The sequence below is a fragment of the Rhamphochromis longiceps genome, linkage group LG17, assembly GCF_057381845.1.
Source record: "Rhamphochromis longiceps isolate RC_006_pf linkage group LG17, R_longiceps_female_GT1.1, whole genome shotgun sequence".
Classification (NCBI taxonomy): domain Eukaryota; kingdom Metazoa; phylum Chordata; class Actinopteri; order Cichliformes; family Cichlidae; genus Rhamphochromis; species Rhamphochromis longiceps.
The window spans coordinates 6,769,012-6,977,893 of NC_140573.1; the positions used below are offsets into that span (position 1 = coordinate 6,769,012).

General features: G+C 40.8%; 5 protein-coding genes across 11 annotated transcripts in view; 1 reads left to right on the plus strand and 4 right to left on the minus strand.

Annotated features, from left to right (window-relative positions):
• Positions 1–12,604: 12,604 nt before the first annotated feature.
• Positions 12,605–61,968, minus strand: lepr (leptin receptor). 2 transcript variants are annotated; one of them, XM_085386730.1, is made up of 21 exons: positions 61,860–61,968; positions 33,134–33,191; positions 31,885–31,937; positions 29,551–29,778; positions 28,198–28,315; positions 27,572–27,747; positions 25,797–25,945; positions 24,801–24,942; positions 23,007–23,167; positions 22,780–22,879; positions 22,417–22,516; positions 21,503–21,711; positions 21,234–21,388; positions 20,591–20,744; positions 20,319–20,401; positions 18,922–19,135; positions 16,690–16,884; positions 16,510–16,593; positions 16,318–16,411; positions 15,674–15,749; positions 12,605–14,570 (listed from the first exon to the last, which is right to left on the minus strand). In XM_085386730.1, the coding sequence occupies exons 1-21, from the start codon at positions 61,930–61,932 to the stop codon at positions 13,650–13,652; spliced, it is 3,543 nt and encodes a 1,180-aa protein (XP_085242856.1). In that variant the 5' UTR covers positions 61,933–61,968; the 3' UTR covers positions 12,605–13,649. The 2 variants fall into 2 exon arrangements, with proteins under 2 accessions (XP_085242856.1, XP_085242857.1); XM_085386731.1 differs by lacking the exon at positions 61,860–61,968 and adding an exon at positions 35,784–36,029.
• Positions 61,969–72,252: 10,284 nt separating this feature from the next.
• Positions 72,253–110,093, minus strand: dnajc6 (DnaJ (Hsp40) homolog, subfamily C, member 6). Of its 4 annotated transcripts, XM_085387224.1 has the most exons (19): positions 109,776–110,093; positions 105,491–105,629; positions 97,557–97,692; positions 90,290–90,339; positions 88,341–88,489; positions 86,195–86,317; positions 84,248–84,381; positions 83,580–83,774; positions 83,232–83,349; positions 82,377–82,456; positions 82,050–82,243; positions 80,102–80,473; positions 79,840–79,983; positions 79,063–79,164; positions 78,813–78,947; positions 78,400–78,732; positions 77,875–78,023; positions 77,295–77,471; positions 72,253–75,064 (listed from the first exon to the last, which is right to left on the minus strand). In XM_085387224.1, the coding sequence occupies exons 2-19, from the start codon at positions 105,501–105,503 to the stop codon at positions 74,963–74,965; spliced, it is 2,706 nt and encodes a 901-aa protein (XP_085243350.1). In that variant the 5' UTR covers positions 105,504–105,629; positions 109,776–110,093; the 3' UTR covers positions 72,253–74,962. The 4 variants fall into 4 exon arrangements, with proteins under 4 accessions (XP_085243350.1, XP_085243348.1, XP_085243349.1 ...); XM_085387222.1 differs by lacking the exon at positions 109,776–110,093 and having other exon boundaries at positions 78,813–78,944; positions 105,491–106,025; XM_085387223.1 differs by lacking the exon at positions 109,776–110,093 and having other exon boundaries at positions 79,915–79,983; positions 105,491–106,024.
• Positions 110,094–112,850: 2,757 nt separating this feature from the next.
• ak4 (adenylate kinase 4) lies at positions 112,851–120,227 on the minus strand. Its single transcript, XM_085387189.1, has 6 exons — positions 119,929–120,227; positions 119,699–119,853; positions 118,829–118,948; positions 116,455–116,627; positions 115,563–115,681; positions 112,851–114,975 (listed from the first exon to the last, which is right to left on the minus strand). The coding sequence occupies exons 2-6, from the start codon at positions 119,838–119,840 to the stop codon at positions 114,849–114,851; spliced, it is 681 nt and encodes a 226-aa protein (XP_085243315.1). The 5' UTR covers positions 119,841–119,853; positions 119,929–120,227; the 3' UTR covers positions 112,851–114,848.
• Positions 120,228–129,255: 9,028 nt separating this feature from the next.
• On the plus strand, positions 129,256–161,841 carry jak1 (Janus kinase 1). Of its 2 annotated transcripts, none has more exons than XM_085386786.1 (25): positions 129,256–129,529; positions 139,012–139,220; positions 140,692–140,815; positions 144,129–144,279; positions 144,650–144,813; positions 144,949–145,217; positions 145,980–146,095; positions 146,543–146,725; positions 147,234–147,391; positions 147,655–147,769; positions 148,256–148,454; positions 151,107–151,216; positions 151,481–151,633; positions 151,734–151,821; positions 151,914–152,041; positions 152,186–152,324; positions 154,546–154,697; positions 154,858–155,008; positions 155,829–155,917; positions 156,287–156,479; positions 156,734–156,858; positions 156,945–157,117; positions 157,722–157,839; positions 158,290–158,400; positions 160,113–161,841. In XM_085386786.1, the coding sequence occupies exons 2-25, from the start codon at positions 139,019–139,021 to the stop codon at positions 160,251–160,253; spliced, it is 3,552 nt and encodes a 1,183-aa protein (XP_085242912.1). In that variant the 5' UTR covers positions 129,256–129,529; positions 139,012–139,018; the 3' UTR covers positions 160,254–161,841. The 2 variants fall into 2 exon arrangements, with proteins under 2 accessions (XP_085242912.1, XP_085242913.1); XM_085386787.1 differs by having other exon boundaries at positions 129,256–129,525.
• A 6,841-nt stretch (positions 161,842–168,682) lies between these two features.
• raver2 (ribonucleoprotein, PTB-binding 2) overlaps positions 168,683–208,882 on the minus strand; it is a 97,425-nt gene continuing 57,225 nt past the window's right edge. The window contains exons 4-16 of one of the 2 annotated variants that reach the window (XM_085386788.1): positions 207,751–207,915; positions 190,878–191,069; positions 185,203–185,323; positions 182,039–182,121; positions 181,805–181,903; positions 180,145–180,256; positions 178,242–178,600; positions 176,803–176,911; positions 176,159–176,340; positions 175,358–175,468; positions 174,363–174,464; positions 172,913–173,131; positions 168,683–171,424 (exon numbers count right to left, since the gene is read on the minus strand). In XM_085386788.1, the coding sequence (XP_085242914.1) occupies positions 171,284–171,424; positions 172,913–173,131; positions 174,363–174,464; positions 175,358–175,468; positions 176,159–176,340; positions 176,803–176,911; positions 178,242–178,600; positions 180,145–180,256; positions 181,805–181,903; positions 182,039–182,121; positions 185,203–185,323; positions 190,878–191,069; positions 207,751–207,915 (1,995 nt within the window). In that variant the 3' untranslated portion in view covers positions 168,683–171,283. The remainder of the gene's footprint in view (positions 171,425–172,912; positions 173,132–174,362; positions 174,465–175,357; positions 175,469–176,158; positions 176,341–176,802; positions 176,912–178,241; positions 178,601–180,144; positions 180,257–181,804; positions 181,904–182,038; positions 182,122–185,202; positions 185,324–190,877; positions 191,070–207,750; positions 207,916–208,882) is intronic. The other variant, XM_085386789.1, reaches the window with a different exon arrangement.

Here is a 208,882-nt window from a genome sequence, read left to right on the forward strand (position 1 = left end):
TTTAAAGCTTATTAAAATATTTTAAGCTTCTTTTATCTACGATTTTTAAGTGTGTAATTTCCCGATCAAGTTTGTCCACTTTTTTTGCACAATATCGGTTATACAAATATCTTATTAGTTTCAGCTATCACTTAAGTGCTCAATGGGTGCAATCCACGTACTATAATGTACTAATAATGTACTAATAATGTACTAATAATGTAATATTTACATGGTGATGACATTCTAATATCTTTGCCGATGGTGTTTACTTTTTTCAAAACTGTATACTTAAAAATAAAATAATTAAATTCAGATATACTCATATCAGCCTTCCACTCACACAGTAATTCTCACACCAACTCTCGCACGTCTGTGGTGCTTAAAGTTAATATCTACAAGGATAGCGCGTTTAATCTGTTGGGCTGTGTGGTAAAATTCCATCATGAAAAAGAAAAATGCACAAACGGGACAAAAACATCCACAGAACCACCTATTAAAACCTCTAATTCTGACAAACATGTACATAATTAGAAGTGAATGTACGGCATGCCTGAGAGTTTGCACATTAAAATTTCCCTGGTAAGTAATAAAATCATTGCTCTCTCGTCCAGAGAAACCAAAGCTGTGTTGATGACGTGGAGCTCTTACGGGCTGCTGCCAGTGTCAGTGTCAGCCATTGATTTTCCCTGTACAGGAGACAGTGGTTTCGTTTGGAAATGCACATGTCTGCTAATTGAAGCAGGCAGTGTTTGCGGCTGGTGTTTATGTCTGTGTCAGCAAGGACTTTAATTTTACAACCTACAACCACAAGAAGCCCCACAGATGCTTAGAAGGCTGTAGAGAGGCAACTTTTAGCTTGCAGTCAATCGACTGATCGTGTTAACCTGTATTCAGAGCACTGACACGGTCTCTGTTTTTTTCCACTTGAGCATGTTTTCTTCCACAGTGGGTGACTAGTGTATAGACTGCACATAGATGATGTGAGATGCCGGAAATAAGGAGGACTTCCTGCTTACATTGTCGTGCTTAAAAAAGAATCTTCTTAGTATATTGTCTTTGTTATCCTGCTGGACATGAGAAAGTTGTTACCACAGTCATTTTAGAGTAAAGCTAGAGCCACAAGGCTGTTAGCTTAAACACTGAAACAGAGGGACATAACAGAATCTTCCCTCAGCAAGGAAATAACTCAACAGTGCATAACTCCTCCTGAAATTAAGACTACTGCTACTTCAAGTTTTACTTTTTCAAGTTCCATATTTTTATTCCTGGACTCTGCTAGAGCATTTGGATTTGCTTACATGGACTACTTGTACATACAATGATGTCATCACCTGGACATTAGACATGTTTAAAGTGTGTATCTACCTTTTGTAACATAAAATAAGGAAAAGCATAAAACATGCTCTACAAACTTTGTAAAATTGTTTTATTTTTCAGCTCATGTCGTCTCTAAACTAACTTTCTTTCTCATCAGAAATAGATGACGGTAGTAACGGGTAACGAGAATCCATGATCCACATTTCCCCAAATCTTTTAATGCTATATGGAAAAATGTTTGCAATCAGAACACATGAATAACAGATTGACAACTGCACACTGTTAGTATATGTCTCTCATTCCAGTAATAATACTATTTTTTTTAAATAATATCAGTAAATAAATTAATGAAGTTATGATGCTTTCTGACGGATAGTGCATGATTTTTTTATTATTTCTGTCAGCAGACAGTGATTTCCCATTTCTATCCAGTGAAAACTGTTCAGTCCTGTTATGTGAGGAGTATAATCTGAATTAAAGATAATAGTTATAATGACCCACAGATCCCAGCCACACAGCATCACCAGTGTCCTCAAGCACCACTCGATTTCATGACAGCAACCATTCAAAATACTTTCAATCTTCCAAAACCAGGAAGAAAAAGCCCACAAGGTTTCCCTTTTTTCCCACTCAGCCACAGTGTGGTGCGCGAGGAAACCACAGATCAGGACTGCTTCATCTTTTCAAACCCAAAAAGTAAAATATATTTATAAGTTAGAGTAAATAAAATACTGATTTCTAAGTAATTTATCTACTCTTACATGAAGACAGAAATAAATTTGCCCATTTTATTGTTATTATTCTTTTTTGACTCCTACACTCACTTCAGGTTAACACATTATACCTTTCATTTAAAAAAAAAAAAAAGTAATTCGCTTGTTATTCCCATTCTGTATGTGTGATCTTTTAGTTTTATATCCACTCATGTCTTCCTGTTAACTACTACTTGGACCCTGTGACAGTTTGTTAGGATGTTTCCAGATGCTGGAATGTGTAAGGACGTCCCACGAGCTGTTTGCTACTGTTGAGTGTTTTTCCTGCAGAAATCTGTGGGCTCTATGAGACACCAAGGGAAGAAAACAAAGAGGCAGAATTAGGCTGTGGTGTTCCCACAAAGTGACGTAAACCAGAATGGGTCAAGGTCACCAGAGGCCAACTATTCAGGAACTATGGTTCATGCTTCTGATGGCTACACAAAGATTTTGCAGTGGAGTAACTCGTTACATGGGATGAGGCCATCTGTTTTGTGTTAACGTCCCTGTGTGGGTGTGTGTGTGTGTGTGTGTGTGTGGGTGCATACTCTGTAGGTTGCTGCTGTTGTTGTTTTGTCATTCCATCAAAAGATACAAGAACAGTGACAAAGGATGTAAATATGATATTACTTTGTGGTCATCTGATTGTAGGAAACACGGACAGGCAGAGAGCTGTAATATTGGACATTTCTTTCATTAGACAGGCTTAAAATGTGTTTTACATAAAAAATATTCCCTTCATGGATGTGCATACAGGCTAACATGATTTGAAGTTATGGATAGATAAATAAATAAGCAGTGGACTGTTCTGGAGGGGGGGGGGGGGGTCAGTTTATACTCTGTAATGAAAAAATGTCAAACAAAAATAAATAAAAGAAAATGAATGGTTCATATTTCACATTTTGCTTTAATTTTCAGAGATGTTAACTGATAATTACCATCCATTTCTTATCCGATATGATCATCTCAAATATGTCTTATTGTGTTCAGGTCCTTTGACGCAGAGTTTTGAGTAGACCTTAAGTATATCTGTTAAACTTTAAGCCTTTATTTTCAAAGTAGGTGAAGTAAGGTCGAGTAAAGGTTCCCAGGACAATATGAGCTAAGGACATTTGCCGAAAAGGAAAAATTGCATATTTTTTTAGGAATACAAACAGTATATTTTTAAACAGCATGTTTTTTGGTTTACATAGTTTAGTCCCCCCCTGTCCACGTAGCTCCATCAAACCCTAACCCTAAGCCTTTTTAATGGAAATACTAAATTAACACTATCAACATATTGGAAATAAAACTGCCTATCCCTAGCCTGGTAGAGGAGTTTAAATGTGCAAAAGTGAGGCTTGAGATGTCATTCACGGACTTCCGGGACCCCATAGTGAGAGTCACTGCTCCCACCCTAGCAATGGGGAGGAAGTGGACCTCAGCCACATCTGTGCTACAGGCCAAATCTGCTCTTCGGCATTGTGACATGATGGGTCATGTCCAACAGGGCAGAGGAGGATTTGGTCTTGGAGCAGTAACGCCTCTGTGGCAACAGGCATCTGTAACCGAACGTGGAGGAGGTGGGAAGACAGGAGGAAGCAGCCAGACATGCTAGAGCCGTAGCACTGGCCAAGCAGGGTCGCTGGATGAATTGAGAGAGTGTTGAAAAGAGGAAACTCTCATCGAGTGAAATCTGGGGAATGGAGTCTAATAGACTAAGTTTCATCATCCGAGCGATATGTGATGTGCTACCTTCCCCAATAAATCTGCAGATGTGGTTCGAAAGGACCCAGCCTGCCCCATGTGTATAGTCCCAGCCACACTCAAGCATGTCTTGGTTGGTAGTAGGACTAGCCTTAGTCAGGGCAGATACACACAGAGACACAACCAGGTCCTCAGGTGTCTAGCCGAGAAAGTTCAGCGCAAAAGAAAATCCATTAACGCTCAACCTTTGACGAACCAAGAGGAACGTCAGTTTTCATCAACATTTGTCCGGGAAGAAGACAAACCTGGGCCCACTGAAGGTTGCCAGGGATTGGCAGATGCAAGTGGACTTGGATCAGAGGCTAATTTTTCCCACAGAGATCATAACAACTACTCTGCGACCTTTGGTCTAACTCCCAAAAACTTGTGTATGTCATTGAGCTGACGGTACCGTGGGAGGAAGCAATTGAGGAAGCATTTGAGCGTAAGAAGCTGCGGTATGCCAACTTGGCATGTAAAGAAAGTGTTTACTTTCTTTACTAGTAAAAAAGAAAATGGAAACACGATTATTAATCATTGTCTTTCCACAGTTTAACGTGTCAGATCTGCATTTTGTTAGCAGAAAACTTTGTAGATACTTTGAGTTTCAAGAAATCCTGAAGTATAACACGTCAGTATTAGTTTTATAATACTCTGTCTCAGGATGATGCTAAAAAACTAGTTTGGACATATGCTACTTTAACACTGAGCTAGTCTAGTACTAATTTTTCCTAAAGAGACAGATGTTATTTATCCCAACATTAGCTTCTCTTTGATGTCTCCCTGTTGAACTGAGTCTTAAATCTTTTGTCTCACATCCAAAGTCCTGAAAGATCAGGACCCATTATGTCTTAAAAATCTCATAGTACTATAATACTATAATATCTAAACAAAGCACTTTGCTCTGAAACCACAGGTTTAACACCACAGGCTTACATGCAGTTCTTAGAGTTTCTGAAAGTAGACTGGGACGGAAGTGCAGTTGGGCCCCTTTCCATAGAACCAGCTCATAGTTTGGATTCAGGAGAAAGTTTTTTTTAAGATTAGTCTTGAAATTTTCCTTGTTGATCAAGTTCATGGTTAGGGATGGATTAGGTGACTCTGAATCATCTATTAGTTAAGCTGCAATGGGTTCAGGCTGCTGGGTGTCTACATGTGAGACAATGAGAAACTATCCCTATTCTAATGTGTTTTGTCCACAAACTTTCTTCCCCTTAACCAGTCATGGCAGGTGCCTCAAATATTTTATAGTCTTTACCTTACATACTTTAAGCACCTTGAACTGTTAAATGGTGAAATATAATTAGAAGTGAAATTAACTACTTCACTTTTCCTGTGAGACTTAAAAACCAAAGTATAATGTAGGAGTTGCATGACTACACTAGTAAAAACAAGTCATAACCACACTGATATTTCTTCTATATCATGAATGCGTGGGCCTATGAGGAGCAGTGATCTTAGGAGACCTTCCAATAATCCATGATAGTAAAACACACACACACACACACACACACGCACACACACACACACACACACACACACACACACACACACACACACACACACACACACACACATAAAATATAAAGACAAATTAACTGTGCTTATACTGTGGATCCATATTAGCACTTGACTACATATCGTCACGTGTATACCAGTGATCCTAGGGTATTACTCTCAGTGCCCATTTAATTTGGGATTCAAATGAAATGTAAAAACACTCAAATTTGTCTCAGACTGCTGCCTATCTTCATGGAGAAATAAGCTGTCAGCTCCTTGGCCTACAACCTACTCTGTTTGCTCACAGATCAAAGGGATATTTCTGGAGGGGGGAGTCAGAAAATAGGGAACAAGTGCACGGAAGCCTGGGGTGTTGCCTTGCTACATGCCTGCATGGACCCCAAACCAATTAGGCTTTAATTGAGTGTCAGAGTGAAAAAAGGGGGCCATTCAGCCGAGCCTCTTTCACCCTGTTAGCTAGAGACAAGCATGCTTTGTGACACACATTCTGACTGATGTGGAGGCATTTCGTTTATTCGACCCACTTATAACAGACAAAGCTGGGTGAAAAGGCTGCCCCAGGTCACTTTCAAAATCTCATGTGCATCTCACGTTTTCACCTACAAACAAGTGGACAAAAAGGTTTTGCAAAAGATTGGGGAAAATTTGGTTGAATGTCTGTGCGTGCCCTGTGAATATGTAGGGTAACGGTTGTTTTCCACTTTTTCAAAGAAGCAGAATAATGGATCACAATGACAATGAGGATGAGCTGCTGGATGATATCCATCACTTTGACATTTTGGAAGGTTATGATCACGAAAGTCCTGGAATCTAGATGTGCGGTCTGAAACCAGCAGAGCTTTAATTACTAGGAATATGGGCTATTTAACCGAATTTAAATTACTCTCGGGAGGGGTTGTTTTGGAAGGGGGGCATGGGGAGCATGTTTGTGAGAAGGGGAAAGGCTAGACAGCCATGTGGCCTCAGTGGACTTGCAATGTGGCTGAACTTTGGCCATTTATAGTTTGGTCAGTGTATAGCAGTCTCAAGTGGGATTACATGCATATTTGACCATGTTATTTTCTGGGACTTTTAAAATGTTCATCCCCACCCACAGAAGATATTACAACAGTTTTTTAGTAAACGTAGTACTGCTTTTCAGTAATGTGGTGTAAAATGAGGGAAAATACAAGAAGTTTCTCTTTGAACTAGAATGTGCAAAATAAATATTTATGTACGCAATGCATTGGCGATCCGGCACCTCTGGAAACTCTAAAGCGAAGATAAAATTCTTGAGGAATAAATAATATTGGTCTCTAGTTCATCTGTAACACCTGCCCTATTGTATCAAGGCTCTTGAAGTTGTATACAGTACCTAGGATAGATCACTGGTAAAATTCTTGCTCTGAAATATCGCAGGTGTTTGACGAGATAGCAAAGGGCAGCAAACAGCTTGGAGGGCAGCACGGCTTCTGTCCACATGCTTTCTTCCTTACTCTGCTTTCCCTTGTTTGCTCTGCTCTGCTCACCTGTTGTTACACATATTGTTACCACATTTGTTTGATATTTCCTTGTCGATCCTCACGAATGTTGATAACGCTGACTTTATACCATTGAGCTCTCTCTGGAGATTACAGCAAGGGAAAGAAAGACATTCCTAAAACTCCAAATCTTTTCAGCATGCAGTGCAGCGGTCTCTCGCAACCAAACCAACTTTTCTTTATTTATAGAGATAATATCCAATGCAAAGCACACACACAGCTCTAAACCAGCAGATTTGCCTCATTTCAGTTGTTATCTTCTTATTTTTTTGGTGAACTTGTCACATTTTGACCTTTAACCCAGATGTTAAGACCTTCAAAGCCAACTTGGGCAAACATCAGTGGATAAAGCCTGTCACAATCAGTGCACAAATGAATGCCAGGCAATCAATGAGGGATTTACAATGAGGAGCTGCTAAATCGTTCTCCCGATTCACATTAACGGGGTTGATGACAACAGCTGGAGCATGAAGAGTGATGTCAGAACATGCAGACGTATTTGCAGTTTAGAGCAATCTGTCAGTTCACTGACGGTCAGGGCGACAAGGCCATGGTGTGCAAAACCTTTTCACAAATCTAATAAAGTCATTCTGTTATATCAACCTAACACATCACAAGTAATAGTATCAGTACTTGGTCTAAACAACAGTAAACATTTCATGGATTGCCAGCTTAGTTTTTATTTTCTTAATTTTCTTTTTTCTCTCTCTTTTTGGGCACACTCACCGGCCATCTGGTATTACACAAAATGACTAATTGTAACCGCTCTGTCTGGGAAAATCCAGAGGATTTTTGTAAACGCTTGTAATTAAACAAAAGTGGGTGTTTCCTAACCACAGTTAATCACCGTGCATTGCATCTGCATTTTAGAACCTAGCTCCTCCTGGGCTAAACATACTGCTGACACCATTTGAATTTCTCTTAAACCTCTAATGTAAAAGTTTCAGCTCATTATTATGCATTGTTGCTGGTTTTCACTGTTATGTAACTGTACTGTTTATAAGGTTTGGGAAACCTGCTGCCAGTTGAGACTAAAAAAGGCTGATGAAAATTTTCATCCAGATGAACTGAATCAACTTTATTGGGTGCTAAATGGTATCTTCTCCAACTTGAAGAATTATTTTGGTGGCTTGGTGACTTTTAGTTTGCAACCAAAAACCTTAAACTGGACAAATTCTGGTCAGAAGTTTTATTTATGTTGCGAAAAATCACAACACAACAAAACAATCGACTTAAGGAGCTTGATATTGTAAGGTAAAAACCCTACAATAAGAGAGAGAAGACTCCAAACTCAGACAACCCCCTGTGAGCAAGTGCTTTGGCGAGAGTGGGGAAAAAAAACTCCAGAGGAGGAAGACAGGACAAAAGACATGCAGTGGAAGAGAGGCAGAGATTAATAATAACTAATAATTAAATGTAGACTTGTGTTTAAGCGCAAATTGAGTAAAAAGGAAGGACTCACTGTCCATCAAGGGGAAGTTCCTGATCAGGTTTAACCATAAGGAAAGTTTCAAACCAAAGCCTAAAAGTAGAGAGGGTGTCAGTCCCCATGATCCAAACAGGGAGCTGGTTTCACAGGGGATACTCTGCAAATGCAAAGAAGTCTGGTCTGCCAATGCTAAGATAAGATAAGATAAGATAGGACTTTATTAATCCCTCGGGTGGGTTCCTCTGGGAAATTCGACTTCCAAAAAAAGCACAGCAACGACCGAAGTTACAGTTACAGAATTGTTATATATATATATATACACACACACACACACACACACACACACACACACACACACACACACACACACACACACACACACACACACACACATATATAAATACAGAGACAAATATAAATAAAATATACAAAGGGGATAAATAGAATAAATAGGAATAAAAAATAAAAATACAAGTGAATTGCACATTTCAAGTATTGAGTCTATTGCACTGTTGACTATTTACAAAAAGTATTGCACAAGGTATTGTACAGTGAGGTGAAGAGGCACTACAGCTTAGTTGTTCCCCCCTCCTTTGTCCTCCTGTTTCCCCTCCCTCTCCCCTCCAGAGAGGAGTTAAACAGTCTGATGGCGTGTGGGACAAAGGAGTTTTTAAGTCTGTTAGTTCTTGTCTTGGGGAGAAGCAACCTGTCACTGAACAGACTCTTCTGATTGTTAATGGCCGTGTGCAGAGGATGCCCAGCATTGTCCATAATGTCCATCAGTTTCTTTAATGTCCTTTTCTCTGCCACTGTCACCAGAGTGTCCAGCTTCATGCCGACCACAGAGCTAGCCTTCCTGATCAGTTTCTCCAGCCTGGATGAGTCCCTCTTTGCTGTGCTGCTCCCCCAGCACACCACAGCATAGAAAAGTACTCCAGCAACCACTGACTGGTAAAACATCCTCAGGAGCTTCCTGCAGATGTTAAAAGACCTCAGCCTCCTGAGGAAGTACAGTCGGCTTTGGGCTTTTTTATACAGGTGCTCTGTGTTGCATGACCAGTCCAGTTTATTGTCCACCCACAGCCCGAGGTACTTGTACTTGTTGACCACCTCCACCTCCTCCCCCTCTATCTGAACCGGCAGTGGACCTTCTCTGGACCTCCCGAAGTCCACAACCAGTTCCTTAGTCTTTGAGGTGTTGAGTTGCAGGTGGTTTGTGTGACTCCATGCGACAAAGTTCCTCACCAGAATTCTGTACTCCTCTTCCTGATCATCCCAGATACACCCCATGATGGCCATGTCATCTGCAAACTTCTGAATATGGCATAATTCAGAGTTGTAGCAGAAGTCAGAGGTGTACAGGGTGAAGAGAAGAGGGGACAGCACAGTTCCCTGTGGTGCTCCTGTGCTGCTGACCACAGTGTCAGACGTGATGTCCTTCAGCCTGACGTACTGTGGTCTGTCGGTGAGGTAGTCGGAGATCCAAGCCACCAGGCAGGGGTCCACCTCCATCCTGTTCAGTTTTTCCTGAAGCATACAGGGCCGGATGGTATTAAAGGCACTGGAAAAGTCAAGAAACAGGATCCTGACAGTGCCTTTTCCCCCATCCAGGTGTGAGTGGGCTCTGTGTAGGAGGTACAGGATGGCATCCTCCACTCCGACACCCGCCTTGTATGCAAACTGTAGTGGGTCCTGGGCATGTTGTACCTGTGGTCGGAGGAGGTTGAGGAAGAGCCGCTCTAGAGTCTTCATAAGATGTGACGTCAGTGCCACCGGTCGGAAGTCTGACATCTCGATGGCAGGATGTAATGTACAAGAAAACCTTTTCTCTACAACCGATTCTCCATTAGACTCCTACATGCTTATGTTTACATAAACTGAAGACATCTGAGATGTTTTAGAAGAAAGTTTAATTTCCAGGGAGGTAAAGAAGCATCTGCGCAGAATAAGAACAAAATAAATGTTCTACATGTTATTTAAGAATACATATATTATCATCACAGCCCCTGTAAGCATGACTGTTTTAGAGGAAAAACATATTTTGAAAAAACATTTGCGGCCATGACTCTGAACAGACTAATTTCTGCCAGGAAAGTCCAGCATCTCATGCGACCTTCAAAATGTGAGTTATTAAGCATAATCTTATTTTTCTACCAGAGTCCACTTTACTCCATTTTCCACTAATGAGCAAAATCTTGATGTCAAGAACGAGATTACATACTCCTACTTTATTTAGTGTGGTGTGAGTTCAAAGACTTAATCAGCTTGTGAAATCTTCTTTCTATACAGTCTAAATCAAGCTTTAGTTGTGATCAAAAAGCATTTCTGTTCTAAAATCCGTTTTTCATACAATTTATTACAGTAAGGGTTTCTTGGTGGGCGGTCAGTCACCTTTTTGAACGCTTATATGTGTGGTTAATGTGTCACAGCTGAGAGATCAGCAGGGCACCACAGAACGTTCACATATGCAGCACTTTCCCTTCAGGCCGTTTTGTCTCACAACCCCTTTGTAAAGCAGCTGGTTTTCACATCATGAAGCAGATACTGAGGTCCAATGCTGGGGGGCTTCTGGGGAATCTGGGTCATCTGGCTAGACATAGCATCACTCTGGTAGTTTGTATTTGACTTCAGATCGGTTTGATCACAAGTGGGATGTAGTTTTTTGAAGCCCTGCAGTAGCTTCAGATCAGCGAATAGAACAATGAGCAAACTTCTAAATAACCATATATGATACTAGGGCTGCTCAATTAATCGAATTTTAATCACGATTACGATCTGGGCTTTCAACGATCATTAAAAATGACTGAGCCGATTATTAGCCCCTCCCTCATTTATCCGCGACACCTTAAAGGCCGTCTGTGAAAATATTGTCGGGCATAAACCGGTCCGTGGCGCAAAAAAGGTTGGAGACCGCTGATTAAAAGGACCCGAGGGAAGCTCGGAAAGCTAAGCAGAAGTTATTTGGAGAGTGACTGCTGTTGGTTGAAAAGAGAGTTAAAAAAAAAAAACTTCAGTGGTGTTGCACACTATTTTATATTATTTTTTAAAGTCATTGTTAACCCTTTAAAGCCGGTCAGAGCAGCACGCTCCGTTTTGCGTAACTATTTTTAAATCCCTGTAGAACCTGAACCGCATAAGCTAGCGCAATAATTTGTTTTGCATATGAAACCGGAGGAGTTGTACAGCGGTCGTCAAATAATCGTGATCTCAATTTCAGTGAAAATAATCGTGATTATCATTTTTGCCATAATCGAGCAGCCCTATATGATACATAATCATATCCACAGTTTCTCCGCTATCTGGTGGTTCTGTTACTCTATCATATTCTGACATGGCCTCTGTGCTTTCAAAAGCATCTCCTTGCCAAAGCTAGCAGCCATTCTCACCACCATGTCCTTCTTTGGGAAATACAAAAGCTTAAAGGGCCTTTAAGGATACAACCTCCCTGACATCACTAAAGTAGGAGCCCGCTGGGCTCCTTCCACAGTGCTTCTCTGTCACCTTGTGGATGAAAGATGCAACTGCATTTACGCGATACTCCTTCTTGACAACAGATTCTTCATGAATTTGACGACTCCTGCCTCAATCTTCAGGCTGTTTTCAGGCTTTTGGTCATCAGATTAATTATGGTGCACATTAGTGCAGTTTTTTGCACTTTTTGCATTGTTTTTTTTACAGGTTATTACATTTTATTTATTAGACGATCAGTCTGTGTTAACAGCTCCTGTGGTTTAAAGAAAGGAGAGATCGACTTGTCTGTGTTGTGCAGAGGGGAAAACAAATACATTTCAAGTGAGACTTTTTTGGTTTGTAACGTGATGACTAAATACAATTTCTTTTTAAATGAATCAGGTAATCATGTTGGACAATAAAAACCCTCTGTATGGCTTATATATTTTGAATATGAGGAAGGTATTGAATGAATTGATCAGCAAATACTGTCCTTCATTAAAAAATTTGAATAATGTGTATCAGACACCTAGTAATAACTTCAAATTGTGTATATGAGGGCATACAGCAATCGGGCTGGAGAAGTAACATGACTATGCAGACAGACCCTTTTTCAACAGCTAAAATATTGACAAAAGTTATCACATTTAATTTATGAAATTTACTGTGTGTGGTAGTTACCTATATATTTGACTGAAGTGACACACAAACCTTAGCCTGATGAAATTTTAATGTATTTACTGGTTCCAGCCACAAGGTGGCAGACTATTACTGCAGTTCAGTGTTAGCGTGTTGTGTATTGATAAGAAAAGTTTATTTTTGTATCTGTATTTCCATGCAGTGTGAACCTTATAACAGTCCCTGTGATACAAAAAAAAACACACTTACAATAAATACTTTATTTCACCATGAAAAATAGACAACATTCTCCATTTAGAACAACAATTTCTGTCAATCATATTTTTATATTTTCATTACTTTTCAATTTAAACATCCTCAGGATTCTCCTTCTTTAATCTTTTTCATTTTCTTACAGAATAAAGAAGCTGTCCAGTTAAGTTGTCAAGCAAAACTATAGCACAAAAATAGACGCCACGTTTCTCACATACTGGAACAAACTCTTAAACACGTTAAAGCACAAAGTGCAAAAAGGCTTGATGGTTTGATGGCTGAGATAGTCCATGCAGATGTTGATACAAAAGCTACACTGCAGTACATGAAGTGTCCAAAAGCGTTGCCTGCAGTAATTCACCACCTTCAGCTGTTCTCATTTAGTCACACCAATAGCTTTGAAGCAACATCCAAGCGTTGCTTTTACTTTACACTCAAATGTGTGCCAAGAAAGCTGAAAATATGCAGATGATGAGCCTTTTTTCTCTCTCGCTTCCTTGTTTTTTTTTTCCATTCTCTGTGAAACTCTTTAATCTTTCTGTGAATGTAGCAAAAAGGAATCAGTAGTGAGAATGAAAAGAATGGTTTTCTGTAATATGGGAGTGCAAACGTAGGCACAAAGAGCACCCTTTGATTCTGAGCATGTATGGTATGACCACCTGTGCGTAATCGGTTGTACGCCTATTGTAAGACCTCTTTTTTCCTTTCTTCTCAAAGACCGGTATGCTGCTTGCGCAGCCTTGCCTGTAGCTCTACTTTTTTTAACATCAGCCACAGATACGGCACAGTTGCAGTATGACACAGTAAAATCTGGGTTTTAATGCCCAACAAAGAAAGAAAGAAATGCCTTCTCCTGAGGCTTGTGCCCTCCTGATGTCTTTTCCAACAGCACACAATAGCAGCATTGATGAACATCAACTTGCAATCATACAAAGCTTGAGGTAATTCTTTTTTTTTTTTTTACTTTTTCTGGCCTCACACCTCATTATGCCCAAAGGAACAGATGCAAATCAGCTTTGGCAAATCCTGATGCGTCACATTATGGATTTAATGGTGCACACGTTAATCACAGCTGGCTTCAAGTTGTGTGTGTTGCACTGTGCACGTAGCAGTTCTGAACTGAGGCAGGTATGGCATGGCGAAGCCACACGTCGACGGTGACGGCAGGATCCCGGGCTCGCTCGGGTTATCTTGACTGAGCAAAGGATGCAACTCCACGGAACAGTGCCCTCTGTTCAAAGGAGTACTTTTAAGCAGCTCCACTTTGGCTTCTTCGTCTTCACTCTGCTCGTCGTCTTTCTCACTCTCCTCATCCTCTGCTGGGTAGTCCATTCCTAGATAATACAAGTCCTTCTCCCGTCTCACGCCATGCTCGTCTTCTTGATCTGATGTTTGAGAAAGCTCCTCCACAGAGTTGTTCGAGCAGGAGCGCCTCGGGTCATCCATCTCCAAACCACGACAGCTTTCCAGCTCCCAGAGGCCACCGGGAAAAGATCCCGAAATGTCAGAGTTGTTGGCAGAGAAATTTCCCTCATCGCTTGAGCTGTTATCACTACCATCCTTGTAAGGCAGATGAATGGGGGGCTGCTGGTCCTGACCGGGATTGGAGACCAGAACAGCGGTGTAAGTGACTGAAGACTGCCCAGAGTTGTCGGTGCTACCTGGATGTTGGTCCACTGAGGGATCAGCTGGCTGCAGATCATCTGCTCTTGGGCTTGAAGTAGTTAACATATCCAGAACAGCTGAAGAAGGACCCTCAACAGGGAGAGTCTCATTCTCCATGAACTGATCGACATTCAGGTCAAACCCAGGCGAATGGGAGCCAGCTAAGGCATCTGCAGGGTCTGGAAGTGGGTTTTGGATCAGGGCCGTAGTCAGAACTTTGTCCACTATAATGACCTGGGAGATGTTCTCAGAGGGCATGAGCAGCGGCCAGACCGGCAGACCTTCCTGAGGTCGGAACAGATAGTCAAAGGTGTCCACCTGGAGAAAGTTTCAGAGCTGATGAATAATGAAGCATATGGCCACGAGAAAACACTGCAGAGAATCCACTTATGATGGAAAAGACCGTTAAGAAGAGACTAAATGCATATTTTCTTGCTGTACTGATCCCTGAGGGTAGCAAACCGCTCACAAGCATTAATAACCTACAGATGGCGACAAACATGCATGACAAACATGTTGTCCACAGGTAGCTACAAAGTCATCGTGCTTCTGCCTCTTTATTTATCAAGATAGACAGGAACTACTGAAGAACTTGCATGGTAAGTGTTTTTAAATCGATTCATTTCAGTGCTCTTGCTCCTTTTCCTGGTATTTTATTGTTTTTAGTTTCTGCTTTCTCGTCTTTTTTTATTTCCTTCATTTCTTTTCTCTCTATCTTTCTGTTATTATGATTGTTTTCAAGTGTTTCCTGTCCCCGTTATCAGTGTTTTGTGTCTTTTGACTACTGCCTGTTTACTTTGATGGTTTCCTGTCTCATGTGTCTCTTTTTGTATTTACTTCCTGTCTTTGTTTTTGTCTCCTTTGCGATTTTCTGCCACATCTTCATTAGTTCTGCTTGTATCTCGTCCCTGCCTGTGTCTAATCACAAATCACCTTTGCATGTGTGTGCCTCTGCAGAGTGATTTTCTCGATTAACCTCCAACCTTTGTGCGGCACTTTTTTGAATAATTCTTTTTTGGCTGAGATATCTCTGGTCTCTTTTTAATTGACACAAAATCTAAAGTTAAAAACAATCACTTGTAATTGTAACACTTGTAAAACACTTGTAATTTAACAAAAGGTATATGTGAGGTTCCACTCGCTCTTTAAGAAAATAAGATCATGTTAATAAGCGATCGTGTTGGCAGGTAACAGCATCTGTCAGAGTCAGACTTTCTCCGACTTACACTAAGCTACCTTAGTCATTTTCCAGCATGCAGATTGAAACACTGATCAAAATTCTCTATTTTTATTTGAAAACAGTGCAAATTAGCTTCTTTCACATGATGTTGTTCTTTAGGGCTAGTATGACCTAGATGTTAAGATTTTAGGGTTAGTAAACGGATGAGTCAACAATGACATTCACAGTGTACATTTCATACCTTTTTGAAGTCTATTCCTTTAGCCCATGAACACTTCCTTGGATTGGGAACATCCTTCCATACAAACTTTCTCATCCTGGAAATGTAGCAGATATTCATGTTAGACATTTGATGCCTAAACGCTCCTTTCCCCTTCCTCTCTCGGCTCTAATTTTTCCACCTTTTATCAGCCAACATCAAGCGTAATTACACCCTGGTGACCTGTTAAATGTCACACCACTAATTTTTCATGGTCAGTGTCTCTGTGCCCTTAATTAGACTGCACCATAGAAATTACTATCATATATCATTTCTTACAGGTGTCTGTTCGGATAAAAAAAACTAATCGTGTATATTCAGGGTTAGTTTTACAAGATCAAACGGTGAACCCTAGAATTATCATGTTCTGGCTGTGTACCTCCACAAACCAGGCAAGCTACAGTTTACAGTACATCCAGGCCTGTCCAGACAAATGTAATTTACTAATTGACGACTTTTGATTGGTGAGCGCTAAAGATTAGTGTCACAGTCTCTCCTGTTCCTGAGTCACATCACTGAAAAATGGCCAGAGAGGTTTTTTTGCAAAAAGTCTGAATGTTTTATCGCTTTACTCTCTTACACATTTGTGTCAGTTTGTAAATACATTTTTCTGGAATAGCTCTTACTGGTTTTGGGAGAGAACCAGGGTGACAAACAGGATGATGAAAAGAAAGGAGATGATCATCAGCATCATGTAGGCCTCAGGATCTCCTCTGGTGGCTGTAACACACATGAGAGCTTTAACTGCGAGAACAACAAGAGGCATTTTGTCATCCTTTAGTGCTGCAGATGACACAACCCGTGCGCAGTGAGCATACCTAAAGTGTAAATCGGCTCCCCTTCTCCCTCAGCAAACACAGGGTACAAGAAAAAGCCGTACTCCTCTGAGGCAAAAAAATCACCTGATGGGATAAATGTAAATTGTTACAGCTTAGTTTACCTTAACATAACCAGACTCTGAAATAACAGTGCAACTAACAAAGAAGAGAATGTACTACCTCTCAGATAGACGGGGTGATCAGTGTAGTGCAGTCTGGCCCACGTCTCTGCTCTTGGCCCAGAGTCCTGCTGCTTGTGTGGCAACCACTCGACCACCATGAACAGAGGCACCAAGCTGTTCTCCAACAGGCTCCATGACAGTGACACACATGTGCTGTTGATAAGCAACACGTGGAATGAACGCACGCAGCGACCTGCAGTGCAGAAAGAAACAACTGAATTCATCCAGGGTCAGATGACCTCGACATTCACAGTGGCTTTTCTTTGCTTTTCTTTTCTTTTCTCTCATCTGTCAACATCGAAGGCTGAATAACGCTCACTGAGCTTCAGCTACCAACTTAAGGAGCATTCAGGACAGTGATGCTAGCACGTGCACGTGTGTAATCATGACTATTTATTTAAAGTTGCTGCTGACAGGAGCACGAATGTGCACTAATCTCACTACACATTAAACGTTAAAAGAAAAAAAGACTCTTGCAAACAGCTGTGAAAAACTGAGCCAAAGCAATTTTAGTTACCCCCAGAATCTGAATCTGAATATTTGAATTTGAATATTTTACAGAGATTTTTTTAATGATAGAGGAAAGTGAAACAGCATAACTGACAGAAAAGAGTCTCTTAATTTCAAAGTGGTCGATGTGTCATTTAATTGTTCCTGCAGGGAAATGTATTTACAATGCTTTCAAAAATCAGCCACCAAAAAAAGAAGAAAAACAACAAATAAAATTCATTTCACTTCCAATTACACCAAACATACAAGCAAACTAAAATTAGATGTATGTTTTTTCAGCAAAGACCAATTCAATTAAGCGCCTTTCCACCTTTTGGAAAAGTGTTTTGTGGAATAATCTCGGAGCTGAAATGTGGGAACCACTGATCTTCCTTTTTTGCTGTGTGCAAATTTAAGTCGTCCTAACCTACACGACTTGACTTTTTAATTGCTAGAGAGTTTTCAACAGTTCTTATTCAGTGTGAGATTTGTTATGCCAGCTTGATTATGCTGCTGTAACTCACTGCAACCAGAATAAAGTGAAAGCGCTTATAAATTTAAAGAATTTTCCGAGTAAAACCTGTTTAATTCAAGTTTGTGGGCAGAAGAAAACTGGCGTGGAAATACAAATGCATATCCACTTGATGCTTGTTAGTCCTTTTGCTCTGTGTGGAACTCCACCAAAGGAGATTTCTAAGTCAGGTGCTCAATGATTTACCACAAATTTGCTGTGCTCTCGTCTTCAGGTTGCTGCTAATAAAACTCTTCTCTAATAATCAAATCATGAAAACAGTCCAGCTTTATGGACAATTAATTTATTCTGACAGTTATTCTCTGAATCATGATTAAAGGAAGAGAAAAATGTTACACAAACACGCGCGCACGCGCGCACGCACGCACGCACACACACACACACACACACACACACTAGACATCAGCCTTGTTTCCTATGTTCCGATTACTCTTAGCACTCACTGCACTAGAACTAATGGATGTCGGTATCATGGCTCTTATGAGCTCCCAGAGATAATTATTTTAGATGTAGTCTTAAACTAAATGGATGTTTTTGGCCTCTGCTTTAAGGCCAAATATTTCGAGCATGTGTTATGAGGCTGGGGCAGAAGCACACTGGCAAATAAACACATACAGAAACATGAGTTCATCTTGGGCTTGTCAAAATCTCAACATACAAGCCTTGGTGATTATTAAAGCGCTGGCAAAAATGATGTTTCCAGTAAGTATTTTGCCATGAATGGACACCACTGACCACCTTGTTCTTTTCTTTCCTGTAAATCTGCACCTGTGTCTGTGCACGTTTGAGTGTCCATAAATCTGTAAGAACTGATGAAAGGTTCATGGACTGTTTGCTAAGAATCTTGCCCTTGCTTTTGTGAGCCTGTACATTTTTCAGTGTTCAAGAACACTTTTGATCTCAGCTAAGGTTTATATTTTCAGAGGAACGTGAAGCCTGAGATTGTTAAAACTGCCTGTCTCTTGATGAAATCCTGGATTGATTTAAAGATATTATATCAATATATGGCTTATGTGATTTATTTTATTCTTTATCTAAAACTTGACAGCCTCCAGCATGATCACACTGAGCTTCTTTTGGAATACTAATATAATGAGGATGATGAGGGATATTATTGATTGATTGATTAAGAACAGCCTCAGGCTAGAGTGACAAGAACATCGCCTAATAGAATAAATTCACTGAGTGTGTGAATTCTCACTCACTCACCTTTGGGCTGTCTCTCCAGTGTCATGTTTATGTTGTCTGTGGAGGTCCCCAAACTATTGTAGGCTTCCACAGTCACAGTCTGGAGCTCCTGGTTCCACTCGAAGCTGTAGGAGGACGTCAGCTCGATCTTCTCCCTCAGCACAGATCCGCTTGAGGACCGACGCTGGACTATAAATCCATCCACACAATAGGAATTCCCAGAAGGTGGGAAATTCTACAAAACAAATTGAGAACATTTAAGCATTGAAAACAAGGGTCAATATGGCCAAAGCTTAGTAGTTCCTACTGAACTTTATTCATAAGAATATTCTAAATAGTGGCCTTGAATAGCTTTGCATCATACAAAAGATGGTTAACACGTGTAGTTATTTTACCAACACTATGCATATCTGGGAACTTCTGGGAGACCAGCTGCTTGACTTTGGGAGAGGAATGTCCCAGTTCCTGTCTGATAGAGCTGCTGACAGTCTATAGCAGGGGTCTCAAACTTAAATGAGCTGTGGGCCTCTGCTGGCACTGTCATCTCATGTGAGGACCACTTAAGCAGTACAAAAAACCCCAACAAGAAAACGCCCACAAATATTTCTGAAAATGTAGTGGTTTGTTTGTTGTTGCTTTTTCATTTCAAATATTGCATAACACGACAAAACTGCAAAGGCGAAGGCAGATTTGAACTGAAGCCTTTTATTAAATAACCAAATAAACACATTGGTCCTCTCTTTGTATCCGGACACGTTCGTATTTAACAAAATAAAAATGCAGACGTAAGTGTTCACATTCGTTTTTGACTATCTCACTGAACTAACAGAGCCAAACTCAGCACGTTTGTACTCTCTGCTCGTATTGCCTTCATATGAAATCATTTTTGGCTTTTTAAAGAACTTATTTTAACATTGACCTCAACAGCAAACAAATCCTCCCTAACAGAAAAAGTAACTTCAAGGGCCAGATTGTATTATATTTCTTCACGTCAATATATATTAAATTTGACTTTTGTCTGACCGCAGAACAGTTTCCACTTTGCCTCAATGCAGACAGCAACATTTCTGGGTCATGTTCATATGGCTTCTTCCTCATTATTGGATACTGATACCCAAAGACCACAGCTATCCAATAAGTGATTATCACCCTAGTCAATCAGGCACAGAGATTTCTCCCGATACTAATAAATAACCTAATAGGGAATAGTGTGGTTTATTGAAGTGTTTTCTTATAGCATTTGATCAAATAGTAAGCTTCACCCCACAGAGGAATAAAAATAAATAAAAATCAGGTTTAGCCACAGAGAAAATACTCGTTTAGCATCTTTTTGTGTTTTTAGAGGGACCTGCAGACAAGAAGAATATCACTGCACCTAACTCTTAATAAAAAAAAGCTGAATACTGTAATGTATGTACCTCAAACAGCAGCGTGATGTTAGCCTGGTTTCCGTGTGGATCATCTTGATGTATTCTCCAGAAATCAGGGCCACGTTCAGGAGCTGAGGAGATCAATTAGCAAACATTACATCCACTCGCAGCCTTTACTTTTGTATTTCTCTGCTAGGAGATGGCATTTGTGTGCGCCATGTCCATTAGAGTAGAAATCACATGGTCAGATGCGACTGGAAACGAACATTCATATCAGAAGTCAAGGCTGCCACCGCTGCTGTTTCGATAACATGTTTTACCTCTGCTGTTTTGCGGAGTGGAGTAGACAGACTCGCTCCAGTCGCTCCAGTAGCCGGTGCCGTTGGTGTGCTTGCAGCGCACTTGAACCACGTATACGCGGCACATATCTGGCACGGCGACCTCTGCCCACAGAACCCGCACAGGATCCTGAAGCTGCGGACATTTTTGGAGCTCATTAAAGAAACAACACGCATTCCTAATGGAAAATGTTCGCTCTGCGCAGTACAGAGCGAACATTTGTCTAGCCTCCTTATTTTATGAAAAGACAGAAAATGATTTCTTTATATTTTTGGTATTTCGAGCAAATTTTGAGATGAGAACACAAATGAGAGCGTTTGTCCAAATCCAGGAGAATTTTTCAGTCAGAGGACTGCAGTTTGATCTCATAAGAGACACACAAGCTGAGGTTATATCAGAGCATCCTGTATCATTTAAAGAAATATTTCATTTGGCATATTTTATTCTGGGTGTTTCACAGGAAGCTAACAGCAGTAGAGTTCTGACAATCATCCAGTATCATATCATTGTAGAAATATCATTCATTCCAAACTTTAGAGGCTTTTTTGAATCATTGATTTGTGAACCCACCACACCAAGCATTCAGTCACAGCGTGTGGTTGCTAAACTGTGCGATAAGCTCACCTTCCACTTTGGCTGGGGGCTCACGGTGGATGGCGAGTAGTACTGAAACTGACACTGGAGACCATCGACTGGCAAAGGCGGAGCCTGCCAGGTCACCTCCAGGACCCCACTGCTGTGGCTCACTGCCTTCACATTAGCGGGTGCGTGAGGCTTCACTGCAGGAAAGACAGAAGTTCGGTTTCTTTGTGGTAAACCTGGAGTAACGGTGCTGCTGAAGAACATCTAATAAGCCTGGAGCTCTTTAATTAAAATGAATCCTTCTTTCTCACCGTGATCTACAGGTGACAGGTAGACCGGTTTGGACCTGATGGGACCCAGTTGCGATGGCAACTCCAGCCAGAGTTTATAGCAGTTCATCCTCAGAGGGTGGATGGTGCAGGTTTTCTGCCTGCCCTCCATGCAGGCAGGACTCATCTCCCCCAGATTCTCACCCGCTCTCTCCCTCTCCTCCATCTCGTCACATGGCAGGTCGGCCCACCTGACATTAAAAACAAAAAGACACAGATGAAGTCGTGTTCTTTTTTTGTCTCCACATGAGCTGTTCTTGCACATCATAACGACTGTCTCTCCAGGACCAGTAATGCACCAATGTGATGTCATAGATTTGTTACTTCAAGGAAAAAAAAAGATTAAAATATTAAACACAACTTTACCAAGACTAAAGAACTGGTGACAACTAGAATAGTTGAAGTCTGAGCAAAACAATCTGATCTGAAATATGAAATAAGATGTTCTCGTCATCTTTAAACTTACATCTGCAGTACATCAGTCAGTTAGAACGAGCTTGCATAATCGTGTCAGGCCACACTGGTTTTAAAGAGAGGAGACTTACTATTGTAGTCTATTGTATTGTATAATACTAACGACTCACACTTACATTCCACTGTTGAAATAAACTTCCTGATATTGCTTCTCTAGTGCTAAACACACAGGTCGAGGGTGTGTTCAGTGAACCTGGTGTCCTGGTACACTGTGTGCGTGTGTGTGTGCGTGTGCGTGTGTGTGTGTGTGTGTGCGTGTGTGTGTGTGTGTGTGTGTGTGCGTGTGTGTGTGTGTGTGTGTGTGTGTGTGTGTATAGTAACTTCCAGCTTTTCATCACACAAAAGTTTTATGAGCAATGCAGCATCTTTTAAGAAACATAAACACTCCGGAAATATCAACTGGATTGGAAAAGGTGCTTTACTTGGATTGAAATCTGAGCTTATCCGGCTGTTTGTGAGTCCAACTGCAGTCCATGGCGTCAATGTCCCCGTTGGTTACACACTTTATATCAATGTCAGCTCCTGAAACACACAAAGAAAAACAAATTTAATTTGGGTGACAGTCACAAACACATCACCTGAGCTAGCCCCTGCACACTGAGGTTATTCTGGTTCACGCTGTTGTGCTTTCACAAGTCGCCGCTCTGCTTTGTCAAATGAACACTGAAGGGACATGGATTTCAAGCAACTTTAAAACATAAGAAACTGACTTTCGCTATAAAATAGGGAAGAGAAATACATTGGATAACACTTAGACTTGTTTTTACTGGTCCAACAAAGCTCACCTTCCACATAGATCTGGCTGTAAGGGATGCTCCACTCTTCGGTACACCTCAGGAGGTCATACATTTGATTCTCTGAAGGATGCAATGTGATCTTGCTCACCTGGTTTGGGTCAACAAAAATATTTACTGTACTGGAGGCTGTATTTCTTTTAAAAATAGGCCCACAGAAATGTTCCGAGCATCACAAAAACCTCTGCAGGGAGAGGGGTTTTTTTTGTACTTCTTACCCACTGGTTGACTGGGTGGTACAGGGTGGGTGGAGGCAGCGGTTGGAAGTTGAGCTTCCACACGGCCATGCTGGCATTCATTCTGTGGTCGTTGAATACACAGTATACTGTTACGTTCTCCCTGGGTCTAGCCACCACTTTCTTGGGGATGTAGCTCACCGCTGCACGCAGGAAAGAAAAAAAAACACGTCATTTTATGTTATGTTTACTGCCTCAAAGAAGAAATCTCATTTTTAACCTTTTATACTTTGAAAAGCCTTTTACAAAAGACACAAAGCCAAATGGATGTCACTCAGATGACAAAAACAAAGACCCTCAAACAAATCAAACACATGACTCATTCTCATTCACCCACAGTTGTCACGTAGACCTTTACAAAAGAAAAAAACAAACCTTTCTATGGAATTATGAAAACTTTGTCAAAGTTTGCCATTAAAAGAACGAGAGGGGAGCTATCCGACTCCTGTCACACAGCCACCTGAAACTTCTGTGAGGAGCACTGACTCACTCAAAATGTAACTTTTGTGAATGCTTCAGCAGGACGTCTGCGGCGTGTTCTTCTGTTCTGGCATCGTTTTAGCCAGAAGTTTCTGAGTCACCCTTCAAGCCAAGACACCTCACATCATCGAAATTACTGCTGTTTTACAAGGACGACTGTGTGGCTCGTTTTAGCGGGATTACTCAGAGCTGCTGAGTCTCACAAACTTTTAACCCCATGACACACACTACTGTACCACTGACACACAGTACATGGGCAGTCTTTGGGTAACAGTATCTATTATCTAGGAAAAACATCACAAATATGTCTGCTGTGACAATACAACAAGACGCCGTCACTTGTGCTGTGTAAAGCTTTTGGAATCAATTAGCCCAAGTTTAGTATGAGTCACTGATCAGCTGACATGAAGGCTTCTGATTTTAGTTCATGCAAACAATTGTTATGTCTCAGTTCTTGCTCTTGTTTTTCAACTTTCAGTTTCATAATTCATATTACTGTAGAGTCTTTACCTACAACATACAGCACCTTGATGCAACTGTTGTTGTGATTTGAGTTGAATAACTTAAAAAATGTTTTGCATGCACTAATGATACAGACAGTGCTTGACAGATTTATTAGACCAACACTCAGTGTTTTTACCAAAGCAATCCCATGTTAACACTTGTATTTACCTAAATCAATATTTTTTATGTTGAAATATAATTATTGTTGCTGTCCAAAAACTGTAAAGTGCACTATTAACTTTATTTGATTAGGATATCTGATAGGTTCAGTTTGTTATTTTGCCTAATAAATTAAAACTTAATTTTTAGTTTTTCTTGTTTTTGTTACAGGTGATCAAATAAAAAGACTATACAGTAAATAATCCCTTTTATGAGCTCTTAATGCTGATCATTAACCTGGAGAATGACCTCTGATGAAATACTCATATGAGTTTTTCAGTGACTCAGTCTAATGAGCTTGGATTGGACATAACTGCGCTCAGTGCTTGACCCTATCTGAATGATCCTCTCAGAGAAATGTGAGTTGACCCACAGCCACCAGGACAGGTTTAAAATGTTAGGCTCACTGCAAAAAAAAGATAATTTTATACTTATATTATCCTTTACTCCCTGATGAATCTTACACTTACTAACTTCTTACACTTCCTTCTTATATGTTCTTATATGAAATGGAGTACCGGATCAACTGATGAATACAGTGACTATATGTGATTTTCAAACAATTCTAGAGAGATAAGAAGCTGGTCCCATGAATCATCTCCTAAGGTTCTGCTGTGAGGAAGCAGCTCTTACTATCCAGGCGGATGTGGTGAGGTTCACTCCATTCACTCCACAGTGGAGGCTCTTCCGGGCCGGAGCAGCGGACCTGAACGGTGTAGTTTAGTTTGGGCTTCAGATCCAAAGACACTCTGGGCTCTCCAGGCGCAGACACCACCTGGAGACAGATAAGGAATACTGAAGAACATGCACACATGTACCCACAGACTGCTGGGTGTTGTCCACTTGGAGTGATGACTAAGTCAAATCCATCGTCACAGCATGGCTGCTGCTTTTGTTTAGAGTCCTCTTAACTGGAACTGCAACTGGAACTGGACTGTTTCTACATGCAGCAGCTGATTATTATCGTTATGAAGCATGATGCATTTGATGAAGAATCTATTTTAATTGTGAAATGAAGCAGGAAAAAAAACATGCCTAAGAGTACACTGATGTTACTCAAGCAGATTGTGAAATCTTAGCTTGGCAGAGTGCCCAAAGCAGAGAGGGAAAGTCATTGGACAGTCTCGGTCGTTGTGTCCTTGGGCAAGGCACTTCACCCGTTGCCTACTGGTGGTGGTCAGAGGGCCCGGTGGCGCCAGTGTCCGGCAGCCTCGCCTCTGTCAGTGCGCCCCAGGGCAGCTGTGGCTACAATGTAGCTGCCATCACCAGTGTGTGAATGTGTGTGTGAATGGGTGGATGACAGGTTGTGTAAAGCGCTTTGGGGTCCTTAGGGACTAGAAAAGTGCTATACAAATACAGGCCATTTTATTTTTACCATTTATATGTGATTTATAACAATCACTATGAATCAAGAATTTTTTTTTAAAGCCGATATGATCCAAGCAAAAACACTCAGTAGATTAACCTGGGGGACTTGTGGTGAACAACCAGGCTTCAAATATTAGCTGACATTTTACATGCAAAGGTATGAAGAAAAAAAAACAGGAAATCCTGTTAATTGACGGCAAATTCTTAGTAGAACTCTCCACCTCTTATATAATCTTCTAAGTATAAATAGTTAGTATTTACCTGCCAGGCCGGGTGAGTGGTGCCAGAGGAGTATCGGACTTCATATCTCAGTGGACCAGCGTCAAAGTCGGCCGGGTCATCCCAGAGCACGATCAGCTCTGCCTCGATGGTCTGAGTGTGTGACAGGTTGCCTGGAGGACTAGGTTTCTCTGGAGAAAAAGATTACAGCAACGTAAGCTTCACAACACCATCAATATACAGCACATCTGACAAATTCATAAAACTACTCTGCAGTGCTGTCAGAGTGCATCATCACAGGTTACAACCAGACAACCCGATTTAGCTCATGGCCCATAAAAAGAAAACAAGGCCAAAAGCCTCCTTCTGGTACTGTTTGTTATTTACTGTCACTCTGACAGTATGCCACTAGAGCCATGCAAATCTAATGATAGCTCCAATTCTGAATTATTAAAATGAAATAAATGAAGCTGAATGCAATTTACTTTCTCAACCAGGCATAAAAGGCAAGTTCACTTTACACTTTAGTCTAACAGTAAAATGTCATCAAAGCATGCTACTAATAATCTATAAATCACATAACGTACACTACTGTACAAAAAGCTGCTTGTTTCAGGCGGGTTTCTCAGCAGCGTGGACCCAGACAAACATCAGACAGGTGGAGCAGGCCTGATAACAAAGCCCCATTTCACATGTTCAACTATGACACAAACAACCTGAGATAATTAAGTCTCATAAAACCACAAAAATGCCCACGGGGCGAGAAGAGATCAATAAACATTATGAGTAACAGCCAAATCGTTCTGCTCCCACACTACTCCGCCATTAGGAACATGAAGTGCTTCTACTCCTCATCACAAAGCCTAATTTGCACATGTACATAAATCGAGATCAGGAAACAGTTACGCCCTCCCTAATATGACAACAACTGCAGCACCATTGCTTAATGACAGTTCACACAGTGCAGGTAACAGGAAATAGCCTCGAGTGCCAGTTCCTGGTGCTTCTTATAACTCAGTTGAGTCTGAATAAACTGAATCCACAAAGTGTTTTCTTTTTCCAAGAATACAGAGAAAACACAAAAAGGCAACAGCCACTTTAGCCATTTACATGATGCAAACAATATATAACACATTGTAAATACATATACGCCAAATGGAGAGCCTCAAACCTAGAGTTTTGGCTGAGAAAATGTAAAATCGACACCTCATTAAGGGGGCTCTATTTTTACAAGACATGAATAATACAAGTTTGGTTTCAAGATCACTGAAGTTCAATTAAATGAACCAAAAGGATAAAACTGCAGCGGTGCAGTGAAAAGACAGCAAAAGCCTGACTGTTACTACTCAGTTTCTTTTCTGCTCCGTGCCGTTTCATCTAAGCGGTCTGGTTGAACAAACTCAGCATGCAAAGTGCTTGTCTGTTACTGCGGAGATCTCACAGCTCGGCTGCACACACACGCTTTTAGCTGTATTCCGGTCACGGTGCAGCTATAGAAAGGTCTTTCTCCTTATCTGTCCATCATGTTAAGGTTGGACGTCAGAATGGAGAATTAACCAATGAGAGGTTCGGCATTACCGTCATACATAGACTAAATGTATTCTTAGGACCTTTCATGTGTGGAAAAAAAGAAGACTGTTTGGGAACTTGCTTCTTTGATTGGTAACCGTAATACACTTAAAACAGTGTGGTCACACATATAAAACACCAGAAAAATGACCAAATACCTGGATGTCACTGTCTTACAAGGTAAACTTATTAGCTGAAATTATTACTTTAATTAGTGTGACTCCCGCTATGAATCATGGCTTTCTCACCAGGTCGGGCAGGAACTCTGAGCAGAACTGGTGGAGCCACGGCATCAGAAATGCTGACAGTTACCATGGCGACAAAGCTTGTTGTTGGGTCAAGAGTGAGTGAGCACATGAAGGAATCCTGCGCCTCACAAACAACGGGATTTTCAGATGCGGGATAGTCACCATCTTGCTGAAATCTGTAAACAGATGGTAAAACAGTTCAGTCAGAAAGTTCTGGCATTTCTTGGTATGTTAGATTATCATGTTTCAGCGTGGTGCATTTGAGTGACATTTCACTATTCAATTCACTGTTGTGTTATATCTTTTGTTACATTTTCTTATATCTTTGTTGACTTGGAGAAAAAGTACTTTAAGTGCTCAAAAAAATGTCAAAACAGCTAATAAATCAGACTTGAGGGGGAAACCATTGAGTAAAATTCTCAAGTGCCTGTTAGGTCAGTGCTAACCTAATCGCATTAGCCTACCACAGTACAAGCCTGGAGCCAGTAAGATAAACACTTAACCCCCCAGTGAGCAGTTGAGACATCGCCAATCAGATTAAAACACACAAAGGCACACACAATCACTCATTCACACACACTCAACAGGCAAAACGCAGCCATTAACGAGAGCCACTTCACACTCACAACTGCCGCCGTAAGCTGACTGCCATAAGACTGTCGGACGGCTGACCACGAGACCGAAGATCGCAGATTAAATTTTGCCAGTTTCCATCAATTCTGCAGAGGATGTCCAAACAGGTGCCTGAAACGAAATGACATTTGCATGTTAGGAGACTGTTGGCAGACCTCCAAATGAAGGCTTCTAAGAAAACAGCCTGGTTTAATATTCTTAGAAGAAGCCTGAGACTGAGTGGCAGTCTGGGGAGAGGCCTCCTCCAGCCTGGTAAAAAGGAACAAACCCTCTCTAGCACTGAAATCCTTAGCTGCATGAACAACCTTGGGCTCTTTGCTCAAGTAAAAGTTCTGAAATACAGTTAGCTTTCATGCCACAATCAGAAATAGAACAGACCATCAAATCTATTTACTGCACGTACAGGCTTTACATATATAGGCAAATGATCGGTTTTATCAGTTTCCCATCACTGTGGGAAACGTCTGGCTGCTGAAAGCAGTGGAAAAACATGAATGAAAGAGGCATAAGTGCGTGCTGTTTGTGTCTGTAAATAAAATGCACCCAATTCTTAATTTTCGACACCTACTTTGCACTTTATGCTACATTAATCCGTTAAAACAGCACGCTATTCTTATCATACACAGTTGTTTTTCTGTTTTTTTACCAGTGTAAATAAGGGTTCGTTTTGGGAGTGTATATCCTGCCCAAGGACACTTTGACAGGTGCCAGGGATCAAACCACCTACCTGATCTCGTCTAGCTCCAGTGTTTTACAGAAGGTGAATCACTCCTGATTGTTAGGCATCATAAAGAATCTCGAGATTTAAAATTCACATAAAGCTGGAAGCCCTTACACAACACAGCACCTAATAGATCAGTGCAAATAAACAAATTCTCTGCACCATTCCCCGTGTACTTTCAGATCCATACAACACAGAGAGGGGATTTTATAATTATGAATCCTATGTGCTGAGTATTTTTTCTCCTTGCAAAAAAAAAGAATAAAAACACACGAAATCCTAGTGAGATAAACCTTATGAACACTGACTCATCAGCCACACTGACAGGAAAGTGGGAGCAACATAAGTACACAATAGTTTTTCATCAGATGTTAATTTCTGCATCAACGCAAAATAAAAAAATACACTTTTTAGAGGTTTTGCAAAAACCTGACGACCATAATTTAGATTTCAGTATGTCAACGTACAGAAATGAAATGATCTCATTCACGTTTTGAGTAGACCCGTTTGGACCTGGACGTGATTCAGTGATCACACAGATGAGTATCTACACACAACAATGACAGACACTTTGTATTAAGGCCTAATGTATGTGTTATGAAACATGTTGGCGCTAAACTCTTACCGCCAGAGGATCGGGGATGATGTGAATCAATTCTCGAGCTCTTAAAAGTGCAGCCGGGACTGTGTGGGAGATTTGATTGGGAGAGGTTTGCTTCTGGTGAATTTGCGCTGCCTCCCTCCACACCAAGGTGGGCTGAAGGTGACTCACAGCACAGCTCATCTTGCCACGGGAGGTCCCCGGCACCTGAACGCAGAGAGGCTCCATCCTCGGGTTTCAAACTCTGAGCACCTGCTCACAGGGAGGCAATAAAATTAAGTGGGGATGACACACGAGCAGATTTTTAACAAGACCTTTACTGTGTATTACAATTTTTACTTTTTTTTTAATTTAAAGGCAAAATATGTTTTATTTTATATCTCATTAAAGTGACAGCCTACTTAAGGTCAAAGCTATCTGGAACATTTGCTTCTTTTGACTGTTTCTGTTCCCTAAAATGTTGTGCAATAGCAACGGCTCTTTCATGGAAGTTGGATGCTGAACATCTGCCGAATGTGATGACAGTCTGTGTTTGTGTCTCAGTGACAAAGGCGAAAGGAGAGAGAAGCAAGAAGCCTTTCTTAGAAAGAAAGAGTAAGCGTAATGCAATAAATAGGGATTTACTCAAAACTGACATAAGCAGAAATTACGAGCAATAATTGAAAAGATAAAAATAATAGCGCCTCAGATAAGACTCAAGTAAGTCTGCTAAAGACAATTCTGTTTACTGATAAATATGACCGACAGATTTTATTCTTTTGATTTGTGTGCTACTTGTACTCGTGTTTATGAAAAGCACTGTATACATAAATAATTCTTCCACACTTCTTGCTTGGCCATTCTTCACACGTATTAATTTGATCAGATTACATAAAGATAAAACTGGACCTCTGTGTAAGAGGCTACATAACCAACTCTGCCATTCATGTGAGCATCCCAGACATTATGTCTATAGAAAATTAATTACATCTTGATTTAAAGAGGACATGAAACGCTACATATATAAAGGCTAATTTACACCATTGAGCCCTGCTCTCAAAAACTGACAAACATTAGCTAACAGGTGGACTTTCCCGTCTGAGTGTAGCTAGCCAAACAACAGATCAGTGTTGCCAACTCCTAAGTAAGGAAAATCGCTATTGGGTGTCCTAAAAGTTGCTAGAAGTCGCTAAATGATGTCATCGCCTAATTTGCATAATTGGTCATGCTAATATAATTGTAACCTAAGTTGTTGAAGAGAGAAATAACAACGTGGAACGAGACATAAAGTGAGTAAAGCATGTGTTAAATGCATTTAGAATTTATTTAGAACTACAAATTAAATTTATTTTAGCAATTATTGTTTTTTAATGTCACAATTCCAACCGTGCTCCTTTATCCGGGCTTGGACCTGTGCAAAAGTGACCCGGAATAGGCACTCTGGTGGAGTTACTTTGTGTGTGTGTGTGTGTGTGTGTGTGTGTGTGTGTGTGTGTGTGTGTGTGTTTATAAGTAATTTTAAACCTTGTGATCCACAAAACAGCATAACAGTAAAAGAAGAATTGACTGCGTTACAGTTAGTGCGGGAGCGGCGGCTTTGCTCGTGCGCGTTTCATTTGCTGTTTGGACGCATAGGTGTCTTAAGAGCAACCTGCACTTTCACGTCAAAAAGTCGTCATAAATAAGTCTCCAATAACACCAGAAAAAGTCGCCAGATTTGTCGCTAGTCGGTTTTTAGAAGAAAAGTCGCTAAGGGGGTCTGAAAACTCGCTAAATATAGCGACAAAGTCAGTAGTTACCTAACATAAGCTAATGTAAGTCTATTAGCTGCAACCAACCAACCAACCACATTGCCTCACGTTCGTAATGAGAGAAGATGGCATTAAACAAGCTAAAACTTTAACTTTAAGCACTTATTTTTCTAAATCCAGCTTCACAGACAGTGTTGCATCTATATCAGTTTTTGAGAGCAGGGCTCAATGGTGTAAATACGCCGTTATATGTGTAGCGTCTTTAAAAGACCAAAATCTTTCTGCCAAAATCTCAAAAAATCAATTTTTACAGCCTCTTACTGATGTGGATGTGCATCTTAAGTAGAAACACATCCACGGATGGTGTACAAATTTAGTGTGCGAGATTGATAAAAGACACGTGGTGACGTGTGTGTCTTTGAAGTGTTTGGAGCATATACTTTCTCTAAAATAAACACTTTCTTAAATTAATCTTTCAGTAAACTAAAAAAAGTAAACTTTTTTTGTTCTACGCACACCACACGTGAGAAGCACTGTTTATTTAAAGGAGAAAAACTATTTAAAGGCTAGAAGAGGTTAAGCTTACAAGCTGGGAGGTCAAAGATGATGTGCTGGAGGTGGAACTCACCGTAGGAGACCAGGAACACAGACACAAGGCCTGTCAGCATTACAGACTGAACCCTGTAGGGAAACAAAGCAGGAATAAGAAATAGGAAGATGGAGCGATGGAGAGAAAAAAGAAAATGCTGAAGGATAGATTTTCATTTAGCATGAAAACAAAGTAAGGTTGTGCAAAACTCAGTGTTTTATGAGTCACTGATTGATTACTATCACTCAATCTAAAAAGGTTTTTCAAGAACAGATATGGGAAAGCAGTGGGAGTAGAAGGAATGCATTCCAGTTTTCTGCAGGAAGGGCACTGGAAGAACTGGACCGACTTCTCTGCAGACGTAATCATCTGACATAAAAACCTGGGCTGTTACAACACAAGACAATGACAGTTCACAACCGCTTAATACCATTTAAGTGCCAAGAGGTTGGTGCCTGAGGACAGGTTGAAGGTAGCTCACATTTACTTTAACTTGCTCCAAGTTGCAACATATGTAACCATGAGCTGCTCCAACAAGACACTTTCTCATGGAGTCTCTGAAAAACTCATACAGTTTCTAAAGTGTTCATCTCACAAAGCTTTCAGAAGGCAAATAAACACATAATTTAAAAAAATAAGCCAGTGTTTATGTCTGTCTGTGAGGTACGAAATTTTTACTGTGCAAAAAGGGATCTCTGACTCATTTGGACCAGTGAAACGCAGGACCAGTGAAACTCAAATTTCTGTCAGAGAAAAGAAGTTTAACAGCACATTTAATCCTCCAAAGATCTTAGAAGGTTTTTTTAATGCAATTATAAGAGAATTTCTCTGTTTTTCTACATACTGTAGTTAATCTATAAGTATTGTTCTTTGGACTTAAATTGTAAGAAATAAATGTGTAAAATTACAGAAATGTTCTGGTAGCTTTTTTCTCCACTTTGGACCCACTGAATAAAGCTGAAATCTTCCACAGTAGAAGTTTTATGTCATTTAATTGTTTTCTATTACTTAATTACTTTGGTGTAGTATGAATGTTCATGGGAGTCATTTTTTTATTAGTAGGAAAAGCAATAAAAATTATAAGACTGTCCAAAATTCTTTCTCTTCTTCACATTTTTCAAAGCTGTCCAGTGGCCAAATTCTTGCCCCCGGGTCTTATGTTTGAGATCGTCAGACTACAAGTTTGTGGATACAAAATCAAAAACTAGTGTTGCTACTTCTGCATATGCAGCGAGCTCTTTTCAACACCCCACGAACAGAAGATTAGAGAACAGACAGTAATACTTACATTGTAGCGGTCATCACGAGAGCATGGACCACATAGGCTTTGGCTGTGGTGAATCTCACTGAGGACAGAAAAAAGAGACACAGCTGTTTAAGGTGCTTGGATCTCCAAAGGGACTGTGAGTCAGGACTTTGTCGTGACCTGAATAAATAGTGACAATTAAAAGTCTTTGCAAAAGGCAGAGCCAAGGAGATTCTAAATGCAATTTTTCTATTAAAAAAAAAAAAAAGGTCTCTCGCTGATATGAGCACCTCCCTCTCTCCCGCCTCACACTCAACTGCTTTTCATTCATGAAACACACCAGGCAGGAGGAATGAATATTACAGGGAGATCTTTTCTGTATTTTGCCCATGTAACTGTTCACTAGACGTCGTGAATATAGATGTTAGATAAAAATAGGCAATTTGCTTTCTTTTCTCTCTAACAGAAATATAATCAAATTCAGATGTTTTCTGTTTATTTTTTTTCCATCGACCATCATCGTGAAGCTTTCCACTTCTGCTTGTTTCTGTGCCAAACAAGAGCAGCGAGGCAGTAAATGAATACAATCTTTTAATTCAGTGATACACCAACCCCAGACACACAGCGTCCTGGTGAAAAACAACACCACAGATGCACAGCAGGCACTGTGCGTTTGGTCTGAGTGTAATACTTACAGCACTTCTGTACAATACATCCAGCACTTCTGGATGGATGCAAACTGCATTTCGTTGCCTTGTACTTGTGACATGTGCAATGACAATAAAGTTGAATTCTATTCTATTCTAATACACCAATCATTAGCAAGCCAATCTGTGGCCAAATTTGTAAGGATCCACTGAAAATAAGAGCAAACTGGCCGACAGGTTTGTTATCTGGTGGAAACAGACCATAAAGGATTCAATGAATTCATGTAAAGCAGAAACATCAGTAGAGGAAGCATCTCATCTATTTAAAGGCACGTATACACCTGCCATCACCTTCATGTGATTCTTGGAACAGCTTTGGGGAAAGTCTGTTATGCAAAGCATTGTTATCACTTCAGTATAATTACTGAAAGAATCATCACAAAGGTTTCAGTTTCACGTTAACCTAACAGGAATCCTTTATGACGATATTACTGTATTTAACTAAAATTTCCCCCAAAAAACTCCAAAATTTTTAATGTTAATCCAATCCAACAACTTATGCTGTGCATTTCCTTTTTTTTTTTTTTTAGCAATTTTTTATTTTCTTAACTTACAGGGAAAAAGGTAACTCAGTTCACAAAAGCTATGGTGGGAGTAAGACTGCATATAGTGTATCTCAGTTATTATAAAAACAGTGCTCATGGCAGGGTCATGAAACACTTGAAGGCTTAAATGTTGTAGAGACAGATTTCTCACCCACAGTCATTTGCATGTGAGATGGAAAACAAGGATTCCCTGCTTGCATCCATGTTACAGCATGTGGAATTTGGAGCCAGGATGTTAACATATGTTGAGAAACTTCTATGGACAAAATAGTGAAATAGGAATCTGCCATGCATTTAATACCTGCATCACACTCCGTCGCACAGAAGAATTCAACACTGACACGATTCTCGCTGATTTGCAACACCTCCTACAAAGACTTCAGATTAATCACAGATGTTAATAGGATCGCAGTCACGGTGTAAACAAACTCCTCTACCATATCACAGTGTACTGATTCGTTAAAGTACGCAGGCCTACCAAGAACCAATCAAAATCTCAAAATCACAAAAAGATTCTTCCAAAAACAATAAAGTAATGAATTCCATGTGATCAGCTGTTGCACCATCTTAAAACAGGATAAATAAATCGTGCATAAATACACACCCACGGCGTCGGAAAAAGACGTGAATGTGTTCAAATAATCCTACCTTTGCCCAGCGTGCAACCAAACATGTGCAGCAGAGAAAAAGCTCAGCTGTCAATAAAGTGATGCTCACTCATCATCATCATCATCATCATCATCTGCAGGTGGAACTGAGCAACTCAGGGCTGTTATTCATGCCCTTCTTCCTACTCTGAGCACTGTTGCCCCCCCCCCCCCTTCTTTGGAAACAATTTAGATCAAGACGAGCATCTGAAACTATTTTCCACTTGCAGGACTCCTATCCGTGTCCTCCAGGGACTCCACCTCGCCAGCTATTCATCCATGTCTGACTCACACCCTGACTGAAGCTGCTTTGCACAGAGGCGCGCAGGGGCTTGTTTCCTCCCCTCCTTCCCATCAGCAGCCACAAAAGCAGGAACATAGTTTCTGCCAAGCTGCATCACAACAAGTTTAAAAAGTTTGGCTATTCCATTCTTAGACACTTTACAGAAAAATGTGCTCTGGAACAAGCATATCATAAAAAGTTCAAGTGAAAAAAAGTGAGAAATTAAGAGAAACTAAGAGAAAAGTTAGAGATGATGCCCAGAAATCACAATCTAAGAGAAAAGTAATAAAAGGCATTTATTATCAGGCGGCAGGTACAGAAATGACGGAGGGGGAAACACATGCCACTAAAAAACGTTAAAGCTGTCAGTTTGTCAGAAGTGGGCGAGTTAACTCAGCAGTTATTCCTCACTTCTGTGTGGAAAAATAGAGGACCGCACAGGAGCGTGAAAGGTCACAGGCAGAAACACGATCGGACACGGCTTTAGTAAAAACGAGAAAGGGTTCTTACGTCGCTGCCGAAGAACTTCGTGTGCGCTTCATTCAGTTGAATTTAATCCTTTCTGAAGACCTGCGCGCCTCTATCACAGCTCACTCCCCGCTAACTGAGACCGAGGGTAGCGATCAGGATTTCCCAGTGACAGACGGGCAGTTTCCCCTCCCTCTCGCAAAACGAGCCGCTGCCCAGAACGAGATTGAAGGCGGCTGAAACAGCTAAAGAGCCGAGGGAGGAGGGAGAGCCTCCAGTGCCCGGCCCATCGTGATGCGTTCAAGACATCTGCGGGAATCCCACAAGAATCTACTACGCTGTTGCTCAAGGTCTAAACTCGAGTGCAGTTTTGAAATAATTTAACCCTCCTCCATTATTATATTGAATATAAAACATGCTTTGTAATAAGTATGACAAGATAAATGGAATCATTTGTTTAAAGTTAAAACTGACTAAATCCATCTATCTATGGATGAGTCTAGTTTATGCGTCTCTTTAGCCTGCCATATGTTTATAGATAGGGTAACTACTGTATCTGGGAAGTCTTTCACACCAATAACTGGAATACTGAAAGCCACTTGCACTCGTGGGCCATGAAAATGTGCAAAACGTTAATGACTTGGTTTGCCCTCTCCTTCCAGGTTTTCATTCCATTAAAAGCCCATAAAGTGTGTGAGCCAAGTAATTTTTTGCATATCCAAAATATCTGAGTGAAGCAGTAACTTGCTTTCTCTAGTCACGGTTCCGAAGCACCACTGTTATTAATTATTCTGCTGTGAACCTGAATCTCAAACCTGAGTTTGAGATATATGTTAACTTTACAGTAAGCACTTGTTATACCCAGTGTTGGGACTAACGCGTTATTAAGTAACGCGTTAGTCCCAACACTGGGTATACCCGAGGGCTAAGCATCACACAGAATAAGGGCTTGTCTGATCCCTGCGCTCAGAGGGTCTCGCTAATAATTAAATAATTAATTATTTAATTATGAATAATTATTATGAATAATTAAAGACAGAGAATAAGAAATGTTACACCTGGGAGAAATTAACGGCTTTACAAGAGCACCATCACGAGGTTTTTTTTTGTTTGTTTGTTTGTTTTGACAGTAAGTTTGTCATTGGCCTTATGCGGTGATAAGCAAATTTTACTCCCTTCTTCTTGAGTAAAAAAAGAAAAAGACTGTCACTAAAGCACAAGTGAAACTGAGTCTGCTGATTGTATATGTGCAAACAGTCCAGTAGCCTACTTAGGGTTATTGTGACATGCAGCTTTTTCCTTTAATTTTGAATTACCTTAACAATTTCTTCTAGTCCTGGAAAAAAGAAAAAAGTTTCCCTGTCCACACCACGAAGTCAGCCTACTTTTCCAAATGCAAACAGGCAGTCTGTTATTTGAATGGAAGGTATGTCTGTATTATGATTAACTATACAGGGCTTTCACAGCAGTGAATGAATTTGTTGTTCTGAGTGATGTAGCACACAAGTGAAAATACAGAACTTACTTTATATGTAATACCCGCTGTTCATTCATTGCCCCAAATGTGCCCCAAACAGAACACGTGGTAAATACACAGGCATGCTTTAATTTTCTGATTTGGCACTGTTTAAAACGTTTTGCAATACACCAGGTTTCCAGGACATCGGGACACTTTATCAGTAATCTTAATTCTGGCTGTATCCTGTCTGTCACGTGCATTGCAAATGATATTAAATGTAATGTAATAGCATTCATTAATCAGCGGCTGCCAAACTGACCAAAGCATTGTAGCTACATTTGTGGCAGCGCATGAAGTGAAACATAATGCTACTAATTAGTATTGCAGTTGGAATATGTGGTTATTGAGTTGACTAGTCTGTCTATAGGTGTGAATTCTAATTAGTTTAATTTAGAATCTGAGACATATGATTATATTCACTGTGACATTTCTTAAGGGGCACAGTGCGTGGGTGTATGTGAATAGTGTGACGATCCACAGTCCACTTGTGACTGTTAAGTCATTTTTCGGGTTCCAGTTTGCTTTTTAGATTTGATTTTTCTGAACTCTGACTAGGCTTAGGTAAGCCCAAGAGCAGCTCGGTTTCAAGCTGAAACTGCTCTCACATTACAGTTGATTGTGCAAGCAAATTATTGAGAAACATAATTGTGTTTCCTTGTGACAGTGACCTTTAGTTATCATAATCACTGTCACAGTGATTATGTGACAGTTGTTTTTTTTTTTCCGCCTGTCCTGTTTGGCTCTTTTGCCATCAGAATTATTGTCTAAAGGTGAAGAAAGATGCCCAACGGATTTACTTTACCAAATGGACCATCCCAGCCATGCCATAATGGTCTATTTGATTCACGTTTTATTATTTATTTTATTTTATTTTCACTTGTTAAATACGAGACAGACTTCACTGGGGAAAAGAAAGGGGAGAAAGAAAGGGAAAGAAAAACAGCAGGGAAGAGGGACGGGGATAAAGGGCAAAAAACAAAAACCAACAAAATAAGCAGACAAAAAATACAAATATCTGGATCACCTATTGAAAAAGAAAAAAAAAGAGAACAAGCAGAAGAAAAAAACAAGAGCAACATAATAAACAACATCACGATTATCTATGTGAATGTAACAGTAAATACTAAATATTAAACATTATTGTGCAGCACGTAAGATCGACAGCGCACAGTGTGCTTTGAGGTAGGAGCCAAAAAGGGTGTAGTTTGTGTGTGTGAGTCCCCGTGTGTACAGCTGTGAGCATGGACGCGCTTGTATTTAAAAGGTTCCTTCATGTAATGATCTGCTAGATGGTGTGGGGAGCCACAGCCCCGTCCACCAGGGCATGAAGCAGGTATGGAGGAGATCAAGACTCCAGACATCCAGAGGCTCTCAGAACACAAGAGACCAAGGAAGACCAACAGAGGGGCAGCCGCGCCACTGTCCCAGAAAGAGCTGAGGAGAGTCCCAGATGAGGGCTCACTCAGCAGCCGCAGCGGCCAGCTCCCCCGCTGACCCCAGTAGGCACCCCCATAATCTACAACCCGCCAGGGAGAGGGGGCCCAGGCCCCTCCGGACCGGGGCCTAGTTCGGCAGCGCCGCCTGGCCCCACAGAGCCCAGGACAGCCGACCCGACCCCACCACAGAGAAAACTGCACCCACCCCGTCATCCACTCATCTTCCAGACTACACAAGACAATAGACGCCCAGGCTGAGATCTTCCTCCACCTCTCCTGCATCTCCTCCTCCTGCAGAGAGAGTTCCTGAAGAGAGGAGACCTCCTGCAAGATGTAACAGCCTCCCCCACCAGTTGAAGAGCCCCACAGGTGGCTCAATGAGCCGGCGGAACCCTGCACCAGGGCTGGGCCCCCATACACCCACCCACCCACAACCCTGGCAACACACCAACCGGGACCCAATCCCCCAAGGCCAAGCCAGGGCCCCAGCCCAGAGATGGAGCGCCCCCAGAACCTCACGCCTGTCCCGGACCCACCCAGGGGCAGCCATGCTACCAGGTCAGTAACCCACGTCTGTCAGCACAGACCCTCCCCTAGCCCCGCTGCACGCAGCCACGAGGAAACCGTCACCGGAGAGCCAACAGAGCCCTTAACAGGCCATGACCGCAACCCCGGGTTGAACCCTCCAAGGAAGATGCTCCTGGCTTTTCATTTCCAAATGATACTTTCAGCTGCAACGTTAACTGATTAAAGGCTTTTGCTTCAGTTTCACATCCTTCAAAGCTGCATGGAGAACTATGACGTTAATTAGATGTTTATTATTGTTACAGCGACGACAAGAAAGGTTTTTTGGTTTTACTCAAACCCTGACATTTAGGTGAACACAAAATATATGCAGTAATACACTCCTTTGAATCTTGTTCAGGAGGTAGGGACAACAATCATATGTGAAAGACTCACTGAGCAAGGCTGGAAATGCTTTTCAAAGATATCAATCCATCAATTTTAGCGTAAACACTGCAGAGAAACTTTAGAGCAGAGAGGACACTGAAAAGCTAAAATAGGCTAACAAAGACATTCACACTTACATTCTTATATGCCACATCATCTGACTCGCATGCCTTTGGATTTTCACAGGGAAATGGAGCATGTGGATGATATCCAGAGCGACATGAGGAACAGATTAAATGTTGTCAGAGACTGCAGCTGGCCCAGCAGCTCTTTACTGAGTGGCAGGAAGGACGGATGTGTCAACATGTGCGTAGTAACGTTTGCATCTGGGGACTAAATGACAGATAATACCCTCACAAATATAGTAGTGCTAGTGTGCATGTGTATGTGTGTGCCATAGTGAGATAGTGCCTGCAGTCACTATAAGCCATTATGACGTAGAAAGGATGCGTCACTGCATAAACCGCCTTTGCAAAAAAATGAGGAGATTAATTTGCAAGGGGAGTTCCTTGATCTGCGTCATGATAGAGGTGCATCACCTCGCTTTCACAGCCCACCGGTCTTTATGGAGATTGATTTGGCTCATTGTTTTCAGCAGCCTGCGCTGCACTGTCGCTATACTATACTGCAGGGATGCTTGGAAGAATCTGGTTTCACACATTCAAAATCCACCCACATGAGCGTCAAACAGGAGTAAAAGGACGAGAGATGACAAGTATGTTTGGTTTTCCTGCTGCTGCATTTGTCTTTAGTTACTTTTTGTCAATTTATGTGAGAAAACATATGATTCAGCTGCTTGATGGAAAACAAGTGTAAAATGCTTTTTTCCTACTTTTGGACCATTTTTAAATGGTAAATGGTAAATGGTCTGTATTTGTATAGCGCTTTACTTGGTCCTAAGTACCCCAAAGCGCAAATGTTTGAATAGTGTTATTCACACTTACAGACGACATTACTCATAAAGACAACATGCTTTGGATTGTGGAAAAACAGCAAACTGCTGCCAAAGTTAATAGCTTTTTTTAAACCCAGATCTCTTCAGCGCTTCAGCTGACATTCTTGCTGTTGGGGATATTTGACATTTTTCATGGCACTTTCAAAGAAAGTTAGTGAAAAATTAGATGTGTAGTGTCTGACATTGTACATAAAACTGGGTTAAAATCTAAGGTTCAGTGATTAACAGACCAGTGGAAAGACAGCCTCATCAAAAGCATGACATCATCCTCTGGAATGACATCATGCTAACGTGTGTGCAGCGGTGACAACACCAACTGGTATGCTGGTATTAATAGAAATAATCTAATTATAAATCTAATTTTTAAAATTACAAGCTCAGCATCTGATGAGTGACAGGAGCAGTTTCTTTGTTCTTTTTTTTTTTACCACAAGGATCCGGTCTGCATGTGCTTTCTGTGCTGATGTTCAGTCTTTGAGGTGGTTGCTCTTTGTTGAGGGGATTAGACAAACCCTGATGTTCAGTAAGAAAAGGAAGAAGATAACTGCTCCTACATGCATCGCATTACCATGTGAGTAATTGTTCCTTATACAAACTGAAACGACCACTATTACTATTAAACTAATGCACATCACATCATGGAACACATTTTTTTAAAAATATAATAGAAACCTCAACTAAAATCCACCAAAAAAAAAAAATCTCAGTTGATCTAATTGATCAATATCTTTTAATAGTAAAAAGTTATTAAAAAAACAAAACAGAAATGTCACAAATAGTTTGACGTGACGCCATGCACCATCTCACCAACAAGCCAAATGCTGTCAGAGAAGGGGGGGATCAATCCATGTCCGTGCTGCTTATGTCCACATGAATTGTTTGTTGTACAATATTTTGTATGAGCCACTAAAAAGTAGGTGGATGACCTGACAAGAGATCTACAGTATCATTGCTGCAGCAGATGAGTCACACACGGTCTCAACATTATGAGTGGATGCTGTCTAACAAACACCCCCCAGTGGCTTGAAGCATAAAGATGCCTCTGTGTCTCACAGGTTGGGAAGCCATTCATGAATAGTTAAACACATGGCATGCTGAAAAAACCTTTGGGGAGGAGATTGCATAGCGAGAGGATGAGGTCATCCTTAAGTCTGGTAAGGATGATGTCACTTGAGGGGAATGATATCATCTCTTCATTTTAAATGCATGATGTACATGTTTTCATCCCCTTCTACGTGAATTCAAATCACATTCAAAGAGTGACTTCAAATTCATGCTTGCTTTGTACCCTAGCTTTCCATATTAAGCTGTGACCCTTGCATCTATAATTTCAGCATGAAAGAGAGGAAATAAGGCAGGAAATAGAAACAGATAAATCGCTATTGTTAGAGTGTGTGTTCCACAGAAATTACTCATCTGCCATGTTTTTGTTTTCAGCTATTCTCTGGAAGGAACCCGTTTGCAGTTGGCAGGAAGGCTTATCTTTCTATAGAAATTTTATACTTCTTCAGTATTCTTAACTGTGAATTTTAAAGGAGTAAAGAGAAGACAAAACAAAACACAACTCACAAACACGCGTTGTCGTCCTGGAGCTGCTTTTTCTTGGAAAGAGAGAGCGATAGGGCAAGAGGCCAAATTATGCAGAGCAAGAGGAGCAACAGTAAACTGTGTAGATATGTGCATTAATTCATTATTTATTTTCTACACTTCTTGTGTGCCATAAGTGATCCCATAACATAATATAATATATAAAATATTGTGTATATTGCATTGTTGTGTCTATTAGACCCCATTCCCGCAAGACTGCTCAAAGAAGTCCTACCATTAGTTAATACTTCAATTTTAAATATGATCATCTATCTCTAGATATCGCTAAGTACTGCACTCCTTTAAAATGGCAATAATTACACATTTACTTAAAAAGGCATCACTTGACCCAGATATCTTAGCTAATTACAGGTAGTTGTAAAATAGCTGGCTGATCATCTGCAGAGGAATGGTTTATTTGAAGAGTTTCAGTCAGGCTTCAGGGCTCATCAAAGTACAGAAACTGATTTAGTGAGGGTTACATGTGGTCTTCTTATGGCCTGTGACAGTGGCAATAAGAAGGATCAAATCTGTGCTTCTCCAGCTAGACCTCAGTGCAGTGTTAGATACTGTTACTGTTGACCACAGTATTTTATTATAGAGCATGCTGTATGAATTACAGTTTTTTCTGAATGCTTAAACCCTAACTGTGATTCCTGTAGCACAATCTCTAAAACTATTCAGACTTATAGCAAAACCACTCACTGAGTTTGCAAAACTAAAAGCACAAAAACTGCTTTGCACTCAGTTTGCAATTTTGTAACACACACTTTGCAAAACTGTAGGCACAATTCACTGCACAACACTCAATTACCAAATTTCCAACACACTCCTAGCAAAAGTATACACATGTATGGCTATCATTAACACTAATTTGCCAACTGTCTGGCACACTTTCACATGTGAAAACTTTTTTAGATAATTAGTTCACTTTGCAATCAGCCTAAGCACTACAATACAGGTAAGCTGTGTGTGCGGAGTACAATGGAGGGAGCAGAAAGAGTGAGAAGTAGAGGAGGCCGAGGAAGAGGACGTGGAGGTGAAGAAGTAGGACGAAGAGGACGACAAGGACAAGGAGGAGCAAGAGGAAGACGAGGAGGGGGGAGAGGAAGATGAGGAGGGGGGAGAGGAAGGGTGGGAAGAGTAAGAAATAGAATTGCTGATGACATCAGAGCTACAATAGTGGACCATGTAATCAACCGTGGAATGACCCTGAGGGTAGCTGGCCAACGGGTCCAGCCTAACTCGAGCCGCTACACTGTAGCAAGCACCATAAGGACATCTTGAAATGAGAATCGGTTAGTACAGTCACTTCGCACAAAGATTTGTAGCACTGCCATATGCCAATGAGAAACACACCAATACCATTGATGTGAAAATACTGAAATTGTTACTTTACAGAATTGCTAGATGACCAGATGCTGGGGGCAGAGGAAGCATGTTCACTGCAGACCAAGTAACCCATATAGTCATTATGGCGACTGCAAATAATCCTATACTTGGAAATAAACACTTGTGTTTGTTTTGATGTGTTTGAATAAACACCAGTACTTGAAGTTTGGATCCCTCTATGCTTATGGATCTATGACAGAAGTATGAGCTCAAACTGACATAGCCTACCTTGTGCACAGAGAAAGCAAAAGCCAGATGTGTTTTGTATTCATACCATCAGTGTGCAGTTGGCGCATTGTGTGCTTAGTAGATGATGGCTTGTGTGTACTGTTTGATACGGAAACACCATTTTTATGAAGGTGTGAAGAGTTAATCTAGCTGTGTTTGCTTTTGCAAGAGAACTACAATGTTTTGATTATTGGGTGACAGGTTTTCTTATTTGTGTGAAGAGTTTTGCAAAATTAGCCAATAGTTACAAAAAATGTGCTTAAGCAATCAGAAAAAACTGTAAAGGTACTGTGCTGGTTTAAATCATATCATAGACTCTAATTTGTTAATGAGGAGTCCTCTTCACACACTTTGTTTAATTATGGAGTTCCACAGGGTTCTGTGCTAGGAACAATTGTGTTTGCATTACATATGAGGTTTCTTCCTGTTAAAAGGGGGTTTTTCCTCCCCACTATTGTCAAGCACTTGCTCAAAGGGGTCATTCGATTGTTTGGGTTTTCTCTGTATTATTGTATGATCTTTTCCTTCCAATATAAAGCACTTTGAGACGAGTGCTGCTGTGATTTGGTGCTATATAAATAAAATTGAACTGCATTGAATTGTTGCCTTTTAACAAGAAGATCCTGGACTCTAATTCACTATCTGGTCTGTATGCAGTTTGCATGTTGTCCCCGCATTTCGGTGAGTTCTCCGGCTTCTTCCAACAGTCAAAAGACATACAGTTAGAGGGGTTGGGTTAACTTATGGTTTAAATTGGTCATAGGTGTGAGTGTGATTGGTTATCTAGGCCTGTCGTGACTTGTCCAGGGTGTACCCTGCCTCTCACTCCATTGCAGCTGGGATAGGCTCCAGCCCCTCTTGGAACCCTAAATTGGACAAGTTTGGAAAAATGGATGGACGTAATATAACTAATTTATTTATTATATGGTATTTTCCACTGGGGAAATTTTCGGCCCATGCTTACGGGAATACATTTTCCCTTCCAACTCCCATCTTGAATTTTCTAATTCTAAAGATGTGAATGAGTATCTGTGCAGTTCAATACAGAACATCAGATGTTTTTAGTGTGTTTGTGCTCAGTGTGCAGAATATACTGTTGAGCTCTCTGTTTTCATGTTTGTGGAAGGTCCTTGGACTGGACATCCTTGTTTCCACTGGCATTTTGCCCAGGCCACACTATGAATGTCCCTGTTAGAAACGCAGTCACGCCTAGCAGGCAGCTGCCTTGCTGCTGAGCAGAAGAAATCCTGAAAGTTTGCCAAACACACACCTTTGCCCTCATGGGGTTTTTTTTCTGAAAAGACATGACCACTCAGTAGTTGAGGGCACATGCTTGTTATATCATGAATTTGATTCTTCATCATATGTGCAGCAGTGTGTACTGACAAAAGCGTGCTTTCCCAGTTCACAGCTGTAACACGTGTTTCCTTACGGGATGTGCTGGCAGAAATACAAGCTGACACTGCTTCTGTCATTAGCTCTTGTTTGTACAGCCAAAATCTAAAATAAAAACAGGCCAATCTTTGGAAGCCACACCAGCAGAATATTACTAAGACACATGCTACCCACCTGAACATTGTTGAGACAAGCACACAACACAGTCTGGAATGTGGGGCCTCCCTGCTGCTGCGGAATCAGGGCGGTCTGCTTCTCCCCACCCCAGGGAAAAGGGTAACACCACCTGGGTCTGGGTGCAGTTTCCCCCTCCAGGGGCAAGGGTACCTAGACCCAGGGCTTAGAGTACGCTTGGGGAGTGTGATTGTGTGTACAGTGTCTCTCTATGTCTGTCTCCACGTTGGGTGAGTGTTGAGTAATTGCATATGAGAGCATGAGGGTGGGAATGGATGTTTGTATCTGTGTGTGCCTGTTTGTCTGTGTCCATATGTCAGGTTGGGTATCAGACGCCACCTCTCTGGGGACATCCCAGGTCCTCCGAGGTATGAAGGTCTATCTCCCCCCACCACTTCCCCTGCCAGTGGCAGACGCCCTCAGACATCGGTGCGTTGGTGGTTCTTTGTGTCTGGGGATGGGCACCCAGGTACACACTGGCTCACTCCTTGGTGGCTGCTTGTCGGGGCCTGGAGCCTGGGGCCCGCTTGGGCCACTTCGGGGGTGGGGTGCCCTCAGCCTCTCGGCCTCGGGCTCGGTCACTCTGGCACAGCTGGCTGCCAGCGGAGCTCACGGGCACGTCACTGCAACCCCTCCTGGCTTCTGCTCCGCGGCTGCTGAGTGAGCCCTCATCTGGGACTCTCCTCAGCTCTTTCTGGGACAGTGGCGCGGCTGCCCCTCTGTTGGTCTTCCTTGGTCTCTTGTGTTCTGAGGGCCTCTGGATGTCTGGAGTCTTGATCTCCTCCATACCTGCTTCATGCCCTGGAGGACGGGGCTGTGGCTCCCCCACACCCTCTAGCAGATCATTACATGAAGGAACCTTTTAAAAACAAGCTCACAGGTGTACACACGGGGACTCACACACACAAACTACACCCTTTTTGGCTCCTACCTCAAAGCACACTGCGCGCTGTCGATCTTACATGCTGCACAATAATGTTTGATATTTAGTATTTACCGTTATATTCCCATAGATCATCGTGATGTTGTTTATTCTATTTATTCTCATTTTCTTCTGCTTGTTTTCTTTTTTCGTTCTCAACAGGTGAAATTTAAAAAGTATCTACTGTTATCTACTGTTAGCTAGTTAATTGTAATGGTGTTGTTTTTATTATGTTGCTCTTTGTTGTTTGTTTTCTCTTCTGGTTTTTTATCTCCATACAGGTGATCCAGGTGTTTTGTTTGTTTTTCGTTTTTTTTCTTCTCCCCTTTCTCACCCTCTCTTCTCCCTTCTATTTTTTTTCTCTCCCTCTCTTTCCCTCATTCTTTCTCCCTGTCCTATCCCCCAGTCATGTCTGTCCCGCCTTTAAAAAACGAAAATAAAATAAATACATAATTATAATAAAGGTCAATCAAATGGACCAATATGGCAAGGCCATGATGATCCTAAAGATCCAAACGGGACAGGCAAAAAAAAAAAGCACACAACACACTGCAACACAGGCACTCCCTGATGGCACTAGCCTATCCCAGTGTAGGTAATCTGAAATATTTTGACATTGTTATTTTTTCACTTGCGCTTTATTTTCTCTTCAGAAATGTGCAAGTGTGTGGCACAGCTGCACATTAGATGCAGTGTCTGCCACTTCTTTTTTTTTTTTTTTTTGCCTGTCCCGTTTGGCTCTTTTGCCATCAGAATTATTGTCTAAAGGCAAAGAAAGATGCCCAACGGATTTACTTTACCAAATTGACCATCCCAGCCTTGCCATAATGGTCCATTTGATTCACCTTTTATTGTTTATTTTATTTTCACTTGCTGAATACGGGACAGACTTGAATGGAGGAAAGAAGGGGAGAAAGAAAGAGGGAAAGAGAAACAGCTGAGAAGAGGGACGGGGGAGAAGGGCAAAAAACAAAAACCAACAGAATGGGCAGGAAAAAAAAAGAAAAGAAAAAAATGCATATATCGATCACCTGGATCAGCTGTTGAGAAAGAAAAAAGAAAACAAGCAGAAGAGAACAAGAGTAATAGAAAAAATAACATCACAATGATATATGGGAATATGACAGTAAATACTAAATATTAAACATTATTGTGCAGCAATAATTTAGAAGTGTCTGCCACTTCTAAAAGAGACTGGCAAAGAAAATAGCCAAGAGGCAGAAAGAAAGTGTGAGTCAGGCAGTCCAGCTCAGCCAGTCACTTATGTGCACAAAGCCCCAGAAACAGCTCTGGGTGCCAATATACTTTCACTGAATTTGCAACAGGTGACGAAGCTTTCAACATTAAGGCCTCCTGGCCCACTCATAACACTGTTGAACCATTAAAAAAATAGATTTAGCAAAAAAACCCCAAAACAAAATAAAGATGTACCTTGGGCTCAATGGTGTTATTGCAATGTGTTTCTGCTCTTTGTGCTCTTTGATTGGTCGATAAATTGACTAACATTGGAAACAGTCATTTGTTTCTAGCTTTCTGTTCTTATTTTCTTACTTTGGTGACCCTCCTGTGTTTTTGTTGAACAGATTTGCCTTTGTGCTGCTACACAGATGGAGGTCGATGATATCATGTGCACAGTTATGACGTAATAACCCCACCCGCTCCGAACAGGTTGTGTTGTGCGTGTGTGACAGAGAGAGAGAGAAAGAGAGCAAGAGAGAGTATTAGTGTGCAGCCCTCAGGTCTCACAGGAGTCATTGAGAGAGCTGCAGCGAATACATTTCATTCGATTTGTAAAGATCTGTGCTCCTCAGCTGGCACAAACACCGCCTGGAAAACAAAAAGCACTGAGTTCTTTTGTGTGTGTGTGTGTGTGTGTGTGTGTGTGTGTGTGTGTGTGTGTGTGTGTGTGTGTGTGTTGGGGATGGGGGGGGGGGGGGGGAGCGGGCATGATGAAAAACCAGTGACTGCCAGATGTAAGTGGATCCATCTGGCTGTGACACCAGGAAGGCTTGAAGATGAACTCGCGTGGGGTGGAGCTGTTTAGCATCAGAGGCCATAGCAAAGGCCTTGGGGGCCCAGTTGAGATGAGTATTGCCTACTCATCTTGTAGTCGTGTCTTTCTTTTTTTCTATCACCCTCTCTGTCCTTTTCCCTCTGGCTCCTACAAATCAGCGCACAGTCCGCAGCAGCAGGCATGACAATGTGCTGACACGAGAACACTGTACTGACTCTCACTTTGTTGTCCATTCTGCCAGAACCACATCATCAGCGCCTGATAGAATGACTTATAAAACCACAGCCTTTCTCTGGTGCACAGTTTCACTCTTATTTCTGTGCACACATGCGTGCGCACACACACACACACACACACACACACACACACACACACACACACACACACACACACACACACACACACACACTGTGTTTTCATGTCTTGTGGGGACATCTAATTGACATAATGCTTTGCCTGGCCACTTACCCATCAAAAATGAATGCCTAACCTTAACCCAAATGTAACCCTGACACTGAAACCATATTTTGAGTCTCAAAAATGCCTTCAAACTCGTGAGGACCAGGATTTTGTCTCCATAAGGGCTGTTGGTCCCCACAAGTATAGTAAACTTTGAATTTTTGGTCCCCACAAAGACATGAATACACACTCACACACACACACTGACACACTGAGCCAGTGTGTCGCTGATTCTGTCCAAAGTAAATTATGTTTTCAGACACTCACACAGCTTCTCTCTTACTTTTTCCTTTGAGAGACGAGAAACTCTTTAAAGGATCATTTCTCTTCTTTCCACCTTCCAGGGCAGAACACAAATATGGAAAGAATTAGCGAGAATAGGAGAAAAGAGGATTCCCAGAGCAAAACTTGTGCGTCATCAGATTTGATTATCTCGAACCCGGTGCGCTGGCCCTCGCGGCAATAGTGATAAAACAGTAAAGAAGTGAAGTGGAGTCAGGCAACAAGACCAGTAGTTGACTATCATCTGACGTCTAATATCATGACAATGAGTCTTTTGTTTCCTGCAGTGATTTAGTATTTTAAATCTTTAAGTAGACTTTCAGGCTGAATAAACTGAAACAAATTGCCTGTCATTCCCAAGTCATGTTTGATCAAATAATTTATACTACTGTATTGTTTAAGCACATACAGAACTCATTGAGATCAAATCAGATTGTCTCTGGTGTCGGCTTTGGCAACTTAAACTCACACACACTCGGGGAAAAAATACTCCAGTTCCAAGGGAACATTTATGAAACAGGTGTGTGGCACTGGTAAAAATTCAGTCTGTGCAGCATGAACATATTGTAAAGCAAGTTCACATAAACCTAGACTTAGAGCTTTTTATTGTCATTGTGCAGTTTATTGCATAGCGAAATTGGTTAGCTGGATCACAAAGGTGCAAAAGTAAGAAGAGAAAACGATATACAACGAAGGGAAAAAATAAATAAATAATAATAAAAAAATAAAAACCAATATATATGTATACATATATGTGAGTGAAACTGTATACATGATGTATGCGTAAGAAACATTGAAACAGAAACATTGTGTGGCTGTATACAAGGGCAGTTATAAAATGTAATAAATACATAAATAAGGGTGCAGGGGCTATGGTCATTTAGGAAATATATAACTCCTCTACTTCCTTCTAACTCAAGAAAGCCTACAGATAGCTGCAAAAGCAATAAGAAAGGGGAAACCGAGCCCATGCAGCATTGTTTCCCTTGGCCTGTGCCCAGCCAATTTTTACATATTGAGAACACATTATTGTGGACAGAAGGGCTATAACAGAAACATTAGTAGTAGTTGTAGTTGTTTACTGATTAACTAAGACTATCGATCAAACATATCTAGGAGGAAAAAGTAGCAACATGCCAGTGAGGAGTCTTCACAAACAGCCCAAGCAGGCAACAAAACTGGGTTAGAGTGTTTCTAAAAAGAAGCTAAATGTAATTCAGTCACTTCTCTTTTTGTAACACCAGCTCTGTTGTCTGTCTAGTCACTCCCACACTCATTAGCAGCTTCATTTTCTATGTTTAACTCTAGAACTCTGCTGTCCTGCTGCTGGCCTGTTAAAACTACCTGCTTTAAAATATTCGCCTGTTTTTGCTCAGCAGCAAAGCTTCCATTTCTCCTTAATGCATTTGAGCATGTGCAGTTTTACTAAGATGGCTCAGATTAACAACAATAGATTTTTGGCGGGCTGATGTCAACGCAGAAAAACTATGTGAGGACAGGTTCTGAATTACCAGGCCTCTTTTTTTGACTTTGTTTCAGAAAACACAGATGTTGACGTCTCTATGACGGATTGTAAATATTCGACCTGAATAATGTGAAACACGTCAAGATGACCTTACACAGTGCGTAGCTGAAAGGTTACATTTGTTAACAAATGGCTCTTTGAGGAAGTTCTGTGAGAAGCAAAGCGGCAACAAACACACAGACATTAATCCAACAAAATCTAATACCAAAGTCTCTGCACATAAATAAATAATATAATCAGGTCAACAGAGGAGCCTTCATCGCTGTCATCTACGCTGCTCTGCATCCTGCACCCCTGACTGGATACTAATAGGTAGCTAAGCAACTGCTGAATGCTAATGGCAAACCTAATGTCAATAAACATATCCAGGGCCATTTTTACTGAATACATGACACTAAAGTCTTTATCAACTCAAATTAAACTGGAAAACCAGGCTATCAGTAAGTGTAAATGATACTCACTCACTCTGTGCTGCTGATTTTGTGTGTGGCAAGCCTCCCATAAAATAGCAGCTTTAGGATATAAAACTGGAATAGACTATTGAAAAGGTAAAAGCCAATAAAAAAATTAAAGAAAACCACTCTCTTCCTTTTGCACTCCACATAAGCACAGGAATCTGCACCACAGTCATCATGAAATTATAAGTACTTACAGGAAATTAAAGTTTGAAACAGTTAAACCAGGGGGGGGCGAGGAGCTCCGATAAATGCTGGAGTTTGTTTTATATCAATAAATCAGAATCTTGTGTTTACCAACAGTTTGGCTTAATGTCCACAATTCCCCCAGTTTTTCAGTTGCCTGTATGTGAGTTTCTTTTTCATTCTTAAGGTACTCGTGTTAAATTAGTCAGCTGCAAGCTGTCAAGTGCACGCAATAACATCCTTGTGGGTTTCTGTTTGAGTAATGCCTTAATATCTCACTGCTTCCGTTGAGCACCACTGAGAGCATCACTTTGGTTGTTATAACGCCTCGCAGGGACGTATCATTTGAGATGCAAACTTTCTTCCAGTGCCATCCTGAATGAATGCTCTATATCTATTCTTTCAAATCAAATTCTCCTGGCGCAGGTCATAGAATCCCCTTTTTTATTTCAGTGTTTTCCAAGCAAAATGGCTTATTGAACCTCGAGTTATATTTGCAGTCTGAAGCTGTAAACCATTGAGGCTATCGGTTCAGTTTCAAACTCATTGTCATTATAATCAAGCTTTCCTCCAGGCTTAGAGTGACATTTAAAACATAAAAACTGTGTAAATAATCATTTTTAATAAGAGTAAAACACTTACTGCAACTCACTGGAACTGCAACACTTACAGTAATGGAAGGAACAAAACTTCTAACCAACGTATTTTTTCACCTTTTTGAGTATAGCTTGACCTTTCCTATGGCGTTCAGCAGTGACTAAGCAGAGCTTGGTAGAAATCAGTATGTGCACGTGTAACTGCACATGGGTTTGTGTGTGTTATCAGAAAACAGATTATCAGAAAAATAAACGAACCACGTCACATAACAGCCTTAATAGAAATTGTGGGTGCATTAGTGTCCGAGAAAGAGGAACAGTGTATGGGTGCCTGTAAATGGCATATAAATGAACGAGCAAACAAAACGAGGACTGCGATAATGGCAGAAAATGGAAAAAGTGAAGCCGAAGCAACACAGAGAATGAAGCAAAGCACAGAAACTCATTTCATTATATTTATCTACTTGGAAAAATATATATATTTTCCAATAAGTGAATACTGGGTCATGCCTTCTTTCCTAGAATATTTGCACCTCTACATAGCTAAAAGCATTAGCATCATATCACACTGACATAAACCGATATAAACTCATAAACAGGTGGGATGAAGTATTTTGTTGTGGGACGCGCAGCACCGGAACATTTGGTGATCATATACTTCAAGCTGCTGATTCACAGGAGAGACGGAAGACAAGCAGACACACTGAGGCATGGGAACATCAGAATGGTACGCTTCAAATTAGCGTCCTGATGAATGCCAGGACCAAAGGGTTCTCAGCAGAGCAATGCACTGTAACAAGATGATCAAAGGTATTCACATCATCCATCGGGGGTTTATCTGATCGGGGTTCTCCAAAAGAAGTAAAAGTTTCTTTGTTTTGTTTTTTCAACTTAAATTTGCTGCATATATGTCAAATTTTATCTTCCCGTATCCTTTTTAGACAGGAAGGATTTGTATTTCAAATAATGCTTCCTAGGTTACTTTCTTTTTTTCCATCTAATCTCTTGCTCATCCTTTGCATCTGTCAGCTTTCAGACTAAACAGAGCTGTGTGTATCCACACAGAACTCCCTCACACACACACACAGAGTTTATCTTAATGTTTACACCGCGGGCGGGCGGGCGGACGGACGGACGGACAGACAGACAGACAGACAGACAGACAGACAGAGACAGACAGACAGACAGACAGATAGACAGATAGATAGATAGATAGATAGATAGATAGATAGATAGATAGATAGATAGATAGATAGATAGATAGATAGATAGATAGATAGATAGATAGATAGATAGATAGATAGATAGATATTATTTAGACAACTGCGTTTCAAGTGAGCAAACAGCATCACCATGGAGATGTCCGTAACCATTACCTCACCTTTTGCTCTCAAAATTTAAATAACAGAGTTTGTGCAGCTGGCTTCATTCTGCATCCAGCAGAATAGCCACAGCTCTTATTGCTAACACAGAGTGAAAAACTATAGTGGCTCCTTCTCCAAACGCCAGCTACTAAAGTGTCGATCGAAGCCAGACAGTTTCTTGCCTCAGGCTTGTCTGAAATAGTTGTGTGACATGGGCACCTGATCTCAGCCTAAAAAGCACGAGTATAAAAATGTTAGTGTTTTCACTGCTGAAGACACAATGCTCCTGATGTGAATCTCCACGCACATTGTTTTACATAAATGAAATGTGTTTGCCATCCAACCAGCAACAGAGCCATGCTGCCAAATTTACAGTTTTTTCTGATTGCTTAAGCACATTTTTTGTAACTATTGGCTAATTTTGCAAAACTCTACACACAAATAAGAAAACCTGTCACCCAATCATCAAAACATTGTAGTTCTCTTGCAAAAGCAAACACAGCTAGATTAACTCTTCACACCTTCATAAAAATGGTGTTTCCGTATCAAACAGTACACACAAGCCATCATCTACTAAGCACACAATGCGCCAACTGCACACTGATGGTATGAATACAAAACACATCTGGCTTTTGCTTTCTCTGTGCACAAGGTAGGCTATGTCAGTTTGAGCTCATACTTCTGTCATGGATCCATAAGCATAGAGGGATCCAAACTTCAAGTACTGGTGTTTATTCAAACCCATCAAAACAAACACAAGTGTTTATTTCCAAGTATAGGATTATTTGCAATCGCCATAATGACTATATGGGTTACTTGGTCTGCAGTGAACATGCTTCCTCTGCCCCCAGCATCTGGTCATCTAGCAATTCTGTAAAGTAACAATTTCAGTATTTTCACATCAATGGTATTGGTGTGTTTCTCATTGGCATATGGCAGTGCTACAAATCTTTGTGCGAAGTGACTGTACTAACCGATTCTCATTTCAAGATGTCCTTATGGTACTTGCTACAGTGTAGCGGCTCGAGTTAGGCTGGACCCGTTGGCCAGCTACCCTCAGGGTCATTCCACGGTTGATTACATGGTCCACTATTGTAGCTCTGATGTCATCAGCAATTCTATTTCTTACTCTTCCTACCCTTCCTCTCCCCCCCTCCTCATCTTCCTCTCCCCCCTCCTCATCTTCCTCTTGCTCCTCCTTGTCCTTGTCGTCCTCTTCATCCTACTTCTTCACCTCCACGTCCTCTTCCTCGGCCTCCTCTACTTCTCACTCTTTCTGCTCCCTCCATTGTACTCCGCACACACAGCTTACCTGTATTATAGTGCTTAGGCTGATTGCAAAGTGAACTAATTATCTTTTTTTCTCAAAGATATTTTTATTGAGTTGAAGCAACAAAGAAAAGCAAATACACGCAGAATTGACAAACACCAAACAAGCAAGTTTCACAGCGACTGTTAAAACTGAAATATCAGAATACAGATTAATGACACACTCACATGTCTTATAATTGCTTCCAGCAGTTTATCCCCTACCCACAACACTTAGAACCCCTATCCCTCAGACCAGGAAGGAAAAAACCAAACAAACAAAGCAAGAAAAAAGAAGCAAACAAATAAAAACAACATCACAGATAAATCAAAAACAAAATAAGAAAAACACACAAACGACTAACAATAAATAAATAAATAAATAAGTAAATAAATAAAAAGAAGAAGAAGGGGGGAGGATTTACTGAGCAATGCTGGAAGTCGGGTTTGTAGCCTGGAGGCTGGAAAAGTATTTCAGGAATTGCCCCCACACCTTGTAAAACTTACCGCTGTTGTTGCTAATCGCATACCGGATCTTTTCAAGGCTCAGATAGTACATAAGGTCCCTCAGCCACTGAGCCTGGGTGGGCAAAGGGGCACCCCTCCATCTTAGGAGGATTGTACGTCTAGCTACAAGGGAGGCGAAGGAGAGCATGCAACGCTGTGACGAGGTCAACCGTGCATCAGCCTCTCCAGTGGTGCCAAAAAGCGCAACTAAAGGGTCAGGATCCATATGGTGTCCAACAAGTAGGGATAAGGTCTGAAATATATCTCTCCAGAATCCTTCGAGGCTAGGGCACTTCCAGAACATATGAATAAGGGAAGCCTCCGCACTCCCACACTTATCACAGGTAGGGTCAACGTTCGGATACATACGGGATAGTTTGACTTTGGAGAGATGGAACCTATGCACAACCTTAAATTGTAAAAGACAGTGGCGGGCACATAGGGACGTGGAATTAACTAATTTGAGTATTAAGTCCCATGTATCCATAGACAGGGACTGATTTAAATCTTGTTCCCAGGCCGTTTTAATCCGATCTATCGAAGAACCGTTCATGCTCACCAGCCTGTCATAAATAAGAGAGATAAACCCTTTACGTGTTGGGATTAGGGTGAGGAGCATATCCCCTGGGCTTGCAGCTGGTGCTACCGGAAAGTTTGGAATCTGAGATTGGAGGAAATGTCTGGTCTGCAAATATCTGAAAAAATGTGTACGTGGGAGATTAAATTTTTCAGAAAGCTGGGCAAAAGATGCAAAAGTATTGTCAAAAAATAGATCATTGAAACATGTAATGCCCTTATCATGCCAATCTCGAAATATAGGATCAGATAGTGATGGCTGAAAAAGGGGGTTAGAAAGAATTGGACTTAGAAGGGAGAAACCTGTTAATCCAAAATGCTTCCTCATCTGAGCCCACACCCTCACCGTGTGCCAGACAACTGGGTTATCGATTGTCTTGTTTGGGGGAAGGGGGAGTGAAGATCCAATCAGGGCCAGGACAGAAGAGCCTGTGGGCGAGTTCAACTCCATGAGCACCCAGGATGGGCAATTACCCTTGTTGTGGAAGTAAAGCCAAGATATAATGTAGCGCATGTTTGCTGACCAATAGTAATATCGAAGGTTAGGCAGTGCCAGGCCTCCACGACTCTTGGGTTTTTGGAGTTGAGCCTTGTTCAATCGAGGGCGTTTACCCCTCCATATATAAGATGAGATAATTGAGTCCAAGGAATCAAAGAAGGATTTGGGGATAAATACTGGTAACAATTGGAAGAGATACAAAAATTTAGGAAGTATATTCATTTTGATTGAGTTGATTCTTCCCACCAAAGAGGTGGAGAGAGGGGACCACTGTGCCAGATGTTTTTTTGCATTATTTAACAGAGGAAGGAAGTTCGCTTTGAAGAGACATTTATGTGTCCTTGTAATAATTACACCTAGATATGTAAATTGATTCCCTGCTATTCTAAAGGGGAGGGTAGTATAGTCAAACACTGGTGCCCCTCCATCCACAGGAAACAACTCACTTTTACATAGGTTGAGCTTGTATCCTGAAAACTGGCCAAATTGGCGAAGTATGGATAACATTGCAGGTACAGATATTTTGGGGTTTGAAATAAAAATTAAAAGATCATCGGCATACAAGGATACTTTATGTTCAGCACCTTTCCTCCGGATCCCATTGATCTCCCCACAGCTGCGGAGTGCAATGGCGAGTGGTTCTATAGCCAGATTGAAAAGAGGAGGACTTAAGGGGCATCCCTGACGGGTTCCTCGTTGGAGGTTGAAAGGCCGCGACTGTATGGAATTAGTAAAAACTGAAGCGTTAGGGCACATATATAATAACCTTATCCATGAAATAAATTTCGATCCAAAATTGAATTTATCTAGGATCGTGAATAAATATTTCCACTCTACCCGATCAAATGCCTTCTCCGCATCTAGGGAGAGAATGCACTCAGGACCCTGATTGGAAGGGGTGTATAATACATCCAATAGTCGGCGGATATTGGAATAAGAGTAACGATTCTTAATGAAGCCTGTTTGATCTTCGGATATAACTGAGGGCAAGATATTTTCCAGCCTACGCGCCAAAACCTTGGCCAAAATTTTAGCATCAACATTTAATAGAGAGATTGGCCTAAAGGATGAGCATTCCACAGGATCCTTACCTTTCTTTGGGACAAGAGCAATACTTGCCTCGTAAAAGGATGGCGGAAGTCTACCACACTTCCATGAGTCGGAAAGGGTTAAATGTAGTTGAGGTAAAAGCAAGGGTGAGAATGCTTTGAAAAATTCTACAGGAAAGCCGTCAGGGCCAGGGGATTTCCCAGGCTGCAATGAGGAGATGGCTGCGCTCAGCTCCTCTGGCGTGATGGGTTCATCCAATCTGTTTTTACTATCAGAGGAAAGCATAGGTACATTCAAAGTCTTTAGAAAGTTATCCATTAAAGTGTTTTCCTGCGGGAATTCGGAGGTGTAAAGTTGGGAGTAAAAAGCCCTAAACGTATCATTAATTTTGGAAGGGTCCGAAGTGATATTACCATTAGCCATTCTAATCTTCGTGATATGTTGTTTTGCCTGGAAGCCCCTTAACTGGCTGGCAAGCATCTTACCCGATTTATCGCTATGAATATAAAACAAACTCTTACTCTTCAGGAGCTGACGTTCAATTGAGTGCGTTGAGAGGAGCTCAAATTTAGTCTGAAGCTCCACGCGCTTATTGTATAGGTCTGGGCTTTTTACCTTAGCATAGAGCAGATCTATTTCTTTGATTCGGTTGACTAAATCGAGTCGTTCTATACAGGCCTTCTTCTTCATATTAGCAGTATAGGAAATAACCTGTCCCCTAAGAAAGGCTTTTAGCGTATCCCAAATTATTAAGCTAGAAGTTTCTCCTACGGTATTCGTTTTAAGAAACAAGTTTATTTGTTCTTTCATGAATTCCAGGAAGTTTACATCTGCCAGGAGAGTCGAATTAAAACGCCAGTGTCGTCTGGATTGAGGGATGTCTGGGAAACTCATTGATAGCACAACAGGGGAATGGTCTGATATCACTATGGTCTGGTATTCACAGGATCGGACCCATGGAGTCAGCTGCTTATGAATAAGAAAATAATCGATCCTAGAATAAGTGTGGTGTACCTGTGAGAAAAAAGAATACTCTCTTCCGTGGGGGTGTAAGCAGCGCCAAACATCAGAGACACCACAGTTAGATAAAAAGGATTGGATGAAAAGAGCAGATTTACTGACAGTGCAGGGATTCGGGGAGGATCGGTCTAACACAGGGTCCAGCCAACAGTTGAGGTCACCACCAAGTATAAGAGAATATGAGCTCAGATCAGGCAACAACGAGAAAGCACGCTGGAAGAAAGCTACATTATCAATATTAGGGGCATATATGTTGGCCAACACAACTTTCGTATTACAGAGTTTACCCGAAACAAAAACGTACCGGCCACTCGTATCAGAAATTACATTATGTTCCTCAAAAGGAATATTTTGGTCAATTAGAATAGAAACGCCTCTGGCCTTAGCCTGAAAGGTGGAATGAAAGTGCTGCCCTGCCCATCGGGACATAAGACGAGAGTTATCCGAATCACGGAGATGTGTTTCTTGAAGAAAGACAACAGCTGCTTTAAACTGCTTTATGTGTGAGAGCACCTTCCTTCTTTTAACAGGGTGGTTTAAACCTTTGACATTCCAGCTTACAAAGTTCAAGCGACTACCCATAGTCCCGCACTGAAAATGTAAGAAAACAGGTGCAGCTGAAAACAGAGTACAAAAAAAATGACAAGCAAGCGACTAAAACAGAGAGTAGAATGGTTCCCGGATCCCCCAACTTGACAAAACAACATAAAACCACCCCGGCTCTGAAGGATGTCTCCCCCCTCCCCCCATTCCCCATCCACCCCCCCCACCCACAAGACAGCTGCCAAGGAAAAAAGCAGCAAGCTCTCCAAAACACACATTGTGTACCCTCCAGAACAATAAACTCTTCCTGTCTAACACTAAGAACAGACTTTAGCTCCCATAACGATGATTACAGTAAGCACAACACTCCTCTATGAGCAGTAGAAATTTGTTAAAGCAGTCACCATAGAACCACAACAGAACCAATGATCAACTTTGGGGACAATAGAAGCAATGAGATATGAATAGCCCCCCAGCTAGCAAATAGCAGAGAAGAAGGGGGGGAAAGAAAAAAAAAAGGAAGAGACGTCGGTAATGCCTGGATATGAACGAAAGTCCTTCCACATCCCAGGAGACGAAGATAGCCAGGACAATCTACTCACAGGGCTGACCCGCGGACAAACGTCAACACCAGATAAGCAGGCTCTCAGGGTGATTCGGCTGTAGCGGGTAGGCCGTCCAAGTACCTCCTCGCTTCATCGGCCGAATGAAGCCAGCGTCTTGCGCCGTCAGGAGACGTGATGCGAAGTCGTGCAGGATACAGCAGAGCGGGCTTGAGACCCCGTTTGTACAGCTCGGACATCACTTCCCGGTACTCCACTCGCTTGCTCAAAACTTCCGGGCAGTAATCCTCCACCACGCGGATCTGCCGACCATGGTATTCTAGTGTCCCTCCTCGCCGGGCCTCCCGGATAAGAAAGTCCTTTACCTGGTACCGATGAAGGCGTATAATTACGGGTCGCGGTCTCTGACCTGGGGCTGGCTTAGCGGCAGGTATACGGTGGGCCCTGTCGATCTCCGGGCGGGTCGGGAGCCTCTCCTTCCCGAAAACCTCACAGAGCAAATCTGCAAAGAATTCTGTGGGATGCCCACCTTCAACACCCTCCTCGAGTCCCAGGATACGCAGGTTCTGGCGCCTACTTCGGCTTTCTAAGTCCGTAACTTTAGCCAGGAGTTTAGTGTTGGATTCGCTGAGATTGGAACAAACGTCCTCGAGATCTCTAACCCGCTGGCTTAAGTCGTCCGCTGCTAGCTCTAGAGATCCGAGCCGCTGGCCATGGTCTTCCACCGCAGAGCGGACTTCGTCAAACTTCGACTCCAGTAGACTAAAAGATGTTTTGAAGTCGCTGGCCAATGCCTCCCTATGCTGCTCCAGAAGGGAGGAGATGGCCGCCATGTTCAGCTTAGGTGCGTCGTCCTCCTTTTCTGCCGCTTTAGTGCGTTTCGAGGCCATGTTAGAACGAGGAAAAACCAATTTCGGAGACCGTAAAATAAAACGTACGCAGTTCAATAGTTTTGTTGTGAATTGGCTGGTTCAGGAGTGGAAAAGGTAAAAAAGTTAGCGGAGCAGTCTTCTCCTCTACCTGCTACATCCCCCTAGCGACCGGAAGTCCCGTGAACTAATTATCTAAAAAAGTTTTCACATGTGAAAGTGTGCCAGACAGTTGGCAAATTAGTGTTAATGATAGCCATACATGTGTATACTTTTGCTAGGAGTGTGTTGGAAATTTGGTAATTGAGTGTTGTGCAGTGAATTGTGCCTACAGTTTTGCAAAGTGTGTGTTACAAAATTGCAAACTGAGTGCAAAGCAGTTTTTGTGCTTTTAGTTTTGCAAACTCAGTGAGTGGTTTTGCTATAAGTCTGAATAGTTTTAGAGATTGTGCTACAGGAATCACAGTTAGGGTTTAAGCATTCAGAAAAAACTGTATTTCCAAGTCAAAACGAAATAGTAATTTCACTGAGGAAAAAAAAGAAATCAGTCTACATCGTGTCGTCTCTCTGGATCTGGCCACAAAATTTTTTCTACATCACATGAAATGTCCTCTAGTCGAAGGCACTGGGGAAAATATCTTCTGGACTTTTACATCTATGGTATTGTTGTGTTTCTCATTAGAATATGGCAGTGCTACAGATCTTAGTGCAAAGTGACTGTACTAACCGATTCTCATTTCAAAACGTCCTTATGATGCTTGCTACAGTGTAGCGGCTCAGTTTAGGGTGAACCCGTTGGCCAGCTTCCCTCAGGGTCATTCCACGGTTGATTACATGGTCCACTATTGTAGCTCTGATGTCATCAGCAATTCTATTTCTTACTCTTCTTACCCTTCCTCTCCCTCCCCTCCTCGTCCTCCTCTTGCTCGTCCTTGTCCTTGTCATCCTCTTCGTCCTACTTCTTCACCTCCACGTCCTCTTCCTCGGCCTCCTCTACTTCTCACTCTTCCTGAATATATATCTGAATATCCCATCCTTTCCTGTTTTATTTTGTAATCCTTGGTTCTCATGCATCCTAGCTAGTTTAACTTTGGTACTTTGCTCTTTTACCAACAAGTTTATCCCCATCTTTCCCCTGTTCCTAATTATTCCTCCTAGTGCAGCTCCCAGATGGTCATTACCCTCTGCAGTCTACTTTTCCCAGTCTCTTTTTGTTTAGTTTTCTTGGGTTTTTGCAATTGATCTATTCAAATATTTTTCTTTTCATTCAAATACCAACTCACTAGCCTCCTAAAGCGAACACTACTACACTTTTGCTTGTGTCAACGCACAGATTGAAAACAATTCAATCCCACTTGATTTCTGGCCACAGGTGTAAGTGTGCCACTAAAATTTGGAGAGAAAATAAGTAAGAACACAGCGGAGCTCTGACATTTTATCAAGACAGAAAGTTTGTGGTGATTAATTAAATTAAAGTGAGGCAGAATGAAAGAAAGTGAGAAACTGTACATATAAAGACCGAGGGGGGGGAATGTACCGTTTCAGTATAACAAATGGAGCGCAGAGTGATGAGAAACACAAGGGAGATCAACCATGTATGACAGTTACTTCTCCAAACAACCAACCAACGAACCGTCAACACAAAATCAACTTCAGTGACACGGGCGGCCTTTGCAGTCTGTCAGGCTTCATACAAGATTATGTTCAGTCTTATGAAATGTTGCGGTGTTTACAGTTACTCACCAGCAGCCCCACACCACCAGATATCCAGAAGTGAAAGATAAAAAAGTTTGTTTCCAGCTGATACGGCCAACATTTGAAGTTGGACATTTTAAAGTCCCACACGGAGAGAGAGCGCTTTATGCGGAGCAACATGTCGCTAGGCATCAGGTGCTATTTCTGATACAGGCTATCAGAATACACACCAATCCCTCACAACACCACACACAGGACAGGGTGTAAATACACGAGACAATCATCCATGTAACTGTTGGAGTGGGTGCCACTCAAGTGTAGATGGCACTGAGGATAAAAGCCATCTCTATTTTTGTGTACATGTAAGTGGACTGGATGTGTAAGCCTCTAGCTGTGGGCACACAGAGATCTCAGTGACAAGCCTACCTTCTGTGAAGGGCCTCCTCAAATTTTCCCCTCTGCCTAAGCTACTGTGGGCTTTGTGTCTGTGTGTGTGTGCATGCAGTCCAATGAGTGATATTTGATCCCATAAATCTTCTGACGCACAGCCAAGAGCTGGCTTTGGGTTGTGAGCCATTTGCAGCAGCTCTCCCCTCACTGACCCATACTGATTCTGACCAGGCCAAACAAACCTTAGGATATGACCCTGCTTTATTTACTTGTAAGATGGGGGGGAAAACCTCTTACATGATATTCTTGTAAGTCTAAAAATACATCCTGTTTGTGTGAAAGGGAATGTTCACTAAGCTGCTGTACTACATTCTTGCATTATACTATATTCTTACATATCATTCATACATGATGAACAATGCTGTCTAATGCAGAAGTTCCTTAAATCTATATGTTTTGTACTGGCCAGATTGAGTCATCTCCACTGGTTACAGGAAGAAGTCTGAGTGTGCTGAATCCAAAGCTAAACTGGCTCTACTTTTTTTTGTGAGCTCAGTAAGCATTTTTTAAATGGGTTTATTATTTTGAGTCTGTTTCAGTTCAACAGCGAGAGAGAAACTGAAAATCATTTGCCCTTTTGCAGTAAAACAGAAAGAAATGAGGGCATGTGGACCCTGTGGTTGACTGGTCGCTCACACAGAATAACACATCCAGTATCCTTGAGTTTCTTACAGTCCCAGTTTGGTAAGATCCCAGAGTTTGGTAAGATCCCAGAGTTTGGTAAGATCCCAGAGTTTGGTAAGATTCAAAGATACTTTTAGGAGTTGGCCATTTATATACTTCTCCATTGTGTTTTGTTTTCAGTCTGCTTTTCATTTCATCACATGAAAATCAAATAGATGATCCTTCCTGACCAAGCTGGCTAGTGGGGCAAAAAAGTATTTAGTCAGCCACCGATTGTGCAAGTTCCCCCACCTAAAATGATGACAGAGGTCGGTAATTTGCACCAGAGGTACACTGCAACTGTGAGAGACAGAATGTGAAAAAAAAATCCATGAATCCACATGGTAGGATTTGTAAAGAATTTATTCGTAAATCAGGGTGGAAAATAAGTATTTGGTCAATAACAAAAATACAACTCAATACTTTGTAACATAACCTTTGTTGGCAATAACAGAGGTCAAACGTTTACTATAGGTCTTTACCAGGTTTGCACACACAGTAGCTGGTATTTTGGCCCATTCCTCCATGCAGATCTTCTCGAGAGCAGTGATGTTTTGGGGCTGTCGCCGAGCAACACGGACTTTCAACTCCCGCCACAGATTTTCTATGGGGTTGAGGTCTGGAGACTGGCTAGGCCACTCCAGGACTTTCAAATGCTTCTTACGGAGCCACTCCTTTGTTGCCCGGGCGGTGTGTTTTGGATCATTGTCATGTTGGAAGACCCAGCCTCGTTTCATCTTCAAAGTTCTCACTGATGGAAGGAGGTTTTGGCTCAAAATCTCACGATACATGGCCCCATTCATTCTGTCCTTAACACGGATCAGTCGTCCTGTCCCCTTGGCAGAAGAACAGCCCCATAGCATGATGTTTCCACCCCCATGCTTCACAGTAGGTATGGTGTTCTTGGGATGCAACTCAGTATTCTTCTTCCTCCAAACACGACGAGTTGAGTTTATACCAAAAAGTTCTACTTTGGTTTCATCTGACCACATGACATTCTCCCAATCCTCTGCTGTATCATCCATGTGCTCTCTGGCAAACTTCAGACGGGCCTGGACATGCACTGGCTTCAGCAGCGGAACACGTCTGGCACTGCGGGATTTGATTCCCTGCCGTTGTAGTGTGTTACTGATGGTGACCTTTGTTACTTTGGTCCCAGCTCTCTGCAGGTCATTCACCAGGTCCCCCCGTGTGGTTCTGGGATCTTTGCTCACCGTTCTCATGATCATTTTGACCCCACGGGATGAGATCTTGCGTGGAGCCCCAGATCGAGGGAGATTATCAGTGGTCTTGTATGTCTTCCATTTTCTGATGATTGCTCCCACAGTTGATTTTTTCACACCAAGCTGCTTGCCTATTGTAGATTCACTCTTCCCAGTCTGGTGCAGGTCTACAATACTTTTCCTGGTGTCCTTCGAAAGCTCTTTGGTCTTGGCCATGGCGGAGTTTGGAGTCTGACTGTTTGAGGCTGTGGACAGGTGTCTTTTATACAGATGATGAGTTCAAACAGGTGCCATTCATACAGGTAACGAGTGGGGGACAGAAAAGCTTCTTACAGAAGACGTTACAGGTCTGTGAGAGCCAGAGATTTTCCTTGTTTGAGGTGACCAAATACTTATTTTCCACCCTAATTTACGAATGAATTCTTTACAAATCCTACCATGTGGATTCATGGATTTTTTTTCACATTCTGTCTCTCACAGTTGACGTGTACCTCTGGTGCAAATTACTGACCTCTGTCATCATTTTAAGTGGGGGAACTTGCACAATCGGTGGCTGACTAAATACGTTTTTGCCCCACTGTAGTTCTAGCATCGCCAACTATCTCTACCGTCATATTCAAACATGGTCACAACTCCAACACGCCAAACGTATAAATGGAAGTCCAAAAACAAATGGACGACATCATCATAGCTAGGTTTACTGTTTATCTACATTGTAGGTCAAAGGCGGGCTATTCATTGTCCCAAGGAACCACATAAGAAACCGGGAGTGTTGTGAAGGACCACATCTGTAAATTGATAAAGAGATAAAATCAACCCTGTAAAGCCTGAACTATGAAATATTTGCCAGAATTGTTTATTATTATTAAATATTGGAAATATTTAATATTTATTGAACCTTTTATATGTAGAACTGGGTTCAGCTCATTTACACGAACCACCACACCAGTCGCATTTTCTCATGTGGCTCCATGGGAAAATTAATTGTTTATCCCTGCTGTATATCAACATATATGTAGTTATCACCCTAATTTGCTTTCCAGATTGGATTTGTTTGTTCTGCTCCAGTGAGTGCCAAACACAGAAGAAATACTGATGAAAAAAGGTATACTGGACTACAGGTTGGCACCATCCACAACAAATGTATAAAGCACAAGCCTTTTGTTACCCCACTTCCAAGTGCCAGGATCTAATAATCTAACAATAAAACAAAGAAAACTACCCATTTAAACTCAAAGTTAAACATACATAAGACTGTCCAGAAACACTTTGTACACCTGCTACAAAATCTTAAGAAGTGGGAAAGCAAAACATCAGGGTCAAGTGGCAACAAACCCCAACAACAGCTGTGCTATTTTAAAGGAGATTTGCCTGTAAAAGTTATTATTATAGTTCAATTGATTTCCATCACAGCTGCAGCTGGCAGCAGAGCCAAAGAGGGGAGAGAAGTGTTATTTTTAAACTGCCAGTAAGACAACAAACCTCTGCTGAGCCCAGCAGCATTATGGGGTCGACCTCTATGACACCTGGAGTGTTTAAAACAGCCTAAAATCTTGGCAACTGTTGCGCTACGATGGCTTGGCTTCCTGTAACCAGGTGTGATCAGTAAAAAAATGCACACAAGATTTATCTTTGAGTTTTCTGCTGATATGTTTTCAGAGATAAAGCTGACGCTTGGCAGAGTATGTGTAAAGTTGATCAGTCTCCAGTTGTCGTACATAAAGATGGTGTTCGTAATCAGTCAGTAATAATAGAGGAGAAAAGACATTAAAAAAACACAAGACTGAAAAAAAGAAGATATTCTGTTTCTTGTTGATGTATGAAATTAACACCCAGGCAGCAATATCTCAGTGTTTTGCTATGCAAACCAGACATTCCTATTCATCTGTCGCGCACGTGCACATTGATTGTGTGAGTGAGAGACTAATAGGCACACACACACACACACACACACACACACACACATGTGCGCACACACGTACACACACACACACAGACACACACACACGCATGCGCGCACACACGTACACACACGTACACACAGACACACATGCACACACACATGCGCACGCACACACACACACACACCCTCCCTCTCTTTCTACAGTCTTATTGCATCAGACAGGAGGTGTTGCAGAATGTTCCTTTCATTCAAGTCGATGCTTGTAGCACGGGGATTTCAGATAACCATTTATGAACGGAAAATATGAGGGAAGAGTGATAACGAACTTCAGGGTATGAGAGAAACATAAAAAGAACAGCCTTTAATCTGTCAGAACCGTCAACTAATGTCACAAGTGAAGAATAACTCACCAAATCATTCCACACATGCCTCTTGGCTACACACTTGCTCCACTAACAAAGAAACTTGAGGACAGTTCATTGAGGACATGGAACAAAGGGTCAAAGTTCACAGAAGTCAAAGAACTCTAAAAACATGGATAAGCTGGACTTTCTCACCTCCTTGATGAAAATTATTTTTGGCTACAAGAAACAGAAACACTGGGGTTTACATTAGACTGACGTACATGGATCGGACACTCATGGCATGTTGAGGTTGTTATTTTTGCTTTTGATTGACTTGACCACTTGGAATTTAGTCTCACTATAATGACTCTAGTGATTCATTAATTATCAACAGAATAAATCTGGCAGCGGCGAACAAGCTAAAAATCTATATTCTGGTGCTATCTGTACTCATACAGCTGTGGTCACATTTACAGACATTTAATTTGGGGCTTTTAATTTTTTTCTTTGAATTGTTATTTTTCGTAAGTGAAATATTTGTAAAGCATACACCTTTAATAACTTAAGGAACAACAACTGGTTGAACAAGTTTGACTTTATTTTGTATTTTTATCAAATCCACACGGGATCAAAAGTATACATAGAGCCTCAAGTATATACACATACACACTTGAATGTGTCTCTTTGCCAGTATAAAAAGGATGCTGTTGATCTGATGTGAAGTTAAAGATTTTGGAGGTAGTGTAAGAAGTAAGGAGCAGTAATTCAAAAGCCGCAGCCTACCATTAACTTGAAACAACTACAACAGCAACATCACTGTCCACAGTGATGCGAATTTTATACCGGCTTGAAATGAGAAGGTGCTGACCAAGTAAGAAGTCCCTGTTCCAAGTTCAGCATCTTTAAGCTTGACTGAAATTTGACGCTGTCCAGATGAACAAGGCAAATACCATATGGAGAAAAGTGTCTTGATGCATGCTCAGTCATCCAGGTAAGTACATCTCCAAAAGTTTATTTGTTCGTCTGGACGTAGCGTTTTGTGGGAGAAACGTTTCGTCACTCATCCAAGTGACTTCTTCATTCTCAGCTGACTGCAGGTTTCCCCAATCATATAAACAGGACATTTGCACAATGACTGAAACCAGCACCACTGAATACACAATGGCTGTGAGGTGAGTTAATTGATCATTAATATGCAAATTGTTGTGACCATTGATCAACAACCACTGATCAAAGACAATTGGTCATTGATCAAAGACTGTTCTGGAGAAAGGTTTTAAAGTCAGATGAGATAAAAGTTCATCTATTTGACCACTTTGACATGTTTGGAGGAGTAAAGCTGAAGCTTAGAGACCTGAGAGCTCTGTACGAGCTGTTAAGCACGGCGGTGGCAGCATCGTGCTGTGGGGCTGTTTTGATGCCAGTGTTATTGATACAATGTACAAAGTGGATAAAATAATGAAGAAATTCTTCTGCATCACTTCAGATCAGATGGTTAAAACTTGAACACAACTTGGTTTTCCAACAAGACAGTGATCTCAAACACGCATCAAAACGTTTTTCTTTCTTTAACTTAACCAGGCTAATATAAGCTGCTGGAAACCAGTACATATAAATGAACTCTGCCAATTCTGCCAAGAAGCACATCAAAGAAGTGGGCAAATATTCAGCCAGAATGATGTCAAAAGCTTGTCGATGGCTTGCTGAGGGACATTTAGACAAATATTAGTGGGGATGTATTCATATATTTGATCACGTATGTACACTTTTGACTCCGTTTAAATTCGAGAAAATCCTAAATAAATCCAAACTCCCCATTCCTTTGTTTTTTTAAAGTCATTAAAGATGTAGGCTGTACAATTGCGCCTATTGATGCCCGTCATGTGTACGTAAACTACTGTTCACAACCGTATTTAAAAATATGTCTACATTAACATGAAATCATATTTACAGCAATTTATCTCAAGACTTAAACAGAAACCATTCACATTTTATTCATATTTTTTCCGTAATGAATGATTTTATGATCCTTTTCCACTATATTTTTCAATAGAATCAACTTTAGTAAATGACAATACTTATTGTATGTTGCCTTGAATATAATATTGTTAAATATAATAAATAAATATAGTACTACTTTTTAAATATAATATTGTCTTAAATATGATATAATATTGTTAACAGTAAATCCACTAATCAGCTCAATAAAAAAAGGACTCTACCAGTTCTAAGCCCCTAGTATTTTTGTTTGTTGACCACTGACTGGAAAGGCCATGTGAAAAGATATTTTTATGTACTTCTAATGTTCCCACACTGAGGGAATAGCATCTCTAGAGACATTTTCCCAGGAAGCGGCAGTTGGATCACAGTTCGTACTGTGCTCGTGCAATTCTGAAGTTGTCTTAAATACATTTAAGACAATATTTAGTTACACAAAGCAGCACACGACCTGTTTTTCCAGCCATTCCTGACATCACAGGAGTTTCCAGCATAAATAAGTTTTATCCTTTAAACTGACGACAGACCAATCTACTTTTTTTTCATCGTTGATGCAGAAAAACAATGTTCCCTTGTTACCATCAGTCTCTTTGTGAGAGCAATTTGTGGCCAGTCCAGGTTTATGTTGGTTATATTAGAAAGATGATTAAGACCCCCTTTTTGGGAACTGCACGTCAGTGTTTACCTTGGCTTTATATTTCATTTCATTTCATTTCTAAAATCTAGATAATCTGATTGTGTGAATCAGGCTCGCAGCAAACAGCGGATCTTTTGGCCTCTTTATATATAGAGTGAATTACAGGGTGCATTAAACACTGAATGTGGAAATGTTCACATTGTTCACAAAAAGATGAGTGAATAACGAACTCCAATAAAACAAATAACAAAAAACAAAGAGATGAGACTCGCTTCAGCAGCAGGTGAGCTGTGATGAAACCAAGCTGGCTTTTCTGTGGGCAGAAAAATTGGATTTACGTTAATTTAACTGTAATAAAAGACAACACTTTTATTAAAACCCAGAGCGAGACTGTCTTCTTACTCTGGGGGCTACTTTACTTTCCATACATAATGGGAAACCTCTCTCAGAGCTCCATTCATTAAATTTACAGTGGGGCAAAAAAGTATTTAGTCAGCCACCGATTGTGCAAGTTCCCCCACCTAAAATGATGACAGAGGTCAGTAATTTGCACCAGAGGTACACTTCAACTGTGAGAGACAGAATGTGAAAAAAAATCCATGAATTCACATGGTAGGATTTGTAAAGAATTTATTCGTAAATCAGGGTGGAAAATAAGTATTTGGTCAATAACAAAAATACAACTCAATACTTTGTAACATAACCTTTGTTGGCAATAACAGAGGTCAAACGTTTACTATAGGTCTTTACCAGGTTTGCACACACAGTAGCTGGTATTTTGGCCCATTCCTCCATGCAGATCTTCTCGAGAGCAGTGATGTTTTGGGGCTGTCGCCGAGCAACACGGACTTTCAACTCCCGCCACAGATTTTCTATGGGGTTGAGGTCTGGAGACTGGCTAGGCCACTCCAGGACTTTCAAATGCTTCTTACGGAGCCACTCCTTTGTTGCCCGGGCGGTGTTTTGGATCATTGTCATGTTGGAAGACCCAGCCTCGTTTCATCTTCAAAGTTCTCACTGATGGAAGGAGGTTTTGGCTCAAAATCTCACGATACATGGCCCCATTCATTCTGTCCTTAACACGGATCAGTCGTCCTGTCCCCTTGGCAGAAAAACAGCCCCATAGCATGATGTTTCCACCCCCATGCTTCACAGTAGGTATGGTGTTCTTGGGATGCAACTCAGTATTCTTCTTCCTCCAAACACGACGAGTTGAGTTTATACCAAAAAGTTCTACTTTGGTTTCATCTGACCACATGACATTCTCCCAATCCTCTGCTGTATCATCCATGTGCTCTCTGGCAAACTTCAGACGGGCCTGGACATGCACTGGCTTCAGCAGCAGAACACGTCTGGCACTGCGGGATTTGATTCCCTGCCGTTGTAGTGTGTTACTGATGGTGACCTTTGTTACTTTGGTCCCAGCTCTCTGCAGGTCACTCACCAGGTCGCCCGTGTGGTTCTGGGATCTTTGCTCACCGTTCTCATGATCATTTTGACCCCACGGGATGAAATCTTGCGTGGAGCCCCAGATCGAGGGAGACTATCAGTGGTCTTGTATGTCTTCCATTTTCTGATGATTGCTCCCACAGTTGATTTTTTCACATGAGTTCAAACAGGTGCCATTCATACAGGTAACGAGTGGGGGACAGAAAAGCTTCTTACAGAAGACGTTACAGGTCTGTGAGAGCCAGAGATTTTCCTTGTTTGAGGTGACCAAATACTTATTTTCCACCCTGATTTACGAATAAATTCTTTACATATCCTACCATGTGAATTCATGGATTTTTTTTTTCACATTCTGTGTCTCACAGTTGAAGTGTACCTCTGGTGCAAATTACTGACCTCTGTCATCATTTTAAGTGGGGGAACTTGCACAATCGGTGGCTGACTAAATACTTTTTTGCCCCACTGTATATATAATAAATTTTAAGCAGAGGGCTAACAAACAAAACAAAACTATTTTGGTGGTGCTCAGGCTCAGTGACAGGATTGGCACCTCTTTCCACAGACTGGTGCAAACAGTCCAACCATATTATAGAAAAAGGGCAAATGGATTACATTTCAAAACAGCTTCAACTAGTAAGATTATGAAGCAACTCATACAGTCAATTTGCTTGCAATAATGACTTCCTATAATAATTTCCTAGGGATCAATAAAGTATTCTGATTCTGATTCCTATAAATTAAATACATTTCTTCTCAGCGATCATTTTGTGGTGCAAACATGCTTACTCATTTCTAATTTCATCCAAATCCCCTCTGCTCATAGTTTTTTTTCTTTCTTTTTTTCAAACTCTGTGTGTGTCTAACAGCTTGACACCCAAATGCGGCTGGTGTTTAATGGTGTAGGATATCATGAAAATAAAACATCGGCCTGTGCTGATGGTAAACATCCATCAGCACTGGAGTCTCTCGAGAAGTGCGTCAGCACTGTCAGCAGAGCGAGTTGGAAGAAGGAAAAACTGTGTCCAGCAGTAACTTTGTTTTACAATGAATCACTGATTGGGGGGGATTATATTCAATTACCCTAAATTTCCTTCTGGATAATCTAACGCTGGCACCGCAGCCATGTTTTCCCGAAACTGGGCCCCAAGGGGAGAACTATCAGCCCCAGATGGTAACAAAGCCGGAGAGGCTGGAGCACGAGTAGCAAATAGCAGTGTTGTGCCACAGCTTATACTGTAATGGCTCATTAGCATCAGAGCAGTCGTGCACTGCCACAAGTTGACATTGATGATTGCTGCCATTGTGAGTCTGTATGTTAAGGGCCTTTCAAGAAACCCAAGAAGGTCGCTTTCTGGTCAAAAGTCAAAGCCCAAATGCCTGACATCTCAGGAGGGTGGGGGATGGGGGCATGAAAGGCAGGTAGTTCAGCTGTCAAAAGAAGGTTTGCCGTGTCTCGAGGCACAGTATCAAGAGTGTGGAGGGAAAACTAGAAGATGCGCAGTTATAAGAGACTCGACTATAGCAAGACTGGTATCTGCTCCTTTGGGCGAGGAATATGAGGAGCACATCACCACCAGCAGGGTCCTCATGTGCATGTTTCTGGCCAAACTCTCAGAAACAGACCCCATGAGGGTGGCACCACATCCTTTTACTGGGACTCTCAGCTCAACATGACATATAGTTCATGTGCTGTACAATGCAGCCCTCTAGTGGTTACAAAGACAAAGGCCAAGCGAGACATAAAAACAGGAATGCTGCTCACCCTGCTCCGGTTTCTGTTTACTGTTTATTTCTGTGCACTGCACTTGATCATTATGTACATCCTGTAACCGTAAACAGAACTGAAAAGAACAACATGAACAGAATTTTTACACAGCTTAAGTAATATTTGAACAGGAGACAGGCAAACACATAACTTACAGTACTCTGTATCCAACTCTGAGCTCCTCCATACATACCACAAGTTCAAACAACACACATCCACTGACGACAATATAGAGGTTAGCTTTTTAACATAGCTGTAAGATCGCAGATTCAGTCAGCGAGGGAGCCAATGAGGGTTATTTCACATGTAGGTCCTCAGTGTAAATAAAGCATAGACACATACTACACACTTCTCATATCTTGTAAAACGACAAAGAAAGCAGTCACCTCCAGATTAAAGTTCAGTATTTTCAGCCTGAGACCCGGAGTCTTGTTCGACGGCCCAGTCAACACTTGTTTTGGGATCCTTTCGGGGTCCTCAGCCAGCTAATGAAACCACACCTCACATAATTCTCTTACGCTGGTCAGAAGTCAGTCAGCATCCTTAATGCAGATGAACAAACTGGACGAATGAAATCCAGTGAAGGGAAAAGACAGTATGATGCCAACAGAAAATCACCTTTGACCTTACTATGCAAATCAGAGAGCATGAAGACAGTTAACAGTGTCAGGATCTTCAACTGCTCATGAGCATGAGAAGGTAAACACTTGGCTCAATTTGTGTGTGAAGAATAAACCTAAACAGCCTAAACTGTTTCACCCTGAAACAGCTTAAACTGTCTCTGGGGATCGTGTAGGAACATATTAGTGTTTTGTGAAAACCTCATGTGCTTGAAAGAAATTGATCATTGCCTCTCTAGTTATTGCATATTTTATTGTTTTCTCCACTTTGCTCTAAAATGATGAAATGCTTTTAGCACTAAGAACTGATTTTGTGAATAATTGCACGTAAAAAGGGGCCAAATGCATCCAAAATCAGCAAATGTTTGTGTTAGGTTAGTACACATCAGCTGCAGCATCTACTGCTGTTCACTACTTCTAATGCATACCCCATTCTTTTATGCTGATTATGAATAAACGTGTAGCAAATGAAGTAAAAAGTAAACAAAACAAATCAATAAAAAGTAAATTGTTGTAAATCAGTGTTTTGATGAAACACAGTATGATCTGCCTGACGTGAAACAGTGATATACAGTAAACAGAACTCTTATTGCGTTCTTGATGGTTTGCGTTTAAGCACATTAGTGTCACTTCTGTGGTTCAGAGATTACCCCACCCAGTCTCAACCTTACAACTACCTCCCTAATTTAATGCAGGCTCCCCTCTATAACGTCTCTGACTCATCAGAGCATCAAGATGGGATGTTTTGGGGTGTCTTACAAACTCTGGCACTGGGACAGAGGCAACTTTTTTGAGTCCTCTGGTTGTGTGGAGGCGTCTGTTAGAGTGCGTCCCATGGATCCTTGATCAGACGTGGGGGATCTGGGGAGTCTGAAGGATAGGTGTGATGTTAAGGGCGTCACATTCTCATGAACTGCCTGATGTTTCCCAGCAGAGAGCTGCACTGTGATCAGATTTCCTTTACCTGCCAGTGGTTTTTACTGTTTTGGCTGACGACTGTGTTTGACAGACGTTAAAAGTCTTTAAGACAACAGCCTCAAAGTCCTGAACTCTTTCTCACGAGCAGATTGAATTTGAACCAATATTTTAAAGACAAACAAAGCGATTTAATAAATTAATTCATGGATTGCCTTCCTTGAGAGCTGCACCGATTTGATTCATCAGTTTGTGCTTTCACAGAGATGTAAAGCAAAAATATATTATTATATGAGTGAGTGTGTGAGGCCTCAAGGTGCTTCATGTAAGGAACTGTACATGTGCTAATGCTAAAACATACAATCCCCAGTTCCCCACAAGGCTTCAGGATATCAGACACACCTATTCTTATTAAACCTCTTCATAACAAAACCATTCCACATGATATCATATATGTCACATAACAAGTCAAGTTATTGTGTTACTGTTTTTTTTAACTAATTTTGTTTCCTCAGCTACACTCAGCAGACGACATCTTCAAGGTGAAACTCGACCTCTGATCAAGATTTTCTAATCCAATCACCTCCAAACAGCCTATTTTAACTTGACACTGCTGTTTGTGTTTGTTATTTATAGGGACATTAAATAGTGTGAAAACTGGATTTGATATGACGGAACTGATCTTGAATTCAGTGTTCGCTCACAGTACAAAAAAAATGGCTTGAATGCTGTTAAATGCTTGTTGTGCCTCACAGACTTCTTCATGCTCCAAAGCTCTCGCAAAGAGCAGTCTGACAAATGTTTGCTCAGTTTATTCTCGCGCATTTCTTTTTCCAGATCAACAGCTCTCACCTTGTTTTGATCCGTCTCTTTGACGTCCCAGTGATTTTTAATTTTTTGAATGGGATGGTTCATACATACAGTATGGATATTAGAGCTACAGAGAATCAGCTGTTCGTCTGAGCTTCTAGTCCGGGCACGGGAGGCTGTTCTATAGCCTGTCATCACTCAAGTTCTGCGTTTTTGTTGCAAGAAGAGAGACACGAGTTAAAGCATGGGTATAAAGGCAGATGTTGCAGGGTGTGGCTGCAGTATGCGGACAAGAGGTGGTAACACTGTAAGGGTTAGATGATGGAATCAGCAGGGACATCATCTCCTCCTCCTTAAGTCCCCTTACGTTTTATTCAGTAGAGAGGCTTTTGTCCTTGGGTCTCAAATTCTGACCAGGCATCATTTAGTTCCATGAAAATCATCTTGGCATATTGTTCGTATGGTTGTCCCGTCGCCTACGAAGTAGGAGAGAAAAAACACAATAGTTATGAACCCATAAGTAAAGCATATTTGAGACATGTTGGCCTTTTGGGATTCCCACTTCATTTGTCTCTCATTCATAGCTTGCTTTACTCAAGCATTATGTCAACATGCTACAATGTAGCTTGCCATCACCAGTGTGTGAATGTGTGTGTGAATGGGTGGATGACTGGTTGTGTAAAGCGCTTTGGGGTCCTTAGGGACTAGAAAAACGCTATACAAATACAGGCCATTTACATAATATTATTCACTGTTACAGAAAATTCAGGTAAGACACTAACTTGTCTTTCAGTGCTGAGAGTCAGGAAGTATACCCCACTCTTTCTATAATACACACACATCCCTGCATGGATGGATGTTTACAGGTATAACTTGAATCACATGTTTAATTCTGGTAAGAGTCCATGTTAAGCCAAGCTGCGTTGTTTTAGTGGGTGCAGTGGGAAAGGCCCTGCCTAATGCTTCAGCTGACCACATGGTAGCTGCTGTACTGCATAGCTGTATCTTTAAGTGGATTACAAGGAAAGCTGTGGCCTGGCTTGGCTTGAGAGTCTGAGAGTGACGCACTCTCCACTAACAGACTCTTCACTTCACAGAGTAAAGTGCAGAGCTTCAGATATCTTTGTATTTCATTATATTGTTCACACGCTCACACATACTTTTAGTTTGGTTTGGTTGTTTTCTTGTTGCAACATCATATATGCAAAAACTTCATCCTCCAGCACTTTGAACACACAGACACTACTGTGTGTGTGTGTGTGTGTGTGTGTGTGTGTGTGTGTGTGTGTGTGTGTGTGTGTGTGTGTGTGTGTGTGTGTGTGTGTGTGTGTGTGTGTGTGTGTGTCTAAATTTATGTGATCGGTCTGTTCATTTTAAATTTGCATGTCTGTGTTTGTCTTGTAATGCTTGGGATCATTATTGTGCATGACTCAGTACTTGGCCAAACTTTAGCTGTTAGATAGATGTCCTCAAATTTGACCCTAGAATATTTTTCGTATAAAGGTTCGTAGGTCATCTTGCGGCAAAACAACCCAAAGCATCACCCCTCCACCACCGTGCTTATCAGTTGCTATGAGTATGAGCTGTTTGTGGTGATACCCTGTGTTTGATTTTGCCAGATATTGCGTTGTACTTTATATATCTTTTTTCTGATACAGAATTTCTCTGACCACTGCATGGTCTGAGTTTGGGATGAATTTGGTTGGGTGTCCCCTTCTGTGGCATTGTGTTAACACACATGGATGACTCAGACCAGCAAACGGGCAGAACGTCTTGTTACACACAGGTGCTCAAACTTGTTGATGACCACTTACTCAAGCAAATGATTATCAGCATCTGGCTGCTACTTACCCCTTTAATTCTTATAGAAGCAATAGGAGTTGTACTTAGTTTTTTACAGAACGGCACAAAGTGCTGTCAAATCTTTCCTTTTCCATCCCTGTATATGCATGCTTGTGAGGAATTATGTTTTTCTTTTAAAACCAGTTTTTATTTTCATTATCATTTTCATGTCACAATATGGCCACATCACATCCAGAATTGCTTATAATCAGGGGTGCACATAAGTGGTCCGCAGGTGCGCATGCGCTGTCAAAATAAAAGACGCGCACCAGATAAGAAGTTGCAACGCGCGTTTGCGTACATAAGATTTTCTGGAGGAGGACAGACATTTGTTTAGAACTCTTAAAGATGTTGAAGAAGCAAGCTCCTTTAAGCAATTACTTTGGTGTTCCTCCACCTCCAAAGAAATGTCAGAAGGAGTCCAAACTGCAAAAGAAGCACATATTCTCGGAAAAGTGGTTGTAGGAGGTGAGCTGGCTTCAAACAATGCACAGAGATACCACATCTCTGTGCATTGTTTGAAGCCAGCCAGCAGAATGTGCCGTGAAAATCCCACTCTAGCAGACAAAAACAATGCCTTTTATATGTACGCAAACACGCGTTGCAACTTCTTGTCTGGTGCGCGTCTTTTATTTTGACAGCGAATGCGCACCTGCAGACCACTTATGTGCACCCCTGCTTATAAGCCTGATATAAGGAGAAGAAAGTGAAAATAAAGACAGTCTCTATTTTTTCATCTGACTTTACCTTCAGTTGCTTTTAAGTAAAGAATGTCTCGTTATTGCATTTGATTTATTCTGTACATATGGATATGCCTCCATACAGGAAGCATAAAGATCCCATTCATCACAAATTCTGTCTCACCTTATCTGGGTGAACAACCAGGACTGCTTTGCGATAGACCTTCTTGACCTGCTCTGGAGTAACCAGGTCAGCCATGCCCACAGGCTTCCAGCGTGTCTCTCCTTCCCAAAGCACAGTGTGCATGGTGGAGAGCAGAGCACGGATGTTACGCTCTTTCCCCTCTATCCAGTCCAGAATCTAGGGCACAGAAGAGGGAGGCAGAGGAGGGGAGCCAATAACCAGTGAGGACCTGATTTGAAACAATTATTAGCATAACTGCTTTCAGTAGTTCTGGCTCTGGTTTTATCTAAAAAAAAAAAAAAGCTTTTAAAGGAGCAATTAGATGAACCAAAATTTGGTCATGGGAGACCTACATTGGACGCTTCATTAACTCTGAAATAAACAGAAAAAGTTTAACAGCCAAAGGTTTTCGAGTACATTATCCTACTTTTGGGAATCACTGAACTGCTTCTGTTCAGCTACACTGGATAAACAGGCGACCACCACCAAGCGAAATGTCATCAAAAACTAATTGTAATCAGACACAATGAACCAAAACTTATTAGTTCAACTTCATTAGTTTCAAACAAACAGCTCATGCCTTTAGTTTCTCAGGGTCCATTTCTTTGGCCATCTCCTCCTTCCTCATCTCTGCTATAGTCCTGGGCCCTTTCTTCTCTTTGGTCCCCGCAAAGCCCTGAGCAGACAGCAGGTCGTCAAAGTTGGCATCTGAGGGTTTGGGCTTCGGACCTGACAAAGAGGCAGACAAACACAAAGACAGAATACATACTTGTTAAGCAACAAATGTACTAATTACTATACGGTGAGCTGAAGAACAATGTATGTGTGCACAGCATGAAAATTTTAATGGATAAAAAATGCGGCGCTGTCTCTAAATGTTTGCAGATATTTTGTTAAACATTTAACTTTAAAAATCAAACAAAAAAACCTTAAAACCTTCAAAATGCTCACAATTCTTAATAACATTTTTAAACCTTATATTTTGAAATATAAGTTAAGTGTAATCTCTATTTTGTTTTAAAAGAAAAATGTCCTTTTATGTGAAATATACCCCAACTGACCAGCCACAACATTTGGAGCGTAACAATGAGCCTGTCGAGCTTACCCATCCCAGCCTGTGCTTTTCCCCCTGCGCTGGGTGAGCCTCCTCCCATTGCGGAGAAGCTAACATTGTAGTTGGGTCGATTCTGGGGCGATGTGTGCGGCATGGAAGTGTGGCTGGGGCTGGGCTTTGGCTGCGGAGCAGGACCCTGTCCTTGCGGTTGCCACCCTCCACCACTTCCACCAGCCTGCCACGAGGGGAAAGTGCCTCCTGCGTGGGGCTGCCAGGCTCCTGTGTGCTGGGGAGATGGCGGAGGCCTCGATGGGGAGCCCATTGGAGGAAAGGGAGGGGCCGTTCCAGTAGGGGTGGTGGGCTTGCTCGAGAAGCCAGAGCCTCCTGATCAAAAGGACAGAGATTATGGCATGCGAGGTAGTAGCAAAAATACTAAGAACTTAGGAGCATTACCAGCGTCTCACCTCCAAGGCTTCCCCCCAGGTTGCCAATATCAGCGAATGGGTCCAGAGTGTTTGGCTTGGTTTGGTGGGTGGGGGTGCTGTGGACTGAGCCAGTGGGACTGGTAGTGGCTGACCGACTGCCCATACCAAAACCTCCTGAATGAATCGGCCATCAGCAAAGCAGGAAAAATAAACGACACTGATGCCAACGTGTTTTACAAACAGTGTGGTATCTGCTTGTATGTATGTGTGGCTGTGTGCTTGGGAGAACCTGTGCTCGTGGTAGCAGGTCTGTTCCAGTCCCATGCTCCCATGGCGTTTTGCTGCTGAATGTTGACAGTAGGGGTGGTGGGTGGGACGGGGGAACTCCGACCTGTTGAAGCATATAACCATCGGTCACGGGCGGAGCACACGGAAAATGGGAATTGAAGGACACGAAAACATTAAGCCAAATAAAATAACAACAGAACTGAGCTTCAGAGAGCTGTTGTTTCATGGGTGTGGAAACAAAATTTATAGTTGCTAACTAAAAATTGTCCACAGAAGACTGAAGCCAGAAGGCTCTTCTTCATGCACACATCATGCCCTAAATCCTCAAAGTATAAAAAGTGTAAACCTGAAGTTAAGAAAAACTGTTTTGTCATGTTTAAAGTTGAAAATACTGACTGTGAGCTGAGGAAAAGATTACTAGTAGGAGCTTGTGCTGGAGTTGAAAAATCAAGCTGCGCAATCCCTATGGAGTGGCAATGAGATGACCTGCAAACACTTCACATACAGCATGCAAACTCGTGAATTACAAATCATACGTTACATGAGCAATACAAGAAAAATGTGTGAGTAAGCTAAAAATGGATATATACTCAGCAGTCGGGTTTGGGTGTCAGTTTAAATAGACGCACAGATGAAGGGAAATTATCGTAGTGGCATCTTGCAAATATCTGAAAACATGCCTTACCCTAATTTGGTTCAGGCTCTTGAAATGCTTTAAGTGCACCCAAAACGATGGTTTGGGAAAATGTTCAGCAGAGCAGCAAGGAGCATGCCTTACCGAGGCTTGTAGGCTGCAGGGTGGGTGATGGTGAGCGAGCAGCATGCAGGAAAGGGTCTGGCTGCCCCACTTTACCTGGTCCGAGGAATGAACCCATCACGTCCTGAGGTTTAGGCATCGGACCCGTCCCAAAAGGATCAAATGCTGAGGAGAACCATCCACCAGTGTTATTGTCTTATGCTAAATTGCAAGAGTAATTGTGCCTATTTGAAGTCTAGTTTTAGGTTGGACCTAAAAGGAAATGCTTTTTCAAACTTCTCACCTGGTGGGGCAGGTGAGGGGCATGGTGAGGCAGTGTTGGGGGCGACTTTGTGTGGAGTGGACTGGGCAGATGGAGGCCCGCTGGTTGACTGAGGTGGGCCCCCGAACAAGTCCCCTAGGAGGTCAGTGGTTGCAGCTGCTGTAGATGGGGGCTTAGATGACGGGCGGTTGACCTCGTCACCATCGAGGCCGAGAAGATCGACTTCCTCGGTGGGGGCAGGGGTGGCAGAAGTGGGAGCTGGGAGGTCAGGTTTCTGATGGGCTGCACTGGCATTGCTTTGCTGGCTGGAGAGAGAAAGCATTTCATCATCCGACGGCTCGCTCTCCTCGCCACGTACCCGACCGTCTGGACCTCCGTGGGACCGACTTGGCTCTGAAAATGATGAGATGGGAAAAACAGAAAAGAGTATCATGAGAAAGACACATCAATCACGAACAAAGCAATGACTGAAGAGATAACAAAGCAGACAAAGGGAATTAATTTGAGGTTCAGATATAAAGGGACAAGAGTGAAGCAGAGGATGATGGTAAACTACGCAGGTCATTGCTTCTACAGCCAGAACAGCTATTTGTGCTACGAGGTTGCAAACATACACACAGTCTGCAAATAAATTCTAGCTAGTAGTTGCTAGTTGGAGAAAACGTCTTAAATGTGATACATTTCAACGTAAAAGAATATGATAAAAAAAAAAAAAGAAGCTTGTACATGGGATTAAACAGCTGTATAAATCAAAAGCAATATTTCACTTTGGTAGAACATTTTAACGTTGGATTTGTTTACTCCCCAGGCACGTTTTCCCTTTATTTCCTTTTGGGACTATGAGTTTTCCCCTCTAGTTCTCCATATCCATAAAAAAAACCCTTAAAAACCTGTCTCTGTATGCCCAGGAAAAAAAATGCTGGCATACATGTTATGGAAATTGTGTTAAAAGACTGGTGTTTATACAAGACACAGGACAAAATATTTCTACCAAAATGATACATCATGGGCTACAAGAATGGGCTAAATTTCAATTCAATCAATGCAAATCACAGTTGGAAACCACCAAATGGATTTTCCAATAACAAAAAATCTTCCTGGGTAGAGCATGAGTGAATTGAAGCAAACCCTGGGTAACTACGCTCACAGTATAGTTCCTCTAGCAGGTCTGTGATCTCCTCTACCGTCTTACCCTCAAGATCCAAGCCCTCCATCTCATCTTGCAGGGACAAAAATGAGTCACATTAGTTTTTATGACTATGTGTTAATGTAAATTGATTAGCCACAACAATAAAACCACTAACATTGCTATTGGAAATATTTCCAAACATCCGTATGATGAGGTGAGGGAGATCTTCACAATATTAGGCAAATGGCTTTAATGTCGTGCTGGCTGGTTCATAAATATTAAAATAAGTCATAAAAAAAATTAGTAGCAAGTTCTCTTTGCCTAATCTTTATTTTGGTACCAGGTAAACTTACGTAAAGTCAATCCAGGTGTGGGGTTAGAGTTTGTTATTAAGGTTAATGTAGCATTATAATTGGTTTTAGGAAAAGGTATGATTACAAATTGTAAAGGCTAACAAAACAAGCAAGCAAAAATGCCAACTAAAAACATTTTCAATACAAAATTCCACATTGCTTGTTAGTCAAGCTAACTGCTAATTTGCTAGCAGCTAACCCATTTTGCTTCAGCATTTTCAGTTCTTAGCTAAATATTTTTAGTTTAGATAAGATAAGATAAGACAAGATAAGATAAGATAAGACTTTATTGATCCCACAACAGGGAAATTTTTGCGTTAATTTAATTATGTTGGTAGTAAAATCTGACAACAGATTAAACAAAGCAGTAAATGTTTGATTCTAAACTTAACATCTGATTTGAGTTTTTAAAAAATCAAAACTTAATGTGTCGTATTTTATAGACTGAACACCAGTTGTTGCCCCAGTGAAACCCTCCCATTTTTACCAGCAATCGCCAGTGCATCCTGATGTTCCTGGTGGCCAGAGAAGAGCACATTTGGGCTCAAGTCTTTACAAGGAAACTGTTCCCATGGTGGTGTCAGGTCTTTCTGTTTGTCCACCCCTTCCACTTCCACTTCCAATATCACATGGAAGAGCTGGGGATATTTCTCTGGAGAGTCACAGGCATCGAGCTCTGGTCTGAGAGGAAAATCAATATGTGTGAGAAAGAAAATTGAGATGGTAAAACAGTCAACAGAGTGGAAGTCTAGCAATATTATTTTTTATAGTGAGAAACCAGAATTCCCCGATTTTTGTAAGAGATTTTCCTTACTTGTTAAACTTTAACATAGTGGTTCCAGGAGCGATGAAGCCAGTGTGGAACTGAATCTGGAAGATCTGTGTGTTGGATACCTAACACAAGCAGGAACAAAGATAAATGTTGGTTACATTATATTTTATCAGCACTCTCCTGCAGTCAGTTACCCCTTACCTGTTGTTCTGAAATGTTTTTAGGTGTTATGTTCAAGTTTTGCATGTGATAAATCTTTGTCATGTAATAAAATAGAAGCAGGTGAAATAAGAAAATCCAGTAAAAGAAACAAAATAAAAGGAAAAATGTTCAAGAAAAAAAAGACAAGCCCACTTTAACCATTTTAGCTGAATGGATTTTTAATTATTTTGTACTATTGATCTAGGTTTTAGTACTAATGTGCTATATAGCAAAATAATGAAGTCATTAAGCTACATATGCACATATTATTATAATGCAACGCATGGTGATGTACACCTATGTGTCAATAATCTGTCATAAGATTACTGAAAGACAATAATACCCAGATGAAACACCTGGACCAAACTAAACCAAAAATAGCATAAATAGTGCATAAATGCTTCTTGCAGCAGTGATGAGTGAGTAAATCTGCATATTTCTATAAATGAAGTAAATCATTAAGTCAAAAACCTTCATCCAGCTTCTTCTTGCCTTAAACAATGTAACAATGAGACACAACAAGCTGTTGAAGCTACCTGAAACTCTACAATGGCTTATACTTTAGCATGATCTTATCACCGCAATCGTTCCAATACTGTCACTGTGACTTAGTTGGAGTTTGCTGCTTGCTAGTTAGATTGAGATGTTGATTTTATCGACATTTTATCTTATAAAGCAGACTAAGCAGAAGCGTACCTTGGCCTGCAGTCGTCCTCCAATGGTTGACCTCATGTGGTAGACTGAAACCACAACATCTCCTTGTACGCTTACACCCAGAGGGAAAACTACCTTGCCGTCCTGGACCCTGTGCTCTCTAGGCGTGCAGAGAAGGTGCAGCAAAGTGTAATTGAGGGAAAGTGTTACAGAGTGAGAAAAAGGAAGGGGATATAATGACACTTTGATTACTTTCATTCATATCATACTCAGCATAAAATCTCTGAGACATTTGTAGTTATTCTATTCCAATACAGAACTGCAACGCTACCGTGCTCTCTGCGGTTCAATGCTGTCAAATTTTTTATTAATCTCGCTAATGTTACTTACCTCATCCTTTCATACTCCTGTGCAGTGGTGAAGATCTTCGTCTCTCCAATGAGAACGTCACAGAAAGGTCGACAGCCACTACGCTGCTTGTTGAAACAGGGGATGGGACTCATAGTGAGGGCCTTGATCACCAAGGGCTTGGAGTGGGGTAGGCTAGGCTTCTCTGATACCATGCTACATACATAGCCTATGTACCTGCAGGCAGAGAAAACAAAAACAGCAGTTTTCAATTTTCAGCACTCTGAATGATGCATTAATTGTCACTTGTGAGGAGACGCTTGCACAACCATCGACTGTTAGCTTCTACAAGTATGGCAGGCGGACTCGTGGTTCTTCTTGCCCAGCAATCAAGAGTTTATGTTTATGCTGAGACAACTAATAACTGTTGGCTTCAGTGATGGCTGTATGTAAATTTCAACATGTTATGCCTGTAACAGCATATGATCTGAAACTGTGCTCTTCTTCTTAAGTGTGAATGTGTTTTGACCTCATTTAATATGTGATTCTTTATTAGAAGTGGTAAATGTTCATTATCTATGAAAAATAGACTGCAGATTTATTAGACATTGAAGAATGTAACATCAGCAGAACCAAAGGACGACAACCGAGCACAAGGCTCCCACTTCTCTTTCTGTCACATTCACATCCCCATGTTCACTGATGCAAACCTGCGGTGTGAAGGCCAGAGGCCAGAACCTGGTCTTTTGGCGCTGAGCAGCTGCATGGCAGGAACTGGATTATTGAAGAGGTGGCAGAAGCAGAACATGGCACAGACCAAAACACCTGAAGGAGCGCGACCATCCTGAAAACCCAAAACAAAGATAAAATTACATGTACATCTTATCATAACTGCAATTTGAGCCACTGGGGATTTTTTCTTTTGAATAAACACACGTATTATTTTTCTATGAGTCTATTCATACATATGAACTGAGTCTGAGTTCATTTCAGGTTACATGGATACTGTAACACTGTTGTTAACTGAGGTGAAAACACAGCTTTTTTAAAAAAGGAAGGGTTTCGTGAAGATTATGCAAGAAGGAGCAGTTTGCCAAGGCAAAGCCAAACCCACAATGACTTGGTAATAACATGCCCCAGCACATGCCAGTCTATAGTAGTCATGTCACTGAATTCCAATAAACAGAAACTCAGTTTCTATTGAAAAAGTCAGATATGGTTGAATTCCCAAATGTGTCTAATGCAAGTGGCTGATATTGCTAAAGTGTGATGATCCACGCACTAAAAGTGCCTTTCATCCAATAAGCCTAAATAGGACACCAAAGAATACACCATTCTGCAATAAGCATAATAAGATGACTTCTATCATTTTTACTGAACATCACAGACCAAAATGCAAAAATGAAATATTCTTCTTCTTTGCTTTTCATTTTCTTTTCAGTACCACCTGCTAAGTAACAACAGTGAGGAAGCTCACACGGCTGATTAATAGAGACCACCAGAGCAGTCTGAAGAGCTCCGAGCGGGAATGTATTTGGAGAAAAAAAACTGTTACTCCAGCGTCAAGGATTGGCAACAGCCGTTGAAGAGGAAGAGAAGATTTCTGATCTGGGTGGTAACATAGCCTTTATCTGGAAGAATGATCCCTTTTGCAAAACTGTTTTGATTTATGTTAAAGTGAATTGTTAAATGTTGTCATTTTTATGCTTACCATCTCTACATTGTTTTAACTCTGTGATGAAAGGAATTCTTTTATCCCCCTCCCCAGCCTCTCGAGGTTCTGGGGTGATGTAGTGTTTTATTGCAGATACATCCTATCTGGAAGAGCTGTTTCTTGTGGTGTTGCTTCCTGCTTTTATGACCCTTTTGGTCAGCAGGAGGTCACACACACACATTCTCACATGCATACAGATGTTTACACACACACACACACATATATATACATACAGTGCCTTGCCTTAGAACCATTTGGGGGGGTTTACGTGGGCGGTGCTTTTGCTGTGATGTGTATTGTGTGAACTGTTGTCCCAATAAAAGGCAGCAAGCGGAGGCCGTCGTTGGGGTCATTTTGTGGTAGATACCAACGACGCCTCCCTTGCAAGTAAATCGATCGATCGCTGACTGTCTTGTTTTCTTCATGATGAATAAGTCTCTAAACCAGCGGGGCTTGTGGAAACACAGACCCAACAATTTATGTAGATGTGGAAAAAGAAGGTGAGTCATGTTTGGAAATCTGTTGAGCAGTTGTTGTAGCATTTAACAATTTCAGACTTTAGAGATCCGTGTCTTGGAAGCACTTCATTTGATGTGAAAGCAAAGTTGACATGTAATCAATGATGCCAATATCATTGTTGAGCAAAATGTTTTGGAAGGGCAACAAAAAGATTCTGACACTAAATATGCTTCGGTCTATTTCAGACTCTCTGCTTTGATTCAAAAGTGGGTCACAGGACATCAAACAGCTCAAAAATTAACGGATGTGTTGTGGGACCAACAAAAACAAGTCCCTTTACATAACAATCAAAAGTACCTCACTATGTACTTGTTTTTCATGGGAGAATGATTAGTAATAATTTCATATGAATCCTTAATAAATTCAACTATACAAAGGAGGATGAAGAATTTAATATAGGGCTAATGTATGTGCATCTCCTTACCGAGCATGTGATTACACAGACGTTCTTGGGATTCTGTTTCAGCCAGTTGTACATGTTTTTGCACACAGCGAACAGGTTGTGGAGGCTGGGTGCTTGGCGTGAAGGCCAATTACACTCTGAAACCTGTATTGAAGTAGATGCCAGGAATAAAAGGAGGGAGAAGGAAAGGGATTCCAGCAAAAAGAAAAAAGGAGGCAGATCAGAGAGATAAAAGGGCAGGAAAGGGTTGGGGAAAAAAGGAACAGAGGAGAGGAAAGGGGAGTGGTGGAAGTTAGTAACAGCACTGCAGCAGCAGAGCAACACAACAGACCAGTTGCCATGATGAGTCATCTGCTAAAGATACAGTGACTTCACAATGCAGACAGGGGGCCAGCTTCACCATGTTAACAACAAAGCATGACTCCTAACAAGCCTGACTCCTTAGCTCCCACATGTGCCTTCTATGCAGTAATAGGAAACCTAGCTGCGGAAATGTCCCGATGCTGAAAGATAAGCATAACCATAAAAGCAAAATAAGATACAATAAACTGTGTGTTCCAAATGTGGTAATTTAGCCGTAACACAAATTAAATTCTGAATAATGAAATGAGTGCTGAAATACCAAAAACTGCAGTTTCAGGAACAGCCAGATGAGGTTGATCGCTGCTAGCTGCTTATTAGGCCTTGCATCAGTTAATTTGCATCATTACACTGGATTTCTCAAAGGTGTTTGAAGTTTTGTTGTATTTTGTGAGATTTTTTTTTTTTGAGTAATTATTCAACTTGCTGCAGGGTTAATTGTATATTTAAAAAAACTATCCTGTTTTGTTTTTTTGGTAAGAGTAAAATTCTACCATTTATTTATGTGTTAGCACAAATTAGCAAGTACTGATGTCATGTGTGATGCAGCCATGCTCTGGTTTTGTTAGCGATCTAGCTTGTAAAAAAACTTTCCACCTTCTTGTCGAAATGTAGTCAGTTCTGGCTTCTAAAAAACCAAATGGTGACTGCCAAATTGACGGGTTATACACAAACCAGCTGATGACACTGGATACTTCATATACTGTTTGAACAACAATTTTATGAAACTCAAAAAATTATTCTCAAGTTTAAAAAAAGAAAGAAAAAATGTACTTTTTTAGCATTAAGCTAATGACTAGGAATAGGACTCAAGTACCGGCTGTTGCAGAGAGTTGGTTCACAGTAGTTCAATGAAATTGTTTATCTACTTATGCTTATTGATTGTGCTTATCGGTTCCTCTTGCACTTGTGCTGATATCAGTTTTTGCGCTGGAGGAGAAAAACTGCGGTGCAGTCTAAAGCGTTGATATGGACATTCATTTTATTTTTATCACATAGGACGAGAGCTCGATGGTAATGGCAAACTGCATTCAGGACAGAAACATCTGAATTATGGTGCTAAAACAACTTCAGCTCTTTTTAAGTACCTGCACAGAAAGCATGTTAACACTAAGGCAGCTAAGAATCCAGGCTGATGTTAAAAGTGAGCAACTGCTGACCCCAGCCTAGTAGCCAGACCCTGAACTTCCACAGGTAACAAACTGATGGCCTGTCATGCTGCAGTCTTCATTTCTACCTGTTCATGATTCTAAAGTAGACTCATGAGACAATGCATTTTAGGTCATTTTACTGAAAACCTTGAAATATTTAAGTAACGTACTGCATTACCTTTATGCAAAATATTCTACGTAATATTGTGTTACCACAAAATTAACACTGATTACAACAAAGAGAGAAAATACCTGCAATGTGCACAAACATTTCACCACACAGCATGCAATTAATTTGCCTGAATGTAATGCGGTTGATATTCTGCTTAGTGATGGTGGTAACTCTCAAAGCAGAGCCATTGAGAACCCAATGAGAACCTATAAGAGATTCAATAAGGAATCAAATGAATAATCCATACAATTAGTGATCCGGTAATGAAATCGGAATCCTTAGCTATTACAGACCTGATAAAAAAAGCAAAATGAAACTTTTCTCTGGGTGGTTTGAGACTATCAAGGAACAATCACGCCTAAAACTGTAATTAAGCCCTCCTATTTCCCTTCTATATTTATAAAATGAAGAGTGCGAAAAAGGTGGAGCAACCACTACATGAGTAACAGCTTCATCGAGATCCATGGGCTACAGTCACACTCACCCTGTTGGAGAATTTGGCCCCACGGTAGTTACGCTGTGATAGGTTGAAAACAGTGTAGTGGTCCGCATGCCGGCTGTCAAGAAAAGAGCGGATGTCTTCGACATGGTTCTGGTAGCCAATCTGCACCGACTCAGCTGGATAGGTCATCACTGAAAAAAAGTTTGACATGTTCACATCCATTCGCTTATCCTTTTCAGGGTCGCGGGGGGTGCTGGAGCCTATCCCAGCTGTCATAGGGCAAGAGGTGGGGTACACCCTGGACAGGTCGCCAGTCTGTCACAGGGCCAACACACAGGGACAGACAACCATTCGCACTCACATTCATTCACACCTAGTGACAATTTGGATTATCCAATTATCCCCACAAGCTGCATGTCTTTGGACGGTGGGAGGAAGCCGGAGTACCCGGAGGGGAACCCACGCAAACACGGGGAGAACATGCAAACTCCGCACAGAAAGACCCCGGCCTGATGTTGGAATTGAACTCAGGACCTTCTTGCTGTGCGGCAACAGTGCTAACCACCGTGCCACCGTGCTGCCATGTTCACATGTACAGTGCAATTAAGACAAACTCAGTCATGACAGAGAACATTTTAACAGAACTCTAAACAGTCTCGTTCAAAACTAAGCACAGCCTATAATTCAGCAGCTTGTAGAACCTCCTTTAGCAGCAATAACATTTCAGCCATAATTTTGTGGATTTGCTTGTGTACGTAGGAACATTGCTGTTTCTGTTGTATGACCCAATTTCAACCAAGCATTAAATGTCAGAGATGGCCTCACACGTGACTCTAGAATACTTTTACCTAATTCACCACTATTCTTTAAGGTTTCTATGGTTGATGTAATTAAATCCTGTACAACCTGCATGAAATTCTTCTTGAGATGACATGATGCGATCAAGTAAGAGTGGTTAGTTGCCTGGATTTGCGATATCATGAGATCATGCAAGATTTCAGTCCACCAGAAAATCACTGGGGTTAGAAGAAAAGCGCACACCTTGTGTATGCCATTGCTATTTATTGTGGTTTTACCTGTCAAGCACAAAAACGTAAAGAAAATTCTGTATCAAACCTTGTAATCATACCTTTCCTACTTTTTCTTGACTCCTCGAATTTAAAATAATCATGAAAAGGATTTCCACGTAAATAAATATCTTTCTATTAGCATTAAGTACTTTTGTTGGGCTAACATAATTTGCATGGATTGGATCAATTCAATGAAATTATGATGGACTTAACTCCAGTAAATAAGTTGATTTATCATTAATTAATTAAGTTGGTCCAACTCTAGTATGTTACACATTGGAATAACAGAATTGAATAACACTAAAATAAAGCAATTTAATCGATTTTTTTTTTTTATGTTCATTCAAAGAGTTTTTTTCAGTGAGTGTCAGTCTTTAACATGCTAACCGAGACCTGTAGAATCCAAAACATAACTCTGAGAATTGTACAGTCTGACCTGGAGTGAATTTTCCATGACCCCCGCTCCTGGGAAGACTGTGGTATTGTCTTAAAGCACACCAGACCATCAAACTGATCACAAATTCCACTTTTACGGAGGTGCTCACACTTGCTGATGTTCAGTTAATTAAGTACATGGCTGCTACTTACTGTCTTAATTCCTATGGAAGCAGTAAGAGTGTGCTTAGTTTTTCACAGGACTACAGAAGGGTTCTGTGAAAACTTTTCATTTCTACATAACTGTCTTTTTACCCACTGTGGAGTACAGGATTGCAAAAAGGTGAGCTGAGTAGCTCTGCACTCCAGCATGACTACCATGGGATATAAAGCCCTCGAGTGACAAATGTCTGACTGACTTTGCCTTTTAAAGGGCACATTGCTGCCCAATCAAAAAACTGGAAAACAGTCCAAGTAACATTGTTAAAGTTCATCTATCTACACACATGCGTATATACAATGCCCATTCGCTAGAAATACATTTACCTATGATCCGTGATGTTATGTAGGCAATGTCCAGCTCTCCTTTGGTATAACTGTAAGGAAAAAAGAAATCTTTGAAAACACGTTTTATTACATCATATATGTAAAACCAATATCCACTGTCCACAAGCATCTCAATAAATGTTTAAAATATAAGTTGTAGTAGGCTTTACAAAATCACCTTGCTTTTGTATTTCTGTGATTTAGATATGAAATGTTAGAGATTCATAATGACTGTTTCTGTGCATTTAGCTACCAAGACAAAATGATGCATATATAAAAAGTTAGTATAAGAATATCCAGCATCCAAAAAGGTTGATCCACCTTTCTGTCATTCACAGGTTGAACTGCATTACAGGCATATCTAAGTGATTAACTTCAACAGGCTTTAGAGCTGTTATCTTGTTCGGGCTCACCACTCTAGGCTGAACTGCCTGGGATCAAAGAAATACCATATGTGAATTCTTAAATTGAGCAGCACTGCCTTTCATTGCCAAATGTAGCTCTGCCATATGGACCTTTTTTTTTTTTTTCGACTGTGGGGGCAGCTGTGGTGCACTCACATACAAGCAGTCCACTAGTGCTCCAGCACAGCAGTGGTGGAAACACGTACTAATGAAACACTGCCAAAAAGGCTCAGGGTGGGGTTAGAGTGAGAGACGAAAATTTGTTTTTGGACAAATGACTCACAAAAAGAAAATCTCACAACTGACAGCAGCAGAGGAAGGCTCAGCTCACTGTAGTTGCATTTATCTTTCAAGACAGGTTTGTAGGCTAATGCGAATCAAATTGAGTTGGCTTGTTGCCTACTGTGTAAATCCTGCAAGCTAGGCCTAGCTGGGACCGTCATTCCGTGTGATCATGGAGGAGTGCCATATGGGCCTGCTGCAGTCCTAGACCTGGTTATGTAATGCAGTCCTTCTCAGCTAGACTGCTAAATGAGTCATGGGTTTTTCTGTAAACAAACCAAGCGTACCATATCATGTGAATGTGTCCTTTGATTTAGGCCGTTTGTGTAGTTTAGCCTTAAAAAAAAAAATGTAACTGCTAATATACTACAATATAACAGACAAACAACCTTAATTAAATCCAACAGTGAGGGCATTGCATGTAAGTCCTCTATAATGAGGTAATTGGACCACAATTGAAGCTTCTATTTTGATCTCAGAGTGTTTGTTGTTCCCAGAGTAGAAAAGCAGAGTCAACGTTTGACCAATTTAATGTGGAAAAAAAGGTCAGTTTTATCTTTACATAATAATAATAATGGATACTTTATTGATCCCCATGGGGAAATTACTTGTTTTTCTCTGCATTTGACCCATTCACTCAGTGAAGCAGTGGGCAGCCCACTAAGCAGGCGCCCGGGGAGCAGTGTGTAGGGACGGTACCTTGCTCAGGGGTACCTCAGGGTAGCCGTTAAGTGGATTCGAACCGCCGACCTTCCGATCATGGGGCGACCACTTTACCTACTGAGCTATCCCTGCCCCATTATACTTTTATTAGTAAATCGGGTCTGGGAGATCAGAAAGGTGACATTTCTGCTGGATATTAACACTTCTGTGTGTACATATGTGTGGTTTTTCCTATTTCTATGCTGAATAATACATCTATTACCATGGAAACAGGTACACAATTATGAGCCAACTAAACTGTGTGTAATAGAGAAACGCATCTCCAGTATGAAAAATAAAAAATATTGTATTAATGTGCAATCTGAACACCCCCCAACTAGCTAATAACAATAACACCACTATCAACACCTGACAAGACCAATTTAAAAACGGTAACGACCAGCTGATCCCAGCTGTGGTGGAGCGTTGATCTAATTACTGTGGAGATGCTAAATGCCAGCAGATGTTTTTTCAGACTGCTATAAAAAATGTCTTGTCAGTCCTTTGTGTTACACAAAGACATTTGATAAAAGCTGTTGATATGCAGTCGATATCAGAGCGCACAATCAAAAACAAGCCCATGTCTAACAGACAGGAAGTTAAAAGATAATGACGAGACTGGTGCAATTTCCTCTTGCTGGAAAATGATTAGATACATTTTGATGTAAATTGCACATAAATAGTCAGAAGGTTTGATTTTGGACTCAGACTTTGTTTAATCTGCCACTGAATCCCTTTTTTTTCCCACCAAGTGGGCAATTTATCTAAAGGTAGTCAGTCTAGCAACTGTGTGACTAATAATTTGAAGGACTCACTTCTAAAATTGTGGTTTACCAAGATACTAATCATGCTAGCTCATTAAGATAACATAATGCTTATTCATTAACTTATCATCCCTGTACGGATGTTAGTATTTCATACCATTAATATATCATTCCACATCTTAGTTTTCTCTCATATGTATACTGTTACAATGGGGGATGTTCCAATTAAACATAGTCAGAGTTTCAAATAAAGAGGTCATTTATTTAGTGTCCAAATAAGCCCTGTGAGCCACATTTGAGACTGCTTGGTTTCAGACATAGACAGTGTTAAACATGGAGGTAGCCTTGGTGACGTCACCCACTGGTTTTGGACTTTACATTCTGAGCTTCAGGTTTGGCTAAAGCTCAGACATTTTGCTTCAGCTATGGACATTGCCCCTTAAGGCAACGATCCCCAACCTTTTTTGCGCCATGGACCGGTTTATGTCCGACAATATTTTCACAACCTTTAAGGTATCATGGACAAATACAACAAATAAAATCAGTTCCGGAACCAAAAAAAAAGAAGATTTATTGTGAGAGTTGTAGCACCCAAGCCTCAACTCTCACGGACCGTGAGAGTTGAGGACCGCTGCCTTAAGGCACATGGTACTGGCTGTAAGCACAGAAGCCCCACCCACCTTCTGTTCAAACCTCCTGTTTGTGAGTATCAGCCAATTAGAAGAAAGATGTCTACAAAAGTGAGGCGAAAGAGAACTAAAACACTTTTTACTATTGTACTGATGGCAGCAACAGATCTCTAAAACATTGGGACAGGGGGACAGAAGGCTGGAATGGTAAGGGGTACTAATAAGAAACAGTTGGAGAAACATTTTGCAACTAATTAGGTTATTTGGTAACAGGCTGGTAATAAGGATCATATTACCAAGGCAGAGTTTCTGAGAAGTAAAGATAGACAGATGTTTACCAATCTGCAAAAAATGTCTCTAATTGTAAAACATTTTCAGAAACATATCAGAATATTGTTCCTTGATGTAAAAGTACTTTATCTGATCTTTTTCAGAACACAGTAGCTGAACATCCGAATCAAAAAGATTCAGAGAATCCCCGACAAATCTCTTTAAATGACAAGGCTGAAAATCAGTTCTTCAGGCCGATGATTTTTCTCTGGGTCAGAGGTTGTTTGAAATGGAAGTGGAAAACTGTTTAGTGAATATGAAACACATTGTTGATACATCTTTCAGACTAAAAAGGAGAGAGACTATCTGGCTTGCTATCAGCTCTCAGTTCAAAAGTCCACATCTCTGTTGGGATGTTGGTGCACTAGTGCCTATGGAAACGACTGCTTGAACAGTCACCTTCAATGCTGAAAGGTATATACAGGCTTTAGAGCAACATACTCTCCCATTCAGACAACGTCTTTTTCAGCAATACGATGCTAAACCACATACTGCCTCTACCGGATTACAACGCACAGTTTCATAGTAGAAGACTCCAGGTGCTAAAGTGGCCTGCCTGATGTCCAGACCTTTCACCAAGAACACAAAAGAGAAGACACAACGGTAAACGCAGTTCTGTCTCAACTTTCTTTAGACGAGTTACTGCCGTCAAATTCAAAATGAGCTAATAGTTTCTTTAAAGTGGTACATTTTCTCATTCCAAAACATTTTATCTATGTTTTCTACATTCTATTGGTCTATGACATTTCCAAATGATTGCATTCTGTTTATATTTACAGTTTACACAGCATCCAAACTTTGTTACTGTAGTGGGCTTGTAACAGGTCCCCCATCATTGGCATCTTTCTATGGATTACATGATCACTAATGGTCACCACTGATCTTTTCTTTCTTCTATCTGACCTGAGAGACAAAACAACAATTTTTAGCAGTTATTAATTTTTATGTGACTTTCTTATTGCTGCACTACTTTATTCAACTTGATATTGGTATTAACTCTGATGCAATAACTCACATTTTGTGATAAAAAATGGTGTATAGATGTACCGGTATGTTATTAAACCCATTCTGAGCAGTACAGCACTTCATGTTCATGCTTTCCTCCGAGAAAGTAAACACCCTGAGCTTATAAGACATTTTAGGCTGAATACATGAGAAGTGAGGTGCTCTATTAGAACCTCTCAAGACTACACAAACATAGTCTCAACCAAATCAATGTAAGTGGGTTAGATCCCGATGGATATTAGAGTCGGGCTCTCTACATTTCCCCTATGGTCTTCTCTAAAATTCACTTGTCTTCATTTTGTTTAAGCAGGATTTTTATAGCATGTCTGCTTAAACCAATTTAAGTGGCTACATAGTGTTTGCACTGCAATCATCTATCCTCGGGGCCTGATTTATCTTCATTCACTCTTCAAAATCACAGTGGGATTTTTTTTTTTTAATTCACCAGAGTTTCTTATTTTGTAGATAAGATGTGCTGTAAGTTTGTGTTCTGTATGTTTAGGTGTCTGAAAAATGACATGGATAATGAAATTGGGAAAACTGGAATTTTAGATGCAGATCAAAGCTTGAAAACTTGAGGGGAAAAGGCAAATTAATGTGTGTCTGATAGGGAGGTCGGTGGAGTGGGGGTTACAGCCTGGGTGCAGACCAAGCACACCGTGTTATTCACAAAACCAGCACAGCCATCAAGGCTCCATATTCATTGCGCTTCTCACAGACACAAACACATTGTTGCTTCAAGTCGCCTGCCCTGCAAATTTTTCTTCTTCAGCTACGTAAAGAAACACAGGTTGGTTTTAATAATTCAGAAGCAGCTCTTTCCCTTGACTACGCATGAGAACAGAAGCAGAGAGGAACGGATCAAGACCTGTCGGGGCATTCAAAGAAGGCCCGTTTAACAGCAGAGGTGTCACGTTATACCGAGGAAGCTCAAGGGAATTTTTTTTCCCTTGGTTGACATTCTTGTATCTCATTTAAACCTGCCTTAACACTTTGTCCATGTCAGCAGACACGGTTGAATATTGGCAGTCACATTTGAGATAAAGTCCAAAATTTGCTTAAAATCTATTTACTCATCTTCTGTTAAGCAACAACTTAACCAAAAGACTACATAACAAGAAAATATGGAATGTTTTGCTGGAATAATGATATATTAATCGAAACAGAATTGTTTGGAAGTGGTCTGAATGCATACTGTTTAAGAAAGCAAAAGGTATGAGCTAGCCTACTTCTCCTCCCTCCATTATCCCTTATCACACATGCATATACAGTCCCCACAAACACACTTCACATCGCATCACACAGGTTCCTAATGAAATGAATCCTTCTGTATCAGCAGTGCTCTGGCCATTTGGCACAATGAACCGCCATGAATAATGCAGCCAGAAGTGGGGCAATAGACACCAAAGAGGGAGGCAGAGAGGAAAGGAAGAAAGGTGGAGCCAAGCGGGCAGTCGATCAACCGAAAAACACAAGGGGAACGAGAGGACAGGAGAGTGGGAGTTTGCCAAGATGTGAGCGACAGAAAGGGAGAGACCCTGGAGAGGAAATTTCACAATCAGACTTGCTGAGTCAATAGTGAGGGGAGCAACGTAGGGTGTGTGTGTGTGTGTGTGTGTGTGTGTGTGTGTGTGTGTGTGTGTGTGTGTGTGTGTGTGTGTGTGTGTGTGTGTGTGTGATAATACAGAGGCCTCTTTGTGCCGCCCTGTGCAGATGCCTGTGCACAAACACATTGGGACGACCGAGCCGTGCCAGACTCTGAAACCTCACTCTTTCCTCCCTCCATCCCAACCGCTCTGCTGCTTCACTTCTAAAGCTAGTTGGAGACGCTTGTGATCAACATCTGAAACAGCATTCGGTTAACCAGTTCGCTCACTACTAAAGCACAGATTTAAGCTGGACTTGTGTGCAGTATTCATCTTTAGCTGTTCAACACTAGAAAAATATCTACAGCGGGGATGTCAAACATGTTTTAAATTGTTTGCCAAATACATTGGCTACTTTGATCTGAAGAGGGCCGAACCAGTGATGGTTCCTTTTTTATCAGGGTAAAGAAGTGAATTACACATTTAATTTCATTTAATATAAGAAATGCTGCAGCAATTAATGTGAGACATCTGTTAGCATTTCTAAAATTATAGAAAAATTATAGATTATTATTTATTACTTTGGTGTGGTTTGAATGACAATAGGGTCCCTGGTTAGTAGAAAAACTGTAAAATTTAGGAAAATAAAGTTAAAAGTCCAAAATCTATGCCCTCCTTCACATTTTCCAAAGCCATCCAGTGGACCTGATTGGAGTCTCTGGCGGGCCAATTCTGACCCCTGGCCCTTGTGTTTGACTGCACAGTGTATTTAATTCAGTGTCACATGGTAATAAACTCAAGATAAACTAGATGTGATCACAATGACTAAAAATCGTATCTGTAAAAATCAGAAGCACTGACTGAGCTTATATTCAAGGTCATCATTTTGAGCACTTCTGGGCTGTTTTTGTTCTTTTTTTCTTTTCTTTTTGTCTCTTGGTCAGACTTTGTTTCTGCGATGCTTTAACTTGTTTTCGTTTTTGGGATGTGAACAAAGTTGCAGAGAGCTGATCACTCCTGTGAGTGATCCAGGTATTGGGCAAGGTCTGGGTTAGTTTGGCCAAAAAATGCTCGGATGAATGAGACATGCTGGTAGCACCAGACACTCGCCCTCAGGTCCATCCATGTTCCAGCAGAGCTCTGTATTGACCATCTGACCCAGTGAAGTACGATCCTGGTTTTGTTCCTCACTGGATGTGCTCCCTTCAGGATTGAAAACCTCAAACTCTTCACCTGAAAACTGCTAGAAAGCATCAACAGTGATGATCTTTGACAATATTCAGGTCAGTTTGAAATAGACGTTAATGTGAGGCTAAAAATCACTGTCTGGACATAAACAACACGACAACCTTGAACATAAGATCAGCCACATTTTTATCAACTACCGTAAGAGTTTTTTTTATTTTTAATCATCACTTCTATACAGTTGCAGTAGCCGACCAAGTCTCCATTGCTTTTGTTGCACAAGTCTCTCGAAAAATAATCTTTGCTTATTAGTATAACATTTGAGCAAAACTGTATTCATTCCTGTAATATGAAACCATATGAATGCAGTGGTCACTTACGTAGCAACTTGATGCATGACTTTGGTGGAGGTGTCCTTCAGCGTGTCTTTCAGGTTGTCCTTAAAGTTGCTGAAGAACTTGCCAGCTCCTCCCTTGACCATATCCAGCAGTCCTCCGCCATAGCCTGCATCCATATCTGAGAACAAAGGAGCAAGAAGCTTTTCAAGCTCTGATGTCACTAATGTCCTACAAATTCCTACTTCATTTTGCTTTAGGGCAGTCATTGCAGCTGATCCCACCTTTGTGGCGCAGGGAAAGCGTCCAAAATTACACGTGAGAGGAGGGCAACCTTCTGCTGAAACGTCCCATCATACGTTTTGGCGCAAATGATGGATTTACACACAGTCCTTCGAGCCCTAATTCAGAGGTTTTTCATTTGGTGATGAACATGAGTCACTGCTCTACACACTCAGTAAACATGTGTGTAGGTGTGAAGGAATGATGGAGAAGGACATAAGAGACAAAACACACATTAAAATGCACACCAGCTCATGCGCATCTGTGTGTGTTTGCATATATTCTTAACTTTGGATGAGGCCCATGTGTTTAATCTGAGTCACTCAGACCCTCCCTCCTCTGTCTCCCCTCTTCACCTACTGTGCATAGAAACCACCATGTCATTACTTTATATCATCTGGCAGTGCTGACTAATCTACCGACATTAAACATGATGCCGCAGACAAACACCCACAACCGGATTTTAGGCAAAGTCTCGTCCTAGCATCATGCTTCATGCACAACCTGTCTTGTCTGCAGAAATGTGCACTTGCCGACAGAGAAGCATTCAGTCAGTGCTTGAGTTTATGATCTGTGAGGAGTGAAAAGAGCTTCTCCCAACCAAACCGGTCAGTGGGGATCATTAAGCTAGCTGAGCATCAAATTTTAGATTGGGCCCAGAGTAGGGTTGTTTTTTGGTTTTCCTCATCTATAATTCATCTTCACGTATGTGCAAGTGGGTTTTTCCCCATGATTAAAAACAAAGAAAGCTTAGTTTATGTGTTGCACTGGCCTGGATAAACTAATGGAAGTACTGCAAAATATTTTTAACAGGCAACTTCTTCTTCTATTTCAAAAAGAAAAGTCCCAGTGATGCAGGAGAAGGAACACTGTGCACTTATGCAAAAACAGACTGAGTCTGTACAAAGTTTTTCTTTGGTTTAAATAGTTGGAAATGTCAGATTCACACTCTTAAAGATGTTATGGGTTTATCGATGACTTTCATCTGGACAGTACTGGGGAAAAGGGTTATTGAGGTTACACAGATGGTTCATTATAACGAGAAACTACTGTACCACTAGTTAGTAGTTTGTGGGATGTTTATAACTCTGAAAATGGAATATGACAGGAATAGCTCATAGAAATAGCTAATGGGCTATGCAAGGACATATTTGTTTTCATGCTGGTTGGCTGCCGTGCCTTTCATGTCAGCCAACCAGCATGTCAGACTGTCAGGCCAAGCTCAGAGGTTGTCAAAATCAGAAGCCAAACAAAAAATTTCACTTTTATCTGAAACATCTACCCACATACTTTTGCTATGTTATCAAAATGTCAAAACTTGACATTTTGCTAAATGTTTTCTTTGCAATTGGATCAGAAGCTTGAAAGCATCAACTCCATCCTTATTTTAGGAGCTTGGAAAGACGCAAAGACATTACAAACAACGTCTAGGAGAAAAGCTGCGTGCAAAGTTTGATATACAACCACATACAGCAGCTGCTTCAAACTCCTTCGACAGAGACTCCTTCGCCACATGCATGATGTATTTGCAGCGATTCTTCACTAAGTTCCAAAATTAGACTTTTGGTCTCTGACTGCTGAGGCATGATGTGCATGACAGGGATTTATTTTTACTGAGAAATAAAACTCTTGCAGCCTGTGACACACCAAAATTCCCCCATGCTAAAAAAATTGAATTGAACTTTGCAAACAGCAAAGATTACCAGTGTTAAGTCGAGTTTTTATACAATGTAACTGCATAAACATGTCTTATAGATAGATAGATAGATAGATAGATAGATAGATAGATAGATAGATAGATAGATAGATAGATAGATAGATAGATAGATAGATAGATAGATAGATAGATAGATAGATAGATAGATAGATAGATAGATAGATAGATAGATAGATAGATAGATAGATAGATAGATAGATAGATAGATAGATAGATCGATCCAGTCACCTATCTCAGAAATATAGTTGCATCATTGGGCGTGTCTACACTGAACAATAAAAGCTAAAACAGTCCTCTTTCCTTTTTTTAGGCAAGGCTGTGATTTCAGTGGTACGTTTTGACCCATTTTAAGCTCCTTGGCATACACATCTGCCAGTCAGTGACCTTGACAGGATTAAGAAAACCAGGATCCTAAACTCTACCCTGACATCAAGAACTAAGTGTATGTGTCAGTCATGTTTGATACCTGTACAGATGGAGAAGCAGCAGTGATGCTGAATGAGCAAACATTCATAAAGAAATGTCACATCCAAAAGAGCTTTTTCACTTAAAGAAGGCCGGTCCGATAGCCTACATCGCCCCTCCTCAGCTGCCTAGTATCACATTCACTAAGCTGACCAATAGAAACAGGAGGGGAAGACAGAGGTGACTGAAGTGAGAGGAAAAAAGACAAGGCAGTTCTATTCATGTCCAGAGGGATCTGTTGGCTGTCAGCATATGTCTCCCTCCTTCTATAGCCTCAAACCTTACTCCCTCAATATCCAGCATAGTGTTAACGACACAGATAGATGCACAGGGACAACAGTAAAGCTCGAAAGGCAAAAACCCTGCACTTAACCTCAGGGGTACCATAATCATAGGCCTTGTATCTTCCTGAATTTCAACAACTGCAGTGTCAACCCGACGCTAATCTGCTTAATTATAGATGCTGCTGATAAGACAAGGAGTCTATGATTAATCATCTACTACACAGCTTAACCAGAAGTGTATTCCGCTCCCTTGAATGACAAGCAAGCCTTTACATGCTGCTGAAAGCATGACACGCTGGTATTACAGCTCTGACTAAGTGTAGGAGGAAGCTGACAGAGAATTAGGCAAACTGATTCTTTTACAAAAGTTTTGAAATTCATAATTTTAAAAAAGATTGTCACGACTTCTGAACCTTCAGATCCTTAAAGCTGCTTGGGATAGTTAAAAACAAACCCGACTAATCTGTGTCATCTGTGTTTTAAACTTCATCATTGCGTACAGTCTTGTGAAAGACTTTTTACAGGACCTAAAGTAAACCAGAAGCTTTGGTCAGTTTGCTGAAATGGAGCATTCAAGTGTGTGTTAACACACGTGCCAAGGTTGGACTGTGCAACGCTCAGGAAAACTGCAAAAACCACAAGAGCTAAATCTCGGATACTACAGGCCTCAGTTAGCATGCTAAACGTTAGTTTATAACAGTACAATTAGAAAAAGACTGAATAAGTGCAGGTTGTTAGGATGGATATCCCTTCTCTCTAAAAAGACTGTGGCAGCACAGCACATGCTGGCAAAGTTGCATCTGAGCAAATCACAAGACTTCTGGAACAATGTCCTTCAAACAGACGAGACAACGTTTGGTGAAAATCAATCACAGCATATCAGCACAAACACCTCATGCCAACTGTCAAGCATGGAGGTGGAGGGGTGATAATCTGGGCTTGTTTTGAAACCACACAACCTGAGCACCTTGCAGGCACTGAGTCAAACCTTAAGTCGTCTGTATTCCAAACTCTTCTAGCATCAAATGCTAGCTTCAGCTAACATTCAGCTAACCCTCTTAGGGACACTAAAGTCCAGTCTACGTGGGCAGGGTCCTCAGAAGATTGGGTAGGCCGGAAGTAAACGGCGGTCTAGCCTTCAGATTTGCGTCACTGCTGTCTCGGTGGAGTTTAATAAACTCAGCTTTCTGCTCCTTGCTATCTGAAATATAACATGACACTGGCGTAAATTCTCGACCATCTCACACTTCTGTTTAATCAGTTTTCTGTTTGACGTTTATTCAGCTGTGTGAAAACCAAGGAGGAACCCACCCGAGCGATTAATAAAGTTTTATTTTATCTAATCAAATCAATAAACTTTAATCTCAGCCAAACCGATTTACTCACGAACAAATAAAACACTGAAAAAAGCCAAACAATAACATTTTTAGTTTATCTAAGTGACTTATATATCACATTTAATCTGAGTAGCGAAAGACCACGGTGATCTGAACATCATGTGCCGGGAGTTTGCCGTTCTCGCCGGCTCTAGTGACCCTCGAGCTCCCAGCTAGCTATCAAGCTGTTGGGTAACAGACGTCGCCGAAAAGGTCGGAGCACTTTTGCAAATATGTGATATCTTGATAAACCAAGCAGATATATGAAGTTTACACAGCTACATTCTCGCCTGAAAATATGTTAAAAGTTTATTTTGTGACCCAGAAAGAGTAATAAGAGTAATATTTAAACTTAGAAGCAGCCGCCATTGTTGAAAACTGGAATTGGCTGGGCCGCGCTATGAATTCTGGGATATAGTGGGCCACAAAGGATACACCCAACCCATCCTTCAAATTCGGGGAAAAGGAGGATGCATTTGTCAGCTGCATTCGGAGGAGTCTACGAATTTGGACAGCCTTTGTCGCATTGCTGTGACGTAATCGGTCTACAAATGCGGCCTCGGGAGGATGCAGCCCATTAATTTGGAAACCATTTAGGGACACTCCCAATAGGGCTTAAAAAATCTGGGACTCTCCACCAGTTGCTCTTGGAACTGAAAAAGCTCCTCAGCTGACATGTTAAACGTCTTCAAGAAACTTCAAGAAGTCCAGACACTTTTCTTTTCACCCTCCTTAGCTTTAGCTAACGCTTGTCCAAACTGGATCTTGCATTAAGGCAACAATCCCAAACATATCAGCAAATCTACAACCGAATGGTTGAAAAAGAAAAGAGTCAAGGTGTTGCGATGGGCCAGTCCAAGTCCAGACCTCAACCCGATTGAAATGCTGCAGCGAGCTTAACAGAGCTGTGTATACACAAATGCCCACAAACCTCAATGAGCTGAAGCAACGCTATAATGAAGAGTGGAAGAGTTTCTATGGGCACTGCAGTGTCCACAGAAACTATTTATCGTCACATGTAACACGTTTGATAAACATACAATGACAATACAAACAGCTGAGTTATTTAAACAGATGTAAAACTGTGGTGGGGTTATGCCATGCTCTGTATAAATTAGCCCCAGTAAATGGCAGAAAGTGTTGTAGTAAGATCCTACAAGGTGATGTTGGTTGGTTTTTTTAACCCTTCACTCAAAAGATAAACAATTGCTTATTTTGGGGGAAAGTACTAGGACCCTGCTGAAGACTGAAACCAAACTGGAAAGCGAACTTGGACCAGTGATCTACCATTTATCTGTTCACACGTCTATATTTTTTCCATATTCTAATTATCCTAAGTGGTTCCCTTTTTGTCAGTTTAATTGCACAGTGTCAGCTGTATCAGCTACTTTACACCAAATGACGTTTTATAAAGCTGACGCAGTGATTCTCAAACTGTTAAACTGAAGCAGCATCTGCTTACAACAACAAATTGTTTCATAGGCCTGGAGATATGATCATTTCAGACAGACTGTGAAATGCCAAACTCCACAGGACTCACATTAAAATAGGCAATGAAATCTATATTTAAGAAGAAAAATTGTATTTAACATGATTTCAATGGCCCATTAATCATCCTGTGACTACAGAGTTTAGAAACCCCAATCTAGATTAAATTAGACAATAAAAATCTAAGCTAGCTACACGATAACTTAGAAAGTATTTAGCGGTGGTGAAAGAAAAGTAAAGATTGGTGTATTCAGCAAGATCATTAGGGCCTTTAGTTTTATTGTATTGCTAAAATATTACAATCAAAATGATACCAGTGCTTAATTAAGCAAGTTATATTTTTTTATTTTTTTATTGTGCAGGCTTACTTTATTTTCTATATATTTCCTAAGTTGTTTTTATCTATATTTATTAGAGTGTGGTTACCTTGTAGTCATACACCCTCAATGTGACCCTCACCTTTGCTTCAGCACATTTTGCCTATCTCTGTTTTTTTCAGTCATTATCCCCCTGCAGATCTGTTAGAATCTGCCTGTTTGCTTTCCTGTTGGTCTGGTAGCTCGCCCATGTGCCTCTGTGTCCATGACCAGATGGATGTGGGAGTCTGCTGGCTAGTGAGCCAACTACAGTGACAAACCCTGCTAATGGAGACACCAGAGGAGGCTGTGATACAGGCTCTATCAGGTAATAGAGCAGCGGTTAGCCTGGCCAGTTAGAGGAAGAGAGCACAGGAAATCAGCAGCACAGAGGGCCCTTGGCTTTGTGAGAAAGATCAATAGCTTGTTTGGATGTGGTTCCCTCCTCCTAGAGTGCCAACCTTTACCCCTCCGCATCCAGCATTGTGGGGAAAAACAGATGGATACATAGACACACACATGCACACACACGCAGATCAAAAAGGTTGTCTGTACACACTGGCCAGGCAGACATCTGACACATCTGAGTGCCCCCGCACACCCACCCCATTCCCCACCCACAATCCCCTTTCCTTACCCCTCCTCATCCAGCTTCTTTTGTTTCACACAAATGTTCATCTCTGGAGACTGGCTGACTCCACAGAGTACTGCAGTGTGGTGAACACACATTCTACAAACAGGCCTCACAATCTAGATACGCCTATCAGCCTTATGTTATTTATTTATTTTGCATATGTTTTAATTTTTGTTGTTATTCTGTAATATAGGTATTAATAACTGCGGTGCTAATATTTTTGGACAACTGTGTCGTCATTTCAATTTTTTAAAACTGGAAATTATTTTTAAGTTTGAGTTGGTTGTTCACACTTGACATGTTCAAATTATTACTTGTATACATTTATAAGAGAAGGAAGCCTGATCAGCATTCATATTCACATTCATCACATGACTCTATATAGAGGTCCATAGGATGTTATGCTAATGCTTTGCTATTATTAAAAGTGGCAGAGTGCATGGAAAGAGCCAAATGTCTGGCATGTGACAAAAATTTATATTTGTATCATGAGCCAGGTATTTGGCTCTTATCATGGAGTCTGCTATTTTAGGAATAGTAAGTATGGAAGGAGCACAGGCAACAGAAACTATCCCAAAACTATACCACCCTATAGGACTTATTTTTAAACAAAAAACTGAATCTGTCAAAACCAATGAATTCAAACAGCTGGATTAAATTACAGCACTTTGGTGGATTGGAGTACTAACATCCACGGGGTTTTTGTTTTTCTTATAGATCAGATATGTGGGGCTTATAATCTGCCATCAACAACTACCAGATTAAAACCTAAACAGAGAGGATTTGTGCTTCTACCGCCCCAAACTAAACAAGATTTATCCTCTTAACTGTTGACATATGATATTTCCGCTACAGTTGCGGTAGAATTTTGGTCTTAAAGCCCATGTGCAAAGTAAATAAACCATGAAATATGGTCTACGTAGCAGATAGCACCCAAATATAGCAATAAAATTACTTTGCATAGACTTTTCCCGTAATTTTAATAGAAAAAATTTGATAAGTGTTTAAAAAATTCAGAACACATTTTTGGATACAGTAAACATCTGCATCTATAGAAGCCTGTTTGAAGTTGATAGGGACAGATAGGTCATGCAAGAAGAGTGAGGCGTATTTACAAATTCATATATGACATATATGTTTACATCTATTTTACAGTAGCAGCTCAGTACAGTCTCTTAGGTGGGGTCTGGGATTTTAGGATTCCTCTGTAGGCTACTTTCACTTATGTTAGCCATTATGTTGTCCACTGCTACCAAGACAATTACAGGCCGCGGTAACACTCAGTAAAGTCAAAACACCTTCATTAAAGCCCTTTCCGCGTCCACGAAGGCTCCAAACGCCATTCGTAAAGCAGCCGGAGGCGGTAGGGGCTCTTACCTGAGCTGTCCATGGTACTGCAGTCCTCCTCTCTCAGCGGGCCCGCCTTCGGTCCGAGGGTGGCCGCTATGGAGCCTCCAAGTGTGCCGCCGCTGCTCCCTCTGCCGATGCTGAAGCTATCCCCTCCGCTATCGACCAGCTGCAAAGATTCATATCCATCGTAACTGCTCTTTTTCTTGTAGGCCCCCAGCAAGCTCATACCCAAAGGAAAAAAAAGAAGGGAAATTAAACACAAAAGAACCCCAGAAGACGTAGAAAGCGACGCCGTCACCGCCGCTGCTGCCCGAGCTGCTACTGCTGCTAGTGCCTCCTCCTCTGCTGCTGCTGCTGGGTGCACCACATGTCCGGGGATGAGAGGGTGGCCGCTCTCCTCTGTTTGTGATAGAAAACCGGGTGGTCTCTCTCTCTCTTTCTCTCTCCCTCTCTCTCTCTCCTCTATTGCGTCCTCCTTTTCTCAGCAGCGCATTCTACTACGACGATTGTGCTACTGCTGTAGTCCCCGACTGAGTACAAGGGAAATCCACCCCAACTCACTCACAGTCGTCCTGCGTTAAAGCTGCACTCACACTCTCTAATAGGCTGGTTGAGACTAGAAGCATTCGTTTAAATCTGGTAAGTAATATCCCAAATCTTTCACTTGTTATATCATTAATGCAAAATATTAGGACAATTGTAAAGAACTGCACTTACTTCCAGTGTTTATGCTGGATTAAATCATATTAAATGTCCCAAAATAGTTCAAAATGCATGTCACGGTATAACAGAGTCCATGTCTTTAAGTGACTTGTTTTGGTCAAAACTAATAAAGAACCCAAAGGTATTAAAATTTACAATAAGACAGCAAAATATGGACTTAAAATGGACTCACATAATCAACAGATGATTTGAACAGTGGCTTCTTTTCTCCCAGTAAATCAGTTCATTTTTTAAGTGATGAAGGGTACAAAACTGTTGGATTTCCACAATCAAATGATGAATCGTGCTTGCAATGACATGTGCATAGTAGAGGCAGAGATTTGAATGGTCTGAGGTGTGTGTGTAGATGAATTATTGATTTAAATGATAATGCTCCCAGTGTTGCAATTGAACACCTGAATTTATTTAGAGCCGCTTTTGTTTGTGTAAATAAGGTCCAGATTAGAAGTCTGGGACCGTAACTGAGAACAGTTTTCATTTGACTCCTGCACTAAAAATGAACAGGGACTCCTGGCTCTGTCAGAATGAATAAGAGCAGGGGCACAATAGTGCCATGCTTTGCCACAAAAAGGAAACTCTTCCTCATAAAGATTTTCTTTTCTTTTTTCATTTTTTCTTTTTTGGACCAACTTGGATTTTAATAGCCATTAAAATTAGGCAGATTTGTCTCTTAGCTCCAAATTTGTCCGTTTCATTTTTGTGTTATGACCCCAAGTCTGTGTAGGACAAAGCACTGACCAGTGATGGCATGCTTCCTTCCTAGGCCTTGTCCCCTGGCAACAAAAACCATGCATGGTTCTGAAAAGAGGACATGAGCCTGGGAAACCCTTTTAGGAAAACAGACGGGAGCTCAAAGCGCAGCGGGAACGGAATGTCCAAAAGGGAAGAATGATACCCCGGCCATAACCGGATGCAACGTGCTGCTCCTGCATTGTTGCAAAGGAGCTTCCAGTCTAGTTCCGAACCGTGCCTTCCAGTATTTAGCCAGTGATGCCCTGCATGTTGAGCACACAGCAAGCAGGTGCAGTATGAGCTCTTTGCTTTGTCATTACACATGAACTTAAATACATATTTGTAGCATGTAATGTGCTTTAATTCATCTCGTTGTGTTTGTCTTTTTGTCTGTTCTGTATTCAGATCTGTATTTTATAATATATAATATAATCTGTAAAAAAGTTTTCTGGCTTTTTTAAAAAAAAACTCACTTAAATTCAAATTTTAAACTGATTATATGTGTGTGTGTGTGTGTGTGTGTGTGTGTGTGTGTGTGTGTGTGTGTGTGTGTGTGTGTGTGTGTGTGTGTGTGTGTGTGTGTGTGTGTGTGTGTGTACATGTTTAGACACCTTTGTGAGGACAGACAAATGACATGCTACTATATTTGTGGGGACCAACATGGGGACTAAATGTCCGTTCCCACGATTTTGAAGGCATTTTTCAGACTCTAAATTTGGTTTTAATGTCAAGGTTACAATTAGGCAAAAAATTATGACCACCTCCCTAATAGTATGTTGGTCCCCCTTTCCTGCCAAAACAGCCCTGACCCGTTGACTCCACTAGACCGCTGAAGGTGTGGTATCTGGCTCCCAGATGTTAGCAACAGATCCTTTAAGCCCAATAAATGGTAAATGGTAAATGGCCTGTATTTATATAGCGCTTTACTAGTCCCTAAGGACCCCAAAGCGCTTTACATATCCAGTCATCCACCCATTCACACAATAAGTTGTGACAAGGGGCTTCCATTGATTGAACTTGTTTGTCCAGCACATCCCAAAGATGCTCGACTGGATTGAGATCTGGGGAATTTGGAGGCCAACTCAACACCTCAAACTCCTCAAACCATTCCTGAGATATTTTTTACTTTGTGGGAAGGCCTTCTTCCCATAGTGCATCCTGGTGCCAGGTGTTCCCCAGGTAAGCAGCAAGCACAAACCCAGCCATCTACATGATGTAATAGAAAATATGATTCATAAGACCAGACCACTTTCTTCCATTTCTCTGTGGTCCAGTTCTGTGTCCATTGTACAGTGACGTACAGGGGTCAGCATGGGTACCCTGATTGGTCTGCAGCTATGCAGCCCCTTACGCAACAAACTGTGATGCACTGAGTACTCTGACACTAAAGTGAGCTACAGTAGCTCATCTATTGAATACATGGGCCAACCTTTTTGCTGTGACGTGACAGTGCTAACCACCGCACCACCATACACCTCTTATATTGTTTTCCATTAAATTTTAAATGACATGGGAGAAGCCGCTATTATGACCTTCTGGGAATTCATTTCTATTTCCACTGTACTGCTATATGGCAACTGCTGTAACGTGAAAAGAAGCTGTATCACAGTTTATAATGGTTTTACCATTACCCTCAAAGGTAGTTTGAAGATTAATCATTATCCCTATAACAGTTAAAGCAGAATCCAGGAATCTGCTGCATCAGCTGCACGACTCTGCTGATAAATCAGGTAGCAGACCTGAATCAACTGCTGAGCCGCTGTTGCATCAGTTCTTACATGTCTGAGTAAATATTGTCGCTGCTGGAGTGTGCATTGCTGTAGCTTTCATCAGCACTGTCATGAAAATCTACAGAATGATGCTGCCTGTTTATCTGACTTTCTCTTCACTTAACCATAAAAAGCCTTAAAGCCCTTGTGCATACAATTTATACTGAGCCATAATGAAACCATTTACGCCTGTTTGCATTAAACAAGTCCTCTAAATCCTGAGGGGTGACTATAACATCCTGGTGCGAAAGGTGAAGCAGTGGTTAAACATCAATCCACGCCAAGTCCTGTAATCCGCTCACGTGGTGTGCATGACGTTTGGTGATGTAAAGGTACGCTATTGGATCAAAACAGAGGAGCCTTCCTCTCAACAAGAGCGAGCCCTCGGTGATAAATATGGTGCATGTGATGGAAAATACATAGCACCCTTTCCTCCTACAGCATTATTTAACATCGGTGCTCTGTTTCTTGAAATTTGTCCTGCGAGACTGAATTGAGGACGGGACATACAGGATGTGCTTTTAACTGATTTCCTGAAATGCAGTTATGGTCGAAATCACCTGCCAATAGAAAAATCTAAATACTACTAAAAAAGAAAAGTGCCAGTCCTCGTGACGTGAGCCAGTCACCTCAGGTCGATGCCACTACGAGCAAAGTAACAATAGCTGTGATTTTCTTGCAGAAGGGACACGATGTCTTATATGCAAAGGGGGGAGGGAAAAATCGTTGCCCCTGACAGAAATAACCCAAATGATGTCATTCATCCTAATCGTGAGCGCATCTTGCAAAATATAGGCCAACTGCACAGAAACAAGTGTATTTTAATTTGTTTAACTCTAATCAATCCTTCTCTTATGCTAACTGGGAGGAAACATTTCTCCTGGAAGCGAAATCTGTCCACCGAGCAGGGATGAACTGTCAGGGAAGTGGCCACAATCTCCGGAGGTAGATATTATGTAACATCCACACACGGATCGTGATGCTCTCCGCTTCTCTTCCTGCTTTGAGGCAGAGCCCGAGACGATAAATTGTAATTCTCATAAACTCAATCAAAGAGTGCGAATAGAAAATCCAGCGGATGACTTTACCTTTCTGAGCGCCTTCTACCATCCTCCCGGGAGCGCCGTCTTGTGCCGAGGTGGTGATGCGCTTTGCGCTCTGCTCACAGACACCGACCTTTGATTTGTCATTCGCTGCCAGTCAAAGGTCAGTGCGTTAAAAACGCCCTGTGAGACCTGCTGTCATGTAACAACTCCCCGGTAACTCCAGGTTAACCCGTAAAAAATGACAGAAACAACAGGAGGCTACGGCATCATCATATAATCACATTTTGGAACATGATCAACAAACAAAGTCCCGCGATGGCGATTGGTAGATCTGTAGAAGATGTGGATGAGTTAAAGACGAGGCGGTGGTGGGAGCGTGGATGTTCGTGAATTTGTACAGTAGAAACTGCGCCGCTCAGCGCAACCTGCCTGAACTGAAGGGGGAAAACCCGGAGTGGACTGCACGGAGAAGCGAAGGGCAAGGACAATGTTTCCGTACCACACAAAGATGCGTTCAATAATTGTAAAAATCTGCATAATTCATAAATTCATAAAGCAGATTAAAAAAAACAAACAAAAAAACCCCGCAATAGTCACGAGTCAGCTAAACGACACTAAAATGCAAGACATGCTTCAGATTTGGCACACATTGCAATCAGTGGCGGCCCTAGCCTGTTTGGCGCCCTGGGTGAACACACCCTCTGGCGCCCCCTCCCCTCCCCCACCACCACACTCTCTCTCTCTCTCTCTCTCTCTCACACACACACACACACACACACACACACACACACACACACATTAAGGATTGTCCATTGACATAAAATTGGTGTCGGAACCATACTGAATTTCACCAGAGAAACATACACACACACATATGAAGAGAGAGAGAGAGGCATAGTATGCAAACGGCTACCAAACAGCCATCATAATTTGTCATACAATGAGAACAGAACAAATCAACAATTGACAATGACTAATTAATATTAAAATCTGTGTATTGTTTGTGTTAGGATGCCTGGGTCGTTGACCCAGGGTTTTTGAGTTTACGATATTATTTATACTGTCTAGTTTTTGGTTTCTTTGAGTTCTGTCTTATGGCTTATGTCTCTGTCTTCTTTAGTTGCTCTGTCTCCCCTATCACCTGCATCCCCTTGTCTAGTTCGCGTCTATGTGTATCTTAAGTTCCTATATCCCCTTGTTCAGTCAGTGTTTGTCTGCCCTGTTCACACGTCTGTTCCCTTTGTAGTGCCTGCATATGAGTCTGTGTCTTTGTTCAGTCTGTGTTATGTGTTTCCTGTTTTACTTTGAAAGTCCATGTCTGATGTTAATGTGTCGGGTTTTGCTTCCTCTTGTCTCGTTAGGCCTGATTTGCCCCAGCTGTGTTTCCCTCCTGTTACCCATTCCCTGATTGCTCCCTCTGTGTATTTAAGCCCAGTGTTTCTCTGTGTCTGTGTCGTGATCTACCGTTTTCTTAGCTGTGTGTTCTGTCATTTCTCTAGTTTAAGTTTGTTTTGAGTTTTTTTAGTTTTGTTATATTTTGAGTATTAAATTAAAGCCTTTTTTGAGTTCACGTCTGTCTCCGGAGTCTGCACCTTGGGTCCTATTCCTGCCTGCACACAGCCACACCTAACAGTTTGGAGTTTAGTCTGTTACTGTTGCTATTTTAACCATTTCTTCTTGGAGCAACTGTAACCCACATAATTTCTTTAGGCATTAATAAAGTATTCTGATTCTGATTGTTTCAGGATGACCTGCCATTATCCAATGACACATTTGCTTACCTGCATCTTCTCCTCCTCTTCTTTTCTATTTTTTCTAAACTGAGCACCTGATGGATTTGAACTTTTCTTATCCATCTTCCATTGGTTTTAATTTTGCACTCCAGTATGAACACAAATCCCCCACATCGAGGATCACCACAACATAACCTAGCACACCTACACCTTAGTTCACAGATTCACTTTGTCTAAGGTTTATTTCTGGGATTTCACACAACCCAGGATTCAGATCATGAATACATAATGGGCTTGGATTTACATCATTATGAATGAAATGTGCTCTATTTGGAAGCAGCAGGGCCCCTCCCCTTTCGACGGGCTGTGTGTGAGACTTTAAATCATCAAACTGTAAAATATAAATTTTAAATTGTTATTGATCCCTTTATCCCTGGTCCTAAAGTGCATATTTATTTTCTTACTCTTCTTATATATATTGTTTGTTTACTTGCACTGCTGTAACTGGAGCCTCGTCGTCTCGTCTCTCTATATTCTGTACTGTAGCGGAGTTGACAATAAAGTTTTACTTTGACTTCAGCAGCGAGCAGGCGCACCGAGGGCTCTCGCGCTCACTTTTCGCGTACAGAATTTCGAAAAAACATCGGTGCAAATTATAAGTCTGTATCATAATGTCTGGTGTTTTCGTGTTTGTTGGTTTGTTTTTATTTTGTGAGTTGGTTATTGGATGCTGCTCCAGCCAGCCAGAGAATCCCCCGCCGCCCCACCCTCTCCTCCCTCCTCCCAAGCAGCAGGCGCACCCTTACTCCCAGCAAATGGGCGATAGAAAACCGATCAGTGCCTATGCCATTCCCAATATACGCTGGCATGACGTCGGGGCAGCATGAATACGAGCAATTTTTATTTTATTTTATTTTGCCGATGCCCGTGATGCCGCCCCGGGAAACAATAATAATAATAATAATAATCCTCGTGTTTGGTTTGGTTTGTTGCAGGTGAGAACATTGTTCATCATCCAAATCTGAATCAGGTGTTCACAGTCGACCCTGCTGCGCCTCCCGTCGAAGGTAAACACAGCAGATGAGACGGTAATCCGCGACAGTGGAGAAGGCCTTTCACCCAAGCTCTAATTCACGTGGGGTTGATTCACAGATCAGAGGGGATTAGACACGATGGGAGGACAGAGATAGTATTCCTAAGCATGCTCGTGTGGTTTCAGTGTGTGTTAGCGTTGGTCTTTTAAATATGCCCTGCAGCTGGCACACATTTAGATTTTGGCGTTTTGCTTTCCTCAGAGGATTTGAGAGATACAAGATTCACACATTTATATTTTCTAGAAAGAAAGACAGACAAGAAGGAAGAGACACTACCACAGTATAGACAGAAGCGTGCACTGTATTTAAGTCCTAGGAGTAGCTATTGCATAAGTTGTTGTGGTCACACAGCCCTCTTTATTAAGTAGAGAAACAGTTTAAAGAACGCACTGTACACACAAGGTGTGTGTTTGTACACCCATTATTGTCATTCATTTAATTATCTCCTAGGTCTGTTACACAATATTGCATGAGCTTAAGAAACTTATCTAGTTGTGCACAAGTGCATGTTGCCAAGCAAGTACTGGCTTAATCGCAGAGAAAAACAATGAAAGCTGACTGAATGAATGAAAGCTGGAAAAACAGATTTAACATGCCTAACATGTTTTGACAACACTTTATGAACACAGGGCAGAAACCCATTGCCACATCCATTCATTTAAGAAGCATTCAGTCCTACACAGCACAATCTAAACCCACTTCCCTCTAAGAGTCTGGATTTGTCCTACATTAGCAAACATGTATCAATTTATTTTGCTCCTTCCCCAGGCTCTGTTGCACTCTCATGTTTACTTCCTCTTTGGTCTTCTGGTTACAATATGAGAGTCAACTCATAATACTTTTAAATCAAATGTACAACATACCCATACAATCAAAACACAGATAATGGAAGAAAAAAAATTACAAACCTGGGATGTAAAACAAAGAGAAGCTCATGGGAAATGTGCTGCAGTGAATAAAACAGGTGCTAATTTACATACAAGTTTTTAAAATGGTTGGACAGCACTAACAGAGCTACATCAAATATTTTAGAAACATATTTGATGATGGATGTGTTTTAGTTATTAGTGTGGCTAAATTACTGTCTTAGTCATCATTTCATAAGCTATTCTGTTTTGTGAATAATCACTGCGACTTTCAAACAATCACATGAAACAAAAAAAGCTACAAAGCAAAGTCTGCAAAGACCTACTATATTTTGTTCACCCTGCAGCACTGATTTATACATTCAAACAATCCAGACATGAGAACATCTTTGCATCTATGACCATATCAGAATCATAAAAGTATTTAGCTGAACAATCACTGCAAAATCATTGCAGCATACCAAAAATATCACATTTTGGTGATCAGAATCTCAAGGCAACCTTATGGCATGTTTTAAGGAATGTAACAATACTGAAGGCACTGATCTTCATCCCAGTGCCGCTGAGTCACTGTACAGGATTCTTGTACAAGTCCAAAGATGACTGCAGACCAAAGTTAACAGCATTTCAGCAAAAAAGATTAGCAGTTTGTTACAGCTTGCACTGTCTGTGTAACTGATGGCTATAGTGTACAATCACAAATACATTTAAATAAAAAACAGTTCTGTATGTAACAGATGACTTTGCATGTAGCACACAGGCTTTAACAGGTTTCTAGTGTATAAGAAAAAAAATGACTCAAATGATGTTTTCATATAAGGGGCGATGATGAACTTTACTATTGCTCAGTTAAAGCAATGGCATGAGAATATTTACTCTTCGTGTGTGTTTTCTAGGCAATAATGTGGTGATATTTTATGTTGTGATTTATATTTAAAAAACTGTAAGTGTTTTTAATCATGTGAGTATTATTTTCCCCCATCGTTTTTTGGTTTTACTATAAAAAAAATCAGACATTAGTGTTTACTTTTTGCATATTGGCTCATTCAGTGGTTGGACCGGAGCAACTGAAGATCAAAATTCATGTGTGATAAACTGATTAATGAAAGTGTTGTGCAGAATTTGGATGTTTAAGCATTTTGGTTTTTAGCACACTTGAACGATCTTGAATGTTTTACTGTCAGGATTCTGAATCTGAATTTGTCACAATCTTCATTCTATAAGTCTTTGAAAATTGTCATACAATCTTTCATTTGGAAAACTGGACAGTCAATGAGAAACATGTGTGTCAGTGACCTGGTCCATTGTTCTAAAGTTCACTCTTAATAGCCAAACCGAAAGCTGACACCAGGCCAGTACATAAAGGCACCACTGCACTTCTTCCCCCCCTTCCCCTTGGTTTTTTGTTCATTCGGGGTAGACTCATGGTGTCTGAGCTTGGCAGGTATCTGATGGCTGTGTGTGCATCTTGGTGCTGAGGAGAGAATTGATATAAGGCCAAATCCGGTCTGTCTCTGTACCGGAAAATGAGTGCAGGATTCCTTGTGACCTGAGTGAAGAAATAGGAGAACTAATGAGAGGAAAAGCGGGTTGTGGGTACAGTTCTTACATTATCTGGAAGCTGTACCACAAAATGGACAATTTAGAACAGATGCATCAAGTGTATTGACTTTTCTATTAGCTTATTTCCTACACTCCCCACATTTCAACTGAACTGACAATAATTTGAGAGTTGGCCATGTCATGCTAACTGTGACTAATGCAAACTTGACAATGCAGAGATGAAGTAGGGTAATAAGAAGTCACTTATTTCTAGCTCTGTGACCAAACATTCACACACATGCAACTGTAATCTCCAAAAGTTGATTCTGTTCATCTGGACGTAGCGTTTTTAGTGGGAGAAACGTTTCAAGATGTCCAGATGAACAGAATCAACTTTTGGAGATTTACATACCTGGATGATTGAGCATGCATCAAGACATACATGTAATGTTCAAACCCAAGCTGTATTACTTGTATTAAATTATCATACTTTATATTTCCTCTAGAAGCTATTTAAATATGACTATGATTAAACAAATGTCAAAAATAACAAAATATAAAGTAAGATCAAATGAAGTGCAAGTATTTACTGACTTGTACAAATCAATTACGGGTTTTGCCACATCTTTGTAATGTCTCAGTCTGGCCATCAGAGCCTGCGGCTTGTCGTCATCGTGCTGAATCAGTGGCTCTCCTGTGATGTCATCCTTACCCTGAAGAAGGCAATGCAAGGTTACAACAACGCAGCAAAGGCAAACACAACACAAATCAGTGAAATGACATTTGCAAATGGGATTGAAGCACAGTACAATGCACTAATTAGCAAACAACAGTGCATTTGCCTCCGCATGCTGCATTACGTCCACAATATGCAGTCAACATGATACCCATATATTGATCTTAAGGAGCTTACTTTCAGGAATATTATAGTCAACATAAGATAAAAGTATGGCAATCTGATTCCATTGTAATTAGTTCATGCTTACATGCAGTTGTTTTAAGAACATTTTAACCATAAGAAATACTCCGTAAAAACAACAATATCATATTTGTGAATCGCTAATGTGCACTGGAGTCTTCATATCTTCACGTCACACCACTATGAGTCACACAATGTTAAATATTGCATATTTAAGATAATGATAAGTCAGTTATATATAAGATAAGATAGTTGTAATTATGTGCTAACTGGGACTTTGGAAACTTAAAAAAAAACTAAAGAAAACCAATCACAAAGCTGTGGTGGTGGTGGTGGTGGTGGTGGTGCGGGAGTGTGGCAACAATCATCCCCCTCATCTGGTTTCAGCCTTTCATTTTGGCAGGTTTCCACCCTGTAGAAGAAAGGCACTAAATCCCTAACAGCTTAAAAAAACCCCACAATGACACAAAACCCGTCGGGAAGAAACATCCACACAAAAAATAAAAACCTAAATTCCAAACTATTTCAAACTTTGTGGCTATGCTGCCACTTCCAGGCTGCTGACACCTGCACTCGGGGAGGGTTGAAGCCCATGTTGTAGACTCTGCCGCTGGCTGGATGGATCCAGCGGTCGCTCAGTCTCTCCTTGAGAGTCTCATAGGGGATGTTTAGGCTGATAACCAAGTCTAGCTGATACAAATTGTTGAGGGCCAAAGCCTGTCCGAGTGTGCGGGGGAAACCTAGGCACAGTCAGGGAGAGGGAAGGGAAAACATGAGTCATCGAGTGGTCAACCAGGAAAAACCAATGTTACACACTGAGTTAGCTAAAAGACTAAAAAGTGAATGTGCACTTTTGAAGGCATGATCACAGCTCAGTCAATAGCATGAGTAAGAAACAATGTACACGTGAAATATTCTGTTTTACAGTTTCAGATGCTGTTATTTCCTCTTGCTAATATCACCAGCTGGCAGAAGATGTTTACAGTTTTCCTGTGGAATGGCTTGCAGTCATGATATTATATCAGGATTTTGCACTTGTGAATGAATGGGGTGAAAAAACCCCGAAGCTTTCAGTTACACGGCTTTTATCAAGCACCAGCAGAAATGACAAGCCAGCGCCTTTCATTCATGCTGCCAATGCCTGTGTCTAACTGCTGCACCTCCAATCACTATGCTTTCAAACTTCTGATGTTTGCAGACAACATGACCCTTATTGGGGCCATCTCAGGTGGGGATGAGTCTGCCTACAGGGGGGAACTGACAGTCTGACAGCCTGATGTAGAGACAACAACCTGGAACTAAACGGTGTCAAAGCAGTGGAGACAACTGCGGGCTTCAGGAGGGGCTCAGCCCCTATTTTATGCCATGTTTTTGTTATGACACTTGCACATTAAAAATTTGTTTTGGGTGCTTTGATCTTTATCTGGAAACTTCTTCCTTTCTCTTTTTTTACTCAGAAACCACAAGCCAAGAAACCTACGGAACACAAGGAATCGATACAAAGTTTTTCAAGGACGTACAATGGCAGAAGTCAAATCTACAAATGGATTCTGTATTTCTAGTTCTGTTGGCTATGACAATGCACTTTTTTTACAGTTGACCTTAAATGTTACATTACACAGTGTCCCTGGTTTGTACCTTTCCTCTGTGTCCAAGAACTGACAGTTCTCGAACACTCCTGTTCTTTTGTTTGGTTAATAATGCACCGTTACAACTCTAACCACCAGGGTTAGAGCTGCCATGCCAGAGCCCACAAATGAATCACAGAAAAGCACTAAATCAAAGATTGCAACACAGAAAGAGACACAAAATACTGAAGACATGCCGAAGACTGGGAGTCTATAGTGCATGTATGTAGCTAGGTAAATGAAAGCATGACATGAACTTTGAATGGTAAAAACCAAATATCCAGTTGGCACCAGCAACACAGACTATCAAAGGCATGATAGAGGCATGATCGAGGAAATGCAGGCGTGTATGTCTGTGTGTGTGTGTGTGTGTGTGTGTGTGTGTGTGTGTGTGTGTGTGTGTGTGTGTGTGTGTGTGTGTGTGTGTGTGTGTGTGTGTGTGTGTGTGTGTGTGTGTAACCTTGATTTGCTTTCCCTCTTGCTCAATTATTTGTTTAGTGATCATGCTTCAAGGTTTGAATTGGTTTAACACCCACTAGCTTGTTTCGTCAATGTTTTGCATTTCTCTTGATGGCAGTGGCTAATATTAAACCTTGAAAAAGACACGGTAACCTGCAAAGTCAGCGCTTTATTCATGTAACAAGTTCTTCCAAAAGTATGAATATCCTGTATAAAGACTGCTATTAATGACTGACTGATGAAAAGTATGTGATTATTAGCATATGATTAGAATATCATAAAAAAGTGATCTTTTTTTTGGGGGGGGGGGGGGGGGGTGAAAGGTAATGGAACAATGCTATTGCCTGTAAAGGGGAAAGTGTTTTTTACATTTTATTTTACCAGTGAAGCAGGGTACACACACTTGCAAAATCAGTACCTTAAAAGTCTGTGAAGGTTCTTCATCCAGGTCATCAGACCATAAAACTTTATTACTCACACATGTAGAATAGTGAGGAGAGTATTTTTTTAATCCCCTCAGATTTAAATAAAGCCAAAGCATATGACTCTTTGTGGTTAATTTTTGAAAATGCAGAAGTGTGTCTTTGCTTTCTTTCTTCTTTTTTCTCTCTCTAGCTTTCAGTGTCAGGATTTGAGGGGTGGCACCAAGTGGTGGCCAATCAGATTTGAAAGATAGCTGGCAGTTCCTAACACTGCCATGAGGCTGCATCATGAAAACATCCCTCCCAACCTCACTACAAACAATAAAGACAGAGTAGTGGGGCAGGGTGCTATATGTAAGTGTTAATGAAAAAGTAAAGCAAAGAAAAGAAAGAAGCATTCACTGTAACAAAAAACAACCCAGTTCTTCTTACCATCCAGCAGCCAGCTGTGACCGCTCAGCTGTTCCAGTCTGGGCAGCATCAATCTGGTCATCACATGGTCAGGCACCAGCATGCTTCTCTCTACATAGGTCTTCACCAGCAAGCATGCCTCTGATACACAACAGACAGGTGAAAACAGACAACATGTGTCCGTTTGTGATTCCAGATTCTGAAGTTCTTAAACAAAACAGGACAGGGCTTGTTGTGTCAGTGTGGAGGTTTATTTATTTATTTATTTTCCTGAAACATGGCAGCAAGGTTTTCTTAAGGCACATGTGTTTTTACTTAAGCCCTCCATAGTGAACTAAACCTTATTGTCAGTGTGAGCTTGGCACATGCTGGGAATTAAACTGACTGTGCTTTTGTAGCCACAATGAGGAAGTGCAGAGAGACACATGCACGCAAAAACCAAAAAAAAAAGAAAGAAAGACAGAAAGAAAGAAAGAAAGAAAGAAAGAAAGAAAGAAAGAAAGAAAGAAAGAAAGAAAGAAAGAAAGAAAGAAAGAAAGAAACGGTTTTAGGCTGTTTGGAGAAACTGCTGGAGTTAGTGCTCTGGGTGAATTTGACTGAAATCAGATACAGTTGATAGTAACAATAAATGTCTTGCGCGGTGCAGTTTGGATAGAGGGCTAAAAGTTTACAGTGAAACAACTGTGGACACAAACAAATGCGCACAACTTCCTCCTGCAACCTTAGCAGGATTGGTATTTTTGCTATTTTTGCATTCGCGGGAGAAGGGGGGTCGTGAATTTAAGATATGCAGCGAAGAAAATTAAGAGTTGCATCAACTTTTCCCTCTGCGCGCGGTTTCTTCCTGTTTACACCACAGTATTGCCGTTTGGGTTGCTGTGCATATCCTACCTGTTTTTGCCGCTATGCCCTCTCGTAGAAAATGACCACTGGACAGATACTGCAGGCCAAAACTTTGCGCAATCCTCTGGGATATCGTTCCTTTCCCTGATCCCGGTGGACCCATGATAGCAGCTCGGAATAACTTGGCCATATCTTAAAAGCTACTGTGAAAACAAAAATTCTAAGATGCTCAGATGTCACTTCTGCAGGTTGTGCGTCAGAGACAGAGATAGGCTCACCTTTTAATTAAATTCCTCATCAGTTGCAAGCATGAGCAATCAAATAGATCTAAGGTTAGGGCGCTTTAAAAAAAAAAAAAAAAAAAACTCTGCCAATGTAAATTTCAGCCTATCTCTGGAGACTGTGGATCTTTAAGCAGACAGAGCCCACTTTCTGCGCACAGTGGGACTATCCTGCTCTCAGACTCGGATCAAGTCGAAACACCCTTTTTTCTTCAGGCTCTCTTATGGATACGTTACGCTACGCCTTCGTCTTTAAGACTAGCGATTTGTCTGCAAATGAATGAGGGAGTCTCCAGAACGCCCTATTTTACTGCGCACATTCATCCAGAAAAAATGCGGATGAGAGAACGTCGCAGGGTAAACTGGTTACTGTAGTTTTCTTTAAATATACAGCCCACAAACATATGTAGACTAATGGGTCACTCTAAGACAGAGAGGGGAAAGTTTACATTAATTTTATTATTATATTTAACAACGGCATAGAAAAGAAATACTGCTGTTCTATCCATCCATCTATCTGCCAATCTATCATAGCCACGTGTTAAAATAATAATATTTACCTCACGTAGGCGGTACAAATACATCAAAATAAAATAAAATAAAAAAAACAAGGAAAAAAGGAAAAAGATTATTTAAAAAATAAAATAATTATTGTCGGTCTTAAAAAAAATAAAAATAAAAAGTGGGTTTATTTGTATTACACAGTTAATTGCTTCGCAGTGGGAAGGTCACTTTAAACCAATGGTGAGAGTTCTGCTTTAAAATCGTGCTCGTTACCCCGCTAATCATTAAAAGTAGTTGGTTATGCTTGGATTTCACCACTTGTTGACAGCATTTTCAGCCGATCGGAGCCTTTACAACGCCGCTTAATTTCTCACGCTTTCGCACTGCTGGCATGAGGCGCAGAAACAAGCAAACGAGACGCCGTCATTCCGCGAAACATTTGCGCACGGGTGGAATCTAGGGAGTACTTGTTGCGAGCCATACGGCGGAGGCAGCGTCCTGGAGCTGTCAAATACTGCGCACAACCTTGAGTCTTCAGTGGAATAACCAGACTAATCCATCAGACCAGCAGCTCAGAAGATTAACCTTTTTTTTCCTTCCTTTTAATTTTATTCTATTTTATTATTTTTAATTTTTTAGCTTCGGAAAAGTAGTTTTTGTCCGCGAAACCGGAAACCTGATTTTAAAATCACGATCTTTTTTTCTCTCGCTTTTTTTGTCACATGGCTTTGGAGAATTCAATAACAACAAAAAATGGCGACAATCACGTTGCTCTGTGTGGTCTTGCTGCGTCATTAAAAATATTCATGTAAACACGGGGCGTTAAACAGGGGGATTGCAGGTAAGCGAGCTCGTTGTTCGTCACACGTTAAATGCGAGTTGGATGCAATTAAAAAGAAATGATTATATTTAGATTCCACAGCATGCTGATTGTTTTTGCCCAGAAAAGGGGTGTGTGTGCAACGCTGGGCGTTAACGTTTGGCTGCACAATATTCACTGCGAACGTTGCACTTATGTGTAAATATATATATGTGTGTTTTTGCATCAAGTCGCTTTTTCACGTGCATATTTACGCTAGTGAAAACAAGCGTGCATGTTTGCGTGACCTGACGTAAATAACAGTGTTGTTTCTCTTTGGCCAACTTTTAATTTTTTTCTTCTTTGAGGGGAGAAGGCAACGACAAGCTTCGACAGTGTTTATTCCTCTTTAGTTCGCTTTACTGTCTTTACTCCTGGCCTCCCTGCTGCCTTCACTGTTAGTGGGTTATAAGCCATTCCTCGACTATTTACATTAAGGGTTTACGCAATATGGACGCGCTTTCATCACAGGGAATGTTTTTATAGTCACTACCAACAGCAGACGTCGCTCCGAGCCTGACACCGCTGCTCTGTCTAGTTGTTACACATGTTGCTTTGCTGTCCACGTCTGACACGGCCATTTTTATTTATTTTGTATTTATCTATTTATTTTTGGCTATAGTGCCCCTGTGCAGTGGGGCTAATGGAGTTGTTTACATGAAGTACGGAGGGCGGGCAGACGACGAGGAGGAGGAGCAGCTACGGCCAGCGACGCGCCCGGACTGCTCGAGAGGCTTCTCGCGCCGCGCGCGCGGGGGAGGGAGGGGGAAGGGGAGGAACCGGCGAGGAGAATCATAACAAGTCTGACATCACTCGGCCTTGTGCTGGTACGAATAGCCTATGTACAGTAGGCAGTTTGTGTCGAAGAAGTCATGGCGGGAAGGCGGTGAGGGAGTGCAGTGTTGTTGTTTCAAGATGGGAAACGTTAGCTAGCCTTTGTGTGTGGCAAATGGAAACAAAGATGAAAAACCCGAGTGGTTTTGTTTTTTTCATGTGGAACGAGGACTACGACTAACTAAGCGGATCAAACCGCATGCGCAGTCTTGTGCATGATTAATTGCCCCCGCCCCCTTTTCAAGGCAGGTAAAACCCCTGTGAAAAAAAATCGTCTTTCCTTCTTTTCACAGCTTTCCACCGAGGCACCCGTGACTCTCACTGTGCAGCTCTCATACCTGAGCAAGGAAAAAAGGGTGTAGAAACATTATTAGGATATAGCTTAATGCATCGATAAGTGAGGGGCATTAGTTTGATTGTGCAGGTGGTAAAAAACAAAAAAGCCTGAATAAACTGACACACTACTGTAGCATCATCTGGCTCTCAGATGGATTTCATACAGAAGACGCCTGGATGAGGAGGATCCTGTGACTGTAACTGTCTGCAACTTTACACATGGTCCAGATATTTGTTTCTCTTAAACATATAGGTTGTTTTGTTTGCTTTTCCCCCCTCCCTCTGTCTGACTTTATTATTTTACCAGTTTTCTCATGTTTAGAGAGCTGAAGACCATTGGTGTAAAGGACACTTTATAAATATCACATGTTGCGTTACATGGTTGTTAGTGTGTAAATGAAAGGTTATTTCAAGTGATTCATTTGTAAGCAAAAGAAATTTGCAAAACTTGCTTTGCATGAGGAGAAAACGAGCTGCAAAAAATGCAAATGGAATGTTATCTTTGCACCTGCTGACCTACAGCAAGGATTTTATTGGTGGATGACAAAGTGGAGTGAAGTCTTGGACTGCTAGATTTGACAGGCTGCCCTGGTTCAGTTATCACAGTGCTGATGCTGTCCCCATCGAAGGTACAGTACTGTGATAACTGAAGGATGGCTGCCAACTTGACACTAGTGCAGTGGTCAAAGTGGCACATTCGGCTAACGAGGCAGAAGAACCAAAGAGAAGGTGGACAAGTGTGGGTATGTAAACGGCATTTGTTGTGATATGCTGAGTAATAAAGTTTGTAAAGGATGTCCAAGTGTCTGTGTGTGTTTTCATTTCCAAAATAACATCCACAGGTTGAATCTAACAGCACATTTGTAACAGTGTTCAGCACTTCAGCAAAAAGCCACAGAGCCAAAATCTGTAGTTTAGGATCGTCCTCGCTGAGTTATTTTCCCCAGCAGTACAATATTTATAATCTATCTCAACTTTTCAAAGGTCAGTAAATATTTAATCTTTATATCTAACAACACAAAAGCAGTTGAGTTCAGATGGATGATTTTGGTTCTTTATAGGTTTTTTATCTCTTGCGTGAGAGCCCACTGAACATTATTATCAAATATTGAAAAGCACGTTAGATAAGAATGCAAGCATCGTTGACCCAAACCAACTTCATTTGTATTTTGTTTAGTTCTTTTATTTTTTAACCATTTGTGGCCCTTGTTCGTCATTGGCAGAATCAGCTCTGTTTTTTCTCATTGTTCTTCTGGGACAAAAGTAAACGTAATCTTTACTTTTGAAGAAAAGAAACATTTACAAAAATCAGAGGGCAGAACCATCCCAGGCATGACGCAGTGAATTCCTTAGAAGCAAACAGACGCATTGTACTTACTTAACACACCCAACACAAATGAATCCTGCAGTTTAGCCTTCTTCTGGAATTCATAAGCACAAACTCAGTTTATGGAGGTTCTCCTAACTATGACCATAAAGGTCTAATAAGCATTTAAAACACTGGAAGCATGAATGCCTCATATTCACCACCTTAAATATGAACGAGCTTTGCATTGCTCGATCATTTGAGAGTGATTAAAAATAACTGCTCAAGTAGAAGAAGCTGTATTTGGTCCCGATCTGGAAACGCTGGTGGCAACTAGTTTCACATTGCTGCCAACAGGGGTCGCTACAGATCCATTATTAGTAGTCGTATTACTAGTATTATTATAGCGCTTTGTGGTGTGGTTGAAGCAGAAGCACACAAATGTTTCTGTGTTGTGTAATCCGTTTGTGAACCCTTATAAAGTAAAGAACTGCTGCTGAATTCCTCTGGACTAAAGCCGGGTTCACTTCTAGTGACTCATGGAAGACGTGAAATGACATGAAAGTGTGGGGTTTTGTTGTTGTTTTGTTTTTGCTCAGTCATCCAGTTTTGCTAATAGAGGGAGACTACTCCTTCCTTCCATTATACTGCGTGAATAACAACACAACGGCTTTGAGCGAGCATCCATTTTAGTACGAACTACCGAGTTGTTGTTTTGGTGACTCAGTTTGCGCACAGTTGCGCTGTAATCTGCGATCTATCGATGCCAGTTCGCTCCAAAAAATGAATCGCACTTCTTTTTTTTTCGGAACGTACTATTTTGAATAATGCAAGCACTGTTTGAGTCATGTCTGATAAACCGCGGGGTCACTCTGCACCTGTCCTTCGTATGTAAAGGGTACATGCTGCCGCTGAAGCTGCGGAAAGCCCCTGAAGAGTCATGATACTTATTTTGTTTTTCTCTCACGTTAACCTCAATCTGCTAAATCCCGCCTCGAGTCGCGTGTTTTTCTCACTCGGAGCTATACGTGCTGCATTGTGGCAAGGCTGTGTTTTGATAACAAAATACGCAACAACGAAAAAACCAAAACAAAAAAAACATTTAAAGTCGCTTTCGAGACGAGGACAGCGTCTTCCCATGACCCTCCACCATGAGGGAATTTCTCCTCATACTTCCTTTAATGTGTGGCAGTAATTGCGCTTGCTTGGATGTGCCGAGGGAATTCCCTCCCCTTCATATGAGCCACATACTTTAAAAAAGACGTCTTTCAGGAGCTTTCCTTTCTCCCTTTGTTGTTGCAGGAAGAAATGCTTTTCTTCTTCTTCTTTCTTCTTTTTATCAACTCTGATCCCCATCTCAGACAGTGTTGCATCAGTAGTTCAGGTAACTCACAGCTGATAACTGCTGCTGTGAAGCCAACTCTCACAGTTTCATTAATGTGAGAGGAAAAGGTCGAGATAAGCCTACTTTGGCTACGCTTTCTGCTGCTGCATTTTTAGCATTCATGTGCACTAGAGCAACATTTGATGTCCTGTAAATGCAATTGCACAGTGGCAGAGAAAAGGACATTAAAGAAACTGATGGACATTATGGACAATGCTGGGCATCCTCTGCACACGGCCATAAACAATCAGAAGAGTCTGTTCAGTGACAGGTTGCTTCTCCCCAAGACAAGAACGAACAGACTTAAAAACTCCTTTGTCCCACACGCCATCAGACTGTTTAACTCCTCTCTGGAGGGGAGAGGGAGGGGAAACAGGAGGACAAAGGAGGGGGGAACAACTAAGCTGTAGTGCCTCTTCACCTCACTGTACAATACCTTGTGCAATACTTTTTGTAAATAGTCAACAGTGCAATAGACTCAATACTTGAAATGTGCAATTCACTTGTATTTTTATTTTTTATTCCTATTTATTCTATTTATCCCCTTTGTATATTTTATTTATATTTGTCTCTGTATTTATATGTGTGTGTGTGTGTGTGTGTGTGTGTGTGTGTGTGTGTGTGTGTGTGTGTGTGTGTGTGTGTGTGTGTGTGTGTGTGTGTGTATATATATAACAGTTCTGTAACTGTAACTTCGGTCGTTGCTGTGCTTTTTTTGGAAGTCGAATTTCCCAGAGGAACCCACCCGAGGGATTAATAAAGTTCTATCTTATCTTATCTCTTATTCTAGCCACACAAGTGGAGCTTTGTGCTGTGAATAAACCATAAAAATATGTCTCCATAGGACAAACTATATCATTACTCGCTTAAACTCTCCTTATAGCTGCAAATGCATTTCTACATTTGTGTTTGTGAGTTCTAAACCCATTATAAATGCTACACAGAGGGGCTTAAAGTCAGTGTCTGTGTTTACAGGGACACTCGTGACAGTGCAGTTTAAAAATTCTGAAACACATATCAGTATCTGCACACAATCACCCAGCATTGCTGTTTGATCCTTTGTCTGCACTCAGCAGGGAAACTCCATTTTTCTCTGAGCGCTGATATCACCCAGAGACGATGACTCGCTGATTCTTAGCTCTAAGAAGACAGTTAGTCACACATTTCTGCACACTTCCTGGATTCTGTACCTTCCAAGGAAGCCTTTCTCACTAGTTACAATTGTAGGACACATGATTTTAGATGTAAACCATGTTTGAGTTGCTCTTTGTGTAATCACAGAGCTGGTGTACATGCCGGCTGCCAGTCAGATGATTGCAGCTACACCTGAAGGAAAACAGATAAGGGGAAGTGCTTGCAAAGGGAATGAAGTGACATCCATAGCTTGCAGGTATTTCTTTGGTATGGGAATGCACAGACAGAGAGGCTGTGAACAAACCACAATCAAAAGAACACAGCATTCGGCCCCTTGGTGTTAGTTACAAGAAAAAACTGGGATATTAACGCATGCAATATTCTGGAAACACAATCTGAAAATAGCGGTCTAGAAGAAAGTGCCACCTACAGAAAGGCAAAGATTGAATGATAAGCCTCGCCGTCTGTACCACAGCAGTTGGTGAACTTGTACTTTACATAGCTTACTGTACATCTCAGCTTTTCTGCTGAAGTCAGGATGTTCTCCAGTGCTCACATCAAGTTTCAGCTAAAGGTGACTAAACTCAAATATAGCTAATCACAAGCAATGCAGACGAGAAATCTGGCAATATGAGTAGCAGGAGTGATGGAAACTAAGCCTCTGACACATGCACTGAAAGTGGGCTTTACAGTGAAATGAATGAATTCAAGAGATCAGTGATTCTCAGAACGCCAAGCTTTTGGTTTTCTTTTTTCTATTTTCTTTGTTGTTATTGAGGGATTTAACTCTAAAATGAACACTGAGTGCTCATCATGGACCTTGAATCCAGGACTCAGTGAAGGGGATTGGGGCAGTCTCCTTATTGTGTTCTTAAGGGTTTTTATTATTATTATTATAGTGTCATTTATAGTATTTAAGTTCAGAGTTGAACTGAGAATATTAAGGGGGTATAATAAAGTATTTTTGAGCAAAGTGTCATCAACTGAGTTATGAAATCAAAAACATCAGTGTTGATACACTTCTATTAATTCTCCTCCTCTTTGCCGTCCTCCTCCTCCTCCTCCTCCTTCTTCTTTCAGCTGTTCCTGTAATGGCTGCCACAGCAGATTGTCTGTCTCCATCTTAGCCTTCATCCTTTTATCACACCAACTGTTTGCATGTCCTCCTTCCATGTACATCCACGAATCTTCTCTGTGATGCCCTTTTCTTTAACTCCTGCCTGGCAAATCAATCTTCTCCACACCCCCAAATCATCTCAACCTTGCCTCTCTAACATCCTTATAATGTATTAATTTCTTATCCTGTCCATCCTGCTCACTCTGGGTAAAAATTTTAACATCTTCATCATTGCCACTGCCTCCAATCATTACATCACTGCAGGGTCCCACAACCATCTTGTAAACCTTCCTTTTTTTTCTCTAGCTGCTATCCTTCTTTTTACATATCACCCAACACTCATCTCCACTGGCTTCACCTCTCTTGTGCACTCTGTTCCTTTGAATGAATAAATAAATAAATAAATAAATAAATAAATAAATAAATAAATAAATAAATTTTTATTTATATAGCACCTTTCAAGACAGAATCACAAAGTGCTTCACATAAGATTACAAGTCATAAAAAGATTTAAAAAGAGAAAATAAAACAGGCATAAAATTAACCAAAAGCAGTTTTAAAAAGGTAAGTTTTGAGTTGTTTTTTAAAAACAGCTACTGAGTCCACAGTTCTTAATGCTTGGGAGAGAGAGTTCCACAGTCTAGGGGCCACAGTGGCAAAAGCTCTATCACCCTTAGTCCTCCTCTTAGTGTTTTTTATAGCAAGTAAGCCCTGATCAGATGACCTCAAAGACCTGCTAGGGACATAGGGCTGTAGCAGATCAAAGATGTAGGCAGGTGCAGTCCGTGCACAGCTCTGTAGGTCAAGACCAGGATCTTAAAATCAACTCTAAATTTAACAGGAAGCCAGTGTAACTGAGATAATAACGGTGTCACAATGGTCAACCTCAGTTATTTAATCTTATCCACCTTCACTTACACCACATCATGCATTTTCACTGTTACACCTGTCTCCTTCTCATTCACTACATTTCACAAGTAAATACTTTATGTATTTACTCTGCTTCTATTTGTACTTTAGCGCCATTACGTGCTTTTGTAGTAACTTAGATTTTTGTTTCATTAGAGACCAGTCAGAGTTTTTCGAGAAAAAAACACACTGTTGAATATCAAACCAGCGTTTTGATTGGCCCCTTAAAGGTGTGTCTCAGCTAAATGACCATTTTGGGGAATAATTAGTTAAAAGTCTACCTTATTATTTTTTTAAAAAAAGTGTGTGTGTGTGTGTGTGTAGGGGGTGGGCACAGCTTCAGCTAGTTAGCTAGCTAGTTAGTTGTAGGTAGTTCCATCTGCTCTAATTGCTGGAGCACAGCAGTTACAAGTGATGAATAATGCGTTTGAATACTTTAATATAATTCCCAATCTTTCTTTTTTATATAAATCTTTGCTCATTCACTTAACCTATAAGAAGCTTTAAACGCATGGCTTGTAATGGACTAATTTTACAGTGTTGTATTGGTTCTTAGATGGAGAATCTAAATGCGTCTTCCATAGTTGTAAGCGGATAAGAAAGAGGATGAGTGAAAGCTGGGTTTTACTTTTGCATAGTCACTTACATTACTGACATTCCTTGGCATTTTTGCATCGAAGATATTAAATGCAGTTAATAAATACATCAGTTCATTGTTTAATTTTACTTGAGTTTTTTTTTCTTTCTGTATCATCATCATCATCACGTCGTTTAAGCTAAATCTGCGGCTGTAAGTAACCCACAATGCTCAGAAAGTGTGAATAACAGTTTAATGTATGTTTATCGCCGCTCAAGGACTTGTGTCGTCATCTCCAGTGAAAGGTCTCACAGCCAATCAGCTGCCGGCTTTTACCGCCAGCCACTGCGTCGTTTTCGGGAAGGGGACGTTTCTTGTCAGGAAGGTTAGAGCTAGAGTCGAGGAAGGCTGTTTTCTCCACCGCCAGAAAATACGGTATACTAACGGGGGAAAACTGTGGAATTAACTTCGCACCGCTGTTCTTTGGGATATTTATACTTTTTTGGGACGTTTTGGAATTAATATACAACATCTGATACTCACGAAGCTTTTAGAGAAAGCGCACCGACTTGGTCGACGCGTCTAATGTGCAAAACGAAACGGAAGTAACTTGCCAGCTGTCTGGCCAAGCTTGGTAGGTGAGTAAATAACCGTTTATTAAATATTTCCGTCGAACACAGAGCACGTCTTCTGGTCTGTTAAACACATCCTGTCGTTTATCATCATTCTCCGATGCTGCCAAGAGTAAAAATGTTGGCGTTGGGCTTTTCTTTGGCAATCTAAGTTCACTTACTAGCTAGCATGCTCACGTTAACCAACGTCAATGCACTTGATAGGAATGGCACCGCCTCCATTGTCCCTGTCACAATACAGGAAGATGGGTTAAACTATAATTATATTATTTAAACAATACAGAAGTACGGTGAAGGATAAGTAGGCTTAAGGAAAGTGAGGACGAATTATTAGCATATGTATTACACAATTTATGTAATCCGATTTACCGTAATATACAAAAAGAGTCCATTATGTTCCATTAAACATTTAACAACATGTCAAGGAAAATCGTGGATTAGATTGACATGGATACTCTGTGTTTATGATTGTTATAAAGGATTTGGTAATAATGGTTAATCTCAGGATTTGTATCTGACAAAGTGGACCCAGAGGTGACTAACACAGAAAAGGCAGAATTACATAAAATGATTGGCTTCGGCATTTTTATGAATTGTATTCATTAGAAGAGAACAAACACATGTGGGATTAATTTTGTATCCTCCACATGAAATTAGTACACTACAGTCGACTGATCAGTTTATAAATCAAATCTACACTTTTTTTTTTAAAAGACGTTTCTTTTCTTTCTTTTTTTTATAGCAAAATGACAAAGCCACTAGTTTCATCTTTTCAAATGTGATTATTTCTGTTTTCCTGTTTGTGATTTATGCTACTGCCGTTGTTTTGTTGTTGTTGTTTTTTTCATTGTTGTAGACAAGACATTTAGCTTGGATTCTGGGAACTCGTGATGGGTCTTTCCCACGATTTTTGACGTTTTGTATAACCCACACAGTAGACCAGACAATTAACTGACGCAGAAGCCTTTGGTCCAGTGATAGTAAGTGAAAATAAACTCCTGTTTCAGGCTGGAAATGTCACATTAAGTAAAATAAAGCCACGCAGTGAAAGGTAAGTGGCTTTGAGGCTGACAGAGGTGGGCACATGTTTTTTTTTTTTTTATCCACAGCACACAAAAAAACACATAACCAAAGAGGCATGTTGAACATTAATTAGAATATAGTTCCTAGAGCTTTTCCCCAGCTGTACTTTTGGTCGAAAATTTATTGATCAGATTGAACAAGCAGCAGATTTATCTGCAATGATAACCAAAAATGATGAATAGATTAGTGTAATTCAAAAATATTATTGATGACATTTTTTAATGTGCATACATATGGAAACGTGATCACAGTTGAACTTTACTTTGATATTGTTGATCTCGGTATGCCCACCTTTTGGTATTCACCCTGATATTTGACATCAAAGAGAAAGTTATGATGACTTTTTCTCCTGATAGCTAAGTGGCACTTTTGATGGTAATGCTTGACCATATTTGAGTTTCTCTGTATTGTTATTTAAGTGAGACACTTATGTAACACATTATTGATACCTAATTAAAAATTGTTACAAAATGGTCCTTCCTTTTTTTTCTTTTTGTTTTAAGTTTAGTTTCACTCATTACCTACTTCTTTTCTGTCTTATTATTAGTTTCTTCTGAAATCTTAAGTGCAGGTACTGTATGGTAAAGATTTAATTCTATTAATTCCATACTGATAAATGTTTAAAAATGTGGTCTGGAATGTATTTTTTTCACCTTCTAAACTACATAACATAGGATTCAAAAATAATAACTAACCTATAATAAAAACAAAGTCTGTATCCCTTGCCATCCAATCACTTCGTCATGCTTCCATAAGTTAACAGAAAATAAAACAGAGCCAGGTTAATGAACAGTCTATGAAAATACTTTTATCTTTTGACTCATTGTGTTGTGGCTTAGACACAAGTCATATGATTATGACAAAAGTAACGGATTGAATGTGAATCATCTGAAACAGAAAGTAAAATTTAAGTCTTTCGTAGAATTGGGCACCACTTAAATGATCTTTTAATTGCTTGACTTTCCTTAGACCCTTATAATGGATTAATACTGCTGTCAGAACCCAGTACTTCTTGGTCTTACAGCATTAATAATTAAACTGTAATTGAGCTATAGCTAAAAGTTGTTGATCAGTAGACCAATTATTTGTTAACTGATTAATCATTTGAGCTGATTATAAACCCATAATGAAATGGGTGAGGAGCTAAAAAGGATTTTTTTTAACTGACAGGATAAACATAGGGGATCCCCAAAATAAGATGGATATTATTATCATTATTTTGAATTATGAAGCAAAGCTACTTTGTAGAGCCAACTGTAAACTGCAAATGAGCTGAATAGGTTCCCTTTAAAAAACTTGTCTTGGGCACCGAATGTACTTGACATTTGAATAGAATTCAACTGAAAAAGAAAGAAAAGGTATTGAGATGGTGAGAGAAACCACATCATCCGGTGGGGTGTGAGGCCCAGACTAGGGAAGGCAATTGTGTGGCCTGTGTACTCAGTCACAGGTAGGACCATTTGACTTCCTTTAGTTTGATTCTGATATAATAGGTTGATTCCAGCAGTCTACTGGCAAGCACTGGTTTACAAAATTTGTCCCATGAAGGACTTTGGATTTTGGTCTTTGCAAACACTGACAATGTAGGCTATGCTCTTATTTGCACGTGTAGCACTGGAGCTCCATCTGATAATCCAAGTAACATTTTAATTGCACTCCATAAAACTCATAAACACCTGTGCTTGCTTGAATGCAGCTATAGTACATGTATGCAACAGTAGAATGTCATAGGGGGGGGAAAAAAGCTCTTTTTTTCCATTTTCACTTTCTTGATATTCACATGAATTTGTTCCCATGGTGCTTTTAATCCATATTTAAATCCATTTTAAATCAGACAGTCTTAGTTTTCAGTAGTTAGGGAAAAGTGACCAGTGATTTCATCATTTTGGATTCATTGTGGATGGTTAATGCATGAACTGTAAGTTATACAGTAATGTAAAGTGTGCATTTAGCGCCCTATGCTGCCTAAGTGATCCACACAACATTTCAAATGTAATTGAGTTTATAGGAACGTAAGTAAAAACATGTCTAGCCTGTATAATAGTCTGTATTATGTTGACCTGTGTGGACATATCACAGACATAAGGATGTCGGTGGGAAATGTGTTTTTCGTTATACAACATATACTTGGGGAAATCAGGAAATGGTTTCGTCCCATAGTTTGTCCACCTCCAACTCTGTTGTTCGTAATACTTTGAGCACAGGTAGCAAAGTATGCATCACATGCTGAGCATGTCTTGACATTAACTTTTCTAACAAATATCTTAACTACATTGCCTTATCATTTTCCACATTCAACAGAACTCGTCAATACCTGATACAACGTGAATAGAACTCACTTCTCCAATAGAATAAGAACCTGAATTGCAGTTAGAGGAGTCCCGTCAAGCACTTTGCAGATATATTGCTAGTGGTTTTCACACATGAATCATATCAGGGCATTGCTCAAAGTATTCCTTTCTCAGTGTAGTGAACAATATAGTTTCCTTTAAATGTGTTACTATTAGAAATGCTGGAAAAAAAGAACTGTTAATTACTTTATTGTTACACTTGGACACACGCGCAATTGGACTTTGTATTTGGGTTGGGAGTTGGGAGGTTAATGGCAGTTTAATGGGATTGGTTTTGACTTTTGCATTGTCACACATAGATGGATAATGTTGAGAAAGGTTAGGGCTACAGTGCTTGTGTCAAGTATGACTCCTGTCTGCAGAACATCACAGGGGAACATTAACGACAAGGCTGGTGGTGACTAATACATCCACTGTTGCAGCTTTAAGGCAACACATTCTGTCTTTTTTTTTTCTATGAAAATGTGGGCACAAGTAGAGGCATTCTTTGTTCTGACTTTTGTGAAGACTTTTAATTTTAACTACACCTCAGAAAATTCAGCTTTTACTGTCAGACAATCGTAACATCATAAACTCTTCCAAGGTCTTGTTTTGTTCAGTGAAAAAAAAATGCTTCAGATATAATGTAGACGTGAAGTTACCGAGGGAACCAGCGCTTAACAATTTGTTTTTTCAACTGCTGTGGAAAGTAGTGGCGTAATCATTGCAAAAGCCTCATCGAACTGGTGTCACAAGTTTGCTGCCATGTCATTTGTGTTTGCTTTATGATAAACTTCATGATAAACTGTGTTTATCATTAGGATGAACTTTGTTTGTTGTAAAATGTATTTCTCATAGATACATCTTATGCATTTTTACATTTTAATATGAAACAAAAAAGGGATAGTGACTTTCTAAAGTACTGATGATAACTGAAGTAATAATAATAATAATAATAATGGATTGCATATATATAGCGCTTTTCTAGGCACCCAAAGCGCTTTACAGTTCCACTATTCATTCACTCTCACATTCACACACTCAGTGCTCAGAGGAACACTGCCTGAGTTACAAATAAAAAGAATGAGTCATTGAAATTCTCTTCTTAAGAAACTCAGCTGTAACAGTGATGAAAAGTGATGAGAAATTATAAGTGCTAGATGAAAGCTGGTGTAGGGGAAACAAGCTTAATGCGGGGGATATGGCATTGAGTGGAATTATTAAACACCACCACCAATAATAATAACAGTAATATATACGGATATGAGCTTGATAGGGATATATAGCGTTAGGAGGTCAGCATTATGAAGCGTAGCCCTAGAATGATTAATAAATGGAAGTTTTTCTCTTTTAAGTAGCTAAAAGAAACTTTAGAAGGGAAATTTTCTCTAAATAGAGGCTACAAAGAGACTGAGACGTAAATAGATAAACAAACGCAATTAAATGTTAAATATTTATTTTTAATGCTACAATAAAAAAAACAAAGAAATATGATTAACGAATGACTCTGAAACGAGAGCATGCAGGGAAAAATGTGCAGCATAGTTGATAAATGCAGCAATACAGTGAATTTTTAATTGTATCAATACAGAAAACTGAGTTAACTGAGAACAAGGCTAGTTATGGTACTGCTGTGTGCCTAAGCTGGGTGCTGAGTTGTGGTGAGGTGGGATTGCTGGAATGTCAGCTTCTTGCAGGATGTTGATATCTCTCGGTAAACAAAAAACTCAAAGTTGCTCAAGCTCATCATGGCGTATACGTGAAGTATTGGCAGCAAATTCCAGAAACCAAATATTATTTTGTGCTTTGCTCCTGATGACCTTTTTGTTCTTAATTTGTCAAGTGAGGCTTAATTCAGTCTTTAAGGTTAAATTCAAGTTTGTCTTTTTTTCCAATAATCGTTGCTCCCGTGCCTGGGCTTTTATGCAATATTTTATTTAGAAGTGTGTTGTATTCCATGCTGAATAATAGTTAATTGTTTTGTTAATTGTGTATGTTGAGTAGGGCTGAACGATATATCGCATTTGCGATAATATCGCGACATGATCAAGTGCAATTTTCTAACCGCAAAGGCTGCGATTATACTCTGGACATGTCCAAATTCATGGGCTGCATCCTCCTGAGGCCGCATTTGTAGACCGATTACGTCACAGCGACGCGCCGAAGGCTGTCCAAATTACTACCATATCCCAGAATTCATAGCGCGGCCCAGCCAAACTCCAGTTTCCAGCAATGGCGGCCGCTACTAAGTTTTAAAATTACTCATACTAATCTTTCAGGGTCACAAAATAAACTTTTAACATATTTTCAGGCGAGAAAGTAGTTGTGTAAACATCAAATATCTGCTCGGTTTATCAAGATATCCCATATTTGCAAAAGTGCTTCGACGTTTTCAGAGGCGTCTGCTACCCACCAGCTCGACAGCTCGAGGGTTACTGATGCGGCCGAGAACGGCACAACTCCCGGCACATCATTTTCAGATCACCGCGGAGTTTCGCTGCTCGGGTTAAACGTAATATATAAGTCACTTAGACAACCTAAAAATGTTATTGTTGGGCTTTTTTCAGTGTTTTGTTTGTTCGTGAGTAAATCGGTTTGGCTGAGATTAAAGTTATTAGATTAGATAAAATAAAACTTTATTAATCCCCCGGTGGGTTCCTCCTTGGTTTTCACACAGCTGACTAAACGTCAAACAGAAAACTTATTAAACAGAAGTATGAGACAGTCGAGAATTTACACCAGTGTCTGGTTATATTTTAGATAGCAAGAAGCAGACGGCCGAGTTTATTAAACTCCACCGAGACAGCGGTGACGCTAATCAGAACTAGACCGTCCAATTTCACGCCTTTAAACTTTAAAGGCGTGTTTGTGTGTGTGTTTATACAATTGCTATTATGTTTGCACTTTATGTGTAATGTTACTGACTGCAGAGATCAGTAAGATGTGTGTATTTTTTATTTATTAGTTTTATTTATTTAATATTATTTTTTAATTGAATGACTGTCTAGTAGTTCACAGATGTCGAAAAACTGAGTGTGGTAAAGCCACTGATTTTGTTTATGTATATTTCTGCAATCTGCACATTGTACTGACTTTCATTTTAATGTTTACACCAGGGTTCCTTGTCAGCACTTTATGCTCAGATGTTTGTAAGCTAAAAATAAACTATTGTGTATGTTCAAATATACTGTTGTGATTGAAGAAGTTAAATAAAAATGTCAGTCATCAATTCATGCATCACCTCATGTCATCATAACAGAGGTCTGTCTTCCAGGAAAGAACAGTTTAAAATTAATGTAATATAGTATTGGCCATACTATATGATGTATTGCTTGTCTTTGTTTAATAATACAGAAGACAAAGACCTTAAAAAATAATCGCATATCGCATCGCAATCGCAATATTGGGGCAAAAAATCGCAATTAGATTATTTTCCATAATCGTTCAGCCCTAATGTTGAGAGCAGAAGTTCTTGTGGTGAAAAACTGACAATCAGAATACTTTAATAATCACTGAGGAAATTATGTAGACAAACAGTCTAAGTACTAAGTAAAGGACAAAGAAATAAATAAGAAAAAAGTGCAAGTAAAGAGAAAAAGCAGGAGCAACTGAAACAGGCTGCATGCTGGTTGATGTATGTGCACTTGACTCAAGCATTGCATGGTTAAAGCCCTTCCCCACTTGCTGTACGGGAATCTGCTAGAAAGTGCTGTGATTTCAAATCTCGTGGCTCTCTGGGGTCTTAAAACACATACTCTCTTGGTTTGTTGGTCTGCTTCTGTAGTGAGAACGTGTTGTCCTGTTGGAAGATGTGAAGAACATCCAGGCCACCTGGGTTGGCTGGAAGACTGTTTACTTAGCCTAGCAGGGTGAAGGACACTGTCTCAGCTGAACTCTGGACACGCACACACATACATATACACTGATATGCACACACTCATCCCCCTCTCTTTCCAAACGCCTTCGACGCTTATTCCCTTCCAATGCTGACGGTGGATCAAGGAGACCAGCGCACAGGCTGCAGGCCCGGATGTACTGTCTAAATCGGCTGTCTCTCACCCTTTACCCACCCCTGTTGCTTGTCATGTGTTTCTTTGGCGTATTTAGAGTTTTTTTTTCATGTGCAGAGGTGTTTTTTTCTGTTCTCAAACTGATCTCCCTGTTGAAGCTCAGTCTGGGGGGAGTTATTTTTTTTCTCCTTATCTTTCCTCATGTGGTGCATTTTCCATTGTTATACCTCTGTGACCTGTCTTCCCCATGTGATGTTTGTGTAATGTATGTATGGTCAGAAGGGTAAGTCGGCGCTGGCAAAGGTCGGCAGCCTTAACCCAATTTCCTTCGGGGTCAACCTTCAGGATCAATAAAGTTTTATTGAATTGAATTGAATTGAATTGAACATGTCATAGTAGTGGTTCTCCTGGGCTCTGCCAACATTAAATAATCTATATAGCACGTAGACCATGTTGTTCAAAAAAAGAATTGGTGAAAATGTGACACTTTACATTTTAAATCCTAAACCTAACCTGTTCTGTTCAGCACATCTTATTATGATAGGCATGATTTCAACAAGGTGCTAGAAAAATTCCTCAGAGTTGTTTGTTCTTATTGACATGATTGCATCACTCCGCTATTGCAGAACAGTTGATTGCAAATCTTCCGTTCCACCACATCCCAAAAATGCTCTATTGGGTTGAGACCTACTAGTAGCTGTGAATGGCATTTGTGTACAGTGATCTCATTTTCATGTTTGGGAAATCTAAATGAAATGCATACATGGTGGTATATACAGGGATGGACAGCAGCAATACTCAGGTAGACTGTGGTATTTGAACAACGGTCAGTTAGTAATAATGACCCCTAAGTGCACTAAGAAAAGAAAATCCCCCACACCACCACTAGCAGCAGCAGCAGCCTGAATCTTTGGTTTAAGGCAGAACGGAAGGTTTTCCAAATTATGACCCAACCATCTGGAAGTTGCAGGACAAATAAAGGCTCACAAGACCAGACAGCATTTTTCCAATTTCCTATTGTCCAAGTTTGGTGAGCCCTGTGAATTGTAGCCTCAGTTTCCTGTTCTGAGCTTACAGGAGTGGTGCCCATTATGGTCTTCTGCTGCTTTAGCCTGCCAGCTTCAAGGTTTCACATGTTGCTCTTCAAAGTATGCTCTTTTACATACCTTGGTTGTAACACGTTTTTATTTTAGTTACCGTTGCCTTCCCATCAAATCGAAGCAGTCTGGCCAATCAACACTGACAACTACAAGACACTTCTGCAGAACTGCCACTCAATGGATATTTTTTCTGTAAACCATAGACATGGTTCTGTTGAATATAAGTAATTGTCAGCCCAGCCTATGTGATATAAACATCCATGCCACTTAAGTCACCTTTTTTCACTTTGAACTTGAGCGGTTTGTCTTGACTGGCTGACTTTAAGACCAGGTTGCTGTTGTGTTCAATAACGTTATATAATTACTTATGCTGTAATGGGAATGACTGTTAAGTAACTGCAAAGTTAGTTCTTGTGGTGCTCTCAAGCTTATAATGATTTTATTTAGTAATTAGTTTAAGATAGTGAACTTCCTTTAAGGCAATACAACTAAGTAAGAAGAACTAAAGTTTGAAAAGCTGTGACCATTAGTAGAATATTGAATATAATTGAAGTTTTCAATGAGTTATCATGTGACTATGGTCACAATGTTATAGCATTAGAGCTGCCAGAGAACAAAAACTGTATATTAAAATATGTACAGAGTAACACATTACAAAATAACTAAAATATTAATTAGATTAAATATTATAGTTTGAATATGTGATCCCTGACAGTGGCAGAGGATGCAAAATATCTGTTCCTCAACTAGAAACAGGAAATAATCATTAGGAACCTGTGGTACATGAAGCTTGTATGAGTTGCCTGTTCTTCATTCTGTCAGCACAGTAAATTTTCACAGTTTTCCTCTCCACAGACCAAAATTTTAAGAATTTCCAAATGTGATTCTAACATTTCCACTTCCTACCCCTACCCCCTTTTTTCTGTTTTTTTTTTTTTTTTTTTTTTTTAATTTCACTTCTTTAGGGTCTGAATGCCAACTTTGTACGTGATGGAGTTGGGCAGGCAACTCTGTTTGAAGATGAGGAAACCTAGGAAACCCCAGACTTCTTCCTCACCTGCTTCCATTAAAGGCCTGGAAATCCACTTTTACAGACTTGACATTGACCCACTGAAATACCCAAAAGGCCACTACACTGCTGAGAACCTCTGCGTGGACGCTGCCAAGAAATGCTGTAAGTGGCTGACTTGTTTACAGAATTGTCATTTGCCAGTTCTTTGATTTAATCTTTTCCTGTTGCAGTAATTAAGAGTGTATTTTCCTTTTTTCTCTGTAACTGAATATAGTATATAGTAAAATGGGTTATCCAGATTCAAAAGACAAAAGCATAAAGTTATTAATAATGATTAGCTTTAATCTTATACCTATTGCGTGCAATCTTACATATGCTGACTGTCAAGTTTTAGATTTTGTCAAAATCAGAAAAGTATATTAAGCAAAAGTACACTTCTTTTTGTCTCTGTTTAAAAATAATAACAATAATAATGGATTGCATTTATATAGCGCTTTTCTAGGCAGCCAAAGCGCTTTACAATTCCACTATTCATTCACTCTCACATTCACACACTGGTGGAGGCAGCTACAGTTGTAGCCACAGCTGCCCTGGGGCAGACTGACAGAAGCGAGGCTGCCATATTGTGCCATCGGCCCCTCTGGCCATCACCAGTAGGCGGTAGGGTAAAGTGTCTTGCCCAAGGACACAACGACCAGGACAGAAAGAGCTGGGGATCGAACCGGCAACCTTCCGGTTACAGATGAGCTTCCCAACCCCCTGAACCACAGTTGTGGAACCAGATTATATTCGTTGTCTCTTAAACAGTCTCATTGCCTTTACATGTATGCACATTTATTTCTCTAACTAAACAATAATACTGTTAGCTGCCTAGCTTCCATTGTCACAATGGTGGGATTTCAAACTTGATACTGAGAACCAGGAACATACATGATACTTTATGGAACTTTGGTATTGAAAGGTACCAGAAGCTTCAGTTTTGGTGACATCCAGACAAATGTGAACAATGTTTAAATGTGAGGCTGTAAGAAGGAGTAAGAAAGATATCAATATCATCATTGCAGCTTTTTACCTGCAACAACTCACTTTCACCCAAGTGTGAGGTGAAAGTAAAAACATATGAAACATACGAAATAAAAGCTGTTGTTGCTGCTGTGCAAATGTAGCTCTGTAGTGTGAAATGTCTCCCAACTGCTGTCCTTTTACTGCCAGCTTCCTCCATGCTATGTTAGCACTCTGGCTAACAGCCAGTACTCTGCTGCCGTTGCATGGTGTAGTTAACTAAATAGAACTGAATTGAATAGAAATGCTGTAGATCAGTGCATTGTCTCCAGTATCTTATCCAGCTATTCGGGATCCAACCAGATATCTGATCCAGATATCAGACTGGCACATCCCAAGTCAGAACAACAGATGGACAGAGTGGAGCCTTTTCTACGAGTCATAAAACATTTCATCTTTTGCAACGATATAGTGGTCTATGCTCTCTATGTGTCTGTTTAGAAGCAGATTGTATTCCATATCTCTTAAACACTCTCTTTAAACAGGCTGTAATCCTCTTCCAATGTCATTATTCTAATAGCCTGACTATTGATCCCCCCCCCCCCTCCCCCTCTGGTTTTCTGTCTCTCAGCTATCTCTCCCTTGTGCCATAACCTATTTGCCCTGTACGATGAGCTCACTGGCACTTGGTATCCCCCAAACTACGAGTTCGAGGTCACAGATGAAACCAGTATCAAGTTCCACTATCGCATGAGGTAAGAATGATGTCACGGCAGCAAATGAGCGCTCTGGAGTAGGGATGGGTACCGATATCCGGTGCCATTATGGCACTGGTTCTGACATAAACGGTAGTAACCAGACCGAAAAGCAGCGCACATTTCGGTGCTTGTTTTTTTTTTTCCTGAGATGTCATACACTTTGGATTCTAGCCAATCATTTTACCTTTCCAAGGATAGTAGGCAGGCCCAGGTACGTACGTTCTTTTAGAGCAGAGCTACAGATCAAAAATGACCAAGGTGATGCGGTCAAAAGTCTGGCTGTACTTCACAGCAAAAGATGCAAACTCAGCAGCCTGCAACAAGTGCTTTAAGGTGATACTGTGCAAAGGAGGTAACACCTCAAATCTGATGAAACACCTGGCGACACATAGCGTTTTTTTTTTAAAGCCGAGAAATGCACCGTATTTGATAGCTTGCTACAAAACCTCACACCGAGCACATCTACTGCGGGTGTGGTAAATCTCCATTAGTGAGTTAGTGCGTATCGCCTCGTGCGTGCGGCTGGACGGTGCTTATCATTTTGCAGAAATAAAATAAAACCTAAACGATACCCATCCCTACTCTGGAGTTGAATACTCTAATTTTTTATCATATGTGAATTGTTTCCTGTATTGTATCAGAGGGTGTACATTTCGTGATACCAGAAGAGAATACTGCAAATAAAGTTAAACACTGCCAGGCTTTCTTTGCTTTAGTTGACTTGATAAATCTAAAACCCCAGCAGGAAGCAACGGGTTTCACATTATAAACTTTCTCTGTAAAGCAGCACAATTTGCTTCAGGCTCTGTGCATACTCACATAAAAAGGGGCATTTCATGGGTCATTCATGTTAATTATTTTATTGCTGAAAGTGCACTTGGGGCTATTGTTGGGTTTTTTTTGTTTTGTTTTTTTCGCTAAGGTGATGACTGCACATTAGAACTCTGAACTGGAGACATTTAAAAATGAAATATTATTGCCCCATAACCTGACAAAGAAGATCAAAGGGAAATTATTTTTATTGACTGAACAGGTATTCTTAGCATGTGTTCTGTATTATGCAATGCAACACAGTTTGTAATTAATTCTATGGTTCTATTAAGGTACAGCTTAACAGTTTTCACATATAAAACATATTTCCCCTATAGCGACTCGACTGTATTTAGAACATGCCGTAAATGAAAGAGTCAGCTTGTGCTTTCAGCTGATTTTAAACCGTAACTGGTCAGGGGCAGGTTAACGTGGTCTTTCGCAACACATAATACTCTGACTTTAAGCTCGACATAGTTTGCTAAGCTGTAATCCCTCCTAGCTAATATGAGGGACTTGGTTGGGTCCCCTGACAACCCCCCTGATAACCAGCTAGGACAAGTTGCATACTGTATGATGCTCCGAGCCCGATAAAGCCTGACTCAAGAGGTATGGGCTAAAAAGCGAGATTATAGCTTACATCTCAGAGCATCATGCAGTATGCAACTTGTCCTAGCTGGTTATCAGGGGGTTGTCAGGGGACCCAACCAAGTCTTTACAGGCCAGACAGAATATTAGGTGCTGGAATCTGGGCATTGCAACTCAGGCAGAAATTAAAGACGGGAACCTTGACTTGCCTCCTCCTAGCTAGGAACACTGTCAATTAGGTATGGAATCTCTCCTCGCTTGTTGGGATAGAGCAGTGGTTCAAACTGTATTAAAGCAACCATGTCCCAAAAACCCAAAGACACTATTAAGACTAAATTATTTTGTTTCACTTTTGTTTAGCACAAGCTAAGAATTCAGACTTCTGGATAGGGCAGAATTGCTTCCTTATATGGTTTTTTCTGTACTTGTAAGCCATTCTGTGTGCTCTGATTTAAAACAAAAACTTGTCAGCATCAGACATTTTTTCATAAATACGAGTGCTCTTTAAGTAAGACGATAGGATAAGATATTTCACAATAATAGAATAGAATAAAAATGTCTGGACCAAATGATATATTTGTGATTGATTGGGGAGTTTGGTCATTTCTGGATTACAGCTTTAGTTTTTGCAGCGAGAATTTGTTGTTACTGTGGCGTGTTTTGAACCCCAAATTGAAATGAAACATTTGTTAGACCTTATTTAAAAAAAGAGAAAGGAAAGCCAACACAGGACTCAGCTGAAGGTCAAGGTGAGTGAGGGAGTTGTTTTGCTGCTCATAAAATAATATAGTCTTACAACAGCTATAAAGGGAACTAAAAATAGGAACAGAAAGCAGTTTGTTCTACCATTTCGCGTGATAATGGCAAAGTATTGCAACAGACTCGACCCAGTGAAGAATACTTCAGTGAAGAGTTTATTTTGCCAGTTTTTTAAAACCAGTAAAATAATGCCATATTTGTACTTGACTCTACTACCCCACTGTACTGTGCTACTCACAACTTGAGTAGCATGTCATGCAAAGAGGAAAAAAACCCACTGTGGTGTCAGTTACACTTCCTCTTTATCTGTGCTCTGTTTTGACAATAGCTAGTAGAGGGAAAATCAAGTGTACATAGAGCCTAACTGTGGTGCATATTTTGTGTATGAGCTTCTTGTATCAAAGTGCAGCCACCTAAAAACAAGTGAGTTATTATGATCATATCATGATATGAACATGGTCTAAACAAAGCACACACAAAGATAAAAATACCATCAGGATAGATTTATATAAGGTCAGAAAGTAGCAAAACAGAGCGTAGATGCAGATATTTTTTTTTAAAAAGTTGTAATATTAGAGAATATCGGATGGCATATTTGACAGTATTAATATATCAGTTTTATCAGGTTTTATTAAATTCATGACCTTTTATTGAGCCCTCATTATTTGTTTTATTACTTCTTACTCTTCTTTTCATTAATTTTTCAGTGTTGCTTTGATTTAGGTTACTACTGTTTTGTGCATTGCCCTTTGTCTATTGTTGTTCTTTGAAGGATGTAGACAGATACATGGTGTACACGTATTTCCTCTGTAAAGCACAGGCTAGCTTTAAAATTGCTTCGTTTCAGAGAAAACAGGAAAACGGGTCAAAAAGTAAAAGAAAAAAACAACAACCAAAAAACCAAAACCTCAAACCTGAGATGGTGGTGTCACTGCCCAGCACTGAAACGCTAACTGGAAAGTCAAATGGAGATGACAGATTAAAAGAGTAACAGAGTAAAAGTCAGCATGGACAGTTTTACATTTCAATCACTCATCATCAGTAATGTGATGCAGACCCACATAAAAAGAAAAACGAAGAAACCAAAGCCATAAATTCCCTCATGTGTATTTATGCTGTGCTGTTAACCAGTCCTCTATCTCTCTGCTGTCAGGTTTTATTTCAGAAACTGGCATAGCTCCATTGAAGGAGAGCCGTATGTCTGGAGGCACTGCATCAGTAAACTCAAAGGAAACAGCCCACAGAAAATACCAGAGGGAACACCGTTACTGGATGCTGACTCCTTGACTTACCTGTTTACTCAGGTTTGTGCTTGCAAGGTTTAGTTTAGACCCTGAATTATTATACTGGTTTTTGTATACACAAGCTTTTACCCATTTATTGTTGCATGTATCAAGAATATAATATCTCAGATCACAGAAAGATCCACTTTGACTCAACTTAACATTTGAATGTTTTTGGTGTGTTATTTTCTTCTTAGTTTTACTTTAAAATCCCATGAAAACACATTATCAATGAAAGCTCATTTTAAAACAACATCAGCTGGTACTCATGTTTTTTTTTTGTTTTTTTACAGTGTGTACAATCAGTTTTCCATTAGAGTTCTGTTATGATCAGATGTGTTTGCTGTTTGTCTGATTATCTGCTAAGGATAAATGTATATTTGTTGCACAGAGCCAAAATGACTTTCAGACTGGCGTAGTTCCACTCAGGAGCCCCCAGTCAGAGGCAGAGCAACATGAGATAGAAAACGAGTGTTTGGGCATGGCTGTGCTTGCAATCACTCACTACGCCATGAACGAGAAAATGCCTCTGTCCACTGCTTCCCATGAAATCAGGTAACACAGCTTTTTGATTATTGCCAAAAAAAACGACACCTACTACTAAAATACAGACAGCAGCACAGTGTTTTATTGTATTGACAAAAATGTTTATGCATTCTGTCTTGATCCCCTCCTCTCCCCATTTCCCAGCTACAAACGTTTCATCCCAGATTCGCTGAACCGCAACATTAAGCAGCGTAACATTCTGACACGGATCCGCATCAACAACGTGTTCAAGAAATTCCTCACTGAATTCAACAGTCGCACAGTAAAGGACAGCAACATCACGACATATGACCTGAAGATCAAGTACCTGGCCACGTTGGAGGGTCTGGTCAGCAGCATGGGCAGCGAGGTTTTTGAGCCTTCTTCACTTAGTGTAATTCAGGAGGGAGACTTCTGCAATGGAAGTTACTACGGTAAGTAACTGGAGTGGTGAGAAGGTGCTAATCATGATTTTAGTTTCCCAGGGAGTGTTCCAGATTTGTGACATACAACAGCTCAGGTTGTAGAAAAAAGCACCCTGGCATATTATTTTTTGACTTCCAGCATGACCCAAATTTTTCAGAAGATTTTGAGTAACGAAAGATTCAAACAGTTACTGAGTTAATCCCTGTTAGAGTTTGAGACCAGTCAGGGAATAATACATATAATGAGGAAAACTGTAATTGCTACTCTACCACAAAACTGAGATAACGGCTTGTCTTTACTGTCCTCTGACAGTAGTTTAATTAGCTGCATTGATCTATAGTTGGCAGTGGTTTGGTATGTTTACATGTAGGCTCCCTGTGGTGTCCCACTAGCAGATCTGCAAGAGAGAGAGGAAAAAAAGGTTTGCACCTTGTTGACATCCAAATATACCCAAGACACAGTGAGAACTTTTGCAATGGCTAAAAAACAAAAGTGAAAGAGGATGTTTACACATTGTAACATTAACCCACTTATTACTTAGTAGACCACACCCCGTACTTTTCTAAATAACATGTGAAGATTACAAACACTATAGGGCTGATTACTGAAAGTAATCTGGGGATCTGAGTTTGTTTGTTTGTTTTTCCCTTTTAATAAACATAAAGTCACCATAGTTAATAACAGATTATTTTGTAAACAATCTTTGTGTAAAATGTTATGTTTCTATGCAACTACTACAATATACGTTTGCTATGTTTACCTGTTTCCAGGATATTATAATCAGAGTCTAGGACACGCTCAGAGTCAGAACATGGAGGCAAGCCGTGACATGCAGGTCCTGGTTACCGGCACCACTGGTATTTCCTGGAGGACGAAACCCACTACAGTGAGTAAAAACCTCAAGGGCCTTTAGTTTCACAATGGTAAATTGAGTAGCAAACAAGTAGTGGACAGATCTCTAACCTGTTATTTGAGAATCCCAGAGACGGCACACCCATTTAATCTGGCCTTAATTTATAAACAAATGAGGAAAACTTAACTTACTGGTGGGTGTTAACAAGTTCATACAAACTTCAGTAAGTTAGGAAATGTGTGCAAAATTGATAAATGTAATCAGTGGCTTTAATAGAAATATTAAATGTTAAACATTGTAATATTTAAAGTATTTTAGTAAAACATTTTATTTTAACATCGCTTAATCACTCGATACATCTCTGATGCACTGAGATCTGTTACAGAATGTCATTGAGACTTTGAAAAGGTGATGCAGCATTTTCAGATTGGCTAAGAAAAAATTATATCCGTGTGTTTGCTTTGTTTGCTTTGTAAACAGTCGTCTGTGGCCTGTAGAGAAAAAGGAAAGTCAAAGAAGAACAAACATGATGCAAAACAGAAGACTGACAAAAAGAAAGATGCAAACGAAGGCTGGGTGGTCTTCTGTGACTTCCATGAGATCACGCATACTGTCATCAAAGAGGCGATGGTCACCATCTATAAACAGGACAACAAGAAGATGGTGAGACTAGTGTGTGTGTGTGTGTGTGTGTGTGTGTGTGTGTGTGTGTGTGTGTGTGTGTGTGTGTGTGTGTGTGTGTGTGTGTGTGTGTGTGTGTGTTTTTCCTTTAGTGTTTGCTCAAATGCGTACTTAAAATTTTAAAACTTTTCATTTATAAGTAAAACCAGAAATTGCAATTAAAGTGTTATTAATAATATCTTAAATAAGAATTGTATAAGGATTCATTGTTGAGAAGCCCTGTAGCTTGTTTCTTGCATTCTCTACATTGGTTGTGTTTTTGTTTTTGTATTGTTTTTTTCACCTGCCAAATCAAAGATGGCGCCTCGCTACATTTTATTAGCCATGACAAATTATTTTATCATACTTAATTGTGAAATTAAATTTGAGTTTGTCATTCTCGAGAATGGGCTCGAGAGTGCTGTGGAGTGTTTGTAATAGCTGCTACTTTGATTACTTCTTCCCTTCCTGCTTTCCTTCATCACTCTTTGGATGTCTCTGCACTTTTCAGGAGCTGCTGTTGGATACAAGGGCAGAGGCTCTGTCCTTTGCAGCCCTTGTGGACGGGTACTTCAGGCTGACTGTGGATGCCCATCACTACCTGTGCAAGGAGGTGGCTCCGGCTTCAGTGGTACACAACATCACCAATGGTTGCCACGGACCCATCAGGTTTGTACTGGCAATTTTATTTGAGGAGGATGAGAATGTGCCACATGCAGTTTTATCAAACAAATTCATCATTTGTTGCATGTCATGTTACTGGACAAGGTGATTAAGTCACATCGCAGGCTGAAAAATGTCAAAGTAGAAGCTCCTATAAGAACCTCCATCAAATTTTCCTTGTAGCTTAATATTTCTGGGATATCTTGATTGAACAGCTGTCTCCGGTCAGGTCAGTTAAATCAAATGTCTCGTTGTTTTTCTTTTTGCAGTACGGAGTACGCCGTCCAAAAACTGCGCCAGGAGGGCAATGAGGAGGGCGCCTACATCCTGCGCTGGAGCTGTACTGAATACCAGTACATCATCATCACTGTGGTTTGCAGTGAGGTACTATAGATCTACTGATTAACTGACAAATTCACAAAACACTACTTACCTAAATTTTATTTACTAATTTTTAAATGAGAACAGCAATTTTGGGTTGAGGGGACCACTGTAGACCTCAAATGTATTCAAGCACACAGCCATCTTTGTTGGTCTCTGTTAAATTTCTACAAGCCTGTTTGCCATTCAAAAGCTTAGGAAAAATAATTGAAAGCTGAAGAATTAGCGATTGTTAAATTCTGGCGCCCTTTTCCATAGTTTGTCGGGGTTTTTTCTCTCTGCTTTCTTCTCTTTTCTCTCAATCTCATGCGGTTGCAGCAGATGGCTGTCCTCCCTGCTCCTAGTTCTGGCTGAGGTCTTCTCCTTTTAAAAGGGAGTTTTTCCTTCCCACTGTCACCAAATGCTTGCTCATAGAGGGTCTTTTAATTGTTGATTGTTGATAAAAGAACTACTTGTTTAAAATGAAAAAATTGTTTATTGTTCATCCAGATTGACTTGAGGGAGTCTCGTCCTGTGCGCCAATACAAGAACTTCCAGATTGAGGTTACCCCCAGTTCCTTCACTCTACACGGCACAGATACATCACAATCCACTCTCAAGGAGCTGCTTGAGCACCTGGAGGGCCAGAATCTGCGTAGCGACAACCTTCAGTTCCAGTTGGTCCGCTGCTGCCCCCCACAGCCAAGAGGTAAGCTTAATGAAAAATAAACAATGGCATTCACAGTAAATGAAGACAAGCTCACAGCATTGCAAATTTACATTATTATTTTCAAGACAAGAATAATAACACAAACACACGAATAGGAACTCTGCATTTTACATCCGTAAATTGACTATTTTTAATGCACAGTCTTACTGCATATGGTAATTTTAACAGTGTTGAATTAATGACACAATAAAGTAATTTCACTGGTTCACAGCAGGTTTTTTCATACATATTGTACATGTAAAACATGTGGCACAGTTAAGCCTATGCAGTGTGTTCTTTTCTCCATCATCATCATCATAAAAGGCAAACTCCAACTTTAATACTGGGTAGGATCAGACATACAACAGATTTTCGACCTATAAAGCTCAGGGAAACAAGTCATTCTTTTTCAGTGGGATATAAAGCTAGATTTATATTTGTTTTCAGGATATATTGGCATGATACTGCAATTATAAAAACTGCGTGTCATCTACTGACAATAGACAAAAATATGAGCACAGACATGAGTAACGATCAGTCTGTTTTGCCAAGATTGGTGCAAATTAGCAGGTCAAAAACTTAATTAGACCTTAAGAGAAGCTGGTGAAAACACAAAAACAATGTCAGAATGTTTGAAATTTATGGAGACTGCATGTACGATTGGTGATTATTGCAGCTGGTCTCTAGATTAAGCTGACTCAGGATGTGAAGAAGAACACTGAGCAGTCTTGAGGAATGGCAGCCCGGAAACTTTACCAGTGGGACACATCGTTGTGTGCCTCAACTTCACAGGGTGTTTCAGTCTTTTATCACAAGCTATTCTGGCATTTTTAAGTTTCTTTTTACCTTACTTGGTTATGTTTCGGGATTAGTAATCTGATCTAGAATACAATATAAAAATTGTGGGACACATAATCAGCAGTGGACCTTGGATTCATTGGGGGTTTCGGCCATTATCACTAGACACCCTCATCCAAGGAGGTCCTGCCCGAGTTATATCAATAATTCAACGTGCATTTCCCTTTTTTTTTTTTTTTTTCATGGGTGACTCACAGCCACCTTTTGGGCAACAAATCATTGTAAGATTGAGACGTAATTCTAGCTCATTCTAAGTCATAATAATGGCTTAGCTTGAAAATTGGTTTCGGATGTTTCAGAGCTCTGTGAGTGTGCACTGCTGAGGAACAATGAGCAGTGGCTTTGGTGCTTTCTGACACGTTCTTCATGGACTACTCTTTAAATAGAAATACTTAATTACTTAATTACTTTAATTTGAAATTTGTCATTGCAGCTTTATAGTGAATCCCAACAGTATATTTTTTTTTACATCAAAAGACAGTTTTGCACTTTGTGCAGACTCTAAGTTGTGGATTGCTGTTGAAGTTTAGGTGACTCACTGAGAGTGAAGGGAAGCAGGTCTGGTCAGGTGTGTGTGTGTTTGTCTCTGTAAAATGGTGTCAGAGAGGAAGAGAGTTGTAAATGTGGGTTTCCGGAGCCAATCTAGTGCTCTTGTGTTTACTTCACTCAGGGAAAGGTAGAGCCATTTATGCATGGATGTGTTGGGCTGCTTGTGTTTGTTCAGGGTGTTGTGGTTCAGACAGTCATCTAAATGCTGGCTGCTTTCGGTTAGTCTTTGGTCGGGATGAGCTTTAGAGGAAGACAATAGACAGAAGTGCTGTGTTGTCTCTGCTAAAATATTTATAAGGTGTTACACAACGCTCTGTCTACCACAATAACACCCTTATATGCTCACTTCCTGGGAACAGCATGCAGTTGACTTATTTATTGTTATTTTGGCTCTATGCAGGTTTTTGTTTATCTGTTCTGACAGTAAGATAAATTGTGAAAAATGCTGCAGGGTTTAAGAGTGGGTGAGTATGTGTTGCTTTGTAAGTATCTAGATTAAGGCGAGGTTTTAGAGGAGTATATAAAATATCTGATGGGACATGTGGGTGCAGGCTGTGTTTGGCTTTTAGCATGAAACCCAGATTGCATGTTACAGAATAGTGCTCGAGATGCTCTCCGAAATGATGGAGCACAGATGCTGGGTTTTTTCTTCCCCCTTAAACCACAGTGCGTTGGTTTTGTCACAGCAGTAGACACCCACAAACACACATGCATATAGGTAACAGGCACAAAGATACATCTTCACTTGTTCCTCCCACATGTCTCTGTATACACAAAAAATAAACTGAATCAGTATGGTAGCCGAATACGAATATCTGTTCACGTCATTGCCACATTGACGTAATTCTTGAATGCCCGTTTTACCACATTTAAACACGGTTCTTCTTTCATTCAGAACGCCAGGGCCTATATGATCATCTGTACATTTGTAAAATACAATACTTCACTGTAAAAATCATTCTTGCTTATACTTTTAATGTTATTGGATATTTGTATATTTTGATAATAAAGGCATGGTAGTTTTATCTTATTAAATATCAATAATATGTAATATATTAAATATATTAAAGCATCTACAGAGGTAGATTTAAAGTTTTCTAAACAGAATTTAAAATGATAAATACAGAACAGACAGACAGGCCATTTTTATATGAGGGCACACAGTTGTTCGCAAAAATAAGAATCTAAAGTATATCTTTTTAATATGTAATGCTTACAATCAAATCTGTTTTCTTTATGTTACAGAGATTTCAAATCTCCTCGTGGCCACCAAAAACAGAGCAACAGCCCCTAAGAGACACATGCCAGGCAATCAAGTCAGCTTCCCACGCATTCTCAAAGAGGACATTGAACAGGTACTCCTTCTCTCTTCTGTGTTAGTTTCCTTTTTTTGTTTATTCTTTAAATAAATCAAAGAATTACACTTTTTTACATTATTTTAAATGCTTTCCGTCGCATTTTATAGTCCGGGCTCTGTTTTTTTTGTATGTGGAAATGAGAGTTACGATGTTTTTGAAAAACCTGTAATAAAATGCTGCAAAAACCTTTCTTGTAGGAGGTATACTTTTGCTTTAATACTTTACACTATAATCTTTTGGGTTCTCTGTTGTGTCAACCAGGAGGAGCACCTGGGTATAGGTACAAAAACCAACATTTACTCGGGCACTCTGAAGGTGAAGGGTGAGGAGGAGGATGATGCAGGATATACATCCTTCCAGGAAGTCAAGGTGGTCCTAAAGGTGCTGGGTTCTGGACACAGGGACATCTCCATGGTGAGCTCCTAAAGATGTGGAACATCCCAGAAAATTCCATCAAATTGTATCTATCCTGTAACATCTAACCATACTGAAATGTTTGTCTTTCTGTTGAAAGGCTTTTTTTGAAACGGCCAGTAAGATGCAACAAGTGTCCCATAAACATATTGTGCTGCTCTATGGAGTGTGTGTCCACCACCAGGAGAGTAAGTGCATATTAGAAGCGGTGTGGTTGTCTAATGAGGTTCTTATTCCTGTGGCTAAGGTTTTTGACACCTTTCTCTTTGTGTACCATAAGATATCATGGTGGAGGAGTTTGTCCAGCTGGGACCACTGGATGTGTTTATGAGGAGACAACAGACTCCACTCAGCACATCGTGGAAGTTCCAGGTGGCCTTGCAGTTGGCATCAGCCCTCAGTTACTTGGTAAGAGAGGAGAACAAAAGACACAGTCCATGAAAACTTGTTTTTAGCCATGGATTAATGTCAATATTAGCGTCTTTTATTAAATGTGAAAGCGTATCCTCTTGATTATGGACGAAAATGTGTTCTGTCCCGTGTTTGTTGTAGGAGGACAAAAAGCTGGTCCATGGCTTTGTGTGTGCTAAGAACATACTGCTGGCCAGAGACGGACTCGGTAATGATGAAGGAGGGCCATTCATTAAGCTCAGCGACCCAGGAATACCAATCACAGTGCTCACTAGAGAGGGTAAGTCCACATACAGACAGGCTCAGTTTGGATTACTAAAAATGAAACTTAAATGGTTACAGAATAGCTGCCATGGAAAATTTCACAGTAACTTCCACTTTTCTAGTCAGCTGTAACTGAAAGTAAAACCAGTGGATGAGTGTCAGAAAGTCATTGTGCAATCTATAAAGAAAAAGGATGTGTAGTATCTTTCTTAAAAGTTGTTTATGTAGCATTTTCAGTCCGAGAAACATTTCACTCAGCCTCTCATCCAGGTGACTAATATAGTAATACAATAGTATAGCAGTATAGTGCATGCTGCTAAGAGCCAATGATGGGGAAATCAAACAATCTCTGGCTAAGCACAACACAGAAGGAAATGGCCATCTCTGATCTGTGGAGGGGGCCATCTTACAATGCTGTGGTTGTGGCCATTCCCCAACTCTCTGTGAATGTTAGTCATGACCTTTGATCAGTGGTCAGGACAGTTTGCATATTAATGATCATGAAACTGGCCTCACGTCGGGGGTGTTACTTTCGGTCATTCTGCAAATGTAGTACTTATGAGCTTGGGGAAATCTGCAGTCAGCTGAGGCTGAGGAAATCACTGAGGTGAGTTACGAAACGTTTCTCCCACAAAATCAACTTTCTGGTATTTCCTTACGTGGATGATTGAGCGTGCATCAAGATGGATACAATCTTTGCTCGCTGTGGGGACAAAGCCTCCAGTCGTGGCCAAGTGGGTGGAATCACAAGCAGTAAGGAAGTTGACACAAGAGGGCGAGGCTCTGTGCTAAATACAGGCACTAGGAAGCTGGCTCTGGGCCATCTTGCTCTAAGTAATTACCTTAGACCCTCCTCATCCTCATCCATTATCATATTTACTTTTTCCATTCATGACAACGTGTTTTTCCGCACGACACTGATGTCAGACCGTCTTCTTACTGTTAGTCTTGTTACTACAAACTGTATGTTTAAGCCAAAATAATCAGGATTAAAACTGCAAACATAATTAGATGATGTTTAATTTGGCATTGAAACCAGTTTAAAAACAAACCAGGACACAAAGTTTATGAAAACGACAACACATCAATGTTGGCTTGCTTGAGTGACACTTTATCTGATAAACAATTTTCACTTAAATGTGGGGTGACTACTGTTAGCTTTCTCTCTTTTTGCTTCTGTCGTGCCCTCATTTTCTTTCCACTCAACATAGAAAAGATACAAAATGAACATATTTCTGATGAAGCACAGGTAGTTGACCATAATTTAAGGCTAGGTATTGGATCAGAGAAGACAGCGCAACTAGGATATGTCTACTTTCAAATGGCTTATGTTTCTGCTTTTCTGCAAGAGTTATAAGTTGTGTGATGACCCAGTGCGCTTGTATAAACCACAGAACAGTTAGAACTGTTTCTGCACAAATGCCCACTGCCATATTCTCCTGGGAAGGCTCCTCCCTCACCATTTGTTCCCGGAACTTTACCGTTTTTTTCCCCATGTCTCCATCACTTTACTGATCAACTGGTTTTCCAGTTAGACATCGATGTTCTTGTACATGGATTTGATTGAACATAATGGATAAAGTGCTCAGAAACCCACTGGGAGCAGTCTTCAGTGCTTCCCAGCAATTTCAGATCACTTTGCTCAAAACCCTCTAATCCATTGTCCCCCCCCCCCAATTATGTAATTTCCCGCTCAGATATCTGTTCGGCTCCCCCGCCGTTTCTTTCCTTCTTGACCTCTTAGTACTTACACTGCTCATCTATCTATCTAGTGGAGGTCAGCCAATCATTTAGCCCGTCTTCCAGTCAAAGCTGAGCCGGCCAATACAAAGCCTTTTTTTTAAATTTACTTCAAGCAGCAATTTAACATTTTGTGTCGGCTACCTGCCAGCTCGCTTGTCAGAGCTAGACTGTAATTAATTATTTTTCTTTGAAATTGGGGCATCGTGAGTGTGTAGACGCATAACCTGCCCTAAGATGTCTTTTACAGTGTGAAAAGTCCACACACACACACACACACATATACACACTCACACACACATGCATATGTTTTGGGGGTTTTAGCCGTTTATCAAGAACAAACTGGTGACGTTAGAGCCTGAGGATGATAACATGATTTGATAATTAAGTAAAAACATGTTGTTCACGGTTTCTTTTTTGCTTTTACTTCATGAAACTTGAAACTGCAAGTGCAACTTTTAAACAAAGTGGAGTTTGTTTGTGTCCACTTTGTGCAGAGTGTGTGCATCGTATCCCGTGGATTGCTCCAGAGTGTGTGAGGAATGCCTCGTCACTGGGTGTCGCAGCTGACAAATGGGGATTTGGTACTACTCTGTGGGAGATCTGCTATGATGGCGAGGTTCCCCTCAAAGACAAGAAGCTTACAGAGGTAAAGAGCACACACAAGCACTGATGATCATCCAACCAAGTGTCCCTCGGTTTCTTTCTGTTTTTTTTTTTTTTTTTAACCATCTCTGTCCATCCGTATCGACTGGTCAGTTTTCATGCAGCACCTTGTTCATACGTGTTTTCATGTCTGTTCTGAGCAGAAGGAGAGATTTTATGAAACAGAGTGCCAACTGGCCACCCCGGACTGCACAGAGCTAGCTGAACTCATGACCCACTGCATGAACTATGACCCCAAGAAGAGACCTTTCTTCAGGGCTATTGTCAGAGAGATGGATCAGCTCATAGAAAAAAGTATGTCCGAGTATGTCTGTACGTCATATAAAACCAGTTTTTACACTTAATAAAGAGGCTGCACATATGAAACCTGAGCAGCATTAGATTTCAGTCATCGTATTGCTGCTGTGTCCAGCTTTTATTCGTTCTAGATGCTCAGAGTTGAAAAATGTTTAATTTAAGCCAATAACACTGCATAAGACTACAAAACAAGTGAAGTACAAGTTAAAACATTGTGATCTTTTTTTGTTTGTTTTGTTTTTTAAATATCGGCATGGTACCTGAATGTGAAGCATGCTTTCTATCTCATGGAGTAGCAGGCTGTGAACAGACTTGTTTACACTACTCAGAGGTTCTTGAGGAAGTTCACTGGGTGCATTGTCAGAGATCAGCCCCTCAAATGGGCCCCATGGCAGGATATTATACTCTCTTCTTCCACCTGCTGGTTAGAATTGGGTACTGCAACCCATTTTACTCAAGCCAGTTTTATCATATAATGAAACCCTAAGGGACAAAAATATTTCAAGCTACTATAATTCTCACTGTTTGTGAGTATTGTTTGTTTGTTTGAATTTTTTGTTAGAATTAGGTAAATATTCAAAATGATGACACGTAAAAAGTTTTGCCTGAGTGATGTATTGTCCTGCCAGAAGTAGCCATTTCTGTGGAAACATGAGTAAACAGGTAATTACATAACCACACAGAGTTCTAGTGAAAACGTCGACACTCGACACTGTCGACCACAATGGACTTCCTATGACACAAGCGTGCATGTGCTGTGGGAGAGACGTGCTGTACTCAGTGTGCCTAATGAATTTGCCTCTTTTTGTTCTTTCAGACCCTTCTATCAAACCCCAGCCAACACCAGATGTTGACCCCACCATGTTTGAAAAGAGATTTCTCAGGAAGATCAGAGATCTGGGAGAGGTACAGTGCTGCTGTGTCTAGCTTCATTCGTGTTGAGCCAATCATAGGATTCATTTTGTTAGTAATTAGACTGACGCACAAAAAACTTGGCACCAGACATGAAAAATGGCTTTATTAAATATAAGTCTATTTGGTCCAGTGGGTGTAAGCTTACAGGTATATATAAATATATATATTGCAGTGGCCCCTCTTTTTAGGGGTCACCACAGCAGGTCATCTGCCTCCATCTATCCCTAGGACCTTCAGAGCTTCCCTGTGATCTGAGCATAACAGAACTAGATGAACTAAACGAGCCAATGGATGAAGTTTCCCATGTAGTTGTTTGTCTGCTGTTCAGTACTTAAAATTTGTTTCATGTTTCTCGTGCAGGGTCACTTTGGTAAGGTGGAGCTATGCCGCTACGACCCTAGGGGGGACCGAACGGGCGAGATGGTGGCTGTGAAGTCGCTGAAGCCCGAGAACCGAGAAGAGCAGAGCAACAACCTCTCCAGAGAGATCGACATCCTGAAGGATCTCTACCATGAAAACATAGTCAAATATAAGGGCATTTCCCAAGAAGAAGGTATTCTGTCCACTGCATGATGATGATATTGAAGATTTTGAATGTGTTTTTAAAGTTAGTTTTTGAGAGAGAAACTGACATAACCGAATATTAGAAATTAACTTTTAGTTTGACTCTATAAATTGAGCGAGGACATACTTGTTGTTGAAGACCATAAATAGATTCTGGAGTAAACCTTCAGACCAGCAACAAGTGTTTCAAACATAATATCATGTATACACAAAGTCTGACTGCATGTTTTTATGAATCTATAGGTGGTCAGGCTATTAAGCTGATCATGGAGTATCTTCCACTGGGCAGCTTGAAGGAGTATCTGCCCAGAAACAGAGCCAGGATCAGCATCCCCACCTTGCTCAGCTACTCTGTGCAGATATGCAAGGTAATGCACCTTCTCTTCAGTTCCTTCAATTCCTTTTGGTCACTCTGAACCTGATGAAACATGACACTGTGTTTAATTCATTTTAGGGAATGGACTATTTGGGATCTCAAAATTACATCCACCGTGACCTGGCTGCCCGAAACGTGCTGATGGAGAACGAGACGACTGTGAAGATTGGTGACTTTGGCCTCACGAAGAGCATCAAAGATAACGAAGGTTATTACACAGTCAAGGACGAGAATGACAGCCCTGTTTTCTGGTAAGTCAAGAGGACAACAAAGAGATAATAGCTGAAAACCTGTGTGTGTGTGTGTGGTGGGGGCGGGGTGTCAGATGGTAAATGAAATGGATTGATAGGATTAATATAAAAAAGGCGCATATGGGCTCTTCTTTCTAGCAATATATTGACTCTGGTGTCAGCTGGCAGATAATTAAGCCTCAAGGATGTGTTTGCACTAAAATGACAGAAAAATGCACACTATGTCAGTCCGAGTTGTTTTATTCTATGAGGACATTAATCTCTAAAGCAGCTTTAATTATTATTTTTTAAATAAGATAACAAATAACAAGAAAACTGTTTAATAGTGGTGAACTATTACTGTTGTCCAACTCGCACACACGTCACCAAAAGTGACGTCACATCCGTTGGCACAAGCCATGCTTAGGTGCTGTTTGGGCCGGGTCTGCGCCTCTCAGGTTTCGTAACCTTGTGACGGTCCCACAGCGACACAAGTGTTAGATTTAGCTCTGCTGTTAACATACAGTTGAGGACACTATATGTTGCTCAGTAACCTCTCAGTATAGTGGAAGGATGAAGAAGGAACTGTCACAGTGACTGAGCCTTTATGCTTTTTGTGTTTCAGGTATGCTCCCGAGTGTCTGACTCTCTGTAAGTTTTACCTCGCTTCAGATGTTTGGTCCTTTGGGGTGACGATGTATGAACTCCTCACTTACTGCGACTCTGCCAAGAGCCCGATGAATGTAAGTGTGCAGCACTTTCATTACTAATATTTCCTATCTGCGACTCTGCATTAAGTACACATACTGTGCCAGTCGTGTAAAGTAAACGGCACACACATATTTGTATGTAGCAGATGGTGTTGGTCTTTGGCCAGAGTGGCAGATGATAGACTCCACTGTGAGCTTTCCAAAGTAGCTCGAGCCAGTGCTAAGAGCTCATTTTATCATTAACATCTTTTTACATCAGGCTTTTTGCTGCTACCAGAAGCACTAACTAATAAACCTGCACAGATTAGAAAGACTGAAGAATTATGGAAGCTAGAAAATAAAAGCCATTTAACCTGCAACACAGAGTGTGCACGTTCAACACTGCTATGACTAAAGTTGTATTTCTATGGCCCACATCTAAATGAAAGTAGAGAAAGTGTAGCGTATTTTCCTTTTGTAATCTCCCCTTGTCCTTACCCTCAGTGCTTCCTTGAAATGATTGGTAAAACTCATGGTCAGATGACTATCATCCGATTGGTGAAGGTGTTGCAAGAAGGAAAGAGGCTGCCGTGTCCTAAAGACTGTCCTGACTCTGTAAGTATTACCAGCGGTAATGATTTGGCTTTTTTTGTTTTTATTTACACAAATCCAAATACAGCATATTGAAAGAAAAACAACAGCCACAGTAGGCTTCAAGAGAAGGTAAATATGGGCCTCTTAATGTGTGATGCGTTGTATTCATTCATTGGGAGTTTTTTACCTTAAATAGTTGACATTCATCTGTGCATTGTTGAGTACAAAATTGAGACGTTCTTACTCATAATCCAGTCATTTTTACTGCAATCACCAGTTTTTCACTCACAAACTGTGTTTCTTTCATAACTTCGCTCTTTAAAGAAGAACCGTTAACCACCGATGCTGCTTTTAGATATCTTTTTCAGACATTTCTACAGAAACTGCTGATGTCGGTTTCTGTAGAAATGTCTGATTTACACGAGATGTGGATTGACTTCCTGAAATATTGCTAATCATAGCAGTATCTTCACTGTGCTTTTATGGCATACTTCAGTAAAGGGGCACTCATTTCTTTCCTAACCTATTTACCGTAATTGTCGGGCTATAAGCCGCTACTTTTTGCACAAGCTTTGAACCCTGCGGCTTTTAGTCAGGTGCGGCTTTTCTATGGATTGTCCATGATTTTTGTCATATCGTAAGACGATTTGTTTTGTGTGTTCCGCTGTTGTACGGCACTACGTTGCCTGGCGGAAGGATCGGGGTTCAAGAGTGGTATGTTAGTCACATGTCCGTCCGCCAGGCAACGTAGTGCCGTACGAAGTAGCGCGAAAAACAAACTTCAAAGTAGCGGTACACGTTCAGCGGGAGGCGTGGATGATGAGCGGCGATAAACTTGCGAAAAGCAAGTTATGCTCAACTCCACCGGTGGATTCTGACAGCGTGGAAAAGTGTGAAAGCATCCACGATCACCAATGGATTTTGAAGGGCTGGACTGCTGCATGATGGAGAGGAGGACACCGCCACGGCCCTTCAGAGGGTGTTCGACTCTGACACTGACAACGAGGATTTCTTTGGTTTTGAAAGTGACAACGAAGGAAAGGAGCTAAGAGTGGATGACGAAGCCATCCTGAGCCTATTTGTATCCGACACTGGAGGAGAGGACTTTGGTGGTTTTAGTGCGTAGGAAGAAGAGAAAGATGGTGAATGACTGACTTTTCTTCTTGTTAAAGCCGTGTCACTGCACCTGAGCCTAAAAGGTAGTCCGAATCTATTTTTCTGGTGTGCTGTAGGCTACTGTTATGTACTACATGTGCAAATATGTACCCATAACTTGTTTTTCAAAATATTAATAAAAGTGATGTCTCCAAACAGCCATCTCTTTCCTGACAATTCCCTTTGTGCATATTCTCTTACATATGATAAGTCAACATTGAAACACCTGCGGCTTTTAGTCAGGTGCGGCTAATGTATGTACAAAACAGGATTTTCCCCTGATTTTAGCTTGTGTGGCTAATATTCAGGTGCGCTTTGTAGTCCGGGAAATACGGTAAGCAGAACTAAATAGTGAACAATTTTAATTGTAATCTTTGGTTTTATGTTAAATCAAAATGATTCAGTGAGTTTTAACATGCTGTCAGGTCACACTGAGGTTGCAGGCATTTAAGCAGCCGTCCAAGGAAACCTGACAGCATCAGATGTAAAAGTGTAGCGAGTCAGAGCTGCTGCAGTTTTGTTCGATTTTTAATTTTTAACAAAACTTCTTTTGATTGCCGTTTCTTTTTCCCTGACAGGTGTATGAGCTGATGCGAAGATGCTGGGAGCAGTCACCCGAGAGGAGGATCACCTTCAAGCGCCTGATTGAGGAGCTCACCACCGCTCAACAGCTCGCCCAACAGCAGCAGCAGCAACAAAACAGCCAACCAACTTTCTGAGGCGCTTGCAGTGAAGCTGACTTTGCTTGCCAGTCTGGATGCAAATGGAGATCCTGACCCCCGCCCCTCCTTCAGATCAGCATCTGCTTGTGCAGCTTTATTGTAAAGTCACGCTCCTTCATACTCACGTTTAAACTTTTAACTACCATGCCATAGTCTGCTATATTTTTTAAGGTTTTTATTTCACATATATTCAGATTTTGTGTTTTCAATTAAGAGTATTAGAAAAATATTTTAGCCCTCTTGTATACTACATGACCTGATCGCTTACTTCCAGCTGTCTTGAATATTATAAACGATTTGCACTGTCTTGTGGCCCAAAGACCTTCGAATTATGCAGGACTCTTGATGATGGACAATGGAAAGATTTTTTTAAAAAGGTCAAGGAAGGGACTCTTTTATGCCTGCATTTAATGGTTACATCACAGCCTTATTTGGGATGGATAGCTGGCAAAATCACGCTAGAAAACCTCACGTGGATGGATGGATGGATGGATGGATGGGATAAAGAAGATGGAACATAACCACAGATATCCAAGCTGTGGCTTCAGAGTTTTGTGCCACTGCTGTTTTGTTTTATGGACTCCTCTTTTTGGGAGAAACTTGCCAGATTTGAGCCTAGGAATTATGTGTGATAAACATCTGGATTTGCTGTTCGTGATGTGCACATGCAGTCACAGAAAAGTGGCATGTCATTAGAGCCAGTAGTCGGTCAGCATTTTTCCTTCCACCCCACTGTTGTGACTGTTTTACAGATTAAATATTTGCACGGTTAAAAACCATCAGTTCTTACTTGTAATTTTACGTTTTTTTCCTGATTAACAAAAAAATTAAACAAAATCTTTTGGGAATTTTGTGGACCATTTGAAAAAAATGCAAGCACTGCGTTTGCACAAGAACAGAAAATCTGTTATTTTTTGTGTTCTTTCGATGTAACGGATGGATCGGTTATATCTTAACAGTCGACTGTTATTTGTGAGTACAATACTTGCGAGAGGCACTTGAGGGCAGTACAACTATACTTTTCCTTTTCTCTGATGTTATGGGGCTTTTAGTCTGAACCACAAATATTATATATCAAATACATAGACTCATTTTAGAGCCAATTCTCACTACTGTGGATTGTCTGTGAAGGAAGTTTAGATGATGTAACAAAAGCAAAAGTGGTGATTTTATACATTGTGTGCATGCCTTTTCCCCCCCCAATTTGCTAAAAAAGTATAATTTCTCCAACACTCATGTCGTCTGTGCATTTTCCAGTGTATACGTGCATTTATCCATGTGTATGTTGTATCATTTGAGCAGAGGGCTTTAGATATGCAGCCAGAAACTTTGCGCTCAGTCATGTATAACAACCCCAGAAACAGAGTCTACATAAAGGCGACAACAACAGGAGAGGGATGTGCTTCAGCCCACATTTTATTTAGGAATGTAAAAGACAATTCCTTCTGCTCTAAATAAGAGAAAAGAAATATATATTTTTCAAAAAAAAAAGATGTAAGTATGACTTATGGAATTTAAAATGATCCATAAATACACCATGAAAAAATAAATAAAATCAATGTTTGTGTCGTGTTTTGTCTGTCAGTCCAAATTCAGTATCATCACCTTCTGAAAACAGCTGGTTCTGTACATTACAGTTTGCAAGTAGGCATGCTAAGATTGCTCTAGAAAGACCTTATTCACAGTAAAACAATATCAATGTAAGTGTGATATAAAATTTTTGCAAAATCTAATGTATATTTCAGGTCAGAAAAAAACTAAACAAAATAAACTCCACATACTTAAAAAGCAGAAGCTGTTTACAAAGCAATAAGCAACAGCAAATTCTAGATTCATCTACAGCCATTAAAATGTGTTAGAAAAAAACCCTCAGAAATACTTTAGTATTGCAAAGCTTTGTGATCAACACACACACGCAGTCATTCACTATTGCAAAGTCCAGCATCAACGCTGGTCTTGTGTAATACGCAGGATACATATTGAGTACAGAGGCATCGCACAGATGCTGAGAGGGAGCTCGGTTTACACAAGAACAGAAAGAAAGAAAGAAAATTGTGGATTTGGCTGTGTTTGTGCAAATTCTACAAACAAATAAATCACAATTCAGCTAAACTGCACAAGACACAACATTTTCTATTCTAATGGAAACGGAGCTCTCAGACAATCAGCCCGACTTTTTTCATGTCTATTAACAACTCTTTTTTTTTTTTTTTGTTAAAGTTGCATTTGCACATAGTTTATCCAGAGCTCTAAAGTCTAAAAATCAACCACGCAACACAAGACTGGAGAGCATCCTTTAGTTCACATGTACAATCGTCAGGAGGCCGTCACATGTAGCTGGTGGTACAGAGAGGCACAGAAAATAAAGAAACTGCCCTTTATCTTATCAATCTAACCCATATAACAATAATCAATAACAAAAAAAAAAGGAACTGGAACTCAACATTAGTGAAAGCCTTAAAAATACTATTTGTACTGTGAATGTTGGGAGGAAGATTATAATATTGCAACACAGGTTCTTTCTTTTTTTAACAACATAGAGAAAAGAGAAGTGACACCAGTGAATCTTGACCTGTAGGTTGTGATGGGAGGCAAATGTTGAGTTACTACACTGCACCAAGCATTTGAATGCACAAATTAAAAACTCTCCAGAATGCAAAGGTTTGGTTCACAGTGAAACCAAAAGCCTGTAATTCTCCCCAAAAATCCTACTGTTAGCACAAATCATTAAGTATTAACAATGTGCCTTTTGTCCTGTTTTCCTCACAGTCTTCCTGTTAAAGGGGAGTTTTTCCTTCCCACTGTTGCCAAAGCTCTTGCTTATATGGGGTCATGTGATTGTTGTAGGGTCTTTACCTTAATATAAAGCACTATTTGTATAAATAAAAGTTAATTGAACAGAGCCAGCACCACAGCACCCCCTGGTGTATGTGTTTACACAGACACAGACTGCATTCATTGCAGTGTATCATCTTCAGCTGTGTGAAACTGCCAGACGTGTCACGGTTTCTACTTTCTGTTTGAAGGCTGAAGGCTACAGAGTATTCAGTCATGTCCAAGTTACGTCTCTGAGTCCACAGTTAAGGCTGCTGTCTGGGTTTGTTGAGGAGGCTGGATGATTCACTCTACAGGCGATAAAATAACACGCCTAATTATATGAATGTCTTATTATGTCTTCATCGAGATTCAGCTCTAAACAGAAGAACTGTGCCAGAGCGAAGGGGGGAAATGGTGTTCGAGAGTCCATCTAATACTCATACTCTACCAAATGAGAGGAGACATTTTCCAGTGTGCTGGAGTATGAGTATGTGTGTGTGTGTGACAGCTCTACAGGTACATGCAACATGCAGGAGTCTGGCAGACAGAAACACTTCACTGAGCAAGGAGACAAAATCTAAAAAAAAGAAAAAGATATTCCTGCAGGCTGAGTAGCTGAAGGCAGCTGGAGTTGTTTATCCACCGCTCTCTTTCTTTCAGCCCGTCTCTCCTTACTCCCATTAGCTGCCAGAAGCCCATTTTTAGAGAGCTCCAGCCCCATAAGCGCGTACACAGCGCCAGCTAAATTCACCCCACCGGCTCAACTCATAATGTGCAAATTCAGGAACGTTAAGAAAGCTTCGAAACAAGGGAGGTATTTACTGAAGGGATGACAAATGGAAGTTTGGAAGCTGTGGCAAACACAGTTTAACGATGCATATCTGCTATTGGTAGATGTGCGATGTTCACGAACAAAGCAGAAGCGAAGGAAGAGCTAAAAAAATAAAAATAACTCTGGGCTTGAAGTGAGGATGGTGTAGCTGTTTCTGTAGCAGCCCCAAAGGACAAAACAGAGAGAGAGGAAAAAAGGGAAAAAGCCTAAATCTAGACATCCCAAAACAAACAGGTGAAGCGCTACAAAAACAGACACCAGCACACAGGATGGACTCTTTGACCTGCGCAGACAGGTGAAGACAGGGAAGAGGAACAACTGTACACTAGAGCTGGGCGATATGAGATTTTTTCATATCACGATATGTTTTTTTCATTTCAGGCGATAACGATATCTATCACGATATAAGCCAAATAACTATATTTGTAAGATTTAAATGTGCCGTTGCTCACAAGTAAAATGTGAAATAATCAGCAGCTTGTTTTTAAATATTTATTTCCCATAATAAGTTCAACAGGGTAGATGTACTTAAGGAACATGAGACTTTTTCAGATAAATAAAGGCAAATATTGCAAACTACACAAAAGGCAGCCGCTAAAGCGTTTAAGTTTCAAAATAGAACAAACGAAACAGACTAAATTGTCAATTCCACTTAGAAACAAAATATTAATTCTAAAAATAAATCTTAGTTTGTTTTACAGAAGAACAGACAAAACTGACTAACTTTTGTCAATATCAAATAAACTGAGAACTAAAAGGAAATTCTCAATCTCTCCTTGTTGTATAGCTTAGCTTTTCAAACAGTTTTAACAGTTACTTTAGTCTGACAAAAGCCGAATGACGAATTAGCGCTTCCAGTCAGAGACTGAGGCTACGTCCACACGTACACGGGTATTTTTGAAAACGGAGATTTTCCGTTTTCGTTTTAAAAAATAATCCCGTCCACACATAAAGGCAGAAATGAAGGAAAACGCTGCTATGAACATGCCAAAGCAGCAGGTGGCACTAGATTCCTAACCGTGCAGAAATGTTGGCCAATCAGAAGTCTAGAAGCCTCGGTGGGAAAAAGTAAACAAAGCTGGGGCATAGAAGCAGAACCGAGTCGTATGTGTGGACGGACAGTAACTGTGTGTATATGTAAGCATTTAAACACTGCAGAGAGTAGAATTAACAGTAACAGTATTGTAGAAATTCATTTCACCGAAACAATAACGTGGCGCACAGTGTGACGCATGCACCAGTTTATTGTATTTCCAGACTTGCTGTCGGCACAATTTACAGTGCAGCTACTCTGTTTTTTGTCAGACTTGAAATAGCCGAAATACCTTCACACTACGGAACTTCTATGGCTCTTCCGTTCGACAATCTCTCCGGCATTGGAACCATCATCTGTTTTCTCTTCGGTCACGCTCGGTTGATTTTTCTAGTCGGTACACTCATTTCCTCCATTACCCGCTGGCTGCTTCCCAAACAAACACACGTGCGGCTTGGCACTTGTGCTGTACGTAACAAGTCACGCGCCGTGAAGCTGCGGCTGTGATTGGTTCGGCTCTGCGCTACTTAATTTGGATCGGCCGACCTTTTTTTTTTTTTTTTTTTAAAAAGAGGACAAGAGCGGCGAGGTCTATCGCGATAGCTTAATTTCTCTATCGAGTAAAAGTTATATCGCGATAGATATCGTTATCGTTCTATCGCCCAGCTCTACTGTACACTGTATATTAAGCAAACAAAAATGGATGCCGTTTTGTGGGATAGCTTTCACAGTTTAGTGAAGCTGCAATCATATCCTGTTTTTTCTTGTCACTAAAAAAATTGAATCACACTTTATTAAAATACACACACTGAAGACGACCTGAAACAAGACAGTGAGACCTCAAGAGCAAAAAGTAGGATCGTTTTCTTAAACCAGAGGAGTCGCCCCCTGCTGGCCATGAAGATTTTAAAAAATGCAGGTCGACTTTTCAAAGGCCCATCTTTTATTTACAGTTTGTGAGCCTGATGGGCCTTGTAGCACTGCTCCTTATTAGTGCCCTTTAAAGATCCTGGGACTGTAACAATTTCTCTTGTAACCTTTGTGTTTTTGCATGTTTATCTTCATTGTTGTGCTTTCTCACACTTCTGTGCTTAGTCTAAAGGGGCCTCTGCACACTTTTATTAGATGCAAATGTAATCAATAACTAAAAACACTTCTTACAGAAGACGTTTGCTCTGTTTATCCCCAGTGGCTGACGAATAACAGCTTGAATAGTGGAAGGACAAGGTCTGTGTGATCTGGGCAGAGAAGGATAGCGGGGTGTAGGGCTGCTCAATTAATCGAATTTTAATCACGATTACGATCTGGGCTTTCAACGATCATTAAAAATGACTGAGCCGATTATTAGCCCCTCCCTCATTTATCCGCGACACCTTAAAGGCCGGTCCGTGAAAATATTGTCGGGCATAAACCGGTCCGTGGCGCAAAAAAGGTTGGAGACCGCTGATTAAGAGGACCCGAGGGAAGCTCGGAAAGCTAAGCAGAAGTTATTTGGAGAGGAGAGTGACTGCCGTTGGTTGAAAAGAGTTTAAAAAAAAAAACTTCAGTGGTGTTGCACACTATTTTATATTATTTTTTTAAAGTCATTGTTAACCCTTTAAAGCCGGTCAGAGCAGCACGCTCCGTTTTGCGTAACTATTGTTAAATCCCTGTAGAACCTGAACCGTGTGAGCTAGCGCAATAATTTGTTTTGCATATGAAACCGGAGGAGTTGTACTTACATCTTATGCCATCAGCTTGTCCTCGGTCACGGTTTCGTTCCACATATAGCTTTGCAAAAATTGCATAAAAAGCGCTTGCAGGAACAAAAACATAATATTCCAGAAACACGCTTTGCCGTTCCTATCAGCTGTTCGTAACACTTCCCACAGTGAAATGATGCACATGCTGTTTTCTTTGCAAATTTGCATCATAGGATTGTTTTTTGTTTTTCCTGCAGTATATAAAAATTGCTGTATCTCCAAAATAAAACTATGAAGACACTCAAAATAAATTTCCTGTGGTGGGAAACTATTTTTTGCAACTTTATTGTATTTAAAGTTTTGAGGGATAAACCTCTTAAATTTCTCCAAGTAGAAATATATGTAAACAAAACAAAAGCGATTTTCAATTTTTTTTGTAGTTTATTGCACTTTTTTGCAATTTATGTAATTACTATGCACTTAATGCATACATATTATTAAAATATGGGCTATAACAGTTGTATTGATGTATAGCAACTTGAAATGCTCCCACAAATGGCACTACAGCATGTAAAAATATAATATAAGCTCTGGTGGACTTGGTTCTATAGTAGGTCTTAAAGGGTTAAATAAATATCCTCAAATAATCGTGATCTCAATTTCAGTGAAAATAATCGTGATTATCATTTTTGCCATAATCGAGCAGCCCTAGCGGGGTGTGTTAGCTCAACAATGCCACCTGTTTAATGTTACACCGGCTAACATGGCTAACCCTGAAATATGAGAAGAAGAATAGAATTACTGCCAAGTCTTAATTAACCAGCACATTCAAATAATGGTACTGCACTGAATCTCATTTCTTCACTTAGATTATTGGGGGCTGAGTTCCAAACTATTCAGACAATTCCCTCCTGAATTTGAAAACATTTTCTGGGAAGTTTTATAAATAAATAAACATGTACTTCGTTTATAGGTACTTCTGTGATAGAAAACGAGGTCTAAAAGATCCAAGCTTTATGAAATTGAATGGATTTAGTCCACAGTTTTCAGACGTTCTGCAATATTGTACATAGTAACGACACTACGCAGATAAAAAAGATGACACAACTGATGAAAAACCACTAAAATAATTCAGGCGTCACTGACTTTAGTAAGAGGATCCAGACTGGACAGACAGACAGGAAAGCAGAAAAGCAAACAGTGCATTTTAAAGTCTGCTGCCTCAGCTGTTCATCTACAAAAGGCCCTGCTCATAACACACACATAGACAGGCGCTTCTAACTTAAAAGAGGTGAAGGTGAGAGCTGTCACCTAACAAAAAAAGAATAAGAGCAGAGCTGGAGTCCAGCTGGCTGCCTTTATTTTATTTTAGTTTAAAGCACTCGGTGCTGGGAAGCAAATCAAACTGTGGCCCTGAGACAGGCCGCACAGCCAACTAGTCCAGACGACCACATCGCCATAAAATCTACTGAAGCACTTTGAGCTGATTCGCAGGAGACCCGAGCACAGCACAGTACAGCAGGTCGGAAAGTAATCTATTAAAAGAAGTGCTTGAAAGGGTCTCGTGAAAGCTGATTTGACTGCTGACACAGACTTCATGGGCCAAATGAGGTTCACTCTCCTTAATTTCTAACAAACGAGCCGTCTACGAGAACAGCTCAGCAGATAATGAATTTATCTAATGTGCTTTTAAATGTACAGGTATGTAACGGGGAGGTACTGGGACAGATGGTGTGAGAATGCTCACATGGTTTCAACTGCTCTACTCCTCCACCTCTGTGCCACGCAGCTCTCCACGTGTACACCTTTTGTTTCCCAGAACCGGCCAATCAGAAGGGAGGGTAGAGTTTTTAAGTCCGTGGATGAAGCCTAGTGTAAGCTGAGAATCATGCAAAGCTACTCTAGAGTCCAAGATCAACAATGTGGAGGTATGAGCAGAATAAGGGCACTTTAATCATTTGGATGATGATTAGGCTCCATGAGAGGTGTTTTGAGTCCCAGCTTTAGTTACAAGATTTCTGCCTGGTGACTTTTCAGTTTGTGCAGGTATATAAAGCATGTTCTCAAAATGAACTTCAAAGAGAGGTTTAGGGGAATGTTTTGGCCCATCTTAAAGTTTCATAGCCTTTAAATGGCTAATAAAATAATAATAATGATGATAAGAAAAGAGGCGGTCTGATAAAATGGGGCGGAGCTGTGAGATGGGGAAGTTGTGCGACAGTTTTCACTGACTTCACTGTAATCTGAAGACCTGCGACATCACGGAGCACGTGAGAGTCCATTTATTGCAAACCACAGAAAGCAGACAAAGACGGAACGGAAAACAGGAAGGTGAGCTTGTGTGTTTATTGCCCTTAATTTACCGTTGGTTTTTTTTCCCCACTGTAAGAACAATCCTGACATTCAGCACACCCGTCACACAGGCGGCAGCAAACTCACACCAGATTACTTGGACTAAACGAGTGTGTGAACATTATATATCACCAGTCACTGGTGTTCACACTAGTTGGGAGCGTGTGTTTTTCGGTGTGGCTGCAATAACAACATATGTATTTTTCTGCACAGGAATATTAAAAAAAATAATCGATTTTGTTTACACTGCAAACTTCTGCACAAGTTCTACATTCAACCTTCCAGCAGGAGAAGTGGGAACCTTAGTTATTGCCAGTTTGTTAGACACAGAGGGCCGCATGCACAAACCTAAATTCCAATGAATCGTAAAATTATGAATAAAAAGTAAAACCTCTCCTCTGTAATGAACACTGCACAAATTGCCTGGATACTGCCTGTGCCACAAATATCTCACCGGCAGAAAAATGCACATTAAAGTGGACCTATTATGGTTTTCTTCATCACATACAGCATCTATGCTGTGACAATAGTGTGTGCTCATATGAAATATGAAGACATTTTCAAATAATGAGGTATTTTGTTTTTGAGGACCAATCAGAATAAAGTCGATCAAAAGAGGGGGCGTGGTCTTGTTTCAGTCAGGGGATGAAGCCCAGTGTAAGCCTGTAAATCATGCAAAGCTACTCTAGCAGAGTCCAAGATTGTCAATGGTGGTAATGAGCAGAATAGGTCCACTTTGATAATTTACCCCAAAACACACACATAAAAAAGACCCTCCCTACAAGCATGAAATTAAAGTGCAGAAACTCACATGCAAAGCACCATGTTAGTAGCATCTCGTGTGCAAAAAAAAGAAAAAGAAAAGAGCTGAAAACCGTACAGACCATCTTATACAGCATACAATCTTACTGTTTTATTATAACAGCGACTTATGCAATATGCACACCATGCAAATGTATCCAAAATGACTTTCAAATGTCACTGCCAGTTAAATCTCTCAGTAATGACTAAATGCTTTTGTTTTTGGCTAAAAACAAACCGCTTATATTGTTTTTTAAAGGTGATCCTGAAGCTGTTTCACCACTGCCAGCCATCAGTTGATCATTTCATCCAGCTAAGATTTGCTACTCACGAGAGAAGCAACAGCACATGTTTTTTAACAGCGATTTGAGTACAAGTTTATTCGCAAAAGCAAACACACTCGGAACCTGCTTTGATTAGTAAATTACTTGAATTGCCTTGTAATATTATTATATTACAAATATATAACAGTATAGGTATAAACAAAACAAATCAGACACTAAAAGGTTTTACCTTCATTCATGTTGTACAACAGGCTCGCAGAGGAGCTCAGAAACATCCATTGTATGTGATATTGTCTGTTACACATGGCTTTATATATTCTGTATTACACTGCACTATTTACACCAGCCTTTTATTATCCATCCAGTCATTGTAAGAAAAGTCCATTCATTGAGGGAAGCTTTAAATTAAGGGCTTTGATTGGTTTAGGCCCTTTGTTTTCCTGATGTGCTCCCAAACCTTGGGATTGAAATGGCTGACATTTCCTACAGATACAGCAGAGCGGCACACACACACGCGCATAAATACGCACACACGTGTACTCTAATTCTCGGGGGGGGGGGGGGGGGGGGGGGGGGGTGTTTTAAAGAGTAACCTGGTCTAATAAAAAGAAAAGAGAAAAAAGAGGGAAGCGAGAACAAAAAGATGTCAGACTGGCTGACAAATCAAAGGGCGAGTGTGCGACATCAGACACGTTCAGTCTTTTGAAAAAAAAAAAGGGAGACTGGGATGGGGGGGGGGGGGGGTAGCTGGCTGCATGGCCAGTCCTAAGACAGTTTCAGAGGCAGACGGCGGGCCGCCCTGCTTGCAAATACAAAAGCTGCTTGTACATACAGATGCAATATACTTCAATTTACATGATATATTAGAAAAATTGTACAAGATAATAGTAGTTAAGTACAGTTAACACACTGACTGTGAAACAACAGCTTAAGTTAAAGAGTTAAGGCTTGAACAGGACAAAAATAACACTGTGTGTATATATATATATATATATATGTGTGTGTGCGTGTGTGTACATACGTGCCAAGATCAAAGAGCACTATGGCTTCATTTCACTCGAGCCATCTGCAAACCTAAATCTTTCAAACTCAACACTGACTTTTGTAGGACTGCAAAATGGCAGCCACAGAAAGGCCACTAGAGGGAGCTGTGACATCCAGCAGACATCCAGCTGTTTGCGCCTCCCTCCCCTAAGCTTTGAGGCTTCAAGGTGGTTCGGTTCAAACTAGAGCCTCTTCCTCTTAAAGTAGTCAGCGTACTGCCCCCCCAGGCCTTGCGAGTGCTGCCCGATGTAGGCCGCATCGGATGCTGTAACTTCCTGCACTGCCAGCTGAGGATACTCCCTCTTATGGCCCCTCGTCTGGTTCTGATGGGTTAGAAACAAGAAGAGAACGGGAGGCAGAGGTGAGGAGGGATTATGGACGTTTGACCTGGACGTGTATGAAAACACTTATAGTTGGAAAGTCACCGATAAAAACCATATATTTCATTTTCAAATACTAAGGAAATCTTTTTTTATGATCATGAAAGGGTTTATTGTTTATCCCGGGAATATTACTCTTGGTTTCAGACCATTTTACCAAAAAATATTGTTTTATTAATTTAATTCATCTCGGGACTTCGGTTGTCCACTACTATAAGTTTCTGTGGTCACTAAACATTGTTTTCTGCGTCTTACTAAAACAAGTGCAGCCTTGCTAACGATCTGCAGGAGATTAACCCTAAATTACTGAAATGATCAACTAACATAGAAGGTCGGTGACAAAGAAGCGTACAGGTTTGTGCAATTTTGACGAATAAGCAAAAATCCTGAATTTGCATGCATTTGTGTGTAGTAGCACAAACAAATGCAAATCTTTGAGGAGATGACGCTTAGCTCAGACGTCTGGCCCCGGTCTGTTTACGTCACTGTGCACTCTCTCTCGCTCTGTGAATCTCTTCCACCTCCGTGTCTCCTTGAGTGGCTTTAACGGCCTTCAACTATGCAGGGAAAAACATAAATAAAAGCTGCACTGAATGGTAGTCTACTGGTTGACTTGGTTGAGAGAAAAAAGAGGAAATAAATTTTTAGCAAGCAGCCTTTATAACACTGCACTGTTTGAAAGCAGAAACGTGTGGAGCTACTTGCAGCTAATGCAGACCAGCACAGACCTTCAAATGAGAACTGGTATTCAAATCACTGGCAGCACTGACATCAATCTGTACACGTCACACTGCTGCCTGGAGCTCAGCTTTATTGTTTTTAGTCACTGTTTTTGTGTTTGTTTCAGTCTAAAGTGCCTATTTCCTGTTCTTCTTTCACATTAAAAGGCCTACAAGGAAAGGAACCGATCCTAACATTTGACCCAGTATAGCAGCTTTTAATTTGAAACATCTATGCAGGGAGCATAGCATCCCAGCAATTTCTCTGCTTTTATTGTAAAGCAGTCGCACCCTCAGCAACTCTTTTTTTAAAGCTAACCACAGAAAAATACTCCTGCAGTACAGACAATAATCTCTACACACATTTCTTATACTAGCAACAATTGCCCTACTACACATAAAGGCATACAGAAAAGGTTAGCACAATATATCACTTTTCAATTCAGCAGGATGAGCAGCAACCCCCTCCTCCCAGATCCCCACTGTCAACAACGAGTGCAGCGCTCTAATATCAGAAGCTGTGGAGGAAACAACAATTCAACATTTCACTTAGCTGCAATATGAAATGTTGAATTGTTGTTATTTGGCCCAAGACGAGTGTGTCATGATTTCAAAAAGAAATGAAAAGGAAGGAGAAAAAAACCCTAAAAGAATGGAGACAAAAAAATGTGTTTCGTGTCTCATACGGGATCATGGATTGTTCTTTACTTACATAGTAATAGGTGTTCCAGTCCGCAGCAGCGGTGTGTGCGTGTGTGACAGGGTTCGGTGCGGCCGCAGATGGGTGCGGTGCCCCGAGGAAGCCCGGCATTAAGGGCAGCGTGCTGTAAGCTGGGAGCACGGCGGCGGCAGGTAGGACGGCCGGGGGAGGAGCCGCGCCATTACTGACCGCGTGCAGAGACACTCCCAGAGGCTTACACACCTCCACCTCCTACAGGAAACACAGAAACAAATAGTAGTAGCTTATTTATTGATATGATTCAAAGGTATACTCAGGACACCAAGGAAAATGGTCTCTGAAGCCGTTTTTTGTTGCCGTGTTACTGTTTAGGTGCTGACAGAATCTCATAACATGAGAAAATAATTGACAAAAGTGTTTTATTCATGTTAGCTTTTCTGTCCTCTAGTGTCTGTTATGAGGCACATCAGGTAGGCTCATTCAACCGGCTTCCCGTCACAGGGGCTTACTCTCCGAGGCAACCATCCCAAATCAAAATACTCATGCCGACATATACACAGCTCAATGTAACGCCTTTGTCAAATGATACGAAGGATTTCTCAGGCAGAGTTATCAAAATTTCCATGAGCTCAGGACGCCAGGGTCCAAGCTAGCTGTGCAATAAGATCTATGACATCATCTTCTAAGAAAACATCTTACATGCAGTCGTGTTTCCATTACGTCAGAGGACATTACTTTTGCCTTATACGTATTCATCCTGGAGCCTTACTCTAATTATTCCACCAAAAAGCATTTATGATTTACCTCAAAGAGACTTTTAGTCCCCAAAAGGGAGGCGAGTCCCCGATTCATCACAACGTGAAACTGATCTATGTCCCCCCCACAGGTAATGCACATATGCTCACATCCTCCAGCAGCAGCAGATAAGCCTGGATTTGGCTGCTCATTGTGTGTGGAGATGGCTGGCATCAGCTGCTGGGTGCAGAGTGATGCGTTCCCTCTAACAGGGTATCGGTGTCGCTGAGAGGTCAGCCTCTCCAAATAAACATGCGGATGAACTTCATGTTAGTGCCAGCGCGTGTAGATAGCTTACACTCTGTCTGCAGGATAGGAAGCTGCTTGGATTTTTCAAGAGCTTCACTTTGTATCTGTGTGTATGTGTGTGTGTGTGTCCGTATGGTCACGGACAATCTAAATGAGCTTATCTTACCCTAATATGAATTATTTGTATGTTCTAACTAATTTAAGAAGACAAATGAATAACTTGTGTAAAAATGCTTATCCCTGGGACACGCTGGGTTCGTTAGCTTTGCTGATACATGCATGATAACTGAAGTGAATGGGTACGGAGGCTGTGTGTGTGTGTGTGTGCTTGTGCACAGGATTTTGTTTTCTCTTCTTTTCCAAGCAGCTAGTTGAGGGCTAACACCTGGCCAAGGGAGCCATGTGTGTTTCAAAGAGTTTATAGTGTGTGTGTGTTTACCTTGCTGGCGTAGCCCTGATTGGCTGTTGCTGGCTGGGAGTAGTATTGAGTGACTGCCTGCATGTAGGAACTGTAATCTCCATAGGTGGACACAGCTGGAGTCTAGAAAACAAGATTTCACATCCATTGTAGTTTTGTTGTGGGTTTTTTTACACTGCTCAAAAAAATTAAAGGAACACTTTAATTTTCAAAGGAACAAATTAGATCTCAAAGGGAAAAAAAATCATGCTGGATAACGTGTTAGGAATAAAAGGATGTGATGGAAATGAAAATATTGACCCTGCAGAGGGCTGAATTCAAAACAAAAAAAAATTTTTTTTTTAAAAAGTGAAAAAATGGCAGCGGCCAGTAGACTTAGGTTGTCCGTGTTAAGGGCCTTGTCTCTGGAATCTCCTTCATGTTCTTAAGACTGTGCTGGGAGACACAGAAAACCTTCTGCCCATATGCCATCCTGGAGGAGTTGGACTACACGTGCAAACTCTGCAGGGTCCAGGTATCACCTCACGCTAACAGCAGCGACACTGACCCTAGCCAAATACAAAACTAGTGTCAAACAGTCAGAAAAGATGAGGAGGGAAAGACTGTGAGTGACCTCCAGCTGTAAAACAATTCCTGTTTTGTTAGTTGTCTCATTGTTGCTCCTCCAGTGCACCTGTTGTTAATTTCATTAACACTAAAGGAGCTGAAACTGATTAACAACCCCCTCTGCGACTGACCAGATCAATATCCCAGAAGTTTAACTGACCTGATGCTGCACTGATTGAAAAGTGTTCCTTTCATTTTATTTTTTAGCACTGCAGCTACTTTTTGTTAGTTGCAAAATATTTTATGTTGCTTGCACAAAGAACACATTTACAGCAAACTGAAGTGGGCCGGACTCTGATGCGAGGATGAAGAAATGAAGGAAATACATTTACATGGAAATACATGGATCAAACAAAAAACAACACGTGGCACAAATCCCACACGGTCACAAACAGGTGTGTGTTTGCCACCTGAGTGTGCTCCTTGCTGTAGTCTGCGGCCGTGCTGTCCTGTGGCGCGGCCGTGCTGTAGCTGTGGGCTTGTGCCGCCTGATAGTGCTGGTACCACTGCTGCATGGCCTCCTACGACACACACACATTACCAAGCATGAACAGTGCTTTCTTGTCTTTGCGTGATTGTTTTTTTTTTTTTTCTTTGCCACCTTTCAATTTTATGAGTCTCATTAAGTATTGTTCCTGCTCTCCAGCGTTTCGTTCCTCTGTCTTTGTCTTTCCAGACAAATTAAACCGACCGTTTTATTGGTTATCTAATCATGACTCATTTGTTTGGATGAGTAGAGTGTAATTAACATTTCAAATGGGGTTTGGTACTTGCTGCGAGCATCAGATATGTCACCTACTGCTGGAGGAGGAAGAAGCGCAAAAAAGAAAGAAAGAAAGATGACAAACAAGCAGTAGAAGGGCTTTGGGACTTGTTCTGAGTGGAGTGTTAGGCGTGAGAAGGAGAGCAGGGACAGATGGAGACACGCAGTGCTCACTGCCAAATCCACTCTCATTCTGTCTGTCCAAATATCCATACCCATTCCCATCTCTTCCACCACCCTGCCTCCCCTAGTTACAGCTCATCCTGTCTCTGCTGCACCCATCCAGCTGCGCTTTGTGTATCCATCCATCTACTCAGCAACACATGCATCAATAGCATATTTGAGGCCCAGTAATGCCTGTTCACACTAACTGAATGTACAGACCCCAAAATTCAGCATTCATATTTGTGTGTGTGTGTACACACGTGCATGTGTTGTAGGGCAGCACCTGTGTGTATGCTTGGTTGTACTGGCTGTAGTCAGTGGAGGAATCTGTGGTGTACGGGGCAGCGGTCGTAGCTGCTGCACTGTGGGAGTAGGAGCCGGAGCCCTGGGAGACCACAGGAGCGACTGAGCTGTTGTAAACTGCAGCGCTGGGTTGTCCTCCCTGGGCTTTGCTGCCCACTGAGCCTATGGAAGAGTAGAAGGGAGAATGGACGACAAATGATGTGTTAATAATCATAATGATGTGGGTTATCACACAAACTGCCCTTTTTTGTAATTTAGTGTATTTTTATAATATTTCCCCACACCTCTACACAATAAGTTAAATATTGGAAGAATTAGAGACAATTCAGTAAATAGAGACAATTATAATCTAGAACCTGTTTCATGTTGTTCATGATTGAGATGCTCTTGGACACTTCGTACGTGTCTGATATGAGGTTTCCAACTGATTTTATTCATTTTAGTGTTTAAAACTGATCTGATTAACAGAGGTGGTAGAATTGATCACCGGCTGACCTGAATTGCTCTTCTTGAATAAAAAAGCTTGACTAATAAATGAGCACAAAATGCTTTTAAGTGCTGCAAAAGCCAGGACGTGAACTCTGGTGCAAAAACTTTATGGTTGTTGTGCGATCGTGTGCTCACCTTGCAGAACTACTCCTGGCATTACACTTGCCAGGTTTAGGTAAGGATTAGAAGGCAGCCTGACTTCTTTAGGAGGATCGCCCAACAAAGAACTCTGTCCACTGTTTACCTAAAGAGAGACAGGTGAATATAAAACGTATTATTCACACTGCCACCAACAGGAACTGCAAATAAAAATCAGGTTTTCGTTTTTAGAGGTGTTTGAAGGCAATTACAGCTACTTTGCTTCATCTTTATTCCAAACATGTATCACATTGTGGATTTAATGAAAAATACTGTGCTACACAAATTCTAAAAAATACTGATTATACAAACTTTACATGAGGCTCTAAAGCTGACTTTTGTGAGCTACTGAAGAGCTAAAGTGATGGTGGAAACCTGCGAGGATTGTCCTCTCTAGTAATTACACTTTCTCTCTATTAAAGGGACTTCAGAGAAGACAGTACTGGGACTGGAATCGTGTCCCCTAAGAACCTCGGCACTGTGATTATTTCTGTACACAGACTTATAAGAGATAATGATGTTAGTGTAGTCGTACTGTATTTAATCCTGGCCGAGTCTAGGAGATTTAGGGAGGTGTTTTAGAAAGAAAACAGGCAGGTGGGTACAGGTTGCATTACAGGCATTTTCCAAAGGTAAAGCGCTCAAGGGACTGAGGCTGTTTATTCAAAAAGCTCCCTTGATATTGTGTGTTGAGGTTAAAAGCAGACAACACTAATCAGGAATAAATACTCCCTCCCCCCAAGAGACAGAGAGACTGAAGGGTAGAAGGAGTTAGGACCATAACAAGCATTTCTAGAGATAAGTTACAGATCGGTTTCACGGAAAATATCAACAACTTGCATCACAGTTGGAGTTCAAATATTAATTTGTGCAGCAACGTACACATAAATATAGAAATTCAAGAATTACACCAATATCTCTAGAAACTTCCACCAAACATTTGATCAGGCGACAATTATGTAATACTGACAACGAGGGCCAGGTAATGCTGCCTGGTTTGTGAGTCTGTCAAATTACACATTTTGAAATGTTAAGACTGTATATAAATGATGGACGTAGCCAAGGGGACATCATCAAATGCTTTGTGAGCATTTTGACTGTCGCCATCTTGATATCTTTTTAAAAGCACACATCCAATTAAGGAGACGATCCGAGTAAGCGAGAGCACTGCAAGGTCATAATTTGGCAAATTTTCAATCACAGGGTAGCTCCGCCCTAAAGCATCCAAAAATCAATATCATGTTGTATTAAGTAAGAACTGAAACGGTGTAATGATTAGAACATGTTTTACTTAGATCATCCATCAAATGAGACATACAGGCCCAGTCTAGGTTTATAACTGGACTTCCTTTCAGACTTGGAAGGCCATCTTTTATTTACAGTCTAAGTATTTTGTATTTGCTTCACGCATGCAGATTTTCGGTCGGTGTCCTCACCAGGGGGCAGCTGTCTGAGCTGTTGTGCTGGCCTGTTGTCGTGTAAACTCCTCCAGGGGGTTTAGGCGGAGGCGGGCCAAGGCCCGAGTTACTTATACCCAAGGAATAGCTCTGTCCCTGCGGTTGGGCGCTCACCATCGTCCCTGGAGGAGCTGGCTGCCTGTTGTCACAGGAGGTGGAAGAGGAAGAAGAGGAGGAAGAAGAGAAGGAAGCAGAGGGGGTCGTAGTCACAGAATGGGTGCTGTGGCTAGGTAGGTCTCCTCCTACAGCCCGACCCTGGAGGTACGGCATGACACCTGCTGCTGAAACCACTACTGTGGCATTGTGGGTAGATGCTGGAACTGACTCCTGTCCCAACTCTGTAAGGGGAGATGACAAGAAAGCAAAAAAAACAAAAAAACAGGAGGAAATGAAAGGAGAGGTGAGTGATAACAGAAAGTTGAAATTCAAGAAACAGTAAAGTAAAAACATAGTATACAGAAAAAAAGGAAATGAAATGAAGGGAAATAAAGGCACGGTTGGGAAAGATGCCAGATAAACATGCGAAATGGCTTTCACAGATGACCATCAGTGTCTCCGTCTCCTCAGGACACAGACGAATCGCTCAAACGGCTGGAAACTCCGCCTGGCCGTCTCTGCAGAGCCAGCTGTAATATTTGAGAGCAAGTTTCCCGCTCATACATCACTGCTTATCGTGTTTATTTACAGCCTGCCACTTAGCTCTCCACAATCCCAATATTTCACTCACTCCAGGGTTTAATAACACAAATATGTACACATGCAACATAATCCCATACAAATGCACACAGGCCAAAAAAACAAACAAAACATAAACATATAAGTAAAAGATGCACACACACACTAAACGTGAACATACGCAGTGGCACTTATTATAAATCCAATATTGCTGTGACAAATGGCCTCCATCGCACAATAAACGAAACCGCTCTAACAAGCCTTGAGCCAACATTCCCCAGCAGACACGCGCACCGACAAGAGACACGCACGTTCGTATGCAAAATTGCAAACTCATGCATCCAATCAAAGAGGGACACACTCACAGTGGTGCACATGGGCATGATTGTTTGTTTTTATGCACATAAAAAGTCTGCGGTATATCATTTCCATTTAAAACAACACAGCTTTTCTCAGCTGGAGATTTGAATTGTAAATCTGCTGCAGCTTCCTGCTCCGCACTGTAACGTACAGCTGGGCGAAATTCAGCAGTCTTTACAGGGACAAGCCCGACACACGGGTCAGAATTAGGAAAAGGACCCACAAAATTTATGGCTTTCACTTTAACATGAACAATATTTTTCTGGGACCTTAGAGCCTTCATTATTAACATGTAAAATAGAACAGATTCTGGATTTGGCAGAGAGAACAGACCAAAAGGTTACACTGTAAACAGTAAATCATTGATTTTTAGAAAACTGGTACGTGGAAAAATAAAGGTGGTGTTGTAGGAGCGCTACCAAGTTAAAATGTTAATAAGGTCTGAACCAGCGACCTTCACAGACCTTGTCAAGCAAATGTGTAAACCGCTGCACTCTGGAGCCACACAGTTAGTTAAACTATTAATATGCTCCCTCTCAAGAAAAAGACAAAAGTAGTAGAGCAAGAAAACCAAAAACAAACACTAAATTAGGTATTAACCAAAGCCTGAATGCTTCAGTGTGATTTAATTTGTTTGCAATAATTAAATGAACTCATCTGATCAGGGTGCTTGTTACTCATTTACCTGCTATTAAGGGGTCGCCACAGTGGGTAATTAACATTTTGATTTCTTACACCGGACGCACTTCCTGACACAACCCCACAGAGATTTGTGTCTACTCCTAAATTGTGGCTGTTTAGCGTGTTAGGTAAATGTGTAAACCACTACATAATGGAACCCGTTTACCTGTAGGAGAGTCTCCCAGGAGGCCTTTCCCCAGCTGCACGAGGCCTGGAGGTCGCAGAGACAAGGCTTTCTGCATGAGCAGTCTGGACGGGTCCCCGAGCAGACTGGAGACCTAATAAAGGGGAAATGAAAGAGGAGAAGGAAGAGTATTACAAAAAAAAAAATGGAACAGAAAAGCAAAATCAAAGAACAATATCATAAAAAACAAAATTGGAAGAGCATGAGCGAGATGGTCGTTATAAACCAAACAGAATCCACCATGGAGGGCTGTGCTAGCTATACAATGGTGTGTAAAGCAGATCCAGAGCATCCAATCCACAAAGGTTTTAGAATTACCAGGACCTGCTCACAGATTTCTCAGAATATGCAGTCTCATCTTTATAAAAGTCCAAGTGGCAATCTCCGGTACTGAAAATGAAGCCAGCGTTGAAGTTCCCAGAACTCTAGTTCCTCCAAGACCAACACCAAGAACGAGTCATTCCCCATAGAGTTCAAATGCCCAACTTCAGAGATTAAATTAAAATGTCCTCACAAAAAATAAATGAATAAAAATTAATAGTAATACTTGGATATTCCACAACAATTACAAAGCAATGAAACTAACTCTTGGGACATGGAACTTTACCTCTTTGGTTGGGGAAGAAGACAAAGCTAACACGTGAGGCTGAGAAATATCATCAGGCTCACCTCAATGTACAACATGGGCTCTCGAGCCTCCTGGACAAGGGCTAGACTTAATGTTCCAAACCGGAGTTGCCCTTGGCAAGAGGAGGTGTGGACAGACTCTTATCTCTTGCAGTCTGACAGAGCAAAGCGGATTTTACCCGTCAGTCAGTCTCCCTACAGGCACATATGGTCACAAACTGGGTAGTGACTGAAAGAACATATACAAGGGGTGCAAATGAGTTTCTGAAGGGTGGGTGGGCTCTCCCGTAGAGTTTGGCCATTCAAGTAGGAGTAGCAGAGCTGCTACTCCTCTATATTGAAAGGAGCCAGTTTATTTTGCTCAGGCATATGACTTGGATGCCTCCTGGGTGAGATATTCTGGGTATATCCTACAGGGAAGAGGCCTTGGGGCAGACCAAAGACATACTAGAGAGATTACATCTCTGGGCTTGCTTGGAAACACCTCAGTGTCCCTCTGGGTGAACAATAGGAAATAGGACTGGGTTTAACTGCTTAGACTGGAACCTGGACCCAGATAAGCATGTAGAGGATGGATGGATGGACATGCCAATTGAAAGCTTAAAATGGTCCTCCTTGTTAAAGTTATGGGTTGATTAAGTTTTTAAAAATATGTAGAGATAGAATCCAGTATGCATTGCAATCATTCAGCTTAAAAAAGAAAAAAGATAAAGAAAGAAAAAAAAACATCAAATACTCCAAACATCAGTACCCATGACATTTAACTTTCACTTCAGCAACACAAAAAATATGCAAATGAAAACACAGACAGAAACTCATCACCTCAAGGTCTCACTTTAAACAGAAAAGGAGAAGCAATTAGGTTGCATGATTTCGATGTGGTTTCGTTTTCCCGTGCATTAAGTGCTGGAGATAAAAACATAAGGGCACATATGCACATGCCCCCAACTATGTTTAACCCTCAGCACTAGCATATGCAAATCATCACACACAGACACACAAACAGGTGTCTTACGCTGCTGATGCGTTTGTCTTTGATGTGTAGAAGCTGTTGCTGTGCCAGCTGCATGTGCAAAAGGTTCTGGAGGACTAGTCCATTTCCAAACATAGCATTCTGCAGGGTAAAAGAAAAGGACATCAGAATACGCACACACACACACACACACACACACACACACACACACACACACACACACACACACACACACACACACACTAAACAATTCAGAGATTTAGATGTTAGTGTGACCTGGTGTGCTTTTCCCAGTGTGAGCAGGGCTGTAGTGAGGGGAGGTCTGAGGAACGGCAGGCTGGTGTGACGCCCGTATTTTCCTAAAAACATAGTCAAACAACAAAGAGAAACACCAGAGCCTCCATTAGTGATTTGCTTTTTTTAAAGTCTCCACCAAAGTACTAATCAATCATCATCTCAACAGGCACACACAGGCGAAATTACAAGTCAGACAACCGATCCATCAGTCATTTACAACACATTTCAAGCAATCACACAGCTGGCTGTTTTATAACAAGCACCAGTAAAGCAATACTGGGATATTATGCAAGCACAAAGCAAATTACCTCCCACATAACTTTAACTTTTTTCCCCTCAAAACTTAATTTCTATTTTGGTGTTGAAGACAGATTTTAAAAAGAGCTCTAAAAACAAAAAAATGTAAACTCCTTTATATACCAAAATATTCTAGGGTCAAATGTGAGGCCATCTGTCCAATAGATAAGCTTGGCCCAAACCGGCTGATGCAATAGGACAAGGAAGTGCAGCAGCAAATCTGCAGCAGAATGGCTGAAGAGTAAAAACAATCTAGTTGTTGTAACGGCCTGACAAAAGACAAACAATTAAGCAGATGAATTTGTGTTAAGCTCACCAATAGATATTTCATCTTAAGTACTTTTGCCCTTGTATGTATATATGCAGAGTATATAGGATTAATTAGTCATACTTCCTGATGATTTAATGTTTATCATCCACTGATATGGTCTCTTCCTGGCATTAGAGATTTACTTTTCAGGACTTGAGTGCAAATCACTTTTGCAATGCTCTTGGTCTTATTATTTTCTGATTTGCAATCTCCAATTAATTTGTTGTCCAGTACACTTCTCACAGTAAACACCTCCAAGGCCAGCTCTCGCTGTGAAAGTGACACCCCACTTGATAGGACATCCAGTGAGAAGTCTTATCACACAGAGTAATGCATTAACAAGTTTCCTTTTGCTCCCCTTGAGCAATACCTCCTGTAGTTTTCTATACCCTTTTTAAGGGCAACTACATGTTTGTAAGGAGAGACATTTGTGCTTTCTTTAATGCACCTTCTTTAAAAATACATCACAAAATCCAGTGCAATGCCAATTTCTACATTCAACAGACTTCCTGTTTGTGATTCATAAAAACAAAATCGATCACACTGATCTGCACCCATGCCACAGATGCACAGCCTTTCTTCTGCTTCTTTTGTGCATGCGTGGTAACACAAGCCTTGGTCATAATAAATGTAAGCGTCAATGCTAATGGTAGCTTCCTCCAGAATAAGTAGAGAAAGTTTAACATTTAATCAAGATCCTAATTTTAGACTTTAATTGTGCATACTCTTCTTTAAGAGAGCTCCCCCACCTCTCTCATTTTCTCTCCTTCCTGTTCTCATTTCTTCCCCTAATGTCACACGATTTCATTTTAATACCTGATTAGCCATTCATCAAATAATGAAGCCACTGCCGAGGTGATTACAGTATATAGGAGGGCCTGGCAGAGGGAGACTCATTCAGCGGAGCTTTGATTGCCAGCCATGCCCTGTAGTCATGATCTAGTTTCTGCCCAGATCATTATCACCAATTTCATCATTTTATATTTGTCTAAATGTTCATATTGACTTGTTGTATAGTGCTTACATTTGTTATCCCACCTCCCAATGGAATGTTTATGCCACAGCTGCCCTTAATTAATAGCATTGCTAATTACCTTTTATGTTCCTATCATGGTTAATCTGCCAGTATGCACAATAGGCCTGTGACATCGTCCACAATAACACCAGTATAAATTATTGATGTGATATAAAAGTGCCATATGCCAACATCAAGATGAGCAGTTACAAGGTTCAGTTACTATAATTATTAAGTGTTAGCGGTTATTTTATACTTATACTTAAAATTTTCCGGGGAAAATACTGCCTAGGCTATTTTCATGCTTACATTTGAAAATGCTCATCAGCTAGTTACATTTATAAATGCTGCCAACTGCATGCTTTTTCTAAATTGATAGAAATATTGATACTGCATAGCATTCTTTAAATATTGTGACAAAATGATGAGCTTAAAAATCCCCCACCCATAATGCGGAAGCTCTTAATTAAAATTTTAATGCTAAAATACCATAATTTTTAAGTTTTATGGTTTTTCAAAAAAGCTGAAAAAATAGTAAACCAACTGCAGAGGCTTCTGAGGCCTGAAGCTTTTCCATTCCTGCTTGATGCAGGTTAAAAACATTCTGGGCATTTCATAATGCCCAGAATGTTTTTTAGATGAATGACAGCTGTGGACTTCAAGCAGACCAGTTTATCACCTGGAATCTTTCCCTGTGGAGCCATGCAGGTTCAATGTGAGGAGGATACATCTGGCACCATCTTATAGCATTAAGCAAACGTGTATGCACCAAAAAGCTGTTCTAAAGCTGTACATATCATTTCAGCATTAATAAGGCTTTGACAGATGTACAAGCTACCTATGTCATGTGAACTAATGCACCTGTACACCTACAAAGAAGCAGTCTTTTTCAGATTTGATTGGTCAGATGAAAGTATAGTTTTCCCCTTCAACTCACCTCAGTCTTTTATAGTGGAGGATGATGTTCATTTGTTTTTTAATTGCATTATAGAGTTTTAACTTTCATTTTCAGATGCCACAGCCTGCGTTCAGTGTTCCTGAGCCAATGCTTGGATTTCCAATTCACTGTCAGATAATCCACTATCCAGATGTTAGGTGTTTTTTTGTTTTTTTCCCAGATGTACAACTTTTTCAATGTTGCCACAATCTCAGCTAGCATGTAGCATGCTATGCTAGCATGATATTTAAAGAGAAACCACTTAAAAAAATAAAACACCAGTTCTAACTCCTCATATGTTGCCTTTCTTTTTTAAATATATATATTTTTTAAAAAAATCGAGAAACAGAACTTTCATCATACAATGTTTAAAAATTATTTTGGAAAAAGAATTCACAGGTTTTAGGCTGTAAATTTTGTGACACCCCATCCTCAGGATTTTCCCGCCCACTCAACGTTTTTAAGGAAATCATCATCATGCCAACACACTTACCAGGAACATAGGAACAGCCAGAAATACTTTTTACATATTTCTGTACAATACTTTCGTTTCACAGATTTGAAATGTAGACTATCCAGCATACCTCCTCTTTTCCCAGTGTGGTACGGTCTCATGAGTATCTGCAGAGCAGCGGGGTTCGTCATACTGGTCAGCAGCTGGGCCAAGTTTGGTTCTGGTAGCAAACCTTTCCTGTTACTCAGAATCTGGAGACAAAACAAAAAACACAAAAAGCAAGTGAGTGCAACAACACGTGACTAGATGTGTGCATGTGTGTATCTGTGTATGTGTGGAGTACAGTATCTGTTTTGATCTTGTCATTAGGAGCCCCTGATGGCTTAAGTAATCATTACACTAGCTTACATCATCAGGATATGGCTGCAATGTCAGCAGAGGGGAGACAAAAGAAAAAAGGCAAGAAAAAATATAAAAGGACAAAGCTGGGAAACGACAGCAGCAGGAGGGAGAGAAAGGACGGGGGAGAAAAACAAGGACGAGAAAGTGTCTGAAGGAAAAAATGTTTTTTAGAGACTTGGGAAGGCCACTTTTATTCACAAGTTTGTATCATATTTGAAAAACAGCTTTTTTCACAGTCTGCTGCTGTGCTGGAACTTGGCTAAAGACGCACATTATGACACATTACATGACTGCTGCCTTTCCAGCATCAAATTCTGTGCTGACACAAGATGACAGCTTATAGTGAGATGGCCAATATTTATTTATTTTTATTAAGGTTTCAGAGGGCGTTACGGTCGTTTCAAAAGAAACGGACACAAAGAACAATCTTTCAGAAAATGTCTGTCACACATGTAGTTTAGCTCACGGTTTGGGAGCGTCTGCCTTGAACTTAAATACGTCACTTCAAAAGAATATCTGATCAAAGCGCAGCTTTTTAAAATGTAATCCTGCGTCTTGTGCATGGCTTTCACAAATATATACATAACAAATAAGTCTGACGCAAGAATATCATCCTGTTATTATTTTCATTGAAATTTGTAAAGATGATTAGTAAATCATAGTACCGACAGAAAGCAATAAAATAAGGGAGAGGGGGAAGTTTGATATGCAATCGCCTAGATTGCTCATAGAAAACTGGACCTGCCAGTCTAAAAAGAAAAAGAAGAGACTCCATCTTAGGCCTGTGTAGCCTTTGGTGTTTATCAGAGCAGAGTTGTAAAAGAGGTATAAGCACCGTTGGCTCACAGCAAGAAAGTCCTAGGTGGCCTGTGCCTGTTTTCTTCCAGGAGGTCTGGTTTCTTCTGCCCTCATGCCAAGTTAATTCTCCTGTCAGTGTGAACTTCCACCAAGGCTTACAGCTGGAGCTTGTCCTCCAGCCCTGCACACTGCTTAGAATGAGTAAAATGCAGAGAGCAAATTTCTCTACAATAACACACTGACCCCACCCCTGACTGCTGTGGAATTCATTTGTTTAAAGTGCAACAGCTCTGCTTTTCCTAATCTTCTGTCATATGTACAATGGTGGATGTTCAACTGAGGCACATGGTTCCAGCTGTGAGCACAGAAGCCCCACCCACCAGCGGTTTAGGCCTTCTGTTTAGAAGGTGCAACCAATCAGGAAAAAACGTGATAAAGGGTGGGCTTAGAGGAGCTGCACCAAAGACCAGTGTAAGATTTACGAGGACTGTTTTGCATTACTACAGCTATAATAAATATATATATATATATATATATATATATATATATATATATATATATATATACACACACACACACACACACACACACACACACACACACACACACACACACATATACACACATATATATATTTGTATAAAACCTAACCCAAGTGCATTTTAGAACATTATGTTTAATTAAAGCTGAGCTTATCTCACACACAACACTTCTCAGAGTCGTTTTAAAATCTTGTTTTCTTTCCTATTGCCAATAAAGCTTCTATTTAATTTGACATTAAGCTACATTTCCTGGATCTGAACAGTTCTCTGCTGACTTGCATTTAATCAAAGGAGTTACTGTAAGGCACATTACCCCAAATAAGAATTCAATTACTCATTATGCTGAGGAAATTTCATTCAACAGACTCAAATGAAATCCTATTGAATTAGACTGCGTCAAATCGAATGGAGCTGCCCATGCTCTGGTAGATCCTCCTCAGCTCTGACAGTGTGGCGGCAGTACGCGCTCGCTGCCCTACAGACACGGCTATTTAAAACAACATTAGCAAGGATGGTGATGTTTCCTCTTCGCCTGCCCCGAGCTACAGCCTGACTTGAGCACAAGTCAACGTTGTTTCCTCTCTGTCGCATCCCGGAGCCGAGAGCTTTACTGACGGGGATGGGCTGCATTTGACTCCGTCCTGTCAGCAAGTAAGGAAGAGGAGAGTCTAGTGCACACGTACACTATGTGTATTCGAATGTTCCGGTGAGGAAAACTATTGTTTGTGTGTGCGCGCGCGTATGTGTTGAACAAGGCCAGTCATAGCTGACAGCGTCTTTCAAGGGAAGAGAAGGAGGAGGAGGAGGAGAGCTCTCTCATTTCTTTTCTTTCTGCTGGAGAAAATGTCAGCATGCATCAGTCTGTTTGGCTACTGGCACAAAATCCAGCCACACACCCACACACTATAACACACACACAGACATGCCAGGGAGGTAAGGAAGCCGCGAAGAAGGGAAAGCGAGAAGTATCGTGTAAGGGGAAAAAAGGACGAAGGGAGAAGAAAGGAGGGAGGGAGGAGGCCATCTGGTCCTCAGCGTTCACACTCGCATCACACTAACTGGAGAAATGAGAGAATCGCCTCAGACAACTGTAGACAGGAGCAGGTCTCGAGCTCTTTCTGAAGATCTGATGTTGCTTTTACCAGCTGCTCACATTCACTGCAATAATGCTGAAGGGGCCTCGGGGCACTAATGTAACCTCACAGTCCTCACAGGATCTCTTTCTGTCTTACCTCTTTTTTTCTTCCCCTTTTTCTGGTCTCCTCCTCAAATCCCCCCCCCCCCCCCCCCTCTTTTTGTTTCTTTTACCAATTGCATGTCTTCCTTCCTCCTCAATCGCCCCTGTTAATTTATTCAAAAACACATTTTCCAGCCCATCCGTCACAGCTATAACCTCTTTACGTGCATCTGATAATTCACGCTCTGCAACAGCTGTGATGCCATCAGAGAAAGAGAGACTACAGCTTTTAGCTAAAGTGGAAATTTAGCACTTATAACAGCTCGATAAGGGCGATCCAAAGTATAGAGGACACCTGCGGACAGCTTGTTGTTGCGCATCCAAGTTGCAAATAAATATTAATATCATTCAGAGACATAAAAAGATCAATAGATGAAATCTTGATGGAATCTTGAATTACACAAAATATATTCATGAAAACCTACGTGACATACTTCAAACTTCAAATACTGTAAAATGAAAAATCTTTAAGATGCTATTTCCCGACGAGCGCTATTTTACATCTTGTCCCATCATTCCTGTATTTTAAAACGTGATTACGGCTCCTCTGAGAACACTGATGAAAGCCCTGAAAACTCATCTCTCTTCATCAAAGTGACATATGTAGACGTTCAGCCTATGACAACGATCCCTCCAGGTCTTCAGCATGAGCCGCCATTAGTAGGTGCGAATCTGTGAAAATTGCTCCTCACCTCCAGCTCCACCAACGCATCCAACGCCCACCCGCAGCGAAGGCGGTAGCTGCTCACCTTCTATACAAATGTAGGTTTGATGTATTCTGATAACAATAATTATTCTCAAACCTGAGAAAAGAGAAAAGAGAGAACCACCTACAAGCTGACATACGAGGTAGTGATGTGTTTCATTTATCACTCTCTACTACACAGGAAACACATAAACAGATATAAAATATCATCAGTGTTTGTCTTAATGACATTATCAAGAATAATTATGTGTTGCTAATGCTGGATAATCCTTGCTCTTGATTGCAAGCTAGCAGGATACTAACCTGACTGAGGTTTGTTACATACGAAACTCTCTGAATCAAGTGATTCTGACGCAGTCATTGCTGCACTGCATGTGAAAAACAGTCAGTCACGGTGGTGACTGCTTATTTCATTCACGATATGTCTACTAGCATGAAATAAACACCATCTGGACCGCTCTTTAAGTAGCCATTAACCGCTTCCCTTCTCTGTCCCTAGATTCCTTCCATACCCACGTACACACAAACCTGTCAGGACTCAGTAGCTGTAGTAAATCGAGGTACCCACAGGGATTAGCAGGGACTCCTCCTTTTGGGAACTCTCACTTCTCACTTACTCTCACTCGCTGTATTTACATGCCGTGTGCGGGTTCGCTGGGTGCATCTGTTTGAATGGGTGCACGTATGAGTGTCATAGTGTGTCACTAGCTTGTGGTTTGGTTTATTTCAGGCTGCGGGAGACAGCGGAGGAGCCCAATCAGTCTATAGAACTATAATTATCATGTCAGTGCCTCTCTGCTACCACAGCTCTGTGTAGGAGGGGTATCACAGCTACAAAGACCTTCTCGGCTAGAGGGTGTTCGTGCATGTGCTCCACGTCAAACCTCGGTGTTTCTCAGCAGCGGATGTGCAAGAACCACCCGGCACTGGCATCACAATTAGATGGAAAAGTAGCTGTGAGCATATCCGCTCTTTTTTTGTTGTTTTTCCATGAAAAGTCCAGTGTGTCAGTGTTGTAGCATGTGGTCCTCCACGTATGAGGGAATGCTACAAAAATGAGACTACTGTGACATAACGTTTTAAAATTTGAAAGTAATATTAGGATTTATGATAGGAAATAGCAAAGGGAATGTTTCAATTCATTTACAGTGACGGTGGGTTTGGAGGTTTAGGGGGTGTGGTAAGCTGATGATGGTCCAAATACAGCCAAGCAACATGGTAGAAATATTGATTCCTGGATGTGTCTGGAATCAGCTTTAACAGTAACTAAGATTTCTGCTACTGCCGGACTTGAGCTGCGGAGAGACGAGAGTCAAATCAGCGAATCGGATGATGAAATTCAAATGCATCGCACCTCAACGGTCCACCTGTGTCAGCTAAGTGGCAGTTAGTTGCCATGGTGACAGCATGTTATGTAACTATAACCAAGTGTCAAAAAGTGATGTGAACTGAGTTTGGCACTTGTTTTTCAAAACAGCTTATAATTCCACCTGGTTTAAAATCCCAGAGAGCCCTGATAACTTGCTCTATGCAGTAGAAAGAAAAAAAAATAAAGATTTTTCCTTTAATTTGGTGATAAAAACCATGCCCGTAGATTAATAATTGTGGGCTCAGCAGCAGGTTAGAGATGGAAAAAATGTCAGAGAAATTTTCCAGCTTCTGTAGGTTAATTTGTTCACTTTAGCTCTGCACACTTCAAATGGCGTGAAAAAACCGAAAGCTCGCATTTTGCAAATCAGCCGGTCGTTTTGTGTTTAAATTGTGTTTTTATGTGGGGGCTGGGTGAAAACCTTTGCACATTTTTATGTGGAAGATATAACTGTGACATACTGACATATCCACACTAATAAATTGTGATTCATCTCTCATCGATTCTTCAAGTCTGTAATAAATACAGTACGGCTGGGGTTTATTCTAAATAACACTTTGGGCGGGTATATTACATTAAAACTGGTGGCTAGTGAACTGTTAAGATTGCTACTAAACCAATGCTGCCGCTAATATTAGCCTCTTCTTGCGTTAACAGAAGGCGACATTAAATGCCGTGTACTGCCGTCTGTGCTCTCTTCAGTACACTCTGTGATGCGTCTGTGATGCTGCTTTCTCCGTAATATACTCACCATACCCTGGGCAGCAATGAGTGCAGCCAAGGTGCTTCTCCCTGAGGTGCCAGGGGTACAGAGTGACAGACGGACCTCCTGTCCTCCCACCAGAGTTCGGTCCATCTCTATCAGCACAGCTTCTGCCTGCTCGGCGCTCTCATATTCCACCACGCCAAACCCTCGCACTGGACTGCCCTCATCCTGAGCAAGCTAGAAGAAACATGCATAAAAAGACAAAGCATTTATTCAGTAAGTCATTCTTTTAGATTTTTCTTCTGTGGCTGGGCACAGAAATGTGGGCTCTAATGTGAAAAATTATTTGAATTTCTTTTTTCCTCGTGTTTGATTCTTCATCTAAATTCCTAGTTGGCCGGGGAACCGGCAACGTCAAGACATTGGTATTGATCACATCCCACAAATTGTATAAACATGATGAATTGAGCTAATTTGTGCTTAAGGAGATCTGAAAAATCCCTATTGACACTTGTAAATGTGGAGCACTACAAAAACCAAAAGAAAAAAAGAAAAGAAAAAGAAAACAACTCGTATCTCGTGTTTTATTTTAGCTTCTTTTTTTTCTTTTCTTTTTTTTTACATGTCTTACTGGGGCAGAGTAGTCTTCTTATGCTCCCACTTATTACAAGGATTGCATTCATGCCATTATCAGATTTGTGCCTGATAATGGCATGCCTTTTGCAGATGCTCACCTGCTGGAGTGTCTGATTAAAAGCAGGCGCACTCCTGTCATGTTTGTTGTTCCTGTTAGTTCACAGGAATGCTCCAAATCTACTTAACAGGCTTTCACTAATATACAGTACACCTTTCCACTTCCAGGCATGCCACATTAGCTGTAAGATGTTAGAACTGTCTGCTCACTGGTGGGTTCAAAACATATGGAATAACCTGTCCTGGTTAAATGCACCCAGCAGGCTGGAGCGAGTTCCTTCAGGAGAAAGTGGGTCGAGTGATATAAGGGAGAAATGCCACCAGTAGCAAGAGCAATAGTCCAGCATAAAACCCAACATCAACTTCTGAAAACAACGTAAGTTCTGACACTACAAACTAACGTCATCAGCCCTTCAGACTTCAGCAATTATCTGTAGGAATAAAAAATTAATACGCCACCACTGCAGCATTATCGCCAAGAGCTGTTTAATGAAGTAAATGTATTTTAAAGTGGATTTTTTTTTTCAGTACGCAAAAGAAAATTTACTGACTTCTTATCAGCCAGTATCAGCTGCTTACTGCTTGATAGGTGTGCCCCCCTCCCCCTCACCAGAGACCTAAAAATACTTGCATTTACTATCTTTTAATAAATCATCGGGGCAAACAAAGGAGGTCAGACACGTTTTTATATCTGCACGTTCTCGGCACCATCTAGGAATAGCAATATCATTCATCTAGAAGACTGATTGGCAAAACACAATCTTCTCCAGTGGCAGTTATCTGTGCAGCCCAAGCTACCGTCATGATGCACTTTGACTAAGAAAATGAGAAGCCAGCATGAGAGGCTGCAAAGACTGCAAAGTTATCCGAATCCTAATCCGCCCAATGTTTTCAGAGAGTTTTAGACTAACAAATGCACAAATTCATGCATGTATGGGTTTTTTTCTGTGCATGACTGACAGACAGGGAAGTGACAGATAACAGTGGAGTGGAGGTAGAAGTGCTTCTCTCAGCTTCTTTTGTCAAAAAGGATAGATAAAGAAATGACATGATGTAAAAGATACATCCTTTTGCTCTTCCTACACCGCTTCAGGGATGTGCACATAGATAGAGATACACACAAACACAACCTAACATAGTGTCTGTGGAAAAGACAGCTCCAAACTACAATAATCTCCTACTTAGGAGCCGGATCGAATAATGGGCCTTTTTCAGCATATAAACTTGACAGAGCATTATTATCATACATTTATGGTCAGCAGTCAATAAAGACATGTCTCAGCGCTAGAGTGTCCTGCTGATAAAGACTGACTTCTCTGTCAAGAAGGCTGAGTCATTTCCATCTTCTGAGCTCAAGCTAAATAATGCAGGCAGGCTAATAGCTTATAGCTAATGGACTTTGACTATGTCCACAAAGTAATGGCTTGTGGTTAAAACATACCACTTAACGTATTGTTAGCACTGGTTCGATTCATATGAAATACAGCAGGAATAAAAAGGACAGGAACTCAATTTAACTTCTCTCACATTTTAAAGGATGTGTGATCTGTTAGAGACCATTTGAAGGTTTGGTTTGCTAATACTTGCATCATCGCTGCTAAAGGTGCACAATTAGACACCAAAAAGGCAGTTTTCAAATAAATTCATCTTCATTCCAGACACGCACAAACAAAGAGAATTTCGTGGCACTGTTGGAAGTTAAATGCAGCGTTACTTGTAGTGTCTACAGAATATAAACAGCTGTGTTAAAAAAAAATCTGCATATTCATAGACTCTGGATATTTCAGCCAAAGAGAAAAGCATATATAATTTCAGGAAGCTGCAACTATATAAATGAACACTTTTATGAGAAACCCTTATCTGATTTCTTATATTAATTTCCATATGGTGAAAGGAAGGTGCACTTTTGCATTCATTCGGTACATATTGTGTGGTTTGCTCCCGCTGAAATGCAGCATTTGTGATAGACTCTGGCCACATCTCCCCACTACTTTAAGCTGCAACCAAGTGATCAGCCAAAACATTACTGACCTTTTTACTCTGAAAAGTAAAGAAGGGGAAAATTGTGCAAAACAAAGCTGAAGAGCTATATTTGTGGTTCTCTTTGCACACAAGGTCGCATAAGAGCGTGTGAGTCATGGAGGCTTTTATATCAGTCAACACAGTCTGTATCGCACAGGCCAAATGTATTTTGAAAGGTGCAGACGCTGTGAAATACCAATCATGTAGCAAGCAAAACAGCAGACCAATGTGAATACTGGTCCTTAGCCATAGCGTGAGATTTGTCGTGTTAATTGTGGATTAACGTTATTTTGTAGCGACTTTTATAGTACATCAGCACAATGTTGTTAATGAGTGAAGTCAGCTTTGGTTTCTTTTGAGAAAGTAGCATAACTGTGAGGTTGGAGTAATTTCTATGGAAGGATGTAATCTGTGGGCATCTTTCTCACCCTCAACCGGTTGCAGCAGATGGCTGCTCCTCCCTGATCCTGGTTCTACCAGGTTTCTTCCTGTTAAAAAAGGGAGTTTCTTCTTTTCATTGTCACCAAGTGCTTTTGGGGGTTTTCTCTCTATCCAGCTTTGTCACATTAGCATCAGTCTTCTTGGAATTTTTATTTTTTGAATCTCTACTGGAAGCAGTTCTAGATGTGACACCATCACAACACTGGTGGAAAAGCCCTGGCTACTCTCTTATAATGTTGCAATAAACTCTGATCTTGAGGGTATGAAAGTCAATAAATCCAAAGTCCAAGTGACAAATTTCTAATGTGAGAGCAATGAAAAAGTCCTTCAGGGTTAAACAAAGCAGAACGGGACAGAACAACAGAGACATTAATACGAATAATGATCAACAATCAGGCAGCAACAGCAGCGTGGAGCAGCAGGTGGTTTTAATGATACATGTTTGAAGGTAATACTTTCCATGAATTTGCTGCCTGAAATAATGCAATATTAAATACAAGCAGAGCTGGAAGAAAACAAGGAAGAAGGATGATCAACAGAAAATTAGCACCTATAATTTCAACTCATTTGGATGCTCATTGATTCAATGTTTCTCAACCAAATGTACCAGACATTTACTGCTTTGTACATTTGGATTCGTAGGTTTTCAGCTTGAAATTCTTAGAAACTGGATGTCTGTTTATTTATTTTTTTTTTGGGGGGGGGGGGTTAGTATTTTCTGACATTTTAAGGTAAACCATTGTTTGAATACTGAAGAAATACATTATTCAGCCTATTTCACCTTCCAGGGCTAATAAAAGGAAAGCCGTTCAGAAAGTTGAGTTAAACATTAGGAAGACATCTTCAGCAATAAATTAAAAATAAAATACAATCAATTCAATTAAATGCAGCTTTTGCTAATGTTTTACCGCTGTTCGCCAAGAGGTGAAGATATCTGAGTTTTCTCAAGTCGCAGTTTTGACCTCTAAGGGCCAGCATATGAATCGAAGTACATGACTAAGGTCTACACAGAAAAAACCCCCAATATGAATAAGTCTTCTGATGCCTCCACATACAGCATAAAATCAGGGAGGGTATAAGAATTCATACACAAAGGCTTTCACATGAAATGTGAGCAAATCAGAAACTTGATTATTTATTTTCAACTGCTGCAAACAGCTAAGGCATCAGCTAAACTCAGAAGAGTTTCAAACTCTGCGTTTACATTGCACATATGTACATTCAGTACTGTGCAAACGTTTTAGGCAGGTGTAAAAGAAAAAATGCTGTTTACAAAGAATGCTTTCAGAAATATAAATGGTTGTTTATTGGCCCCAAACGTATTCTGCAGCAGGACAACGACCAAAACATACAGCCAAAGTCATCAGAAGTACTGGAAGTGATGTTATGGCCCCATAGAGCACTGATCTCAACATCATCGAGTGTGTCTGGGATTACATGAAGAGACAGAAGGATTTGAGGAAGCGTACATCCGCAGAAGATCTGTGGTTAGTTCTCCAAGATGTTTGGAACAACCTACCAGCCAAGTTCCTTTGTTGTTGTCGTGTACCCAGAAGAAGAACTGATGCTGTTTTGAAGGCAAAGGTTGGTCACACCAAATATTGAATGATTTAGATTCATTCACTGCATGTTGTTGAAATAATTAACACTTCCATTTTTGTGCTGTATGTGAGTAGTTTATGAAATGATTCAATTTTTTCTTTCCTTTCTCTTTGTTGTAAAAATAAAGGAATTTTGAATCAGTGGAAAGCAAACGCATTTGTACTTTTTCAGCACGAACACTGACGCCTGTTAGCTTCAACACTCAATCAAGTGGCCCCTCCACTTCCTCCCACCTCTCATTCGTCTGCTGTTCCCTCCAGCCTGAACAGGGGGATGGAGAGATGGATGGTTGAATGAATGCAGGGAACACGAGAGGAATATGCACGTATGTGTGGAGGAGTAGGTCGATAGGCTATTATCATCAGCATATATTAAGCAAACTCCATGGAAATGACCGGAACCACTTTACCACTTGAGATATGGATGGATGGATGGGGGAGAGAGAGTGGGAGTGAGGAGGGAAAAGAAAGAAAGTAAGTGGCGGAGGAAGGGGACATAAAAGTGAGGCAGAAAACATCAGTGATTGATTAAGTGACTGATGGTTGAAGAGAATGAGGGGGGGTGGGCTGACAGAGAATATGAGCCAGAAAAGACAGGAAGAAAAACACATAAAAACTTGCTAACCATTATTTTTGTGTGGACACACACACACAAACACACACACACAGATGCGCACGCGCACACACACACACACAGACGGGTATTCATAGCTTGTGAATCTAATTCAGCGGCCCCTTTTTGCGCCACAGACCAGTTTATGTCCCCCAATATTTTCACGGACCAGCCTTTAAGGTGTCGTGGATAAATACAGCAAAATAAAACCAGTACCGGTACCAAAAAAAGATTTATTCATAACACACGGGAAGAGACACTGGGAAACTGAGTTAACGATAAAAACCGATAAAAACCCTGAAAACTATAAATTTCACACCCGAGCCTCAACTCTCACGGCCCGGTACCAAATGACTCACGGACCGGCCCGGGGGTTGGGGACCGCCGATCTAATTGACATAATGCTTTCTCTAGCCCTTACCTAACCATAACCCAAATGTAACCCTGATACTAAAGCCACATTTTGAGTCTTAAAAATGCCTTCAAACTCATGGGGACCAGGATTTTGGTCCCCATGAGGTGTGTTGATCCCCACAAGTATAGTAAACTTCCAATTTTTGGTCCCCACAATGATATGAATACACACTCTCACACACACACACGAGTGGAAGTGGGTAAACTGTGAAACAAACATTATATATCAAATTGGATTCTGTGAAAATGGCATTCAGACTGTCATCAACTTGTGTTTGTGAGCGCGTTCGTGAGCAAGGATGCAAAGACTGAGTGAGCTTCTCCCTTAATTTTTTTTCTCCGACTGCACTCACACAACAGAAGACTGGAATATATAAAACATTCAATCATTATTTGAATCTGCACAATTATGCAAATTTAAAATGGGCTTGTGCGTACTGTATCTGAGCCTTGTGGATGCCAGTTGTCATTTAGCTCTCTTTCTCTCTCTGTTTCCATGTGTACAGTCTCTTTAAAAACCCAACACCCCTCCAACAAAGACCATAATTTCTGGATCATGGTTTGAAGATTGAAATGTCCTCTTACTGCAGGAGTGTTCACATTAAGACTACTGTACAGAGAAAGACAAAAAACAAAAATATTTCTGATCTAATGTCAAGTTTCCCAGATTTTCCTTCAAAATTATGCTTTAAATGCCTTTGGATGATTAAAAAAAACCCAAAACAGATTTAAGATGGAAATCAGAAACTGTTTGCATTGCAATGATCCTTTTTTCTGTTTTTTTCCTATCACGTGTGGCTCTACCTTGTCCTCAAGGCAGACTTTGAGAACATTAAAGAGTAATTATATGAGCAAATTTAGCACTTCGTGCTTCATCCTCCAAATTATTCTTGATGCAAATCAAAAACAGATTGGCCCAGAAGAAACTCCTTCTCCTGCAATATGCAATTACCCTGTACCAGTCTAATTAGCACATTTTTTTCCACACGTTGGCCAATAGGTAGTTATGTTTGAATAACAGATTACGCTAACCCACTGCACAAACTCAAGTCCAGGGAAAATATGGATTTTTGACTAAAAGCACAGTTTTCTTTGAGCGGTGCATAAAAGCCAAACTGTGATGCATAAGCCTTCAAATTTCACTTGCATGCAATACGCTTAGAGTTTTCATCTTTATGTGTCGGAAATCATCATCACTGCATGCACTGACATGTTTGTTTTGATGCTGTTTAATCAGAAAATGAGGCATACTCTCACCAGTCACTTTATTCGGTGACCCGGTTCAAGTGCTTAATACAAATATCTAATCAGCCAATCACATGATCTTTCTTTTAAGCCACACATTGGAAATCTTATAAAAAACATTCAGATTAAAAGTAAGGTGTGAAAAAACAATTTGTTGCTGCCACCTTCTTACATCACATTGATTATGGTGACATTATTTGAGGTATTTTCTTACAATGCTCCTTATACTTGGAACAAATTACAACAGGATTTGAAGCTGTGCAGCTTAACTGAACTGAAGGGCTTTAAACCAATTTTAAGGACAACAGAGAAAGCATCATTGGATGTCTGTTCATGTTCTTGTGGTATTGTTACTGTCTTTTATTTTATTTTCAGGTGCAATTTTTTTGTATGAATTGTAACAACTACAGTATGTTTTAACATGTTGTCATTTTGTATGGATATTTAAAACGGGTCGCTCTTAAAAATGAGACCTCGTGTCTCAATGAGATTTACCTGTATAAATAAAGGTGAAAATAAAAACATGAGAGAAACTGAATTAGGCATATAGGTGCACTCAAGATGACCTGCGTGGAAGTTGATGTCAGACAGGCTGGTCTGAGTATCTCAGAAACAGCTGATCTACTCTCACACAACTATCTATAGGGGGGAAAAAAGAAAAAAGAAAGAAATAGGAAAACACTGGAGTGAACAGCCGTTCTCTGGGTAAAAATGCCTTGTAGATGCCAGAAGTGAGAGGAGAATGCCCAACAGATGGTTTTGAGCGAACAAAAAGGTAACAGTAAATCAAAAACCCCTCAGTACAACTAAGTTATGCAGAAGAGCATCTTTGAACCCACAACTGAACCTTGAAGCAGATGGGTTACAGCAGCAGAAGCCACACCAGTTGCCCTCATGTCAGTAACTGTAAGAACAGGGATGGGATTACGGAAAATGAACATCAGAAGACGGGAAACCCGTTGTCTGGTGTGATGATTCTTGTTTTCTGCTATCAGATCCAGAGAGTAGGGTTAACATAACATGAAAGCATGGTTCCAACCTAGCCTTATATCAAGGCTAGTAGCAGTGGTGTAATGATGTGGGAGATAACTTTCGTAGCACACTTTGGGCCCTTTAGTATGAATTGAGCATGGTTTGCATTTCACAGCCTACCTGAGTCTTGCTGACCATGTGACCATATGAGCAGTCTTCTGACGGCTGCTACCAGCAGGACAACGTACCACGTCAAAGCTCACGTCATCTCACACTGGTTCACTATACTCAAGTGGCCTCCACAGTTACTAGACCTGCAGTGGAGCACCTTTGGGATGTGGTGGAACAGGACATGTGTGCAAAGAATTAAGGTAGTTCTCAAGGCAAAAGGAGGTACAGCCTACAACTAGTAAGGCACACTAATAATGGGACTGTAAGTGTATATTTAAACTACTACGCAACATACAACATATTCATGCGAAAAAAAAGACACCATGTCTAAGCGAAACGATAAAAGGAATATAAATGCAATATGGCTGAAAATCACACTTACAGCATTTTGTTACATGAAGCACTCTCGTCTTATACTCAAACATTCCTTACTAGCCAGGGTTTTGACAGCATAATCAGGCATCTATGCTAAATGAGTCAAGCCAAAGTGCTGTGGCACTTGAGGCAACTTCAGTTTCAGCATAATTAACAGCAGCTGATGACTCTTTTTTTTTTTTAACTTGTTCAGTACGACAGCAAATTTTCACAAAGATATGAAGCACTAAAGGCTGAGTTTTCAAGTGGGAATCTACATGTAAAGGGATGCTGCTGATTGAGAACAGCATTTTCCATCATGACATGTTGGATTTTATTTGTTCTTGTTATTTGTTACAGATCTTCAGTTGTATTATTGGTGCTTTGTGTATAATAAGGTCCATTACAAAAACACTCACTTCTAACCTAAAAAACTCTTCATGCACCTTAAATAACATATCCAACAGGAACAGAAAGTTCGTCCATAGTCAGCACGCCAAACTGAAAAACAAAATGTTGGGGGACCCAAACTGCCCTCTTGTTGCTACACATTGACACTTACGACAGACATGGCACATGTTGTGAATGTGAGCGATTTATGATTGATTGTTAACAAACACGTAGTCTGTTATGTGTTGTGACCAAGTCATGACACACATCTTTGACTCAACAGATCTCTAAAACTTATTTGGATGTACACAGATGTAATGCTTTGGTGCTTCCATGCTGATGGTTTTGTATTTTTATTCTGTTCTTAATGTTAAGCGCTTTGCTCAGCACTTGCTTTATAAAAGAGTTGACTTGGCTGGCAGCTCTGCATTGAAGAAGCCTAGAGTGCAGAGAGTTCTGGCAGGAAATTCTTGCTCACTCATGTCTGTATCTCAACTTGCTGTGCTAAACTTTTCAGTTTTATTTAATTTCATTATATGATGCCAGTTGAAAACTGGTTCATCATTATTCTTACTTTTTCAAGTCATCTGCTGCGTTTTTTCTTATTTGTCTAAACTTTTTTCCACTGTATTTACTGATATGTTGCATTACTAATATCTTACTGATTTTTCTTTATTGACTTTTCAGATCATCAACAGGGAATAATAAACAATCCACATCTGAGTGTGGTTATTTATATATCTATCAAGCGTCTGGTCAGGGTAATATATGGGTTTTGATTAGTCCATGTGATGTGACCATGTGACCAACAACATGTGATTCAAGACTACACTGCATTATTATCAGATGAAGAGCAGAAGTGCTTGAACTGTTTCATCTACCAAAATCAGAATCAGAATACTTTAATAATCTCTGAAGAAATGATGTGGTTACAGTTGCTCCAAGGCAACAACAGTAACAGACTGAACTAAATTAAATAATACAATATATCACAAAATATAAGAGATGGCTATAATATATACAAATAGCTCAATTATAATTATAAATGGGCAGCACGGTGGCACGGTGGTTAGCACTGTTGCCGCACAGCAAGAAGGTCCTGAGTTCAATTCCACCATTAGGCCGGAGTCTTTCTGTGTGGAGTTTGCATGTTCTCCCCGTGTTTGTGTGGGTTCCCTTTGAGTACTCTGGCTTCCTCCCACCATCCAAAGACAAGCAGTTAGTGGGGATAGGTTAATTGGTTAATCCAAATTGCCCATAGGTGTGAATGCTGGAGTGAATGTGAGCGAGAATGGTTGTCTGTCTCTGTGTGTTGGCCTTGTGATAGACCGGTGACCTGTCCAGAGTGTACCCCGCCTCTCGCCCTATGACAGCTGGAATAGGCTCCAGCGACCCTGAAAAGGATAAGTGGAAGCGAATGGATGGATGGATAATTATAAATATCCAGAAAAGATGCAACAAAGAGGTAAAACTACAGAATGAGAGCTGCTGATTTTCTCAAGGTAAAGACTCTTCACTATTTATGAGAGAAGACCAATCATTTCACCAATCCAAGAACTCCCTTTTAACAGGAAGAGACTTCCAGCACAAAATGACTCGTGGATGAGTAACCATCTGCTGTTTGGAGTTGGGGTTGAGTGAAAAGAGAAGGAAAAAAATCCCATTGCATTAACATGTGCCAATGGACTGCCTGGAATCTCAGTATCATCAGTACAACAGGAGAAACGGCAAATACGAATTTAAAGCGGATTCACTGAATTAATGCTGTCAAGCTCAATACTGCAAAGACACCTTAAAAACAATTTTTAAAAAAAGCAGTTGCCTGTCTACTCTTAAATGATGTTACTATACATGTGACTGTGCATGTGTGTGCACGCATAGCTAGCAATCACTGTGTCCGACAGCTCTTGACCTCCAGTCGTGGTCCCCAGCAAAGCGATGCAGAATGCATCACTGGCAGGGCTCAGGCTCGGGGGAGCACCTGTCAGTTTGTCGGTGTGTGTTTGTGTGTGCGTGCGTGTGTGTGCGTGCGTGTGACACAGTTTAAATGGTCACGTCAGTTGTCGGAACAGAGTGATGAGGTCAGGACAGCCCTGTCACAGCTGTCTTTGAAGAGAGGTACATGGCCTATCACAGTGACAGCTTTAAGTGCAAATGTCTTTATGACGAGTGCTGGACAACGAAGGGAGAGGTGGAGTTAATCTAAGTAAGACTCCATTAAAAAAAAAGGGGAAAAAAAGAACGCTTGTGGTGTACTTCTGCTAAATCGAATGATTTCACAGATTTATCGTCACCTTTGTGTGCAGCGGGAAGACGTCACTGAATGAGATCATCTTTTCAAATAAAACTTTGAAACACTGCGTTTCACCAAAGGGGGTCAATAATTGTGTCAAGAATCTTATGATTGTACTTGGAAAGATTAATTAGCTCTACAAAAGCAAGTGCCAGTGATTGAGAGAGTAAAAGAGTACATATTCAAAATCAGCTAAATTAGCTCTTTTTTTCTCCCCTGTTGTACTAAATAAGGCAACTGTCTGGCTCCCGACAGCAAAAGAAAACTCATTATTTTCATTTCCATTTTTCTGGTTGATTGTCAACAAAGCTGAAGGTGCCTTGGGGATTTTTCTTCTAAAAAAGAAAAAAGAAAAAAAAGTTAAAAGTGGCTGAAAAGCACAAGAAGTGCTCATATCCATCCTCATAAAACACGTATCATGAAAGCTCAGATCCACGTTCACCGCTTTGCTGTTAACTTCTCAGCTTTTGTTCTGACATTGCTGCACATCACCACCATCTGTATCACTTATACACCACTGATAGTGCAGATTTTGCTTTTTTGTTTGTTTGGTTGGTTTTTTTTTTTGGAGGGGGGGGGGGGGGGTTAGGTTGGCACTAGTATGATGCTTTGCTGTGTCCGTACTCATCTAACACTGCTCTGAAGAAATTACTTTTTTGCAGCAATTTATTTCTGCACTGCTTTAAACCATCCATCCATCAATCTTAATCAAACCACTGGAAGTTATATCCTGACCTGAAAGAAAAATCAAAGGTCTTAAAACAGAACTTGTCCACTCTTTGAAAGACATTTTTATGTAACATTTGTTCTTTTTTTGTCTCCTGCCTATAAATGTGAGTATTCAACTTGCTCCTAGTCATCATTATTACATCAATAGTTGCATATATGCCACCAGTCGTCTTCCTTTGATTGGCATCATACGCCTCTTTGCTATTTCACCTCATCGCTCCACGTCTCGCTGTCCTTCTATTATGCCTGACACTGTCGGCTCTCCTCCTTCACTCCATCCTCTCTCTAATAGTTCTGGCATTCTTAGCGCCGTCCTCCTTTACTCCCATCCCTCCTTCCATTTCCAACCTGCCGTCCTTTCCTCTAATATGGTTGACATTCTTTACTTTCTCTTCCTTCCATTTCTCCTGGCTGACTCAAGCTAAAGTGCTGCCTGGAGGGCCCTTTCATGGGTAGCAGAATTATAACGCTCGGGGCCAAGGCCACAGGTTAAGTGCACGCCGAACAAAGAAAAAGTGACATAAGGGCTGAGTTCTACTTATGTGCACAGAGGAGGAGGACGGTTTATGCAAGGTGAACTGGAGCTGCTGGCAGTGAGGCATTAGGGAATCATCTTAAACAAATAAATATGCAACAAACAAAATGACCAACTCAGAACAGCTCCTCTTCTATTCTGCAGACAGCACTGATCTCTGACCTGTACAGAAACACATTCAGTATATTGATATTATTAAGTATTAATATCTATGTTATCTCTCTCTTGTAGAGTCTCTCTTGGCTCTTGATGGAGGTGGTCGCATCTTTCTCTCTGTCCCTCCCTTTTATTTCCTGCTTGGCTTCTTTGTCCTTGTCTAGTCTTGTCTAACTCTTAGAGACTCTCTCAGTCTTGTTCTCTGTAAACAAGAAATTATGGATTTGATCAACTGGTCTCTTTTTCGCCCTAAACCAAACCCAAACAACCACTAATTACATGCAGCCTCACCTCACTAGCTGGAAGCTCCAGGGCGGAAGCAGGAACAACAAATTCTCCCAGATCACAAGACGGTGTATGACCCTATCCTCCTACTTCCTCGGACCGGACGGCTGTTGTGTACATCGGCTCTGTCCAATACCCCCTCCCCTGTCACAAGTCGCATGTTTTTTATGTTGTTATGTTGTAAGGTGTGAAGATTCATGTGCTTCATTGTGCTGAGGGTTTTTATTCTATTCTCAAACTGCTCTCCCATAAGGAGCTCAGTCTGGATGGAGTTCTTATTTTTCCCTCCTCTTCCCTCATGTATTTATGTATTTCATTGTTTTTTTACCATCATACATCTCTCTGACCTGTCTTACCAACGTCATGTTTGTGCAATGTATGTACGGTTGGAAGGGGTCCTATTTCACTCTGTGTTCGTGTAACATTGCTAGTGACAATTAAACGGCTCAATCTCAATCAATTATGCTACGCAGTCAAACAGGGAAAACTGTGGTTGGAGACTGCAGCATGACCAAAATTATGGCGACCGTGTACATGCATACATGCAGTCTCCTGACAATAAACAGCGATACAGGTGAAAACTGCACATCTGTTGATGAAAAAGTCCCATTAACTACTTACAGTGGGGCAAAAAAGTATTTAGTCAGCCACCGATTGTGCAAGTTCCCCCACTTAAAATGATGACAGAGGTCAGTAATTTGCACCAGAGGTACACTTCAACTGTGAGAGACAGAATGTGAAAAAAAAATATCCATGAATCCACATGGTAGGATTTGTAAAGAATTTATTCGTAAATCAGGGTGGAAAATAAGTATTTGGTCAATAACAAAAATACAACTCAATACTTTGTAACATAACCTTTGTTGGCAATAACAGAGGTCAAACGTTTACTATAGGTCTTTACCAGGTTTGCACACACAGTAGCTGGTATTTTGGCCCATTCCTCCATGCAGATCTTCTCGAGAGCAGTGATGTTTTGGGGCTGTCGCCGAGCAACACGGACTTTCAACTCCCGCCACAGATTTTCTATGGGGTTGAGGTCTGGAGACTGGCTAGGCCACTCCAGGACTTTCAAATGCTTCTTACGGAGCCACTCCTTTGTTGCCCGGGCGGTGTGTTTTGGATCATTGTCATGTTGGAAGACCCGGCCTCGTTTCATCTTCAAAGTTCTCACTGATGGAAGGAGGTTTTGGCTCAAAATCTCACGATACATGGCCCCATTCATTCTGTCCTTAACACGGATCAGTCGTCCTGTCCCCTTGGCAGAAAAACAGCCCCATAGCATGATGTTTCCACCCCCATGCTTCACAGTAGGTATGGTGTTCTTGGGATGCAACTCAGTATTCTTCTTCCTCCAAACACGACGAGTTGAGTTTATACCAAAAAGTTCTACTTTGGTTTCATCTGACCACATGACATTCTCCCAATCCTCTGCTGTATCATCCATGTGCTCTCTGGCAAACTTCAGACGGGCCTGGACATGCACTGGCTTCAGCAGCGGAACACGTCTGGCACTGCGGGATTTGATTCCCTGCCGTTGTAGTGTGTTACTGATGGTGACCTTTGTTACTTTGGTCCCAGCTCTCTGCAGGTCATTCACCAGGTCCCCCCGTGTGGTTCTGGGATCTTTGCTCACCGTTCTCATGATCATTTTGACCCCACGGGATGAGATCTTGCGTGGAGCCCCAGATCGAGGGAGATTATCAGTGGTCTTGTATGTCTTCCATTTTCTGATGATTGCTCCCACAGTTGATTTTTTCACACCAAGCTGCTTGCCTATTGTAGATTCACTCTTCCCAGTCTGGTGCAGGTCTACAATACTTTTCCTGGTGTCCTTCGAAAGCTCTTTGGTCTTGGCCATGGCGGGGTTTGGAGTCTGACTGTTTGAGGCTGTGGACAGGTGTCTTTTATACAGATGATGAGTTCAAACAGGTGCCATTCATACAGGTAACGAGTGGGGGACAGAAAAGCTTCTTACAGAAGACGTTACAGGTCTCTGAGAGCCAGAGATTTTCCTTGTTTGAGGTGACCAAATACTTATTTTCCACCCTGATTTACGAATAAATTCTTTACAAATCCTACCATGTGAATTCATGGATTTTTTTTTCACATTCTGTCTCTCACAGTTGAAGTGTACCTCTGGCGCAAATTACTGACCTCTGTCATCATTTTAAGTGGGGGAACTTGCACAATCGGTGGCTGACTAAATACTTTTTTGCCCCACTGTATATTCAGAGTTTAGCCAGACTGATCGCAATGTGCTGGCAATCTGTCCGCATTTATAGGTTGCCTACCACCAGGTGACCTGTGGAATCACATGGTGATTGAAAGTGGTCGCTCAGGTATTGGGGGTGTTGCAGGGCCAATCAGCTGCTCAGCTCACCTGTTTCCAAGTGGTTGCTGCGTGTGACATAATTGAATGGAATCACCGGGCAACCGCTGATATTTCTCAGTCAAACGGAGGTTGCCGTCCTATTTCTACTTTAGTGTGAATGAGCTATTATGCATAAGCAAGACTAGCTAGCTAGCAACGGGAGCCAAACTAGCTACAGAGATTCTACAACCTTACCATGGTACCACGCTAAAGGTTTTATCAGGCATGCAGCATGACTAAAGGCATGGCAATGTCTGTCAACCAGTGCATCATTTACTAAAATCTGGTAAAGAAACGCACAACCTAAGTATTGATTTTTCTTGTAACATCACTACCAGGAAGGCATCAGAGAACCAAACCTGCTTGGCATTCACAGCTAGGATTGTGAATGTGGAAAACATACCTGTTAAATATTAAACAGTAACATCACTGCATCATTGCTGTGCCTCAGCAGACTATGACTAAACCACTAATATGACTGTAGACTGCCCGAATCCATTCACCACAGTCACTATAAGCAAAAAAGGATGAAATAAAAATGCCAGTCAGGTTGCAATTTCTATTCATGTGTGTTCTGACTCATATATCTCACAGTTCCTGAGGTTTAGAGTTGAATATCACAGTAAGGTGACCTTATGACCATAAATAAACAAATAAAAGAAAGAACTCTTGGGCGTTCCGATATCGCTTTTCAATATTGAAACAAAGATATTATCCATACAGACAAATGGCAAACACACAGGCCTAATACATGCCCATCTCTGCCATAAGGAAAGAGATATAATAAATACTATCATTAACATTACACTAGCAAATAATGGCATGCACATTTTTCATATTTCTGTACATGTTTTCTTTGCATCCTAATAGATGGTGCAGAGCATTTCATAAGCTCTTATCCTGAAATATTCTGGTGCATACATGGTGAAATGCAATAATACAACTGCTCTGAAGCACATAATGTACTGTACATAAAAAAATGCTGAACTATAGGTCAAAGCCTGCTGGCTTTGCAACAGTGAAGCAACATGAGCTAAACACCCACAAAGCATCATGGGACTAGGATGATGTGGGTGTATTGATTTCTATGTGGGAGTGGGGCAGAGGGGTGGAGCTAAAACTGGAAATGCAGTAGATGACAGATGCCGATTGTGTGAACTTTAAATGGGCATGTGGGGGAGGAGTGGATGTAATGGAGCAGGGCGAACGGCGCAAGTGAAAAAAAAGACAGATCAGAGTGGGATGGAAGGAGGGAGGGATGGAGTTGAGGGGTGGGGCCGGTATCACAGTTACCACACCTCACCATAGAGACGGTTGCTTAGTGATACGGCGAGGCTGACCAACACCGATGCTGACCGCTGAATTTTATGTCAGCACCTCTCACCTGGAGGTGTTCTTGTAATAAAGGTGTGTGTGTGAACCGAATGTTTCATATGTCATAATGAGATGAACATTCATGTGTAAAGTCCTTTCAGCTTCTGCACAATATTAAGCTCTGAGAAAAAAAATGGGGAGATATTGATTTCAAGCTCTGTTTACAACTGAGTTGTACTTGCTAAATCAGTCCATGATCAGCACTTTTACACTGAAACAGCAAAAATGAATAGTTTTCTGTGCACTGTGATCTCACCTGGCAGAAAACGGGTTTATACGTGTCGGAAAAGAGCTGGGTTAGCTCCTCAGAGTCACAGAGGTCCAGGGGCAGTCTGTCCACGCACAGACACTTGGAGTGCAGGTTTTCCTCCTGGCTCAGCTGGTTGACGTCCATCCACTGCACCATTAGCGAGCGATCCCCCTGCAACAAGCACCAGTGAGACGCAGAGTCAGACAGTAAGGCAACGCTAGGTCTACTTATTTGCCAAGCGCATTTGGTGACACTATACTGCAAAATAAAAATGTTTGTATTGTACTCAATTAGTCATGGTTACACTTTGTGGATTGTCCCTGTGCAGTTATCCCACAGAGAGTACAGCGCTATTTGTACATGTCTACTTTACTTTCAATTGGAAAAAAAAAAAGAGTCTGTTTGTGTTTTTACAACACATTTCACCTGATTTGAAAAGCTGGGATCCGTGAATATCTTTCCAGCTTTACAGCAGTCACAATATATGGCTCGCTTTTTTGTGTGTAATGTCTCGATCTCTGCTGTGTCTAGGAGTAAAAGGGGTGAAACACCAGCTCAGAGAGTAATCTAATTCATTCAGCATTTGACTGATCCGCCTGTCTGGACACTTGAAATCGGTAGCGGGTTGCCAGGTCGTGGTGAAGGTTGTACAGACTGTGTTTAACCGACAATCTAGCAACTTGGTAAGATTAGAAGAACTAACCAAACATAGGCATGCGTGCATTCCAATTATTCATTAAAAAAAAATTGGGAGGACACTAGAAAATGTTCTCAAAATACAGAAGAAACCCAGGAAAAACTGGCATGTTGGTGATTGCTTTAAGATCCTCAGCTGGCGTCACGGGCACTTGCTAAACTCTGCAAAGCTTTAATGCGAGATACAGTCTGCGCTCTTGCCGCTGTAAGTGCTGGTTTGAAAGCCTGTCAGCCCTTGAGCTCTACTTCCATTTGCAGATTCTGATTCACTTTTCACAAATGTGAGGTCATAGATTATTGTATGCAATAAACCGATTTTGATGCACTTAAATTTAAGCAATTATGATTTCAGCATTTGTTCCCACAGATAATTTTACTTGGACAGATTTTCTTTGTGTGTGTGTGTGTGTGTGTGTGTGTGTGTGTGTGTGTGTGTGTGTGT

What these genes read in the sequence shown, in the direction of transcription:
- lepr (XM_085386730.1), bottom strand. Translation starts at nt 61,932, where the DNA reads ATGTTGGCCGTATCAGCTGGAAACAAACTTTTTTATCTTTCACTTCTG. An exon ending in CTCGTGATGACCGCTACAAT is followed by an intron (nt 31,938 to 33,133) that starts GTAAGTATTACT and finishes GTTTCCCTACAG; the next exon opens with GGTTCAGTCTGTAATGCTGA. An exon ending in CTGGTTCTCTCCCAAAACCA is followed by an intron (nt 15,750 to 16,317) that starts GTAAGAGCTATT and finishes CTACATTTCCAG; the next exon opens with GATGAGAAAGTTTGTATGGA.
- ak4 (XM_085387189.1), bottom strand. Translation starts at nt 119,840, where the DNA reads ATGGCCAAGTTATTCCGAGCTGCTATCATGGGTCCACCGGGATCAGGG. An exon ending in GGGCATAGCGGCAAAAACAG is followed by an intron (nt 118,949 to 119,698) that starts GTAGGATATGCA and finishes GTTGTGTATCAG; the next exon opens with AGGCATGCTTGCTGGTGAAG. An exon ending in TCACAGCTGGCTGCTGGATG is followed by an intron (nt 116,628 to 118,828) that starts GTAAGAAGAACT and finishes GACTGTGCCTAG; the next exon opens with GTTTCCCCCGCACACTCGGA.
- dnajc6 (XM_085387221.1), bottom strand. Translation starts at nt 105,689, where the DNA reads ATGAGCTTGCTGGGGGCCTACAAGAAAAAGAGCAGTTACGATGGATAT. An exon ending in CCTGGGGGGAAGCCTTGGAG is followed by an intron (nt 78,733 to 78,812) that starts GTGAGACGCTGG and finishes CCTTTTGATCAG; the next exon opens with GAGGCTCTGGCTTCTCGAGC. An exon ending in TGGTTGTTCACCCAGATAAG is followed by an intron (nt 75,065 to 77,294) that starts GTGAGACAGAAT and finishes CCTACTTCGTAG; the next exon opens with GCGACGGGACAACCATACGA.
- jak1 (XM_085386786.1), top strand. Translation starts at nt 139,019, where the DNA reads ATGCCAACTTTGTACGTGATGGAGTTGGGCAGGCAACTCTGTTTGAAG. An exon ending in ACTGCTTCCCATGAAATCAG is followed by an intron (nt 144,814 to 144,948) that starts GTAACACAGCTT and finishes CCCATTTCCCAG; the next exon opens with CTACAAACGTTTCATCCCAG. An exon ending in AATGACAGCCCTGTTTTCTG is followed by an intron (nt 157,118 to 157,721) that starts GTAAGTCAAGAG and finishes TTTGTGTTTCAG; the next exon opens with GTATGCTCCCGAGTGTCTGA.